This window comes from Cherax quadricarinatus, chromosome 47 (assembly GCF_038502225.1).
Source record: "Cherax quadricarinatus isolate ZL_2023a chromosome 47, ASM3850222v1, whole genome shotgun sequence".
NCBI classification, from domain to species: Eukaryota; Metazoa; Arthropoda; class Malacostraca; order Decapoda; family Parastacidae; genus Cherax; species Cherax quadricarinatus.
The window spans coordinates 229,678-518,035 of NC_091338.1; the positions used below are offsets into that span (position 1 = coordinate 229,678).

Consider the following 288,358-nt stretch of genomic DNA (forward strand, 5'->3'; position numbering starts at 1 on the left):
CCGGGCCCTGATGAACTTTTTTTCAAGGGTTCTTAAAGTGTGCAAAATGGAACTTTGTGAACCACTGACTAATATTTTTAATATTTCTCTTCAAACAGGTGTAGTGTCTGATATGTGGAAGATGGCTAATGTAATTTCTATTTTTTAACCCTTTCAGGGTCCGTCCCGTAGATCTACGGCTTTACGTTCAGGGTCCAAACCGTAGATCTACGTCATGAGCTCAGCTCACTCTGATAAACTGTGAGTGGTACATTTGGGCCTAGATATGAGAGAATACAGCTATGTGGTATGTGTGCACCACACAAAACAGATCCTGCAGCACACTGTATAATGAGAGAAAAAAACTGAAATCATGATTTTTCGATTAAAACAGCGACTTTGCAGTGTTTTTTCGTATGTTTTTTATAGTTGTATTTGCGATTTCTTGGTCTCATTTGATAGAATGGAAGACATATTACAGAAATAGAGATGATTTTGATTGGTTTTAGCACTGGAAATGGCTTGAAACTGAGCTCAAAGTAGCAGAAATGTTAAATTTTTGCCGATATTCAAGAGTAAACAAACGACCTCACACGTCTAATACACGCCAGCTGGTGGGTCTAATATGCATTCACAAATATGGTGATGATATTTATACAATTATTACAGTATTGCATAACAGTAAATCTTGTATTTTTTGGTGTGAATAAAAATTCTTTGTGAATAAAAAATCAAAATGGAATTTTTTGTAAAAGCCTAAAAACGTAACTAATGAACAGGGAAATTTAGTTTATTTTCCAGGAATACCCCCATTGTTTTTCGGACCCTATTTTGAAATTGTAATATTTTGAACTTTGTTTTAAAATTTGGGCCCAAAATTAACAATTTCCGATCATTTTAATTTGTATTTGGGAAACAGTTAAGGCGATTTCTTGTGCTCAATCGATAGAATAAAGTAAACTAGTGAAATGTAAAGTTTGGTTGGCTAGGAAATTTAATTGGCCTAAAATGGGGTCAAAGTCGGCAAAATCCCCATTAAGTAAATATCGCTGACACATAAAAATTGCGAAAAAGCATAATTTATCAATTTTCCCTCAAATTTCTTTCTTTTTGTTTTTTTACCTTCACAAAAAAAATTCTCTACCATTTTATAAGAAAAAAAAAACAAATTTTTTTGAAAATTTTTGGGCACTTTGAAATTTTGGGGCCCTTTGGGCCCTCAAGGGAGTTAAACCCCGGGGGCAAAACCCCTTTTTTGTCAAATTCACCCAATATGCCCAACCTCAATTGAGGCAAATTACTAATCCAATTTTAGCTGATATTTAAAAAGCCCTCTGGATAAGCCCAAACGATTAATGATACTCAGCATTGATTCATGGGGGCCCTTCCTGCCCAACTAATTTATTAGCCTCCTTCAGTTTTAAAACTTTTTCAGCTAATTTACCCCGATAAAGGGAAATTTTATATTGTTTATTTAGATTTTTTGCAAGGCTTTTTTATTTAAAAGTACCCACCAGAGACTGTAAAAAAAAGTGGCAGCCCTTTTGGGGTTTGGGGGAAAAAGTGCTGTCATGGATCAAAATCGTGGGTCACCAATAGGAAGCAAAAGAGTATGCCAACCCCTTTTAGGGTCGACAGGCCCTCTCCCAGATTTCGTTCTCGGAGTGGCCATATTTAAAAAAAATATTTTTCTTGGAAAAAGATGAAAAATCTTTTCCCTATCATAATAAACACCAAATTATAAAATTTATGGAAAACTTTGGGAATTTATGCCCCGCCGAAGTTAAACGGTCGGGGATGTTTTTGCCTTGGCAAATTTTCTAATTTTAGCCCCATTTTGGAATTCCCACTGTACTATGGGGCATAAAACATGAATATTTCAGTAGAACTCCATTTTTTTATTGAATGAGTGCAGGGAAAATCCCATTTTTCTAATTTCAACTATCCCAAAAAAGTGGTTAAATTTAAAATTTTTCCAATTTCACACAAATTTTAAAAGATGCCAATTTCGAATAGGGTCCAAAAATAAACAAAAAAAGACATTCCTGGCACTAAAATGACATTTTTCCCCTTTCATTAATCCCCGTCTCAAAGGCCCCCCTTACATCCCTTTTGCTTTTTCTTTTTAATTTTTATTCTACAAAAAAAGAAAAATTTACTGTTTGGGGACTCCCTTTGTGTAAAAAAAGGGGATAAATAATTTGGCACACTTCAAAGAATATTAAAACTCACCAGTTGATTTTATTGGACACCGGGATGATTTGTTTACTTTTTTAACTTTTGGGAAAAAACGAACATTTCTGCTACTTTTAACCAATTTCAAGGTACTTTTCATTTAAAACCAGTCAAAAACATCTCAATTTCTGTAATCGTCTTCCCCTTCTATAAAAAAGAGACCAAGAAAATAGAATACCCAAAAATAAATACCATCAAATACAGTGCAAAGCCCGGGTGTTTTTTTTTTCCAAAAAACGGTCAGTTTTTTTTTTCAATATGCACTGTGTGCTCAGGATTTTTTTACTGTACACTGAAAACCCGGAAACCCAAAACTTTTTTATGTAGGCCTGGGTTTCTCCTCTAGGTTTGGGGGTAGAATTTTGGCATACTAGTACATTCAAAAAAACCCCGGGGGGGGTAAGCCCTCTAAAAACAGCTGGGGAAAACCCCAAAGGGTTAAAAAGGGGTTAAATCTGAAATAGGGATCTGTAACAAGTGGCGTTCCCCCAGGGGTCACTCTTGGGCCTGTTGTTGTTTATAATATATATCAACGACCTTGATGGGGAATTACTAGGTGATAGAAAAAATTCCCTTTAAAGACACAAAAATAGGAACATAATTGATTCAAGCGTAGATGTCACCAAAAATTTTAGGAGGATTTAAAAAACTCAATTCGTGGTCGAAAAGTGGCAGATGCGGGTTTAAAAAGTAGATAAATGCAAGGTTCTGGCTTTGGTAGTGTCCATAACCCTAGCACACACAGGTTAAATAACGTAGAAAAATTTGCCATACAAATTTAGAAAGGACTTGGGGGTTTTTGGTGGGAACAACCTTAAACCAAGACAGCAATGCCTAAGCATCCGTAAAAAGGCAAACAGATTACTGGGTTTTATATCCAAAGGTGTAAGCAACAGATGTCCAGAGGTTACACTACAGCTTTATTCATCATTAGTAAGGCCTCACCCAGATTCGCACCTCAGTTCTGGGCTCCATATTACAGAAAGGTATAAATGTGTTATAAAACATTCAACAAAAAAAAGAAAATTAATTCTTTGCATTAGAAATCTTTCAAAGAAAAAAGATTGAAGTCCCCTAAATTTCATTCCTTGTAAGATGAAGAATCCCGGGGGGACATGATCGGAATTGGTCAAAAAGGAAGATGGGGTTTTTAACAAAAAGGGGGTATAAACAAGGTCTTGAGGATCTCTCTCCAAAAAAAACCGCAATGATGGATTGAAATTAGAAGTTTAAAAGTTCGAAAAAAGGGTATAGGGAAAGTATTGGTTTGGAAATAGGGGAAATTGTTAGGGGGAACAGTCTGCCCCAGTAGGGTTTTGGGAAACTAGGACCTTGGGTAGTTTAATTTAGGTTGGATTAGCATACAGGGGAATGGGGTTGGTTTTAGTGGGACTTTTAAAATTAATTTAAAAAGAATCATCAACTTATTTCTTGGTGCCTTTTAAAAATTTTGGGTTTGGGGAAATTTCTGTTAGTGGGAAAAAGGGTTGTAAAAGGGCCTGCCTGGGATGGGCCAACAGGCCTGTTGCAGTTCCCCCCTTTCTTATTTTCCAAAACTTTTTTGGGATTCTGAAAATTTTTAAAATTTTATAAGGTTTTTTTCTCACCTGCTAAAAACAATTTTCTTTTTCCCCCTTTACAAAGAAAAATTTTTTAAAGATCCAAAAGGAAAGTGAACAAATTTTTCATTTTTGGGGTTTAGACTTTTTTTTAGTTTATTAAAAACATTCTTTTTTTTGTTTCCTGGTAGTTTCACATTTCTGGGGGGGGTGACATCAGTCCTTGGGGGTCAGGGCTGTTTTTATATTTCCTATTTTATTTTGGCTTGGAACACAACTCCCAAATTAAAACCCAAAACGTGGAAAAATTTTGGGGAAATTTTAGAGCTAATGCATCCTTACATCTCTGGCCCCCTCTTAGTTTTTAAAAATTTGGGCAGGCTTCAGTCCATTTAACCCGGGTTGAATCTAAATAGCTTTTGGGTGAGCAAATGGTTTTTTCATCCTTCAAGTGTTCCTTATTAAATTGGGGGGTTTAAGTCTGTCCCTGCCATAGAAACCCCCAGAAAGGGGTCAGTTCATTCCCCGTAAGCAGTGAGTGGTAAATTTGGGCCTATATATAAAGAATGAAATCGATGCAATGTGTGGAATGGGTGGGGGGGCAAACAGGTTTCCCGAATGAGGTTGACAACAGCAGATTTTACCCCCGGGGGATATGTTTAAAAACCTTTCAGGGTCGGTCGGGGCTTTCAGCTTGAGAACCAAGGGGGGCGCTGTGCTTTTTTCCCTAAATTTCGGGCCCTTTAAATTAAACGGAAGAAGCTTTAGGCCTACAAAGAAAGAATGGGTCTTTTTGTGGTCAGTGGCGCAGTATAAAAAAACCTGCCCGCCCGTCTAATGAGAGAGAGAAAAAAAAAACATGTTTTTTGGGTTTTTTAAAAAGACTTTGCAGTGTACTTTTGCATGGTATTTACTGTTGTATTCTCATTTTCTTGGTCTCGTTTGATAGAAAAGGGAAAACATTTTACAGAAATAGATATGATTTTGATTGGTTTCATGATGAAAAATACCTTCAAATTGAGCTCAAAGTAGTGGAAATGTTCAAAGTAAACAAATCCGTCACCCGTCCCAAAACATCAATTGGGGGAGTCTAATATTCTTTCCAAAATTCCCCCTGAATTTTTTTATGCCCCTTTTACAATAATACAGTAGTCTGCATATCAATAAAACTTCTATTTTTTGTGAGAATAAAAAATTCAAAATGGAAACCCAAAATTTAAAATAAAAAAGGGGGATGGAAGCAGCTACTGAACAAAAAAATGTTATCTTAGTGGCTGGGAAAGTCTTCTTGTTTATTCCCGGGCCCCATTTTGAAATTGGGATCTTTTTTTAAATTTTTTGTGGGGAAAATTGGTCGCCAATTTTTTCCACTTCCCCTGGGTAGTTGAAATGGGGAAAAAGGGGAGTTTCCCTTTAGTCATTGATAGAACAAATGGAGTTTTTAGTAAAATAGCTATAAGTTTTGATCGAACTGGAACATTGGGTTGGCTAAAAATAGGGGCTCCCCTTTCCCAAAAACACTAAGGGGTAAAAAAATTTGTCCCAAAACTCCCCCCCTTGTGTGAGGGAAAAATTCCGTTGGGTTTTTCCCTCCAAAATTTTATACTTTTGGTGTCGTTTCCATGGGAAAAAATTCTCTATTATTTCTTTAAATTTTTTTTTTTTAAATTTTTAACCCCCGAGAGCAAGTTTAGGATCAGGGGGGCTCAGCCTGAAGGTTCAAAACATTATTCATCCCAAAAAATTCAAATAAAGGAAAAATGGAACTGGTCAAGAAAAAAAACAGTAGGGCAGCAAGTGATTTTAAAAATTCCCCTTTGGGTTTACTATACCCTTGGGAGGAGGTGAAAAAAATAAAATGAGGTAAGATTAAATGTGCAGGAAGCCCCTAGATGTTACTGCTATAACAGACCTATTTTAACCCGAAAGATGTAGATATGCCCCAGACACCCATACCCAAAGGGTACAAATTGTTCACACTGGGTAGGATCAACAGGAAGGGTGGAGTGGCATTAGACAAAATACATATAACATTAGAAGTGTCCCGCCACTAGATCTGTTTGGCTAGTTTCTCAAGGGTCATGAAAAACTATTCTTGGGTTTTTGATTTTTTTGGCCCCCAAACCTCGATAGGAAAGGGGGGCGAACTTTTTTGGGACAAAATTTATAAAAAGGGATCTAGACAGGAAAATGTTGTTTCTAATGGAAGATTTTTTAAAAAAAAACAAACTGGCTGGAGCAATTTGACAGGAAATCCTGAGTCCCAGCGACTTTCTTGTCGATTCTGAACTTTTTAAAAAGGGCTGTGACAAAAAACCCCAAAAAAAGCCTCCCGACTTGGTTCTTGCCCGCAAGAAATCATTAATAATCTTGGGTTAATGATGGTTTGGGGAAAACGATCAAAATCCTTTAGTTTTAACCTATCTTTTCAGTCCCAAATCTGTCCCTAAATTCTCTTCCAATTTCATAGAACTGATAGATTACCCGGGTGGGCTGAACTGGAAATGAATCTGACTGTAGGTTAGGTAGATGGTTTATGACAGCTGATATGACAAAAAAAAATTATATCAATGGGTTTTTAGCTGCCGACAACATGTTTTCCCAAAAAAGAAATTAGATCAGACAAAAGAATCCTAAATGGATAAACAAAGATTAAAACATCTCCTTTGGGCAGAGAGGCATGTGGGGCAAATCAAAAAGGAAGGGGGGCAGTTAAAGTATTGAAGTTTTTAGGTTGGGGTCAAACACAGGATATCAGATACTTTTTTGTAATGTATAATATTTGAGTTTCTGCAGGTATCCCAAAGGGAAAAACTTCAGAAACAGGGTTTATTTGAAAACCCAAATGTCCCTGTATACTATATAAAAAAAACAGTAGCATGAGTGAATAATTTAAATATACTGTGGCATTTTTTTAAATATACCTCATTGCACAGACCCATCTGCTCATGTCTAGCTAAAATTTACCAATTGCATGTTTGAAAAATGCTATGATTAAGATAGACCTATGTAAGAGAGACTGACATAGGGTTTTATAACAGCAAAAAAGGGTTCCCGAAATGTAATAAATTTCATAATATCCAAAGCTAAAATTTGAGTTGGAGATGCTATGGCAGCCCACTTTTAAGGGGGTTTTGTAGGAAATCAGACAAATATTGCTATACAATACACAAATATTTGCAAAACTGAGCTAGGCTGGTTGTTTGATGCCATCAAGAACCTGTGTATGTAGTGAAAAAAAAATATTGCTCAGAAGGCAAATGTGTAATGGTATTCAATGCTAAGTGCTCTATGATGGCCTTCTACAAATATCTCTGCAAAGTGGCACTTCAAGAAAACACGGACATTTCTTCCCTCTAGCATACAATTTTTTTTTTTTTAATATGTCAGGGCTGTGCCTCCAAACATACAACATTTTCAGTTCAGCAATGGCCTTAGTAAAGGATATACAGTGGTTCCTCGATAATCGTAAGGCTAGATAGTCATAATTTTGAAAATCAGTAACGCTTTTGTCAAACATTTTTTGCGAATCGTCATTTGACTCCGAATCGTCGTTCGTCTCGAACACGTACACATGCTCGAGCCACCTCGCCCTCCTTCCCAGCCAGTGTGCCATTGTTTACCAGTGGTGACAGTCCCCTCACTTGCTCATACAAAATATTTCATAATATTCCATTCATTTTGAGTGCTTGCTACCATGACTCCAAAGGCAGCTCTAGTGTCAGGCCTTTGGTAAAGAAGTTAGAAATATGATTGAATTCAAGAAAAACATCACTGAACAATGTCAAAGTGCGTCGTGTGGCGAACTGGTCAGGATGTATAACAAACCCCTACAACCATAGCTTCCCATTGGCCGAAAAAGGAAGTCAAAGAAGCTGTTGTTGCAAAGGGGAAAAATATGCTGACAAAATGAGATCACCAGTACTCGAAGCAGGTGAGAAGTTATTATTGGTGTGGATAAGTGAGAAACAATTAGCACGAGACAGTCTTATGCAGTTGATTATTTGTGAAAAGGCTAGGCAGTTGCATGACGATCTCGTAAAGAAATTACCTGCAACGAGTACTGATGCAGTATTTGTGAATTTAAGGCCAGCAAAGGCTGGTTTGAGAGATTTAAGAACCATAGAGGGATACAGTGTGATAAGGCATGGCGAGGCTGCCAGTTCGGACAAAATTGCAGCCACAAAATTCGTAAGTGAATTCAAGGGTGTCTGGAACGGATTAATTGTATTTACATTATTTCTTACGGGGAAAATGGATTCGAAAATCGTCAATTTAGATAAGTCACACTTCCAGGAATGGATTAATTACGAAAAATGAGGGACCACTGTATATTAAAGAATACCAAAGTTACAATGAACCATCATCCCACTAAGTGATGTGGTGAAACGACTTGGACCTACCTAGTATGTATGGGCCAGTAAGCCTTCTTAAGTGTTCCTTTTTCCTTATGTTATGTTAATATCCACACTGGACAGGGTGCAACTGTTCCCTCAACTACATTCAGTCCTGCCTTATTTGTATTTATGTGTATTCATGAGTTCATGCTTTGTGTTGGTATTACCAAGGGACCTACTGGTTTCCCCCTCCCCTCATCCTCAAATTTTTCTGTCACTAACCCCATCTGCATACCCTGCAGTCTTATGTTTTGCCTTTTCTTCCAGTTGTGCAATGTAATGTACGTTTTCTCAATTAGTTATATGATCTGGTGAAAAATTAACATAGCTAGGAGATCCTTTTCTTTATAAAATACTCCTAAAAATTTATCAGATATCCTATATTCATGTGGTGAGACTGTACTTTCTCCCATGCACTCTGCCCCAGGGCAAGACTCGTGGAACTCCATGTTCATCAAGACTGCAAGAATCCCCTATCACGTGCTTTTAACATCCCATGGAGAGGGAGCATGGACACTAGGGTCATTGCAGTTACTAAAAACAACAGACATAGCCCCACTCCACAAAGGGGCAGTAAAGCAATAGCAAAGAACTACAGACCGATAGCACTAACATCCCATATCATAAAAATCTTCGAAAGGGTCCTAAGCAGCAAAATTGCCATCCATCTAGATACCCATCAATTACACAACCCAGGGCAACATGGGTTTAGAGCAGGTCACTCCTGTCTATCCCAACTACTGAATCACTACGACAAGGTCCTGGATGCACAAGAAGACAAAAAGAATGCAGATGTAATATACACAGACTTTGCAAAAGCCTTCGACAAGTGTGACCACGGTGCAATAGCACACAAAATGTGTGCTAAAGGAATAACAGGAAAAGTTGGTAGATGGATCAATAATTTCCTGACAAACAGAACACAAAGAGAAGTCAACAGAGTAAAGTCTTTGATGGAGTGTTAATGCACCTGTGGAAGGAAAAAAAATGGGAATGTTTAAGAGTATAGAATAGTGTTTACAGTACAATACTAATAATTATGTATTGGCGAGGCATGATTTTTAAACAATGTAGCAAGGCAGTGGAGGCATCATGTTTGAGGGAAACGATGTGAAAATTATGCAGATAATTTGAAAATGAAGGAAAAGGTGGAGTTACAAACGATATAATTAGGAGGGCTGTGAAGGGGTTGCTGTGATGGTCTGGACATTTTTCAGTGAATGAATAGCAACATAATCATTGACAAAAACATGCCGTCGTAGAAATACTGCGGAGGACAGAGTGCTACAGGAAGATCTGGATAGGTTCATACAGTGATCGGAGAAGTAGCAGATGCAGTTTAACAAACAAATGCAAGATTTTAAGCCTGGGAAAATATGATAGCCATGGCATTAATAAAGTAAATAATGTAAATCACATTCACTATGAATGTAGTAATATAGTCAACACAGTTCACAAATATTTACAATAAAGGTGATAAAATTCTTGGCTTCATATCAAGAAGTACTATAAATAATAGGAGTCCTCAAGTTATACTTAAACTTCATATATTGTTCCTAAGGCCTGGAATGAGAATATGCTGCACTGTTCTGATCTCCGTGTTATAAAATGGACACGTGTGCAGAAAAATGTACAGAGAAAGGCAAAATTGATCCCAGGTATCAGAAATCTTTCTTAAAAAGGACAGACTGAGGGCAATGAATCTGCATTCTGCATAGATTTAGGAGTAAGTTGTGGATGAAAGAAATTTGGGTAGCTTACACGTATATGAGTGGTCGTGAATTAACCCTGCCTAGCATGGGCCAGTAGGCCTGCTGCAGTGTTTCATAGTGCTCTCACAAAGTACTACCTCTCAGGGGATGTCCTTGGCCCATTATTATTCACCTACATTGACCTACTCAGTGACTCTCAGGAGTGGCTAACGCGACGGTCTGGAGTTTTGAGACTCTCTGACCGCGGGTTCAATCCCGGCTGGGGTATGGTTTGTTTGCAATCGTGTCATTACGATTTCGTGAGTCACTCTCAGGAGTCTAAACTAGTCCTGTTTGCAGATGACATTTGTCATATATAATGCAGATCCTGTTGACCTCAACATGGTGATCAAGGAGCTTGTAAAGATTTCTACATGGATGACAACCAATAAAGCTAACAGAATCCTTGGCTTCATATCAAGAAGCATAAATAACAGGAGTCCTCAGGTTGTTCTTCAACTCTATACATCCTTGGTTAGACCTCATTTAGATTATGCTGCACAGTTTTGGTCACCGTATTATAGAATGGATATAAAAGATCTGGAAAACGTACAAAGGAGGATGACAAAGATGATCCCATGTATCAGAAATCTTCCCTATGAGGATAGACAGGTCCCTGAATCTGCACTCTCTAGAAAGGCATAGAATTAGGGGGGATATGATTGAGGTTCATAAATGGAAGACAGGAATAAATAAAGGGGATGTAAATAACGTGCTGAAAATATCTAGCCTAGACAGGACTCGTAGCAATGGTTTTAAGTTGGAAAAATTCAGATTCAGGAAGGATATAGGAAAGCACTGGTTTGGTAATAGAGTTGTGGATGAGTGGAACAAACTCCCAAGTACAGTTATTGAGGCTAAAATGTGTAGTTTTAAAAATATTTATTTATTTTATTATCACACCGGCCGATTCCCACCAAGGCAGGGTGGCCCGAAAAAGAAAAACTTTCACCATCATTCACTCCATCACTGTCTTGCCAGAAGGGTGCTTTACACTACAGTTTTTAAACTGCAACATTAACACCCCTCCTTCAGAGTGCAGGCACTGTACTTCCCATCTCCAGGACTCAAGTCCGGCCTGCCGGTTTCCCTGAATCCCTTCATAAATGTTACTTTGCTCACACTCCAACAGCACGTCAAGTATTAAAAACCATTTGTCTCCATTCACTCCTATCAAACACGCTCACGCATGCCTGCTGGAAGTCCAAGCCCCTCGCACACAAAACCTCCTTTACCCCCTCCCTCCAACCCTTCCTAGGCCGACCCCTACCCCGCCTTCCTTCCACTACAGACTGATACACTCTTGAAGTCATTCTGTTTCGCTCCATTCTCTCTACATGTCCGAACCACCTCAACAACCCTTCCTCAGCCCTCTGGACAACAGTTTTGGTAATCCCGCACCTCCTCCTAACTTCCAAACTACGAATTCTCTGCATTATATTCACACCACACATTGCCCTCAGACATGACATCTCCACTGCCTCCAGCCTTCTCCTCGCTGCAACATTCATCACCCACGCTTCACACCCATATAAGAGCGTTGGTACAACTATACTCTCATACATTCCCCTCTTTGCCTCCAAGGACAAAGTTCTTTGTCTCCACAGACTCCTAAGTGCACCACTCACTCTTTTTCCCTCATCAATTCTATGATTCACCTCATCTTTCATAGACCCATCTGCTGACACGTCCACTCCCAAATATCAGAATACGTTCACCTCCTCCATACTCTCTCCCTCCAATCTGATATTCAATCTTTCATCACCTAATCTTTTTGTTATCCTCATAACCTTACTCTTTCCTGTATTCACCTTTAATTTTCTTCTTTTGCACACCCTACCAAATTCATCCACCAATCTCTGCAACTTCTCTTCAGAATCTCCCAAGAGCACAGTGTCATCAGCAAAGAGCAGCTGTGACAACTCCCACTTTGTGTGTGATTCTTTATCTTTTAACTCCACGCCTCTTGCCAAGACCCTCGCATTTACTTCTCTTACAACCCCATCTATAAATATATTAAACAACCACGGTGACATCACACATCCTTGTCTAAGGCCTACTTTTACTGGGAAAAAATTTCCCTCTTTCCTACATACTCTAACTTGAGCCTCACTATCCTCGTAAAAACTCTTCACTGCTTTCAGTAACCTACCTCCTACACCATACACTTGCAACATCTGCCACATTGCCCCCCTATCCACCCTGTCATACGCCTTTTCCAAATCCATAAATGCCACAAAGACCTCTTTAGCCTTATCTAAATACTGTTCACTTATATGTTTCACTGTAAACACCTGGTCCACACACCCCCTACCTTTCCTAAAGCCTCCTTGTTCATCTGCTATCCTATTCTCCGTCTTACTCTTAATTCTTTCAATTATAACTCTACCATACACTTTACCAGGTACACTCAACAGACTTATCCCCCTATAATTTTTGCGCTCTCTTTTATCCCCTTTGCCTTTATACAAGGGAACTATGCATGCTCTCTGCCAATCCCTAGGTACCTTACCTTCTTCCATACATTTATTAAATAATTGCACCAACCACTCCAAAACTATATCCCCACCTGCTTTTAACATTTCTATCTTTATCCCATCAATCCCGGCTGCCTTACCCCCTTTCATTTTACCTACTGCCTCACGAACTTCCCCCACACTCACAACTGGCTCTTCCTCACTCCTACAAGATGTTATTCCTCCTTGCCCTATACACGAAATCACAGCTTCCCTATCTTCATCAACATTTAACAATTCCTCAAAATATTCCTTCCATCTTCCCAATACCTCTAACTCTCCATTTAATAACTCTCCTCTCCTATTTTTAACTGACAAATCCATTTGTTCTCTAGGCTTTCTTAACTTGTTAATCTCACTCCAAAACTTTTTCTTATTTTCAACAAAATTTGTTGATAACATCTCACCCACTCTCTCATTTGCTCTCTTTTTACATTGCTTCACCACTCTCTTAACTTCTCTCTTTTTCTCCATATACTCTTCCCTCCTTGCATCACTTCTACTTTGTAAAAACTTCTCATATGCTAACTTTTTCTCCCTTACTACTCTCTTTACATCATCATTCCACCAATCGCTCCTCTTCCCTCCTGCACCCACTTTCCTGTAACCACAAACTTCTGCTGAACACTCTAACACTACATTTTTAAACCTACCCCATACCTCTTCGACCCCATTGCCTATGCTCTCATTAGCCCATCTATCCTCCAATAGCTGTTTATATCTTACCCTAACTGCCTCCTCTTTTAGTTTATAAACCTTCACCTCTCTCTTCCCTGATGCTTCTATTCTCCTTGTATCCCATCTACCTTTTACTCTCAGTGTAGCTACAACTAGAAAGTGATCTGATATATCTGTGGCCCCTCTATAAACATGTACATCCTGAAGTCTACTCAACAGTCTTTTATCTACCAATACATAATCCAACAAACTACTGTCATTTCGCCCTACATCATATCGTGTATACTTATTTATCCTCTTTTTCTTAAAATATGTATTACCTATAACTAAACCCCTTTCTATACAAAGTTCAATCAAAGGGCTCCCATTATCATTTACACCTGGCACCCCAAACTTACCTACCACACCCTCTCTAAAAGTTTCTCCTACTTTAGCATTCAAGTCCCCTACCACAATTACTCTCTCACTTGGTTCAAAGGCTCCTATACATTCACTTAACATCTCCCAAAATCTCTCTCTCTCCTCTGCATTCCTCTCTTCTCCAGGTGCATACACGCTTATTATGACCCACTTCTCGCATCCAACCTTTACTTTAATCCACATAATTCTTGAATTTACACATTCATATTCTCTTTTCTCCTTCCATAACTGATCATTTAACATTACTGCTACCCCTTCCTTTGCTCTAACTCTCTCAGATACTCCAGATTTAATCCCATTTATTTCCCCCCACTGAAACTCTCCTACCCCCTTCAGCTTTGTTTCGCTTAGGGCCAGGACATCCAACTTCTTTTCATTCATAACATCAGCAATCATCTGTTTCTTGTCATCCGCACTACATCCACGCACATTTAAGCAACCCAGTTTTATAAAGTTTTTCTTCTTCTCTTTTTTAGTAATTGTATACAGGAGAAGGGGTTACTAGCCCATTGCTCCCGGCATTTTAGTCGCCTCATACGACACGCATGGCTTACGGAGGAAAGATTCTTTTCCACTTCCCCATGGACAATAGAAGAAATAAAAAAGAACAAGAGCTATTTAGAAAAAGGAGAAAAACCTAGATGTATGTATATATATATATATGCATGTGCGTGTCTGTGAAGTGTGACCAAAGTGTAAGTAGGAGTAGCAAGATATCCCTGTTATCTTAGCGTGTTTATGAGACAGAAAAAGAAACCAGCAATCCTACCATCATGCAAAACAGTTACAGGTTTTTGTTTCACAGTCATCTGGCAGGACGGTAGTACTTCCCTGGGTGGTTGCTGTCTACCAACCTACTACCTATAAAATAGGTTAGATAAATACATGAGTGGGTGCGAGTTGGACCTGACTAGCTTGTGCTACTGGGTCAGTTGTGTGCCTTCCTTAAGTGAATGTGACCTGCCCTGGCTAAGTTGGGGCATTGGCTTAAGCCGGTAGGAGACTTGGACCTGTCTCCCATGGGCCAGTACGCCTGCTGCAGTGTTCCTTCTTTCTTATGTTCTTATAAACTTACTCTCAATACTGACAAGGCCTTCTGCATGTTGGGAATAAAGCTAAAAACAACCATTTCTACACAAAAATGCATAATTCTTATAGAAAGGCAAGTGGCAAGAATTCTGAGGCTTCCCTTGACAACAACCTGAAATTCAATGCTCTCATCATTTCACACAGTGCCTGGTTTAATCCTCAGTTGGGTGGAAAAGTTGGGCATGTTTCTTTACACCTGCTGTCCCTGTTCACCTAGCAGTAACTAGATACCTGGGTGTTAGTCGGCTGATGTAGGCCACATCCTGGGAGAATAAAGCACACAGTCATCCTGAGTGACTAACCTTCCAGGTTAAAAATATATATAAATCTTATTCTATCTTTACAAGGACCCAAATGGAAATAAGGGTTATCCTTGGTAACTTATAAGTGTTACTACGTATGATCATTGTACTTATGTGTACCTATACCAAAATAAACTTACTACATGTATCTAAGAAAATTTCCAAAACTCTGGACATTCTAATAAAACTACACTACTTTGTTCCCAAATCAACATTATTCACTATGTACTATTCTTTAATCTATCCTTACATCACTTACAGTATTTGTGCTATAAGACCTATTACAGCACATCAAATAAAATCCACTGTTACCCAATAGAAATCAGCTGTTACAATAATCACCCATTCAGCTTCCAGACAACACACCCTGACAATTAAAAAATCTCAACTTCCTAAACATAAAGCACACCTGCACATACCACTATGCACTATTTCTATATATACAGACCCTCAGAACACACCTCAGCACTCCAACTTCTTAAGAGAGCTGCAGCAGAAAAGACTCAATACAAGAAATACGTATCTCTGATATACTGCATGTTCAATTATACCTTTTCATTAACTCCATGCAAATAAATGACCCTAAAATTTGAAACTCCCTTCCAGATGATGCAAAAATTTCTCCTTCAGCCACAAGTAAGTTTATTTAGGTACAGGTCCATATGAGTACAATTATCATGCATAGTAACATGTGCAAATTACTTAGGATAACCCAAAAAAAAAAAAGTCGAGTGACATATTTCCATTGGGGTCCTTTTAATATCTTATTATTTAAAACCTAGCAGTTAAGTTACAGTAGAAGTCAATCACGATTAAAAGTTAAAACGGCTAAGTAACTAAACTGCATGAAAATCAGTCAATAAAAAGAAGTATAATGAGAATAAAGAAAATTAAGTTATTTACATAACATTAAAGCATTTCCTAAATCTGACAAACACTACTTGGACAATTTATGTTTAAGCCTGATGTGTCATTAGCAAACCTGTTAATCCAAATCATATTAGCATTCATAATGAATTTCACGCTACCACCACTATTTCATAAGAACATAAGAAAAGTGGAATGCTGCAGCAGGCCTACTGGCCCATGCTAGGCAAGTCTTAACTCTCACCCACCCCAAAATCAACACATATTAATCTCAAAATAATACAATTCACGTAAAAATGCATTAAATACCAAATATGGCAAACAATAGAATTCAAATCAACTGCAGTATTTGCCTCAGTCTAGTAAGTTAAATTTAAGGTTGTCCAATATGTTCTGCATAACATGGGGCTTTCTATATAGTTTATACAAGTCAATTACCAAAATGTCAATTGTATAATGTACTCAACTTTACAGAAAATGTTTGTTTGAGACAGGAGCTAACAGCTATGTATAGGACTACTATAGATACAATTACGTCCAATGTTGCAGAAAAGAGGTGGTCCAAGCAAATATGATTTTGTTACTTGGTTTGGGTTTGAGAAAGACGTGCCTCGTATAGGCCAGTAGGGCTGCTGCAGTGTTCCTCTTTTCTTATGTTATCACAGGGAGCTCCTTTGCTGGAGTGAGGCAGAGAGGCAGGAGGCAGTCCCCAGGCATACCAAAACCCTTAGCCAGACTGAAAAACAGCCAGTCCACAAGCACTGATATTGTAATAGCCTAACGAGCATGACATAGCAATCAAACATTCAGTCCAACTGCTATAAATAACTTTACATATATTGTCAGCGATATAGATATCACTGGCAATTATCTTAGGAGTTTCTGCACCTCTAGAAAACTGATCTATTTAAAAGAGAGACCATAGTCTATCTATCCCACAAGCTTCTGAGGCTGATGCTGGATATGATATAAATGACATTACATACCAAATATGGATAGATCTGGTAACTGTTTCAGGAAATTTCGCACCTCTAGAAAGGGGTCCATTTAGAGGGACTCATTTAAGTGGGGAGGCATCTGTAATTTCCAGGAAGACAGCCATACTTTATCTATCCCGCTCAATTCTGAGGCAAACACTGGTCTAACCATCAGAAAAGGCAAGAAAAATAGGCCCGTTCCTCTTAAATGTAGTTCCACACCAAGAATTTGGGCCTATTTTTCCTTTAAAGTGCAGGCATTGTACTTCCCACCTCCAGGACTCAAGTCCTGCTAAACTGGTTTCCCTGAATCCCTTCACAAAAATATTACCCTGCTCACACTCCAACAGCTCATCAAGTCCCAAAAACCATTCGTTTCCATTCACTCCTATCTAACATGGTTATACATGCTTGCTATATGTCCAAGCCCTTTGCACACAAAGCCTTTTACCCCCCTCCCTTCATCCTTTCCTAGGACGACCCCTACCCCCTCCACTACAGACTTATACACCCTCTAAGTCACCCTATTCTGCTCCTCCTCCTCTCTAAATGACCAAACCACTTCAACAACCCCTCCTCAGCCTTCTGAATAATATTTTCAGGAAAAGCACACCACCTAATTTCCACACTATGAATTCTTCTGCCCAAAATATTCAGGCATGTTTGTGGTTCTTTGTACTTAATATTTTATAACATGTAAATCACAATGTATACTATGCAAAGAAATAAAAAACATGCCCTTAGAAATGTCATCTCCACTACAACATACACACTGTAGATGAATGGTTCAGAGAACCGACACGTTGATAAATTAGACTACTACTCCGCAGATATGCTGTATTCTTTTCAAGATTAATGGACTGACCACGTCGACTCAAGGTTGAGGGACTGATTACCTCAAACTCCTCCGGTTCACCATTCCTTGTATGGACTGATGAAGCCACTGTGTGGCGACACGTTTCCTCAATTATTATTACAATCAAAAAGAAGCACTAAACCACAAGGGCTATACAGCGCTGCACGTTTCCTCAAAGAGACCCAAGAGTTGCACATGTCTAATTTAACAACATACACACGCGCGCGCGCGCGCGCGCACACACATTCACGTTTAACAAGTAAACTTCAAATAAGTTAGAATCAATATAATAGTTTATAATACTAGAGCAAGAAATGTGCAACAGTTTAGTATCTTTGTTTTGCATGGTTGTGCCTACAGTCCACATCAAGTTTCTTCACCTGAACATAGAGGTGACTATATGACAAACAGTTGAAAGGTGATGTAGTTATCAAAACTACTTAGGAATAGATACTTGTTATGCACGTCTTGTACACAAACAAGTGTTGCACACGTCTTACGTCTATACAAACAAGTTTGCACATGTCTGACGTATATATAAACAAGCTGGACAGTTCAAGATAAATATCAACAATACCATGTACAGTACAAAATAGTGGGATTTTTAACTTACAAAATCTCATGTTTATCTAAAATAGACTTGCTCTATTTACACTTAATGCAGTTTTGCTTAATACGGTTATATTATTATTATTTTAAATACAAAGGTATCTTCCAGCGAAACAGACTTGTATGGGCAAGTAAGCCTGCAACAGTGCTCCATTGTTCTCATACAATAGAGCAAACTGAATGCAAAAATCAATAAAGGTTTAATTTAAAATGGCCTAAGGATGGAAATGGTGGTAAAGCTTCAGTGAACACTGAACATGGGCCCGAGACAGCAAAGGGGACAGCTGAACACGTTCCCGCCAAAGCCTTTGTTCAGTGTAAGGTCAGCTAGTGCGCTCCTCACCACCAAACTTCCCAGCTAAGTCACTTTTAGCTTCCTCAGAAACCACACCTCACAAATTACCGCATTTTATTTCACTTCGAGCACCTGAATATAGACGCTACACGGCTTTGTAACATTTAAACTTCACCAGCTTATCAGTAAACACCTAAATTCCTTCACATGCCGTCACTTCTTTACACTCCTTGTCCAATACATAATAACACTGCGTTATTACTGTAACTCATAATAACACTTGTTTTTCAGATACTTTTAGTGCTGCACTAACAACTTTGAAAGCCACCACGACCGGCCTTTTCATCTTTCTCTTTTTTCCGTCTGTTTCTTCACTCGAATATCCACTTAACACAAATCACATTATACTTACACAACTTCGGTAGCAGTATCAGCCATATTGAGTAAATTTGGGGCTAGTATCACGAGAAATACTAATAATAACTGAGAGAGCGCCAGCAGAGGTCCACTTAGCTCCGCGTTTGTCAAGCAAGAGACTGAAATTCGTTGAATTGGTGGCTTTCCCGCGCACAATTGTCCTCCCACAATGCATCAGTATCGACCAATAAAAACGCAGCGTCGTCATGGTAACCGTCTAGCTCCACCCAATAGGAGGAGTTACAGCATAAACGTCATGTGCCTTTGCCATATCTTCTCTAAAGTCCTTGCAATTTTATATTTACTTGAAAAACAATAGCAAAATAGAAAACAAATTAAAATGTTAAATATTTTATTACTGAATATTTCATATTAGTTTACATAATTAAACAATTAATTGGGAAATGTGGTTCATATTGAAGGAATGTGTGGCAATATGTTCATGAACGCGCGGGCCATCTGACAGCTGCTGGGGAGGTGCTGCTTTACCGCGCGGCCGCCAGCTTCCTCCAAGCAGCCGACACTATTCCATATAGAATAAATGGCAACAACTGTCGATTTAGAGGCATTTTTGTATTATATCTTAATATTCCTCAATCTTTAAAGGAAATTCCTATCTTTAAAGTATGAAAAATACTGATATCATTTTATCTAGCTTACTTTTAACCTGTTGCTATTAGTGAGATACGTACGTGGTAATGCATGTCTTTAAATTTTGTATTTACTTATATAAATAAGATTAATTTTAAGAGCATTCAAATAAAACAGATCTGAAACGAAAATAATATGAACACCCAAATCAGTAGTTTATCACACCAAAAGCTACATTCATCTTAAAACTGGGAAAATATACATATGATGATAACATCTCCCCAATAAATATCCTAATATTACACATGTCTTATTTCACACTTGTCAATATCTGCTACCACCGCTTACGGGTATCTGTATGAAAAACATTACAGTGATGGCAACTCAGTGAAAGGATGGGAGAAACTCGGGACCTTACTGATAATGAGAGTATATGGTTTAGGCCTATACAAATGAAGCTATTTAGTTTTATGGATTACGAAGCCTAGGACGCATACAACTTCAAACTCTTTGGTTTGTAATTTTAAGACAATGAAAGCCAAGTAGGTTGTGAGGCATGTCCTGTTTCCTCTCACCGCCTCTCCCCCAATATGTCCTCCCTCTCTCCCTCTAGGGTGAGTGTCCGGGATGGCTGAGGAACCTTGGTTGGTAGGGAGAAGCTTCCTCCCTCCCCCCTCATCCTTCTATCTCTCACACCACCGATACTCAGCGTGGGAATAAACTTGTACCTTTAACGGGGAATTTGCGACATTTCCTTATTTTGACTGCTCGTGTGGGTTATCTGACCTCGCCTCAACATAGATGCTGTTAATATCTCAGGCAATCTATGCTCGAATGTGCATTGGTGTTTGTGGGTGTAGGTAGCCCTGACATGTATGGTGAATAAGGCCTCACGGGGGCAGTAATGGCTTCCGTTCCGCCTCTAATGTTCACTTGTATGATTGTGTCAGTAATATAGTACTTTTTAATTTTCTTGAATAATACTTCAGGATTTATTGTTGAATGAATGTTAAAATATATAAATAATAATGGCCCCAATGGAAATAAGTTACATTGTTTGATTACATTGGGTTGTTCTGATTTCAATTCTACATAATTTATTAAACCCATTGAAAAAGTTTACAATTTTATGAGGCCTAAATAAACACTAACGAGTACATATGGTACTAGTCTCCAGTAGTATCTCTCCATAGAAATTAGGCCTACCACATTTTTAAGAACAAAAGAATTTTTCTTCTGGTCAGAAATGAGTCAGTGTTTTTATTTCATTATTCTAGGTTAAATCTACATAATGTTCTTCTTTGTGCCTATAAAACATCTGTGTTCTCTCAAGACCATTGTTAAAAATTTGCGATAGGCTTGTCATCCGTATTTGGGCTATCACTCATCCAGTTACTGGCCAGAAACAACAGTGCTTACTTAAGCCGAATAACTCTCCTATTTACAAGCACCAGTTCTGTCGGAACTAAAAGTGAGTTTTGAGGCGGTACAACTATACATTTCTCTGTCAGATAAAAGGACACATTTGTAGATGAATGGTTCAGAGAACCGACATGTTGATAAATTAGACACATGTGCAACTCTTGGGTATCTTTATTGAGGAAACGTTTCGCCACACAGTGGCTTCATCAGTCCATACATAAGAGAAACTTGAAGAACAGGAGGAGAATGAGGTAATCAGTCCCTCAACCTTGAGTCGATGTGTTCAGTCCATCAATCTTGGTTGAGGGACTGATTACCTCATTCTCCTCCTGTTCTTCAAGTTTCTCCTATGTATGGACTGATGAAGCCACTGTGTGGCGAAACGTTTCCTCAATAAAGATGCCCAAGAGTTGCACATGTGTCTAATTTATCAAAAGGACACATGCGCAGCTATTGTGACATTTTATTGAGGCAACGTTGAGCAAAACGTTGAGCAACGTTGAGCGAAACGTTGCCACAATAAAATGTCACATTAGTTGCAAGTGTCCATTTACCTAAAATACTGTCGGTAAATCTACCTTTATTGCTATATATTTCTAGGTATGCATATGTGTTTACATAAGCGTGTTCAAAGTCAAGGTCATTGCAGTGCTGCAGGCATAAGGAAGTGTGAAGTAACATGGAAACAAAACACGTAACACCTGGATATCCTTAGTGCCTTCTTTACACATTCATGTAGTTGTCTAACCTAACCTAACCTATTGATCAGTAGGCCTGCTACAAGATTCCTCCATCCTTATGTTAAGAACACATCACAGTAGTTCTGCTAAAGGTCTACTAGTATATGCTAGGCTGGTGCTCACACCAGGCCCTCTCATATTTGTCCTTAAAAACATAATAAAGAGGAGCTCTGCAATACAGAGGTAGAAAGACATTATATATATAGGCGGAGAGTGAGATGTGACGCACGTGACCTGAGGAATGACATAAGAACATAAGAATGGAGGAACACTGTAGAAGGCCTACTGGCCCATGCGAGGCAGGTCCTTGTCAAAACAACCTCTACCTATGATGAGGACGGGTAGACGATGAAATCATGTGACTCCTGTACTCACCTAGTTGAGGTTGCGGGGGGTCGAGTCCGAGCTCCTGGTCCCGCCTGGTTTGCTAGGCGCCCATATGCTGCAGCAGTTATTTGGTTGATGTGCGCTTCAGGAGATGTGCCTGGTGTTATACTCACCCCAAGATCTTTTTCCTTGAGTGAGGTTTGTAGTCTCTGACCCCCTAGACTGTACTCCGTCTGCGGTCTTCTTTGCCCTTCCCCAATCTTCATGACTTTGCACTTGGTGGGATTGAACTCCAGGAGCCAATTGCTGGACCAGGTCTGCAGCCTGTCCAGATCCCTTTGTAGTTCTGCCTGGTCTTCGATCGAGTGTATTCTTCTCATCAACTTCACGTCATCTGCAAACAGGGACACCTCAGAGTCTATTCCTTCCGTCATGTCGTTCACAAATACCAGAAACAGCACTGGTCCTAGGACTGACCCCTGCGGGACCCCGCTGGTCACAGGTTCCCACTCTGACACCTCGCCACGTACCATGACTCGCTGCTGTCTTCCTGACAAGTATTCCCTGATCCATTGTAGTGCCTTCCCTGTTATCCCTGCTTGGTCCTCCAGTTTTTGCACCAATCTCTTGTGTGGAACTGTGTCAAACGCCTTCTTGCAGTCCAAGAAAATGCAATCCACCCACCCCTCTCTCTCTTGTCTTACTGCTGTCACCATGTCATAGAACTCCAGTAGGTTTGTGACACAGGATTTCCCGTCCCTGAAACCATGTTGGCTGCTGTTGATGAGATCATTCCTTTCTAGGTGTTCCACCACTCTTCTCCTGTGTTGTTGGGTTGGTGCTGCTTAAGTATCATGTACGCCAATGTTTTTGAAATTTTGTAGTTTCCAGTGTTGCGTTCTATAGTGTCGGTATTTTATACCATTTTAATGTTCAATCTGTCAGACACTGCAACACAAGGGTATCTTGGTACAGACCTGCAATCAACTTCGACAACCTCTACTAGTGAGAACGGCTGGATTTGAGAGGGACCTGACCTCCCAACATTTGCGTTCTTACCTCTTCTAGTGACCTACATCTCACCTCCTGGCGCTATATAAGGCTCCATCCTGTCACTTCATCTCCATATTGTTTCATACTATGGGACAATGCTCTTCTCCAGACTGAGGGACTGACCACCTCAAAACTTTAAGGGTGATGGACTGATTACATCGTCTTCAAGTCTCTTCTGCTTCTATCAACTTTTCTGTACTCGACTGAAGAAGCCTACTGTGTAGGCGAAACGTTTCGAAATAAAGATACCTAACTGTTGCATATGTGTCTTACCTATCAACCTGTCGGTATTTTATACCATTTTAATGTTCAATCTGTCAGACACTGCAACACAAGGGTATCTTGGTACAGACCTGCAATCAACTTCGACAATCTCTACTAGTGAGAACGGCTGGATTTGAGAGGGACCCGACCTCCCAACATCTGCGTTCTTACCTCTTCTAGTGACCTACGTCTCACCTCCTGGCGCTATATAAGGCTCCATCCTGTCACTTCATCTCCATATTGTTTCATACTATGGGACAATGCTCTTCTCCAGACTGAGGGACTGACCACCTCAAAACTTTAAGGGTGATGGACTGATTACATCATCTTCAAGTCTCTTCTGCTTCTATCAACTTTTCTGCACTCGACTGAAGAAGCCTACTGTGTAGGCAAAACGTTTCGAAATAAAGATACCTAACTGTTGCATATGTTGTAATGTTGTTTCCTGTGGCTTATATACAAGTACAATGACTACATCCTTGTGTTCTCAATTTTTACTACCAAAATTTCATATACATTATTTGTTGTGATAAATCTGTGCAAATAAGTGACTCCTTGACAAACAGGCCTTGTTGCCTTTTTCTTTCGGTCGCACCTAAATTAATTGTAACCAGGTAATCAAGTTTCATTGTCAAAGTGTTTTTTTTTTTACCCTCGGGTCTCTTTGAGAGTTGCAGACATTGCATTTGCCTTTGAGGAGTCCACTAATAATCGGTATTTTGTAGTTGGGGAAAGGTGTAAGGCCCTGTATATTTGCAGAAGCGTTTCTCCAGTTCATAAACAACGAATCGGTAGTAGCTAGGGTGATTATCAAATGGTATGAACATCAAAATACCTATGTGTCTTACCCATCAAATGGTATACAATACCGACAGGTTGGTAGATAAGACACATAGGCAACTTTATTCCGAAACGTTTCGCCTACACAGTAGGCTTCTTCATAAGAACATAGGAACACTGCAGCAGGCCTACTGGCCCATGCGAGGCAGGTCCAAGTTTCCTACCGGCTTAAGCCAATGCACCCAACCTAAACCATACCCCGGCCGGGATTGAACCCGCGGTCATAGAGTCTCAAAACTCCAGCCCGTCGCGTTAGCCACTAGACCAGCTAGCCACAATAAGATTCATCCAACTAGGTATATTTCTACACCATAGGAAAGTTAGCACAGGCACCTCTGTGACCACAAATGCAAGTTTTTACAGACGAATCTCCAGCTAGCGTGGCCGTGACGAACTCTAGCTCAAGTCCCTTCACTGCCGTCAACATGACTCAAGAAATCGTAATGACACGATTGCAAATAAACCATACCCCCGGCCGGGATTGAACCCGCGGTCATAGAGTCTCAAAACTCCAGCCCGTCGCGTTAGTCACTAGACGGCAGTGAAGGGACTTGAGCTAGAGTTCGTCACGGCCACACTAGCTGGAGATTCGTCTGTAAAAACTTGCATTTGTGGTCACAGAGGTGCCTGTGCTAACTTTCCTATGGTGTAGAAATATACCTAGTTGGATGAATCTTATTGTGGCTAGCTGGTCTAGTGGCTAACGCGAGGGGCTGGAGTTTTGAGACTCTATGACCGCGGGTTCAATCCCGGCCGGGGGTATGGTTTATTTGCAATCGTGTCATTACGATTTCTTGAGGCACCCAACCTAGTCAGGTCATTAGGTAAGACACATATGCAACAGTTAGGTATCTTTATTTCGAAACGTTTCGCCTACACAGTAGGCTTCTTCAGTCGAGTACAGAAAAGTTGATAGAAGCAGAAGATACTTGAAGACGATGTAATCAGTCCATCACCCTAAAAGTTTTGAGGTGGTCAGTCCCTCAGTCTGGAGAAGAGCATTGTTCCATGGAATGAAACAATATGGAGATGAAGTGACAGGATGGAGCACTTAAATAGCGCCAAGAGGTGAGACGTAGGTCACTAGAAGAGGTAAGAACTCAGATGCTGGGAGGTCAGGTCCCCCTCAAATCCAGCCGTTCACACTAGTAGAGGTTGTCGAAGTTGATTGTAGGTCTGTACCAAGATACCCTTGTGTTGCAGTGTCTGACAGATTGAACATTAAAATGGTATAAAATACCGACAGGTTGTTAGGTAAGACACATATGCAACAGTTAGGTATCTTTATTTCGAAACGTTTCGCCTACACAGTAGGCTTCTTCAGTCGAGTACAGAAAAGTTGATAGAAGCAGAAGATACTTGAAGACGATGTAATCAGTCCATCACCCTTAAAGTTTTGAGGTGGTCAGTCCCTCAGTCTGGAGAAGAGCATTGTTCCATAGTATGAACAACTTTTCTGTACTCGACTGAAGAAGCCTACTGTGTAGGCGAAACGTTTCGAAATAAAGATACCTAACTGTTGCATATGTGTCTTACCTAACAACCACTTGGGAGTTTGTTCCACTCATCCACAACTCTATTACCATAAGAACATAAGAACATAAGAACGAAGGAACACTGCAGAAGGCCTACTGGCCCATGCGAGGCAGGTCCAAGTCTCCTACCGGCTTAAGCCAATGCACCCAACCTAGTCAGGTCAGGTCACATTGACTTAAGGGAGGAACACGGCAACTGACCTGTTAGCACAAGCTATCAGGTCTAACTCACACCCCACCCACATCTACTCATGTATTTATCCAACCTATTTTTAAAGCTACACAACGTTCTGGCCTCTATAACGGTACTTGGGAGTTTGTTCCACTCATCCACAACTCTATTACCAAACCAGTACTTTCCTATATCCTTCCTGAATCTGAATTTTTCCAACTTAAAACCATTGCTGCGAGTCCTGTCTAGGCTAGATATTTTCAGCACACTATTTACATCCCCTTTATTTTTTCCTGTCTTCCATTTATACACCTCAATCATATCCCCCCTAATTCTACGTCTTTCTAGAGAGTGCAGTTTCAGGGCCCTTAGTCTATCCTCATAGGGAAGGTTTCTGATACATGGGATCATCTTTGTCATCCTCCTTTGTACATTTTCCAGAGAATTTATATCCATTCTGTAATACGGTGACCAAAACTGTGCAGCATAATCTAAATGAGGCCTAACCAAGGATGTATAGAGTTGAAGAACAACCTGAGGACTCCTATTATTTATGCTTCTTGATATGAAGCCAAGGATTCTATTAGCTTTATTGCGAACACTTATGCACTGTTGTCTTGGTTTCAGATTACTGCTAACCAGAACTCCTAAATCTTTTTCGCAATCCGTAATATTAAGATCTACATTATTTAGTTTATATGTGGCATGGTTATTGTCCTGTCCAACATTTAGAACTTTGCATTTGTCTATATTAAACTGCATCTGCCACTTCTCCGACCACTGCATCAGTCTATTCAAATCTTCCTGGAGTGCTCGAATGTCCTCGTCAGAATGAATTCGACGGCCTATTTTGGTGTCATCGGCAAACTTGCCGATGTCGCTCTTTATGCCCTCATCTATGTCGTTTATGTAGATTGTGAACAGCAGGGGGGCCCAACACTGACCCCTGTGGAACACCGCTCGTGACGCTTCCCCACTCTGATTTCTCACCATTTATGCAAACTCTCTGCTGCCTATTTGTAAACCATGCCTCTATCCAGGAAAAAATTTCTCCTCCTATTCCATGTGCTTTAATTTTCCTCAATAGTCTCTGATGTGGGACCCTGTCAAAAGCCTTACTGAAGTCCATATACACAATATCATATTCATTACCATGATCTACCTCCTCAAATACCTTAGTGAAAAAAGTTAATAAATTCGTAAGGCAGGAACGCCCCTTTGTAAAACCATGCTGAGATTCGTTGATTAATTTATGCTTTTCAAGATGGCTACGAACTGCCTCGGCAATTATTGATTCCATAAATTTTCCCACTATGGAGGTTAGCCTGAATCTGAATTTTTCCAACTTAAAACCATTGCTGCGAGTCCTGTCTAGGCTAGATATTTTCAGCACACTATTTACATCCGATGGAAATAAATGGTATTAAATACCGACACAGTGGAAATATAAACACATATGCAGTATAATGTGATCCTTTATTGACAACGTTTCACCCACACAGTGGGCTTTTTTCAAGTCACACACAGATCTGAGAGGAAATGGTATGGTGATACCGACAAGATGTGGAAAAAGACACTTATGTACAGTTCAGGACATTTATTAAAGGAAACGTTTCGCCACGAGTGGCTTCTTCAGTCCTAATACAGAGTATTAGGACTGAAGAAGCCACTCGTGGCGAAACGTTTCCTTTAATAAATGTCCTGAATTGTACATAAGTGTCTTTTTCCACACACACAGATCTACCTGGGGTGGAAGGTACGGGAGTATTTATGGTCATGTTCAGAATGTTGAGGTCAGGTGGGGAATGCTGCATCTGATGATCTACCGGGTGGAGTTATAGAGTCTTGGGTAGCTTCGCAGGGGTATTGGACAAGTTGTGAGTAGACCTGCAGTGTTCTATGTTCTTATGTGGGATAGCGATGAAGAAGTTTCTTGGCGAGTGGTTCAGCTATGTTCTGCTCTGCAAAGCTGACCACGAACTTCATTTTAAAGTCTATCGAAAACCCACCAACCAAAACGATCTTCTCCACTTCTACTCTCACCACGACACCAAAACCAAACGTGGTGTAATTATAGGCTTCTTCCTGCGTGCACTCAGAATCTGCAACAATGAGTTCCTTGAGGAAGAATGCACTATAATTGAACAAGTATTTTCTAAACTCCACTATCCTCGTCACTTCATCAGAGACTGCAGACGGCGGGCATTAAACATCTTCATCACACCCAGAGAAGACACTGCCGAGAAGAGATACATAGTCCTCCCCACCAACTCCATTGCCAAACATGTTTCCAACATCTTTTCCAATACATCATTCCAAGTATCTACCTCCACAACCACGACCATCAAGGACATCACCAGTAGTAGACAGGACAAGCCACCGTCCTCTGCAGGGGTATACATAATCCCTTGTAATGACTGCAACAAATTATATGTGGGCGAAACATCAAGAGACCTCCAAACACGTATTTCAGAACACCAATATGCAAGCAGGACTGACGATACAAGGAATGCCTGTGTACAACATCGCAATTCACACAACTATTTAATTAACTACAGAAACTCAAGACTTATCGCCACAGAAGACAACACTCAATACCGAAGAATCCTGGAATCATCGCTTATCTCTATAACCAACAATTTCAACCAGAACAACGGCTTCTATAACATAGCTGAACCACTCGCCAAGAAACTTCTTCATCGCTATCCCACATAAGAACATAGAACACTGCAGAAGGTCTACTCACAACTTGTCCAATACCCTTGCCAAGCTACCCAAGACTCTATAACTCCACCCGGTAGATCATCAGATGCAGCATTCTCCACCTGACCTCAACATTCTGAACATGACTATAAATACTCTCGTACCTTCCACACCAGGTAGATCTGTGTGTGACTTGAAAAAGCCCACTGTGTGGGTGAAACGTTGTCAATAAAGGATCACATTATACTGCATATGTGTTTATATTTCCACTATTTACATCCCCTTTATTTATTCCTATCTTCCATTTATACACCTCAATCATATCCCCCCTAATTCTACGTCTTTCTAGCTATCCTGGTTGAGACTGATTCCTCATCTTCTGTACATAATTCTACTGTCTTCAAGATTATGTCTGAAATATGATGATAAAGCACTGGATGGCAACTCAAATGAAATTTACAAATGTCTTACTCTCATCGAAGCCTAACCAAGGATGTATAGGTTGAACATTAAATGGTATAAAATACCAAACAGATTGTTAGGTAAGACACATATGCAACAGTTGGTATCTTTATTTTGAAACGTTTGCTTCACAGTAGGCTTCTTCAGTCAGTACAGAAAGTTGATGAAGCAGAAGATGCTTGAGGACATGTAATCAGTCCATCACCTTAAGTTTTGAGGTGGTCAGTCCCTCAGTCTGGAGAAGAGCGTTGTTCCGGAGACAATGCTCTTCTCCAACTGAGGACTGACCACCTCAAACTTTAAAAGTGATGGACTGTTTCATCGTCTTCAGTATCTTCTGCTTCATCTGCTCGACTAAACCTACTGTGTGGCAACATTTCAAATAAGATACTAACTATTGCATATGTGTCTTACCTAACCATGTATAGAGTTGAAGAACAACCTGAGGACTCCTGTTATTTATGCTTCTTGATATGAAAAAGGATTCTATTAGCTTTATTGTGAACACTTTGCACTGTTGTCTTGGTTTCAATTACTCCAGAACTCCTAAATCTTTTTCGCAATCCGTAATATTAAGATCTACATTATTTATGTTGTTAGGTAAGACACATATGCACTTATTTAGTTTATATGGCATGGTTGTTGTCCTGTCAACATTTAGAACTTTGCATTTTCTATATTAACTGCATCTGCACTTCTCCGACCCTGCATCAGTCTATTCAAATTTTCCCTGGGTGCTCTAATGTCCTCTCAGAATAATTCGAGGGCCCTATTTTGGTGTCATCGCAAAGCTTGCTGATGTCGCTCTTTATGCCCTCATCTATGTCGTTTATGTAGATTGTGAACAGCAGGGCCCAACACGACCCCTGTGGAACACCATGTGACCTTCCCCACTCTGATTTCTCCCCCATTTATGCAAACTCTCTGCTGCCTTTTGTCAACCATGCCTCTATCCAGGAAAAAATTTCTCCTCCTATTCCATGTGCCTTAATTTTCCTCAATAGTCTCTGATGTGGGACCTGTCAAAATCCTTACTGAAGTCCATATCAAATATCATATTCATTACCATGATCTACCTCCTCAAATACCTTAGTGAAAAAGTTAATAAATTCGTAAGGCAGGAACCCCCCTTTGAAAACCATGCTGGATTCGTTGATTAATTTATGCTTTTCAAGGTGGCTCGAACTGCCTCAGGAATTATTGATTCCATAAATTTTCCACTATGGAGTTAGGCTTATTGGTCTATAGTTCGAAGCTAAGGACCTGTCACCTGCTTTGAAAATGGTATCACATTTGCCATTTCCATATCTGGCACCATGCCAGTTTGTGATGTATGTTGAAAAGATTAGCCAAAGGTTTGCTAAGCTCCTCTTTGTTGTTAGGTAAGACACATATGCAACAGTTAGGTATCTTTATTTTGAAACTTGCATCTGTTGCATATGTGTCTTACCTAACATCTATCATTTTATACCATTTTTGTTCAAGCTCCTCTTTACATTCCTTTAGAACCTTGCATACAGTTCATCAGGGCCTGGGGATTTGTTAGGTTTTAATTTATCTATTTGCCTAGGACCTGTCACTTGTGACCTAATCGTGAACATCAAAATGGTATACAATACCGACAGGTTGTTAAGGGAAGACACTATGCAACAGTTAGACAACTTTATTCCCAGAACGTTTCGCCTCACATTAAGGGTCTTCAGTCGAATACAGAAATAGGCGGGGAAAAGTAGAGATGTAAGACGATGTAATCATCCATCACCCTTGTAGTCGTAGAATTTGAGGTTGTCAGTCCTCGGCCTGGGAAGTTCAGTTCCATAGTCAGGAACTACAGGGTGATGGACTGATTACATCGTCTTCCATCTCTTTTTCCCTGCTATCTGTATTCGCTGAAGAACCTACTGTGTAGGCGAAGCGTTCGGAAAAAAGTTCTAACTATTGCATAATTGTCTTACCTAACACCTAATCGTGCGAATTTATTATCGCCCTGTTCTACATAATTTATCTTTTTCTGGAATATCGCTGGTATCCTCATGTGAAAAACTGGGAAAAGGAATATGTGTTAAAAATTCTACACATTTTCTTATCACTGTCAGTAGGCACCGAGGAACTTTTGAGTGGGACTATCTTGCCCTGATCTTCTTCTGTATACCTGAAAGAATCCTTTTGGGTTAGTCTGGATTCTCTTGCCTTTAACCTCATAATCTCTTTTGCTTTTCTAATTCCTTTTTATTTCTCTTTAACTGAATATATCGATTTCTTAATTGCCCCCTCCTCTTTTGATTTGCCTATATATGCCTCTCTTTTTGACCAGTCAGATATTTTAATCTATTGTTCATCCATTTAGGATAGATCGTGGAATTCTGAAAGAATCTCACAGCTATATTCTATTCGCACCTACTCCTAGTTGAGGACTGATTACCTCATCTTCTGTACATAGTTCTACTGTCTTCAAGTTATGTCCTAGAATTTGTGAACATCGTCTTCAAGTATCTTCTGCTTCTATCAACTTTTCTGTACTTGACTGAAGAAGCCTGCTGTGTAGGCGAACGTTTCATAATAAAGATCCTAATTTTGTTGCATATGTGTCTTCCTAACAACCTGTCATTTTATACCATTTTAATTTCAGTGTTTCCCTACTGGCAGAACCAAGTAAAGGAGGTTTTTTCCCCCTAGTTGGCTCTTCACAAACTGTTTTAAAAAACAATCCTGGATCGTATCAAAAAAAGTCACCTGACTCAAATTTCCTGTCAAATTGCTCCAGTCAATCTGTCTATAGTTGAAATCTCCCATTAGCAACATTTTCGTATGTAGATGCCTTAATTTCGTCCCATAGAAGTTTACTGCACTCCTATAAAGTTTTGGGGGCCCTGTAAATCACACCCAAATTAGTTTTCTCCCCCTCGAAGCTGTACCAAACAGATTCAGTGGTTTTGGCCTTCTAATTTTATATCTTGTCTAACACAACAATTTAAATTGTCTCTGACATACATCTTCTCCACCACCCTTCCTGTTGACCCTGTCAGTGGGGAATAATTTTAGCCTTGTATGTGACATTCAGAGGGCATCTCTCTATCTTTCAGATTGAGCCGGGTCTCTGTTATAGCAATATCTATGTTTCCTGCACTTGCAATTAATCTTAGCTCATCTATCTTATTTCTTACACTCCTGCTATTAGTATAAATAAACCTTAAGGGGCTGTTCCTTGCTGCCTCTGCTGTCCCCTTTGTTCCTGACCTGATCTATTTCTTTTTATAACTTCATGGAATGCCTTTTATACATTTACTGTTTCAGCCTAGTGTTGCAACCTGCTTGTTTCCCCATACACCTATACCTCTATCTTCTATCAGTTTAAAATCTTAGGCATTTCACCAATGGCCTTCTCAGTTGAGTTTGCAAGTGCTCCACCAGCCCCAGTATTTTTTTAATTAATTTTTTTTTAAATGTAGCCACTGGGGGGTCATGTCCTCTCAGATCAAACGATTCTCACTTGAAAAGGCTGACCAAGGGGTTTTCTCTTCTGTACCAAGATGCCATTGTGTTGCAGTGTCTGACAGACTTTGGAACAAAACTTCTCAGGCGGGAGGACGGGCAACCTCAAATCTACGACTTTAAGGGTGATGGACTGATTGCATCGTCTTCTCATTTTACTCTCTTGCCTACTTTCTGTACTCGACTAAAGAAGCCTACCGTGTAGGCGAAACGTTTCGAAATAAAGTTCCCTAAATGTTGCCTATGTCTTATCTACCAGTAGCTAGGTCTGTGGCACAAATAAAGAACATAACCCAACGATCAATCACAGGACCCAATACTGGGATACGTTTGCGGAGACTCGGCCGGATAAATAGTAGTGTTTTACTCCTTGTGTAATCACCTATTTGTGGTTGAAAGGGTCAATTCACAGCTCCTGAACTCCCCTCTTAGCTGGTGCTCTAGATCCACTTTCTCCCTGCTCCAGAGCTTTATCATACCTCTTCTTAAGCTATGTATGGAACCTGCCCCCACTATTTCAGTCTTCAGATTGTTCCACCAGGCCTGGTGGCTAAAGCTCCCTTCACACACGGAGGGCGGGTTCGATTCCCGGCGGGTGGAGACATTTCGACACGTTTCCTTACACCTGTTGTCCCGTTCACCTAGCAGCAAATAGGTACCGGGTTAGTCGACTGGTGTGGGTCGCATCCTGGGGACAAAATTAAGGACCCCAATGGAAATAAGTTAGACAGTCCTCGATGACCCCTGACTTTCTTGGGTTATCCTGGGTGGCCTAACCCTCGGGGTTAAAAAACCGAACGAAATCTTATCTTATCTTATCTCTTATGACTGAAGAAATACTTCCCTGTGACTCATCTAAGTTTTCAGCTTCCAGTTGTGACCCCGTGTTGCTTGTCCCATCTCTGAAACATTTCTGTCCCTATCCACCTTGTCAATTCTTCTCAGTATTCTATATATCGTTATCATGCCCCCCTACCCCTCCTGTCCTCCAGTGTCGTCTGGTTGATTTCCTTACCTCTTCCCCATAGGACATATTCCCAGCTCTGGGACTATCTTTTCAACTTTTACTTTCTCTAATTTCTTGACTTGTTTGTCAGGTGTGGGTTCCATACTGGTACTCATATTCAATAGGGGCCCTGGTCATGGTATATAGTGAACAGTGTCTTGAATGATTGGTGTGTGTGTGTACTCCCCTAGTTGAGGTTGCGGGGGTCGATTCAAGCTCCTGGCCCGCCTCTTCACTGGTCATTTTCTGGTCACTCTCCTGAACCGTGAGCTTTATCTACCTCTGCTTAAAAGCTTGTATGGATCCTGCCTCCACTACATCCTTCCCAAACTATTCCACTTCCTGACTACTGAAGAAATACTTCGTAACATCCTGTGATTCATCTGTGTCTTCAATTTCCCAAACTGTGTCCCCTTGTTGCTGTTCCCATCTCTGGAACATCCTGTCTTTGCCCACCTTGTCAATTCCTCTCAGTATTTTGTATGTCTTATCATGTCCCCCCTATGTCTCCTGTCCTCCAGTGTCGTCAGGTTGATTTCCCTTAACCTCCTCTAGGACATCCTCTTAGCTCTGGATAGTCTTGTTGCAAACCTTTGCAACCTTTTACTTTACACAGGCGCCCATATGTCAACAGTTATTTGGTTGATGTGTGCTTCAGGAGATGTGCCTGGTGTTATACTCACCCAAGATCTTTTCCTTGAGTGAGGGTTTGTAGTCTCCCCTAGACTGTATTCCGTCTGGGGCTTCTTTTCCCTTCCCCCATCTTCATGACTTTGCACTTGGTGGGGTTGAACTCCAGGAGCCAATTGCTGGACTAGGTCTGCAGCTGTCCAGATCCTTTGTAGTTCTGTCTGGTCTTCGATCAATGAATTCTTCTCATCAACTTCATGTCATCTCAAACAGGGACACTTCAGTCTATTCCTTCCGTTATGTCGTTCCCAAAATACCGAAACAGCACTGGCCCTAGGATGACCCTGTGGGACCGCTGGTCATGGTCCCCATCTGACACCTCGCCACGTACCATGACTCGCTGCTCTTTGTGTGTTTTGTATGTACTCACCTAATTGTGTTTGCGGGGGTCAATCATGGCCCCTGGCCTCGCCTCTTCACTGGTCCTACTAGGGCCACCCTCTCCCCTTCTCCATGGGCCCTGTCAGACCTCTTCTTAAAGTTTTATGGATCCTGCCTCCACTACAGCACTCTTCAGACTGGTCCATTTCCCTGACGATTCTGTGACTGAAGAAATGTTTTCTAACATTCCTGTACTCATCTGAATTTTCAACATCCATTTGTGACCTCTTGTTGCTGTGTCCGTCTCACAAACATTCTTCTTTATTCACCTTGCCCTTTCCCTCTCAATATTTTAAAGGTAGTAGGTTGGTAGACAGCAACCACCCAGGGAAGTACTACCGTCCTGCCAGATGACTGTGAAACAAAAACCTGTAACTGTTTTGCATGATGGGTAGGATTGCTGGTTTCTTTTTCTGTCTCATAAACACGCTAAGATAACAGGGATATCTTGCTACTCCTACTTACACTTTGGTCACACTTCACAGACACGCACATGCATATATATATATACATACATCTAGGTTTTTCTCCTTTTTCTAAATAGCTCTTGTTCTTTTTTATTTCTTCTATTGTCCATGGGGAAGTGGAAAAGAATCTTTCCTCCGTAAGCCATGCGTGTCGTATGAGGCGACTAAAATGCCGGGAGCAATGGGCTAGTAACCCCTTCTCCTGTATACAATTACTAAAAAAGAGAAGAAGAAAAACTTTATAAAACTGGGTTGCTTAAATGTGCGTGGATGTAGTGCGGATGACAAGAAACAGATGATTGCTGATGTTATGAATGAAAAGAAGTTGGATGTCCTGGCCCTAAGCGAAACAAAGCTGAAGGGGGTAGGAGAGTTTCAGTGGGGGGAAATAAATGGGATTAAATCTGGAGTATCTGAGAGAGTTAGAGCAAAGGAAGGGGTAGCAGTAATGTTAAATGATCAGTTATGGAAGGAGAAAAGAGAATATGAATGTGTAAATTCAAGAATTATGTGGATTAAAGTAAAGGTTGGATGCGAGAAGTGGGTCATAATAAGCGTGTATGCACCTGGAGAAGAGAGGAATGCAGAGGAGAGAGAGAGATTTTGGGAGATGTTAAGTGAATGTATAGGAGCCTTTGAACCAAGTGAGAGAGTAATTGTGGTAGGGGACTTGAATGCTAAAGTAGGAGAAACTTTTAGAGAGGGTGTGGTAGGTAAGTTTGGGGTGCCAGGTGTAAATGATAATGGGAGCCCTTTGATTGAACTTTGTATAGAAAGGGGTTTAGTTATAGGTAATACATATTTTAAGAAAAAGAGGATAAATAAGTATACAAAATATGATGTAGGCCGAAATGACAGTAGTTTGTTGGATTATGTATTGGTAGATAAAGACTGTTGAGTAGACTTCAGGATGTACATGTTTATAGAGGGGCCACAGATATATCAGATCACTTTCTAGTTGTAGCTACACTGAGAGTAAAAGGTAGATGGGATACAAGGAGAATAGAAGCATCAGGAAGAGAGAGGTGAAGGTTTATAAACTAAAAGAGGAGGCAGTTAGGGTAAGATATAAACAGCTATTGGAGGATAGATGGGCTAATGAGAGCATAGGCAATGGGGTCGAAGAGGTATGGGGTAGGTTTAAAAATGTAGTGTTAGAGTGTTCAGCAGAAGTTTGTGGTTACAGGAAAGTGGGTGCAGGAGGGAAGAGGAGCGATTGGTGGAATGATGATGTAAAGAGAGTAGTAAGGGAGAAAAAGTTAGCATATGAGAAGTTTTTACAAAGTAGAAGTGATGCAAGGAGGGAAGAGTATATGGAGAAAAAGAGAGAAGTTAAGAGAGTGGTGAAGCAATGTAAAAAGAGAGCAAATGAGAGAGTGGGTGAGATGTTATCAACAAATTTTGTTGAAAATAAGAAAAAGTTTTGGAGTGAGATTAACAAGTTAAGAAAGCCTAGAGAACAAATGGATTTGTCAGTTAAAAATAGGAGAGGAGAGTTATTAAATGGAGAGTTAGAGGTATTGGGAAGATGGAAGGAATATTTTGAGGAATTGTTAAATGTTGATGAAGATAGGGAAGCTGTGATTTCGTGTATAGGGCAAGGAGGAATAACATCTTGTAGGAGTGAGGAAGAGCCAGTTGTGAGTGTGGGGGAAGTTCGTGAGGCAGTAGGTAAAATGAAAGGGGGTAAGGCAGCCGGGATTGATGGGATAAAGATAGAAATGTTAAAAGCAGGTGGGGATATAGTTTTGGAGTGGTTGGTGCAATTATTTAATAAATGTATGGAAGAGGGTAAGGTACCTAGGGATTGGCAGAGAGCATGCATAGTTCCTTTGTATAAAGGCAAAGGGGATAAAAGAGAGTGCAAAAATTATAGGGGGATAAGTCTGTTGAGTGTACCTGGTAAAGTGTATGGTAGAGTTATAATTGAAAGAATTAAGAGTAAGACGGAGAATAGGATAGCAGATGAACAAGGAGGCTTTAGGAAAGGTAGGGGGTGTGTGGACCAGGTGTTTACAGTGAAACATATAAGTGAACAGTATTTAGATAAGGCTAAAGAGGTCTTTGTGGCATTTATGGATTTGGAAAAGGCGTATGACAGGGTGGATAGGGGGGCAATGTGGCAGATGTTGCAAGTGTATGGTGTAGGAGGTAGGTTACTGAAAGCAGTGAAGAGTTTTTACGAGGATAGTGAGGCTCAAGTTAGAGTATGTAGGAAAGAGGGAAATTTTTTCCCAGTAAAAGTAGGCCTTAGACAAGGATGTGTGATGTCACCGTGGTTGTTTAATATATTTATAGATGGGGTTGTAAGAGAAGTAAATGCGAGGGTCTTGGCAAGAGGCGTGGAGTTAAAAGATAAAGAATCACACACAAAGTGGGAGTTGTCACAGCTGCTCTTTGCTGATGACACTGTGCTCTTGGGAGATTCTGAAGAGAAGTTGCAGAGATTGGTGGATGAATTTGGTAGGGTGTGCAAAAGAAGAAAATTAAAGGTGAATACAGGAAAGAGTAAGGTTATGAGGATAACAAAAAGATTAGGTGACGAAAGATTGAATATCAGATTGGAGGGAGAGAGTATGGAGGAGGTGAACGTATTCAGATATTTGGGAGTGGACGTGTCAGCGGATGGGTCTATGAAAGATGAGGTGAATCATAGAATTGATGAGGGAAAAAGAGTGAGTGGTGCACTTAGGAGTCTGTGGAGACAAAGAACTTTGTCCTTGGAGGCAAAGAGGGGAATGTATGAGAGTATAGTTTTACCAACGCTCTTATATGGGTGTGAAGCATGGGTGATGATGTTGCAGCGAGGAGAAGGCTGGAGGTAGTGGAGATGTCATGTCTGAGGGCAATGTGTGGTGTGAATATAATGCAGAGAATTCGTAGTTTGGAAGTTAGGAGGAGGTGCGGGATTACCAAAACTGTTGTCCAGAGGGCTGAGGAAGGGTTGTTGAGGTGGTTCGGACATGTAGAGAGAATGGAGCGAAACAGAATGACTTCAAGAGTGTATCAGTCTGTAGTGGAAGGAAGGCGGGGTAGGGGGTCGGCCTAGGAAGGGTTGGAGGGAGGGGTAAAGGAGGTTTTGTGTGCGAGGGGCTTGGACTTCCAGCAGGCATGTGTGAGCGTGTTTGATAGGAGTGATTGGAGACAAATGGCTTTTAATACTTGACGTGCTGTTGGAGTGTGAGCAAAGTAACATTTATGAAGGGATTCAGGAAACCGGCAGGCCGGACTTGAGTCCTGGAGATGGGAAGTACAGTGCCTGCACTCTGAAGGAGGGGTGTTAATGTTGCAGTTTAAAAACTGTAGTGTAAAGCACCCTTCTGGCAAGACAGTGATGGAGTGAATGATGGTGAAAGTTTTTCTTTTTCGGGCCACCCTGCCTTGGTGGGGAAACGGAGTGTGATAATATATAAAAAAAAATATATGTTGTTATCATGTCCCCACTATCCCTCCTGTTCTTCAGTGTCGTCAGGTTGATTTCCCCTTAACATCTCCTCATAGGATATATCCCTTAGCTCCGGAACTTTTGCAAACCTTTGCACTTTGTCTAATTTCTTGACATGTGGTGGGTTCCACATGGTGTTGCATACTCCAATATGGGCCTGACGTACACAGTGTACGGTGTCATGAATGACTCCTTATGAAAGTCGAAAACCTATTCTTAGGTTTTGGCAGAGCCATATGCTGCAGCAGTTTTGTTGATGTGTGCCCCAGGAATCCTTTTTCCCTTTAGCGAGTTTGCAGCCCTTGACCTCCCAGGCTGTGCTTCGTCTGCGGGCTTCTTTGTCTCCCAAAATTTTACGACTTTGCACTTGCTGAGGTTAAACTCCAGGCTTGCAGCCTGTCCAGATCTTCAGGCTTACCTGATCCTCGTCTCTTGTATCCTTCTCATTAGCTTCACTCGTCTGCCAAATAGGGACACTTTGAATCTGTTCCTCCTGTCATGTTTTTCCTATACTAAATAAAAACCGATTCAGGACTGATCCGCAGGAACCCTACTCGACACATGCACCCACTTTGACCCTCGTCCGTACAAGCACACGTTATTTCCTTCCTGTCAAAATTCCGTGATCCATTGCATCTTTCCTTGCTATTCCTGCCTGCTCCTCTACCTTTCAGCCAGTCTCTTGTATGGTATTGTATCAAAAGCCTTCTTACAGTCAAGATGATGCAGTCTACCATCCTCTCTCCCCCCTATCTTATTTCTATTCTTATCAGGAGGGAAATTCAGTAGGTTGTGATGGTAAGACACATATGCAACAGTTAGACAACTTTATTCCGAACGTTTCTACACGGGAGGCTTCTTCAGTCGAATACAGAAAGTGGCGGAACAGTAGAATGTGAAGACGATGTAATCCCGTCCATCACCCAAAGTCGTAGAATTTGAGGTTGTCAGTCCCCCGGCCTGGAAGTTCAGTTCCATAGTCAGGAACTATCTGAAGATCAAGCGACAGTGCGGAGACAAATACTGTCGGAAGGAGGTGGTAGCAGTATAGTAGTAGTAAATAGTAGTGAGAGGTAATTGGAGGTCATGTCCCCTCGATCAACCCTTCTCACTTGAAAACTGTCAAAGGTGTTTTCTGTACCAAGATGCCCCGTGTTGCAGTGTCTGACAAGATGAACATCAAATGGTATACAATACCGACAGGTTGTTAGGTAAGACACATATGCAACAGTTAGACACTTTATTCCGAAACGTTTCGCCTCACAGTAGGGTTCTTGATCGAATACAGAAAATAGGCGGGAACGTAGAGATGTGAAAACGATGTAATCAGTCCATCACCCTTAAAGTCGTGAATTTGGGGTTGTCAGTCCCTCGGCCTGGAAGTTCAGTTCCCTGTCGGAACTATCTGAAGATCAAGCGACAGTGCGGAACTTAAATACTGTCGGAAGGAGAGTGGTAGCAGTATAGTAGTAGTAGTAGTAGTGAGAGGGTTTGGAGGTCATGTCCTCTCAGATACAACCCCCTTTTCACTTGAAAAGCTTTCAAAGGTGTTTTCTGTACCAAGATGCCACGTTTGCGGGGTCTGACAAGATGAACATCAAAATGGTATACAATACCGACAGGTTGTTGGGTGACACATATGCAACAGTTAAACAACTTTTTTCCCGAAACTTTCCCCTACACAGTAGGCTTTTCATCGAATAAAAAAGTAGGAGGAACAGTGAGATGTGAACGATGTTCGTCCACACCCCTTAAAGTCTAAATTTGAGGTTGTCAGCCCCTGGGCCGGGGAAAAGTTCATTTCCCATAGTCAGGCTATCGAAGATCAACGACAGTGGGGGCTTAAATACTGTGGGAAGGGAGGTGGTAGCGTAGTGTAGTAGTAGTATGTGAGAGGGGGGGGAGGTCGCCTCTCCGGATACCCCTCATTGAAAACTTTAAAAGGTGTTTTCTGTCCAAGATCCCACGTGTTGCGGTTGACAAGATGAACTAAAATGGTATACAATCCGACGGTTGTTAGGTAAGACACAATAACAGTTGAAACTTTTTTTCAAAACGTTTCCCCTCACTGGCTTCTTCAAATCGAATAAAAAAAGTAGGGGGAACAGTAGGATGTAAAGACGTGAATGCCCATCACCCAAAGTCTAAATTTGAGGTTGTCGCCCTCGACTGAATTTCCGGGGGGACCCCAAATTCTCGACGGAGTGATGGACTGGAAACATCTCTCTGTTCCCCTCTCCCTCTTACGAAAAAACCTCTTTTGGGGAACGTTTCCCGGGAAAAGTGTCCAACATTGCGCCAAACAACCTGCGAAATTCCAGATTTCATTTTTCCCCGAACCTCCCCCGTTTTTTTGGGAAAAACCCTTTTTGGCTTTCAAGTGAAAAATTTTCGGGGAAATTTCTCGTACTCCTGCCCCACCCTCCAGTGAAATCTGCTTGCGATCTTCGAATTTCCCTGACTGGGGGCCCAAGGGACCTAAAAATTTTACGATTTTGATGTTTCGTTTCCCGCTTTCTTTTCTGTTTCGACTAAGCATTTTAAAGAAAACCAATGAGAAACCTGTTGCATGTGTTTCCCTGTTTTATACCGATTTTCTCTTGTCGCGCGGGCGTAACATTTGGAAAAAAACGAAAATTTTTTAAAAGGTGAGAAGGGTTGCGGGAAAAAGGGTTTTTCGCCCCACCTCCCCTGCCCCCCCCTCCCTTTGGATTTTAAAATCTCCCCCTGTCGCGATTTTGGGGTTTTTGGCCCAGAACTGAACTCGCCGGCAACCTTCTCGACGGGGTGATGGACTGACCTAAATCTTTTCCCCCTTTCCCCCGTATTCGCTGAAGCCTCTGTTGGCAAAATTCAAAGTTTCAAACTTTTTCTACCCCTTTAAATTCCATTTTGTTTCAAAAATTTGTGAGATTTCCTTCCCCCGGCTTGCTGTTTGTCATGTAGGCCCTCCTTTCTGGTTCCCATCTTCTCCTGTAATCGCCTTTTTCTAATCGTGTTTAGTCTTCTTCCTTTTTTAAAAAATTGGGACTATTTGTGTTTCCACCTCAGGCAGCTGCCCTTTTTCAATAGATCTTTGAAGATTTTTAAGTGGCCCCACAGTCGTCTGCTCCCTCTCAGGACCCATGGAGGGTTTACGGGCCAGTTTCAGGATATCTAGTTCACCTATGTTTCTTACCTCCCCGTTTTTGTCAGTGTTCCCGCACTTGTTGGGGCCTTACTCCTTCGTTTGCTGGAAGTTTCTCTGTCTCCTGTGAACCTCCTGAATCTTGGCGGTTCCTTGCTTCCCCTTGGGTTTCTTTCTGGGCCCCCCCCTTCTTCAACCTGATTACCGGGCGACTTGTTTTTTTCCTGTGTGGCTGTATAACAACTTTGGGTGGGGTTGGCTTTTTTTTGTCATTTCATTTTGCCTCTGGGCCTCTCTCTTTTTAAAGGATATCCATTTCTGGCTCTTTTCAACTCCCCGTTTTCTGGTCCTTTACCCTATACCCTCTCTAACACTTTTGGGCCCCTCCACCTCTGGGTAAAACCCTGCGCTCCTGGTTACCCCTTGTTTCCCTTTTCCCTGGGGAACTTCTCCTCTTTTCCCCGCACTTTGCGATGTGTTCCATTTTTTTCTGTTTTCCCTCTACTCTCTTTCCCCCATCTACCATCCCTTTAGCCCTCTTTTTTAACCCCTATATATTCAAAATTTAGGACCCGTGATTGTGGCCAAAGGGGATTTCTTTGTGATTTCCTCTGTTTGAATGTTTAAGGCGATAAACAGCCTTGCGAATCTCTCCTCTTTCTCTGGTTTTATCCCTAACATGTTGCTACATGAAGCTTTCCAGCACCACTTCCAGCATCTTATCTCTCCATGTCTCCGGTCCCCATGTGGCTCCAAATTTTCCCAGTGTCTCATTGTGGTTAAAATCCCCATGATGAGAAGCTTTTGCTTGTGTGTGTGTGTGTGTGTGTGTGAGTGTGTGTGTGACTCACCTATTTGTGGTTGCAGGGTCGATTCATGCTCCTGGCCCCGCCTCTTCACTGATCGCTGTGTGTGTGTGTGCAGTGTGTACTCACCTATTTGTGGTTGCAGGGTCGAGTCTTAGCTCCTGGCCCTGTGTGTGTGTGTGTGTGTGTGTGTGTGTGTGTGTGTGTGTGTGTGTGTTGTTTAAGCGAATAATGCAGATCGCATTTGTTATTACCACCGTTGTGTCAAGAACGTTCTTATCTTTTAGCCGGAAGGTCGGGATAAAGATTATTTTTTAAAGTACTGTATATCTCATGAGCAAGGCAAGAACAAATATAATAATATTAAATTAAGAATAAAATCTTTAAGCTATGTAGAACTGCATTTACAAGGTGTTATTCTCATCCACTTATCAAGACGAAGCGTGATCGTCCATCCAGTTGATGGCCAGACCCAGCTGAGATTAACGTCACCGACCGAGAGGCACCTAGTTGGAAGGTTTTGCGACAGTGGCTTTATAGTCAAATACAAAAGAACGGTGGAAGAGGAGGAGGATATAAAGAAATAATTAGGATGTTTGGGTAGCAGAAACTAAAGCTTAGACAAACGTGCATAATAAGTTTTCTAATGAAGCTAGCAGTCTTGCCTTCATGTCGATAACTATTATTATTATTATTATTATTATTATTATTATTATTATTATTATTATTATTATTATATGGTATAAAAACATACTTCTGGGATTTAAGTAGTAATGGCTACACGAGGATCATTAAGGTTGCACTACTCAATCAAGATAATAAATACACACATATACATAATAATAAATAAATAATAATAATTTCTTTGTTGATACGACTGACACAGACCTAACTGGGATCACTGGCATAATATACAGAAAGCTCTGGTTAAGCAGAGCATTTCGACAACTTAGTCTAGCTTGTCCCCAGGATGTGACCCACAACAGTCGGCTAACACTCAGGTACTCATTTACCTGGATCCTCAGTGTGAGCTGAGGACACTACCAACTAACTCTCAGTATATATTCGAATACATTTTCGATGTATTTATCAGAAACACTGATCATATGAAAATTTTTACCTCTTCCTTCCTCAATAAAACTGTTAATAAAATTTGTGGAAATATCCTTCTGGTAAGCATAACTAGAACTTTCCCGTAGCTCGATCGCTAGGGCACTCAGTTCACACAATGAGATCCGTGGTTGATCCCCGGTATGGGTGAAAACATAAGGACGTGTTAAATACTGCTGTCCCTGTTCACCTAGCAGTAAAACAGGCACCTGGGTGTTAGTCGACCGGTGTGGGTTGATCCTGGGAAAAAATTGACCTAACTGGCTCGAAATGCTCTGCATAACAAGGACCTTTCTACATAATAGTATGTTAGCTAGGCCTGATACCTTGTACTTGTAGAAATAAAGATTTATTATTATTATTATTATTATTATTATTATTATTATTATATTATTATTATTATTATTATTATTATTCCTCTGGGAGCCTCGGACGGTTCAGAATCGAAATGAGACCGTTTCAGGACGCTGTACCTGTCTATAAGACTTGATAAGCCTCTTGGACGAAACGTCTTATATAAAGTAAAGTCTTATTTTGCTCTTTGACTGGGGAGGAGCTTTTGTCGTAGTGGTCTTTGTAGGAGAACGAACAAATAAGGATGATAAATTGTAATAAAGTTGATAGAATTTCCGACAATATGTTAGGTAAAAGGACACAAATAAAACTAATGCGACATTTTATTGTTGCAACTTTTCGCTTCCAGGAGCTTTGTCAGCGTCACAAACTACAAGTTTGATGGATTGATTGATTCGTTAGAACTGCGTCCTGACACGGGTCTTAACCGTAAGACGACTCGTCTGAGGATCTCTAAGATGTCCATCTAGTTCGGCTGTACTGTGTCCGCCATCAGGTCTTGCTGTAGTTCCTGTGCGTTCCACTGCCATCGTTGTCTCTGACTCAGCCGTGTTGGTGGTTTACCTGGGTTTACCTAGAGAGGGTTTCGGGGTCAACGCCCCGCGGCCCGGTCTGAGACCAGGCCCTCATTGTGGATCAGGTCTGATCAACCAGGCTGTTACTGCTGGCCGCACGCAAGCTGACGTACCAACCACAGCCCGGTTGGTCAGGTACTGACTTTAGCTACCTGTCCAGCGCCTTCTTGAAGACAGTCAGGGTCTATTGGTAATCCCTCTTATATATGCTGGAGGCAATTGAACAGTCTTGGGCCCCGGACACTTATTGTGTTGCCTCTCAGTGTACTCGTGGCGTCCTTGCTTTTCATCGGGGAATGTTGCATCTCCTTCCGAGTCTTTTACTTTCATATGGAGTGATTTTCGTGTGCAGGTTTGGTACCAATCCTCCAGGACCTTCCAAGTGTATATTATCATATACTCTCTCGCCTGCGTTAAAGGGAATACAGATCAAGGACCTTCAACCGTTCCCAATAGCTTAGGTGCCTTATCGCACTTATATGTTCCGTGAAGTTATTTGTACACTCTCCAGGTCTGCAATGTCGGTAAATTTGAAAATAAACACCTGGACTCTGTTTTGTCCATCATGCATATATATTCACAAAGGCCTTCACAATAGCTCTGAATGTCTCTTTGTTTTCATCTGAGTCTAGTCACATAGGATACTGGTGAAACACGTGATCGTCGACATCATTTGATGAAAACATTAGTTGGTTAAGTCTTACAGTTACCTTGGTGTAGATGTACCCTTAATAAATCCACCATACCCCAAATAAATAAGAAATGAAAAGATGGGCTAATTGCTCACAGATGTTGTTGGCTACAACCCCAACTATGGTGCTAATGCGAAAATCGGAGAATGATGTATATAGCTTGTGTTAAGTCCTTAATTGATTATGCTTCTCCCATGTTGATATTAGCTAGGAAAGTTTTCTCCGAACCTTGGAGTTAATGCAAATGAAGCCTCAGCATTATTCATGGCTGTCCCAAATCTAAAGGTTCTTGATATGAGGAAGGAGCTTGGTATTTCCAGTGTCAGTGATAGGATTATTGAGATTAACACTGTACTCGGTATTAGAATGTTAAAAATGAACCAGACACTGTTACTATGAATCTTACTAAATGTCTAGAAGTAAATAAACACAGATCTAAATGGATTGTGAAACATGCTTATATAAAGTTTTATAACCTGCATGAACTGTATCACTGTAGACAACAAGAGCATTTCACCCTCCATGGAAGATGTGTTCATTTAATATCACATACCTGCAAGCCCTCCCAAGAAGCTCATTACAGTAATTCCTTCCTTAAATCACTTGTTAAAGCAACTGTTCAAGAAGAATTTCTCACCTAGCTGGTAGTAATAAGTTATCACAAGTTATATACACTGATGGATCTAAACAGGAGTCTTCTGGCAGGATGCATCAGCTCTGTTGCCACCTCCTAGTTAGAACCATAATAAATTTATTGAGTTGGGCATAAGAATTAACAACTGGGCGTCTACACTGCAAAGTGAATTGTTTGCAGTCCTAATCGCGCTAAAGCTGACTTATGACACTGAATTTGACTCTATCATCATTACTGATTCTGTGTCATCACTGAAGGCTCTTGACTCACATAATGACTCCAACAACATGCTTATTGGAGAAGCTAGGTATAGATACTCAAAAACCCGGGGAAAGGGAATTAATGTACAATTGCTATGGATCTCATCACACATTGGATTACTTTTTCATGGTAAAGTTTATATGTTAGCGAAGAAGAGTACCCTGAAGGAGAATATAGAATATAACTGGTATATCTGTGTCTAGCATTAGGAATAATATTAGAGAAAAGCAATAATGAAAATGCATGCTATAGGAATGCAGTTGAAGCCTGAGTAGATCCGTAACTCACTATGATAACATGAACATATATAAGTACGTTAATGGAGCAGCTTGGCAATGTGAACAGACTAACTGATGAAGTGGTCAGGCTTAGGCTTGTTACAAGTACTTCTGGCAGTTTGAGACACACAGATGATGATCAAACTAAATGCAAATTATGTAGTCAGGCATATGGTGACTGTCTTGAACACTGTGTACTAATTGTCCGCTTATTGAGGAATATAGAGACAACAGTATAATAACCTATGTGACATGTCAAGATATCTTATTAATGAAAATAAGATACCAGATATATTAAGCAAATTTCCAAATTTGCTTGTAACAGGTAAGTGAACTATATACATATGAAGAGCATATGGATACACAAAAGGCCAGGGAACTAGGCCTTTGAGGCCTAGTTCCTAGGCCTTTGTGTATCCATATGCTCTTGTGCTACTGTCCACAGGATAGACATTGAGTGCACAATAAATTAGCCACTTCGGTGGCACCTAAATCTAATCTATGAATTTGAGTTTTGCGCGAATGAGTGGTGATTCGAAGCCGTTCACCTTCTGCAGTACCTCATAGGACTACGTTTCGGGAGTGAGAATAAACTCTCCTTCAGATCTGGGACACTAATATTTCATCCCGCATTTTTCTCCAGGTGAATTATAGCAGCATACGGGGCTTTTGGAATTACCTACAGTATGTCACATTAGTTGCATTTGTGTCCATTTACCTAACATAGTGTCCTTTGTTGATGAGTCCGAATTTGTTGCCTACGGATGATGAGTCCGAATTTGTTGCCTACGGATGTTTTGGCTTAACTGATCTGCAAGGAAACACTGTACTCACCCTTGAACTTCGAAGATTGTCCCTGCCAACTTCACCATACGGTATTTTTGTGGTAGGGATGGGCATTTTTCATTCATATCTGTTTGACTGGCCAGGCTGATTTCACATGTATCACTGCCCCAAGAGCCCGGGAGTCCAGTGGATGGTTTCGCAGCTTCCTAGAACTGTGCCCCACATTTCCAAATCCAAGTCCTCGGTTGAGTCCATATCTTGTCGGCATCACCATACTTTGTACAACCATTCAGAATTAACATATGAGGGAATGTGGATTAATTTTAGGAAGTTATGGAGTTAGTGTTTGTAATACGGGATGTTCGAGAGGTGTCTTAGTATATATCCAGTGAATTTACTTTCATCTTTATCTTAAAGATGAAAGTATCCTGACAGGTTATAAACATGTTACATGCAGCCCTAATGACCTCTTGTAGGTTTTAAGATCAATTACTAAACAACCGATGGTTGTTACTGGAAGGGTATCACTTAAAACCATACCCCGCCGGGATTGAACCCGCGGTCATAGAGTCTCAAAACTCCAGCCCGTCGCGTTAGCCACTAGACCAGCTAGCCACAATAAGATTCATCCAACTATGACCGCGGGTTCAATCCCGGCCGGGGTATGGTTTGTTTGCAATCGTGTCATGATTTCTTGAGTCATGGACTACTTACTTATGGACGAGAGGGCGGGGTAGCGTCTCAGCTCCTGGTGGTTGCTGGAAATGAGCGGGAAAGGTGGAATTATTGTTGGGAGTGTGGGGTGGGTTGTGTGATGTGGTGCTAGAGAAGGGGATGGATGGGGAAGGGATGGTATATTGTTGCTGGGAGAGGGGAAGAGAGTGTGTTCCCGCTGTATGACCTTGAGTCTCAAGGCCACTACCACTACCTCCCAACACATTTACCTGTTTCTTCTCTCTCCGCCATGTGTATGCCAGTATATCAATGGCTCCATGAACTTGGTTGTTACAAACCTTGGTAATAGCAAACACAGAACATATTATTTAGATTACTACGACTCCTTGCTTTCTCAGTCATTCGCTGTAATTCGAGCTTAGCCACATGTAATTCACTCGTCAGGGTCATTAATGTAAATTATGAACAACAATAGCCCAAAACTGATCCCTGTGGAACACCACTATGATTTATCCTCTCAGATTTGACCACATTAATGGAAACTCTCTGCTTTCTATTTGTAAGCCATGTCTCTATCCATCGTAGAACTTTACTTCCTATACCATGAGCTTCCATTTTCTTAGAGTCTTTATGAGGTCTCAGACCGGCCACGGGCGTTGACCTCGAAACCTTCTCAGGTATACTCTGTGATATAATGAACCGGATTGATAATGGACGGGCCGGGAGGGGTGATCCTCGGAACACTCCTGGTAGACTCCAGGTATCGAAGGCTTTACTGAAATCCAAATAAACAATGTCATACTCTTTATCATTGTCTGCTGCCTCAAATGCTTTATTAAAGAACGTCAGTAAATTTGTCAGCAGGAACGCCCTCTCGTGAATCCATACTGAGATTCATTGATCAAATTATGCTCGTCAAGGTGACTTCTAATAATACCAGCTATAATTGATTCTAATAATTTGCCTACTATACACGTCTGGGTTATTGGACGGTAATTTGATGGAATGGACTTATCCCCAGAATTACATTAGCCATCTTCCACATCACTGGTACAACACCAGTTTGGATGAACGCGCCCGGAAAATTGCCCACATGCTCCCTTAAACACGCGTTAATGGCTGATTAGGTTCCAATTTGCATTCCTATAATCCTTGAAATAATTCATCGGGGCCTGGGACTTATTTTGTTTTCTTTAGGAACTGAATAATTGTTAATTTCGGGGATATCATTTAAGTCTTCTAGCATAAAGACTGACAAGAAATAATCATTAAATGGAGAACACATTTCCTGTTCATTATCAGTCAGATGTCCATCCCGAATTCTCAGAGGTCCCACTTTTCCCTGACTCTTGTCCTAGATAAGATAAGATAAGATTTCGTTCGAATTTTAACCCCGGAGGGTTAGCCACCCAGGAAAACCAAGAAAGTCAGTCGTCGACTGCTAACTTAATTTCCATTGGGGTTCTCAATCTGTCCCCAGGATGCGACCCACCAGTCGACTAACATCCAGGTACCATTTGCTGCTAGGTGAACACGACAACAGGTGTAAGGAAACGTGTCGAAATGTTTCCACCTGCCGGGAATCTAACCGCCCTCCGAGTGTGAAGCGGAGCTTCAGCCACCAGGCCACCGGGCCACCCGAGAAAGAACATAAGAACATAAGAGGGGGAAACCCTTTCTGCAGGGGCCTGCCCCAATTTTGGGAAAGGTCCTTTAAAACCATCCCACTAAAAAAAACATTTGCCCAACCCAATTTTCAATTGACCAAGAAATGGCTCTAAAGGGGAAAGTCCCACCCCAACCAGCCCCCCCCCCTTACTTATCCCAACCTAGTTTAAAACCCCCAAAAGTCCCAGCCTCAAAAACCCTTAAATTAGACTGTTCCACCCCATCAACTACCCCTTTTTTAAACCAATCCCCTGCCCTTTTCTAAATCTAAACTTATCTAATTTTTAAAACCATTACTGCGGGGTTTTTTCTCTTGGGAGGGGAAAACCTCAAGACCTTATTAATATCCCCCCTTTAAAACCTATCTTCTTTGGCTGATCAGGTTTTCCTCATTCCGTCTAACAAATAAATTAACTTAAAAGTCTTCAATCTTTCTTTTTATTTAAAGGGAAAATTTCTAAAGCTATGTATTAATTTGGGGGATCCTCGCTGGAAAGCTAACAATTTTGTCCATTTTTTTAATTGGGGGCCCGGGGGCCCCCGGGTGCATAACCCGGGGGAGGCCTTATAATGTATTTAAAAATTTCAAAGACCCCCTGGACTTTTGGCCTTTCCTTTTTGATATAAATCCCCGTAACTATTTGCCCTTTTTGCCGTTTTGGGAACCCTTGCTGTCTTGGTTAAGGGTTTCTCACCCCTAACCCCCAAGTCCCAAAACTGTATGGTTTCACATCATTTTTCTTATAATGCCAGGGTTTTGGACCCCGAGCCCCGAACCCGCATTTATCTCATTTAACCCATCCCCCTTTCGACCCAAGGGAAAAGGGGTTTTTTTAAATCCTCCTAAGAAAATTTCCAGTTTTTAATTAAAATTTTTCCCATTTTTTTTTGTTTATTAAAATTTTTCCCTATCACCAGTATTCCCCATCAAGGGCATTTATATATATTATAAAAACCAAGGGGGAATTATTTCCTGGGAAAGCCATTTTACAGTTCCAATTGGTTTTAAACCCCCTTTATGGACCTTTCCCGCTTCCTCTCCCATCCACGGGGCACTTTTCCCCCAAAGGCCAAAGGGTGCCACTTTTTTCAGTCTGTGGGGGGAATTTATCAAAAATTTTACTAAAATCTGGGAAAAAAATAAACAAATTCTTTTTTGTGGCCAAAAGCCCCAAAAACTTTTACTGGGGTTAATAAATTTGTTTACAAGACCGGGCCCCCTTTAATCCAAAGGAAATAAAACAATAAGCCAAGGGTTATCGGATGGGTCATAATCTCAACTTTTAATTGATTTAAAATTTCCCACAATTGGGGGTCAGGGTTTTTAAATGAAAATTTGGTAACAATTTTTCCCCGTTTTAAAAAAAAATTGGTTGCCCTCTTCCCCTATCAGACATACACCTGTTTGGGAAAAAAAAAAAATATTAGGAAAAAAGGGTTTTTAAGTTCCATTTGCATTCTTAAAAACCCTTGAAAAAAAACCCCATCAGGACCCCTTTGGGGCTATTTTTTCAGTCTTCTATCTGCTTCCCAATCATCTCACTAGTGACTGTGGGGGTTTTAATTTTTCTTTTTCAGGCCCCCTTTAAAAATTTAAATTTCTGGGAAAATTTTAGTTCCCTTCCCGTGTAAAACTGGGGAAAATAATTTTTAAAACCCCAACATTTCATTCCTTTTTTGTCAAAAAGGTGCCCATATTTTTTTTTTTAAGGGGGCCTATCTCCCCAATTTGTTTCCCCCAGACCTGGAAAAAATTTTGGGTTAGTTTTGAACCCCCAACCCCTTTAAATTTAAAAATCCCTTTACTTTTTTTACCCTTTTAATTTTAATGTCAATATACTGATTCATAAGATGACCCCCACCCTTTGATACCCTTAAAATTCCTTTCTTAATGCCCCATAGATATTTGAACCTATTATTCATCCCATTTTTTCATTTCTATTTGATCTAATTTTTCTTTTTATGGGGTAACCCTTAAGCAAATTAAATGTTCAAAACTGTCAATTTATGCTCCCCCTTCGTTACCCCCAGAATAAGTGTTCTCTAAGTTTAACTGCACTTTAAAGGAAAACTGGGACTGTTACTGAGTTTTGCTCTTTTCACTTTTCCCTTCCCCTGCCAAATTAATTGATTTGGGTCCTGCCCAAACCTCTGAAATTTCTAAATTATTTCAAGGGTTATTGTTTTTCCATAAATTAAGTTTGGGAGGGTTTTTTCCCTTTTTAGGTTCCCTTCAAAATCTTTAAAAAAAAACCTAAAACTTTTAAGAAATCGGGTTCTAAATTCCCCGTCAAGAAATTCCAATCAAATAAAAAAGCCCAGTTCTAATTATAATTCCGTGGGTTGGGCCCCCCAATTTTCCCCCCCAAATTCCCTGTTTGGGGACGGTATTCCCCCCTAAAATCAGTTTTTTAAAGCCCCCCGAAAAATTCCCTTCCCAAAAAGATTTTGTATGATTTATTTAATTTAATTTCTTTTTTTGGGATTAAAGGTTTATCTGGGAAAACAATCCCCCCCCCCTTCCCAAAACCCCTTTCTTCTGGGAAAATTTAAAACCCTTTAAAAATGACATTTTCCCAGGCATGTCCCATTTTTGGAAATTTAAAACCCGGTAAAGTTGCTCGATGGAGGGCATCTTGCTTCAATTCTAGAGAGCGCGCAAACAGGTCTTCACAGAGCCAAGTACACGTCAACACTGCGAGCCAAGTACACGTCAACACTGCGAAAGAACCCTTTACTCATTAGCAACTGTAATTTCATAGACATGTTTATCGACTATGATTTATTCCTATTTTCATATATACACCTCAATTATATCAGATTCAGTGTCCTCAGGTCTGTGCTTGTAGGAGAGATTTCTGATACATGGGATCAGCTTTGCCATCCTTCTCTGTACGTTTCCCAGCGCATTTGTGTCCATTTTGTAATACGGTGACCAAGGGAATTTTTTGCATTTCCTAGAAGGGATGTCCATATTTGAGGGCCCTTTATAAATTGCATGGATTTACTGGATATGTTGAGTCAAACACACATCAGCTGAAGACAATATATGTATACCATTCTTATTACGATATCAGTGACTGATTCTTCAAAGTCGAGTAGGGTGAGAGTTACCTCCATAGTGGGAAAATTTATGGAATCAATAATTGCCGAGGAAATTCATAGCTATCTTGAAAGGCATAAATTGATTAACGAATCTCAACACGGTTTTTCAAAGGGGCGTTCCTGTCTTACGAATTTACTAGCTTTTTTTCACTAAGGTATTTGAGGAGGTAGATCATGGTACTGAATATGATATTGTGTATATGGACTTCAGTAAGGCTTTCCATAGAGTTCCACATCAGAGGCTATTGAGACCTAAGGAACACGGAATAGGAGGAGAAATTTTTTCCTGGGTAGAGTCATGGTTGACAAATAGGCAGCCGAGAGTTTGCATAAATTGGGAAAAATCAGAATGAGGGCATGTCACAAGCGGTGTTCCACAGGGGTCAGTGTTGGGCCCCTTTTTGTTCACATAGATGAGGGAATACATAGCGACATAAGCAAATTTGCTGATGACACCAAAATAGGCCGTCCAATTCATTCTAATGAGGACATTAGAACATTCCACGATGATTTGAATAGACTGATGCAGTAGTCGGAGAAGTGGCAGATGCAGTTTAATATAGACAGATGCAAAGTTCTAAATGTTGGAAAGGATAATAACCATGCCACATATAAACTAAATAATGTAGTCTTAATATTACTGATTTCGAGAAGGATTTAGGAGTTCTTGTTAGCAGTAACCTGAAACCAAGACAACAGTGCATAAGCGTTCGCAATAAAGCTAACAGAATCCTTGGCTTCATATCAAGAAGCATAAATAATAGAAATCCTCAGGTTGTTCTTCAACACTATATATCCTTGGTTAGGCCTTATTTAGATTATGCTGCACAGTTCTGGTCACCGTATTACAGAATGGATATAAATGCACTGGAAAACGTACAGAGGAGGATGGCAAAGTTGATCCCATGTATCAGAAATCTTCCCTATGAGGATAAGCTGAGGGCCCTGAATCTGCACTCTCTAGAAAGGCGTCGAGATAGGGGGGATATGATTGAGGTGTATAAATGAAAAACAGGAATGAATAAAGGGGATGTAAATAGCGTGCTAAAAATATCTAGCCTAGACAGGAAAGGCTGGAAAAATTCAGATTAAGGAAAGATATAAGAAAGCACTGGTTTGGTGATAGAGTTGTGGATGAGTGGAACAAACTCTCGAGTACCGTTATAGAAGCTAAGTCGTTGTGTAGTTTTAAAAATTGGTTAGATAAATACATGAGTGGGTGTGGGTGGGTGTGAGTTGGACCTGACTAGCTGGTGCTACTGGGTCAGATGCCGTGCTCCTTCCTTAAGTGGAGGTGACCTGACTGGGTGGGCCATTGGTCTAAGCCGGGGGTTGACATGGACCTGCCCCGCATGGGCCAATAAGCCTACTGTAGTGTTCCTTCTTTCTTATGTTCTTATGTCAGAAATCTTGCAGATGTTGGCAGAGTTATTCATTAAGTCGGTCTTTAGTCTGATTAACGGCTAAGTGATCTCAGACATAGCGTGACCAGTATTTTGCTTATTTTTTTTTTTTGTTGCCATCAGTAGACGTTATATCTCCTTCAAGTAAGGGCCCAATATTGGATGTAGTTTTTTACCCTGAGCTTCGTATATAAGAAGAATTATTTTGGGATTTTTCAGTTTTTGCTCTTTTTCTCTCTCTCTTGGATTCTTTATAAAGAATTCAATATTGGGAGAAGCCTGAGGTGTTCGAACACATGGACAAAGTGATCTTATTCCTACGAGGAACTGTGGACTGCAAATCCTATGCACTTTAAGAATACAATGCTGGTAAGTAAGACACACGTGCAACAGTTAGGTATGATGAAATTGAGACATGTGCAACATCTGGGTATCTTTATTGTAGACGTTTCGCCATCCAGTGGCTTTATCAATACAAATTCCAGGACATAACTTGAAGACATGTCCTCAGAATCTTGATTATGAGGACATGTACCTAACCTTCACGACTACGACAACTACTACTACAACTAACCCATCTCTTAGGGTAGGACCTACTTCCACTGGGGAATTCCGCCTACCAGTGACTATGCCCTCGTCTGCTACCCGTCCCATTTCCACCTGACGTTACTATATAAGCGTCAGGCGCCTTGCTTCTGCTTCAGAATCTCCACGACTACGGTGCTCTTCGCACCTTCTGCTAGGTTGAGGGACTGATTACCTCATCTTCTGTACATAGTTCTCCTGTCTTCAAGTTATTTTATTATTTTATTATCACATTGGCCGATTCCCACCAAGGCAGGGTGGCCCGAAAAAGAAAAACTTTCACCATCATTCACTCCATCACTGTCTTGCCAGAAGGGTGCTTTACACTACAGTTTTTAAACTGCAACATTAACACCCCTCCTTCAGAGTGCAGGCACTGTACTTCCCATCTCCAGGACTCAAGTCCGGCCTGCCTGTTTCCCTGAATCCCTTCATAAATGTTACTTTGCTCACACTCCAACAGCACGTCAAGTATTAAAAACAATTTGTCTCCATTCACTCCTAACAAACACGCTCACACATGCCTGCTGGAAGTCCAAGCCCCTCGCACACAAAACCTCCTTTACCCCCTCCCTCCAACCTTTCCTAGGCCGACCCCTACCCCGCCTTCCTTCCACTACAGACTGATACACTCTTGAAGTCATTCTGTTTTGCTCCATTCTCTCTACATGTCCGAACCACCTCAACAACCCTTCCTCAGCCCTCTGGACAACAGTTTTGGTAATCCCGCACCTCCTCCTAACTTCCAAACTACGAATTCTCTGCATTATATTCACACCACACATTGCCCTCAGACATGACACCTCCACTGCCTCCAGCCTTCTCCTCGCTGCAACATTCATCACCCATGCTTCACACCCATATAAGAGCGTTGGTAAAACTATACTCTCATACATTCCCCTCTTTGCCTCCAAGGACAAAGTTCTTTGTCTCCACAGACTCCTAAGTGCAACCATACCCCCGGCCGGGATTGAACCCGCGGTCATAGAGTCTCAAAACTCCAGCCCGTCGCGTTAGCCACTAGACCAGCTAGCCACAATAAGATTCATCCAACTAGGTATATTTCTACACCATAGGAAAGTTAGCACAGGCACCTCTGTGACCACAAATGCAAGTTTTTACAGACGAATCTCCAGCTAGCGTGGCCGTGACGAACTCTAGCTCAAGTCCCTTCACTGCCGTCAACATGACTTAAGAAATCGTAATGACACGATTGCAAATAAACCATACCCCCGGCCGGGATTGAACCCGCGGTCATAGAGTCTCAAAACTCCAGCCCGTCGCGTTAGCCACTAGACCAGCTAGCCTGTGCTAACTTTCCTATGGTGTAGAAATATACCTAGTTGGATGAATCTTATTGTGGCTAGCTGGTCTAGTGGCTAACGCGACGGGCTGGAGTTTTGAGACTCTATGACCGCGGGTTCAATCCCGGCCGGGGGTATGGTTTATTTGCAATCGTGTCATTACGATTTCTTAAGTCAAGTCCTAAGTGCACCACTCACCCTTTTCCCTTCATCAATTCTATGATTCACCTCATCTTTCATAGACCCATCCGCTGACACGTTCACTCCCAAATATCTGAATACATTCACCTCCTCCATACTCTCTCCCTCCAATCTGATATCCAATCTTTCATCACCTAATCTTTTTGTTATCCTCATAACCTTACTCTTTCCTGTATTCACTTTTAATTTTCTTCTTTTGCACACCCTACCAAATTCATCCACCAATGGAGAACTTTCCCACAAAATTAAAGACGGGACAGGGGGAGCCCCTTTTGGAAGGGGGGGGCAGAGAGGTAGTAGGAGAAGTACTGAGGGGTTGCTTCAGACCCAACAGCCCTAGGGCAAGGTGTTTTTTACCAGAGGCCGTTGCAGTGTCGGGGAAAAGATGAACATCAAAATGAACATCAAAACTGCATTGACATTGCAAAAGACCTCTTGGTACAAAAAACACCTTGAAAACCCCCTTTTCAGTTGAGAACTGCGGGATCAGGGGACCCCCCCATTTACTTTCCCTCAAAAACCCACTACTACCTGCACCCCCCTTCCGACAGTATTTAAGTTCCGCACCCGCGATCTTCAGATACCGACGGGAATGAATTTTTTCAGGGGGGAGAAAACCCCCAATTTTACGATGGATCGTTTACACGCCTCACATCTCCCCGTTCCGCCCATTTTGTATTCGACGAAAAAGTAGGGGAGGCGAAACGCCGGAAAAAGTTGCCTAACTGTTGCCTATGTGTCTTACCTACCAACCGAGTACAGAACAGTTGGCAGAAGCAATAGAGATGTGAAGACGACGTAATCAGTCCATCACCCTTGAAGACGTAGTTTTGAGGTGGCCAGTCCCTCAGCCTGAAGAAGAGAATCCAATGTTCAGAGTAAAAAATGCAGCAGGTCGTCTGTGTTAGTGGGTTTACTGTACAATTTAAAGGTGAGTCTGTCCCCACCTGTAACTAATAGAACATCTAAGAAAGTTTGTTCTCTCTTTCTTCCTCAGAAGTAATTCTTAAGGTTGGCTCTGAAATCTTGATCTTGACATTGTTAATATCTAGATACACAAATAACCAGAATATTGCCACGGAGTGTAGCATGTGATGTTACTGGGAATGATGGATTGGATACATTTAGTTTCTAAATGCTCTATAAATGCTCTGTTAACCAGAACAACACAGATGGAGGAGCTCCCAAGGCTGTTGGGATTAAAAGACACATGTAATGCCGAGTTTTATATGAAGACATTTTGCCATCCAGTTTTTTTTTTGCCATATGTTTATAAATGGGTATGAGGATCAGCACAACCCGGATGCAGTTCATGAGCTTGACAAATGAAAAGGGAAGAAAGGAAAATATATAAAAGAATGATCATTAAAGACAAAATTCCCGATCAGCCAGGCGGGGACAAGATGGGGCGGTGGGTACCAAAGCTTAAGATCAGGCTTAACCAGGGGGCCCGGGCTGGGACCGGGGCCCAAGGTCAGTGATCTCCGGAAGTAAATACAAGTAACCTCAGGAGGCAGTCGTCACCGGGGGGCAGGATCCAGTGGAAGAGGTCATGTCCATTTCAAGAGTTGGGGCATTGTAAAATTAAACACATGTGCAACATCTGCATCTTTTGGGGGTTTTGACCCAGTGGTTTATCAATAAAATTGGGAAAAACTTGAAAATTGGGAAAAAGATGAGGAACGTCCTCACGGGAGAGGGGAAGAGCAATTCGTGGAGATTCTGGGCAAAGCAAGGCGCCTGACGTTTATACCAAACGTGGGTGAAAGGGGGACGAGCAGACGAGGGAAAGTCACGGGAAAGGGATTCATGAAGAGGTCCCCCCAAGGAGATGGGTTATTTGGGAGTAGTAGTTGTCGGTCGTGAAGGAGCATGTCCCCGAATCAAGATTCCATGATGGAGTGCGACAAGAAAGAAAAGAGACCATCTTCTGTAAAGTCTATTTTCGTTACCGAATTTGATGATAAAACCACCGGGTGGCGCTCGGGAAAGATCCCGATATTCACAGGTTTAATTTCATCTTGTCATTGTATACCATTCTTTAAAGTGGGACTTTGGGTTAAAAAAGGTTTTGAAGAAAGCATAAAGTTTCCCATGGATTGCGGCAGAAAGTATCATTGAAAAAGATATAGTACTAAAAAAGACGAGTAAGAAAAAGACAAAGCCTGGCATTTTTTAATTTTTGGGAAGTGTCCCCAACCAGGGGTTTTTTAATTAAATACAAAGTTTATGTTCTTTAAATTTAAATAAAGAGGGGAACCCCCCTTAGCTTGGAAAGGTTAATCCACGAGTTTGGATCATAAACAAAGGGGAGAAGGGCAAAATCAAACCCCTCAAAGAGAGAGAAAACAGAACGTTTGGCCCGCGGACGTCCGTCTGGAATGTTCCAAGAGGATTGAAATTTTTCGCTTTTCTCCCTATGCGGTTATTTGTGATTTTTCAGTCATGGATTATCCCTTTTTATTTTTTAGGGGGCGTTTTACGTATTGAACAACACGCAGGTCGATGAGATGGGGAAGAGTCATATACGGGATGGGGGATCGAAAGATATGCTTCCACCGATTTTATTGAATAAAGGGACGCAGTGGAGGACTTAGAATCGGGGCAAAACGCCGCTTGTTAGATTTGTTGAAAACGTCTTGAACCGATTAACGAGGCCCTGGGGAAACAGGCCCCTTGATAGTCCACAAAAACCCGGAAATTTTTCACAATTGTTGAGAGTATGTGTGAACAATTTCCCCGAAGGTGCCGATTGCCAGCAAGGCGCCGAACCCACGTGGGCGTCTCCTTTTCATATATAGACTTCTACCCACGGAGAGACGCATCCGGGATACAACGAGTATGAAAGAAAATTTTTTTATACAATTACATTGGGGAACTGTAAGTTTAAAAGTTCAATTTGATTAGTTGCTGTAATGTTTGCATAAGTGGCTTTTTTTTTGCCTACCTGGGGTTTACCTGGGGAGTTCCAACCCCTCGGGCCCCGGGCTGTGACCAGGCCCTGGTATCAGAGCCTGATCAACCAGGTGTTTCGCTGGCGCACGCAATTCAACGTACGGCCACAGCCCGGCTGGTCAGGTACCGACTTTTGGTGTTTGTCCAGTGCCCGCTTGAAGACAGCCAGGGCCCCCTTGGGAACTTTTATGTATGCTGGGGGGAGGGAAAAACTTGGGCCCTGACACTTATTGTGTTTTCCAACGTGCAGTGACACCCTGTTTTCTTGGGGGGGTGGTATCGTCTGCCAAACTTTGCTTTTTGGGGAGTGATTTTAAAAAATTTGGTACAGTCCTCTGGATTTTCCAGGTGTATATAATCATGTATCTTCCGCCTGCGTTTTATTACATGTAAAACATTTCCCTGAAAACATAAAAGAAATAAAAAATTTGAATTCAGCTGTATAAGTAACTTTGTAAATTTATAGATAATTTTAAAAAGGATTATTTTCTTTTCACTTTCAACTTTCCCTAAGGGACCCCGGTTCATCCCGGGCCCCGGTGGGGCAGTGTATTAAAAGATTACGTGGCCAGCAATCCCAAAAAAACCACAGCCCATCTGAAAATCTTTTGACGGCCAGTTTCTCTGAAGAAGCCAGGGCCCCCCTTGGGAATCCCCTTTGTATGCTGGGAGAAATTTAACAGCCCGGGGGCCCGATATTTACTGTGCTATGTCTTTGTGTACCACGGGACCCATGCTTTTTTAGGGGGGATTTATGTAGATTTAAGAATTCCTTTTAAGAGAGGGGAGAGAGAGAGAGAGAAAAGAGAGAGAGAGAGAGAGAGAGAGAGAGAGAGAGAGAGAGAGAGAGAGAGAGAGAGAGAGAAGGGAGGATCGAACCCTGATCAATGTATGACCTAAGCCCCAAACGGGCCACGAGGGTGATTTTATACTGGTTAGATTAGGTTACCTGAGTCTACCTGGGGCATTGGGGATCAACCCCCCCGGGCCCGTCCACGACCGGGCCTCCCGGTGGATGGGGCCTGATCAACGAGGCTTTGCTGGCCGCACGCAATCCAACGTAGAACCACGCCCGGCTGATCCGGCAAATTTTGGGGTATCGTCCAGCTCCTCTTGAAGACAACCAGGGTTTTCCCCGAATCCCCCTTATTGCTGGTGGAGGGGAACAGTTTTGGGGCCCGAACTTACGTGTTTTTCTTGTGATCAGTGACGCCCTATTTTCACAGGGCATTGGCCCCCCAAAGCTTGTTTGAGGATTCCAAAGTAAAAAGCCCCTCCGTCTTAGAGGTGAATTAAATCTCTCTCCCGCCCCTCTAGTGAGCAACCCCCGGCTTGGCACCCCAGAGCAGAATACCAAATGAAGGTTCAAGACACATGCAATTTGGACATTTTTCGAAGTTTCCCACGGGTTTTCAGTCAAACAGGGGAGGAGGAGGAAGGTGGGAAAACCCAAGTCGTAAAATTTGGGGAAAAAGCTCCCCTCTGAACTTCGGCATAATGTGGAAACAGAGAGAGTAGGAGAGTAGTGAGAGGCACGGAGGGGTCCCCCAAACCCCCTTTCCTTTTTCAAAAACCAAGGGTGTGCCAGGAAGAGGGGCGACAAGATGAACATCAGGTAAAACGAAGGTTGAAATCAATCTTGGTTTTTTTCCCAAATTTTTTTTGCCACACAAGTAGCAAATCGGGGAAGATAGAGATGTGAAGGCAGTTCATCAAGTCAGAATTTGATTTTTGTCTCCCCATTTCCCCATAGTCAGAATCTAAATTTTTGGGGAAAGTAAAAAGGAGGGGCAGAGGAGAAGGGGGGGAAACAAACCTCAGACCAATTTTTCCTTTGAAAGTTGAAGGGTTTTTGATGTTCGGTGACCCGACAAAAAAAGGGCCAATTCCGACGGGTTTTGTGGGCAACAGAAACAGTGCATTTTTCCTAAAACGTTCCCAAAAGTGTTGCAAACAGTGGCAGAAAAAGGGGAAGACGATTCTTCATCTTTCAAATTTGGGGCACCCGGCCGTTTTCCCAAGTCAGAACTGAAAATACAGTCACCGGGGGAGGGCAGGGTAGTGCAGTAGGCCCAACATGTCCCCCCTCCAACCTTCCCCTTTTGTCCAAGGTTTTTTTCCCAAATGAGGTGAGTGTCTATAAATGAACATAAAAATGGTAAAAACCGCGGTTGTTGGACAAATGCCATTAAAATCTTTTTCCCGGGGGATCTGAGAGGGAAAACCCTTTAAAACCCTTCACTACTACTCACACTCCCCTGCACCTCTCCTTCCGACAGTTTTGCCCCACACCCGCTTGATCTTCGATAGTTCCACTGGGAACTGAACTTCCAGGCCGGGGGATGAAAACCCCAAAATTTTCCGATTTTAAAGGGGAGGATGATTACACGCCACATCTCTACTGCTCCTGCCTACTTCGCCCACGGAACCCTAAAGGAAAAGTTTCGAAAAAGATGTCTAACTGTGATATGTGTTACCAAAACCTTTTTATTGTATACCATTTTGATGTTCATCTTTAAAACCCCAACACGGCATTTTGGTACAAAAAAACCCCCGAAAAGTTTTTCATGAGGGGATCTGGGGGGCATACCTCGTCCCTTCACACACTACACTACTACTACTACCCTGCACCCCTTCCGAAGATTTAAGCCCACACTGTCGTTTGATCTTCAGATAGTTCCGATATGGAACTGAATTCCAGGGGGGGGACTGACAACCCCCCTACGACTTTGGGAGGGATGATTACATCGTTTTCAACCCTACGTCCGCCTACTTTCTTATTCGACGAAGAACCCTACCAGGGAAACTTTTCGAAAAAAGATGTCTAATTTGCATATGTTTTTTACCAACAACCTGTGGGTTGTATCCCTTTTGATGTTCATCTGTCAGACACTGCAACACGTGGCATCCTGGTCAGAAAACCCCTTTGGACAATTTTTGGGGGAAAAGGGAAAAAACAATGTAGATACGTGGGCTTTAGTGTTTGACACAGTGGGGGTCAAAAACAGCAGTTCTGTTTGGATTTAAAAAAGCCCACGTGTCAAAGTATAATAAAGGACACTTATACGCATTTGGTTTATATTGCCATTGTGTCGGTATTTTATACCTTTTTTCCCCCCAATGAAAAGGGGGTTGGATAAGGGGGACATGACCTCTCGTGCCTCCACACACTACTACTACAATACCCCGCACCTCCTTCCGAAATTTAAGCCCACACTGTGTTGATCTTCGATAGTTCCTGACTAGGGAACTGAACTTCCAGGGAGGGATAAAACCCCTTTTAGATTTTGGGGATGGACTGTTACTGTTTTCACATCTCATGCCCGCCTACTTTCTGTTTTCGATGAAGAAGCCTACGTGTGGCAAAACTTTGGGAAAAAAGATGTTAACTGCTGCATAGGGTTTACCAACAATTCGGATTGTATACCATTTTGATGTTCTTTTGTCAGACACTGCAAATTGGCATCTTTACAGAAAAACCTTGGAAAACCCAAAGGGAAAGGGGTTGACTGAGGGGGAAGACCCCCCAGGCCTCTCATACTACACTACACACTACTCCCCCCACCTCCTTCCGACAGTATTTAACCCTCCAACCGCTTGATCTTCAAAAGCCCGACTAGGGAACTGAACTTCCGGGGAAACAAAACCCCAAAATTCAGATTTAAAGGGTATATTTTAAATCGTTTTCACATCTCTCCGTCCTGCCCACTTTCTGTATTCGACTGAAAAGCCTCTGAGGGAAATTTTTAAAAAAGATGTTAACTGTTGCATATGTGTCTTACCTAACAACCGTGGATTGTATACCTTTTTGATGTTCTTTTTCAGACACCCAACAGGGGCATCTGGACAAAAAAAACACCTGACAAGTTTTTCAAGTGAGGGGGGGACTGAGAGGACATGCCCTCCGGGCCTCTCCCACAAAACCACTACTACTACTACCCCGCACCTCTCCTTCCGACAGTATTTGCCCCACACGTCGGATCTTCGAATTTCCCGACTATGGAACTGAACTTCGGCCCGGGGGAGGGGACAACCCTAAATTCTACGATTTGGGTGATGGACAACATCGTCTCAATCCACTGCCCTGCCTTTTTCGATTCATGAAGAAGCCTAATGTAGGCGAAACGTTTCGGAAAAAGATGTCTAATTTGCATATGTGTCTTACCAACGGGTTTGGTGTTTAGGCTTTTACAGGGCAGTAAAGGTTCCACACTCTAGCCCAAACACCTCCCTTTGGAATGGGGATGTTAATGTACATCAGGATACTTTTTTTTAAGTTAGGTTTAATTAGATATAGGTTGTTAGATTTAATTATTAAGAATGATTCAAGGTTAGGTTTCCTTTTTTACCAACCCGTAGGAGTTTTTCCCCGGGTGTCTTGTTTTCCCCCCTTTTACCATTTCAAGTTCTTTTAAATGGTCCAGGTAGCCCTAAACGCCATTTAAAGTTTCCTTTTAAGGGGTTTTCAAGATTAACTTTTTTACAAGAGAACACATTAAGAACAAAAAACATAAGAAAGGAGGAACACTGCAGCAGGGGCCCAACAGGGGCCCTTAAATTCACCCCACTAAAAAACTGCCCAAAACAAATTTTAAATCACCCAAGAAATCCCTAGGGAAAGTCCCACTCAAAAAAACCCTCCCACTCATGTACTTATTCAACCAAAATTTAAAACTCCCCAAAAGTCCTAGCCTAATAACCCAACGGAGACTGTTCCACTATAACCCCCCCTACCAAACCTATTTTCCCTTGCCCTTTTCTAAAAAAAACATAAGAAAAAAGAAAGGGGGAAACTGCAGCCCGTTCCCAACGGGCAAGTTTTTACCCACCCCACTAAAAAAACTTTTCCCCAAACCCAAAATTTTCCTCCACAAGAAAACTAGGGAAAGCCACTAAATCCCCCCCATCATTTTTTTCCAATTTTAAATACCCAAACCCACCCTAAATCCCAACGGAGATGTTCCCCCTTTTAAACCCATTTAAACCTACTTTATGTTTTTTAAATAAATTTAAAATTAAAAAATTTTATGGGGTTTTCTGGAGACATCTCAAACTTATTAATATCCCCTTTTTTAATTTTTTTCACCATTATAATTGATCAGGCCCCCTCATTTTGCTAAAAAGGGGTTGTAACTAAGAGTTTTCAATCTTTCTTCAAAATTTAAACCCATTATTTGGGGTTCTTTTTGGAGAGAATCCTCAAGACTCATTAAATCCCCTTTATTAATACCTATCTTCCATTATACACTTTTTAGGTCCCCCTCTTTCTTCGTTAACAAGGAATGTAATTGTCTTTAGAAGGGATTTGATAGAGTTCCCAAAAGACTGTTAAAAAGTAACCCATGGCATTGGGAGAAGGGTGCTCGTGGATGGGGAATCGGTAAGACGGGAAGAAAGAGGTCCATAAAGGGGGGTTAAACGGGGGGACAGTAAAAGGGGTTCCACGGGATCAGTTTTGGGGCCCTTGTTTTTTAAAATTATATATCAATGATCTTGATGAAGGAATTAATGATATGAGAAAACCCGCTGATGACACGAAGATGGGTGGGATAATTGATTCAAACGTGATGTTAAGGAACCAGGGGGTTTTGAAAAACTTACTTTGGTCAGAAAAGGGCAGATGCAGTTCAATTAGATAAATGCAAGGTTCTGAAGCGGGGGAGTTCCAAAACCCCTTAGCACTTATAAGTTAAATAATGAGAACTTAACCATACAGATTGAAAAGGGACGGGGGGTTATGGAAGGAACCTTTTTAAACCAAACAGCAAATGGGGAGATTACGGGTTTTATATCAAGGGAAAAACAGGTCCAGAGGTCATCCCCAGTTTTAAAATCATTAGAAAGGGCCCTCACCGATTATGCATTTAAACCTGGTCTGAACAGAATGGACATAAATTGTTAAAAAACATTCAGGAGGATACTAATTAAAAATAGTATTAAAAATTTCCTTTAAAAAAGATTAAGATTTTTTACATTCATTTGGAGAAGAATAAGACCTAATAAGTGTAAAAGGGGAAGATGGGTTTTAATAAAGGGGATATTAAAAGGTCTTGAGAATATCTCCCAAGAGAAAACCCCGAGTAAGGGGATTTAAAAGATAAGTTTAGATTTAGAAAGGGACATAGGAAAGTATTGGTTAAAATAGGTAGTAGATGAGGGGAACAGTCTACCAGTTTATTAGGCTGGATTTTGGGGTATTTTAAAATTTGGGGTTGATAAATAATGACAGTGGTGACGTACTTAGCTCTGTGAAGACCTTTTTGGGGCTCTCTGTGAATCTGAACCGGGATCCCCCTCTTAAATTTTTTACCAGCAGCTGAGAGAAGAACTCAGAGTTGAAACGGGAGAAAGGGAAAAGGGAGAGAACAAGAGGATTGTAGTAATCCACCTGTTGTGAGTCCCCCGGAAGAGGGAGTTCCGTGGTCCAACAGGAACCAAGCTGAAGATTAAGAAAAAGTTTGGGGAGGCAGAAAAAGAGAAACCAGAAGACGCTGGAAACTCCAACTCATTCTCGTGCACCTGACGAATGTGGGGTTCATGGGGAAAGCCACAACGAAAACACCAAGGAAGCATTGGCAGACGGGGGGGACATCCCAGAAACCCAACGGACCCTCGAGAACGCCCGGGGAAAATTTCAAGTGGGTAATGCACCTGGCAAAGTGAGCCATACTGGGGCATCACTACGGGGAAAGCCAAGGGAAAGGGAAAAAAATTGTTGTTTTTGGGGGGAAACCAGATTAGGTACATGGGTAGGATTCTGTTTGAAGGATAGGAGAGGAAGAGTATGTTTTCCTGGGGCTGGGGGGAAAGGGTATTAAAGGGGCTGGATAATCATGAGGTATGAGCAACTTTATTTTCTGTCTCAGTGCTGGGGGCAAATGTTAGATTTTAGGGGGAGGACCGATTAGCAGGTAGGTCAGCAAAGAGATAAATTTGGGAAGGGGAAACCCCAATGTGGCATTTTTCCAAGGAGAGGAGTTGAATGAATGGGTCCAAAACCCTTGTTGAAAATACTGTAAGGAAAAAGCGGGAAATTATTGACAACACCTCTTCATGGGAGAAAACATGGCCAGGGGTGGGGGGCACTTTTTAGGGGGGGGGAGCACTGGCCAACGAGGGAGGAGCTGGGGTTTTAAACAGGAATAGTTATGGTATGGGTTTTGGGGGGAAAATGTGAAGTCGGGGGGTGTAAATTATACTAGGAGAATGTAATAGGCAAAAAGAGGAGGATATTGGGAAACAGTCCTAATGACAATGACAGAAAGGTTTAGTGGAATAAAGAAAGGAGCAGAAAGGTAAAAAGATAGAGGTCTTAAATATTTTTCAAAATTTATGCTAGGGAAAAGATGGACGAGGAGACTAGTTCTAGGGAGGTAAAATAGATGTATTTTGCCAAAATGAGACGGGTTTTAAATTAAAAAATCGGGGCATGCCGCAGAATGTCAATTCAGGGGTTTTTAAACCAAGTAGATAGAAGTATCAAGGGTGGATTTTTGTCCGAGAGTTTGGAATTGATAAAAAAGGGTATTAAGTCTAGAAACATAAGAGTCTGTTTGGGAAAATTTTTAGAGGACAGAAAATTTAATTTTTTGGGGGATATACCCCCAAATTTAGATAGGGGCCAGGGGAAACCATGGAGGAAATTGTTAGGCCCAAGGCAAAGATAATGTAGTAATTTAGGGGGACTTTTAACTTTGTGATATTGATTGGGAATTTTTTGACTGGGAATTTTGAATCATATGATTTCTTAGAAATTAGGGTTGTTTTTTAATCAGTTTGGGCAGAACCCAAGGGTAAAAAAGTTGACTTAGTTCTCAAACAATGAATCCCCCGTTTATAATTTAAAATTTCAGAGGAACTGGCAACCAAATCAATTACATGAACTGAATGGAAGTATGATAGAGGGATAAACCTTTAAAAGTCCCAGATTTTCGCTTAGCAGATTACGATCGAGAACATTATCATCTGTTGACTGGGGTAACAAGAGAGCACAATATGACAGTTTTCTGAACACAATACATGCTGCTCAAACAACGTTTATCCCTTATAAGAAATTAGACAAAAAAAAAATGACCCAAAATGGATGAATAAAGGCTGAAAAATCTACTAGGGGTAAAAAGGAATTTTTTGGGTATTTGGGGGGGGGAAAGGAATCAGATATTAATTTTAAAAGGACATTAAAAGGGATAAGAAAAATTTAAAAGGACTATGAAATTAAAATTTGGGGTTCTAAACAACCCAAAAGTTTTTTTCCCGGTCTATAGAACAAAAGTCAGAGATAAGATAGGCCCCTTAAAAATAACTAGGGGTCTTATGACAAAGAGAATGAAATTTCCCATTTTTAAAAAATTATTTTCCGGGTTTTACACAGGAAGAACTAATAATATTGGTAATTAATTATAGGGATCAGAAGAAGAAAATTATGAACATCACACATAGGAAATGGGGAAGCAGATAGAAGACTGAAGCAAAAAAAATACCGGGGCCTGAGAGGTTTTTTTAAGGGTTCTAAAGGAATGCAAAAAGGGCAAAAATTAACTAAATTTTTTTAAATTTTTTCTTCGGAAAATTTCAAGCTATGTATTTAATTTTTGTCATCCTACGCGAATGTTTTTTAAAGAATTTATGTCCATTCTGTAATATGGGGAAGAATTGAGCGCAAATCAGGTGAGGCCCTTTAAGATGTATGCTGCAGATGACCTCTGACTTCTGTTTCTTACACTCTTTTATATTGGCATTGAAAAAATTGGGGGGCAAATGTTTGTTAGTGGGTGAATTGTAAAGGACCTGCCTAGTTGGGCCCAAAACCCCCCCGCAGTGTTCCTCCTTTTTTTATGTTCTTTTTGTTCTTATATAAATCCCAAAATTATTTGCCTTATTACGAAGGCATTGTTCTTTGGTTTAAGGGGGCCACCATAAACCCCAAGTCCTTTTTTCAACTGTATGGCTAAGTTCTACATCATTTTTCTTATAAGGGTAGGTTTGGGCACCCCGGTTCAGAACCTTTTTTTATCTTTTCTGAACTGCATCCCACTTTTTTGACAAGAAATTTGTTTAAATCCCCCAAATTCCCTTTAAAGCTATGTTTGAATAAATTATCCCCCCATCTTTGGGCACGGGAATTTGCTCAAACACTAGTAATTCCTCATCAAGGTTTGATATATATTTTAAAAAAAAAGGGGCCGACGATCCCCGGGGCGCCACTTGTTACAGATCCCAACCCGGATTTAACCCCTTTATGGGGAACCCCTGCTTCCGCGGGCCAGACTGATCCATGAGAGACTTTTCCCCAATGCCAGAGCTGCCACTTTCTTTAACAGTCTTTGGAACCATTAAAAGCCTTTCTAAAAAAAGTAAATAATATCAAACCCCTTTTCGTTAACAGCCCAAAAGCTTTACTGAAGAAAGTTAATAAATTAGTTAAGGACCGCCCTTTTGAATCCATGCTGAGTATCATTAATCGCTTATGCTTATCGAGATGGCTTTTAAAACTGGGGCATAATTGCCCAGTAATTTTTCAACAATTGAGGTCAGGTTTTTTGGGTAATTTGATGGTAACGACTTTCCCCTGTTTTAAAAATGGGGAAATTCATGATCCTCCCCATCAGACACCACACCTGTTTAAGAGATAAATTAAAAATATTAGTTAATGGTTCCCGAGTTCCATTTTTGCATTCCTTTTAAAACCCCCGAAAAACCTCATCAGGACCCGATTTTTTTTGCTTCAGTCTGTCTATCTGCTTCAAAACCATTTCACTAGTGACTGGATGTTTAAAATCTCTTCAGCCCACTATAAAATTTAATTTTGAAATTATGTCTTCCTTTTAAAAAATAGAAAAAAATTATTTAAAATCGAGCACATTTCATTCTCTTTTTCAGTAAGATGCCCATAGTTATTTTTAAGGACCATTTATCCAACTTTTTCTATAGACCCGGAAAAAATTTTGGGATTTTTAATCCTGCAAAAATTTTATAGTCCCTTTTGGTTTTTTTTCCCCTTTTTAAAGTCCCTTTAATGTCTAACTGATTCATAAGATGACCTTTTCCCCTTTTATCCCCATAAATCTTTCATGCCCTAGTGATATTTGGGCCTAATATTCATCCATTTTGGGGCCCTTTCATTTGATCTAATTTCTTTATAGGGGTAAAAAGTTCTTTGAGCAGAAAGTTGGTTTTGAAAGAATGGAAACAAACAATTTAAAAAGGGATTTTTGGGTTGATACTTCAACGAAGTACGGTCCAGGGCCAAGTTTCAAAAATATTTAGGTTTGCTACTGCTTCAAAAACCAATTTTGGATTTTTTACCGGGTTTATACCATGTGTGTCGAAAACTGTCATATTGATATCTTCATTACCCCAGTCAAAAAATGATAAGGCTTTGCCCCTCGAATCGTTTTTAAAAATTGGGGCTGTTACTGAGTTATTGCTACTGTCGATCCCTTCAATGCTAAAAATTGATTTGTGGGCCAGCACCCCGTTCCCCTGAAATTTCAAAATTTTTAACAAATTTATTGTTTCCAGGGGAAATAAGTCAAGAGGTTTTTTCCCCGTAGGTTTTTACAAAAAGTTTTAAAAAACAACCTGAATACTTTAAGGTCATGATTCAAATTCCCCCCAAAAAATTTCCCAAACAAAATGAAAAGAAAACTCCCCAAAATTTTACATTACGTCCTTGTGGCCAAAATTTCTCCCCCAAGTAGTCTCCTTTTCCCATCTAAGTTTGGGGAGGATATCACCCAAAATCAGTTTTTTTGCCCTCTGAAAATTCTATTCAAACAGACTTGAGGTTTTTCAGACTTAATAAGTTTTTTTGCAAAGTTCAAGGGTCTTTGAATAAAAGCCCCCCCACCCCCTTCCCGATAATTTTTTATCATTGGGAAAATTAACCCCGAATGGAAATTTAAGGATGTCCCCACTTTTTTAATTAAACCCATCCGTTGGCAAATACATCAATGACCCACCAGCAACTAATCTCAACTGTCCATTTATTCCTTAATACGGGATTAGCATAAAAAATGAAAGATCTCCTTTTTCTTTACCCTTCCGCTCACTTTTTTTACAAACTTTTTTACTGTCCTTTTCACCCAATTTACTGGGCCCAAATTCCCTGTTCTGCTTATTACTAGTTTCCCCGAACTCAAAAAACTACACTGGGGGCTCATGTTTTCCCAAAACCATACCACACCCCCCATTTAAAGTCCAATGGCTCTCCACTGCAGTTCTGCCCCCCCCCACACCAGATAAGTGAACCCCATCCCTGGCATAAAACTTTTTCCATAGAAGAGGGCCCAGTTGTCAATGAATGTTACCATTTTCCCAAGATTTGTCCAGCCAGCAATTTACACCAATTGCCCCGGGCAACCCTTCATTTCCCCAAATCCCTCCTTGGCAAAAAAACCAATATGACAGGCCCACCCCCCTCCAATTTTTTCTATTGCTCCTGCAACAGGTCTTCACCCTAGTCCAAAAATGTTGCTCCCAGACTGGACAGATAAAGGATTCCCATTACCTTCTCATGATGTCATCCGACGGCAACAATATCCCCCATCCCAGCCCCAGGAAAGAAACCCTGTCTCCTCCCTGTCCTTCAAGAGAACCCCATCCATACCTAACTTGGCTATCCCCAACAAAACAAATTTTTTACCTTTCCCTTTGGGGGTCGGCCCGTGACGCTCCCAGGTCCACCGCATTGCGGGAGCACTGAGAATTTTAGATGTTTCCACAAAGTTTCCCCCGGCAGCCCCTTTTTTTTCATCATTTTTACCTTTTCCCTTCGCCCTTTTTGATCGCCAACTGCTCCCCGCGTCCAGCCACTGACCAGTTTTTTCTTTACCTGAGGATCAAAAAAGGAGGACTACCCAAAACTTCTTGTTTTCCCCAGTCAGTCGCGAATCTCCATCTTGCCATCCTAAATTTTTCCCTTTGTGTTGGAAAAAGGGCCGATGGAGGCATCTTCTTCAATCCATGAGAAACAAACGGGTCTTCCGAGCTAAGTCCCGTCACCACGGGACAAAGTACCGTCACCACTGACTAATACCGTCACCACGAGACTAAGCCCCACCACGAGACAAAGTACGCACCCCCGCCCCATTCTTTTCCCCGTACTCATTTCTGACATAGACAGATATAAGCCAAAACCGTGTTTTCCCTTTGGGTGACCCTGATTATGGAAACCCCCAAAAACAGAGACTTCAAGGGGACATCAAAAAAATTTTAAAGGGGCCCCAAAAACAATGAAGTTAAAAGGGGAGAATTTAACACTCAGATATAAAACGAAAAAATTAAAAACATCAGGATAAAAATTTTAATATAAAAAAGGGAAAAGAATGTGGACCGGGGAGGAAAATGTCAGAATTTTTTGGAGACCACCCCAAATGTCACCTTACTGGGGAAAAAATGATGGATGGATAAAGAACCTTCAAAAAATATGGGCTAGGGGGTCTGGGGGAAGTGGTTCCCCGCTTCCCCGTGAGGGCCCAGTTCATTTCCCCCCGGGGAGAAACATTGGGGGTGTTTTTTTCCACCTTTTTCTTTTCCCCATCAGTAAAATGGGTACCTGGGGGTTGTGACTTTTGGGTCGCTCCGGGGAATGACCTGACCCGGTCAAGACCGGGGCCGGGGCGTTACCAACCCCTTTGGGAATCTCTCCAGGTAAGCCAAGCCCTTTACATTCTTCAAATCCCCTTGTTTCTCTGGTGGAATACTGCTTCCCAAGCCCCCTTCCGGACATTGCGGGGCCCCAGAGGTAAAACCCCGCACAAAAGTCGATAAGGCACATAAATTCGGGGAAAGGTTGAAGGTCCTTGATCTGTATTCCCCGGGAAACGGGAAAGATACTATAATATCATTTGGGAAAATCTTTGGGGTTGGTTCAAACCCACCAAAAAACACTCCTATGAACCAAAAAACTCGGCAGGGGATGCAACATTCCGCCGATGAAAGCAGGCACCACGAGTATACTGAGAGACAACACAATAAGTGTCCGGGCCCAAGATTGTTCAATTGCCTCCAGCATACATGGGGATTACCAATGACTCATAGCTGTCTTCGAGGCGCTGCACAGGCACCTAAAGTCAGTACCTAACCAACCGGGCTGTGGTTGGTACGTCAGCTGCGTGCGGCCAGTAGTAACAGCCTGGTTGATCAGACCCGATCCACCTTGAGGCCTGGTCTCAGACCAAACCAGGCGTTGACCCAGAAACCTCTCCGGTAAACTCCAGGTATTCCGTATTTTCACTCTGTATTTTTGCTTTATTTCCCAGACACTTCAAACTGATCCTTCCACTGTTTCATGTTGAAGTGATTTACTAACTATGAACCTCTAGTATGACAACCCAGAAATGTTTCAGTTTTGATAACTGCTCAGTATAGTATTTTCCTCAAAAAGCGTGTACATCTTACATCTTCTGAGCTTAAGTTCAAAACTCCTTGAAAATAGCCAGTCCCTTTAGACAAGGCTTTTGTGGCATCAGCCTTTGCAGACCATTTAGTATCTGATGCTTTTTAGCTACCAATGTAGATTCACTTACACTCTCAGCTTGGGCACTGCAGGGATTACTGACCAACGTTAAGTTGAACTAGAAAATAAATTGTAAAGTTTTGTATAAGACCAAGAATGAAACTCCTCCAGTGCCGCCTTCCACAGCACATACACCTACTAAATTAAGGAAGTGTGCAGCACATGGAATGTAATGGGCAAGATGATTTATGCTGAGAATATGTGCTTGAAGCCCTTTGTAGCATCCTGATATGTCATAAGACTGTTATCTTAAATTAGTTACATCAGTTACAATTTGTTCAAGAACTTCAAGACAATGTTGGCAAGAGCTTTCCAGTGTGACTTGCAAGGGAATGAAAGTAAGAAAACGCTCAATAACCTTATGATCTGATTTTCCAATATAGCGAATGACTACAGTTAGCTATCAGTGTGAGATATGTCTGGTGTTGAATCTACACTTGGAGAAAAGTATTTGCCTTCCTTGATTTCTTCTGCAATGGTTTTCAGTACTTTGTTATCCCATAAGCTCTATGACTTCCTCACGTATTGTTGAAGATAGATATGAAGCTTTTCCTCGTCCTTGAGTACCTATATGACAACTAAGAAAGGATCATTCTCAGCAAGTAATTCAGGTATCCCAAGGTAGTTGCCATTCTGTTGAGAATTAAGTATTATGTATCACCAGAAAAACTAATCCACGAGATGAAAGACACTTTACAACTGAAAGTATTCTTTGATTACTTTTCCCCAGTATTTTTACCTTTGTGAAATGGATTTCCAAATTGAATCAATTCGTCCAGTTGCATTCGTCTAGAAATCCATGTCATAATACATTAAAAGTATTCAAGTTGCAGAAGTATCTGTGAACACTTTTACTTAATCTATGGAGGCCGTCCAGCTGGCGGAGACCCTCGGGCTGCAGCCTCAAGCCCATGCCTTAATCAGCCCTGGACAACAGTGACAAGTGTCAAAGAAGCCTACACCATTGAGATAACCTTCCTTCTCGATACGAGGAAGGCCTTCAATGAAAATAAGTCACTGACATTTTATTATTTTATTATTATTATTATTATTATTATTATTATTATTATTATTATTATTATTATTATTATTATTATTATTATTATTATTATTATTATTATTATTAAAATAAATAAAAAAAAATTGCGCCTGTATTTATTATAAAAAATTCCACCTGAGGGGTGTCATCAGATCGATTAAAAAGTTCCCAGCGAGCAAAAATCTAATAAATGTCCTATTTGTTATGCCCCTACTGATTTAGCCTTTCCGCTGATTAAAATAAATCTTTAATGATCTATTCATCTAATGAAATGGTAAATTTTTTAGTTTTTAAAACTCATTTATGCATTTTTTAATTGAGCAAGTTTTATTGTGTCACATATATAATGACATTAGTTTGTAGAATAAGGGAGAATTCTTCTGATCAGAAGTAGCCATATTTGATTTTATCTTTTTTATCTATAATGTACTTATACATGGTATGTTCTTGTATTGGTAAAATCAATGTGTTAATATATGTGTGGTAATGTACTTGTATGTGTGTAATGTTGTGGGGTTTGTATGTGTGGTAATGTTTATGTGTGGTAAGTATGGTGTGATTGTGTGTGTGGTAATGTACTTGTATGTGGGGTAATGTTGTGGGGTAATGTACTTGTATGTGTGTAATTATGTGTAAATGTTGTGTAATGATGTTAATGTACTTTGTGTAGTAATGTTTTGGGGTAATGTTTGTGGTAATGATTTGTATGTGTGTAATGTACTTGTATGTGTTAATATGTTAATGTACTGCATTGTGGTAATTATGTGTGGTAATGTTGTGGTAAATGTACTTGTATGTGTGGTAATGTATTTATATATAATGCTTTATATGTGGTAATGTACTTGTATGTGTGGTAATGTACTTTTGTGTGGTAATGTATTGTATTGGTAATGTACTTGTATGTGTGTAATGTATGTGTGGTAATGTACTTGTATGTTTAATGTATGTAAAATTGTATGTGTGTAATGATGTGATAATGTATGTGTGGTAATGTATGTGTAGTAATGTAACTTTGTATTGTATGTGTTTTATATTGTACTTGTATGTATGTAATGTAATTGTATGTTGTGATAATGTAATTGTATGTGTGATAATGTACTTGTATGTATGGTAATGTAATTATTGTGATAATGTACTTGTATGTGGTAATGTATGTGGGTAATGTATGTGTGTATGTGCTTGTATGTTGAATGCACTTGTATGTGTTATAATGCACTTGTATGTGTGGTAATGTACTTATAGTGCTATAATATATTGTATGTGTGGTAATTACTTATATGTGGATAATGTACTTGTATGTGTGTGTATATATGTGCTATAAATATTGTATGTGTGTTAATGTAATTGTATATGCTATAAATACTTGTATGTGTGATAAGTGTACTTGTATGTGTGATAGTGTCTTGTACTCACTATTGTGGTTGCAGGGTCGTTGGGCTCCTGGCCCGGCTCTTCACTGACCCTCCTGGGGCCCTCTCTCTTTTGTTTCCTGAACTTTGTCAACCTCGTCTTAAAGCTATGTATGGTTCCTGCCTCCACTACGTCACTTGCGGGAGCTTTTCCTTCCTGACGACTCTATGACTGAAAAAATACTTCTAACATCCCTGTGACTCGTCTGAGTCTTCGGCTTCCAATTTGACCTCTTGTTTCTCTGTCCTCTCTGGAACACCCTGTCTCTGACCACCTTATCTTTTCCCCGAGTATCTTGTACTCGTTATCATGTCTCCCTGACCCTTCGGTCCTCCAGTGTATCCAGTCCAATTTCCCTCAACCTTTCATCGTGGACATTCCCCCGAGCTCTGGGAACTAGCCTTTTGCAACCTCATCTTTCTCTAACTTCTTGACGTGCTTTACTCAGTGGGTTCAAACTGGTGCTCATCTCAGTATGGCCTGACATTACTTTATGTGTGATAATGTACTTGTATGTGTGTAATGTACTTGTATTTTGGGAATTAATTAGTAGTGAAATAATGTAATTGTATGAGGATATATACATTTTTATGTGATAATTACTTGATTGTGTATGTACTTGTTGTGTAATGTACTTGTATGTGTGTAATGCTTTATGTGTGATAATGTACTTTATGTGGTAATGTCTTGTATGTGTGTAAGTACTTGTATGTGTGGTAATGTAATTGTATGTACAAATTAATTGTATTTAGGATAAAATACTTGTAGTTTATAATGTACTTGTATGTGTGTAAGTACTTGTATGTGGTATGTACTTGTATGTGGTAATGTACTTGTGTGTAGTAATGTACTTGTATGTGTGGGAATGTATTGTATGTGTGATAATCTACTTTATGTGTGATAATGTACTTGTATTTTGTAATGTAACTGTATGTCGATAATTAATTGTAAGAGGGGTAATATACTTGTATGTGGAAAATGTAATTGTATGTGTGGTAATGTACTTGTATGCGTGATAATGTACTTGAATGTATGATAATGTATTATGATGATAATGTACTTGTAAGTGTAATAATGTACTTTATGTCGATAATTTTTCTTGTATGTGTGGGAATGGACTTGCATATTTTTATAATTGCTTTTTTAATAATAATAATAATAATAATAATAATAATAATAAAAATAATAATAATTATTAAAAATAATAATAATAATAACAATAATAATAAAAATAATAATTTTATTTTAACAAGATACATGGTTGTACAAAGGGAAAGTAATAGTTGGGTGTACATGCCGCACCTTTATATCAACATTTCAGGGATTGTTTATAATTTTACTTATATAGTGATAATAGATTTATGTGTTATAATGTACTTGTATGGGTGATAATGGACTTGTATATGTTATAATGTACTTGTATGAGTGATAATGGGCTTGTATATGTTATAATGTACTTTTAGGTGATAATGGACTTGTATGTGTTATAATGTACTTGATGAGTGATAATGGGCTTTATATGGATAATGTACTTGTATGAGTGATAATGGGCTTGTATGTTATAAAGTACTTGTATAGTAATAATGGAAATTGTATGTTTATAATGTACTTTTGAGTGATAATGGGCTTGTATATGTATATAAAGTACTTGTATATATAATGGGCTGTATATGTTATAATGTACTTGTATGAGTGATAATGGACTTATGTGTTATAATGTACTTGTAGAGTGATAATGGACTTGTATGTGTACATAACATCTGTTGCCCTTATTTAAAAATTAATGTTATGATCTTAATTTTACATTAATACTTAAAGCTTAAACGCTGTTTAAATCCTAGAAAAAAAGATTGATTTTGGCCTTGTTGTATACGATTTTTTTTCATGGAAGAAACTGGGAAAATCGAAATACTGGCTTTCATAAGATAATTTCTGAGTGACTCACCAGATTGACTTCACCCAGCAACCTGATAACTTCATAAAGTATGTTCTGAGCGGCTTCAAATATATTGTGTTGGTGTATTTTACGATAGTGGTGAGAATACCCGGAGGGTATCCCGGATCAACGCCCCGCGGCCGGCCCACGACCAGGCCTCCCGGTGGATCAGGACCTAATCAACCAGGCTGTTACTGCTGGCCGCACGTATTCCAACGTACGAATCACAGCCCGGCTGATCTTGCACCGACTTTAATTATCTGCCCAGCTCCTCTTGAAGGCAGCCAGGGGCCTATTGGTAATTTCCCTTATGCGTGGTGGGAGGCTGTTGAACATTCTTGGGCCCAGGACGCTAATGGTGTTTTCTCCTAGTGTACCAATGGCGCCCTACTTTTCATTGGGGTATTTTGCACCACATGCCCAGTCTTTTACTTTCGTGGAGTGATTTCTGCGTGCAGATTCAGGGCCATTCCTTCTAGGATTTTCCAGGTGTAGATTATGATATATCTCTCTGCCTGTGTTCCAGCGAATACAAGTCAAGTGCATCCAAGCTTTCCCAGTAGTTGAGGTGTTTGATGAAACTTATATGTGTAGTAAAAGTTCTCTGTACACTCTCTAATTCTGCAATTTCACCTGCTTTGAACGGAGATGTTAATCCATATCAGTATTCCAGCCTAGAGAAAGCAAGTGATTTGAAAAGGATCACCATTGACTTGGCATCTCTTGTTCTGAACGTTCTCATTATCTGTCCTATCATTTTCTTTGCAGTTGTGAACGTGCACTGTTGTGATCCTTGAAAGTGAGATCCTTAGGCATTACCACTCCCAGGTCCTACATTACTTTTCGAATACCTCTTCTTAGCGGACGGTTTAATTACTCTCGGGCTGTGTATGTCTATTCGCAGGTATATTGAAGAAATTGAGACAGTGTCCCTGTGATTAGTGAATAGTGTTTCAGATTCACTTCATCTCTAATATTTAACTGCGCTAGAAACTTACACCATACTCTATGCTATTCCTTTCGCGTGCTAACGTTGACATAGAGGGCTAGGTTATGCAAATACGGGGTACCTTTCTCGAATCGCTTAGCGACCGAAATAGGTTTAGTTGTCTATAACAATCCTACTTTTCACTGATTTTATTTTTTAACCCTTGCGTGAAGTCTTTTTTTTTTTGGTAAAGAAGCCATTGGTGTTTAATCAAATAATATGCTTTACGTTAGTTGAGAGAATGAACAGGTATAGTTATAGAGGAAGCAGCTGGGTGAGGAGAGAGATGGTATATAATTATGACATGTTAAGGCGGGGCTCCAAGTCATCGCCAGCCACACGCCAATTGGTAAAAATAGATCTGAAGTTAGTTGTTCATCTCTTACATCTTCCACGTTATTACCAGAGCGATATTAATCATGTTAGTTGGTTGCGTTAAGCACAGTGGGATCTGGCAGTACGTGAGCAAGTTGTCGTTTGAAACAGCCTTTCCGTTGGGTAGGACTTCTCTTGGTAAGTAGGTAGAAAGCTTGATCCATAACCTAAAAGGGCCCAGGTTAATTCCCAAGGTAGGTAAGCTTTTATTTAGGGTTTGAATACATAACGTATAGTTTTTTTACAATGGTCTTGAGGGCACAAATGTTATGGGCACATCAAAAATGTATAGATACGCCTTCCTACACCTGTTGCCCATAAAAGTAAATAGGTACCTAGGACTTAGTCAGCTGTTGTGGTTCGCATCCTGGTCAGAGCCCCTACAGAAACCAACGGAAATAAACCACGCCATGGTGATATACCTGTTGATTTTAATGCTGCATGCGTTTGCTGCTGATATCTCTGCCAGATGTATCGCAACAATACACACATGCTGCTATGTATGATAATCTATGTAACTGTATTTGTGTATACCTGAATAAACTTACTTACTAATAGGGACAGCAGGTGTAAGGAAATATGCCCAATGTTTCCACCCGCCCGGGATTGAATCACGGACACTCATTTTGAGGCGAGTGCGTTGAAAGCCACGGGACAAGGTAACTTTTCTGTTATCTAAACCCTGCCTAGATATATTTTTGTCATTCCAGGAGACTCTTCAACACCGGATAGATGTGTGTGTGTCTTATTGTTATGTACAACATATATCAAAGTCCACACTTGGCTCCACTTCTGGATAGCAAGAAGACAGCCTCTACACAAGATGAGCAGCAGTTACTATTCTCTGGTTGAACTCTTCTCAAAAACATCACATGTTTTCAAGTTTGGAACATGCTCATACAGCATAACATCGACGAAATAAAGTCAGTTAACCAATGAAATAGCTGCCTAACAGCTGACTCCAACTTCATTCTGCTCCTATCTGTTTGTTTCATAATAAGATTTTCCAATGAGCAGGGAGGGTAACAGCTCTTAGCTTGTAAATAAAAATAGGAACCCCATACCCTGTAAAAACCCTTCTGTAAATAACAAGAAAGAGAGGGAGAAGGGAGGGATGGAACACAGCTCTGTAGGAGAGGAAAGTGCCGGCTTGGGTGAGCCTAACGGAGTGGCCAGTGATGTGTACGTGAAGGAGAACAATGGATAGTAGAGGAAGGGACAGGATAACCTGGGCTTGGATGGGGTAGGAACGAAGAGTGGGGGTAGGGACCCAAGGATAGGGTAGGTTTGTAGAGTAGGGAGGGAAGGGAGAAAGGATCAAGGGAGGAGGGTTGGGCCAACCATCCCAGGGTCTATAGGACCAGGGTGAGAGGAGGCTGGCAGTCGGTGCCTCTTACCACCACAGCTGCCTCTCCCTTTGATATACCTTGATGACTTTCGAAGTTTCGGAGTTTTTCTACTCTCGGAACCCGGCCCTGGGTATGGTTTGTCTATTGTTTGTTTGATCAAAAGACTGTAGCTGCTGGCGGCCTGCTGGCCTACATCCACCACAGCCTAGTTGATCTGGCAGTTGGAGATACTTGTCAATTTCATCTTCAAATCAAATCAAATCAACTCAAGTTTATTCTTTATAAAGATAATAATGTGTGTTTACATATTATAGGATATTGTGTGGTTTACAATAGTGGGTTGCATTGCAACCCACTATTATAAATCAAAATCTCAATGTGCTGTTTGCAAAGACATAAAATAAATAAATAAATAAATAAATTACAGAGAGGGCCATTATTACACCTAGCATGACTAGGCATTTCTTGAGAGAAAATTTTGTTCGAATTTTTAACTCAGGAGGGTTAGCTACCCTACTCAGGATAGCCCAAGAAAGTGCGTTATCGAGGACCGTCTGTCTTATTTCCATTGGTGTCCTTATATCTTGTCCCCCAGGATGCGACCCACACCAGTCGACTAACACCCACGTACCTTCTTAACACGCCTGTGTCCACCCTTGCTGTGTGAGGCGAGAATCTTGACTACCAGCCCGGCAGTGTTTCTGATTATTATTATTTTTTTATTATACACTGGCCGATTCCCACCAAGGCAGGGTGGCCGAAAAGAAAAACTTTCACCATCATTCACTCCATCACTGTCTTGCCAGAAGGGTGCTTTACACTACAGTTTTAAACTGCAAACTGATATCTTCTGATAAAATTTTGGATAGTTAGGGGCCACGGATGTTGATACAGTGTTCTCTTATTGCGCCCATGTCTCTTCTTTCCTATGAGTGTACATATTTTACATTTCCCTTATTTCTCACTCCAGTATGTTATGGCAGTGTGCGGATATAGAGCTATGCCCTCAAGTACTTTCCTCCTATATATTATCACGTATCTCTCCTCCACTGCAGTGAGTACATATTTAGAACTTGAGGCATTCCTGGTAATTTAAAGGCTTCATTGGCTCTATCGGACCTTAAATGATTTCTGTATCCATTCCAGGTCTGATCTCTCTCTGCCCAATGTTGCCATTCCATGGAAATTCCATAAATTTGTGGGAGAAATAACCTCACGTGGGAACGTTTGTATACCTGGAGGGTATTTCGAGTCAACCCCTCACAGCCCGTCCATGACCAGGCCTAGTGTAGATCAGGGCCTACTCAACCAGTCTGCTACTGCTGGCCGCATGCAAACAAAGTTAATTAAGTACTGACTTTCGGTGCCTGTCCAGCTCCTTGAAGACAGCCAGGGTCTACTGGCAATCCCCTTATGTATGCTGGGAGGCAGCTGAACAATCTTGGGCCCTGATACTTATTGTGTTGTCTCTTAGCATACTCATCCCCTCGAGGAAGGTTCCTTGACGCTGGTGAGGGGCTCTTGATCTAGGGAATTGGATCTGTGCTCCAGTTCCCTGAATTGAGCCCGAATACCTTCCACATCCCTCCCCAGGCGCTGTTTAATCCTGCGGTTTTAGCGCTTCCCTTGATTATATAATAATTAGCATACTCATGGCACCTGCTTTTCATTGGGAATGTTGCACTTCCTGCCAATCTTTGCTTTCATAGGAATAATTTCCATGTGTAAGTTTGGGACTAATCCTCTAGAATTTTCAAAGTGTATATTATCATGTATCTTTCTTTCCTGCATTCCAAGGAGTACAGGTCAAGGGCTCAACCGTTCCCAGTAACATAGGTGCTTTATGGTACTGTACTTATATGTGAGGTGAAAGTTATCTTTATATTCTCCAAGTGTGCAGTTTTGCCTGCCTTGAAAGGTGCCATTAGTGTACAACAATATTCCAGCCTAGAAAACAAGCGATCTAGAGAGAATCATTATTGGATTGGCATTCCTAGTTTTGACCCCTCATGGAAGGTTCCTTGATGTTGGTGAGGGCTCTTGATTTAGGGAATTGGATCTGTGCTCCAGTTCCCCGAATTAACCTGAATGCCTTCCACATCCCCGGCGCTGTATAATCCTACAGGTTTAGCGCTTCCTTGATTATAATAATAATAATCCTAGTTTTGAAGGTTCTCATTATCCATCCTGTCATTTTCCTAGCAGGTGTGGTAGATACATTGTTGTGGTTTTGGAAGTAAGATTCTTGGACATTATCACTCCCAGGTCCTTTACACTAGTTTGTCGCTCTGTTGTGTGGCTGGAATTTGTTTATACTCCAATACAGTTTTATTTCCTCAAGTTTTGTAGAGGACATTTATACCATTAAAATTATGGGATATTTTGTGTGAAATTTTATGTTATGTGGATTTTTAAGAAGAAGTCCACACTAGTCAATTTTGTGAAAATACTCAGACAACACAGTAAGTAAATGGTATAAAATACCGACACAATGGAAATATAAACACAAATGCAGTATAATGTGATCCTTTATTGACACGTTTCACCCACACAGTGGGCTTTCAAGTCACACCGGATCTACCTGGGGTTGGAAGAGAGTATTTATAGTCATGTTCAGAATGTTGAGGTCAGGTGGAGAATGCTGCATCTGATGATCTACGGGTGGGGTTATAGAGTCTTGGGTAGCTTGGCAGGGTATTGGACAAGTTGTAGACCTTCTGCAGTGTTCTATGTTCTTATGTGGGATAAGCGATGAAGAAGTTTCTTGGAGTGGTTCAGCTATGTTATAGAAGCCATTGTTCTGGTTGAAATTGTTGGTTATAGAGATAAGCGATGATTCAGGATTCTTCTGTATTGAGTGTTGTCTTCTGTGGCTATAAGTCTTGAGTTTCTGTAGTTAATTAAATGGTTGTGTGAATTGCGATGTTGTACACAGGCATTCCTTGTATCGTCAGTCCTGCTTGCATATTGGTGTTCTGAAATGCGTGTTTGGAGGTCTCTTGATGTTTCGCCCACATATAATTTGTTGCAGTCATTACAAGGGATTATGTATACCCTGCAGAGGATGGAGGCTTGTCCTGTCTACTACTGGTGATGTCCTTGATGGTCGTGGTTGTGAGGTAGATACTTGGAATGATGTTTTGGCAAGATGTTGGAAACATGTTTGGCAATGGAGTTGATGGGAGGACTATGTATCTCTTCGGCAGTGTCTTCTCTGGGTGTGTTGAAGATGTTTAATGCCGCCGTCTGCAGTCTCTGATGAAGTGACGAGGATAGAGGAAGAATGCACTATAATTGAACAAGTATTTTCTAAACTCCACTATCCTCGTCACTTCATCAGGAGACTGCAGACGCGGCGCATTAAACATCTTCATCACCCAGAGAAGACACTGCCGAGAAAGATACATAGTCCTCCCCAACTCCATTGCCAAACATGTTTCCAACATCTTTTCCAATACGTCATTCCAGTATCTACCTCACAACCACAACCATCAGGACATCACCAGTATAGACAGGACAAGCTTCCATCCTCTGCAGAGTATCAAATCCCTTGTAATGACTGCAAAATTATAGTGGAACATCAGAGACCTCCAAACGCATTTCAGAACACCAATATGCAAGCAGGACTGACGATACAAGGAATGCCAGTGTACAACATGCATTCACAACCATTTAATTAACTACAGAAACTCAGACTTATAGCCACAGAAGACAACACTCAATCAGAAGAATCCTGGAATCATCAGCTATCTCTATAACCAACAATTTCAACCAGAACAATGGCTTCTATAACATAGCTGAACCACTGCAAGAACTTCTTCATGCTATCACATAAGACATAGAACACTGCAGAAGGTCTACAACTTGTCCAATACCCTGCCAGCTACCCAGACTCTATAACCCACCCGGTAGATCATCAGATGCAGCATTCTCCACCTGACTCAACATTCTGAACATGACTATAAATACTCTGTACCTTCCAACCCAGGTAGATCCGTGTGTGACTGAAAAGCCCACTGTGTGGTGGCGTTTCAATAAAGGATCACTTATCTGCATTTGTGTTTATATTTCCAACACAGTAAGTGTCAGGCGCCTAGACTGTTCAGCTGCCTCCCAGCATCGTAGAGGAATTACCAATAGACCCTTGGCTGTCTTAAAGAAGGCTCTGGACAGACACCTAAAGTCATTACCTGATCAGCCGGGCTGTACGTCGGTTTATGTGCAGCCAACAGTAACAGGCTGGTCGATCAGGCCCTGATCCACCATGAGGCCTGGTCACAGACCGGGCTGTGGGCGTTGACCTCCGGAACCCTCTCAGGTATATTCCAGATAAGTAATGTGTGTACTGTATATGCATTTTTAGGTCTAGCTCTACTGCTTATTAAATATATGATAGTCAACATGTTACCAGGCTTTTATATGCATTTGAATATTATCATTCTTATTGAGTAGCGCTAATCCTGTAGAGATGATCTATGCATTTGAGTAGAGAGAGAGAGAGAGAGAGAGAGAGAGAGAGAGAGGAGAGAGAGAAGGAGAGAGAGAGAGAGAGGAGAGAGAGAGAGAGAGAGAGAGAGAGAGAGAGAGAGGAGAGAGAGAGAGAGAGAGAGAGAGAGAGAGAGAGGAGAGAGAGAGAGAGAGGAGAGAGAGAGAGAGGAGGAGAGAAGAGAAAGGAGAGAGAGAAGAGGAGAGAGAGAGAGAGAGAGAGAAGAGAGAGGAGAGAAGAGAGAGGGAGAGAAGAGAGGAGAGAGAGAGAGAGAGAGAGAGAGAGAGAGAGAAGAGAGAGAGAAGAGAGAGGAGACTGTAAATGACATTGTTATTCAAGAGAAGAAATGCCAGCTGCTCTAAGCTACATCAATCACCAGCTGAAGCTATATCAGCTTGGGAAATAGATGCAAGTAACATTTGCACCTGAGAAACGCAAATGATGATCGTCTCTAGGCACCATGATGGTAATGCTGGTGCAGTAGTAAGAGATGAATGGGAGGATGTTGGCACCTGGAGAAGTTGATATCCTTGGGGTGAAATTTGACTCCAAACTAACCATGAAGAACCATGTTGTAAATCTTGCAAACAAGGCAGCCAGGAAGCTTACAGCACTTTGCGTATCTCCCATCTGCTTGACAGTAGGGGTTGCAAGATCCTGTATGAGAGCACAAATCGCTCGCACCTTGAGTATGCTCCACTTTCTTGGTTTGCCTGCCCCCTCTCATCTGCGACTGCTTGACAGAGTAGAGAACAGAGCAAGAGCGCTCATCTCTGCCTGGACCCATCCTGGATAGATCTGTCATTTCAGCAGAGCCTTCAACATAGGAGGGATGTGGGTGGCCTTACTGTTATGTACAAGGCCAATATTGTCAAAATACCACACTTGGATCCACTTGAGGACAGCGTGAAACAAGCTTTTATGCCACAAGGCGGGCAGAAAGCAGCAACTTCACTCTGGCTGTACCCTTCTCCAGAACATCACTCCATCTGAGATCATACATACCCAGGATGACTCGAGTATGGAACACATTCGTACAGGATAATGATGTCAACGAGATAAAGTCAGTTGATCAAATGAAAATGCTGGCCCACAGATGGCTCCAACTTCATCCTGTTTCCTACTCGTATGTCTCATAACAATAAAAATGCTTTCAAATGAGCTGATGTAGGTAACAGCTCTTAGCTTGCCAATAAAGTTAGGAATCCTTAACCTGTAAATAGCTGTCAATAAAGCTAGGGATCCTTAACCTTGTCAAACCCTGTGTAAAAAAAAAAAAAAAAAAAGAGAGAGAGAGGGAGGAGAGAGAGAGAGAGGATGAGAGAGGATGAGAGGGGAGAGTGTGGGAGAGAGAGAGAGAGAGTATATAGAGAGAGTATAGAGAGAGAGGATAGAGAGAGAGAGGATAGAGAGAGAGGATAGAGAGAGAGAGGATAGAGAGAGAGAGGATAGAGAGAGAGAGAGAGAGAGATAGAGAGAGAGAGAGAGAGAGAGAGAGAGAGAGAGAGAGAGAGAGAGAGAGAGAGAGAGAGAGGGTGGGGGGTGGGGGGTGGGTGGGTGAGGGGTAGGTAGGTTTCACTTTACAGCAATTTTTGCTTTAAATCAGTACCCCAGAACCTAACTTGCTGTATAACTGGGGCCCTCCTGTACTTCCCACCTCCAGGACTAAATCTAGCTAACAGCTAACTGGTTTCCCTGAATCCCTTCATAAATGTTACTTTGCTAACTTTCCAACAGAACGTCATGTAATAAAAACCATTTTCTCCCATAACACACTTGCACATGCTTGCTGGAAGTTTACGTCGGTTGCACACAAAACCCTCCTTTACCCCCTCCTTCCAACTTTTCCTAAGATGACCTCTACCCTGCCTTCCTTTCACTACAGATTTATACACCCTCCAAGTCATTCTATTTTGTTCCATCCTCTCTAAATGTCTGAAGCGTCTCAACAGCCCCTCCTCAGCTCTCTGGATAATACTTTTAGAAACCTTGCACCTCCCTCAAATCTCTAAGCTACGAATCCTCTGCATAATATTCACACCACATATTGCCCTCAGACATGACATCTCCACTGCTTTCAGCCTTCTCACTGCAACATTTACCACCCATGCTTCACAGAATACAGAATATAAGGACAATATTAATTAGCATTCATAGAGATTTTTCATAAAGAAATACATTCATAACTTAGCTTTTTTTAACAGCAAAGAAAATACAAATACAAATATTAATACCAAAACTAGTAAAATTATACATTTAAGGTGCAATATAATTAATACTTTTAAGTAGTAGAATAGGATCGATCATGATGGCTGATATTTTCACCTTGAGAAGTTGTCTTTATCCTTCCCTAATGAGGTTGTTGTTGTTAAAGATTCGCCAGTATTCTCCCGGCCCGGGCCTTTTCCAAGTGGTGGCCCGGCACTGGCTCCCTGTCTAGGGAGTGTCTAAGACCTAAGTCTTCCATGGGAGGAGGCACAAGTACCCCCTCATCTTGTGAGCTACAAGCTCAGGCTCAGGCACCAACCCTGCCCTAGAAGGGCTGGGCATGGTGTCGATCGTGCTCCTCATCTCCGGGACCAACTGTCCCCAGGCCTAGCCACATTCCCCGCCCTCACGGGGCTCGTAGGGAGAAGCTAGGCCTCTCTGGTCTGCCATCCCCGCCCCAAGGGGGCTAATGGGAATGACAGTCTTGTGAGCTGAAAGCTCTGGCTCAGGCACCTACCCTGCCCTAGAAGGGCTGGACATGGTGTCGATGCTCCCGCTGGACCTCTGTGTGCTGTGTGGTGGTGGGAAAGTGAGAGTTTTGCTGTTTTGGGTGCTCATCTCCCACATAATAATTCAAGAAAAGTTTTCTCTACTGTCAAATGCAATAGCCACAGAAAGAATTTGGGTGTCAAAAATTTAGCCTATGAACCACATCTTGCCCACCCCTGCAAGGACATCTAGAGCCTGGGAAAATGAGAGGTAATCTGGATTGATCCAAGGAAGGGAAGGTCAGGTCCAATTTCTTGGATCAAGAGCTCCTTACTGGCATCAGGTGCTATAATATTCATATCATACCCTTTGAGACGGAGTATGATAAATGCTGAACTATGTATTGGTGGATGAAATGTTGATGTGTGGATTTCTGGATGTGAATATTTTTAGAAGGGGAACAGATATAGAAATTAGTATTTAGTTGTAGCTACAGTGAGAGTAAGATATAGATAGGGTACAAGAAGAATGGCATCAGTTAAAGAGAAGTGAAAGTTTATAAACTAAAGAGAAAGATAGTTAAGGTAAGATATACTTTATACTGACCACCATGTCTGTGTATTGTATTGCTACTCATGGATGTTTGCTCATCTCACCTACACTTGCCACATGCATAATGACTACATAGTGATTACATACATCAAGTTTTGCTGTAAATATCTCGACATAATGCTTACATACGGCAAATGCTCAAGGAATGTAAAATTTCTTTTATGGAATTGTAGAAAATGTGGGAAGGAAGGTAGCCACTTGATATGCACTCACCTTGCACATTATTGATCAACAAAGTGATCACACACATCATTATATACTGCTGAAAATATCTGGATATTCTGCAGATACATGGCATATGCTTGAGGTATTTAAAATTTAAGCTTTTTTTCAGAACTGCAGGAAAAAATGTGGTGAAGACAGTGGCCATTTGCAATTCACTTCACCTCTATGAACATGATTTGTTTGCTCTGGTGTTTCACAAATTGTAAGATTTGGTGAGAGTAGTTCTGCTGCTAGTTTAGTGTTACAAAGTCAAAGGGCTGACAAACATTTTAAAACCTGTGATTTTTATTGGATATTTATACAAAAATCACACTGAACAGTAACTGAATATAAATTAAGTTTCTAGCTTTTTGTACATACTGATAAGTGAAAATGAAATAAAAAATTAACAAAAAAAAAAGTATTGCAGACAAAAAAAAAAGTAAATTTTTTTTAAGACTTTTTTTGTTACCGCCATTACCCTGCTGTTTCCTATGCACACTCTTAATTTCCTTGTTTATACATCCTCCCAAATTCTCTTGTATTAATCTACATAAAGATATAAATCAATATCAAGGACAAGTTATTTTTAATACAGTAAAGTATTTTATCCTTTTTATTAGTGAATATGTAAAATTTATGATAAAAAATTAAATAATTCAGGCATGCAAAATTTCCTATTATCCACACTTACAGCATTCACTCAGCCTCCAGGAACAAAGCTCACATGATTTTCAGAGTTCAGTTATACTGTCTTCATTGCCTAGAATGGTACTGATTTATTGCTAACCTAAAATTGTCCAACTTACCATCATCTTAAAATGGCCAAATCAGCTTGATAGGTTGTGATGAATATGAATTTTTATTTGTACTGGATATAATTTTGAGGCTTCTAATCAGACAATCACCTACAAAATAGATTTATATAAAAAACAGTTCCCAGGTTGGCAATAGCTCTGTGTTAAATAGTTGAAGAGTTGAACACTTGCACTCTAAAACTTGGTAATGACATTTTCATTCTATGGTAACCTTTAAAAATATATTTAACTAGACCCAGCCTGCAAAATATGTTATGTTCTTCCTTTTCTTATAATTAATAATGAGTTCAACAGAGTGACTATTAGGACTTTGCATGCTTAGCAGCTCTGGCTCCTTTGTACTTGATGAATGCAACAAGATTGTCTCTCACAGTCAATACCAGTGCTCTGTGCTCTCCCAGTTTTTTCTTCTGCTGGTGATGCTAGTGTAGCAAAAGATAAAAATTAATACCATACAAATAATACCAAGATAAAATAAACAAGATAATTCAAAACATAATTCCTTGGACTGAAGATCATTAGAAGGATTTTGAATTTCACTAAATCTGAACATTACAAACAACTGATGTTCCTTGCTAAGAAAAAAGTACATGAACACAGCAATACTGAAGAGATAATTAGTGGATAGCATGGGTAACAGCTATGTAATCCAAACTATATTACCACTATTAATACTGTAAAATAGAACAATTCATGATGTTCATGCTACAATTAATGAATATTAATATATGAATTAAAGGTGGAAGTCCCCACGCACAGCTCTACTGCCATGCCCACAAATGCTCTAAGTATAGCACACTCAAGATAAAGGTGATAATGATAAAAAAAAAGTTCTAAACAAATTCTCATCAGTAACATAATGCTTAAATTATACACAGAAAGTAATTCAAGATAAATTACAAACCTTTGATTTGAACTGAGGCTGGATCCCTTTTAATCTGTCCACTAAGTGTGCATGATGGGCCAGTTTATCAGTTTTGTCATCTGAGTAAAGATCAATAACAACATCCAAGGCCTCAGCTGACACCCACAGCTCATTATCATGGGCAGATACCTACAGAAGAAAAATAAGATTTTAATTTCTAAAGAGCTAATAAATAGCTGATTTTCTTAACCTGATCAACCAATCTGTGGTGGATATGTGGGCCAGTGGGCTGCCAGTAGCAACAACCTGGTTGACCAGGCAAGTACAAAACAAGTCTGGCCCAGGGCCAGGCTGTGGGAGTAGGAAAACCCTTGAAACCTGTTAAAAGTATACCAAAAGTGCATCAACCATGTCCCACAATGGCTGGGTGACCTAATGATGAAAATATTCTCCCCATCATGCACTGAATAGTGTGTCGCTATCTCAATTTTAATGACCCAACAAACTATATTCTTTAGAATGCAGGCAGTGTGTTTCCCACCTCCAGAAGTACAACACAGCAGAACCTGGACTTAAAAACATCCATACTTATGAGCAGGGCAGTTTGGACACAATGACTGTATTTTCTGCCACATAACATGCACCTCAGTTTTAGTTTTTTAAATAACAAAAAAAGGCATAATACCGTGACTGGAATGATACACAAATAACCCGCACATAGAAGAGAGGAGTTTACGACGACGTTTCGGTCCGACTTGGACCATTTAAAAAGTCACACTAACGAGAAGGAGAGCAGGATGGGTATATATATAGGCAGGAGGTGGTAGTAGTGGAGGTGGAAGGAAGTAGTAGTGGGGAGGTAGTAAGAGTAAGAGGGGCCAGTCAAATACTAAGAAAGAGGAGCACTGCAAGGGAGCTGGTGCCCACAGAGGGTAAGAGCAAGAACACCGAGGGGGGGGGGGAGAACAAATTAAGAAATAAAGAAGGAACAAATACACAGGGCAGAAGAAAGACAACTCAAAGGAGAAAAAGAAAAAAGGAAAGGGGAAGAGGGAGAAGAAGAAAAAAGGAGGAATCAGGTTAGGTCACGAGTGTTCTGAAGTTTGGAGCATTTTAGAATGCAGTGGGAGAGGAAGGCATCTACAGAGACAAAGCCAGGACATAGATTCACACAAGGAAAGTTGTGTATTAGGGAGGATTCAACCAGACGGTGACTGTTAAAGTTGGATAGGGAAGACAGTTTTAGCAGAAGACCAGTCAATATGATGGCTGTGATCTCTGACGTGACAGAAAAGAGCATTGTTAGTGTCGGCAAGCCTAACACTATTTTTGTGCTCCCTAAGTCTGTCAGAAAGAGATCGACCAGTTTCTAAAAAGTATTGAAGAGGAACAAGGAGGAACAAGAAATAGAGTAGATACCAAGAGCATCTGTAGAGGGAGGAGAGGTATGAACGAGATTAGTGCGAAGAGTGTTAGCCTGGCGGAAAGTAAGTTTGATGTCTAAAGAACGGAGAGAGTTGTTGAGATTAGAAAGACCGGAAATGTAGGGAAGGCAGAGGACAGAAGAGTTCCCAGGAGTAGAGAGTTTGGGAGAGAAGAAATTGCATTTAGCACGTGAGAAGGCAGAGTCTATGAAATGGGAAGAGTAGCCCTCTACCACCAGGCAAGGTGAATCCCCCCCCCCCCCAAAAAAAAAAATCACCTTCATTCATTAAGCAACTGTCTTTCCAAAAGTGCACAGACATCAAAATTCAAATGATGCTCCAAATATGACCATCCTTCAACTATACTTCTGAGTTCAGGCATTGCACTTTCCACCCCTCCATGACTCAAGTTTGGCTAACCACTCGCCTTGAATCCCTTTGTGTATGTTAGCCCGCTGATATTAATGAAGATATTAAATGAAACTGATTAGCTGATTGAGTCCAGCAATTGAAGGAGGATGGCTAGGAACACAACTGAGGTTTGATGGAAAACTGATAGAAATGTGACACAACCACTAAAGCATGCAAAGCATGATGGGATGTGGAAAGCTCAATTTCTGGACTGCTTGTAAATCACTTTTGGAGTCTGAAATGCCAGGTGGCAGATACAGCCTAGGATGGTTGGTATAAAGTGTAAAAGCAGAGTAGTGAAAGGTAGATTGTTGGCTATTGCTAGAAGTGTGATGTGTGGAAATTGAAGTGGAGGATTGCAAATATAAACAGAAGAGTAAGGATTAAAGGGATGCAATTTGGATGGTGATGATTATGTATCGCTAGAGTCAAGAGTAGTGCAGCAAGTTTGGATACTTAGACTTTAAATTTGGGTAAGGGTCCAAAGAGTTTTGTCATTTAAGAAGTTTAAGATCAACTTCTTAACTTGTCTCTTTGAGGTAAGCAATTGCACCTTGAATCATCTCAGAAATTTGGGGTCAAGAAAGACACTGTAATACACAGGAAGGAAGAGGAAGAGGTACAAAGGGAGGAGACTAAAAGCAACATTGACCTGCTGTGTCTGGGAAAATTAGGGAAGAGTGGGGTGCATGTATTTCTGTGAATGTCGGAAACCAGTGGCATAAGCCAACAAGTGATAATTTAAAAAATGCTGTTAATCCCAGACAGTTGCACAAATGCTGTTTCTTAAGGTGGTGGTTAAGGGAAGGTTAGATGAGGTTTTAAATGATCTCTTAAACTGTAAATATGAAGTAAGAGTGCATTCACAACTCTAAGTCACAAGGGAAGCAAAGTCTTCCTGGTGGGGAGGTCAGAGCAGCAAAAATAGTTAAAATCATAACACAGCAGCCGGGTGCATGTGGAGCAATACAAAATGACGATGAGATCTTAGACTGGCTTGATTTTAAACAATGTTTGCCTCCTGACCCACTGAAAAACCCTTGAGTGTGTGAATACACCAGGGTGGGGAAATGTACTGACTTCATGTAGTGCCTGGCACATATACTCTACATGCTGGTCTTAGTTGCTGGAAAAGTGTAGCAAAACTAATATATCCACAAGAACTACATTAAGGGGAATTAGGACAGCCCTAAATCTTTAGTTTTAAGGGGGTCCTTCTCAGCCCAAGATAGAGAGCAAAGGTTAGGCTTTTTCATCCATATATAGGTAAGTACATATGAGTTGTACTCTACCTGTAGATAGAGGAGTGGGGGAACTAAGCAAAACTCTCTCTCTGTTAGGTTAGGTTAGGTTATTATATTTCACTCTGTGGGACTTTATCAAGTACAGTATTGATTAAGCTTCATTATGGGCGAAACATACGGGTGAAACAAGTGGAGAAAAGATGATGGGGTGTAAGCCAGATTCTTGAGGTTGCAGCAAAAATGCTAAAAGAAATGCTGGAGAGGACAGCATAAGCTGAAACATAATAAGGGTGACTGAGGATGAAAATGTAGAACTAGAGATGAAAAACTTGTAAGGGTCACAGGTGTAACTCCATCAGAGTTTCCACTGGTTACAAGAGGTGAAGGGCAACTATGAAGACAGGGATGCAGTACACAGTACAGTGGAACCTCAGTTTTCACTTGCCCTGGTTGTCATCGAATTCGGTTTTCAACGACTTTTTTCGTCAAAATTTTGTCCCAGTTTTCGTTCATGACCTCGGTTGTTGATGGTCCGCTGTACTGAACGTGTCCGCCTGCCTGCGCCTACACAAAGCATCCCACGCGTTCTGAGTCAGTCTGGCTTTGTTTCTCGTCTAGTGAGCATTACCCTGCTCGTTCATCTGAAACATTTCGTAATAATCCATTGTTTTTTGTGTTTGTTAATTGAGTGCGACTGGTACATAAGCCACCATGGGGCATTGGGGAAGTCCATGGGGTTGGATGTGAGTGGCCAGGATATGGAAGAGTTGGTGGACGACCATAGGGAAGAGCTAACCACTAAAGAGGTGAATGAAAGTTAAGACACATATGCAACATCTGGATATCTTTATTGTAGACGTTTTGCCATCCAATGGCTTTATCAATACAGATTCTAGGACATAATTGGAAGACAGTAGAACTATATACAAAATATGAGGTAATCAGTCCCTCAGACTTGGAGTTAGTGTTTACAGCATCGTGGTGGAGGAGAATCTGGAGCAAAGGCAAGAAGACTGGCGGTTATATAAGCGTCAGATGATAAGGACGTGCAGCAGACGAGGGCATAGTCACTGGTAGGCGGGATTCCCCAGTGGAAGTAGGTCCTTCCCAAAGAGATGGGCTAGTTGTAGCAGCCGTGAACTGTAGCAGTTGTAGCTGCAGTGTCTGACAAGTTGTCAGACACTGCAGCATCATGGAATCTTGGTTCAGAAGACATCTACAAGACCTTCTTCACGGCTGCTACAACTAGCCCATCTCTTTGGGAAGGACCTACTTCCACTGGGTAATCCCGCCTACCAGTGACTATGCCCTCGTCTGCTGCACGTCCTTACCCACTGATGTCTATATAACCGCCAGTCTTCTTGCCTTTGCTCCAGATTCTCCTCCACCACGATGCTGTGAACACTAACTCCAAGGCTGAGGGACTGATTACCTCATCTTTTGTATATAGTTCTACTGTCTTCTAATTATGTCCTAGAATCTGTATTGATAAAGCCACTGGATGGCGAAACGTCTACAATAATACAGTGGACCCCCGCATACCGTTGGAATCACATAACGATTAATCCGCATACTGCTTGCTTTAATCGCAAAAATTTTGCCTCGCATACCGCTTAAAAACCCGCTCACCGATTTTCGTCCGAGATGCATCCAATGTGCGCCCTCAGCCAGCCTCACATGTGCCGCCAGTGGCATTGTTTACCAGCCACCCTCCGCGGTAACATCCAAGCATACAATCGGAATATTTCGTATTATTACAGTGTTTTCGGTGCTTTTTCTGGAAAATAAGTGACCATGGGCCCCAAGAAAGCTTCTAGTGCCAACCCTACAGCAATAAGGGTGAGAATTCCAATAGAGATGAAGAAAGAGATCATTGATAAGTATGAAAGTGGAGTGCGTATCGCCGACCTGGTCAGGTTGTACACAAAACCCCAATCAACCATCGCTACTATTGTGGGCACCAGAAAGGCAATCAAGGAAGCTGTTCTTGCCAAAGGTTTAACTGTGTTTTCGAAACAAAGATCGCAAGTGATGGAAGATGTTGAGAGACTCTTATTGGTGTGGATAAATGAAAAACAGCTAGCAGGAGATAGCGTCTCTCAAGCGATCATAAGCGAAAAGGCTAGGAAGTTGCATGAGGATTTAATTAAAAAAATGCCTGCAACTAGTGCTGATGTGAGTGAATTTAAGGCCAGCAAAGGTTGGTTTGAGAGATTTAAGAAGCATAGTGGCATACATAGTGTGATAAGGCATGGTGAGGCTGCCAGTTCGGACCACAAAGCGGCTGAAAAATATGTGCATGAATTCAAGGAGTACATAGAGACTGAAGGACTGAAACCTGAACAAGTGTTTAATTGTGATGAAACAGGCCTGTTTTGGAAGAAAATGCCAAGCAGGACCTACATTACTCAGGAGGAAAAGGCACTCCCAGGACATAAGCCTATGAAAGACAGGCTTACTTTGTTGATGTGTTCCAATGCTACTGGTGATTGCAAAGTTAAGCCTTTATTAGTGTATCACTCTGAAACTCCCAGACTGTTCAGGCAAAAGAATGTCCTCAAGGAGAATTTGTGTGTGCTGTGGAGGGCAAACAGTAAGGCATGGGTCAGTAGGGACTTTTTCTATGACTGGTTACACCATGCATTTGCCCCCAATGTGAAAGATTACCTAACTGAAAAGAAATTAGAACTTAAGTGCCTCCTGGTGTTAGACAATGCCCCTGGTCATCCTACAGACGTGGCAGAGCGACTTTATGGGGACATGAAATTCATTAACATCAAGTTTTTGCCTCCTAATCCACTCCTCTCCTGCAGCCCATGGACCAGCAGGTTATTGCAAACTTCAAAAAACTGTACACAAAAGCTCTGTTTGAAAGGTGCTTTGTAGTGACCTCAGAAACTCAACTGACTCTAAGAGAGTTTTGGAGAGAGCACTTTAATATCCTCAATTGTATAAACCTTATAGGTAAGGCTTGGGAGGGAGTGACTAAGAAGACCTTGAACTCTGCTTGGAAGAAACTGTGGCCAGAATGTGTAGACAAAAGGGATTTTGAAGGGTTTAAGGCTAACCCTGAGAGGATTAGGCCAGTTGAGGAATCCATTGTGGCATTGGGAAAGTCCTTGGGGTTGGAGGTTAGTGGGGAGGATGTGGAAGAGTTGGTGGAGGAGGACAATGAAGAACTAACCACTGATGAGCTGATAGATCAACTTCAACAGCAAGAGGCCAGACCTAAGGAAACTGGTTCAGAGGAGGGGAGAGAGAAATTGAAGAAGTTGCCTACTACAAAGATTAAGGAAATGTGAGCAAAGTGGCTTGAAGTGCAAACCTTTTTTGATGAAAATCACCCTCACACAGCTATTGCAAGCCGTGTTGGCAACCTGTACACTGACAATGTTGTGAAACACTTTAGGGAAGTCATAAAGGAACGAGAGGTACAGGCCACTATGGACAGATATGTTGTGCGAAAGAAGTCCAGTGACTCTGAAGCTGGTCCTAGTGGCATTAAAAGAAGAAGGGAAGTAACCCCAGAGAAGGACTCGACACCTCAAGTCTTAATGGAAGGGGATTTCCCTTCTAAACACTAACACTCTCTCCCCCCTCCTCCCATCCCATCAATCATCACCAGATCTTCAATAAAAGTAAGTGTCATGTAAGTGTGCATGCCTTTTTCAGTTTGTGTGTATTAAAATTAACATTTCATGTGGTAAAAAAATTTTTTTTTCATACTTTTGGGTGTCTTGCACGGATTAATTTGATTTCCATTATTTCTTATGGGGAAAATTCATTCGCATACCGATTATTTCGCATACCAATGAGCCCTCTTGCACGGATTAAAATCGGTATGCGGGGGTCCACTGTATACTCATAAATTCTAGCGGCTTCAAATCAAGCAGGAGAAAGCTGGTAGGCCCACATGTGAGAGAATGGGTCTGTGTGGTCAGTGTGCTCCATATAAAAAAAGTCCTGGAGCATGCAGTGCATAATGGGGGAAAAAAAAACTCAGACCGTTTTTTTTTAATTAAAATGCCGACTTTGTGGTCTATTTTCATATAGTATTTATGGTTGTATTCTCGTTTTCTTGGTCTCATTTGATAGAATGGAAAACATATTATAGAAATAGAGATGAACCTGGAAATGGAGCTCAAAGTAGGGGAAATGTTTGATTTTTGCCAATGTTCAAAAGTAAACAAATGATGTCATTGTCCAATAAATGTCCAACTAATCATTCTAATATGCAGTCATGAATGGATTGATGTTTTTTATACAATTATTACAGTATTACAGTAGTCTGCATAATACAGTGGACCCCCGGTTAACGATATTTTTTCACTCCAGAAGTATGTTCAGGTGCCAGTACTGACCGAATTTGTTCCCATAAGAAATTTTGTGAAGTAGATTAGTCCATTTCAGACCCCCAAACATACACGTACAAACGCACTTACATAATTTGTCACATTCGGAGGTAATCGTTATGCGGGGGTCCACTGTAGTAAGTCTTCTATTTTTTGTTTGAATAAAAATTCAAAACAGAAAGCAAGAGTAATATCAGAGGGGCCTGGAGACATGACTGAAGAACAATGAAAATGTTATTTTAGAGCCAGGAATGTCTGCATTGTTCATTCTGGACCTTATTTTGAAATTGCCATATTTTTTAATTTTCGTGAAATTGGTGAAATTGCAAATTTCTGACCACATTATTGGGTAGTTGAAATTGGTAAATGGGCAGTTTCTTGTACTCAATCGATAGAAAAAATGGAGTTCTAAAGAAAGAGCTATGAGTTTGGTCGACTGGAACAACGGAATTAGCCGAAAATAGGGCTCAAAGTGGGCGAAATCGCCGATTTGTAAATATTGCCGAGGTCGCTAACTTCGCGAGAGCATAATTCCGTCAGTTTTCCATCAAATTTCATTTTTTTTGGTGTCATTACAATCGGGAAAAGATTCTCTATCATTTCCTAAGAAAAAAAATTGATTTTTTTTTTGAAATTTTGCGACACCAGGAGACACCTCAGGATTGGGGGTTGCGACAGTCAAAGGGTTAAAGAGACACCAAAAACAGACCTCTCTGGACAGATTTTTTATGTGACAGGGGTCCAGTGCCAGTAAAAGACAAAGAAGGGAAGTAACTCTGGATAGGGACTTGATACCTGAAGTCCTAATGGAGGGGGATTCCCCTTCCAACCAATAACCTCTCCTCCTCCCTCTCCCCTCCTTGTGTCTTCCATATGCCAACAAGAGTCTTCAATAAAGGTAAAAGTGATATTAAATGTTCATTTATCCATTTCATTAGTCATTTATATTTATTTCTCATTGTTTTCTGTATGTAAAACTATAGTTATTCTCTATAATATGTATTTTTTTTTTAATGATTTTGGGTGTCTGGAAAGGATTAATTGGATTTACATTATTTCTTATGGGAAATATTGCTTCAGTTTTTGTCAAATTCAGTTTTCGTCAGACTCTCTGGAATGAATTAATGATGAAAACCAAGATTTTACTGTATTTGTTTGTGTTAATGGAGATTGGTCGTGGCCTAACCACATGACATGCATTCTTTTACCTTCAAACAATGAAGCAAGGCTTAGCAAAACTGCCAGTTTAGATTACAGAGCACCAAAGGAACAATTAGTTCAGTTAATAATGGCATTGGATGAAATGGAGCAAACTCCAGGAGCCATCCACATTTACTGCCACAGGGTTTGTTAGGTAGCCACTCAATATTCCACCGCTGGTCTAGCCATACCCTTAACCCTTTGACTGTCACAAGCCCCTTTCTGAAACTGTCATTCAATGTCGTAAATTTAAAAAAAAAAAAAAAAAAAAAAACTTACGAAATGACAGAGAACCTTTTCCCGATGGTAATGACACCAAAAGTATGAAATTTAGTCAAAATCTCATGGAATTATGCTCCCGCAAAGTTAGCGGTCTCGGCGACATATATGCTTCGGCGATTTCGCCGACTTTGAGCCCTGTTTTTTACCAATTCCATTGTTCCAGTTGACCAAACTCATAACTATTTCTTTAGAACTCCATTTTTTCTATCAGTTGAGTACAGGAAACTGCCCATTTACTGATTTGAGCTATGCAGTACAGTGGTCAGAAATTGGCAATTTGGCCAATTTCACACAAATTAAAAAAGATGCCAATTTCAAAATAGGGTCCAGAATAAACAATGTAGACATTCTTGGCACTAAAATAACATATCCTCTGTTCATTAGTCATGTCTCTAGGCCCCTCTTATATTACTATTGCTTTCTATTTTGATTTTTGATTTATACAAAAAATACAAAATTTACTGTTATGAAGACTAATGCATTATTGTAAAAATGGTATAAATAATATCAGTGCACTAGTGAAAGAATATCAGACTCCCCAGTTGACGTGTATTGGACGTGTGGTGTGATTTGCTTATTCGTGAACATTGGTAAAAATTGAACATTTCCGCTACTTTGAGCTCAATTTCAAGGTTATTTTCATCGTGAAACTAATCAAAATCATCTCTATTTCTGTAATATGTTTTCCATTTTATCACGTGAGACCACGAAAAAGAGAATACAACAGTAAATACTATACGAAAATACACCTCAAAGTCGGCATTTTAATTAAAAAAAAAAAAAAAAAAGTCGTTTTTTTTTCTCATTATGCACTGCGTGCTGCAGGATTTTTTTTATGTGGTGCACACTGACCACACAGACCCATTCTCTCACATGAGGGCCTACATGCTTTCTCTTGATTGATTTGAAACTGCTAGAATTTACGCGTATTAACCCTTAAACGGTCCAAAAGTATACTATATACGTTCACGTGCGTAGCGCCCCAAACGTATATATACGTTTTCTTTGTCATTCATTCAACACTGCCACAATAAGCCTGAGTCACCTAGACATGAGAGAATGGGTGTGCACACTCACTGTGTACCATATTAAAATAACTGGGGATGCCTGGGTACCATATGCTCTTTTTTCCTATTAAAAAAAAAATTTTTCTCAAAAAATTTGGGGCGCTATGTGAGTGAACGTATATATACATTTGGACCGTTTAGGGGTTAATACATCCGAAACAGTGGCGCGTAAGATGTATATATATGACCAAAACAGTCAAAGGGTTAAGAGAAACACTAGAACACAGCTAGACAATGAAGCATTTTTTCATTGTCAAGGAGTAGATTTCAATAAACAAAATAACATCACAGCTAATGAAGAGAAAGAGAAAGGAGGGAGGGGTATTCTGATTTGATATGAGGAAGGGAAATATGTACTATACTTGGAATTGATCCATGGGGAGGATAGCACCAATTCCTTGGATAAAGAGCCCTTTACCACCACCAAGGAACATATCTTAAAGGTAAAAGTAACAAGGGAAAGGAAAAAACTAGTTCAGGATTAGTTTTTCTTTTACCTGAGTGATCATACCAACACGATTTGTCATCTAGTAAAGTTCAAGTTTGGATAAAACCAATAGTAGGAAAAAATCTAGTACTTTACAAAAATTTATGTACAAAAGGTATATGTTACTTTTAAAATGTTTACTTAATTTTATAAAAACTTACCTTAAGTAAATAGTCAGTAGCAGCAGTGAGGAGAAGAAAGGTTGGCCCTGAATTTAGAGACTCTTGTGTGTTCTGAGTGATAATAAGACAGCCCAGCGTTCCTACCATTCGTGCAAGATTAGCTCTCACACTAGCTATTTCACATGTTACTCCAGCATCAAAGATCACCTGCAAAGTGAATAACAATTTAATTAAGTCAAAAACTAAGCTTATATTTTAAGTTAAGTAGATGATGATGATGATGATTATTCTTAATATTACGTATAATATATGGGGAAGAGTCAAGTTCATAAGTCACTGTAATGTACTCTGTTTATTATTTGGTGTTTGTACATCTGTGTGTAATTATTAATCTTCAGGATCATTAATTTATCAAAGAAAACACTTCACTGTCTGAGAAGGAAGACAATTCCTAGAGCTTTGTTGCAAGAACATATTTTTCTAATATTTTATATTTTTATCTGATAGATTTGTATCAGTTATTTGTGATATTGAAGGAGCATGGAGATGCTGTTGTTGCCTGAGACAAATGACTGTACAGTGGAACTCTGGTTTTCATACGGTCTGAACAACGTACAATTTGGATTTAGAAAACTTTTTTGGATGAAACTTTCGTTCAGATTTCGTACCTCCACCTGGAAATCGTACGTATCAGATACATCCGCCCTCCTGGGGACTCAGTTTACCTCTGTCAGTGAGCATGGTAGGGTGGTAGTGATGGTGGTAGAGGGTGATAGTGGTTTTGATGGTGGTAGAGGGTGGTAGTGGTTGTGATGGTGGTAGAAGGTGGTAGTGATTGTAGTAGAGGGTGATTCTACGATATGTATGATACTAAAGCAGCAGGAGTCAATAAAGGCTATAGTGCCAGCCAGTGATAAAGTGTAGCATTAAGAGTGTAGCAAGTAAGTTAAGCAATTAAGTTATAGAAAAAGGACGACACGAAACTAACTCCTCCCATGTTGTTGGAGGTTTATAGGGCCACTGACAACATGTGCCACCCTAAACCTCTACCAGCATCTCCTCCAAGGTAAGTGTGTACTATAGTATACATACAATAACCACTTTATTTCTTTACATTCTCTATTATTTTTTATACAAAATTTCTTATTTATATTTTGTATAGTGGTACCAACACTCTTATATGTGTATGAAGCTTGAGTAGTAAGTGCTGCAGAGAGGAGGCGGTTGGAGGCAGTGGAGATGTCTTGTCTAAGGGCAATGTGTAGTGTAAATATTATGCAGAAAATTCAGTGTGGAAATTAGGAGAAGGTGTGGAATAAAAATACAGTGGACCTCTGGTTTTTGTAATTAATCCGTTCCAGAGAGAGTAACTAAACCCGAATCTGATGATTTCCGAATTAATTTTCCCCATGAGAAATAATGTAAATCTAATTAATCTGTTCCAGACACCTGAAAGTATTAACAAAAATAATTTTTTTATAGATTAAATATAGATTTACATACAGAAAAGAATGAGAAATCGATTATAAAACAATAAGAACATAAGAAAGGAGGATCACTGCAGTAGGCCTGTTGGCCCATACTAGGCAGGCCCTTTACAATCCATCCCACTAACAAAACATTTGTAGATGAATGGTTCAAAGAACAGACATGTAGTTAAATTAGACACATATGCAACTCTTGGGTATCTTTACTGATGAAACGTTTCGCCACACAGTGGCTTCATCAGTCCATACACAGGAGAAACTTGAAGAACAGGAGAATGAGGTAATCAGTCCGTCAACCCCGAGTCGATGTGTTCAGTCCATTAATCTTGAATAGAATACATCACACTTCACTTTACTGAAGACTCTTGTTGTTGTATGGTAGATGGGAGGAGGGGAGAGGGTTAGAACATAAGAACATAAGGGAGGAACACAGCAATAGGCCTGTTGGCCCATACTAGGCACGTCCTTCACAAATCCAACCCACTAACAGAATAAACACTACCTAAGCAATAAGCTTTGATAATTCTATTTACTCAGGTGCAAGCCCCACTCAAATCCAACCCCTCTCATTCATGTACTTATCCAACCTAAATTTGAAACTATCCAAGGTTTTAGCTTTGATAACCCTACGCGGCAGACCGTTCCACTCAGCAAGTACCCTATTACCAAACCAGCACTTTACTATATCCTTTTGAAATCTAAACTTGTCTAATTTGAATCCATTATTGCGGATTCTCTCTTCGAGGGATATCCTCAAAACCTCATTTATATCCCCTTTGTCAATACCCATCTTCCACTTATTATACACTTTGATCATGTCTCCCCTCATTCTTCGTCTTACAAGTGAATGCAGTTTAAGAGTCTTCAATCTTTCTTTGTATGGAAGATTTCTAATGCTATGTATTAATTTAGTCATTCTATGCTGAATGTTTTCTAACGAATTTATATCTATTCTGTAATACAAAGACCAGAACTTATAAGTACATACTAGGGTTATGGACACTCCCGAGCTTCAGAACCTTGCATTTATCTACATTGAACTGCATCTGCCACTTTTCTGACCAGGAACTGAGTTTGTCTAAATCCTCCTGAATTTCCACAACATCTACGTTTGAATCAATTATCCTACCTATCTTTGTGTCGTCGGCGAATTTGCTCATGGCACTAGTAATTCCCTCATCAAGGTCATTGATATATATTAAAAAACAACAAAGGGCCTAAGACTGATCCCTGTGGAATGCCACTTGTTACAGATCCCCACTTGGATTTAACCCCATTTAAGCACACACTCTGCTTCCTATTTGTGAGCCATGACTCAATCCATGACAGCACTTTTCCCCCAATGCCATGAGCTGTCACTTTCCTTAACAGTCTCTGGTACGGTATTCTATCAAAAGCCTTACTAAAAATCTAAAAAACAATATCGAATTCTTTATCATGATCAACAGCCTTGAAAGCTTTACTGAAGAAGGTTAATAAATTAGTTGCGCAAGAATGGCCCCTCGTGAATCCATGCTGAGTATCATTAGTAAAATTATGCTTATCCAGATGGTATCTTATAATATCGGCTATAACTGACTAGTAATTTGCTTATTGGGCGGTAATTTGACGGTAACGACTTGTCCCCTGCTTTAAATATAGGAATTACATTAGCCATCTTCCACATATCAGACACTACACCTGTTTGAAGAGATAAATTAAAAATATTAGTTAAATGTTCACAGAGTTCCATTTTACATTCCTTAAGAACCCTTGTAAAAACCTTATCAGGACTGGGCGATTTATCTGACTTCAAACGGTTTATCTGTTTGATAACCATTTCGCTAGTGACTGAGATATTACATAATTTATCTTCTTCACGTCCACTAAAAAACCTAATTATTGGGATATTATTAGTGTCTTCCTGAGTGAAAACCAAGAGAAAATAATTATTAAAAATAGAGCACGTTTCATTCTCCTTGTCAGTAAGATGCCCAGAGTTATTTTTAAGGGGACCTATCTTATCTCTAACTTTTGTTCTATACACCTGGAAAAAACTTTTAGGGTTAGTTTTCGAAACCCTAGCAACTTTAATTTCGTAGTCCCATTTAGCTTTTCTTATCCCCTTTTTAATGTCCCTCTTAATGTCAATATACTGATTCATAAGATGACCCTCACCTCTTTTTATGTGCCTATAAATTCCTTTCTTCTGCCCTAAAAGATATTTGAGCCTATTATTCATCCATTTTGAGTCATTTCTATTTGATCTAATTTCTTTACATGGGATAAATGTTCTTTGGGCAGCATGTATAGTGTTCAGAAAACTGTCATATTGATAGCTCTCTTCATTGCCCCAGTCCACAAATGATAAGTGTTCTCTAAGCCCATTGTAATCTGCTAAGAGAAAATCTGGGACCGTTACTGAGTTATCCCTACTATCATACTTCCATCCAATGCTAAAGGTAATTGATTTGTGGTTGCTTGTACCGAGTTCCTCTGTAATTTCTAAATTATTAACAAGAGTTTCCTTGTTTGCCAGAACCAAGTAAAGCAGGTTAATTTCCCCTTGTAGGTTCTGTCACAAACTGCTTCAAAAAACAATCCTGTACTATAACTGTCTTGCAAAAGCCAACAAGATTCTTCAATAAAGGTAAAAGTGATTTAAATGTTCATTTAACCATTTCATTAGTCCTTTATATTTATTTCTTATTGTTTTCTGTATGTAAAACTATAGTTATTCTCTATAAAATGTATTTTTTTGTTAATACTTTTGGGTCTCTGAAATGGATTAATTGGATTTAGATTAATCATGGGAAATATTACTTCAGTTTTCATATGTTTCAGATTTAGACTGATCTGGAATGGATTAAGTACAAAATCTGGAGTTCCACCGTATAATAATAATAATAATAATATAATCAAATAAAGTGCTAAACCTGAGAGGGCCATACTGCACTGCAGGGAGAGATGTGAGAAAGTAGGACTGTGCAAAGATGATTTGGGAGTAAAGTGCAGGAGTGTGTAAGGGTAAGGGTGAGTAGGGGTAGGGGAAAGTGCAAGAGGAAAAGTAAAAATCACAGTTGGTGCAATAGAAAAATTTCTATTAAAAAGTCAGAGCTGGAACTTTTAGCATGGAGGGCAGCAAGAGTTAGTGTGTTGGAGCACAGAAATAATAGAAGTGACTTCTGCTTGCCCACTGATATACTGGACAATCTAATAAGATATGGTAAACTGACATTGCAATCTGACAGTCCTCGAAGAGCAGTGCCAGGTGTTTTTCCATGAGGTACTCATGATGGAGTTGAGTGTGGCTGATATGTAGATGGGAAGAGTGCAGTCTTCCAAATATAACAGCGGTTGGAAGGCGATGGCCAGAAATTTAAACGTCACTTGATGGAAAATAATTTGTTTTTGACAAACTTGGACTAATATTGTTGCCTTGGTTGTAGAGTTACTGAGAGATCACTGAAAAATAATATGAGTAAGGAATACCTTGTACAAAATTGGGAGGTCAAGAAAAGCTGATTGAGTGGCTGAATCTGCTTATTCATAACCCCAAACATTAATGTTTAGGGACCCAACAAAAACTGGAATTTTTGCATTTATGAGAAATGGAGCATAATAAGTTGAATATGAAGGACGAGGGATGAGGGAAGTCAAATTTATGGATGGCCTGTAATGCACTGTAAGGGTCCAAACACAACTACAAATGACAAGATACATGTCAATACAATGTGCATGATAGCCATGAAAATGATATAAAACCCAGCTGTGAAAATACTGGCTGAGTTTAGTAAAGGACCTCGGATAATTTAGCCAGGAAAAACTTTTTCGTATTCAATACTATCAGTGTACATTGCAAAAACATGAGAATGAGAATGGAAGTGATCAAGAAAGAGAGAGTATGAAGTTATAATAAGCAAGTGGGCTTTTGCACAAGGAAGAGGGGAAGTGAAAACATTAATTGTTAGGACTTCCTAGGGAGGGAGAAAAAAGTAAGAAGTAGGGTGAACATAGAGGGGAGGTAAATTAAAGAAACCCAAGAGAGAATGAATATGGAGAGGAAAGGGGTGTAATAAAGGGAAGTGACAATTAACAAAGAAGCCTTAGTAATATCCATTACTGTCCTAACGTGACTCAAGAAATCGTAATGACACGATTGCAAACAAACCATACCCCTGGCCGGGATTCAATCCCGGCCTGGGGTATGGTTTGTTTGCAATCGTGTCATTACGATTTCTTGAGTCATGTTGACGGCAGTGAAGGGACTTGAGCTAGAGTTCGTCACGGCCACGCTAGCTGGAGATTCGTCTGTAAAAACTTGCATTTGTGGTCACAGTGGTGCCTGTGCTAACCTTTCTATGGTGTAGAAATATACCTAGTTGGATGAATCTTATTGTGGCTAGCTGGTCTAGTGGCTAACGCGACGGGCTGGAGTTTTGAGACTCTATGACCGCGGGTTCAATCCCGGCCGGGGGTATAGTTTCATTACTGTCCTATATGTGGAAGGATCATGAAGGTCATAAAAATGGACAAAAAAAATGGAGACAATGGGCATTACATTGATCTTGAAAAGGGATGTTCATCTCTGCATAGAGGCTCTTAACTGGGAAAGAATGGAAAGCTCCAAGACACAAAAGCAACCTGTGATGATAAATGAGATTAAGTTCAGAAAGAGTAATGTGGGAAACTGAAAAGTATCGATTGTTACTGCAGTCTAGTTTAGTAAGATGAGGGCAGAATGAAGGCAAAGAAGGGTGTGTCTAACAGAACCAAAAGGAAGGGGGACTAGAGTTTTAAGGAAGGTCAAGCGGCTATGACATGCAGCTTTCAGAGGCTTTGTGGGGCATCCAGGATAGTCGGCAATCAAACAGAAGAGCTAGTAATCTGACCATACTAAGAGACAACAGGACATCTTGTGAAAGTAAGATGATGTGCTTCAGCAACAGAAAATATAAATGCATGAGAAGTGGCCCAGTTGGAAGTACAATGAATAGCATTCTGGAGTCTGCTACAAGGTGGCAGTCAGTGCCTGCGCACACTATAGCAAAACTGTTGACAAGAATATGACTAAATATTGGAAGATAGAACCAAGGTAAGATCATTACTAGAAAGCAAGAAGAAAGTAGTGCTAAGAACACAGTCTTGAGGGACACCTTCAGCCTGGGTGAAGTCAGGAAAAGCTATTAATAAGTCAGACAAAGCTGTGCCCCTCTGACAAGAAATCCCAAAGGAAAAGTGGCAGACTGCCTCAAAGGCCCAAGGAATGGGTTTGGATGAAGATGTAATACCAGGTGGTATTATTAGCCTTTTTAAGACCCAAAAGACTTCAATAACTGAGTGATTATTAGCAAAGGCATTGTGAACATAGGTATCCAAGTAGATTAAGGGGTCGATGGTTAATGGCTCCTACAAAAACCAAACTAATAAGCGAGGAAAAATTACGGGTTTCCTGGTACCATAGTAAACATTTGTTAGCTAAGTGTTCTAACAATTTAAAGCACACTAATAAGAGTAATGGGTCTGTAAAGCAAGGTATCAAGGCTTGGCTTATGACAAGGGAGGACAATAGTGGTTTTCTATTGCAGAAGAACCCTTTGGGACCAAATGAGATTGAAAAGGCATAAGGGTATGACAGGTGCCATAGGATGTAAATGATGATGCACATAGACATGAATGTCATCAATCCCAGTTGCTGTCAGGTGACAGCATGAGTTGACCTGAGCTCATGACATAGAAATATGTTAGGGACCATGGCCTCAATGAGGTAGTTCTACATGACAGCCACTGAAAGGATTTTCCTCTCAAACTGGGTGAGTATGGCTGTTGCAAAGAATGGTGTCCAATAAAGGCTCTCCTGTGACAAACATCAGTCTCATTTTGCAGCTTGGCCTGAGATCTTGCTTTTTTTTTTTTACTATTAATATTAATTCTTCAACCTAGGTAGTAGATTGGTAGACAGCAACCGCCCAGGGAGGTACTACCGTCCTGCCAAGTGAGTGTAAAACAAAAGCCTGCAATTGTTTTACATGATGGTAGGATTGCTGGTGTCCTTTTTTCTGTCTCATTAACATGCAAGATTTCAGGTATTTCTTGCTACTTCTACTTACACTTAGGTCACACTACAGATACATATACAAGCATATATATATACACACCCCTCTAGGCATTCTTCTATTTTCTTTCTTGTTCTTTTTTTTTTTTTTTTTTTTCAACAAGTCGGTCGTCTCCCACCGAGGCAGGGTGACCCCCCAAAAAAAAAGAAAGAAAATCCCCAAAAAGAAAATACTTTCATCATCATTCAACACTTTCACCACACTCACACATTATCACTGCTTTTGCAGAGGTGCTCAGAACATAACAGTTTAGAAGCATATACGTATAGAGATACACAACATATCCCTCCAAACTGCCAATATCCCAAACCCCTCCTTTAAAGTGCAGGCATTCTACTTCCCATTTCCAGGACTCAAGTCCGACTATATGAAAATAACCGGTTTCCCTGAATCCCTTCACTAAATATTACCCTGCTCACACTCCAACAGATCGTCAGGTCCCAAGTATCATTCGTCTCCATTCACTCCTATCTAACACGCTCATGCATGCTTGCTGGAAGTCCAAGCCCCTCACCCACAAAACCTCCTTTACCCCCTCTTTCCAACCCTTTCAAGGACGACCCCTACCCCTCTTTCCTTCCCCTATAGATTTATACGCTTTCCATGTCATTCTACTTTGATCCATTCTCTCTAAATGACCAAACCACCTCAACAACCCCTCTTCTGCCCTCTGACTAATGCTTTTATTAACTCCACACCTTCTCCTAATTTCCACACTCCGAATTTTCTGCATAATATTTACACCACACATTGCCCTTAGACAGGACATCTCCACTGCCTCCAACCGTCTCCTCGCTGCTGCATTTACCACCCAAGCTTCACATCCATATAAGAGTGTTGGTACTACTATACTTTCATACATTCCCTTCTTTGCCTCCATAGATAACGTTTTTTGACTCCACATATACCTCAACGCACCACTCACCTTTTTTCCCTCATCAATTCTATGATTAACCTCATCCTTCATAAATCCATCCGCCGACACGTCAACTCCCAAGTATCTGAAAACATTCACTTCTTCCATACTCCTCCTCCCCAATTTGATATCCAATTTTTCTTTATCTAAATCATTTGATACCCTCATCACCTTACTCTTTTCTATGTTCACTTTCAACTTTCTACCTTTACACACATTCTCAAACTCATCCACTAACCTTTGCAATTTTTCTTTAGAATCTCCCATAAGCACAGTATCATCAGCAAAAAGTAACTGTGTCAATTCCCATTTTGAATTTGATTCCCCATAATTTAATCCCACCCCTCTCCCGAACACCCTAGCATTTACTTCTTTTACAACCCCATCTATAAATATATTAAACAACCATGGTGACATTACACATCCCTGTCTAAGACCTACTTTTACCGGGAAGTATTCTCCCTCTCTTCTACACACCCTAACCTGAGCCTCACTATCCTCATAAAAGCTCTTTACAGCATTTAGTAACTTACCACCTATTCCATATACTTGCAACATCTGCCACATTGCTCCTCTATCCACTCTATCATATGCCTTTTCTAAATCCATAAATGCAATAAAAACTTCCCTACCTTTATCTAAATACTGTTCACATATATGCTTCAATGTAAACACTTGATCTACACATCCTCTACCCACTCTGAAACCTCCTTGTTCGTCCGCAATTCTACATTCTGTCTTACCTCTAATTCTTTCAATTATAACCCTACCGTATACTTTTCCTGGTATACTCAGTAAACTTATTCCTCTATAATTTTTACAATCTCTTTTGTCCCCTTTCCCTTTATATAAAGGGACTATACATGCTCTCCGCCAATCCCTAGGTACCTTCTAGTTCTTATTCTTGTTTATTTCCTCTTATCTCCATGGGGAAGTGGAACAGAATTCTTCCTCTGTAAGCCATGCATGTTGTAAGAGGCGACTAAAATGCTGGGAGCAAGGGGCTAGTAATCTCTTCTGTATATATTACTAAATGTAAAAGGAGAAACTTTTGTTTTTTCTTTTGGACCACCCTGCCTCGGTGGGATACGGCTGGTGTGTTGAAAGAAAGATAGATTAATTCTTCAACTGTTGGCAGCCCCCAAATTGGAAGCTCCTTCTCTGTCAGCATTTTTAAAAAAATAATTTTATCTTCAAAACGATAATTTTTTTCTAAAGATAACAACACAAAAAATGCCAAATTTGATGCAATACCCATGGAATCACAGGTGTAAAAGTTGGAGCTTGGGGAGCACGTTATGCAATAGTGATTTCATCCTCTTTGGTGTCTATCTTAAGCCAATTTCAGTGCTGAAACTTTTCCAACTCCCAGCTATTTCACTAGTATGCCTTCCATACTACCCACTGGTTGCAAGAAATTGGTCACTCAACCATCAGAACCATCCTATTAACCCTTTCAAGGTAAGTCCCATTGTTCTACGACTCTGAAGCCTCAGTCGGTCCTGTAGTTCTAGACACCATAAGCTCAGCTCTGTCAGATAAGCTGTCAGTGGTAAATTTTGACCTAGATATGAGAGAATAGATCTATGCAGTAAATGTGTACCATATAAAAAAAATCTTGCAGCATGCAGTGCATAATGGGGGAAAAAAAAGCGACAGTATTTTTGGTTTAAAACAGCGACTTTGCGGTGTTTTTTTCTTATAGTTTTTATTTTTGTATTCTCAGTTTCTTGGGCTCAGTTGATATAATAGAAAATATATTACAGAAATAGCGATGATTTTGATTGGTTTCAGGACTGAAAGTAGTTTGAAACTGAACTCAAAGTAGTGGAAATGTTTGATTTTAGCTGATATTCCAGAGTACACAAATTACGTCACTTGCCCAATACCCGTCCAACTGGTCGGTCTAATATGTGTTCATAATTGTGCTAACATAGTTTATACAATTATTACAAGAATGCAGTAGTCTGCATAGCAATAAATCTTCTATTTGTGTTAATAAAAGTTCAAAACTGAAAATAAGCATAATATAGGAGAGGCCTGAGGATGTGACTAATGAACAGAGGAAATGTTGTTTTAGTGCCAGGAATGTCTACATTATTTATTCTGGACCTTATTTTGAAATGACAATTTTCCCTTTCTCAACTAATAAACCATAAGAATGCTTGGTGATGATTTAGTTCATTCCAGTAACTGAATCAGACCTAATAAAAGCCCATAAAACAGACTAAGTTGGGGACACAGAGCCTCTACCCAGGAAAAAAAAAATCTCCCAAAATTGACCATTTTTAAAAATTTGATGCCTATTTAAAGCCACCTCTAGTTTTATTGACTAAAATGGTGTCCACTGACTATTGTTTTCCCTAACAGTATCAAGCAGCAGTCAATAAAACTACCCTAAAAAAAAAAAAAAGCCCCAAATTTGTAGTTTTAACCCAAACAGAGGGTCAAAGGTTGGCTGTTCCCGTCATGCACTGTATGGGGCAGGATTTTTTTTAATGTACACACCTACTGCACAGGTCTATTTTTTCACAGCTAGGCAAGAATTTGCTACTAACAGTAAATTTGAGGGCATTATGAATTATGAACAGGTCTACGGCACCTACACTAAAACCACTGATGTAGATATATGTTACTGACAGTTTACAGGTTAATCCTGCAGCATAATCTTTTATATTTCCTGAGAAAATAACTTCTGTGAATTACTTTATATTTAAATTATATACTGCTTTAACGGAAACCACTGTAGTGGTGTAGAGTTTGTCTTGTAACTAGCAAACAGAGAATTAAAACTCTACTACTCCTTGCATTGAAAGACTCATGTATTTAGTATGTACTTTATATGAATATATATTTTCAACCTGTGAGGGAAAACTTCAACAGATAGGAGTAGCGAGCGAGTATATGGTGACTATAGTTTGATTGCCCGTCTGCTTGTTAAGGTAGGGTCAGTGTCTAGCTCCCGTTTTCCCCTCCTTTTTCCACCCGGAAAGGTGACGTGTGGGGCTCCGACCAAATGGTAATCACTTGACTCACAGCTCCCAACACAACTGTAAGTAAAAGCCTCTGCTCCTGTTTTTATTTAATGGATATATTGGTTAAAAGCTTCACTTTTAACCCATTTTTAAGACTTAGTTCATTCTGCCTTGATTTCCATGTGCTTTTAGATAATCACCATGTTTTTTAAATACTTTACTTATCATGGAGAGTGATTTCTTAGGCAGTGGGTAACCTTTGTCTCTTTCTAGCTTGGAATGTCAGCTCGGGTCATCTGGCAACCAAAGAAAGTGTTGAAGGAGACGAACTTTACCCAAGTTCTGGGACGTCACCATTTTATCTGCATACCTAAGTATAGTCAACCCCAGGCAACTACCTCTCATCTTTGCAGTGGTGAAAGACCTGCGTTCCTATCATCTTGATGGACTATTCAAGGCTAAAGACTCTGTGAAGAACTAGTCGTTGGGTTGTCACTCAACATCTGTGGACCCTCCCCCCATCATCAACAATGGCTACAATTTCTACAATACGTGATGTCAACAACATCAGACACCCCAGTCTAACTATACATATTAGCGTTGAATTCAGATATTATTTTTATATTTAATTTTTCATTTCTCTTACAAGTAGGATAAAAATTCATTTTTAATTGTTTTATATTTTCATTTCTAAATAATAAGTGTTTATATTTGACTGTTATCATTCTTTTTCTATTCATTAATTTTCCTGAGGAGAAGCCAGCCTTGGTAATACTTACTGAAGTTGTTACAGAGCTGAGTAACCCATCACACAACCTAAATATTCTGTCTCCATAGGAAGTGGAACAGAATTCTTTCTTTGTAAGCCATGTGTGTCATAAGAGGTGATTAACATGCCAGAAGCAAGTGGCTAGTAACCCCTTCTCTTGTATACATTACTAAAGTTAACCCGTAAACAGTCCAAGCAGATCTGCGTTCACATGTGTAGTGCTACAAAAGTAGATGTACGTTTTTTTTTTACATACAGTGGACCCCCGCATAACGATCACCTCCGAATGCGACCAATTATGTAAGTGCATTTATGTAAGTGCGTTTGTACGTGCATGTTTGGGGGTCTGAAATGGACTAATCTACTTCACAATATTCCTTATGGGAACAAATTTGGTCAGTACTGGCACCTGAACATACTTCTGGAGTGAAAAAATATCGCTAACCGGGGGTCCACTGTATTTTCAAAAAAAAAAAAAAAAAAAAGTAGATCAAAGTTTTCTTTTACACATTTTCAAATGTAAAAAAACAAAAAGATGATTTACTTTTTTTACATACTTTCAAATGTTGAAAAAACATATATATACGTTTGGACCATTCACAGGTTAAAAAAGAGTAATTTTCGCTTTTCTTTTTAGGCTACCCTGCTTCGATGAGATAAAGCTGGTTTAAAAAAAAAAAATCTGTATACTGTATGTGATAACTACATAGTTCACACAAAATTACATACCTTAAGATCTTCTTGTGTTATAGCAGCTAATTTTTCGCACTTATCTTGGCTGAGTCGATCCATTATTGCTCTCATGGCACCAGTAGCAGCCTCTAGAAGTCCACTTTCTGCAATATCAATAGGCTATAAGAAGCTAATCACTACAGCAGTTCCAATAACTTTAACCTTTTAACCCCCCTAAACCCACTTAACAGAAACTCCTGGTGAGGAAAGATTAATAAAAAAAATTACAGAATGAAGTGTATTTTTCCGAATTGAATAAAATTAAAATGAGTAGAAACTGATAAAAACTTACGATTTTATGGTGTGTGTTGAAACTGGGAAGAAAAAAAAAAAAAAAAAAAAAAAAAAAAAAAAAAAAACTCATCAGCAACAATGGAATAAATGCACCAGTGATTTTTACAATCATATTTTGATGCCAAGATATTGTTTTTCTCTTTATTAATTACTTTCAATGATTAACACTATGTACACTAGTTTATATTAGATGTGTTTAAAGACATTTTAGCACTTCTGGTAAGAAATGGACTGAATGATGATGAATGTGTTTCTTTTTATTTGGGTCACCCTACCTTGGTGGGATGGTCAGCATAAAAAAAAACGGTGGCTCTGATGTGCCAGTCACAGACTTTGTTTCCAATCCTGACACTTCAAGATATTGGAGAGCCAGGTCCCAAAATCTACACACTACCACTAGAGTTATACGGAAGTGCAAAATAAACTTGGTGAAAAGCAGGGGCACTGTAGTCACAATAAGAGAACATACTTTGTCAATATCCATGACCCAAAACTCTGAAATCTGCTTCCAGCAAGTATCAGATATACTGCTGGAACAAATGCAGAAGCCTTCAAGAGGACACTCATGGCATTGTGGGAAAAGTGCTCTCGTGGATCGAGTCATGGCTCACAGACAGGAAGCAGAGAGTGTCCATAAATGGGGCTAAATCCGAGTGGGGGAACTGTAACAAGTGGCGTTCCACAGGGATCAGTCTTGGGCCCATTGTTGTTTATAATATATATCAATGATCTTGATGAGGATGTTGCTAGTGATATGAGCAAATTCGCCAATGACACAAAGATAGGTAGGATAATTGATTCAAACGTAGATGTTAGGGAACTTCAGGAGGATTTAAACAAACTCTGTTCTTGGTCAGAAAAGTGGCAGATGCAGTTCAATGTAGATAAATGCAAGGTTCTGAAGCTCGGGAGAGTCCATAACACTAGCACTTATAAGTTAAATGATGTAGAACTTAGCCACACAGATTGCGAAAAGGACTTGGGGGTTATGGTGAGCAGCAACCTTAAACCAAGACAGCAATGCCTAAGCGTACGTAATAAGGCAAATAGATTACTGGGATTTATATCAAGAAGTGTAAGCAACAGAAGTCCAGAGGTCATACTGCAGCTTTATACATCATTAGTAAGGCCTCACCTGGATTATGCAGCTCAATTCTGGTCTCCATATTACAGAATGGACATAAATTCGTTAGAAAACATTCAGCGTAGGATGACTAAATTAATACATAGCATTAGAAATCTTCCTTATGAAGAAAGATTGAAGACTCTTAAATTACATTCACTTGTTAGACGAAGAATGAGGGGAGACCTGATCGAAGTGTATAAGTGGAAGATAGGTATTAATAAAGGGGATATTAATAAGGTCTTGAGGATGTCTCTCCAAGAGAGAACCTGCAGTAATGGATTTAAATTAGATAAGTTTAGATTTAGAAAGGACATAGGAAAGTATTGGTTTGGAAATAGGGTGGTTGATGAGTGGAACAATCTACCTAGTTGGGTGATTGAGGCTAGATTGGATAAGTACATGAGTGGGAGGGGTTGGATTTGAGTGGGACTTGCACATCAGAGCTTATTTCTTGGGTAGCATAGAAAATTGGGTTGGGCAAATGTTTTGTTAGTGGGATGAATTGTAAAGGACCTGCCTAGTATGGGCCAACAGGCTTGCTGCAGTGTTCCTCCTCTCTTATGTTCTTATGTATCACTACCTTTGCCAACAAGCCTGTAAAGCTATGTGGAGAATCAACAATTTGGTTGAATATGCAACCAACAAGTAAGCCTGGCCAGAAACTATGCTGGTACAGTACAAAAGCTCTTGAAATTGGTCACAGTACTTGCAAGAAATTATTTAAATAGCAAGATGGGGTTGTAAAAGGAGTATATGCTATGGTGTTGGGAAGAGGGGTGGGGTTAAATTATGTGGATACAAATACAAAATAGGAGTTGACAAAGTTACTTTTTGCTAATGATACTATGTTTTGGGGAGAGTCTGAAGAGATATTGCAAAGGTTAGTAGATGAGTTTGGAAGGGTGTGTAAGGAAGAAAGTAAACACAGATAAAAGTAAGGTGATGTGGCTATCAAATGATTTAGATAAGGAAAAAATTGGACATCAGATTGGAGGGAGGGAGTATGGAAGAAGTGAATGTGTTCAGATATTTGGGTGTGGACGTGTTGGCAGATGGTACGTGAAGGAAGGGTAAACCATAGAACTGATGAATGGAAAAAAAGGTGGGTGGTGCATTGAGGCATCTGTGGAGACAAAGAACATTATCCATGGAGGCAAAGAAGGAAATAAATGAGAGTACAGCCTCACCTCACTTAACGACAGAGTTCCGTTCCTAAGACCAGGTCGGTAAATGAATTCGTCACTAAGTGAGGAGCATACTATAATGGTAGTGGGTTTGTGTCAACCATCTTTATTATTGTTTTAATGTCACTCTTGCACCATTTATAACATTTCTGGTATATTTTTAAATGTTTATACAGTAGTGTACTGTATACTGTAATAAACAGAACAGAGGAAAGCAGCTCTAATATACATTATTTAGGTATGTATACTGGTCAGAGAGCCCGCCGTAAGTCTGAGGCATCGGTAAACGAGTACATCGCTAAGTGAGGAGAGGCTGTATAGTGGTACCAACATTCTTGTATGGGTGTAAAGCATGGGTTGTGAATGTTGTAGTGAGGAGCAGGTTGGAGGCAGTGGAGATGTCGTGTAAAGGGCAATGTGTGGCATAAATGTAATGCAGAAAATTTGTAGTGTTGAAATTAAGGAGTGGGGAATTACTAAAAGTATTATTCATGAGGGGAAAAGGGTGAGCGGTGCACTTAGGAGTCTGTGTAGACAAAGAACTTTGCCCTTGGAGGCAAAGAGGGGAATGTATGAGAGTATAGTTTTACCAATGCTCTTATATGGGTGTGAAGCATGGGTGATGAATGTTGCAGCGAGGAGAAGGCTGGAGGCAGTGGAGATGTCATGTTTGAGGGCAATGTGTGGTGTGAATATAATGCAGAGAATTCGTAGTTTGGAAATTAGGAGGAGGTGCGGGATTACCAAAACTGTTGTCCAGAGGGCTGAGGAAGGGTTGTTGAGGTGGTTCGGACATGTAGAGAGAATGGAGCGAAACAGAATGACTTCAAGAGTGTATCAGTCTGTAGTGGAAGGAAGGCGGGGTAGGGGTCGGCCTAGGAAAGGTTGGAGGGAGGGGGTAAAGGAGGTTTTGTGTGCGAGGGGCTTGGACTTCCAGCAGGCATGCGTGAGCGTGTTTGATAGGAGTGAATGGAGACAAATGGTTTTTAATGCTTGACGTGCTGTTAGTGTGTGAGCAAAGTAACATTTATGAAGGGATTCAGGGAAACCAGCAGGCCGGACTTGAGTCCTGGAGATGGGAAGTACAGTGCCTGCACTCTGAAGGAGGGGTGTTAATGTTGCAGTTTAAAAACTGTAGTGTAAAGCACCCTTCTGGCAAGACAGTGATGGAGTGAATGATGGTGAAAGTTTTTCTTTTTCGGGCCACCCTGCCTTGGTGGGAATCGGCCAGTGTGTTAATAATAAAAAAAATAATAACCCCAAAAATCTAGACAAAGTGCTATACTCTGCTTGAAGATACAAGTAAACATGATGACGCAGTCTTGTGGCTCTCTCTGGGACAGAGAGCTAGACGGATAGATAGACAGAGACAATCATGTTTGTGTACCAGTGAAAACAAAGCAAGGGCCGATGCTCATCAAATGTCACCTCTCTTATCTTATCTTTTCAAGTGTTATCACTGCACCCTCACGTATGCTCATCAAATGTCACCAATTAGCTAATGTTATGTCATCTTATCACTTCACTGTCAGGGGTGGACTGAGGCTTGTTTTACATGCTACAAGGGAAGAACTACTACTACTGCTACTACTACTACTACCACCACCACTATTATTACCATTTTCTTCTTCATCATCTTCCTTCTTCTTCTTCCTCCTCCTTTTTCTTCCTCCTCCTTCTCCTTCCTCCTCCTCCTCTTTACTCCTCCTCCTTCTCCTTCCTCCTCCTCCTCCTCCTTCCTTCTTCTTCCTCCTTCTTTTCTTCTTCCTCCTTCCTTTCTTCTTCCTCCTTCATTCTTCCTCCTTCCTTTCTTCTTCCTCCTTCCTTTCTTCTTCCTCCTTCCTTTCTTCCTCCTCCTTCCTTCTTCCTCCTCCTTCCTTCTTCCATCTTCTTATATACTCCCACTGTCCAAAACATTGCTGGGACTTATAAATACTTTGTATATATTCCTAGACAATAGTAAATGACCAGGGGAGGTGTAAATGTCCACCTGTCAGTGTGTTTGTGACAATTTAAGTACAATTTCAGTACCTAATATTAGTGTCAGAACAAAGATTGGTTATGAAATGACAAGAACTACTATAAATTGGAATTATCTGAACATAAAAATTATAAAAAACAATATGAGAAAGAGAAAAAAAGGCATATCGGCAACACTAATGCAAGCCGCAGGACTCCACGTTGCCATCAGGTGATCGCCAAGTGCCAACTTCTCGGCTTCATATCTCTGTAAGTACTGACCCTAATTTTTTTTATTTTTATTTTATTTTATTTTGTTTATTTTTTTTATTTTTATTTTATTTCAATGCTAAAGTGGGTAAAAATGTTATGGAGGGAGTAGTAGGTAAATTTGGGGTGCCAGGGGTAAATGTAAATGGGGAGCCTTTAATTGAGCTATGTGTAGAAAGAAATTTGGTAATAAGTAATACATATTTTATGAAAAAGAGGATAAATAAATATACAAGGTATGATGTAGCACGTAATGAAAGTAGTTTGTTAGATTATGTATTGGTGGATAAAAGGTTGATGGGTAGGCTCCAGGATGTACATGTTTATAGAGGGGCAACTGATATATCAGATCATTATTTAGTTGTAGCTACAGTTAGAGTAAGAGGTAGATGGGAAAAGAGGAAGGTGGCAACAACAAGTAAGAGGGAGGTGAAAGTGTATAAACTAAGGGAGGAGGAAGTTCGGGCAAGATATAAGCGACTATTGGCAGAAAGGTGGGCTAGTGCAAAGATGAGTAGTGGGGGGGTTGAAGAGGGTTGGAATAGTTTTAAAAATGCAGTATTAGAATGTGGGGCAGAAGTTTGTGGTTATAGGAGGGTGGGGGCAGGAGGAAAGAGGAGTGATTGGTGGAATGATGAAATAAAGGGTGTGATAAAAGAGAAAAAGGTAGCTTACGAGAGGTATTTACAAAGCAGAAGTGTTATAAGAAGAGCAGAGTATATGGAGAGTAAAAGAAAGGTGAAGAGAGTGCAAAAGGAGAGCAGATGAAAGAGTGGGAGAGGCACTGTCAAGAAATTTTAATGAAAATAAGAAAAAATTTTGGAGTGAGTTAAACAAGTTAAGAAAGCCTAGGGAAAGTATGGATTTGTCCATTAAAAACAGAGTAGGGGAGTTAGTAGATGGGGAGAGGGAGGTATTAGGTAGATGGCGAGAATATTTTGAGGAACTTTTAAATGTTGAGGAAGAAAGGGAGGCGGTAATTTCATGCACTGGCCAGGGAGGTATACCATCTTTTAGGAGTGAAGAAGAGCAGAATGTAAGTGTGGTGGAGGCACGTGAGGCATTACGTAGAATGAAAGGGGGTAAAGCAGCTGGAACTGATGGGATCATGACAGAAATGTTAAAAGCAGAGGGGGATATAGTGTTGGAGTGGTTGGTACTTTTGTTTAATAAATGTATGAAAGAGGGGAAGGTACCTAGGGATTGGCAGAGAGCATGTATAGTCCCTTTATATAAAGGGAAAGGGGACAAAAGAGATTGTAAAAATTATAGAGGAATAAGTTTACTGAGTATACCAGGAAAAGTATACGGTAGAGTTATAATTGAAAGAATTAAAGGTAAGACAGAATGTAGAATTGCGGATGAGCAAGGAGGCTTCAGAGTGGGTAGGGGATGTGTAGATCAAGTGTTTACATTGAAGCATATATGTGAACAGTATTTAGATAAAGGTAGGGAAAGTTTTTATTGCATTTATGGATTTAGAAAAGGCATATGATAGAGTGGATAGAGGAGCAATGTGGCAGATGTTGCAAGTATATGGAATAGGTGGTAAGTTACTAAATGCTGTAAAGAGCTTTTATGAGGATAGTGAGGCTCAGGTTAGGGTGTGTAGAAGAGAGGGAGAATACTTCCCGGTAAAAGTAGGTCTTAGACAGGGATGTGTAATGTCACCATGGTTGTTTAATATATTTATAGATGGGGTTGTAAAAGAAGTAAATGCTAGGGTGTTCGGGAGAGGGGTGGGATTAAATTATGGGGAATCAAATTCAAAATGGGAATTGACACAGTTACTTTTTGCTGATGATACTGTGCTTATGGGAGATTCTAAAGAAAAATTGCAAAGGTTAGTGGATGAGTTTGAGAATGTGTGTAAAGGTAGAAAGTTGAAAGTGAACATAGAAAAGATTAATGTGATGAGGGTATCAAATGATTTAGATAAAGAAAAATTGGATATCAAATTGGGGAGGAGGAGTATGGAAGAAGTGAATGTTTTCAGATACTTGGGAGTTGACGTGTTGGTGGATGGATTTATGAAGGATGAGGTTAATCATAGAATTGATGAGGGGAAAAAAGGTGAGTGGTGCGTTGAGGTATATGTGGAGTCAAAAAACGTTATCTATGGAGGCAAAGAAGGGAATGTATGAAAGTATAGTAGTACCAACAATCTTATATGGATGTGAAGCTTGGGTGGTAAATGCAGCAGCGAGGAGACGGTTGGAGGCAGTGGAGATGTCCTGTCTAAGGGCAATGTGTGGTGTATATATTATGCAGAAAATTCAGAGTGTGGAAATTAGTCAGAGGGCAGAATAGGGGTTGTTGAGGTGGTTTGGTCATTTAGAGAGAATGGATCAAAGTAGAATGACATGGAAAGCATATAAATCTATAGGGGAAGGAAAGAGGGGCAGGGGTCGTCCTCGAAAGGGTTGGAAAGAGGGGGTAGAGGAGGTTTTGTGGGCGAGGGGCTTGGACTTCCAGCAAGCGTGCATGAGCATGTTAGATAGGAGTGAATGGAGACGAATGATACTTGGGACCTGACGATCTGTTGGAGTGTGAGCAGGGTAATATTTAGTGAAGGGATTCAGGGAAACCGGTTATTTTCTTATAGTCGGACTTGAGTCCTGGAAATGGGAAGTACAATGCCTGCACTTTAAAGGAGGGGTTTGGGATATTGGCAGTTTGGAGGGATATGTTGTGTATCTTTATACGTATATGCTTCTAAACTGTTGTATTCCGAGCACCTCTGCAAAAGCAGTGATAATGTGCGAGTGTGGTGAAAGTGTTGAATGATGATGAAAGTATTTTCTTTTTGGGGATTTTCTTTCTTTTTTGGGTCACCCTGCCTCGGTGGGAGACGACCAACTTGTTGAAGAAAAAAAAAAAAAAAAAAAAAAAAAAAAAAAAAACACTTAGAAAAATGTGCTCTTTATTTCCATAAAAAAAATATTTTTTTTTTATTTTTGAAAATATTCGGGGCACTGGGGTAGTGAACGTATATATACATTTAGACCGTTTACGGGTTAAGGGTTATTTTGGGGCCATAGTAGAAAAATGGTGGATAACTGAAACTGCAGATACAGAATCCATGGATTCCATATCTGTATAATGCATATTATTATTCTCTAATATGGCTTTGTGATTATATAATGAAACTGTTAATGTTGTGCAATATTGAAAACCTACTGTGCAAAAGTAATTAATGGAAAAGCAATGAGAATAGCAACATCAATAACAAGAGAAATTACCTGTGCAAGAATTTTGGAAGATCTTGCTGCCAAGGTTTACCCAAGTTGAGTACATGAGTTCTGTCCCTCCAATATCACTTAGACTCAACACACTTGTCAGGTTCTGAATACAGAGTAAACTTCGTATGCGTAAAACTGAAAACCTGTTAAAGAAAAAATGAAATAAAAGCATTTCCATAAATTTATTTTAAACAGCAATAAGTGCCCAACTCAGATGGGTTTTATAGCACAGAGTGAATGATGGGTATTCAGGTTTAGTCCAAGGAAAGGGAGGCCAAGCTCAGTTCCTTAGATCAAGAGCCCTCACTATCATCAAGGCACCTACCTCCCATCAGGGGTATAAAATCAAATCTGAAGGTAGTGACAGTTAACTTTATAAAACAAATCATCAAAACACTGTGACACTGACACTGTCACTGACAGACACACTGACACTGACGCTGACACGCTGACACACACACACACAAATGCACACACACACACACACACAAATGCACACACACACACACACACAAATGCACACACACACACACACAAATGCACACACATACACAAATGCACACACATACACACAAATGCACACACACACAAATGCACACACACACACACAAATGCATACACACACACAAATGCACACACACCCACCCATACACACACATTGACACACAGGTCTAGTGTCTAATCGACATGTGCCTAGGACAAAATGGTAACTAATACACACACACACTGTGCAGACCTGTATACATTGTGGGACACTGGGTCTGGAAATCTTCATGTTTTTAGGATGATTAGCCCGCGGGCCATTTAGTGAAGGTAAGTGAAAAAACCCGAAGTGCAACCCAAAGTTTTAGAAAAAAAAAAGGTGGGGGAAAGTCTGAAATTTCACAAAGAAATGTGAAAGTCCCAAAATTTTTAAACCCCTTTTAGTTGACAGGCCCCTCTCAGTGACTTTTCCTCAGGTTAAAAAAAAAAAAAAAAAAATTTTTATAAAAAAGATAGAAAATTTTTTTTCCGGACTAATGACACCAAAAGAAAATTTTGAGGGAAAAACTTAGGAATTATGTTCCCGGTTAGGGTCTGGGAGTTGTTTTAAACGGGATTTTGCCCACTTTGAGCCCTTTTTTCCCCAAATTCCAGGTACTAGCCGACAAAAATTCAAACTTTTTTCCCAAAATCCATTTTTTCATCGAATGAGAAAAAAATCCCCCATTTACCGTTTTCCCAACTATCCAATAAAGGGGTCGAATTTAGCTTTTTCCCAATTACACAAATTTAAAAAAGATGTAAATTTTTAATGGTTCCAGAAAAAAACAAAAAAAACATTCCGGGCACTCAAATAATAAGTTCTCGTTCTTTAGTCACACCCCCAAAAGCCCTCTTATATTTTTTTTGGTTTTTCCATTTTAAATTTTTTTTATTTTTAAAAAAATAAGTTTTAAATGTTATGCAGACTACTGCATTGGGTTAAAAATGGATAAAAAAATTTTAAAGATTTGTGAAAGAAAAATTAGACTCCCCATTTGGGGATGTGTTTTGGGATGTTGGAGGATTTTTTTTATTTTTGAATTTTGGGAAAAATCGAACATTTCGTACTTTGAGCTAAATTCTCCGGGAAATTTTTCATTTTTAAAACCCAAAATACAATCATCTAAATTTTTCTGAATATGTCTTCCTTTCCCATAAAATGAGACCAAGAAAACTAGAATACAAAAATAAATCCCATACGAAAATGAGTAAAGTCGCTGTTTTAACCCCCAAAACAGGGTCAAAGTTTTTTTTTTCCATTACGCACTGGTGATCCCAGGTTTTTTTATACTCCCACACTGACCACATAGACCCTTTTCTTTCATATGTATCCCTCACCAGCTTTTCCCCAGATTTGAGGGCGCGGGGGAATTTGGGACGCCGCCAAAAACCCCCTGGTCGTAAAGACGTTTTTAGTATGTCCAAAACCCCCAAAAGGGGGTTAAAGGTTAGCAGGCACCTGCTGCCATAAAATTAAAAAATATAAAAAAAGTACAAATCAAAGGAGGACCAAAGTCAAAAAAATTTGGGGTTTTTTAAGATGATGCATTTTTAAAAACCATTCATCACATCGGGTCAGACCCCGCAACATCATGGGATTTTTGGACAAAGTTTTCCAACGTTTGTCCAACCTTTGACGCCCCAAAACCTTTTACCAGTGGCAGGTCCCACTGTGATCCCGCCTCCTGCTTTGACCATCAGACTTTCATATGCCACCTCTTGGCCCTATGCCACTTTCCACAAGAGTGATGGACTGAACACATCGGGGTTCCAGCTTGAGGGGGTTTATTTCCCCAAAACCCCCCTCCTTTTCCATTTTTACTTTTTTTTGGGTTTATGAAGGGGTACTTTTGGCAAAAAGTTTCTTCAATAAAGATTTTCCCCTGTGTTCATAAGTGTATCAAGTCTTTTAATTTTTCGGATTTCAAAAAATTCCCTCAACAAACCCCAAAAGCAAACAAAAAAAACCCAACAAAACCCCGCCTTTTATGCCCCCCCTCACATCACAAAAAACCCCCCCCCCCAAGAATCCCCCCCAAAGGCCCCCGCCTGGGGCCCCCCCCCAACCCCATGCCCCCCGACCCCAAAAGGGGAAAACAGTTAAAAGGTTTTACACCAACGCTGGAAAAAAAATAAAAGAGGGGTTTGTGAAAAATCAAAAAAGGGCCCCAGACATATAAAAAACAAAAAAATAAAATACTAAAACAGAAATCTTCCCCCTTTAAAATTATCCTTAAAAATAGGGGGGGAAAATTTTACTGCTTAAAAAATGATGGGGATTTAAAAAAGGATGACGGGAAAGATTTAGGAAAAAATTCAAACGGGGGAAATGAAATTTTCTTTTAGGATCAACCAAAAAAAAGAAAAAAGTAAAAACCCAAAGTAAATAAAAGAGAAAAAGCAATTGACACTTACTGAGGGGGGGAAAAGAGTTTTACCAAGCAAAAATTTTCGGAAGGGGGTTTAACCCCAAGGAGATTATTAAAATTGGGGCCCGGGGGCCCCAAACATTTAAAGTCAAATTGGGGTAAAATTGGGGAAAACATGTTAACATTAGAAAATAAAAACCACAAAAAAGGAAACGGGGCCCCCCCTAAAAAAGTTCAAGAATTTAACATCACAATAAAGGGGCCTTTTAAAAAAATGACCCATGATTTAATCAAGAAGAAAAAAATATAAAGGGGGTTGAATGGGAAAACCCAAAAAATAAAAGGGGGTATACGGGTTTAAACCCCCGGGAGGGTTTAGGGGAAGAGAATTTAAAAGAATAAACAAATTTAATTTAAAAAAATAAACCAAAAAATTTCATTTTAAAGGGGAAAAAATAAAGGGGGGAAGAAAACCTCTTTTTACCCTTTTGGGGAAAAATAATGCAATTAAAAATGGAAAAGCAAATAAAGGACCCCCAAAAAAGGGGATTTTTAAAACCCAAAAAGCCCGAAACGAATATCAAGATAAAGAAAGGTTTTAAAACCATTTATCAAACTTCAGAACTGCATCATCCGGGGTCTTTAAAAGAATACAGCATATGTGTGGAATAAGGGCCTATACCGGGGGTTGAGGGTGGTATCACATTTGATGAATGAAAAACATCATGCCCAAGGGGTTGTGGGTTTAAGAATTCCCCGATTAACCCTTTTAGAGTTCCGGGGCGAGATCTACCGGGTTTCACGTTTAGGGTCCAAAAAACCCGGGTCTATGTCATGAGCTCAGCTCACTCCCGATAAGCTGTGAGCAAATTTTGGGTTTAGATATGAGAAATACCCATGGGGGTAAGGGGTGCACCACATAAACAAATCCTGCACACAAACATAAAGAGAGAAAAAATGAGAATTACTTTTTTAAAAACAGCCCCCAAATTTGCAAAGGGTTTTTCGGGTGCTTTTTTAGTTGATTTACATTTTTTTGGTTTTCATTTTATAGAATGAAAGATATTTTAAAATAGAAAATGGGTTGATTGGTTTTAGTACGGGAAATTTGGGTTGGGAAACTGAGTTCAAAGAAAAGGGAAAAGGAAAATTTTTCTGATGTTCAAGAGTAAACAAAACCTTTTCACGCCTAAAAAACACGCCCGCTGGTGGGTCTAATATACGTCACAAATTGGGGATATTATTTTTACAATTATTAAAATATTGCATAAAAGTAAATCTTTATTTTTTTGGGTTTTAATAAAAATTCATTATTTAATAAAGAAAGTTGGGAATTTATTAGTAAAGCCTGGAAAAAGTAACTAATGAACAGAGGAAATGTTAAATTTAGTGCCCGGGAAAGCCCCATTGTTTATTTTACCCCTTTTGAAATTGGAGTATTTTGAACTTTTTCATTAAAAAGGCCAAATTACCAATTTTTATCACTTTATTTTTTGAAAAACAGCTGACTTTGGGGAAATTTTTGGGGCTTGATAGAACAGAAAATACTAGTGGGAAAAAGCCAAGAATCTGGTCAATTTGGGAAAAAATGTAAGTGGCCTTAAAAGGGGGTCAAAATTTTTAAAAAACAAGGATGAGAAAAATCATCGACACATCAAAAATTTGAGCCCCATAATTTTTAATTTTCCATCAAATTTTTTTACTTTTTTTTTATTAACAGGAAAATTCTACTATTTTTATAAAAAAAAATAACTAAATTATTTTTTTAAAATTCGGGCACTGGTAAACTTTGAAATTGGGTTTTGGGCTGTAAAGGGGTTTAAAAAAAAAGGTCCAGAATTAACAGTGTAGACATTCCTGGAATTAAAAAAAATTTTCCCCCTGTTCATTAGTTATGTCCTCATGCCTCTTTATATTGGTTTTTTTTTTTATTTTTTAAATTTTTTTTTAATAAAAAGAATATTTACTGTTTTTCAGGGCTACTGCATTATTGTAATAATTTACAAATAATGCCAGCACATTTGTAACAGGATCAGACTGGGCCAACTGATGGGGGGGATATGATGTAATTTTGGGCCCTGGGGAAAATCAGCAAAATCAACATTTTTTTACTTTTTTGCTCAATTTTAAGCTAAAGTACTAAAAAAAATTAAAAATTTTCTCTATTTCTTAAATGTCTTCCATTCTATCAAAAAGAGGGGCCAAGAAAGTCCGATAAAATTTCATCCAAGGTCCTTTTTATTTTGAATTTTTATGCAAAGGAAGATAAAAAGAAGGGGGTTTAAAAACTGGGGAATTCCCTCACATTTATTTTGGGCAACTCTTTTTAATTTGGGTTTTAAAAAATTTTCTCCGACCTTTCATTTTAGCACAGATTTATGTAAAGGGGGTATGAAAACACTGCATGTATTGGGCTGGGCGAGGAATTAACCAATTTAAACCAAAGTTGGCTTTTGAGACTTCCCCTAAGATAAAAAAATTTTTAAATAAACAGTGTATACCAGTGGCCTCAAAAACTTCAAAAACAGACATTAACCCTTTCAGGGGCCAAGGCCAAAACTGAAGAGGTGCCCCATGCCCAAGAAATTTTGAAAAAAAAAAAAAAAAAAAAAAAACTTTAAAAAAGATTTCGCTCGATTTTTAACCACGGAGGGTTTGGGCCCCCCAGGAAACCCCCCGAAAGTCAAAAGGGGCCCTTTAGACTGTCTAATTTTTTTCCCTTGGTCCTTAATCTTGTCCCCAGGGTGGAATTTACACCAAAACTGGGATTAACAACCCCGGGACCTATTTTCTGGGGAGGGGAACAGGGCAACAGGGGGAAAGAAACGGTCGAAAGCCCCCCCACTGGGGGAAACAACCCGGGGCCCCGGGGCAGGTGAAGAGGGGCTTTTTGCCACCAAAGGGCCAACCGGGGCCCCCCTCCACCCAGAATTTAAAAATAATATTTTTTAAAGGGAATAAAAAAAACAAAAAACGATCAGAATTTACCAGATACAGCGGGAGAAGTTTACCCAAAAAATCCGGGCAACATCAGTGATTTAAAAAAACGATTTTTTTTTTAAGTTTTTTTACTTTTTTTCTTTTTAATTTTTTTTTTTCTAGTAACATTTGTGTTTGTAAAACCAAATAATGTTTTTGTATAGGATTTTTTTTAAATTTAAACAATAACTTTAACCAATTTGTTTATCATTATATTGACAAAAATTGTTTTCAAGTTTATTGTAAACAAAAAGATGAAAATATTAAAAGGGTTTTTGGCGAATACAACGGGGTTTCCCGGGGGTTATTCCGGGAAACAACGCTTTGCGCCCGGGCCGACCAGGTTTTCCCGGTGGATCAAATGATCAACCAGGGTTTCCGCTGGTCGACGCAGTCCAACCCCCGAGCCACCGGGCCCGGGGTGATCCGGGACTGACTTAGGATCTGTCCAGCTTTTCTCTTTAAGGCAAACCGGGGGTTTTTTAATTCCCCCCTGCTTGGGTGGGAGGCTGTTGAACAGTTTTGGGCCCCGACACTTATGGTGTTTTTTTAGGGGTACCAATGGCCCTACTTTTTATTGGGGGTTTTCAAAACCTTTCCCCGCCTTTTTAACTAAGGGGGGTGATTTCTGGTAGGGTTTGGGACCATTCCTTCCAAGATTTTTCCAAGGGGAGATTATGAAAAACCCCCTCCGGTTAAAAAGTACAAGTCAAGTGCTTCCAAGCATTCCCAAAGTTAATGCTTTTGACAGAACTTATACGCAGTAAAGATTTTCACTCTCTAGATTTTTGCGATTTCAATTAAATTTTGAATGGAGATGTTAATCCCAAGCAGATTCCACCCCGGAGAGAACAAGTGATTTGAAAAGGATCATTTGGCTTTTGGACCTTTTGTTTTAAAGCTCATTATCCATCCTATCATTTTCTTGCACGCGGAATCGGGGGCACTGGTGACCCTTTTTGGAAAAGGAGACCCTCAGAAAATTCCCCTTTTAGGCCCCTTTTACATTATTTTTCCCCCTATTGACGGCCGAGTCAGTAGTATACTCCTGTTCTAGTTATTTTCCCTCCAGTTTTCCCAATAAAAATTTGGGAATTTTGGGTCCTCATTGAAATCATATTGTTTACCGCTACCCACTGGAAAACTTTGTTTATATCTTTTTTTGGAGGTTAACTGCCCTCAGAGAGACAGCCTAAAAGGTAGATCCTAGTATCACCCCAGCATGATACAGTGCTGTGGGTGAATTCTGCCTATGTCTGATATGGGGAAAAGGGGGGAATAAGATGGGGGGTACTGGCCGGAAAGAGTTTTTCCCCATGGCACCCTACAGTCCCAAATAGATCATATGGCAATGGTTAGGGGAAAGGTACCATATGGTAAAATTGTCCCCAAAATTACAATGGTACCATTTTTAAATGGTACCATATGGTAAATGGACCATATGATACACGGTACTAATGAAAAAAAGGGGACCATATGGGGAATATGGTACAATGGTATCATGATACAATGTTCCCCTTTTATGGAATTTTTTGGTGCAATGGTCCCATATGGACTTTTGACCATATGGGTACATGGTATCATGTTACATTGTACTTTTATGGGTCCACACAGTACAAAATAAATATGGTACGGGATTATGGTGCAGGGAATTTTGGGGTGGGACCATATGGGCAGGGCCTTTATGAAAAAAGGGTACCATATGGGGGCAGGGTTAATATGTTGGTCCCAGGGCCCAAATTAGGGGGCCCCAATACAGGGAATCCCATGGAAATAAGTCCCCCTTGACTTATTTGGGTTATCCAGGATTTTAAATGTTTATGTATGAAAATTTCTTAATTGTATTTGTTTACCTGAAAAAATTTACTAAGCGCAGGGGCATCGTAAGTGTTTATTTAGGATAAAAAATAAAGTTAAAAGAATATCAATTTTGGAGTATTTTTTGGGAGAACATAGTTTCCCCAAAATTATACCTTTTGGCCAAAAACCTGAAAAATAAAAAGTTTTAAAAACCCCCAGCCCGCCGCTAAGAACCCAACAGGCTGGAGTTTTGAGACTTTGGGACCGGGGGTTAAACCCCGGCCGGGGGTATGGTTTGTTTTGAACGTGTCATTACGATTTCTGAGTCAAAACCCCAAAAAAAAGTCACAGACTTATTTCCATTGGGGTCCTAACCTGGGATTATATAACATTGTACCATATAGACAGGGTACTATATGGACAAAATTAAATTATGGAAAATTATATGGGCAATGTCCCATAGGGGTAAAAGAAGAAAAAATTAAAGGGGGGTAAAATTGTACCATATGGGGGATGTAGTCCAGGGGTTTTGGAGGCCCGGGGGGAGACCTGATTTAACCAATTATATGGTCACTTTTTGCCTTGGCAAAAGTTCGGCACCCCCAGGGCCTGGAGGTTTTTTGTTTTTGAGGGCATCAGCCCCAGGCGCCAGGTCTGACAGGGTTGGGGGTGGGGGGGTGCGGGCCCAAACCAACAAAACCCCGGGGAAGACGACGGAGATTCGGGGAGTTGCTGCGGGGGGCAGAGTCCTGAGCAAAATTCGAGGGGAGCTGTTGCTGGGGTGCAGAGCCCGGGAGAAAGAGATTTGGGGGAGCGAGGCTGGGGGTGGGGCCCGGAAAACCAAAAAAGTTCCTGGAGGAGACTGTTGGAAAAGTTGGGCAGAGTACTGGCTTCGAGTACTTGTGCTGTGTAGGTTTTTGGGCCCTTGGGGCTTAGTTCCTGGATGAACTCCCCTCTGAACTATATTGAAGTTCATTCATTTTGGCCGGTTAATTGTGTTCCCTTCTCACGATGTGTAAAATTTTTTTCTAAAACCAAATAATGTTCTCCTGTTCCCAAATATATTTATTGTACAAGGATTAAAAAAACTGTGTTTGAGTGAATAGAAATTCACTGCCCCCAAATATTTTCCCATTTATTTATGTTTGGGTTAAAAGGGAAAAGGAGAGGGTGAGAGGGGAGTGGGGGGTAGAGAAAAAGGGGGAAAAAGGGCAGTCCCAGTGACCCCACATTACCTACCCCCTCCCCGCATACCTCACTCCTACCACCCCCCCTTGTCCCCTACCCCCCGACCTCCGCCCCCCTCATTTCCCTAATCATTCCCCCAAAGGGGGACATGGTGTCTGGGTGGTATTTTTTTTTTATAGTGGGAACCAGCCCCAAAAGGCCTTTTTTTTTGCCCGCCTGGTTATTTATGCTATCTTTTTGTTTTTTGTTTTTTAAAATGATATTATAATCCTGTGACCTTAACTGCCCTTTTTCTTAAAGTTTTCTGAAAAATTTGGGGTTGGTTGTATTTTTATATTTGGTGGAGTTTGGTTTTTGGGTTTTGAGATAAAGGGGAGAATATCATTTTTTGGGGTGGAGATTTTGGGGGGCAATTAAGGCCGAAATTGAATATTTTCAGAGGAATGAGAAGTCACCCAGCCCACCTTTAAAAACTCCACCCCCAACTGTCACCCCGAAGAGATGCCTTGGGTTTTTCACCCACCTGATGTTAAATCACCCAGCCGATGGCCCCCGAGATTGGGATTGGGTGCCCTGGTCTGTCATCCAGTGGGAGTGGGTGTTGTTTTGCCCACCCCCGTTTTTGGACCATCACCCACGGATCGGAAATTTCCCGAGGTTTCCGGGAGGGTGACTGCACCCGGTTGATGACCCAGGGACCCCCCCACCTCGCAACCGACCATAGCCTGCTACCGCTGAGTCGGGGCTTTATGTTTCTGATATGGGTTTTAGCCGGGCCATGCTGTGGCCGGGTGGAGAGTTTTAGCCGCGGGGGCCAAAAAGGGGGCTGTGCTGTGGCTGCCGTGATGTTGAGATGCCGCGGCCGGGTGTGATGGTTGGGGACGCCGCCCATGGGGATGTTAAACCCCGGGGGCATGCTGCAGTCGCGGGAAAGGGGTTTCCGGGTACAGCCCCGGCCGGGGTTGGGATACCGCCGGGCTGTGTGCTTTCTGTGATAAGGGCCCCGGGTTTTGATGATGGATATGCTGTTTGGGTGATGCCGGGGGGTCAGCTTTAAGAGGAGATGGCGGTGATGCCGCAGTGGGCGGAGGGATTCTGGCTGGGTGCCAGGGCAGGGGAATCTTTCTATGAAGGATTTGGGCCCTCCCCGGAGATGGGGGGACGTGGGGCCCCGGATGGACTCCAGCTGGGGTGGGAAACCCGCCTGCTTTCGGGGAAAAAAGGGGGGTGTTCCTTTTCTGGTTTTAACTTGGGGACAGGAGGGTTTTCCCCCTTGGGGGACACCCAAAAGAGGTGAGGGGGTCCCCAGCCCATTTTTACTTTTAAAAAGGAAGTGTTGTTTCCAAAAAGGTGACCTTTTAAAACGGTCCAGTGATTATGGCCCCCTTTTTTTATGAGGCCGTGAACTTGTGTGGAAAAAAAGGGTAATTTGGGGGGTCTTAGCTCATGCCTTTCTGTCTCGATTTTTAGATGTTTTAGGGGCATGTGAAGTGTGTTTAAAAAGCCACCCTTGGGTGGTTTAAGGTCCAGTTGCAGATTTTAAAGAAAACAACCCGGGTTGGGGGGGTTTTCCACCCATAGAAGCCAGAGAGGTTTGGCCCAATGGGTTTAAAGTTGGGGGGGTGACTAGCACCAAATCTTTAGAGAAATAGGGGGAAGGGGGTGGGGGGGAGCACTGGGAACTGCAAATGGAGGGGGCAGTTAGACTTTTTAAAATAGGGAAAAGTTATGGTATGGGCTTTGGGAGGAAAAAATAAGTCCCAGTGTGTAAAATTTAAAGTTCTTTGGGGGAAATAGTTTAAAAAGAACGAGATAGAATTGAAAAACCAGGGGCCTGGGTGATAAAAAGACGGGAAGGTTTTTGTAGAAAAAAGGAAAAAACAGGAAGGGGAAAGAGAAAGGAGAGTTTTAAAAGTTTATTATGCCAATTATTGAGGGGGAATAAGATGGACGAAATTGGGGGATTAAAATTGGGTTAAAAGGGGAAAATATTGATGTATTTGGTTTTTAACCGAGACGGGTTTAATTCAAAAGTCGGGACATGCCCTTTAATGTCATATTAGGTTTTAAATTGTTCCAAAAAGATTTAAAATTGGGAGGGGGGGGGTGGACACGCCCGGGGGACGCTTGAACTGTTAAAAAAACGGGTATTAAGTCTGGGAAATAAAACATACAGAGTCTGTTTGGGAAAAATTTTCAGAAAGAAAACTGATTTAGGGGGAATACGGGGCTCCCCCGGGAAACTCTAGATAGGGCCCCAAGGAAACTCAAGGGGGAAATTGTTAAGGCCAAGGGGGAAATTTAATAATGGTAGTAATTTAGGGGACTTTAACTTTATCATGTTGATTGGAATTTTTTGATGGGGAAATTTAAAACCCTTTAACTTAGAAGTATTTCAGGATTGTTTTTTTAACAGTTTAAAAAGAACCCAAAGGGGAAAAAAAACCTGCTTGGGTTTTGTTAAGGGGAAACAAAAGAATCCCTTTTTTAATAATTTAGGGGAAAATTTTTTAGGGAAACTGGGTTTCAATACAAATAATTACATTTAGCATTGAATGGAAGACTAGTAAGCGATAACTCAGTAACAGTCCCAGATTTTCGCTTAGCAGATTACGATGGGCTTAAAGAACACTTATCATCTGTTGACTGGGGTAACGAAGAGAGCTATCAATATGACAGTTTTCTGAACACTATACATGCTGCTCAAAGAGCGTTTATCCCATATAAAGAAATTAGATCAAATAGAAATGACCCAAAATGGATGAATAATAGGCTCAAATATCTACTAGGGCATAAGAAAGGAATTTATAGGCGTATCAAAAGAGGTGAGGGTCATCTTATGAATCAGTATATTGACATTAAGAGGGACATTAAAAAGGGGATAAGAAAAGCTAAAAGGGACTATGAAATTAAAGTTGCTAGGGATTCTAAAACTAACCCAAAAAGTTTTTTCCAGGTCTATAGAACAAAAGTTAGAGATAAGATAGGTCCCCTTAAAAATAACTATGGGCACCTTACTGACAATGAGAATGAAATGTGCTTGATTTTAAATAATTATTTTCTCTCAGTTTTTACACAGGAAGACACTAACAATATTCCAGTAATTAATTTTTACAGTGGGCTAGAAGAAGATAAATTATGTAACATCACAGTCACTAGTGAGATGGTTGTGAGGCAGATAGACAGACTGAAGCAAAATAAGTCGCCGGGTCCTGATGAGGTTTTTTCAAGGGTTCTTAAGGAATGCAAAATGGAACTCTGTGAACCATTAACTAATATTTTTAATTTATCTCTTCAAACAGGTGTAGTGTCTGATATGTGGAAGATGGCTAATGTAACTCCTATTTTTAAAACAGGGGACAAGTCGTTACCGTCAAATTACCGCCCAATAAGCCTGACCTCAATTGTAGGCAAATTACTAGAGTCAATTATAGCTGAGATTATAAGAAGCCATCTCGATAAGCATAGCTTGATTAATGATACTCAGCATGGATTCACAAGAGGCCGGTCTTGTCTAACTAATTTATTAACTTTCTTCAGTAAAGCTTTTGAGGCTGTTGACCACAATAAAGAATTTGATATTATTTACTTAGATTTTAGTAAGGCTTTTGATAGAGTTCCGCACCATAGACTGTTAAAGAAAGTGGCAGCCCATGGCATTGGGGGAAAAGTGCTCTCGTGGATCGAGTCATGGCTCACTGACAGGAAGCAGAGAGTGTCCATAAATGGGGTTAAATCCGAGTGGGGATCTGTAACAAGTGGCGTTCCACAGGGATCAGTCTTGGGCCCGTTGTTGTTTATAATATATATCAATGATCTTGATGAGGGAATTACTAGTGATATGAGCAAATTCGCCGATGACACAAAGATAGGTAGGATAATTGATTCAAACGTAGATGTTAGGGAACTTCAGGAGGACTTAAACAAACTCTATTCTTGGTCAGAAAAGTGGCAGATGCAGTTCAATGTAGATAAGTGCAAGGTTCTGAAGCTTGGGAGTGCCCATAACCCTAGTACTTATAAATTAAATGATGTAGAACTTAGCCATACAGATTGCGAAAAGGACTTGGGGGTTATGGTGAGCAGCAACCTTAAACCAAGACAGCAATGCCTAAGCGTACGTAATAAGGCAAATAGATTACTGGGATTTATATCAAGAAGTGTAAGCAACAGAAGTCCAGAGGTCATACTGCAGCTTTATACATCATTAGTAAGGCCTCACCTTGATTATGCAGCTCAGTTCTGGTCTCCGTATTACAAAATGGACATAAATTCGTTAGAAAACATTCAGCGTAGGATGACTAAATTAATACATAGCATCAGAAATCTTCCTTATGAAGAAAGATTGAAGACTCTTAAGTTACATTCACTTGTTAGACGAAGAATGAGGGGAGACCTGATCGAAGTGTATAAGTGGAAGATAGGTATTAATAAAGGGGATATTAATAAGGTCTTGAGGATGTCTCTCCAAGAGAGAACCCGCAGTAATGGATTTAAATTAGATAAGTTTAGATTTAGAAAGGACATAGGAAAGTATTGGTTTGGAAATAGGGTAGTTGATGAGTGGAACAGTCTACCTAGTTGGGTTATTGAGGCTAGGACTTTGGGTAGTTTCAAATCTAGGTTGGATAAGTACATGAGTGGGAAGGGTTGGATTTGAGTGGGACTTTCACATCAGAGCTTATTTCTTGGGTAGCATTGAAAATTGGGTTGGGTAAATGTTTTGTTAGTGGGATGAATTGTAAAGGACCTGCCTAGTATGGGCCAGCAGGCCTCCTGCAGTGTTCCTCCTTTCTTATGTTCTTATGTTCTTATGGAAGGCACTGGAGCCCGATATTTAGGTTTAAGGAGAAATGACGGGTAAGGAGGCTTTGCACCAGAGAGCGACTATTATGCTGGCCAACTGCCAGGTGTACTGATTATGCTGCCTTGTGGTAGTTGAGGGAAATATATGTAATTGAATAATTTTGTATTATGAATAATTTTGTCTTTGTATTGTAATAGAATTAAGGGGTTAGGATTAAAATAGTCTAATAACTAGGACAAATTGTCCTAGTTCTCAGATATTTTAAATTGGGGGAGAAAGGGGGATGTGATGTAGTCCAGCTGGGCTTGTGAGGTCTCTGGGGAGACCTAATTTAGCCTGCACTCTGAAGGAGGGGTGTTAATGTTGCAGTTTAAAAACTGTAGTGTAAAGCACCCTTCTGGCAAGACAGTGATGGAGTGAATGATGGTGAAAGTTTTTCTTTTTCGGGCCACCCTGCCTTGGTGGGAATCGGCCGGTGTGATAAAAAAAAAAAAAAAAAAAAAAAAAAAAAAATACCTTGCCTTGGCAAACGTCTGTAGCCACGCCCACGTCTGAGGTCTTTTGTTCTTGACGGCATCAGACCTAGGCGTCAGGTCGTACACGTGGTTGTGGAGGGAGCTTGGACCACCATAAAAGCCCAAGGAAGAGCATGATCAGGAGATTCGAGCGGAGCTGCTGCTGGGGTGCAGAGCTCCTGAGCAGAGATTCGAGTGGAGCTGCTGCTGGGGTGCAGAGCTCCTGAGCAGAGACTTCGAGCGGAGCTGCTGCTGGGGTGCAGGGGCTCGGGAGAAGGCTGCTGAAGTCTCTGGAGGAGACTGTTGGAGGCATTGGGCAGAGTACTGGCTTGGCGCAGTACTCGTGCTGTGTAGGTCTTGGGACCTGTGGCTTAGTTCCTGTGATGAACTGCCCTCTGAACTATATTGTAAGTTACATTCATTTTGGTCAAGTTGATTGTGTTCCCTGTCTCACTGCTTATGTGTACCACCCCATTTATCTAAACCACAATAATGTTCTCCTGTTCCCAAATATATTATTGTACAAGGACTTAATAATAAACTGTGTTTGAGTAGAATAGTAATATTCACTGTTCCCATTATTAGCTATTCCTATTTCTCATATTTTATTATGTTTATGTGAGTGAAGAGTGGGCGAGGCATATGTTAGTGAGTAGTGTAGAGTTAATGAGAGTGTCGTGGTGGTCACCACTGACCTGTCATTACCTACCTACCTCCGCATACCTCACTCCTACCACCTCGCCTGTCCCCTACCTACTGACTCCCTCCGCTTACCCCCATATTCCCCTAATCATTCCCCCCTACATGACAATGGTACATTGTACCATATGGTACAGGGACCCTAATGGAAATAAGTCTGTCTGACTTTTTTGGGTTATCCTACGTTCTCCAAACATATGCTGCTAAGTATGATATTCTATGCAACTTTATTTGTGTATACATGTACATTTTTGTGTATACATGTACCATATGGTACAATGTACCATATGGTACAATGTACTATATGGTACATGTACCATATGGTACAATGTACCATATGATACATGTACCATATGGTTCAAAACCACAGTATTCCTCTTCAGCTCCACTTCCATCAGTCTTAGAACTGTAAGTTGTGAAGAGGAGAGTCAGAATTCGCCCGGAGAGTGAGAGCTTCCTAGCCGCCAGGCATGAGGAACAAAGCTACTTTGGCGGTGTTCCCACAATGCCATGCGGGCGTCCAGATTTTTTCTATAGTGTGCACACTGATCACCCAGACCCATTCTCTCAGATGTAGGCCTATCAGCCTTCTCGCGCTAAATTTGATGCTGCTAAAATTTTGGCGTAGATCTACGGTTTGGACCCTGAACGTAAAGCCGTAGATCTACAAGACGGACCCTGAAAGGGTTAATCATAGTAGCGACACAAGATTATCCCTTCACTTTCTGTTTACTTACTATACTTTCCACACTTTAATATCAATCATTAACACATTCAACATTTGTGTATATACAGCTAGGGTAAGCAAATGACTGTCAATGGTATAGCAATGTGTAGTTACAGCAAAATTAGCAGTTACTAGCCTTCTTGTATGGGCTTTTAGCTAATTTTCCCCTAAAGTTGCACCATCATAAATGAATTTCATGGAGTGAATGACTGAAAATATGTAGCAATTTTGCAATAGTCGTATATCAAAAATGTTACAGAAGATCACATTTTAATTGACAGTCTACTGTACTTATATTTTTTATGCTGGAATTTGAAGTTATAACAAAAATGCTGGCATCCTGAAGGACTGCAAATCATATAAAAAATGAAGTGGAATTTCCCAAGGCAGCAACCCCAAGAAAGTGAATTATTAATAGCCAGTATGAAAGATGCAGCAAGCATGTTGTAAGCACTCTAGTATTACCACCCTCCCCTTTTTTTCCCATCGGATTTGCACGATTCACATGGGATAGCCAGGGCACCCTAAAAGACAATTTTGGCAAAACTGGTACAACATATCCCCAAAAGAGAGAAATTTGACTGTTGTGGCACCTATTAAAATAATGGAAAAAAAGTATTATTGAAACAACTCTTACTTTGTCAGTAAAGACGTCCCATATTTCAAGGATTGTAGACACTGAACAGCTTTCTCATCAGGATACTGGACCATATTGAGAGCTTTCTCAAATAATTTGAAATGAGTGATGCCTTCATGGACCTAAAATATAAATTGTAGGATATAAATAATGAACTACCAAAAGTAATACATAATGGATTTAACTTTCTAATAAGAGAACTTCATATTTTAAGTGGTCCCCAAATTCTCCCACTAAGGGCTCCCTTTCACACACACACATGCACACAAAAATCACATTCACCTTGTTTCATTTAATAACTTTTTCCACGTGTATGGGCATCACAATTTAAATGACCCTTCAAATTACCAACATCCATACCCCTCCTTCAGTGTGCAAGGACTGTACATTAATTCTCACATATTGAACTCAAGTTTAGTTAACTGGTTTACTCGAATCCCTTCATAAGTGTTACCTTGCTCACACTACAACAGCACCTTAGATCCTTAACCCTTTCACTGTCAAGACCCCTGCTCACAAACTTGCTCACAGTGTTGAAGAATTAAAAAAAAAAAAAAAAAAATCTTATGAAATGAGAGAGAATCTTTTCCCAATGGTAAAAGACACCAAAAGTATGAAATCTGATGGAAAACTTACGGAATTACGCTTTCACGAACTTAGTGGTCTCGGTGATATTTATGCATTGGCGATTTAGCCCACTTTGAGCCCTATTTTCGGCAATTTCATTGTTCCGGTTGACCAAACTCATAGCTATTTCACTAGAACTCCATTTGTTCTATCGAATGAGTACAAGAAACCGCCCATTTACCGATTTCAACTACCCAATAAGTGATCAGACATTGGTAATTTGGCCAATTTCATACACAATTCAAGTAAGGCCAATTTCAAAACAGGATCCAGAATTAACAATTCAGACATTCTTAGCACTAAAATAACATTTTCTCTATTCATTAGTCACGTCTCCAGGCCCCTCTTATATTATGCTTGCTTTCCATTTTGAAATTTTTTTTCACACAAAAAATAGATTTACTGTTATGCAGACTATTGATTATTGTAAAAATGGTATAAATAATATCAGCACATTTGTGAAAGCATATTTGACCCACCAGCTGATGTGAACTGGACACGTGATGTGATTTGTTCACTCTTGAACATCGTCAAAAATTGAACATTTCTTCTACTCTGAGCTCATTTTCAAGTTACTTTTAGTCTGTAAACCACTCAAAATCATATCATTTTTTGTAACATATCTCCCCATTCTATCAAATGAGACCAAGAAAATGAGAATACAACCATAAATACAATGGACCCCCGCTTTACGATCAGCTCCCAATGCGACCAATTATGTAAGTGTATTTATGTAAGTGCGTTTGTACGTGTATGTTTGGGGGTCTGAAATGGACTAATCTAATTCACAATATTCCTTATGGGACCAAATTCGTTCAGTAATGGTACCTGGAATGAAATAATATCGTAAACTGGGGGTCCACTGTACCATACAAAAATACACTGCAAAGTTGGTGTTTTAAACCAAAAACACGGTCTCAGTTTTTTCTCATTCACTGCATGCTGCAGGATTTTTTTTATACTGCACACACTGACCACCCAAGACCCATTCTCTCATATGTAGGCCTACCAGCTATCTCCCGCAAGATTGGATGTCGCTAGAATTTTGGTGTAGTATTGCAGGACCGACACTGACTTCAAAGCCGTAATATTACTGGACTGACAGTGAAAGGGTTAATGAAATTGAAAGAAAAAAAAAAAATTCTTTTCTTATGCCAAATCCAGGGCAAAAACCACATCCAGTATTAGACTCCAGCTTAAACGAGATGGGACTTACACAGTTGACAGCAAAGAAATGAGTGAGATACTGAAGTCCCAATATGACTCAGAATTTATAATCAGACTAGGAGTCGGCAATCTAAATGAATTTTTTATGACCAAGACTAAAAATATGGTTAACCCTTTCAGGGTTTCCGATGTACTAGTACGGCTTACGCACCAGGGTTATTGACATACTAGAACGCCTAAATTCTAGCGCCTTCAAATCTAGTGAGAGAAAGCTGGTAGGCCTACATATGAAAGAATGGGTCTATGTGGTCAGTGTGCACAGTATAAAAAAAAAATCCTGCAGCACACAGTGATAATGAGAAAAAAAAAAAATGCCGACAGTGTTTTTGGTTTAAAACAGCGACTTTGCAGTGTAATTTTTGTATGGTATTTATGGTTGTATTCTAGTTTTCCTGGTCTCATTTCACAGAATGGAAAACATATTACAGAAAGTGAGATGATTTTGATTGGTTTCATAATGATAAGTACCTTGAAATTGAGCTCAAAGTTGCAGAAATGTTCGATTTTTACCAAATTTCAAAAGTAAACAAATCATGCCAAGCATCCAATGCACGTCAACTGGCGAGTCTAATATTCTTCCACAAGTGCACTGACATTATTTATACCATATCTACACCATTTCTACACTAATGCAGTAGTCTGCATAACAGTAAATCTTCTATTTTTTGTGAGAATAAAAATTCAAAGTGGAAAGCAAAAGAGATGCAAGAGGGGTCTGGGGACGTGACTAATGGACAGAAAAAATGTTATTTTAGTGCCAGGAATGACTGTCTTGCTTATTTTGGACCCTATTTGGAAATTGGCATCGTCTGAAATTTATGTGAAACTGGCAAAATTGCCAATTTCTGACCACTTTATTGGATAGTTGAAATCTGTAAATGGGTGGTTTCTTGTACTCATTCGATAGAAAAAAATGGAGTTCTAGCGGAATAAATATGATTTTTGTTGACTAGTACACTGAAATTGGCCGAAAATAGGGCTCAAAGTGGGCAAAATCGCCAATGCGTAAACATTGTTGAGACCGCTAACTTCGTGAGAGCATAATTCAGCAAGTTTTCCATCAAATTTCATACTTTTGGTGTCATTTTGATCGGGAAAAGGTTCTCTATCATTTCATTAGAAAAAAAAATAATTTTTTCCTAAAAATTTTTGACCCTGAGAACGAGTTTAGGAGAGGGCCTCTTGACCGTGAAAGGGTTAATTCAAGAATGTTGGATATAATCCTAACACCACATGACTTTGAAAAAGCAATAAATGACATGCCCATGCACTATGCCCCAGGCTCAGACTCGTGGAATTGTGTTCATCAAGAACTGCAAGAAACCCCTTTCATGTGCCTTAAATATTCTAAGGAGTAGGAGTATAGACATAGGGGGTCATCCCATATTCACTAAAAACAACAGACATAGCCCAACTCCACAAAGGTGGCAGTAAAGCAATTACAAAGAATTACAGACTGATAGCATTAATGTTCCACATCACAAAAATCTTAGAAAGGGTTCTAAGAAGCTAGATCACTACTCAGTTGCACAACCCAGGGCAGCATGGGTTTAGGGCAGGTCGCTCCTGCTTCTCACAACTACTGGACCACTAAGACATGGTCTTAGATGCTCTGGAGGACAAACAAAATGCAAAAGTAGTACATGTATACATAAACTTTGTGAAAGTCTTTGACAAGTGCGATCATGGTGTAATAGCACACAAAGTGCTTGATAAAGAAATAACAGGAAAAGTTGGTAGATGGTTCTATAACTTCCTAATGAATAGAACACAAAGAGTAACAGTAAACAGAGTAAAGTCAGAGGTAACTACAGTGAAAAGCTCTGTTCCACAAGATACAGTACTCATTCCCATTCTGTTCCTCATCTTCACATCTGACATAGACAGAGATGTAAGCCACAGCACCATGTCCTCCTTTGCCTAAGATACCCAAATATGGATGACTGTGTCATCCATTGAAGACACTGCAAGTCTCCAAGTGGACATCAACCAAATATTTAAATGGTCTGCAGAAAACGATATGAAAATTTAATGAAGAATAATTTCAATTACTCCGATATGGAAAACTTGAGGAAATTAAAACTGTATTGGAGTATAAAACAAATTCCCACCATAAAATATAACGAAAAGCTAATGTGAAGGACCTGGGAGTAACAATGTCAGAGGATCTCACTTTCAAAGATCACAACAATGTATCTACCACATCTGCTAGGAAAATGATAGGACAGATAATGAGAACCTTCAAAACTAGGGATGCCAAGCCCATGATGATTCCCTTGAAATTGCTTGTTCTCTCCAGGTTGAAATACAGCCTCTCTTCACTTAACAACAGAGTTCCATTCCTAAGACTACGAAGGTAAACAAATTTGTCGCTAAGCAACGAGCATACTATAATGGTAGTGAGTTTGTGTCAACTATCTTTTAATGTCGCCGTTGCACCATTTATAACATTTTTAGGATATTTTTAAATGTTTATACAGTAGTGTACTATATGTTGTAATAAACAGAATTGAGGAAATCAGTTCTAATATACATTATTTAGGTATGCATACTGGTCAGACAGCCCATCATAAGTCCGAGTTGTCGGCAAACGAGTACGTCACTAAGTGAGGAGAGGCTGTATTTCTGTACACTAACGGATCTTTTCACTGCAGGCAAAACTGCAGACCCTGGAAAAATTGTACAGAGAACTTTACACAAATAACCCGCACATAGGAGAGAGGAGCTTACAACGGCGTTTCGGTCTCAACTGGACCATTTACAAAGACACACAGTGTGACTTTGTAAATGGTCCAAGTCAGACCGAAACATCATCGTCAGCTCCTCTCACCCATGTCTGGGTTATTTGTGTATTGTTCCAGTCATGGTATTGTGCCTTTATGTTATTCAGAGAACTTTCATGGCATGTATAAGTATGATAAAGCACCTAAATTACTGGTAACAGTTGAAGTCAATTTGTTTGTACTAGATGGACTGCAGGTGAGAAAGATACATGATAATATACATACACTTGGAAAATCCTAGAGGGAATAGTCCTAAATCTGTACACGAAAATCACTCCCTATGAAAGCAAAAGACTCGGCAGGAAATGCAACATCCCTCAATGAAAAGCAGGGGTGCCACGAGTATGCTAAGAGGCAACACAATAAGTGTCACGGGCCCAAGACTGTTCAACTGCCTTCCAGCATATATAAGGGAGATAACCAAGAGACCCCTTGCTATCTTCAAAAGGGCACCGGACAGGCACCTAAAGTCAGTACCTGACCAGACGGGCTATGATTCGTACGTTGGTTTGTGTGTGGCCAGCAGTAACAGCCTGGTTGATCAGGCCCTGATCCACTGCAAGGCTTGGTCACAGACTAGGCCGAGGGGGTGTTGTTCCCCGAAATTCTCTTCAGGTATACTCCAGTATTGAAAACTTGCCCATCCAACATTTCCCCTCTATTAATGTTGGTAGCATTACTGACAATATGTTAGGTAAAAGGACACAAGTGCAACTAATGTGACATTTTATTGTGCCAATGTTTCACTCTACAGGAGCTTGATAAAGCTCCTGGAGAGCGAAATGTTACAATAAAATGTCACATTAGTTGCACTTGTGTCCTTTTACTTAACATCTCCCCTCTTTTGTTCTTAACTACCAAGACCATTTGCTCTCCAGGCTCTCTCAACTTGTTGATCTCCTATTTCTTATTTTCAGCAAAATTTGCAATTGCTCACTGAATCTTTCATTTGCTCTCCATTTGCAATCTTCTGCATATAAAATAAATAATTTTCATTTAATTAAACATCTGCATTCTTAATAAAATTTGCTTCGATATGCTTCTTACATGAACATATAAAAAACTGAAAAAAGATACGAGTGAATGCACAGATATCTAGTATCAGGAAAGCAGCCTAAGAAGACAAGAGACTTTGGGAGTTTATGCTTATTCATCTATCATCATGGAAGACATCTTACAATAATGAATTTAAATCTTTATTAATATCACATTTATTTTAATGACATTAATCATATATGTATTTCAACCATATATAATACAGAATCCCTTATCCAAAATTCCAAAATCTGAAAGTTTTTTGAGTGTTGTCAGCAGCAATTACTCACTGATTACAGCATGTTTTGTGATTTGTGGTGTGAAGATATTGTTGAAAATGTTGAAAAGGCATATAGGTAATAGAGAAAAGAAAAAAAAAGGAAGCATTTATGTTTATATCACAGGAGGTCCAAGTTGTTGGAAAAACTTGACAGCAGTGTAAGTGTGATGTCTTCATGACTTAAGAAATCGTAATGACACGATTGCAAATAAACCATACCCCCGGCCGGGATTGAACCCGCGGTCATAGAGTCTCAAAACTCCAGCCCGTCGCGTTAGCCACTAGACCAGCTAGCCACAATAAGATTCATCCAAATATACCTAGTTGGATGAATCTTATTGTGGCTAGCTGGTCTAGTGGCTAACGCGACGGGCTGGAGTTTTGAGACTCTATGACCGCGGGTTCAATCCCGGCCGGGGGTATGGTTTAAGTGTGATGTGTCTGACTGAGGAATTTGGAGTTGGAACAACCCCTATCTACCACCTAAAGAAACAGGACAAATTGTTGAAGTTCTATGCTGAAGAACAGAATTTAATGAATAATAGAAAAACATTACACAGAAGGAAAATGAAGATCTTGATCATGTACTGATGGAGTGGATTCGTCAGCATCGAGTGAACATATCGCTTAGTTGTAGTGTCTGGGCTTGCATTTATCTTCTTTTCACGTTTTTATGGTACAGTACGGTACAGTACAGTGTTTAGACTTGGGTCCCATCCCCAAGCCATCCTATCTTATAGATGCAAATATAAAAATATTCCAAAATCCAAAAAACTTCTGGCCCCAAGCACTTTGGTTAAAGGATTCTCAACTGTATTACATTAACTATGCAGCCAGAGGTGAGGTTCTCTCTTTTATTATTTTTTTATTATCACACTGGCCGATTCCCACCAAGGCAGGGTGGCCCGAAAAAGAAAAACTTTCACCATCATTCACTCCATCACTGTCTTGCCAGAAGGGTGCTTTACACTACAGTTTTTAAACTGCAACATTAACACCCCTCCTTCAGAGTGCAGGCACTGTACTTCCCATCTCCAGGACTCAAGTCCGGCCTGCCGGTTTCCCTGAACCCCTTCATAAATGTTACTTTGCTCACACTCCAACAGCACGTCAAGTATTAAAAACCATTTGTCTCCATTCACTCCTATCAAACAAGCTCATGCATACCTGCTGGAAGTCCAAGCCCCTTGCACACAAAACCTCCTTTACCCCCTCTCTCCAACCTTTCCTAGGCCGACCCCTACCCCGCCTTCCTTCCACTACAGACTGATACACTCTTGAAGTCATTCTGTTTCGCTCCATTCTCTCTACATGTCCGAACCACCTCAACAACCCTTCCTCAGCCCTCTGGACAACAGTTTTGGTAATCCCGCACCTCCTCCTAACTTCCAAACTACGAATTCTCTGCATTATATTCACACCACACATTGCCCTCAGACATGACATCTCCACTGCCTCCAGCCTTCTCCTCGCTGCAACATTCTCTCTTCTATTATCTAATTACCTATTTGATTTTGTAGGGGCTAGCTCTAGCAGCCTCCATGGGGAAGTGGAACAGAATTCCTCCTCCGTAAGCCATGCGTGTTGTAAGAGGCGACTAAAATGCCAGGAGCAAGGGTCTAGTAACCCCTTCTCCTGTATATATTGCTAAATTTAAAAGGAGAAGCTTTTGTTTTTCCTTTTGGGCCACCCCGCCTCGGTGGGATACGGCCGGTGTGTTGAAAGAAAGAAAAGCTCTAGCAGCTTTTTGCTCTGCTTGGATGATTCATAGACACAATACAATACTGAGGTTTGACAATGTTATGCTTCAATTTTATACTAGTTACACATCAACTCACAGTACAGTATAAAATGAATTTAATTTTGCATTAAACTGATTTATAATGACATAACCAGTCAATTAAAACAAATTAGGTTGAAGTGAGAAATATTCTTGCCATCTAACAGGTGTTTAACCCCTAAACGGTCCAAACGCATATATATGTTCTTACGCGTAGCGCCCCAAACGTATATATACGTTTTAATTTTCCTGCCTCCAAATTTGGCATGATTGCCCTGAGATGCCTGGTCAGCATAGAATGGGACTTAACACTCGGTATGCACCATATTAAAAAATCTGGGACCACTTAGTACCTTGTGGGAGTGCCAGTTAAATTGAGTGCCAGCTAGAGCAAACAGTGTGGCAAACACCAAGGATTCACTGATGTAATGTCAGATTAACACTCCTCTTTTAAGAGGAAAGTGATGTTAACCCTAAGTTTAGGGTCTGTCGATCTCTGTCTATCTCTATATCTATCTATCTGTGTCTGTCTCTGTCTATCTGTGTCTGTCTCTATCTGTCTTTGCCTATTTATCTCTTTCAATCTGTCTCTGTCTATCTGTCTCAAAGGTACACATAAATACAAGTATACATAGTGCAAATTACCTAGGATAACCCAAAAAATCCAGACAAAGTGCTATACTCTGCTTGAAGATGTGAGTAAACGTCATGATGACGCAGTCTTGTGGCTCTCTCTGAGACAGAGAGCTAGATGGATAGACAGACAGGGAGCTTGACAGACGGACAAATAGACAGACAGGCATGTTTGTGTACCTGCGAAATCAAAGGGAGGGCGATGCTCATCAAATGACACCTCTAATCTTTTCTTATCAAGTGTTATCACTGCACCCTCGTGTATGCTCATCAAACGTCAGCTCTTATCAAATGTTTTCTTATGTCACTGTCAGGGGTGGACTTTGTTTTCCATGCTTCAAGGGAAATCGTCGTTGTCGTCTTCCTCCTCCTCCTCACATTTACTTCTTTTACAACTCCATCTATAAATATACTAAACAACCATGGTGACATTATACATACATGTCTAAGACCTACTTTTACTGGGAAGTACTCTCCCTCTCTTCTACACACCCTAACCTAAGCCTCACTATCCTCATAAAAACTCTTTACAGCATTTAGTAACTTACCACCTATTCCATATACTTGCAACATCTGCCACATTGCTCCCCTATCCATTCTATCATATGTCTTTTCTAAATCCATAAATGCAATAAAAACTTCCCTACCTTTATCTAAATACTGTTCACATATATGCTTCAATGTAAACACTTGATATACACATCCCCTACCCACTCTAAAACCTCCTTGCTCATCTGCAATCCTACATTCTGTCTTACCTCTAATTCTTTCAATAATAACCCTACCGTACACTTTTCCTGGTGTACTCAGTAAACTTATTCCTCTATAATTTTTACAATCTCTTTTGTCCCCCTTCCCTTTATATAAAGGGACTATACATGCTCTCTGCCAATCCCTAGGTACCTTCCCCTCTTTCATACATTTTTTAAACAAAAATACCAACCACTCCAACACTATATCCCCCCCTACTTTTAACATTTCTGTCATGATCCCATCAGTTCCAGCTGCTTTACCCCCTTTCATTCAACATAATGCCTCACGCACCTCCCCCACACTCACATCCTGCTCTTCTCCACTCCTACAAGATGGTATACCTCCCTGGCCAGTGCATGAAATTACTGCCTCCCTTTTTTTGTCGACATTTAAAAGTTCCTAAAAATATTCTCGCCATCTACCCAATACCTCCATCTCCCCATCTACTAACTCCCCTACTCTGTTTTTAACTGACATATCCATTCATTCCCTAGGCTTTCTTAACTTGTTTAACTCACTCCAAAATTTTTTCTTATTTTCATTAAAATTTCTTGACAGTGCCTCTCCCACTCTATCATCTGCTCTCCTTTTGTACTCTCTCACCACTCTCTTCACCTTTCTTTTACTCTCCATATACTCTACTCTTCGTATAGCACTTCTGCTTTGTAAAAACCTCTCATAAGCTACCTTTTTCTCTTTTATCACACCCTTTACTTCATCATTCCACCAATCAGTCCTCTTTCCTCCTGCACCCACCCTCCTATAACCACAAACTTCTGCCCCACATTCTAATACTGCATTTTTAAAACTATTCCAACCCTCTTAAAACCCCCCCCCCCTCACTACTCATACTTGCAACAGCCCACCTTTCTGCCAATAGTTGCTTATATCCCACCCAAACTTCCTCCTCCCTTAGTTTATACACTTTCACCTCCCTCTTACTTGATGTCATTTTCCTCTTGTCCCATCTACCTCTTATTCTAACTGTAGCTACAACTAAATAATGATCTGATATATCAGTTGCCCCTCTATAAACGTGTACATCCTGGAACCTACCCATCAACCTTTTATCCACCAATACATAATCTAACAAACTACTTTCATTATGCGCTATATCATACCTTGTATATTTATTTATCCTCTTTTTCATAAAATATGTATTACTTATTACCAAACCTTTTTCTACACATAGCTCAATTAAAGGCTCCCCATTTTCATTTACCCCTGGCACCCCAAATTTACCTACTACTCCCTCCACAACATTTTTACCCACTTTAGCATTGTATATTAATATTGTACATTAATTAAGTCTGGGATGGGGAACCAGGGCTACCTACACCTGACTTCCTACAAATAAGTACTATTCACCTCTCACCCAACATTAAGACTACAAATATTTTAAAGTAATGAATGAACTGTGTATGTATTTTACTTTTTATTGTGCTTTTAATGCCTAGTTCTATTACTAACGTAATATAAGTTGGTGTAAACTTGCTGTTTGGCATTTATATGCATTTACAAGTGGAAAAAATGACGTTCTGCTTTCCGGTGATAGCCTGGAACTTAACCTGCCATATAAGTGGGACCCTACTGTATATGCATTTTATTGCTCTGGGGCGCTTTAAATGTTGTTGTATATTATGTGTGGGTGGGGTGGCCTGGCTGGCTACCATACCTCCCACACCCGATTTCTTACTATAAATACTACTTGCCTTTCACCTTACATTAAGACTACAAATATTTTAAGGTAAGTAATGAGTGTACTGTGTGTGTATTTTACTTTTTATTGCTTTTAATGCCTAGTTCTATTGCTAACTTAATATATGTTAGTGTAAATGTGTTATCTGGCATTTATGTGCATTTATAAGTGGAAAAATGGCATTCTGCTCTCCACTGATGTCTGCTTTCCAACGGTAGCCTGGAACTTAACCTGCCATATAAGTTGAGCCCTACTATATAAATTATTTATATGTCCCAGCAATGGTTTTGGAAGTATACGAAACTCCTTGAAGTACAGTGTCAGACAAGAGTGTCACTCTACACTGCTGGTGGTGCAGTCACTCATTAGTTCTAATCGTGCACTGCTCCCAGTGAACCTTGACATATGTTTTTTTATTTGTTGTTACTGCTATATCTATCTGTCTGTCAGTCTAGTTTTGTCTTTGTCTCTGTCTCTGCTGTCTGTCTGTCTCTGCTCTCTGCTCTCTCTCTCTCTCTCAGAGAGAGCTGCTCATGAACCAACAGGTACTACACACGCTGCATAATCGTCACATCTGAACAAATGGAAATGCATATTACTTGCCAGTCATGCTTATGCCTTATATCAACCAGCACAGTATAGCACTTTGTCTGGCTTTTTTGGGTTATCCTAGGCAATTACACTATGTATGATACCTGTACCTAAATAAGCTTAGTCCTTGATTCTGGTTTATGATTGTCTCTGGGACAAAGGCAGACAGACAGAGATGGAGAGAGCTAGCCAGTTAACCAGCCGGCTTGCTGAACACATATTACATTACAGAATCGGTTCTCTTTACTTAGGTCATAGGTTAGAGGACATTCTGAAAGGATGAGACTACCAGTGGTATCAAAACTGAAAGGGTGTTGCACATGGGTTATTATCTAGGTTTTTGATATTTCCTCGACCACTTGTAGCCACGTCCATCTCCAAGCTACTAAGCTCAGGGTCAACATCACTCTCTTCTTAAAAGTGGAGTATTAATACGACATGGCATTAGTGAATCCCTGGGGTTTGCCAAGCTATTTGCTCTAGCTGGCACTCAGTTGAACTGGTGCTCCCATAATGTACTAAGTTGTCCTAGATTTAATACTATGCACAATGAGTGTCAAGACCCATTCTATACTGCCTAGGCCTAATAGGGCTATCGTGCCAAATTTGGAGGCAGGAAGAATAAAACGTTGATCTACATTCGGAGCGCTAGCAGTAATAACATATATCAATGTTTGGACATTATATATTAATGTTTGAAGGGTAACCAATACTTAGGAGAAGAAACTTGAGATAAAGTTTTGACCCATCCTGGACCATTATCGAGTAAAAAATTTGCAGCACTGCAATAAAGCATTTAGAAACCTATAAGACACATGAAAAAATAGCGCTCAAGGTATTTAGTAACCCTTTACCTCTGGAGAGAGAACATCTCTTTCAGTATCCATAGAATCCTCTGCAGAGCTATTTTCGGCATCTTCATCACCTGGGATATTCCCACATTCATCCCAATCATCATCATCATCATCATCTGGGAAACAATAAATTGTACATATTACATATGTCAATGGTCCTGAGAATCATCAACCCTACATGACCCAGTCTCAGACCATGCTGGTCTACGGTAGAGCCTGGACAGACTCTACCATAGACCAGCTAGACAAGACCAAGCTTCCACTCAGAAAAGTCACTGGGGGTGGCAACTGCTGACTCTGGGGAAGTGGGGAAGGAAGTCCACCTGAGGTGACACAAGTGGACTCCTGGAGACACTGGACCGGGGAAGGCACCGCTGACCTTAGGTAAGTGGGGAAGGGGAGACATCCGGGAGCGAACGGATGGATTCCTGGATACATGAACTGTAGACTAATGAAAGTAAAATCTAATGTTATTTATGTACACCCTTCGGGGTAGCCCAGTGGTGAGAGGCGTGACTCTCACCACTGGGGTCCAGGGTTTGAAACCCGGAAGAACTACTAGAAAAGAAAATATCGAAACTGTAGGCCAGTGGTGAGAGACGCGAATCTCACCGCTGGTGTCTGGGGTACGAGATTTGGACGAACTACTTAAAAAAAAAAAAAAAAACTGTAGCGCGGTAGTAAGTGCCACGCTTCTCACCATCGGTGCCCAGTGTAGAGACATGCACGAACTACTAAAAAAAAAAAAAAAAAGAAAATCGAAACTGTAGGCCAGTAGTGAGAGACGCAACTCTCACTGGTGTCCGGGGTACGAGAACTGGACGAACTACTTAAAAAAAAAAAAAACTGTAGTGCAGTAGTAAGTATCACGCTTCTCACCACCAGTGCCCGGTGTAGACATGCACAAACTAATGGAAAAAAAATTGAAACTGTAGGGCAGTGGTGAGAGGCGCTACTTTCACCACTGGTGTCCGGGGTACGAGAACCGGACAAACTACTTAAAAAAAACCAAAAAAACTGTAGCGCAGTAGTAAGTGCCACGCTTCTCACCACTGGTGCCCGGTGTAGAGACAAGCACGAACTACTGAAAAAAAATATAAAAAAATATATTTGTTGCTGTTGCCCAGCGGTGAGAGGAGCGACTCTCATTGCTGAGGTCCAGGGAATAAAGCCTGGGCTTTAATATAAAAAAAATTATAAGGAGACGTGTCAGCCAGGCTGTAAGATGCTCTGCTAAAATTATTTCTGTCACTAAATCAGGTCTCTCGAATTGGTAAAATTTTGCTGGGTCACCCTCTGGAGAAGGCCCGGGCCGGAAGTACCGGCGAATCAACATGAATGAATGAATATTATCATCATCTCAATGCATATTTCTCATCAAGGCAGGGTAACCCAAAGAAGAAAACTCATTCACTTAATTGTGATTTTTCCAGAAGTATGCTAACATCACAATCAGATTACCCTTTTAACTGCAACATTCCACCCCTATTTTGGAGCAAAGGCGTTGCCCTTTCCACCTCCAGGACCTAAGCGATTTCCCTTGAATCCTTACATAAAAGCTACCCTGTTCACACTAACAGGACAGCAATTAACCCTTTCATTGTCACTCACTTAGACCTATATTACTGATGCAAGCATTGCTCACCAAAGTCTGTGTATCAAGAGTGAGAGAAGGGACCCCGCTTTACAGTGTTTGGCTAATACAGACATTTCAAATTATGACCAAAACTCGTAATACAGCTCCACCCCTCCCGCCTAACTAGCTAGTAAGGCCTCCACGCGCCACTGTTTACACCCTCTGTGAGCTCCACTTCTCTCCACTATATCTTGAAACTTTCCAAAATTTCAAGTGTCTGAAAGTTACTGCGTATTACAGTAGACCATTATTTAGCTTGAGTTGATTTGGCACGATTTGAGTATAGCACGATTGAAGAATTGCAGCACAATTTTATGTAACACGTCATATGATGAATTTAACACGGTTCAGTTTGCGGAAAGGTAAAAAAAAACTTCCCTTGTCCTCAAGCAGCCACCTTGTTGTGGTTCAGCTGGGAGACCTCCTGCCGTCCCCAGCCACCCTCCGACACCACCCCAACATCAAAGCATTTGTACTTCATACGTGTCCAGTCCAACTTCTCAGCTACAAGCTCGTGATTGTGAATTGTGTTTTGATCTTTTAATTGCTATATCTTGTATCTACCAAGCAGTCATGATACCCAGTAAGCATACCAGTGTTGCTCAAAGTGACAAGAAAAGGTATAAACATTTTTTTTTTTTTTAACAAGTCGGCCGTCTCCCACCGAGGCAGGGTGACCCCAAAAAGAAAGAAAATCCCCAAAAAGAAAATACTTTCACCATCATTCAACACTTTCACCACACTCGCACATTATCACTGTTTTTGCAGAGGTGCTCAGAATACAACAGTTTAGAAGCATACACATATAAAGATACACAACATATCCCTCCAAACTGCCAATATCCCAAACCCCTCCTTTAAAGTGCAGGCATTGTACTTCCCATTTCCAGGACTCAAGTCTGACTATATGAAAATAACCGGTTTCCCTGAATCCCTTCACTAAATATTACCCTGCTCACACTCCAACAGATCGTCAGGTCCCAAGTACCATTCGTCTCCATTCACTCCTATCTAACATGCTCATGCACGCTTGATGGAAGTCCAAGCCCCTTGCCCACAAAACCTCCTTTACCCCCTCTCTTCATCCCTTTTGAGGACGACCCCTACTCCGCCTTCCTTCCCCTATAGATTTATATGCTTTCCATGCTATTCTACTTTGATCCATTCTCTCTAAATGACCAAACCACCTCAGCAACCCCTCTTCTGCCCTCTGACTAATACTTTTATTAATTCCACACTTTTTCCTAATTTCCACACTCCGAATTTTCTGCATAATATTTACACCACACATTGCCCTTAAACAGGACATCTCCACTGCCTCCAACCGTCTCCTTGCTGCTGCATTTACCACCCAAGCTTCACACCCATATAAGAGTGTTGGTACTACTATACTTTCATACATTCCCTTCTTTGCCTCCATAGATAACGTTTTTTGACTCCACATATACCTCAACGCACCACTCACCTTTTTTCCCTCATCAATTCTATGATTAACCTCATCCTTCATAAATCCATCCACCAACACGTCAACTCCCAAGTATCTGAAAACATTCACTTCTTCCATACTCCTCCTCCCCAATTTGATATCCAATTTTTCTTTATCTAAATCATTTGACACTCTCATCACCTTACTCTTTTCTATGTTCACTTTCAACTTTCTACCTTTACACATTCCCAAACTCATCCACTAACCTTTGCAATTTTTCTTTAGAATCTCCCATAAGCACAGTATCATCAGCAAAAAGTAACTGTGTCAATTCCCATTTTGAATTTGATTCCCCAAAATTTAATCCCACCCCTCTCCCGAACACCCTAGCATTTACTTCCTTTACAACCCCATCTATAAATATATTAAACAACCATGGTGACATTACACATCCATGTCTAAGACCTACTTTTACTGGGAAGTAGTCTCCCTCTCTTCTACACACCCTAACCTGAGCCTCACTATCCTCATAAAAACTCTTTACAGCATTTAATAACTTACCACCTATTCCATATACTTGCAACATCTCCCACATTGCTCCTCTATCCACTCTATCATATGCCTTTTCTAAATCCATAAATGCAATAAAAACTTCCCTACCTTTATCTAAATACTGTTCACATATATGCTTCAATGTAAACACTTGATCTACACATCCCCTACCCACTCTGAAACCTCCTTGCTTATCCACAATCCTACATTCTGTCTTACCTCTAATTCTTTCAATTATAACCCTACCGTACACTTTTCCTGGTATATTCAGTAAACTTATTCCTCTATAATTTTTACAGTCTCTTTTGTCCCCTTTCCCTTTATATAAAGGGACTATACATGCTCTCCGCCAATCCCTAGGTACCTTCCCCTCTTTCATACATTTATTAAACAAAAGTACCAACCACTCCAACACTATATCCCCCCTGATTTTAACATTTCTGTCATGATCCCATCAGTTCCAGCTGCTTTACCCCCTTTCATTTTACGTAATGCCTCACGTACCTCCCCCACACTTACATTCTGCTCTTCTTCACTCCTAAAAGATGGTATACCTCCCTGACCAGTGCATGAAATTACTGCCTCCCTTTCTTCCTTAACATTTAAAAGTTCCTCAAAATATTCTCGCCATCTACCTAATACCTCCATCTCCCCATCTACTAACTCCCCTACTCTGTTTTTAACTGACAAATCCATACTTTCCCTAGGCTTTCTTAACTTGTTTAACTCACTCAAAAATTTTTTCTTATTTTCATTAAAATTTCTTGACAGTGCCTCTCCCACTCTATCATCTGCTCTCCTTTTGCACTCTCTCACCACTCTCTTTACCTTTCTTTTACTCTCCATATACTCTGCTCTTCTTATAACACTTCTGCTTTGTAAAAACCTCTCATAAGCTACCTTTTTCTCTTTTATCACACCCTTTACTTCATCATTCCACCAATCACTCCTCTTTCCTCCTGGCCCCACCCTCCTATAACCACAAACTTCTGCCCCACATTCTAATACTGCATTCTTAAAACTATTCCAACCCTCTTCAACCCCCCCACTACTCATCTTTGCACTAGCCCACCTTTCTGCCAATAGTCGCTTATATCTCACCCGAACTTCCTCCTCCCTTAGTTTATACACTTTCACCTCCCTCTTACTTGTTGCTGCCACCTTCCTCTTTTCCCATCTACCTCTTACTCTAACTGTAGCTACAACTAAATAATGATCCGATATATCAGTTGCCCCTCTATAAACATGTACATCCTGGAGCCTACCCATCAACCTTTTATCCACCAATACATAAACATTTAAGTCTTAGAATTAACGAAGGAAACAAAGATATTAGACAAGACATCCTGTGGCCATAATGAAGTGTTACTTTGTACACATAAAAAAGGGTAAACATAAGTTTGTGTGACTGACTGATTGACTGGCTGCTTACTGAATGACTGAGTGACTAACTTACTGAGCGACTTGACTGAGTTACTGAATGATTTGACTGACTTACTGAATGATTTGACTAACTGAATGACCTGACTGACTTACTGAATGACTTGACAGACTTACTGAATGACTTGATTGACTTACTGAATGAATTGACCGACTTACTGAATGACTTGACTGGCTTACTGAACGACTTGACTGACTTACTGACTTGACTGACTTACTGAATGACTTGACTGACTTTTGAATGACTTGACTGACTTTTGAATGACTTGACTGATTTACTGACTGACTTGACTGACTTACTGAATGACTTGACTGACTTACTGAATGAATTGACTGACTTACTGAATGACTTGACTGATTTACTGAATGACTTGACTGAATTACTGAGTGACTTGACTGACTTACTGAATCACTTGACTGACTTCCTGAACGACTTGATTGACTTACTAAATGACTTGACTGACTTACTAAATGACTTGATTGCTGAATGATAAAGGTAAGACACTCCAGTACAACCAACAACTTCAGTACCAGAACCTCTACCATCCACCTAAGCCCAGTACGGCCACAACATAACTCTCCACTCTCTTTACAATCATTCACAAACACCAGCACCCACAATTTAAGGTAAGAAATACTATTATTTCTATTACATTTGTAGTCCTAAACAGTAAAAGCAACATAATACATCACAACAATGAACTACAATTACATATTCACTTTTATTTTTGTAAGATGTGGAGGCCTAAAAAAAAAGTTGTTCGGCTTTTTTGGGGCTCTCAGGAATGTAACCATATTTTTCCCATAAGTTTTTCAGTTCATCTAACAGTTTTACCTAACACGGTGTTTTCAGGAACATAACTACCGTGTAAATAACGGTCTACTGTATGTATGTATGTATATGTATGTATGTATGTATATATATATATATATATATATATATATATATTTTATATTATTTTTTTTTTTTTTTTTTTTTTTTTTTTTTTTTTTTTTTTTTATCACACCGGCCGATTCCCACCAAGGCAGGGTGGCCCGAAAAAGAAAAACTTTCACCATCATTCACTCCATCACTGTCTTGCCAGAAGGGTGCTTTACACTACAGTTTTTAAACTGCAACATTAACACCCCTCCTTCAGAGTGCAGGCACTGTACTTCCCATCTCCAGGACTCAAGTCCGGCCTGCCGGTTTCCCTGAATCCCTTCATAAATGTTACTTTGCTCACACTCCAACAGCACGTCAAGTATTAAAAACCATTTGTCTCCATTCACTCCTATCAAACACGCTCAAGCATGCCTGCTGGAAGTCCAAGCCCCTCGCACACAAAACCTCCTTTACCCCCTCCCTCCAACCCTTCCTAGGCCGACCCCTACCCCGCCTTCCTTCCACTACAGACTGATACACTCTTGAAGTCATTCTGTTTCGCTCCATTCTCTCTACATGTCCGAACCACCTCAACAACCCTTCCTCAGCCCTCTGGACAACAGTTTTGGTAATCCCGCACCTCCTCCTAACTTCCAAACTACGAATTCTCTGCATTATATTCACACCACACATTGCCCTCAGACATGACATCTCCACTGCCTCCAGCCTTCTCCTCGCTGCAACATTCATCACCCACGCTTCACACCCATATAAGAGCGTTGGTAAAACTATACTCTCATACATTCCCCTCTTTGCCTCCAAGGACAAAGTTCTTTGTCTCCACAGACTCCTAAGTGCACCACTCACTCTTTTTCCCTCATCAATTCTATGATTCACCTCATCTTTCATAGACCCATCCGCTGACACGTCCACTCCCAAATATCTGAATACGTTCACCTCCTCCATACTCTCTCCCTCCAATCTGATATTCAATCTTTCATCACCTAATCTTTTTGTTATCCTCATAACCTTACTCTTTCCTGTATTCACCTTTAATTTTCTTCTTTTGCACACCCTACCAAATTCATCCACCAATCTCTGCAACTTCTCTTCAGAATCTCCCAAGAGCACAGTGTCATCAGCAAAGAGCAGCTGTGACAACTCCCACTTTGTGTGTGATTCTTTATCTTTTAACTCCACGCCTCTTGCCAAGACCCTCGCATTTACTTCTCTTACAACCCCATCTATAAATATATTAAACAACCACGGTGACATCACACATCCTTGTCTAAGGCCTACTTTTACTGGGAAAAAATTTCCCTCTTTCCTACATACTCTAACTTGAGCCTCACTATCCTCGTAAAAACTCTTCACTGCTTTCAGTAACCTACCTCCTACACCATACACTTGCAACATCTGCCACATTGCCCCCCTATCCACCCTGTCATACGCCTTTTCCAAATCCATAAATGCCACAAAGACCTCTTTAGCCTTATCTAAATACTGTTCACTTATATGTTTCACTGTAAACACCTGGTCCACACACCCCCTACCTTTCCTAAAGCCTCCTTGTTCATCTGCTATCCTATTCTCCGTCTTACTCTTAATTCTTTCAATTATAACTCTACCATACACTTTACCAGGTACACTCAACAGACTTATCCCCCTATAATTTTTGCACTCTCTTTTATCCCCTTTGCCTTTATACAAAGGAACTATGCATGCTCTCTGCCAATCCCTAGGTACCTTACCCTCTTCCATACATTTATTAAACAATTGCACCAACCACTCCAAAACTATATCCCCACCTGCTTTTAACATTTCTATCTTTATCCCATCAATCCCGGCTGCCTTACCCCCTTTCATTTTACCTACTGCCTCACGAACTTCCCCCACACTCACAATATATATATATATATATATATTTTTTTTTTTTTTTCAACAAGTCGGTCGTCTCCCACCGAGGCAGGGTGACCCAAAAAAGAAAGAAAATCCCCAAAAAGAAAATACTTTCATCATCATTCAACACTTTCACCACACTCACACATTATCACTGCTTTTGCAGAGGTGCTCAGAATACAACAGCTTAGAAGCATATACGTATAAAGATACACAACATATCCCTCCAAACTGCCAATATCCCAAACCCCTCCTTTAAAGTGCAGGCATTGTACTTCCCATTTCCAGGACTCAAGTCCGACTATATGAAAATAACCGGTTTCCCTGAATCCCTTCACTAAATATTACCCTGCTCACACTCCAACAGATCGTCAGGTCCCAAGTATCATTCGTCTCCATTCACTCCTATCTAACACGCTCATGCACGCTTGCTGGAAGTCCAAGCCCCTCGCCCACAAAACCTCCTTTACCCCCTCTCTCCAACCCTTTCGAGGACGACCCCTACCCCTCTTTCCTTCCCCTATAGATTTATATGCTTTCCATGTCATTCTACTTTGATCCATTCTCTCTAAATGACCAAACCACCTCAACAACCCCTCTTCTGCCCTCTGACTAATGCTTTTATTAACTCCACACCTTCTCCTAATTTCCACACTCCGAATTTTCTGAATAATATTTACACCACACATTGCCCTTAGACAGGACATCTCCACTGCCTCCAACCGTCTCCTCGCTGCTGCATTTACCACCCAAGCTTCACATCCATATAAGAGTGTTGGTACTACTATACTTACATACATTCCCTTCTTTGTCTCCATAGATAACGTTTTTTGACTCCACATATACCTCAACGCACCACTCACCTTTTTTCCCTCATCAATTCTATGATTAACCTCATCCTTCATAAATCCATCCGCCGACACGTCAACTCCCAAGTATCTGAAAACATTCACTTCTTCCATACTCCTCCTCCCCAATTTGATATCCAATTTTTCTTTATCTAAATCATTTGATACCCTCATCACCTTACTCTTTTCTATGTTCACTTTCAACTTTCTACCTTTACACACATTCTCAAACTCATCCACTAACCTTTGCAATTTTTCTTTAGAATCTCCCATAAGCACAGTATCATCAGCAAAAAGTAACTGTGTCAATTCCCATTTTGAATTTGATTCCCCATAATTTAATCCCACCCCTCTCCCGAACACCCTAGCATTTACTTCTTTTACAACCCCATCTATAAATATATTAAACAACCATGGTGACATTACACATCCCTGTCTAAGACCTACTTTTACCGGGAAGTATTCTCCCTCTCTTCTACACACCCTAACCTGAGCCTCACTATCCTCATAAAAGCTCTTTACAGCATTTAGTAACTTACCACCTATTCCATATACTTGCAACATCTGCCACATTGCTCCTCTATCCACTCTATCATATGCCTTTTCTAAATCCATAAATGCAATAAAAACTTCCCTACCTTTATCTAAATACTGTTCACATATATGCTTCAATGTAAATACTTGATCTACACATCCCCTACCCACTCTGAAGCCTCCTTGCTCGTCCGCAATTCTACATTCTGTCTTACCTCTAATTCTTTCAATTATAACCCTACCGTATACTTTTCCTGGTATACTCAGTAAACTTATTCCTCTATATATATATATATATATATATATTTATTTTTTTATTATCACACCGGCCGATTCCCACCAAGGCAGGGTGGCCCGAAAAAGAAAAACTTTCACCATCATTCACTCCATCACTGTCTTGCCAGAAGGGTGCTTTACACTACAGTTTTTAAACTGCAACATTAACACCCCTCCTTCAGAGTGCAGGCACTGTACTTCCCATCTCCAGGACTCAAGTCCGGCCTGCCGGTTTCCCTGAATCCCTTCATAAATGTTACTTTGCTCACACTCCAACAGCACGTCAAGTATTAAAAACCATTTGTCTCCATTCACTCCTATCAAACACGCTCACGCATGCCTGCTGGAAGTCCAAGCCCCTCGCACACAAAACCTCCTTTACCCCCTCCCTCCAACCCTTCCTAGGCCGACCCCTACCCCGCCTTCCTTCCACTACAGACTGATACACTCTTGAAGTCATTCTGTTTCGCTCCATTCTCTCTACATGTCCGAACCACCTCAACAACCCTTCCTCAGCCCTCTGGACAACAGTTTTGGTAATCCCGCACCTCCTCCTAACTTCCAAACTACGAATTCTCTGCATTATATTCACACCACACATTGCCCTCAGACATGACATCTCCACTGCCTCCAGCCTTCTCCTCGCTGCAACATTCATCACCCACGCTTCACACCCATATAAGAGCGTTGGTAAAACTATACTCTCATACATTCCCCTCTTTGCCTCCAAGGACAAAGTTCTTTGTCTCCACAGACTCCTAAGTGCACCACTCACTCTTTTTCCCTCATCAATTCTATGATTCACCTCATCTTTCATAGACCCATCCGCTGACACGTCCACTCCCAAATATCTGAATATGTTCACCTCCTCCATACTCTCTCCCTCCAATCTGATATTCAATCTTTCATCACCTAATCTTTTTGTTATCCTCATAACCTTACTCTTTCCTGTATTCACCTTTAATTTTCTTCTTTTGCACACCCTACCAAATTCATCCACCAATCTCTGCAACTTCTCTTCAGAATCTCCCAAGAGCACAGTGTCATCAGCAAAGAGCAGCTGTGACAACTCCCACTTTGTGTGTGATTCTTTATCTTTTAACTCCACGCCATATATATATAATATATATATATATGTATATATATATTATATATATATATTTATTTATATATATTTATATATATATATATATATATATATATATATATATATATATATATATATATATATATATATTTATATATATTTCTCCATGGGGAAGTGGAATAGAATTCTTCCTCCGTAAGCCATGCGTGTTGTAAGAGGCAACTAAAATGCCGGGAGCAAGGGGCTAGTAACCTCTTCTCCTGTATATATTACTAAATGTAAAAGGAGAAACTTTCGTTTTTCCTTTTGGGCCACCCCGCCTCGGTGGGATACGGCCGGTGTGTTGAAAGAAGAAGAAGATATATATATATATATATATATATATATATATATATATATATATATATATATATATATGGATGGTGTAAATATTATGCAGAAAATTCGGAGTGTGGAAATTAGGAGAAGGTGTGGAGTTAATAAAAGCATTAGTCAGAGGGCAGAAGAGGGGTTGTTGAGGTGGTTTGGTCATTTAGAGAGAATGGATCAAAGTAGAATGACATGGAAAGCATATAAATCTATAGGGGAAGGAAAGAGGGGTAGGGGTCGTCCTCGAAAGGGTTGGAAAGAGGGGGTAAAGGAGGTTTTGTGGGCTAGGGGCTTGGATTTCCAGCAAGCGTGCATGAGCGTGTTAGATAGGAGTGAATGGAGACGAATGATACTTGGGACCTGACAATCTGTTGGAGTGTGAGCAGGGTAATATTTAGTGAAGGGATTCAGGGAAACCGGTTATTTTCATATAGTCGGACTTGAGTCCTGGAAATGGGAAGTACAATGCCTGCACTTTAAAGGAGGGGTTTGGGATATTGGCAGTTTGGAGGGATATGTTGTGTATCTCTATACGTATATGCTTCTAAACTGTTATATTCTGAGCACCTCTGCAAAAGCAGTGATAATGTGTGAGTGTGGTGAAAGTGTTGAATGATGATGAAAGTATTTTCTTTTTGGGGATTTTCTTTCTTTTTTGGGTCACCCTGCCTCGGTGGGAGACGGCCGACTTGTTGAAAAAAAAAAAAAATAATAATAGTAATAATAATAATTATTAATATTATTATTATTATTATTATTATTAATATTATTATTATTAATATTATTATTATTAATATTATTATTAATATTATTATTATTATTATTATTATTAATATTAATATTATTAATATTAATAATAATAATAATAATAATATTATTATTATTATTATTATTATTATCTTCATTCACTCTAAAAATGGTGTGTTGCTGTTTGTTTATTCTGAACTAACTTGTACAACTTGTACACAATGTAAGAGTATTTGTATTGTGAGGTAATTATTACTAAAATAAAAAAATACTGAGGTAAATGTTTTACAAACTCTTACAAATGGACGTGAATGAACTAAAAGTAGACACATTAATGGCATTTATTTCGCCTGTCCAAGTGATTGTCCACTACCTGTTCAGTTTGTGTTCTTACATTGTCTCAACTCTGTATCTCGTTCTCTCTCTCGTTTACTCTTTCGTTAACCAGTTGGCTCTCATTGACGATGGCGTCTAAGGTTAGCTGTAATAAAAAGAGAAGTCGTAAGCCTCTTGCTTTAAGTGCCAAGTTAGAGGATGATGGTGTGCCATTCTGATTTTATACAATAAGCACCCTGCCACTCACCTCTCACACATTAATATTAATATTTTAAGGTAAGTAATAAGTATACTCTGTGTGTATCTTACCTTTTATTGTGTTTTTAATGCCTATTTCTATTGCTAACTTAATGTAAGTTAGTGTAAACTTGTTGTCTGTCATTTATTGCATATTTTATATGCTCTTATAATAATACTTGTGGAGCCAGGTGGAGGGACAACATTACGTTTTCTCTGCTCAGCCATCAGAGAAAACGTGTATGAATCTGCGTTTGGCCCAGCAACTCCCCCCACTCCGCTTTTGTTTACAATTTTCGGCATGAATTATTCATTACTTCTACCTTCGTTTATGATGGCATCTAAAGGTAGTTGTTAGAAATGATTAAATTCAGTGAACAAGGCATGTCGATGTTAATAATATGGCTCTGGGCCAGTGTAAGTAGCTGGTAGGTGTAGCCCAGGCTACACCTAACGGCTACCTACACTGACTTTATACAAATAAATACTACTCACCACTCTTCCTATATTAAGACTACACATATTTTAAGGTAAATAATGAGTGTACTGTATGTGCCTTTTACCTCTCTGGGATGTTTTAAATATCGTATATTAAGTATGAGACGGGGAGCCAGTGCTACCTACACCTGGGCTACCTGCACCTGACTTCCTACAAATAAGTACTACTCACCTCTCTCCCTACATTAAGATTACAAATACTTTAAGATAAGTAATGAATTTACTGTGACTGTATTTTACTTTGTGTGTTTTTAATGCCTAGTTCTATTACTAACTTAATATAATTTAGTGTAAACTTGTTGTCTGGCATTTATATGCATTTATAAATGGAAAAAAATGGAGTTCTGCCTTCCGGCGATGTCTGCTTTCCAGCGACAGCCTGGAAAGCAACAGTGAAAGGGTTCCAAAACACTTGTCTCTATTCACTCCTATCTAACATGCTCACACAAGCCTACTGGAATATGAAATTAGCAATTTACACAATGTAGAAAGAGTATTGTACACGACTTTCAGAAAATGTAAATGCTTACCTTCTGGACAACAAAGGTTGGACAAAATTTCTAAAGCCAGTTGCTGAGCTAGGATAAGATGCTCCAGATCTTGTGGGGCTGTACAAAATTTAGAGTCTACAATGGCTGTGACACCTGCATAGTGATTCACCAAAGACAAGGTGTCAGTCTCCAGAACTGTTGACAATATCTTCAAGACAAGCTGAAAATTGTTGCCACTGGTTGTACAATAGCTGATATTCAAAAGAAGACCTGCAAAAAATATAAAAATTAAGTTATTACAAACATTGATTTTTTTTTTTTTTTGCTTGAATGGCCATCTTCACAAGGGAAGGGTGACCCAAAGAAGAAAACATATTCACCATCCTTCATTCAACAGCTGTCTTTTCAGAAGCATGCTAACATAACAATTCAGATTACACACTGAGTGCAACATCCATACCCTCCTGAGTGCAAGCACTTCCCTTCCTACCTCTAAAAACTTAAGTCCAACTAACTGGTTTCCCTGAATCTCTTCATAAAAGTTACTTTACTTTCTTAATAATTTTATTATTTGTAGTTCAGATTCAGATTACACCTACCATCCAACTTACGACCAAGCTTGGTTCCGACCAACCGGTTGTAAGTCAAAATGGACGTAAGTCTAACCTTTGAAAATTGCCGACATACTGGGTAGGGCATAATGTCAAACTTTTTCCTATATAAAGTACCTACATAGTACTGTAATGTAATGTACAATCATTATTTCATTCTTTTTATCATAATTTACTTCTATTGTTATATTTTAATTATTTATGTACTGTATGTAATGTATACATGGTAGTGATCTGTATTGTAAATTTTACATCGCATGCAGTATCATATGTTACTGTTATCTTTATGTACTGTTGACACAGTGGAATGGGAGAATACCACTGGTAGTGTCATCCTGCCAGAATGTAGTATAACCTATATCTTAAGTAAAGAGAAACAACTCTGGAACATGTGTAATACGTAGCTGGCTGGCTGGCCGGGTGGGTGGTTGGCTGACTGAATGTGGCTCTCTCTCTCTCTCTGTATCTCTCTCTCTCTCTCTCACAGGTACACATAAGTGAAATTATCATACATAGTATAAATTACCTAGGATAACCCAAAAAATCCAAAGTGCTATACAGTGGATCTGTGCTCCAGTGCCCTAAATTAATAATAATATTAATAATTATTATTATTACAATAATACATATGTACTAATATTAATAATAATATTATTATTACACTATAATATAATAATTGTGTCAACTCATTACTTACCTTAACCCTTTGACTGTCACGGCCGTATATATACGTCTTATGAGGTACCGTGTTTGACGTATAAATACTCATAAATTCTAGCGGCTTCAAATCAAGCAGGAGAAAGCTGGTAGGCCCACACGTGAGAGAATGGGTCTGTGTGGTCAGTGTGCACCATATAAAAAAAATCCTGGAGCACGCAGTGCATAATGAGAAAAAAAAACTCCGACCGTTTTTTTAATTAAAATGCCGACTTTGTGGTCTATTTTCATATAGTATTTATGGTTGTATTCTCGTTTTCTTGGTCTCATTTGATAGAATGGAAAACATATTATAGAAATAGAGGTGATTTTGATTGATTTTACTATAAAAAGAACCTAGAAATGGAGCTCAAAGTAGGGGAAATGTTTGATTTTTGCCAATGTTCAAAAGTAAACAAATGATGCCATTGTCCAACAAATGTCCAACTAGCCATTCTAATATGCAGTCATGAATGGGTTGATGTTATTTATACAATTATTACAGTATTGCAGTAGTCTGCATAATAGTAAGTCTTCTATTTTTTGTTTGAATAAAAATTCAAAATAGAAAGCAGAGTAATATCAGAGGGGCCTGGAGACATGACTGATGAGCAAAGAAAATGCTATTTTAGAGCCAGGAATGTCTGCATTGTTCATTCTGGACCTTATTTTGAAATTGTCATATTTTTTAGTTTTCGTGAAATTGGCCAAATTGCAAATTTCTGACCACATTATTAGGTAGTTGAAATTGGTAAATGGGCAGTTTCTTGTACTCAATCGATAGAAAAAATGGAGTTCTAAAGAAATAGCTATGAGTTTGGGCGACTGGAATAATGGAATTAGCCGAAAATAGGGCTCAAAGTGGGCGAAATCGCCGATTTGTAAACAGCGCCGAGGTCGCTAACTTCGCGAGAGCATAATTCTGTCAGTTTTCCATCAAATTTCGTTTTTTTTGGTGTCATTACAATCGGGAAAAGATTCTCTATCATTTCATAAGAAAAAATAATTTTTTTTTTAAATTTTGCGACACCAGTAGACACCTCAGGATTGGGGGTTGCGACAGTCAAAGGGTTAAAATATCTGTAGTCTTAATGTAGAGCGAGAGGCGAGTAAACAAGATTAAATGAATAAACGAATGAGTGTAGAAGGTTGGCGAGTTATGTAAACAAATGTTGTTGTTGTTACCAGCCCAGACACGAATGGTTTCTGTTCACTCTGTCAAGCCAACCAGAAAAACATCTCATATTTGTTAATTTATATGTTTATATGTTATGTAGCATGTTTATTATATAATTTTGAAAAAGAAATCATAGATGGATTAAGCAAAATGTCTATATCAACGTTTTATACACATTTAATGTGCCTCAGTGATTATTGTGTTATCATTATTAATATGGCGTCTTCAAGACCAATTACACTCTTAATGAGCGGCCGAGACAGACAAGCAGACAGAAAGACAGACACAGGTAGACAGACATACACAGGTAGACAGAAAGACACACACAGGTAGACAGAGACAGACACACAGGTAGAAACACACACAGGTAAACAGAAAGACACACAGGTAGACAGAAAGACACACACAGGTAGACAGAAAGACAGACACAGGTAGACATAAAGACAGACAAAGACACACACAGGTAGACAAAGACAGACATACAGGTAGACATAGACACAGGTAGACAGAAAGACAGACACACAGGTAGACAGGCAGATAAACAGACACATGGAGATACACAGATATACAGGCAGACAGATACAGACAGGTTTATGTGCAATAGTGAAAACAAATAGAGAGTTCGAGAGTAAGAGCCTTTCTTGCCACAATCTCCAGTGCAAGATTCAGACTTCATCTTAGGGGCCATGGTGAAATTTACTGTCCAGTTAGTACAGTTAATACAGTATGATGCTGCTGATAGGGCAGGGTTACTCAAACTGATGCTGCCTGCATGACGCATTGCCGCCGCGAGTATTGTCAAATATTGTACAGTGGTATGCATCAGCCGGCCCAGCCCAGCTGCCAGATGCACGGTCGTAAGTCGAGTGGACATATGTCGAGCAGGTTGTAAGTTGGATGGTAGGTGTATTTATTTCAGCATGATACAATATTTGCACAGATATGGGTGACATTTAACCCTTTCAGGGTCCGTCCCAGCCAATTTGTAAACAGCTCCGAGGTCACTAACTTCGCGAGAGCATAATTCCGTCAGTTTTCCATCAAATTTCGTTTTTTTGGTGTCATTACAATCGGGAAAAGATTCTCTATCATTTCATAAGAAACAATAATTTTTTTTTTTTAAATTTTGCGACACCAGGAGACACCTCAGGATTGGGGGTTGCGACAGTCAAGGGGTTAAGTACATGCATGCAGAGAGCCCCTTAGTATGCAGAACATGTCAGGCAAACTTAAGCCTATCTTAAGACAATATTCAGTTGACTGCTTATATATAGTCTCTGAGTGGTCATAACAATAAATTAAGGAATTACAAGGAGCACAGGAAAACTAATTAGCGTATTAATACTGTCTATATAACATTTATTGAGTAAAATTGTTTTAGGGATTATACATTGAATTACAGGTTGGATTATGACTACAGGAAATGAGGTTCTAGAACATTAAATATTTTGAACACAATCAATATACAGTAGGACCCCCATATATGCAGGTCCAGTATCTGCAGTTTCAGTTATCTGTGGCCCGAAAACAACCCTTAATTTTGCTTAATAATGGCCTCAAAGTGCAAAAGTAGCGATGGTGGAAGTTCTTGAAAGCCTAAGAGAAGCTGTGAAGTATTTCCCATTAATCAAAATATAATAATTCTCCACTTATTATTCATAATTTATCAATTAAACTTTATAATAGGTATGTATGTAAATGAAAAAAACTTATATACGTATAGGGTTCGCTACTATTGCAGCCTGGTATTCTTGGCAGGTCCTTGGAACGTATGCCCCGCAGATATGGGGATCCTACTGTATTTAATAGCTGTGAGGATTACAGATAATAGCTAAGAACTTGGTCGACTGGAATAATGTAATTGGCCTAAAATGGGAGTCAAAGTCGGCAAAATCGCCGATGCGTAAATATCGCTTACATGTCAAAATTTGCGAGAGCATAATTTCATCAATTTCCCATCAAATTTTGTACTTTTTGTTTTATTACCATCAGAAAAAGATTCTCTACCATTTCATAAGAAAAAATATTTTTTTTTTTTAAATTCTTGGACCCTGGTGTACACTTTGACACTACTTTTTTTAATGCCACTGGGAACAACTTGACAGTCACTGGACCTCTGTCGCACAAAAATCTGTCCAGAACTCTGTATCTGGCATTCCTTTAAGATTTTCTTAAAATGGGCCATAACATTGTCATTGTAAGTCACCAGCATAGCAGCTTGCAATAGCTGTGTCAGGGTGATGTTCTTCCACAAAAGCTTGCACCTTTGTCCATGTTGTACAAATGTCCTTAATTGTTAAAGAAGGCAACTTCCTCTGTCTCTCTCTCTCCCCTCTGAAGCAATTTCCTCAATTGTGGCCTCTTGCTGTTGCAGATGGTCTTGCAGCTCATCAGTGGCTAGTTCTTCATTGTTGTCCTCCACCAACTCTTCCACATCCTCCCCACTAACCTCCAACCCCATGGACTTCTCCAATGACACAATAGATTCCACAACTGGTATAGGCTCCTCAGGGATAGCCCCAAACCCTTCAAAATCCCTCTCTTGTACACATTGTGGCCACAATTTCCTCCAAGCAGAGTTCATAGTCCTGCAAGTCACTTTCTCCCAAGCCTTACCTATAAGGTTTATGCAACTGAGGATACTAAAGTGATCTTTCCAAAACTCTCTTACAGTCATTTCAGTGTCTGAGGTCACTTCAAAGCACTTTTGAAACACTGCTTTGGTGTATAGTTTTTTGAAATTTGAAATGACCTGCTGGTCCATGGGCTGGAGGAGAGGCATGGCATTAGGAGGCAAAAACTTCACTGTGATGAAGCTCAACTCCCCCACAATTTGCTCTGGCAAGTCTGGAGGATGAGCAGGAGCACTGTCTAATACCAGGAGGCACTTGAGGTCCAATTTATTTTCCAGGAGGTAATTTTTCACAGTGGGACCAAACACATGATAGAACCAATCATGGAAAATGTCCCTAGTGACCCATGCCTTACTGTTTGCCCTCCACATCACACACAAATTAGCCTTGATGACACTGTTTTTCTTGAACACTGAGAGTTTTAGAGTGATACATGAGTAAAGGCTTCACTTTGCAATCCCCACTAGCATTACTACAAAACATTAGGGTTAGCATGTCTTTCATAGGCTTGTGTCCTGGCAGTGCTTTTTCCTCATGTGTAATGTAGGTCCTGTTTGGTATTTTTTTCCCAAAACAAGCCTGTTTTATCACAATTAAACACTTGTTGGGGTTTTAATTTTTCAGTGTCTATGTACTCCTTGAATTCCTGCACATATTTTTCAGCCGCTTTTTGGTCACAACTGGCAGCCTTACCATGCCTTGTCACACTGTGTATGCCACTACGATTCTTAAATCTCTCAAACCAACCTTTGCTGGCCTTAAATTCACTAACATCACCACTAGTTCCAGGCATTTTTTTAATTAAATCGTCATGCAACTGCCTTGCCTTTTCACATATGATTGACTGTGAAACACTATCTCCTGATAATTGTTTGTCGTTGATCCACACCAATAACAGTCTCTCCACATCTTCGAGTATTTGCGATCTCTGTTTTGTAAGCATACTTGCAACTTTTGCAACAACAGCTTCCTTGACTGCCTTTCTGTTGGCCAAGATAGTAGCCATAGTTGATTGGGGTTTGTTGTTTAACCAGGCCAGCTTGGAGCCACGCACTCCACTTTCATACTGTGCGATTATCTCTTTCCTCAATTCGATTGTGCACCTCACCACTTTGTAAACCCATGGTGGTTCATTTAGTAGTTACAAGCACTAAAAACAATGGAATAATACATGTATCAAATGTATGTGTGGAATCATCTGCAGTGGCTTGTCAACAATGGCACACTAGCTGAAGGCAGGGTAGCTGAGGTGCACTCAGGTGGATGCGTTTGGGATGATTGTCCTTAACCAGGTTTTTCATAGTTGGCGGAGCCAATATTTTTATGCTAAAATGCATCATTAGCCGATTTTATCGCTAGCCGATGTCATCATTACCCGAGGGTCCACTGTACTATTATTACAATACAGTGGTCCCTCGCTTTTCGTAGTTCTCGGCAATTGTAAATTTTGCCAATCATAGGGGTATTTTCGTATAAACATGGACTTGCTTTTCATAGGTTGACTCGCGAATAGTAGTTCGTCCGGGACGCGTATGCACGGTGTGAGCCGGGGCGGCCTCCCTACCCAGCCAGTCTGGCATTGTTTACCAGTGAGTGTAGGTCCCCTCAAGTGCTCCTACGAAATATTTCATAATATTCCACTAATTTTAGTGCTTGCAATTAATAAATAAGCTACCATGGCTCCAAAGAAAGCTCCTAGTGCCAAGCCTGTGGTAAAGAAGGTGAGAAATATGTACAGTGACAGTCTTGGGCCATTTTAGGGAAGTGCTAAAGAGACGCCAGAAACAGAGCTCTCTCCACAGTTACTTTGCGAGACAGGACTAGAGTGACTCTCAAGGTGGTCCTAGTGGCATTAAACAGAGAAGAGAAGCAATTGGTGCCTGAGGTGTTGCTGTAAGGGGATTTCCCTTCCAAACTGTAAACAATCCAATCTCTCTCCTCCTCCAGTCTCCCATACACTAAGAAGAATCTCCAATAAAGGTAAGTGTTATGCTGTTAATGTTTCATTCATCATTTCCCATTGTATTGTTTATGTACTATATGTATATTTCATGTAAAAATTTTTTTGTTTTAATACTTCTGGGTGTCAGGAATGGATTAATTGTACTTACATTATTTCTTATGGGGAAAATTGATTCGCAAATCGTAAATTTCGTTTATAGTAACGGCTCCAGGAACAGATTAATTACAAAAAACGAGGGACCACTGTATTTCATAACAGTAAATCTTCTAATTTTTGTGTGAATAAAAATTCAAAATGGAATTCATGTGTAAAGCTGGGAATGTAACTAATGAACCCAGGAAATGTTATTTTAGTGCCAGGAATGCCTGCATTGTTATTCTGGACCATATTTTGAAATGGAAATATTTTGAAATTTGTGTGAAACTGGACAAATTACCAATTTCTGATCACTTTACTGGGTAGTTGTAGTAGTTGATTGGGCAGTTTCTTGTGCTCAGTTGCTAAAATAGAAGGAACACTTGCAAAATAGCTAAGAATTTGATCGACTGGAACAATGTAATTGGCCTAAAATAAGACTCAAAGTCGATAAAATCAGTGCTGCGTAAATATTGTTGATGCTGCAAAATTCGTGATAGCGTAATTCCATCAAGTTTCCATCAAATTTGTACTTTTTGTTTTATTACCTTCAGAAAAAGATTCTCTACCATTTCATAAGAAAAAAACAACTTTTTTTTTTTTTTAAATTCTTGGACTCTGTGGACAAGTCTCAGATTGGGGGTCTGGACCCTCAAAGGGTTAAGTTTAGCTATTTATACAGGAGAAGGGGTCACTAGCCCCTTGCTCCCATCATTTTAGACACCTCTTATGACACGCATGGCTTACAAAGGAAGAATTCTTTTCCACTTCCCCATGGAGATAAGAGGAAATACAGAACAAGAACTACGTATTAAGAAAACAGAATATTTATTTATTTATTTATTTATTTAAAAATTTGAGCACACATACAGAGGTACAACAAATACAGGTAAGAGCAGTATGCCAAAGCCACTTATACTATGCATAGCATTACGGGCTGGCTTAAAATTAACTTAAGATTAACTAAGCAATGATGAAATCAGTGATAAAACATTAATGTAAACAGGTTACTATAAAGCACAAGTGAGTATTGCAAAGACAGGTCATATGGTTGTATGCATTGTTGTACATTCAGTAGAATGGAGTATTCTGTTAGGTAGTGTATTTAAAAAATAATAAAGTTAGATTGGGTTTTAGGTTTAACATTTATGTGATATAATTGTGAGAAACATTTAAGATATACAATTTATAAGGTTCAGTTATTCAGTATTTATTTGGTTTTGGGTGAGTAAGTGATCTTTGAGAAGAGACTTGAATTTATAAACAGGTAGTGTTTCTTTTATATTTACAGGTAATGAATTCCAGATTTTAGGGCCTTTTATGTGCATTGAGTTTTTACATAGTGTGAGATGGACACGAGGAACATCAAAGAGTGATCTGTGCCTTGTGTTATGGTCATGTGTTCTGTTGAGGTTGGCAAGGAGATGTTTGAGGGGAGGGTTAATATCAGAGTTAAGTGTTCTATGTATGTAATAGGTGCAGTAGTAAGTATGGATGTTTTGTATGGTGAGGAGGTTTAGTGTATTGAATATTGGTGGAGTGTGCTGCCTATAGTGAGAATTTGTTATCATTCTAACTGCAGCCTTTTGTTGGGTAATTAGTGGTCTGAGATGGTTACTTGTTGTTGAGCCCCATGCACATAAAACCCAGATGGTTGTGTAAATATTTGTGTGCACATGCATGTGTAGGGTGACCTAAGTGTAAGTACAAGTAGCAAGATATACCTGTTATCTTCGTGCTTATGAGACAAAAATAGACACCACTTTTATTTTACATATATCATTAATGTCTTTGTATATATATATGTACTAATAATGTTTATATTATGATCTCAGGTTTTATCTATGCAAAATGCCCTGCATAACCAGGGACTTTCCATTTGCAATATTAAATATCATCCAATTTTTTGCAACAACCATGCATTATGGAAACAAATTCCTGCTTATGAAAACTAATCAAAAGAATGAAGTTCACACTTAAAAAACCGGACAACAAGAGAGGTAGACAAATGAAAAGAACATAAAATATTGTTATAAGGACCACATTTTAACAGATCCATAGTGAACAATAACGTACCTGCTATAGTAGAGGCAAAACGCAAATCAACAGCAGAGTCAGCAGGACGGGACACAAAAAGTACCAGCGAGTCAGCGGATGGGAGAAGTACAGAGGAAATAGTAGGGTTATTCTCTGACACACACAGAAGGCATTCAGCTACTGCCAGAGCCAAAGTATGACCCCAAGTAGATGGGTCTACATGATGAAGCAAAACATGAACTAGACCTTTCCGGTTAAATACACTCAGAGCCTCTTCACTGCATTCACTGAAATTAAAATTTTTTTAAGTTAGCTACTTGCATATCTCTCTCTCTCCCCCCCCCCCAAAAAAAAAAAATTAGAGCATAAGCAAACCTCAACATATTTCCACAGCTTACACTAAATAAAAATCACACTTTTTATTTAGTATCCCATTACTTACACTAGCAATATATCATTTTTGGGGAACTTAATACTATTAAATGGCACTCAAGAATTTGGAGATAGTGAACACATTTAATAAGGTTCCACATGTTTACTGTTGAATTGAAGTTGGAGAGATACCAGACTGGTCATTAAAAAATGATAGAGCACAATGATGTGGCCCATCTTCTATATCTCTGGCAGTATGACAAGGGGCATTACCATCCACACGAAGTTGCTCTGGCACTTCTTGAAAGTGCCAGAGCAACTGGCACTGCTAGGTGAACAGGGGCAGCAGGTGTAGGGTGCTAGGAAACATGCCCAACATTTCATACATGCCAGGGATTGATTCTGAACCCTTTATGTGTGAGCTGAGGATGCTACCAACCAACCATGGACTACACTATAGAAAGCCTTTTGTTATACAGATCATCTCAGATTTCCGCAGACTAAAACAAGAACTTAAAGTTATTTGATTGCTCAAATTGCAAAACAATTTGAAATTTTTTTTTCTAGGAGTAATATTAATAAAAAAATAAATTGTATATACAGTAGACCATCAATTAAGATGTGATCTTCTATAACATTTTTGATATATGACTATTGCAAAATTGCTGCACATTTTCGATCATCACTGTGAAATTCATCTATGATGGTGCAACTTTAGGGAAAAAAATAGCAAAAAGCCTGTACAAGAAGGCTAGTAACCACTAATTTCATGATAACTACACACTGCTATGTCACTTAGTCATTCACTTACTCTAGCTGCATTTACACAAATGTTGAATGTGTTAGTGATTGATATTAATGTGTGGATAATACAATAAGTAAACAAAAAGTGAAGGGATAATCTTGTGGCGCCACCATGATAAATGTGTCTGAAATTCTGAGGGGCCACCGCAGTATACACTTTATTTATAATTTTTTTATCATCACAGGAAAACAACAAATGTTATTAAATTAGTTTATTCCTGCACACCAGTCAATAGATGTAGTGTTTTCATATCTGCATGATGTACAGTGCTTGTCATGGCATTATGCCAGGTGACCGCCCCAGCATAATGCTGTAACGAAAAACAAAGGCCTACCATACAGGGATGGGGTCTTTTTTCGTCAGTGCATTCTGCTGGGTAGCAGCTATTAGCATGATGTCTTGGCCTGCCACCACACTTCACAGTGACTTCTCATTGCTCACGTGGCTGCCATGGTGAGAAGAAATGTTGCCCTGTTCTCTCTTATCCGCCCCATCTTTTGTCCGGTGTTCCCTTTGGTTTTGGAGCTATACATGTTAGAGAGTAACTGCTTGTTTAACACAGTTAAGGTATGAACAGATGTCTTCTTCAAGGTTTGAAAGACAGTAACTCGACACCTCCACCAGCCTTGAAACACTGTACAAAGTTCCTCACTGAACACACACACACCAACATTCTCCACTATTTTCTTCATCTATTGCCCAGCTTTGTGAAGTCCTATGATTTGAGTTATAGTTTCAGGTGTTAAAAAGACTTCCTTTTACCCATAATCAAACATGTACAGCTCCAAAACCAAAGGGAACACCGGACAAAAGATGAGGCGGATGAGAGACAACAGTGCAACACTTCCTCTCACCATGGCAGCCACGTGAGCAATGAGAAATCACTGTGAAGTGTGTTGGCAGGCCAAGACATCATGCTAATGGCTGCTACCCAGCAGAATGCACTAACGAAAAAAGACCCCTCTGTATGGTAGGCCTTTGATTTTCATCACAGCATTATGCCGGGGTACTCACCTGGTATAATGCCGTGACAAGCACTGTAGAGGTACATGGGAGACAGTGAAAGGGTTAAAAGAATAATTTATGGTGATCATTCTTATCTGTGTGAGGAATTTATGTGCATGCATACAGTAGGGCCCCACTTATACAGCAGGTTAGGTTCCAGGCTACTGCCGGAAAGCAGACAACACCTAAAAGCAGAACTCCATTTTTTCACTTATAAATACATATAAATGCCAGATAACAAGTTACACTAGCATAAATTAAGTTAGCAATATAACAATGCATTAACCCGTAAATGGTCCAAACATATATATACGTTCACTACCGTACTGCCCCAACTTTTATGAGAAAAAAAAAAAAAATTGTTGTTTTTTAATAGGAAAAAAGAGCATATGGTACCCAGGCATCCCCAATTATTTTAATATGGCACACAGTGAGTGCTCACACCCATTTTCTCATGTCTAGGCGACTCAGGCTTATCGTGGCAATGTTAAATGTATGACACATAAAACGTATGTACTATACGTTTGGGACACTTGCGGTAAAAACGTATATATACATTTGAACCGTTTACGGGTTAAAAAAGCAATAAAAAGTAAAATATACACAGAGTACACTCATTACTTCCCTTAAAATCAGTAAGCCATTCAGTCAAATCATTAAGTCATTCAGTAGGTCAGTCATTCAATAAGTCAGTAAGTCGGTCACACAAACTCACACTTACAGTCTACTGTACTATAATAACAAAGGAACTTGAGCTAGATAAATACTAGCATCATATTCAAGTACAGTGAAACCTCGGCTTACGAATTTAATCCGTTCCATGACCTTGTTTGTATCCTGAGTTGTTCATATGCTGAGTCAATTTTCCTCATTTAAATTAATTGAAATGCAATTAATCCATTCAAGCCTCTCAGGATGCATGACAAAATAATGCTAATATCAACTCTATGGCTTAGTTATCTATCACAATTCATCTAATGACATGATAAACAATATTAATAACACAGAAACATGATATATACTCTAAAATGAATAAAATAGGCCATAATATGGCAAGTGATGACGACACCGGCAGCGGCAGAAAGCATCCGCCATTTACTCTCCCGCTCTAGTATCTTCCTAGTCCATAACCCCACACCTAGCTAGTGTTTATCTATGATTGGTGGTGAGGTTGTTACATATGTAACCACAGGTGTGGTCAAGACAGATGTATATATAGGTGAACACATGATCACTGTGGCCAGTGGTGGTGGTGGCGGCGGCGGCCACAGTGGTGGTGGTGGCGGCGGCCACAGTGGTTGTGGCAGTGGCAGCCACAGTGGTGATGGTGGTGGCCAGCTTCCCCACTCTATGCTGCTACCTTCTTTGTTTCTCTAGTTTTTTTCATAGTTTCTAATCACTTCCTGAGCTTCTTGCTGATTGTACGCAAATACTGTCTCTTTGGGTGAGGCACTGTAAGAAATTTGTACAATACAGTGGACCCCCGCATAGCGACTTTAATCCATGCAAGAGGGCTCATTGTTATGCGAAATGATCGGTATGCAAATGAATTTTCCCCATAAGAAATAATGGAAATCAAATTAATCCGTGCAAGACACCCAAAAGTATGAAAAAAAAATTTTTACCACATGAAATATACATTTTCCTACACACAAAGAGAAGGATACATGCACAATAGTAGAGTAGTACATGCACAATATATATTGTGCATGTACTACTCTACTAAATGAAGAATAAATGACACTTACCTTTATTGAAGATGCAGCAATGACTGATGGGACACTGTGTCCTGGGAGTGCCTTTTCCTCCTGAGTACTGTAGGTCCTGTTTGGCATTTTCTTCCAGAACAGGCCTTATCACACTGTGTATGCCACTACGATTCTTGAATCTCTCAAACCAACCTTTGCTGGCTTTAAATTCACCAATATGAGCACTAGTTCCAGGCATTTTTCCCTGTTCACCTGGGTGTTAGTCGACTGGTGTGGGTTGCATCCTGGGAGACAAGATTAAGGACCCCAATGGAAATAAGTTAGATAGTCTTCGATGACACTGACTATTTTGGGTTATCCTGAGTGGCAAATCCTCTGGGGTTAATTGTTTCTTGGTATTCTCAATAAGCCATACCAACAACGGTGCTACAGCAGCAGCAGCAGCAGCTGACAGTGCTACAGCAGCAGCAGACGATGCTACAGCAGCAGCAGACGGTACTACAGCAGCAGCTGACAGTGGTACAGCAGCAGCAGAAGCTGACAGTGCTACAGCAGCAGCAGACGATGCTACAGCAGCAGCAGACGATGCTACAGCAGCAGCAGACGGTACTACAGCAGCAGCTGACGGTGGTACAGCAGCAGCAGCAGCAGCAGCAGCTGACAGAGCAGCAGCAGCAGCTGACAGAGCAGCAGCAGCTGACGGTGGTACAGCAGCAGCAGCAGCTGTACCACCAATAGTAGCGATGGTTGATTGGGGTTTATTATACAACCTGGCCAGCTCGGAGACACGCACTCCACTTTCATACTTATCATTGATCTTTTTCTTCATCTCTATAGTAATTCTCACCCTTATTGCTGTAGGGTTGGCACTAGAAGCTTTCTTGGGGCCCATGGTCACTTATTTTGCAGATAAAATCACCAAAAACACTGTAATAATACGAAATGTTCCGATTGTATGCTTGGATGTTACCGCGGAGGCTGGCTGGTAAACAATGCCACCGGCGGCACATGTGAGGCTGGCTAAGGGCGCACATTGGACGCATCTCGGATGAAGAGCGGTGAGCGGGTTTTTGAGCGGTATGCGAGGCAAAATTTTTGCGATAAAAGCGAGCGGTATGCGGATTGAACGTTATGTGATGCGTACGGTATGCGGGGGTCCACTGTATAAGACAAAATCACGGATCCCAAGGGTCTGCTGTGGTCACTCAGAGTGGCACATCTCTTCCTTTTGACTCTTGGTTGGCACTGAGATAGACATGGTTGTGGTGCCAACATCAGCAAAACATTGGTAACCACTACTAGTACACTTTTCACCTGTCTAGACTTAACCCTTGCAGGGTCGACAGGCCCTCTCAGAAACTTGTTCTCAGGATCGCTCAAATTAAATTAAAAAAAAAAAAAAAATTATGAAAAGATAGAGAATCTTTTCCCGATCATAATGGCACCAAAAGTATGAAATTTGATGGAAAACTTATGGAATTATGCTCTCGCGAAGTTAGCGGTCTCGACGATGTTTACGCATCAACGATTTTGCCCATTTTGAACCCTATTTTCGGCCAATTCCACTGTACTAGTCGACAAAAATCATGAATATTTCACTAGAACTCCATTTTTGTCTATCGGATGAGTGCAAGAAACCACCCATTTACCGATTTCAACTATCCAATACAGTGGTCAAAATTTAGCAATTTTGCCAATTTCACACAAATTTCAAAAGATGCTAATTTCCAAAGAGGGTCCAGAATGAACAAGAAAGACATTCCTGGCACTAAAATAACATTTCCTCTGTTCATTAGTCACGTCCCCACACCCCTCTTACATTTCTTTTGCTTTCCACTTTGAATTTTTATTCTCACAAAAAATAGAAGATTTACTGTTATGCAGACTACTGCATTAGTGTAAAAAATGGTTTAAATAATATCGGCGCACTTGTGAAAGAATGTTAGACTCACCAGTTGACGTATATTGGACGCTTAGCATGATTTGTTTACTTTTGAACTTTGGTAAAAATCGAACATTTTTGCTACTTTGAGCTCAATTTCAAGGTACTTTTCATTTTAAAATCAATTAAAATCACCTCAACTTCTGTAATATGTCTTCCATTCTATAGAATGAGACCAGGAAAACTAGAATACAACAATAAATACCATACGAAAATACGGTGCAAAGTCGGTGTTTTAATCTAAAAACACGATCAAAGTTTTTTTTTCTCATTACGCACTGTGTGCTGCAGGATTTTTTTTCATACTGCGCACACTGACCACATAGACCCATTCTTTCATATGTAGGCCTACCAGCTTTCTCTCACTAGATTTGAGGGCGCTAGAATTTAGGCATACTAGTACGTCAAAAACCCTGGTGCATAAGCCGTACTAGTACGGCCGAAACCCTGAAAGGGTTAAGTAGTCTATTAGTATTAGGTTAAGTCTGCCTGAAATGCCTCAGCATGATAGTGGCTTTCTTTGCTCCAATCATATTATGATATGTAAACACACATTGTAACCTTTGCAAAGAAATAATTTTTTTTTTAACCCGCAAATGGTCCAAATGTATATACGTATACGTTCACTACCCCAGTGCCCCAAATATTTTGAAAAAAAAAAAAAAAAAAAAAATAATTTTTTAATGAAAATAAAGAGCACATTTTTCTATGTGTTATAGGATAAAAAAAAATTAGGGTCAGTACTTACAGAGATACGAGGCCGAGAAGTTGGCACTGGATGCTCACGTGACAGCAACATGGATTCCTGCCGCTTGCAGAATTGTTGCCGATATACCTTTTTTTTCTATTTTCATATTATTTTATATAATTTTTAGGTTCTGATAATTACAATTTATAGTAGTTCCTGTCATTTTATAACCAATCTTTGTTCTGACATTAGTATTAGGTACTAAAATTGTACTCACATTGTCACAAACACACTGACAGGTGGACATTTACACTTGGAGGAGGAGGAGGAGGAGGAGGAGGAGGAGAAGGAGTAGGAGGAAGAGGGAGGAGGAGGAGGAGGGAAGAGGAGGAGGGAGGAGGAGGGAGGAGGGAGGAGGAGGGAGGAGGAGGCAGAAGGAGAGGAGGAGGAGGTAGGAGGAGGCAGAAGGAGAGGAGGAGGAGGAGGGAGGAGGAGGCAGGAGGAGGGGGGAGGGGGGAGGAGGGGGAGGAGGAGGAGGAGGGAGGAGGAGGAGGAGGAGGGAGGAGGAGGCAGAAGGAGAGGAGGAGGAGGTAGGAGGAGGCAGAAGGAGAGGAGGAGGAGGAGGGAGGAGGAGGAGGAGGAGGAGGGAGGAGGAGGAGGGAAGAGGAGGAGGGAGAGAGGAGGGAGGAGGGAGAGAGGAGGAGGAGGAGGGAGGAGGAGGAGGAGGAGGGAGGAGAAGGAGGAGGAGGGAGGAAGAGGAGGGAGGAGAAGGAGGAGGGGGGGAGGAAGAGGAGGGAGGAGGAGGCAGGAGGAGGAGGGAGGAGGAGGGAGGAGGAGGGAGGAGGAGGAGGAGGAGGGAGGAGGAGGAGGAGGGAGGAGAGAGAGGAGGGGAGGAGGAGGAGGGAGGAGGGAGGAGGGAGGAGGAGGAGGGAGGAGGAGGAGGGGGGAGGAGGAGGAGGAGGAGGAGGAAGGAGGAGGAGGAGGAGGAGGAGGAGGGGGGAGGAGGGAGGAGGAGGAGGGAGGAGGAGGAGGAGGAGGAGGGGAGGAGGGAGGAGGAGGAGGAGGAGGAGGAGGAGGAGGGGGGAGGAGGGAGGAGGAGGGGGGAGGAGGAGGGAGGAGGGAGGAGGAGGAGGAGGAGGAGGAGGGAGGAGGAGGAGGGAGGAGGAGGAGGGAGGAGGAGGGAGGAGGAGGAGGAGGGGAGGAGGAGAGGAGGAGGGGAGGAGGAGGGAGGAGGAGGGAGGGAGAGGAGGGGAGGAGGAGGAGGAGAGGAGGAGGAGGAGGAGGGGAAGAGAGAGGAGGAGGGAGAGAGGAGGGAGAGAGGAGGAGGAGAGGAGGAGGAGGGAGGAGGAGGAGGGAAGGAGGATGGAGGGAGGAGGAGGAGGAGGAGAGGAGGAGGAGGAGGAGGGGGGAGGAGGAGGAGGGGAGGAGGAGGAGGAGGAGGAGGAGGGAGGAGGAGGAGGGAGGAGGAGGAGAGGAGGAGGAGGAGGAGGAGGAGGAGGAGGAGGAGGAGGGAGGAGGGAGGAGGAGAGGAGGAGGAGGAAGAGAGGAGGAGGGGGAGGGAGGAGGAGGGAGAGGAGGAGAGGAAGAGGAGGAAGGAGGGAGAGAGAGGAGGGAGGAGGAGGGAGGAGGAGGAGGGAGGAGGAGGAGGAAAGGGGGAGGAGAGGAGGAGGAGGAGGGAGGGGGGAGGAAGGGGGAGGGAGGAGAGAGAGGGGGAGGGAGGGAGTGAGGAGGGAGGGAGGGGAGGGGAGGGAGGAAGAAAGGAGGAGGAAGGGAGGGAGGAGGAGGGAGGAGGAGGGGGGGGAGGGAGGAGGGGGGGAAGGGGGAAGGGGGGAGGGGGGGGAGGAGGGAGGAGGAGGGAGGGAAGAGGGAGGGACAGAAGAGGGAGGGAGGGAGGAGGGAGGGAGGAGGGAGGGAGGAGGGAGAGGAGGAGGGAGGAGGATAATATGTATATGATAATAGGTAATAATAAGTTCCCTTGAAGCATGAAAAACAAAGTCCACCCCTGACAGGGACATGATGAGATAACATCTGATAAGAGCTGACATTTGATGAGCATACTCGAGGGTGTAGTGATAACACTTGATAAGAAAAGATTAGAGGTGACATTTGATGAGCATCGGCCCTCTCTTTGTTTTTGCTGGTACACAAACATGTCTGTCTGTCAAGCTCCCTGTCTATCCATCTAGCTCTCTGTCTCAGAGAGAACCACAAGACTGGGTCATCACCTTTATTCATATCTTCAAGCAGAGTATAGCACTTTGTCTGGATTTTTTGGGTTATCCTAGGTAATTTACACTATGTATACAGTGGACCATCGACCAACGATGGCATCGATTATCGATAAATCCGACTAGCGATACATTTTATCGCAAAAATTTTGCTCGCTACCCTTAAAAACCCGACTCAACGCTATTCGCTCCGCTCGAGACGCGCCCACTTTGGCCTGAGCGCCTCACTTGTCCCATGGGTGCCAGTGTTACAAGCCAGCCAGCCACTGCGGCCCCTTCCAAACATACAATTGAACATTTCATTTATCACAGCCTTGTAGTGATTGCGCGCAAATAAGTCACTGGGCCCTAAGAAAGCTTCTAGTGCCAACCTACAGCAAAAGGGTGAGAATTACTATGGAGATGAAGAAAGAGATCATTAAGTATGAAAGTGGGGGTGTGTTCGAGCTGGTCAGGTTGTATAGTAAACCCCAATCAACCATCGCTACTATTGGGCAAGAAAACGCAATCAAGGAAGTTGTTCTTGCCAAAGGTGCAACTATGTTTTCAAACTGAGATCACAAGTGATAGATGATGTTGAGAGACTCTTATTGGTGGATAAACGAAAACAGATAGCAGGAGATAGCATCTCAGCGATCATATGTGAAAAGGCTAGGAAGCTGCATGACGATTTAATTAAAAAAATGCCAGCAACTAGTGGTGATGTGAGTGAATTTAAGGCCAGCAAAGGTTGGTTTGAGAGACTTAAGAAGCGTAGTGGCATTCATAGTGTGATAAGGCATGGTGAGGCTGCCAGTTCGGACCACAAAGCGGCTGAAAAATATGTGCAGGAATTCAAGGAGTACATAGACAGTGAAGGGCTGAAACCTGAACAAGTGTTTAATTGTGACGAAACAGGCCTGTTTTGTAAGAAAATGCCAAGCAGGACCTACATTACTCAGGAGGAAAAGGCACTCCTAGGACATAAGCCTATGAAAGACAGGCTTACTCTGTTGATGTGTGCCAATGCTAGTGGTGATTGCAAAGTGAAGCCTTTATTGGTGTATCACTGAGAAACTCCCAGTGTTCAGGAAAAACAATGTTCTCAAGGCTAATTTGTGTGTGCTGTGGAGGGCAAACAGTAAGGCATGGGTCACTAGGGACTTTTTCTATGACTGGTTACACCATGCATTTGCCCCACTGTGAAAAATTACCTAATTGAAAAGAAATTAGACCTTAAGTGCCTCCTGTTATTAGACAATGCTCCTGGTCATCCTTCAGACTTGGCAGAGCGACTTTCTAGGGACATGAGCTTCATTAAGGCGAAGTTTTTGCCTCCTAATACCACTCCTCTCCTGCAGCCCATGGACCAGCAGGTCATTTCCAACTTCAAGAAGCTGTATACAAAAGCTATGTTTGAAAGGTGCTTTGTAGTGACCTCAGAAACTCAACTGACTCTAAGAGAGTTTTGGAAAGATCACTTTACCATCCTCAATTGTGTAAACATTATAGGTAAGGCTTGGGAGGAAGTGACTAAGAGGACCTTGAACTCTGCTTGGAAAAAACTGTGGCCAGAATGTGTAGACAAAAGGGATTTTGAAGGGTTTGAGGCTAACCCTGAGAATCCTATGCCAGTTGAGGAATCCATTGTGGCATTGGGGAAGTCCTTGGGGTTGGAGGTTAGTGGGGAGGATGTGGAAGAGTTGGTGGAGGAGGACAATGAAGAACTAACCACTGATAAGCTGCTAGATCATCTTCATCAGCATGAGGCCACACCTGAGGAAACTGCTTTGGAGGAGGGGATAGAGAAATTGAAGAAGTTGCCTACTTCTAAGATTAAGGAAATCTGTGCAATGTGGCTTAAAGTGCAAACCTTTATGGATGAAAATCACCCTGACACAGCTACTGCAAGCCGTGTTGGCAACCTGTACACTGACAATGTTGTGAAACACTTTAGAAATGTCATAAAGGAACGGGAGGTACAGGCCTCTATGGACAGATATGTTGTGCGACAGAAGTCCAGTGACTCTGAAGCTGGTCCTAGTGGCATTAAAAGAACAAGGGAAGTAACCCCGGAAAAAGACTGGCTACCTCAAGTCCTAATGGAAGGGGATTCCCCTTCTAAACACTAAGAAGATCAACACTCTCCCCTCCTCCCATCCCATCAATCATCACCAGATCTTCAATAAAGGTAAGTGTCATGTAACTGTACATGTCTTCTTCAGTTTGTGTGTATTAAAATTAATATTTCATGTGGTAAAAATTTTTTTTTCAATACTTTGGGGTGTCAGGAATGGATTAATTTGATTTCCATTATTTCTTATGGGGAAAATTAACTCGACTAACAATAATTTCGATTAATGATGAGCTCTCAGGAACGGATTAATATCGCTGGTCGAGGGTCCACTGTACTTGTACACCTACCATCTGACTTACGACCTGCTCGACTTACGACCACTCGACTTACGACCGTGTTTTTTATGCCAAATTTCTGGGAAATAAACAACTATTTGTGTTGTACACAGTGTTTATCCTAAACCTTACAGTATAAAATACAGTACTGACAACATAAAAAGTAAAGTAAAACATGAAATACCAAAATAAAACAATAAAATAAAGTCATTACGAAAATGTTTTGTTGATATTCAGTAGCAAAGTTCGACTTACGACCATTTCGACTTACGACCGGTTTCTCGGAACCGAACTCGGTCGTAAGTCGGATGGTAGGTGTATTTATGGCCACAAAATAGAGCGAAACACCAACGTCAAAGACCTGGGAGTGATCATGTCGGAGGATCTCACCTTCAAGGACCATAACATTGTATCAATCGCATCTGCTAGAAAAATGACAGGATGGATAATGAGAACCTTCAAAACTAGGGAGGCCAAGCCCATGATGACACTCTTCAGGTCACTTGTTCTATCTAGGCTGGAATATTGCTGCACACTAACAGCACCTTTCAAGGCAGGTGAACTTGCCGACCTAGAAAATGTACACAGAACTTTCACGGCGCGCATAACGGAGATAAAACACCTCAATTATTGGGAGCGCTTGAGGTCCCTAAACCTGTATTCCCTGGAATGCAGGAGGGAGAGATACATGATTATATACACCTGGAAAATCCTAGAGGGACTAGTACCGAACTTGCACACGAAAATCACTCACTACGAAAGCAAAAGACTTGGCAGACGATGCACCATCCCCCAATGAAAAGCAGGGGTGTCACTAGCACGTTAAGAGACCATACAGTAAGTGTCAGGGGCCCGAGACTGTTCAACTGCCTCCCAGCACACATATGGGGGATTACCAACAGACCCCTGGCAGTCTTCAAGCTGGCACTGGACAAGCACCTAAAGTCAGTTCCTGATCAGCCGGGCTGTGGCTCGTACGTTGGTTTGCGTGCAGCCAGCAGCAACAGCCTGGTTGATCAGGCTCTGATCCACCAGGAGGCCTGGTCACAGACCGGGCCGCGGGGGCGTTGACCCCCGGAACTCTCTCCAGGTAAACTCCAGGTACCTCTGAGACAGAGATAGAGAGATAGACACAGACAGAGATAGACAGAGACAAGGATAGACAGAGAGATAGACATAGATACAGACAAACGGAGATAGAGCTAGACTGCCAGCAGCCGGCCAATCAGCCAGCCAGCCAGTCAGTCAGCCAATCAGCCAGCCAGCCAGCATTTTTTCTCTTTACTTAGGACATAGGTTATAAGACATTCTGAAAGGGTGTTGCACAAATGTTGCACATGGGTCATTATGGAGATTTTTTGATATTTCATTGACCACTTATGGCCACATCCACCTCAAAGCTACTAAACTCGGGATCAAAATCACTTTCCTCTTAAAATGGGAGAGTTAATGCTACATGAAATCAGTGAATCCCAGGTGTTTGCTGCACTGTTTACTCTAGCTGGCACTCATTTGAACTGGTGCTCCCACAAGGTACTAAGTGGTCCCAGATTTTTTAATACCGCGTGCACTGTCAGGCCAATCGTGCCAAATTTGAAGGCAGGAAAAATAAAATATATATACGTTTGGGGCACTAGCAGTAAAAATGTATATATACGTTTGGACCATTTACGGGTTAACAAGTCGGCCATCTCCTACCGAGGCAGGGTGATCCAAAAAGAAAGAAAATCCCCAAAAAGAAAATACTTTCATCATCATTCAACACTCACCTCACTCACACATAATCACTGTTTTTGCAGAGGTGCTCAGAATACAACAGTTTAGAAGCATATACGTATAAAGATACACAACATATCCCTCCAAACTGCCAATATCCCAAAAACCCCTCCTTTCAAGTGCAGGCATTGTACTTCCCATTTCCAGGACTCAAGTCCGGCTAAAAAAATAACCGGTTTCCCTGAATCCCTTCACTAAATAAAAATAAATTATTTATTTATTTAAGGAACCTCCCTTGAGGAGGAAGTTCGCATCCTGAAATTTTGTTTGTATCCTGAAGCAAAAAATCGATCAAACGACGGTTTGTATCCTGAAAAATTCGCATGGTGGGGCTTTCGTAAGCTGAGGTTCCACTGTATTTTGTCCTAGGTCCTGAGAGCACGAATCCCACTGGAACGAATTAATGGCATTTCAGTTAATTTAAATGAGGAAAATTGACTCAGCATACGAGCAGACTGGAATATGAGCAAGGTCACGGAACGGATTAAACTCGTAAGCCGAGGTTCCACTGTATGTCATTGATGTCAGCTAGACCTGTATACCTTGTACATGTACTTGTAGAAATAAAGATATTATTATTATTATTATTATAGCTACATTCATGTTATCATAATGGGTGATAAATCTACTCAGGCTTCTAATTGCAATCCTATAACATTCACTTCTGTTATTAACATTTCTCCTAATAATATTCTTAATGATAAACACACATACATCGAAGTTATATTCTACATTTTCCTTCAGGGTACTTTTTTTTGGCTAACTTATCAACTTTATCATGAGGGAGTAAACACTCTAAGTTGGTTGTTAATTTATTACACAGTCCTGCTTGTTAACCCTTTCATTATCCAGGCCTCTGATCTAAGAACTGCTTTCTGTGTCCAATAATTAAATAAAAAAACCTTATGAAACAACAGAGAATCTTTTTCTGAAGGTAATGAAACTAAAAGTACAAAATTTGATGGAAAACTGATGAAATTACACTTTCGTGAATTTTGCTGTGTCAGCTATATGTACACATCAGCAATTTTGTCCATCAAGTCCTATTTTAGGCAAATTACATTGTTCCAGTTGACCAAATTCATCACTGTTTCACTAGTGTGTCTTCCATTTTATCAACTGAGCACAAGAAACTGCCCAATGAACTATTTCAACTACCCAATCAAGTGACCAGAAATTGGTAATTTGGCCAATTTCACACAAATTTCAAAATATTCCATTTCAAAATAGGGTCCAGAATAAACAATGCAGGCATTCCTGGCACTAAAATAGCATTTCCTCTGTTCATTACTTACTTTCCCAGCTTTACACGTGAATTCCATTTTGAATTTTTATTCACACACAAAAAAGATTCTGTTAAGCAATATTGTAATAATATTGTAATAATATCAGTGCATTTGTGAACACATTAGACCCACCAGTTGGATGTGTATTAGACGGGTGACGTGATTTGTTTACTCTTGAATATTGGCAAAAATCAAACATTTTCACTACTTTGAACTCAATTTCAAGCTATTTTCAGTCCTGAAACCAATCAATCAAAATCGTCTATTTCTGTAACATATCTTCCATTCTATCAAATGAAACCAAAACACAGAAAAACCATACAAAAATACACTTACTGCAAAGTCACAGTTTTAAGCCAAGACAACGGTCTTATTTTTTTTTTCTCATGCACTGCGTGCCACAGGATTTTTTTATATGGTGGACACTTACTGCAAATACCCATTCTCTCATGTACAGGCCCAAATTTGTTGTTCACAGCTTATCTAAATGAGCTGAGCTCATGGTGTCATACTATGGCACGGACAATGAAAAAGTTAAGGATTAAATTTACGTTATCATATGGCTGCAGATTAAAAAAAAAAAAGTATAATCACACACAAACTGGTAATAGAATAAGGTAAAGAAAATATCAAAAAGTTTTTTTTGCTGTATTGTTTAATATTTATTAGTGACTATACTCACATATGTTTATGTTCACTAAAATGTCTTACAAATTCTACATATTTTTGGTTCTCTTTGCTGCATACAAAGACAGAAGAAAAATTATCCTGAGACCAGTCTCTCTTATTGAGTGGCTGGTCAATCAAATCATTATTGCTAATAGCCCACAGGCCAATAAGCCATTACATGCTGGCTGGTTTGGCACATTTAGTAGACAGGCATCCAGTTTCTGGGCCCATGCATGTTATGAGATAAAAGTTTTCCAAAAAAGTCCTTTAAAAATCAGGGTGCAATGAATGTGTCAGTGCAACTTATACAGGTCGGCCATCACTAATCCGGCATCATTGGGATCTGTAGTGTGCCGGATTAGTGAGTTTGCCGGATTACACAGTGGTTAGATTAGAATACACTTAATTAACTTATCAACAGAGACTCTTTCTGCTACATCATCCTCATTTTCATCACTGCTTTCTCCTCCATTAGCTTGCTACTGTTGATTTACAACCATCTGCACAATTTTTTAGTAAATATAATGATGAAATTTGTGTCAGTATAATGATGAAATTTGAAATTATGCTAGCTGAAATTAGTGCCGGATTACTGATGGAACCAGATAAGTGATTGCCGGATTAGTGATGGCTGCCCTGTACTGTATAGTAGAAAATACAGCATGTGAAAATTCAAAATTAAACTGATGATCTATGTTCTGTTCAGTTTCCCTTACATAGATCAATGTGATCTATGTTCTGTTCAATTTCCCTCACATAGATCAATGTAACAGTTTAGGGATTAATCAATCCAGTTATGCCCTATGATTACCACAATTTGTTTATTACATTTACCTGTAACAGTCATGCAGAGTAGTGTAATAGTACACTGGAGATGTATCCAATTTTGCTAAATTAAAAAACTTGCTTCATCACATTTTTAGTTTTTAATAAAAAATATTTAAAATGTATAGGTTTCATGCATTACATATACATGTACAGTGGAACCTCTGGTCACGAACGCTTACGTACATGAACAAATCAGTTCGTGACCAAAAAATTAGCCAGATTTTTGCATCTGGTCACAAACACATAATCAGGTGCCAAACAAACACAGCCATGCCAATTTTCACATTCCGTGCCATTTTCTTTGCATGCACCAATTTTCCCTACTTCCTGTAATTACATCCATGATAAATTCGGAATAACAATGTTTTATCAGCAGGTAGTGCTGAAACAGCTTCTCACAGTGCCAGTACCCGGCTAGGGCTTGCCACATGTGATTTTTGGTAAATATTTTTTATCTCAGTTGTTTGTTGGGCTATCTTACTGAAACTTGGGCAATGTATGATGGAAAGATGCTTCTTAATGTACATCAAAAATGAAAGAAATCGGGCAATAAATAACGGAGTTAACTTGTGCAATAATAGTTTTCTCTGTTGTTCAAGGTTATCTCAAGTGTTATTCAAGGGTTTTACATTTAGTTTACTATTACACTGTGCATTCTATGGTACAATTAACTATTTTTGTGCTAAAAAAAAAAAAAAAAAAAAAAAATTATTTACATACAGTTCGTAGTGGTCTGGAATGGATGAATTGTATTTACATACAATCTAATGGGGAAATTAGGTTTGGGTCATGACCAAATTGGGTTATGACCCAATATGTGACTGATGTTCATAAACAACAACAATCACATATTAACCCTTTCAGGGTTGGTGCTATACTAGTATGGCTTGCACACCAGGGTTGGTGCCGTACTAGTACGCATAAATTCTAGCGCCTTCAAATCTAGTGAGAGAAAGCTGGTAGGCCTACATATGAAAGAGTGGGTCTGTGTGGTCAGTGTGTGCAGTATAAAAAAAAATCCTGCAGCATACAGTGCATAATGAGGAAAAAAAAAACTCTGACCGTGTTTTTGGTTTAAAACAGTGACTTTGCAGTGTATTTTCGTATGCTATTTATGGTTGTATTCTAGTTTTCCTGGTCTCATTTTATAGAATGGAAGACATGTTACAGAAATTGAGATGATTCTAATTGGTTTCACAAAGAAAAGGACCTTGAAATTGAGCTCAAAGTAGCAGAAATGTTTGATTTTTGCCAAAGTTCAAAAGTATACAAATCATGCCATGCATCCAATACACATCAACTGGTGAGTCTAATATTCTTTCACAAGTGCGCTGATATTATTTATACCATTTCTACACCATTTCTACACTAATGCAGTAGCCTGCATAACAGTAAATCTTTTATTTTTTGTGAGAATAAGAATTCAAAGTGGAAAGCAAAAAGAAATATAACAGAGGGCTGGGGACATGACTAATGAACAGAGGAAATGTTATTTTAGTGCCAGGAATGTCTGTCTTGTTTATCCTGGACCTTATTTGGAAATTGGCATCTTTTGAAATTTGTGTGAAATTGGCAAAATTGCCAATTTCTGACCACTTCATTGGATAGTTGAAATCGGTAAATGGATGGTTTCTTGTACTCATTCAATAGAAAAAATGGAGTTCTAATGAAATAGTTAAGATTTTTGTCGACTGGTACATTGGAATTGGCCGAAAATAGGGCTCAAAGTGGGCAAAATCGCGGATGCGTAAACACTGTCGAGACCGCTAACTTCGCGAGAGCATAATTCCGTAAGTTTTCCATCAAATTTCTACTTTTGGAGTCATTATGATTGGGAAAAGATTCTCTATCATTTTATAAGAAAACATATTTATTTTTTTTCCGAAAAATTTCTGACCCTGAGAACAAGTTTAGGAGAGGGCCTGCTGACCCTGAAAGGGTTAAAGCTGGAACAATTCTCACCATTTTTTTCTCACTCCTGACTTGCTAATGGTCCACTATGAACTGAAACATCCTCTAGTTTTCATTATCAGTGTGTGGATATACATACTGTTTTCTACTTTCAATACTACATACTCTTCCCCAAAAGACTTTGTAAATCTATATTAAAGATACAATTTTCAGAGACAGTGTGCTTATGAGTTTCATGTGATCTTCCTGCATAAGTAGGGTATATACAGTGGTTAGACTACATTTAATTTTATTGCATGTTCAATAATGTAACTTTTTAGCCCTTAAACTGTCCAAATGTAGAATTATGTTTGTGCGCGTAGTGCTCCGACCTTGATTTTTCTCCATAAGAAAGAATGTGAAAAAAAAAAAAAGACACAGATCTACGTTCGGAGCGTTATGCGAGCAAACGTAGATCTACGTTTGGACAGTTTAAGGGTTAAATAACTTACCAAAGATTCCAGAGAAGATGAGTAGCCTGTACAAAAGTGTTGGTCATGGGATCAACCTCCCTTGGTGCGGTTTCACCAAGGTCTGTCATTGAAGGTATCCAGGGCTCACTGTACTCTTGCAGCAGCTCAGCCAAAGGTGTTAATATGTCTTGCTGTACCATTGCTTCAATAATCTCATCTGATCCACCAGCACTTATATTTCTAGCATTAAAAACATAAATGTTAGAGAAAACATCTTCAAAATATTTTACATTACATTTAGTATACCCATTTTATTTATTCCAGTTTTCTTTTTTTTTTCAACAAACTGGCCACTACCACTGAGTTAGGGTGACCCCATAAAAAGAAGAAACACTTTCACTATCACTCACTCCATCACTGTCTTTCCAGAGGGTTGCCGATACTACAGTTCAAAACTGCAAATATCCCTATCTCTCCTTCAGGGTGCAGGCACTGTACTTTCCATCTCCAGGACTCAAATCAAGCTAAATGTTTTCCCAGAATCCCTTCATAAATGTTACCTTGCTCAAACTCCAACAGCATGTCAAGTCATAAAAAAAAAAAAAAACACTAGCTCTACCCTCGCACACAATACCTCCTTTACCCTCCTTCTTCCAATTTTTCATAGGATGGCCCCCTACCCCGACTTCTCTCCACTACTGATTTATACTCCCTCAAAGTCATCTTATTTTGTTCCATCCTCAACAACTCCACACGTCCTTCTAATCTCTAAGCTATGAATTACACCTATCATCCGACTTACGACCTGCTCGACTTATGACCGTGTTTTTTATGCCAAATTTCTGAGAAATAAACAACTATTTGTGTTGTACACAGTGTTTATCCTAAACCTTACAGTATAAAATACAGTACTAACAACATAAAAAGTAAAGTAAAACATGAAATACCAAAATAAAACAATAAAATAAAGTAATTACAAAAATGTTTTGTTGATATTCAGTAGTAAAGTTTGACTTACGACCATTTCGACTTACGACCGGTTTCTCGGAACCGAACTCGGTCGTAAGTTGGATAGTAGGTGTATCTACATAACATTCACTCCACACATGATCCTCTGACATGAAGTCTCCACTGCCTCCAGCCTCTTCCTTGCTGCAGCATTCACAAACCATACTTCACACCCATATAAGAGCACTAGTACCACTATACTCTCATACATTCCCTATTTTGCTTCGTCAATTTTATGGTTCACCGAGTCTTTCGTAAATCCATCTGTCGACAAGTCCACTCCAAAGTATCTGAACACATTTACTTCCATTTACACAGTTCAATATCATCTCCTTAACTGTATGCCACTCCATACAGTACATATTCATTATCTTTAACCTAATATCAGATAAAATATTTCTAGTGCAAAGGATTCGTTTTGTCATCCTTCTCTGTGTATTTTGGTTTCTTTAAGTTCACTTTGTAATATGGAGGCCTTACCAACAATATAATGAAGCTAAACCTTGGGACTTCTTTAATTCCCTCATCAATATCATTTATGTAGACTGAACAAGTGTCGTAATACTGACCCTATGCAACACTATTTGTAATGGGCCCTTTTTCTTTGTTTCTTCCCATTAATACAGAGTTCCTGTTGACTACTAATCAGCCATGCCTGAATTTAGGAGAGAATTTCTCTCCAGATACCATGTGCCACTACTTTCTTTAGTAATCACTTTACTAAGTGAAACACACTCCTCAGTTTCCCCGAATCTCTTCATAAATGTTACCTTGCTCACACTCCAAAAGAACATCGAAACCCCAAAACCACTTGTCTTGACTCACTCTGATGTAAAGCACTTACAAATGTCTAATGGATACTAATGGCCCTATCATATAAATTCTTCATATCCTCCTTCCTTTGCACTTTTTATAAATAAGGAGTTCCATGACCCAAGTCCTGGTGCTGCATGTGTGGGCATGTTTTCTATTTCTTTTTCTAATTCTATGGAAATCAGCGATTATTTCAGATACACGATTAACAGAGCAGGAAGAGGTAATGAAAAAAAAATCTGGATTCTCTATTCTTATTTTGTTTAGTGAATCACTGAATGTTGATTCATACGGGACTTCCAATATTTCGCTTGTTTCTTTTTCAGTGGTGTATGAACCTCTTGTGAATAATAGGTCAATTCTAGAGGTGGGCTCTGACTTGGATTTTACGTGAAGAAATATTTTGAATTTTTTTGCTCCCAGAGAAGGGCACAAATGATGCCACATTAAAATGACAGACAAGCTACACAGCACTCAATGTGAATGAATAATCTATAACTGACTGGTTATAGGTCTTTAACACTGGAATTAGAAATGAATTTAATTAATATCCATTTATGAAACAAAAGTATGCACCAGTTTTAAACAGTAAAGTGTAAACTTACCTCAGTGCTCCTGCTGCAACTAGTCTAACATCTATAACTGGATCCCTCAAAAGGGCTGCCACTTTTCCTACTATCATGCTGTTCATGATGGTCGAGTGTGCTTCATCATCTAAGGCAAGGGCAGCAAGAATGTTAAGACCACTGACACGCTCCTCCATTACTGCGCTAGTGAGCTAAATCGCCAAGAGATATGAAAGAGAATTGTTAAACTCCTAAGATTTCCTTAAAGTGCTTAAACTCATAAGCCACTAAAGCCACCTATCCTCTGTTCATTTATCATGTCCCCAGGCCTCTCCTATATTAGCTTGAAACTGAGCTCAAAAAGGAAAAATATTCGATTTTTGCTGATTATTCTGAGGATGGGTAAGGCCCCCACACACTTCCCCAGTCTGTTTTAAGGGTTTTTAATATGTCTGATTCAATTATTGGGACACCATAAACCATGACCAATCATTCCTGGTTATATTTCATTATCTGTGTGTAGGATTATGAATTAAAAATGGATGTCAAGTTTAATATAGGAGAGGCCTGGGAAAGTGATTAATGAATGTAGAAATGTTTTAGTGCCAAGAATGTCTAGTGTTTAGTTTGGATTATTTTTAAGTATTTTTTTTAATTTTGTGTAGAACTGGCCAAATTACCAAATTCTGTACATTGCATAGGGTAACTGAAATAGTTAAATGATCAATTTCTTGTGCTTAATCGACAGAATGGAAGGCATACTAGCAAAATAGCTAAGAATTTGATTGATTGAAGAAATAGAGTTGGCTTAATATACGACTCAAAGTGGACGAAATTGCTGATGGGTAAATTGTGTCAAGCCAGCTAACTTTGCACTTGCCTGCCTAATCTCATAAGTTTTCCATCAAATTTCTTACTTTTGGTTTCATTACCTCTAGAAAACATTCTACCATTTCAGAAGAATTTAAAAAGAAAGTGGACACTAAGAGCAATATTACCCCTTTCAGGGTCAGTCCCATAGTATCACAGATTTGAAGCCAGTGTTGGTCCCGTAGTACATCATGAGCTCAGCTCACTCAGATAAGCTGTGAGTGGTATATTTGGGCCTAGATATGAGAGAATGGGTCTCTGCGGTAAGCATGCACCATATAAAAAAAAATCCTGCAGCACGCAGTGCAAGAGAAAAAAAAACTGCAATTGTGTTTTTTGCGGCGTATTTTTGCATGGATTTTATGGTTACATTCTCGGCTTTTTGGTCTCATTTAACAGAATGGAGAAATAGAGATTATTTTTATTGATTTCATGAATGAAAGTAACTTGAAATAGAGCTCAAAGTAATGGAAATGTTCGATTTATGCCAATAAAGTGATCAGAAATTAGTAATTTGGCCAATTTTACACAAAGTTTAAAATAATCCAATTTCAAAACAAGGTCCAGAATAAACAATGCAGGCATTCCTGGCACTAAAATAACATTTCCTCTGTTTATTAGTAACGTTTCCAGGCTTTACAGATGAATTCCATTTTGATTTTTTTACATACAGAATTTTTATTTACACCAAAAAATAGAAGATTACTATTATGCAATACTGTAATAATTGTATAAACAATATCAGCACATTCATGAATGTATATTTGACCCACCAGTTGATGTGTATTGGATGCATGATGTCATTTGTTTACTGTGGACAAAGATACTAATCAACAGTTCAGGACATTTATTAAAGGAAACGTTTCGCCACGAGTGGCTTCTTCAGTCCTAATACAGAGAAAATTAAGAAAACGTGTATATATAGTGGCAGGAGTCAAGTGAAGTGTCGCATGGGTAGAGGTGGTAGTAGTAGTGTAACTAAGGTGGTGAGACGGATGGCTGCAGAGGGACCTGTTGACATCATGTAACAGCAGTAACTACTGGACTTTTTCTTTATAGTGTTACTGACAGCAGTTAGGGCAGCTTCTATGCATTTTCTCAGTCTTAAATCGTCTTCTTTAATTGCTAGTTTAGTCTCACTGAATTTCATGAGGTGTCCAACATCGTCCCTATGTTGAACACATGCGTTTTTATGGTCATCATTTCTGCAAGCATTTTTGTGTTGGGTGATCCTTACTTCCAGAGATTTGGCTCTTTCCCCCACATATACTTTGTCACACCCCCCACATGGTATAGTGTAAATTCCTGCACTCATGCCAGAATCATGCTTGGGTTTTTGTACCAGGTTCCTAACAGTTGAAGAGCTGGTAGATATTTTAGCCAGTTTTCTGTCAAACGTTTTTGAAATGTTAGTGGCAACATTGCCTACTGGTAAAATGATGTAACTTGGAGGCTTTTCTTCAATTTGATTGGTGTTGGTCTTGATGAGGATATGTGTTGCACATTTCCTGCAGTCACATATGAAGTGTAGGGGAAAGTGTAGTGAACTAAAAGAACTGGTGATGTATGTGCATTCTTCTTTGAGGATCTGCAGACTGGAAATTCTGTAGGCTCTCAGAAAGAAGGCAATAACTACCCCTCTTTTAGTTCTGGTGTCATGGTGAGAGAAGAAATGTAGAAGATCGTTCTTGTAGGTAGGTTTCCAGTACACTTTAAAAGAAAGTCTGTTTTCACCAGTGAGTAGGAGAACGTCAAGAAAAGGTAATTGGTTGTTCTTCTCCTCCTCTAGTGTAAATTTATTAGTAGGTTCCAGAGTGTTGATGTAGATAAATTAGACACATGTGCAACTCTTGGGTATCTTTATTGAGGAAACGTTTCTCCACACAGTATATAAGCGGTATATAAGCTACTTCTCAGCACATATGCTGTATTCTATTCAAGATTGATGGACTGACCACATCGACTCAAGGTTGAGGGACTGATTACCTCATTCTTATCCTGTTCGTCACGATTCTCCTTTGTATGGACTGATGAAGCCACTGTGTGGAGAAACGTTTCCTCAATAAAGATACCCAAGAGCTGCACGTGTCTAATTTATCAACGTGTCGGTTCTCTGAACCATTCATCTACAGTGTTGATGTTGTTGAGGATGCCACGTACATCTAGATTTTTGGGTACAATGACCAAAATATCATCAACATGCCGCATCCATGTAACTGACCTAGGGATGTTACTGAAGATCTGTCTGGATTCTAGGTCCTCCATATATAAATTGACAAGTACTGCACTAAGGGGTGATCCCATGGCTAGCCTGAAGAGTTGTTTATACTTCTTGTCTTCAAACCTGAAGCAATTATAACGAACACAAAGTTTGACAAGGCTCTCAAAATCTGGGCGGGGTACAGGTAACTCTGTATCATCGTTAATCACCCTGCAAAGCTCAATGGCTTGATCAATTGGGACATTGGTGAATAAGACAGTCACATCGAAACTTGCAAGCTTCTTATCACTCATGTCGAGATCCTTGACATGGTTAACCCTTTGACTGTTTCGGTCATATATATACGTATTACGAGCCACCGTGGTTGACGTATATATACTCATAAATTCTAGCGGCTTCAAATCAAGCAGGAGAAAGCTGGTAGCCCCACATGTGAGAGAATGGGTCTGTGTGGTCTGTGTGCACCATATAAAAAAAATCCTGGAGCACGCAGTGCACGAGAAAAAAAAACTCCGACCGTTTTTTTTAATTAAAGTGCCGACTTTGTGGTCTATTTTCGTATAGTATTTATGGTTGTATTCTCGTTTTCTTGGTCTCATTTGATAGAATGGAAAACATATTATAGAAATAGAGGTGATTTTGAAATGGAGCTCAAAGTAGGGGAAATGTTTGATTTTTGCCGATGTTCAAAAGTAAACAAATGATGTCGTTGTCCAATAAATGTCCAATTAGCCATTCTAATATGCAGTCATGAATGGGTTGACATTATTTGTACAATTATTACAGTATTGCAGTAGTCTGCATAACAGTAAATCTTCTATTTTTTGTTTGAATAAAAGTTCAAAATAGAAAGCAAGAATAATATCAGAGGGGCCTGGAGACATGACTGATGAACAAAGAAAATGTTATTTTAGAACCAGGAATGTCTGCATTGTTCATTCTGAAATTGGCCAAATTGCAAATTCTGATCACGTTATTGGGTAGTTGAAATCGGTAAATGGGCAGTTTCTTGTACTCAATCGATAGAAAAAAAAACGGAGATCTAAAGAAGTAGCTATGAGTTTGGTCTACTGGAACAATGGAATTAGCTGAAAATAGGGCTCAAAGTGGGCGAAATCACCGATTTGTAAATATCGCCAAGGTCGCTAACTTCGCAAGAGCGTAATTCCGTCAGTTTTCCATCAAATTTCATTCTTTTGGTGTCATTACAATTGGGAAAAGATTCTCTATCATTTCATAAGAAAAAATAATTTTTTTTTTTAAATTTTGCGACACCAGGAGACACCTCGGGATTGGGGGTTGTGACAGTCAAGGGGTTAAGGTGGTCACCCAAATGCTTCAGGTGAGCCTGACTAATTGTACCCAGGAGTTTAGAGAAATATTTTGCCAAAACTCCTGCCAAGCTGTGTGGGGTGCTGCCGATTCCAGATGTAATAGGTCTCATAGGCACATTTGGTTTATGGGTCTTCGGTAAACCATAAAGCCTTGCTGACTTGGGGTTGGTAGGGATGAGGAACAAGAGATTTTTTTGCCTTCTGATTTCCTGAGTATGCTGCAGGTCTTACTGAGAAAGGAATCTGTTTCTTTACGTGTTAGGGTCATTGAATAAATCTTGCATCTTACTAATGATGCCCACTCCTCCTCCTCCTCTTTTGTCCGCCGTGGTGATGAGAATATCATTATTAGTGGAGGAGGAGTGGTCATCCTCAACCGTACAGGCTACGTTAGTATGATGTAAGATTTATTAAACGACCCCAACACATGCTTCCATCCCCGAGCATACATGGAAGAAACATATATCACTGATGTCGGCTAGTTCTGTAAAAGTTGTGTCATGCACTTGTAGAAACAAATATTATTATTATACCTTCTCCTCGACAAGCTTGAGACCAGCAGTTGAGCTCCTCGATACTACCAGCTCATCTCCCGTCGCTGCTCTGTTATTTGACATTACAATAGGGTTATATCGGGATGACCGCTGCCGCCGCTGCTTCATTTTTCCCATTTTTGAAGTCTTACTGGCCAAATGGAGAATTTAAATACAAAAATATTGCGTTACTCCCGCTGGTGAGCGGTAGCAATATCTGTAAATAACATCTCGCTAGTGGCCGAGGCAACTGCCATCACCTGCACTACAGAGCTAAATTATTATATATTATTATACGTTACAAAATAACGTATTAATGAATAAATGATATTCATTAGTTTTAAGAGTTAGGAAATATAGATTTTTACAATAAATTTTTATTTTGATTAAAATCATTACTTGTTTAAAATACCAATTCTGTGAACGGTAGTCAATGGATTACAGAGGTACATAATGGGTACAGGAATTGGGCCGCAAAGTTCTGATATCTGAACAAGTTACAGTGATAATGAAATATTTACACGTTTATATCCAGTCATAATCATAATGAGTTATTTATGCCCGGGCCCCATATAACTTCCCCATTCCCCTAATAACCTCCCCAGGCGCCTAATACCCTCCCCACGCCACTAATAACCTTTCCAGGCCACGCATAACCTCCCCAGGTCCCAAATAACCTCCCCAGGACCTTAATAACATCCACACGCCCTGTATAACCTCCCCAGGCTAATAATAACCTCCCCATGCCCTGTATAACCTCCCCAGGCTCCTAATAACCTCCCCAGGCCCCTAATAACTTCCCCAGGCCGTGCATAACCTCCCCAGGCCCCTAATAACCTCCCGATGCACCTAATAACCTCCCGAAGCCCCTGATAATCTCAACAGGCCCTATATAAGCTCCCCAGGCCCCGCATAACCGCCCAAGGCCCTGTATATCGTTCCAAGACTCCTAATAACCTGCACAGGCCCGTAATAACCTCCCCTGGCCCCTAATGACCTCCCCAGGCATCTAATAGCCTCCCCAGGCCTCTTATACCCTCCCCAGGCCCCTAATAACCTCCCCAGCCACCTAACAACCTCCCCAGGCCCCTTGTAATCTCAACAGGTCCTGTATAAGCTCCCCGTATATCGTCCCCAGGCTCCTAATAACCTCCCCAGGCCCATAATAACCTCCCCAGGGCCTTAATAACCTCCCCAAGCCCCATATAACCTCCCAGACCCCTAATAACCTCCCCAGGCCCCTAATAACTTCCCCAGGCCCCTAACAACCTCCCAAGGCTCCTAATACCCTCCCCGGCTCCTAATAACCTCCCCAGGCCCCAAATAACCTCCCCAGGTTCTTAATAACCTCCCCAGGCTCATGATAATCTCCTCAGGCCTTCTATAAGCTCTCCAGGCTCCACATAACCTCCCAAGGCCCCGTATATCCTCCACAGGCTCCTAATAACCTCCCCAGGCCCCTAATAACTTCCCTAGGCACCTAATAACCTCCGCAGGCCCCTAATATCTTCCACAGGGCCCATATAACTTCGCCATTCCCCTAATAACCTCCCCAGGCCTTTAATATCCTCCCTAGGCCCCTAATAAACTCCCCAGGTTGCGCAAAATCTCCCCAGGCCCCTCATAGCCGTCCCAGGCCCCATATATCGTCCCCAGGCTCCTAATAACCTCCCCAGGCCCCTAATAACCTTCCCAGGCCCCTAATAACCTCCCAGGTCCCGTATAACCTCTCCAGGCCCATAATAACCTCCCCAGGCCCCTGATAATTTCAACATGCCCTGTATAAACTCCCAAGGCCCCGCATAGCCTCTCCAGGCCTTGTATATCGTCCCCAGGCTCCTAATAACCTCCGCAGGCCCCTAATAACCTTCCAAGGCCCCTAATAATCTCCCCAAGCCCTGTATAAGCTCCCCAGGCCCTTAATAACTTCCTCAGGCCCCTAATAATCTCCCGAGGCCCTTAATAACCTCCCCAGGCCCCGAATAACCTCACCAGGCCCCTAATAACCTCCCCAAGCCCTGTATAAGCTCTCCAGGCCCCTAATAACCTCCCCAGACCCCAAATAACCTCCCCATGCCGCACATAACCTCCCCAGGCCCCTAATTCAAATTCAAATTCAAAGTTTATTCTCTATATTATTATTATTATTATAATCAAGGGGAAGCGCTAAACCCGTAGGATTATACAGCGCCTGGGGGGGGGGGGATGTGGAAGGCATTCAGGCTTAATTCGGGGAACTGGAGCACAGATCCAATTCCCTAAATCAAGAGCCCCTCACCAACATCAAGGAACCTTCCCTGAGGGGTTATTCTCTATAAGGATTACAATGCTGAGTTTACAGAATTTGGTTATTGTGTGGTTTGCATGTAGTAAAATAATGATTACAGAGTGTACCACTAGAACACCTAGCATGGCTAGGCATTTCGGGCAGACTTAGTTTAATTCTTAATTTTTAAAATATTACAAATTATGAGGTAAGTTGGTATTATGGCTAAGTGACTAAATACTAGTTTGTGAGTTTAGCAATGTGAATGCTTTTGTTTTTGGCACAGTACATAGTTTCAGTATTGGAGTATCACAGGATTCATTATTTTAAGATTGAGATTAATATTTCAGTTTATGGTCAAATGGGTGAGTGAGCGTAAGTGTGAACCACCAGGTGGTATTTGGGTAGTTAGTTGACGGGGTGTATCAGGGAGATAAGATGTTTTCTAATGGTAGTTTTGAAGGTGATGAATGTGTCTGAAGTTCTAAAGTTCTCAGGTAGGATGTTCCAGATTTTAGGGCCTTTGACATACATTGAATTTTTGTAAAGGTTTAGTCGGACACGGGGAATGTCGTAGAGATGTTTGTGTCTGGTGTTATGCCTGTGGGTTCTGTCACAACTATCAAGAAAGCGTTTTAGGTCAAGGTTGATATTAGAGTTTAAGGCCCTGTAGATGTAGATTGCACAGTAGTAAGTGTGGATGTACTGAACAGGGAGTAAGTTTAGATCTATAAAGAGTGGGGGGGGTGTTGCCAGGGATGGGATTTAGTGATTATTCTTACTGCAGCTTTTTGTTGGGTTATTATTGGCTTTAGGTGTGTTGCTGCAGTTGATCCCCAAGCACAAATAGCATAGGTGAGGTATGGATAAATAAGTGAGTGGTATAGTGTGAGAAGGGCATTTTGCGGCACGTAGTATCGTATCTTGGAGAGGATCCCAACCGTTTTGGATATTTTTTTGGTTATGTGTTGGATATGGGTGCTGAAATTCTGGTTGTTGTCAAGGTATAGGCCTAGGAATTTGCACTCATTATGTCTGGTAATTAGAGTGTTGTCGATCTTAATGTTAATTTGTGCATCTCCTGCTCTGCTACCAAACATAATATAGTAGGTTTTGTCAGTGTTAAGCGTAAGTTTATTGGCTGTCATCCAAATCGATATTTTGATCAGCTCCTCGTTAACAATGGTGTTGAGGGTGGCAAGATTAGGGTGAGAGATGACATAAGTTGTGTCGTCAGCAAAGAGAATGGGATACGTTTGGAAGATCATTGATGTATATGAGGAAGAGCAGGGGACCAAGGACACTTCCCTGCGGAACTCAAGTATCAAGTGGCCGTGTTGTTGATGCTGTGTCTTTAATGGTGACATACTGATACCTATTAGTAAGGTAAGATTTGAAATAAGCAAGCGCATGGCCTCTTATACCGTAATGGTCAAGTTTGTGGAGTAGGATGTCGTGGTCTACTGTGTCAAAAGCTTTTCTTAGGTCAATAAAAATTCCTAGTGGATATTCCTTATTTTCCAATGCTGTGTAAAGCAGATCTAGCATTTTTATGATTGCATCATTAGTGCTTTTATTTTTCCTGAATCCAAATTGGCAGGGGTTGAGTATGTTTTGTGCCATTATAAATGAATATAGTCTCCTGTGCATGAGTTTCTCAAAGATTTTGGATAGCAATGGTAAGTTTGATATTGGCCTGTAGTTGTTTAAGTCTGTAGGGTCACCACCTTTATGTATTGGTGTAACCCTTGCCATCTTGAGTAGTTTCGGGAAGGTGCCTCCACTCCAAACCAACAGATACAGATACTAATGCCGGAAAAAAAATCCCCCCCCCCAGTACCAACAATACCACCAGTCCGATAACATTCTTCTTTGCAAATATACAGGGTCTAAAGCCAGCAACAAACAACAAAATACCTTTCATCCGTGGACTGCTTGCAGAGGCAAAAGGGGGGGGGAGGGTTGGCCTGTACATTGCAGAGTCACTTGTTTGCACAGAACTGCTAAATGCCTCAAATGATGTAGTGGAAGTTTTAGCAGTAAAGGTCGAGAACCAAAACCTAGTCATTGTGGTAGTCTACAAGCCTCCGGATGCAACATCCCAGCAATTCCAGGAACAGCTGTTAAAAATTGACCACTGTCTGGAAAACCTTCCAGCTCCTGCACCCAACATCTTGCTCCTGGGGGATTTCAACTTAAGGCACCTAAAATGGAGGATTATAGCAAATAATATTGTTGCAGTAATAACACCAGGAGGCAGCTCTGATGAAAACTCACACTCATGCGAGCTTTTAAATCTCTGCACAAAATTCAATTTAAACCAGCAAATAATAGAGCCTACTAGACTGGAGAATACACTAGACCTCATCTTCACTAACAATGATGATCTGATAAGAAATGTCACCATATCAAAAACAATATACTCAGATCACAACATAATTGAGGTTCAGTCATGTATGCGCAGAGCCCCAGACCGACATAATGAGATTAGTCACGAGGGAGCTTTCACCAAATTCAACTTCAATAACAAAAACGTAAAGTGGGACCAAGTAAACCAAGTCCTAACCGATATAAGCTGGGAAGATATACTAAGCAACACAGACCCCAACTTATGCCTAGAACAGATTAACTCGGTGGCACTCGATGTATGCACAAGGCTTATTCCTCTAAGAAAAAGGAGGAGTAGATGTAAAACAGAAAGAGACAGGCGCTCCCTTTACAGGCGACGGAAAAGAATAACAGAGCGGCTAAAAGAGGTCAATATATCTGAAATGCGTAGGGAGACACTGGTCAGAGAAATAGCAAGCATCGAACTTAAGCTAAAAGAATCCTTTAGGAGTCAGGAATCGCGGGAAGAACTAAAAGCCATAAATGAAATCGAAAGAAACCCAAAGTATTTCTTCTCCTATGCCAAATCAAAATCGAGAACAACGTCCAGTATTGGGCCCCTACTTAAACAAGATGGGTCCTACACAGATGACAGCAAGGAAATGAGTGAGCTACTCAAGTCCCAATATGACTCAGTTTTTAGCAAGCCGCTAACCAGACTGAGAGTTGAAGATCAAAATGAATTTTTTATGAGAGAGCCACAAAATTTGATTAACACAAGCCTATCCGATGTTATCCTGACGCCAAATGACTTCGAACAGGCGATAAATGACATGCCCGTGCACTCTGCCCCAGGGCCAGACTCATGGAACTCTGTGTTCATCAAGAACTGCAAGAAGCCCCTATCACGAGCCTTTTCCATCCTATGGAGAGGGAGCATGGACACGGGGGTCGTCCCACAGTTACTAAAAACAACAGACATAGCCCCACTCCACAAAGGGGGCAGTAAAGCAACAGCAAAGAACTACAGACCAATAGCACTAACATCCCATATTATAAAAATCTTTGAAAGGGTCCTAAGAAGCAAGATCACCACCCATCTAGAAACCCATCAGTTACACAACCCAGGGCAACATGGGTTTAGAACAGGTCGCTCCTGTCTGTCTCAACTATTGGATCACTACGACAAGGTCCTAAATGCACTAGAAGACAAAAAGAATGCAGATGTAATATATACAGACTTTGCAAAAGCCTTCGACAAGTGTGACCATGGCGTAATAGCGCACAAAATGCGTGCTATAGGAATAACAGGAAAAGTCGGTCGATGGATCTATAATTTCCTCACTAACAGAACACAGAGAGTAGTCGTCAACAGAGTAAAGTCCGAGGCAGCTACGGTGAAAAGCTCTGTTCCACAAGGCACAGTACTCGCTCCCATCTTGTTCCTCATCCTCATATCTGACATAGACAAGGATGTCAGCCACAGCACCGTGTCTTCCTTTGCAGATGACACCCGAATCTGCATGACAGTGTCTTCCATTGCAGACACTGCAAAGCTCCAGGCGGACATCAACCAAATCTTTCAGTGGGCTGCAGAAAACAATATGAAGTTCAACGATGAGAAATTTCAATTACTCAGATATGGTAAACATGAGGAAATTAAATCTTCATCAGAGTACAAAACAAATTCTGGCCACAAAATAGAGCGAAACACCAACGTCAAAGACCTGGGAGTGATCATGTCGGAGGATCTCACCTTCAAGGACCATAACATTGTATCAATCGCATCTGCTAGAAAAATGACAGGATGGATAATGAGAACCTTCAAAACTAGGGAGGCCAAGCCCATGATGACACTCTTCAGGTCACTTGTTCTATCTAGGCTGGAATATTGCTGCACACTAACAGCACCTTTCAAGGCAGGTGAAATTGCCGACCAAGAAAATGTACAGAGAACTTTCACGGCACGCATAACGGAGATAAAACACCTCAATTATTGGGAGCGCTTGAGGTTCCTAAACCTGTATTCCCTGGAATGCAGGAGGGAGAGATACATGATTATATACACCTGGAAAATCCTAGAGGGACTAGTACCGAACTTGCACACGAAAATCACTCACTACGAAAGCAAAAGACTTGGCAGACGATGCTTCATCCCCCCAATGAAAAGCAGGGGTGTCACTAGCACGTTAAGAGACCATACAATAAGTGTCAGGGGCCCGAGACTGTTCAACTGCCTCCCAGCACACATAAGGGGGATTACCAACAGACCCCTGGCAGTCTTCAAGCTGGCACTGGACAAGCACCTAAAGTCAGTTCCGGATCAGCCGGGCTGTGGCTCGTACGTTGGTTTGCGTGCAGCCAGCAGCAACAGCCTGGTTGATCAGGCTCTGATCCACCAGGAGGCCTGGTCACAGACCGGGCAGCGGGGGCGTTGACCCCCGGAACTCTCTCCAGGTAAACTCCAGGTAGTGACTTGTTAAAAAGTAATGAAATAGCATGTGAAAGGACATGGGCTGCTCGCTTGTACAGTAATGGTGGGACATGAGACAGATTCCCTGAGTTAATTTTAAGTGACTATAATCTCGGTGACTTCCGTGGGCTCAGTTGGTGCAAGATAGAAGGAATTTGGGGAATTCCCATCTAGGTAGTCCTCGGCATGGGCATTGGTATGTGGGATTTTATTGGCGAGATTAGATCCTATGGTTGAGAAGAAGTTGTTTATCTTGTTGGCTGTGTCAGTGGGATGTAGTGGTGTTTCATTAGGTTTAGTTAGGACAATATTCTTGTTTTTTTCCAGTTTGTGGGTCCCTAGAATCTGAGAGAGTGTTTTCCAGATCTTTTTTATATCTCCTCTAGTGTCTGTGAATCTACTGGAGTAGTATAGTTGTTTGGCTTTCTTTATTACTTTGGTGAGAACTGATGGATAGTGTTTAAGAATAACTTTGTGTATTAAGCCCTGTCTATATTGCTTTTCATATTGGTGTTTCTTGTCAATGGATTTCAGAATGGTGCTGGTTAGCCATGCTGATAATCTCCCGAGGCCTTGCATAAGCTCACCAGGCCCTGCATAACCTCCCCAGGCCCCGTATATCCTCCACAGGCTTCTAATAACCTCTCCAGGCTCCTAATAACCTCCCCATTCCCCTAATAACCCCCTCAGGCCCCTAATAACCTCCCCAAGTCCCATATTACCTCCCCATTCAACTAATAATTTTCCCAGGCCCCTAATACCTCCCCAGGCCCCTAATAACCTCCCCAGGCCATGCATAACCTACCAAAGCCCCAAATAACCTCCCCAGACCCTTAATAACTTCCCAATGCCCCATATAACCTCCCCAGGCCCCTAATAACCTCCCCAGGCCGTGTATAACCTCCCCAGGCTCCTAATAACCTCCCCAGGCCCTAATAACCTCTCCAGGCCCCCAATAACCTTCTCATGGGAGCTAATTTGGGGCCTGGGGAGATTATTTGGGGCCTACCTGGAGTTTACCTGGAGAGAGTTCCGGGGGTCAACGCCCCCGCGGCCCGGTCTGTGACCAGGCCTCCTGGTGGATCAGAGCCTGATCAACCAGGCTGTTACTGCTGGCTGCACGCAAACCAACGTACGAGCCACAGCCCAGCTGGTCAGGAACCGACTTTAGGTGCTTGTCCAGTGCCACCTTGAAGACTGCCAGGGGTCTGTTGGTAATCCCCCTTATGTATGCTGGGAGGCTGTTGAACAGTCTCGGGCCCCTGACACTTATTGTATGGTCTCTTAACGTGCGAGTGACACCCCTGCTTTTCATTGGGGGGATGTTGCATCGTCTGCCAAGTCTTTTGCTTTCGTAGTGAGTGATTTTCGTGAGCAAGTTCGGTACTAGTCCCTCTAGGATTTTCCAGATGTATATAATCATGTATCTCTCCCGCCTGCATTCCAGGGAATACAGGCTTAGGAACCAGAGCTTATTGAGGCCTGGGGAGCTTATTTGGGTTCTGGGGAGATTATTTGGGGCCTGAGAGCTTATTTGGGACCTGGGGAGCTTATCTGGGGCCTGGGAGCTCAGTTGGGGCCTGGGGAGCTTATCTGGGCCTTGGGAGCTTATTTCAAGTCTGGGGAGCTTATGTGGGGCCTGGGAGCTTATTTGGAGCATGTGGAGCTTATTTGGGATCTGGGAAGCTTATCTGGGGCCTGGGGAGCTTATTTGGGGCATGGGGAACTTATTTGGGGCCTGGGGAGCTTATCTGAAGCTTGAGGAGCTTATTTGGGGCATGGAAGATTATTTGGGGCCTGAGGAGCTTATTTGGGGCCTGAAGAGCTTATTTGGGTCCTGGGAGCTTATTTGTGGCCTGGAGAGCTTATTTGAGACCTGGGGAGCTAATTTGGGACCTGGAGCTTGTTTGGGGCCTGGGAGCTTATTTGGGGCCTGAAGAGCTTATTTGGGTCCTGGGAGCTTATTTGTGGCCTGGAGAGCTTATTTGGGACCTGGGGAGCTTATTTGCGACCTGGAGCTTGTTTGGGGCCTGGGAGCTTATTTGGGGCATGGGAAGCTTATTTGGGGCCTAGGGGGGCTTATTTGCAACCTGGAGAGCTTATTTGGGATCTGGGGAACTTGTTTGGGGCCTGGAAGCTTATTTGGGGCATGGAGAGCTTATTTGGGGCCTAGGGGCTTATCTGGGACCTGGGGAGCTTATCCAGGGCCTGGGGAGCTTATCTGGAGCCTGGGAGCTTATTTGGGGCCTTGGGAGTTTATTTGGGACTTTGGGAGCTTATTTGGGGCCTGAGGAGTTTTTTTTGGGAACTGAGGAGCTTATTTGGGGAATGTGGAGCTTTTTCAGGGCCTGGCAGCTTATTGGGGTTTGGGGAGCTTATTTGAGGCCTGGTAAGCTTATTTGGGGCCTTGGAGCTTATTTGTGACCTGGGGAGCTTATCTGGGGCCTGGATAGCTCATTTGGGGCCTTGGGAGCTTATATGGACCTTGGGAGCTTATCTGGAGACTTGGGAGCTTATTTGAGACCTGAGGAGCTTATTTGGGGCCTAGGGAGCTTTTCCGAGGCCTGGGGAGCTTATTGAGGCTTGGGAGCTTATTCAGTGCCTGGGAAGCTTATTTGGGGCCTCGGAGCTTATTTGGGAACTGGGGAGCTTATCTGGGGCTGGATAGCTCATTTGGGGCCTGGGGAGCTTATCTGGGCCTTGGGAGCTTATTTGGGACCTGGGGAGCTGTGGCATGCAAAGAGTACGTAACCTTTATTCGGCACATGTACACACCCTCAATTATAGGCTATCTCCCCCAACCAGTGAACCAGGTTGTTGAGAGTTGATGATGGGGCCCTGTCGTTCAACTAGTGACCAGGTTCCAGCCAATAAGAAGATGGTTTTGGCAATCGCAGATGTTATGTAGGTACCACTCTCCTGTCTGCCCTTGTCATTCCCATTCTAGAGCTGGTTGAAGCACAGTCTGCTATCTTGTGGCTTCTATTTCTGCCTTGCCTACCGTGGAGTGCACTATACTTATCACTGTACATAGTGTACATATTGCTGTTCTAAATTGGTGAAGGATAATATAAGTCTAAACTTTTTCTGCTGTGTTTATTTTGCTCTCTTTACACCCAGGATAACAGGCCATTTGGATTCCTGGGTTGTAATATGGGGGCCTGTCCGGGAGCTGGAGCTGGACTTAGAGAAACGGTTGAGCTTAGGGTGAAGCTCGTAGCAGGAACATTGTGAAGCTTGTCGTCTGGCATTGCATTAGCTTTGCCTACGCTTTACAAATTTTGCATGTCAGTTACTTTGTTATGGTCAGCCTTGCTATTGTGTGATCATTCAACAGCTCGCTACTAGCTTGTTCGGTGTGCTCGCTTCGCTATGGTCAATCTTCTAGAACAGTGTAGCTGTCTGGCATTGCTTTACAAATTTTGCTTGTCAGTTGTTACTAGCCTGTTCGGTGTGGAGAATTTTGCAGTCGGCTTTGCTTGTATGCGTATTCTGCAATTGTACTGTGCATAGCTAAGCGTGTTCTGCAAATTAACGTGTTACGTTGGGGTATTCTGCAATCATACTGTGCATAGCAAATCACTTATGCCACCTAGACGAGTCAGACGTCTGGTGTCGGCATATACTTTGCATAACCTACCTAAATTGTCCCTACAGCGTTGTTGGAAAATTGCTCGTTCCATTGGCATTAAATACAAACGCACTCTCACAGCTGCACAACTGCGTTCACTGATTGCTGACAAACTTATAGAAGAAGAGATGACACATCAGACTCCTCCCTCTACGGGAACTAGGGCAAAAACTACTATGTTCTCGCAGGAGGAAGATGATACACCTACGGAGTAAAATGGTCAGTATAGTGCAGCTGGGTTGTCTCAAGGTGAATCAGCGTCATTGGCACTTGAGCTGGCAAAAATCAATCTTGAGCAAACTAGGGAACAGAGAGCATTCGCAAGGGAAGAATTTGATAGGGAAAGAGAAAGGAGGCAGTTTTCGCATTCTGTAAATAATTTTAGTTTACAGAAAGCAGTACAGTTTGTTCCCTGCTTCAATGAGGCCAAACCAGAACAATTTTTCGAAAGCTTCGAAAATCAGGCTCGAGCCTTGAGGTGGCCGGAACAGCATTGGGCATCGTTGGTTCATACATCATTGTTTGGTAAGGCACAGGAATTTACGTCAGCATTAAATGACGCTGAATTTTCTGATTATCAAGTAGTGAAGACCACAGTGTTGGGAGCATATACATGTATCCCAGCCAAATATAAAAAACTTTTCAAACTAAGCAGGCGGCAGCTTGGTCAATCCCTCGTGGATTTTGTAAGACAGCAAACCAAAGCTTTTACCAGCTGGTATAAAGCAAGTGGTGTCTCTACCTTTGAGGAGCTGGTACAGTTTATTCTGATTGATAACCTGCTGGAGTCTGTGGGACCAGAGGTTCGAGTCTTTCTGCAAGATCGTGACTTAATCACTGCTGATACCTTCGAAACTAACCGCTCCTTGTCCGAGCGGTCCTGTCTCTCTTTTCAACAGCCTGGCATGAGCAGAGATCGTCAACCTTGGAGAATGAAGTGCCAGCCGGAGGGAGAACGTCTATGTCAGCCAACTAAGTCACCTGGTGAGCCACGCTTCTCAACTTATGGTCTACCTGCTGAGAGACAAACTACTCAACATGGTGCATCTCGACAACAGTATCCAGAGACACCAGCCAGAGCAACACCAGTTGCAACGTCCGCAGGGAGTAAAGGGCAAGCCTGTCGTCTGCTTCCTCTGTAACAAAGTAGGTCATATCCGTCCCAACTGCCCCAACAAACCCCAACCCATTGGGAAAATCTCTAATATCCCTAGTAACATGTCCCCGAGAGAAGTAGAAAAAGGTATGGCCCCTTATTATTGCAAGAGTCTTATTTCCCTTCAGGAAAACTCAGAAACAACTGAAGTAAAGACCTTTAGAGATACTGGAGCATATTGCTCACTTGTAAGAGAAGGAATATTACCCCTTTCAGAGAACACTTCCTTGAATTCCTCTGTTTTATTGGAAGCATTTGGAGGAGCTATATATTCTGTCCCTTTGCATAAAATTTATGTACAGTGCAAATATTACACTGGGTACTTGACTGTAGGTGTCTCAAAAGGATTCCCCATGAAAGATGCCATGTTATTACTGGGTAATAACATTACTACTGTTAGTGCATGTCCTGAACCTATAATGAGTAATTCTTCTCCGGTGTTGGCCATAACTCGGGCAACATCCCAAGGGTTGTCTGGAGAGAATGTTGACCTATCCTTGGACGACTCCGATCTCGGAATAGCCACGTTGTTTTATGAGGCACACCGGCCGGAGCCTCGTAAATCAAGTGAACAGACCCCGATCAAGCCTTCCTATTCCCAGGTTGCAGGATTGCCAGATGTCTCTGTTTCCATGCCCGAGGGACTGTCTTTCCGGGAGGAACAACGAAAGGACCCTTCTTTAAAATTCGCTTTTCAGGCAGCCATGGGTAAATCCTCTTTGGGTCATCCGGTCAAGTATGAAGTTAAAAACGATTATTTGATCTGCACTGAGACTGGTAAGGAGATAGAGGGCCGGCAATTGTATGACAGGTTAGTGATTCCAACCAAGTTTAGACCTCAAATATTAAATATAGCTCATAATACTTCATTAGGAGGTCACTTAGGAATTACTAAAACCTTGTATAGAATCACAAAAGAATTTTATTGGCCCAAATTAAAGAAAGATGTGAAGAATCATATTAGGTGTTGCCGAGAATGTCAGCAAGTAGGGAAACCTGGACATTCCATTAAACCTGCACCTCTCCAACCTATACCTGCTGATGGAGAACCTTTTGCAGATTTAATTATAGATTGTGTAGGTCCACTACCTAGATCAAAGTCTGGAAATCAATATTTATTTACGATTATGGATAAAGTAACCAGATATCCTAAAGCAATTCCCATGCGCAGTATTAATACTAAAGCTATTCTCAAAGCTTTAGCAAAATTCATTTCTTGTTTTGGCATTCCTAAAACTATTCAAAGTGATCAAGGTACTAACTTTACTGCCAAAGCATTTAGGGAAGTATTAACTAGGTTAGGGATAATCCACAACTCATCCACTGCCTATCATCCTCAGTCCCAAGGCACCTTGGAAAGATTCCATCAGACGTTAAAAACCATGATGAGAACTTTTTGCATGCACTTTCCTACAGACTGGGATGAATCACTACCTTTGTTGCTGTTCTTAGTATGAGAGATGGTGCAAGAGTCTACAGGGTATAGTCCGTTTGAGCTGATCTTTGGGCACAATGTACGAGGTCCTCTTCGGGTGCTCAAAGAAGGATGGATGGGAGAAGACGTTAGCTCAACACTCTACAACCCGTCTTCAAGGTTGCAGGTGGTATGTCAGTTAGCCAAGGCTAACCTAAAGACAGCTCAAAGTAAGATGAAACAGAGGTATGACAGAAGTGCACAATTCCGCTCCTTCCATCCAGGAGACAAGGTGTTGGTGCAGGAACCTATACCTGGCCACACCTTGAAAGCTAGATTTACGGGATCTATGCAGATTGTAAGTAGATTATCTGATGTAAATTATGTGGTAGCTCCCATTGATAAGACCTCAAAAACTAAAACTTACCACATTAATCAATTAAAATATTTCCATATGCCAGATAAAGTCCCAGTAATGACTCTGTCCTCTACCTCTGAGGACGACTCTGATTCTTTGCACTCTATCTCTGAAATTAATATTAAACTTTCAAATTCTGTCCTCCTCAAGGATCCTAGCCCTTTAATGGAGGGACTATCTGAAACGCAAGCAACAAATTTAAAGGAGCTTCTACAGTCATATCCTAATATTTTTTCGGATGTGCCGAAAAAATGTACATTAGGTTATCATGATGTAGATGTGGGAAACTCTAAACCAACTAAACTCACCCCCTACAGAGCTAATCCTGAAAAGCAAAGGCTACTTCAGCAGGAAGTAGAATTTTTGTTAAAGCATGGTTTAGTGGAGGAGTCATCTAGTCCATGGGCTTCACCGTGCATCCTTGTTAAGAAGGCTGATGGAGGGTTTCGTATGTGTACAGACTACCATAAGGTGAATGAGGTCACAATTACAGATGCTTACCCTCTTCCTCGTCTGGATAACGTAATTGACTTTGTGGGTAAGGCTACTTTTGTGTCCAAGTTAGATCTCCTTAAAGGTACCTTTGACAGATAAGGTGAAGGAAATCTCTGCCTTCGTAATTCCAGGAGGTCATTATCAATACACAGTTACCCCCTTCGGAATGAAAAATTCCCCCTCTTCATTCCAGAAACTTATCCATCAGGCTATTAAAGGACTTGAAGGCACGGCAGCATACCTAGATGATATTGTTGTGGTGTCTGATACTTGGGAACAACACCTACTTAGACTTAAGGCTCTTTTTGAGACCTTTAAGAGTTCCCATTTAACAGTTAATTTATCTAAATCTTCCTTTGGCCAGGCCACTGTCACTTTTCTAGGCCATGAAGTAGGTAGTGGTAAAGTTGCACCTAAACTTGCTAAAGTTCTTGCTTTTAAAGATTATCCAGTTCCTCATGATAGGAAATCTCTTCAACGTTTCCTAGGCATGATTGGATTTTACAGAAGATTCTGTAAGAATTTCTCAGATATTGCAGCCCCTCTTACCTCTCTTACCAGTCACAAAGTTCCCTTTAATTGGACCTCAGACTGTAACACTGCTTTTAATAAAGCAAAAAGATTATTGTGTACTGCACCCATTCTTTTGTCTCCAGACTTCTCCGAACCTTTTTCATTACAGGTTGATGCTTGTGAGTTTGGGGTTGGGGCAGTACTATTACAAATCGGGAACAAGGAGTTGCAGCCTGTAGCCCTCTTTTCAGCTAAGTTCCAGCCACATCAGAGGGCTTACTCTACCATTGAAAAAGAAGCCCTCACGCTGGTACTGGCTTTGGAGCATTTCGATGTGTATGTGGGCCAGACATCGCAGGTGGTCACAGTCTACAGTGATCACAATTCTTTAGTATATCTCCAAGCCATGAAGAACCACAACACAAGGCTTATGCACTGGATGCTAGGGCTGCAGCCCTATAATATTTCCATTAAATATATTGCCGGCAAAGAAAATATGTTGGCAGACTCTTTATCTAGAGTCTATATTTTTATTTATTTAGGTTAGGATGGTATATTATTTGTGGTAACCCCTTTTCACGCTCTTTTTTTTATCCCCTGGTGTGGGTTTTTTTTTTAGTGAGGGGATGTGGGCTACCGTCTGCCTGTATCTTGGACCTATGCTAGTCCAGCTGACTGCTGTCTCACTCTGAGTTTAGGGTTTGGCTTTTTGTCACGAGAAAAGCTGAGCTCTATCTAAGAGTTGGATGGTGGAGAGGAAAGGCGGTCCCATTATTTTGTGCCATGGCAGCACGGTTACCACTGGGAGGTGGCAGCCTAATCCTGAGCCTTCTCGGGGTGGGGGTGTGGCATGCAAAGAGTACGTAACCTTTATTCGGCGCATGTACGCACCCTCAATTATAGGCTATCTCCCCCAACCAGCAAACCAGGTTGCTGAGAGTTGATGATGGGGCCCCGTCGTTCAACTAGTGATCAGGTTCCAGCCAATAAGAAGATGGTTTTGGCAATCACAGAGGTTATGTGGGTACCACTCTCCTGTCTGCCCTTGTCATTCCCATTCTAGAGCTGGTTGAAGCACGGTCTGATATCTTGTGGCTTCTATTTCTGCCTTTCTTACCGTGGAGTGCACTATACTTATCACTGTACATAGTGTACATATTGCTGTTCTAAATTGGTGAAGGATAATATAAGTAAACTTTTTCTGCTGTGTTTATTTTGCTCCCTTTACACCCAGGATAACAGGCCATTTGGATTCCTGGGTTGTAATAGGAGCTTATCTGGGGCCTGGGGAGCTTATTTGGGGTCTGAGAAGCTTATATAGGGCCTGGGGAGCTTATGTGGGGCCTGGGGAACTTATCTGGGGCCTGGAGAGCTAATGTGGGGCCTCGGGAGCTTATCAGGGGGCTGGGGAACTTATCTGGAGCAGGAGGAGCTTATTTGGAGCCTGGGGAGCTTATTTGGGGCCTGGGGAACTTGTCGGGGGCCTGAGGAACTAATTTGGGGCCTGGGGAGCTTATTTGGGGCCTGCAAAACTTATCTGGGGCCAGGGAGCTTATTTGTAGCCTGGGGAACTTATTTGGGGCCTGGAGAGCATATTTGGGGCCTGGGAGCTTATTTGGAACCTGGGGAGCTTATTTGGGGCCTGGGGAGTTTATTTGAGGCTTGGGGAGCTTACTTGGGGCCTGGGGAGCTTACTTGGGTCCTGGGAGCTTATTTTGGGCCTGTGGAGCTTATTTATGGCCTGGGGAGCTTATTTGGGGCCTGAGGAGCTTATTTGGGGCCTGGGGATCTTATTTGGGGCCTGGGGAACTTATCTGTGGCCTGGGGAGCTTACTTGGGCCTGGGGAGCTTATTTGGGGCCTAGGGAGCTTATCTCGGTCCTGGGAAGCTTATTTGGCGCCTGGGGAACTTATCTGGGTCCTGGTGAGTTTATTTGGGGTCTGGGAAACTTTTCTGGGGCCTGGGGAGCTTTTCTGGGGCTTGGGGAGTTTTCTGGGGCCTGAGGAGCTTATTTGGGGCATGGGGAGCTTTTTAGAGGCCTGGGAGCTTATTTGGTTCCTGGGGAGCTTTTCTGGAGACTGGGGAGCTTCTCCGGAGTCTGAGGAGCCTATTAGATGTCTAGGGAGGTTTTCTGGGGCCTAGGGAGCTTATTTGGAGCGTGGGAGCTTTTCTGGGGCTTGGAGAGCTTATTTGGGGCCTGGGGAGCGTTTCTGGGGCCTGGGGAGGTTATTTGTGGCATGAAGAGCTTTTCTGGGACCTGGGGAGCTTGTTTGGGGCGTGGGGAGCTTTTTTGGGGCATGGGGAGGATATTTGGGGCCTGGGGAACTTTTCTGGGGCCTGGGGAGCTTTCGCAGGGCTTTGGGAGCTTATTTGAGGCCTATGGAGATTTTCTGGGGCCTGGGGAGCTTTTGCGGGGTCTAAGGAGCTTATTTGGGGCCTGGGAAACTTTTACGGGGCTTTGGGAGCTTATTTTGGGCATCGAGAGCTTTTCTGGGGTCTAGGGAGCTTATTTGGAGCGTGGGGAGCTTTTCTGGGGCCTTGAGAGCTCATTTGGGGCCTCGGGTGCTTTTCTGTGGTCTTGGGAGCTTTTCCGGGGCCTGGAGAGATTATTTGGGGCCTGGGGAGCATATTCGGGGCGTAGAGAGCTTTTTGGGGCCCAGGGAGCTTTTGTGTTGACTGGGGAGCTTATTTGGGGCCTGGGGAGCTTTTCTGAGGCTTAGGGAGCTTATTTGGTTCCTTGGGAGCTTTTCTGGGGCCTGGGGAACTTTTCTTGCACCAAGGAGCTTATTTAGGGCCTGGGAAGCTTATTTGGGGCGTGGGGAGCTTTTTTTTTTAGGCCTGGGGAGCTTATTTGGGGCCTAGGGAGCTTTCCTGGGCCTGGTGAACTTTTCCAGAGCATGGGGAGCTTATTTGGGGCCTGGAGAGCTTTTCTGGGGCCTAGGGAGCTTATTTGGGGCCTGGGAAACTTATTTTAGGCATGAGGAGCTTTTCTGGGGACTGGGGAGGTTATTTGAGGTCGGCAGAGCTTTTCTGGGGCCTGGGGAGCTTATTAGGTTCCAGGGGAGCTTTTCTTGGGCCTGGGGAGCTTACTTGGAGCCTTGGAAGCTTTTTTGAGGCCAGGAGAGCTTACTAGGGGCCTGGGGAGATTTCCTGGGTCCTGGGAACTTTTCTGGGGCCTGGGGAGATTTTCTGTGGCCTGGGGAGCTTATTTGGGGCTTGGGGAGCTTATTTGGAGCCAATGGAGTTTTTGTGGGGCCTAGGGAGCTTTTCTGGGGCCTGTGGAGCTTTTCTTGTGCCTGGGGAGCTTATTTGGGGCATGGGGAGATTATTTGGGGCATGGGGAGCTTATTTGGGGCCTGGGAAGATTTTCTGGGGCTTGGGGAGGTTATATGCAGCCTGAAGAGATTTTCTGGCGCCTGGGAAGCTTATTTGGGGCCTAGTGAGCTTTTCTGGGGCCTGAAGAGCTTATTTTGGAGCTTGGTGAGCTTTTCTGAGGACTGGAAGCTTATTTGGGGCCTGGGGAGCTTTTCTGGGGCCTGGGGAGCTTACTTGGGGCCTGGGGAGCTTTTCTGGGACCTGGGGAGCTTATTTGGGGCTTGGGGAGCTTTTATGGTGCCCGGGGGGCTTATTTGGTGCCTGGGGAGAATTTCTGGGGCTTGGGTTGCTTTTTGGGGCGTTGGGAGCTTTTTTGGGGCCTGGGGAGCTTATTTAGGGTCATGGGGAGCTTTTCTGAGTCCTGGGGAGCATTTGTGGGTCCTGGGAAGCTTATTTAAGGCCTGAGGGCTTTTCTGGAGCCTGGTGAGCTTTTCTGGGGCATGGGGAAGTTTTTTGGGGCCTGGAAAGCTTATTTGGGCATGGGAAACTTTTTTGAGGCTTTGGGACCTTATTTGGAGCCCGGTGAGCTTTTCTGGGACGTGGGGAGCGTATCTGGGGCCTGGGGAGCTTATTTGGGGTCTGGGGAGCTTATTTGGGGTCTGGGGAGCTTATTTTGGTTGTGGGGAGCTTTTTGGAGTCTGGGGAGCTTATTTGGGACCTGGGGAGCTTTTCTGAGGCCTGGGAAGATTATTTGGGGCATGGGGAGTTTTTTGAGACCTGGGGAGCTTATTTGGGGCCTGGGGAGATTTTCTAAGGCCTGGAGAGACTATTTGCGGCCTGGGGAGCTTTTCTGGGGCGTGGGAAGCTTATTTTTGCCTGGCGAGCTTTTCTGTTTGCTGAGGAGCTTATTTGGGGGCCTGGTGAGCTTTTCTGAGGCCTGGAAGCTTATTTGGAGCCTTGGGAGCTTTTCTGGGGCCTGGGAAGCTTAGTTGGGGGTGTTGGGAGCTTTTCTGGTGCCTGGGGAGCTTATTTGGGGCCTGGGGAGATTTTCTGTGGCCTGGGTTGCTTTTTGGAGTGTGGGGAGCTTTTTGGGCCAAGAGAGCTTATTAGGGTCCTGGGGAGCTTTTCTGGGGCCTTGGGAGCTTTTGTAGGGCCTGGGGAGCTTATTTGGGCTCTGGGGAGCTTATTTGGGCTCTGTGGAGGTTATTTGGGGCCTGGAGAGCTTCTCTGGGGAATGGAAAGAGTTTCTGGGGCCTGGGAGCTTTTTTGGGGCCTGGGGAGCTTATTTGGTTCCTGGAGAGCTTTTCTGTTGCCAGGGGAGCATTTCTGGGGCTAGGGAGCTTATTTGGAGCCTGGAAAGCTTATTTGGGGTGTAGGGAGATTTTTTGAGGCCTTGGGAGCTGATTTGGGGCCTGGGGAGCTTTTCTGGGGCCTAGGGATCCTATTTGCGGCCTTGGGAACTTATTTGGGGCATGAGAAGCTTTTCTTGGGCATGGGGAGCTTATTCGAGGCCTGGGGAGCTTTACAGGGGCCTGAGGAACTTATTTGGGGCCTGGAGAGCTTTCCTGCAGCCTTGAGAGTCTATTTGGGGCCTCAGGAGCTTATTTGGGGCTTGAAGAGGTTTTTTATGGCATGGGGAGATTATTTGGTGCCTGGTGAGCTTCTGTTTGGCCTGAGAAGCTTTTCTGGGGCCTGGGGAGCTTATTTGGGGTCTGGAAAGCTTTTTAGGGGCCTGGGAGCTTATTTGGAGCGTTGGGAGCTTTTCTGGGGACTGGGGAGCTTATTTCAGGCCTGGGGAGCTTTTCTGGGGCCTGCTGAGATTTTTCGGGGCCTGGGTAGCTTATTTGGAGCCTGGGAAGCTTATCTGGGGCCAGGGTTGCTTATTTGGGGCATAGGGAGCTTTTTTGGTGCCTTGGGAGCTTATTTAGGGCCTGGGGAGCTTATTTGGGGCCTGGGGAGCATTTCTCGGGCCGGGGAGCTTATTTGGGGCGTAAGGAGCTTTTCTGGCGCCTGGGGAGCTTATTTGGGGCGTAAGGAGCTTTTCTGGGGCCTTGGTTGCTTATTTGGGGCGTGTGGAGCTTTTCTGGAGCCTGGGTTGCTTATTTGAACCCTGGGGAGCTTTTATGGGGCCTGGGGAGCTTTTGCAGAGCCTGGGGAGCTTTTTTTAGAACCTGGGGAGCTTTTCTGGTGCCTGGGGAGCTTTTCTGAGACCTGGGAGTTTATTTGGGGCCTGGGGAGCTTATTTGGGGCCTGGAAAGCTTATTTGGAGCCTGGGGAGCTTTTCTGGGGTGTAGGGAGCTTTTCTGGGGCCTGGGAAGCTTACTTAGGGCCTGAGGAGCTTTTCTGGGACCTGGGAGCTTATTTGGGGCCTGGGGAGCTTATATGGGGCATGAGGAGCCTTTCTGGGGCCAGGGGAGCTTATTTGGGGCCTGAGAAGCTTTTCAGAGGCCTGGGGAGCCTATTTGGGGCCTGGGGAGCTTTTCTGTGGCCTGGAGAGCTTATTTAGGGCCTCGGGAGCTTAGTTGGTGCCTGGGGAGCTTTTCTACGGCCTAGGGAGCTTTTGTTGGGCATGTGGAGCTTTTCTGGGGCCTGGGGAGCATTTCTGGGTCCTGGGGAGCTTTTCTGGTTCCTGGGGAGCTTATTTGGTTCCTGGGGAGCTTTTCTGATGCCTGGGGAGCTTTTTCGGGGCCAGGGTGCTTATTTGGGTACTGGGAAGCTTATTTGAGGCTTGGGGAGCTTTTTTGAGGCCTGGGGAGCTTATTTGGGGCCTCGAGAGCTTTTCTGGGGCCTGGGAAACTTTTCTGAGGCGGCCTGGGGAGTTTATTTGGTGCCTGGGAAACTTATTTTGGGCATGATGAGTTTTCTGGGGACTGGGGAGGTTATTTGGGACCGGCAGAGCTTTTCTGGGTCCTGGGGAGCTTTTCTGCTGCCTGGAGAGCTTATTTGGTGCCTGGGGAGCTTCTCTGGTGCCTGGGAAGCTTTCCTGGGGCCTGGGGAGCTTAATATGTTCCTGGGGAGCTTTTCTGTTGCCTGGGGAGCTTACTTGAGGCCTCAGAAGCTTATTTAAGGCGTGCGGAGCTTTTTTGAGGTGAGCTTCTCTGAGGCCTGGGGTGATTTTCTAGGGCCTGGGGAGCTTATTTGCTGCCTGGGGGCTTATTTGGGGCCCGAGGAGCTTTTCTGGGGTGTGGGGAGCTTATTTGAGGCTTGGGGAGCTTTTCTGGGGTCTGAGGAACTTTTCCAGAACCTGGGGAGCTTATTTGGGGTCTGAGGAGCTTATTTGGGGCTTGAGGAGCTTATTTGGGGCCTGAGGAGCTTTTCACAGCCTGGGGACCTATTCTGGGGCCTGGGGATGTTTTTGGGGGACTGGGGACCTTTTTGGGGCCTGGGGACCTATTCTGGGGCCTGGGACCTTTTCTGGGGCCTGGGGACCTATTCTGGGGCCTTTGGACCTTTTCGGGGGCCAGGGGACCTTTTCAGGGCCTGCAAATCTATTCTGAGGCCTGGGGATCTTTTTGGGTTCTGGGGGCCTTTTCGGAGCCATGGGACCTATTGTGGGGTCTGGGGACCTTTTCGAAGGCCTTGGGACCCTTTCGAGGCCTGGGGATGTATTCTGGGGCCTGGGGACTTTTTTGGGGGCCTGGGAATCTTTTCGGGGCTTGGGGACCTATTTTGGAGCCTGGGGACCTTTTCGCAGGCCTATGGAGCTTTTCGGGGCCTGGGGACCTACTCCGGGGCCTGGGAGCCTTTTCTGGGGCCTGGGGACCTATTCTTGGGCCTGGGGACCTTTTTCAGGGCCTGAGGACCTATTCTGGGGCTTGGGGACCTTTTTGGAGGCCTGGGAACCTTTTTGGGGCCTAAGGACCTTTTCATGGGCCTGGGACCTATTCTGAGGCCTGGGGACCTTTTCGGGGACTGGGGACCTTTTTTGGGCCTGAAGACCTTTTCTGGGGCCTGGGAACCTTTTGGAGGCCTGGGGACCTTTATGGGGCCTGGGGACCTATTCCGAAGGCTGGGGACCTTTTCGGGGGCTTGGGGATCTTTTTAGAGCCTGGGGACCTATTCTGGGGCCTGGGGACTTTTTCGGGGGCATTGAGACTTTTTCAGGGCCTGGGGACCTATTCCAGAGCCTGGGGACCTTTTTGAGGGACTGAGGACCTTTCCGGGGCCTGGGGACTTATTCTGGGGTCTGGGGACCTTTTCTGGGGTCTGGGAACCTTTTCTGGGGCCCGGGGACCTTTTTGAATCCTGGGTACATATTCTGGGGCCTGGGGACCTTTTCCAGGGCCTGGGACCTTTTCTGTTGCCTAGGGAGCTTCTCTGGGGCCTGGAGACCTCTTCTGGATCCTGGGGACTTTCTTGGAGGACTGGGGATCTTTTTGGGGCATGGGGACCTATTCTAAGGCTTGGGGATCTTTTCTGGGGCCTGGGGACTTATTCTGGGGCCTGGGGACCTTTTCGTGGGCTTGGGGACCTTTTTGGGATCTTGGGACCTATTCTTGGGCCAGCAGACCATTTCTGGGGCCTGGGGACTGTTTCTGGGGCTTGGGGACCTTTTCTGGGGCCTGGGGACCTATTCTGGGGCCTCGGGACCTTTTCAGGGGCTGGGGACCTTTTATAGGTCGGAATGCCTTTTCTGGGACCTGAGAACCTTTTCGGGGGCCTGGGGACCTTTTTGGGGCCTGGGGACCTATTCTGGGGCTGGGGACCTTTTCGGGGGCCGGTGACCTTTTTGGAGCCTGGGGACCTATTCTGGGGCCTGGGGACCTTTTCAGGGGCATGGAGACCTTTTGGGGGCCTGGGGACCTATTCTAGAGCCTGGGGACCTTTTCGATGGCCTGGGGACCTTTTCTGGTCCTGGAAACATATTCTGAAGCCTGGGGACCTTTTCGGGGGCCTGGGAACCTTTTCTGGGGCCTGGGGACCTTTTTTGGGGCCTTGGGCCCTATTCTGGGGCCTTGGGATTTTTTCAGGGGACTGGGGACCTTTTCTGGGCCTGGGGATCTTTTCTGTGGCCTATGGACCTTTTCTGCAGCCTGGGGACCTATTCTGAGGCCTGGAGACCTTTTTGGGGACTCAGAACCTTTTCTGTGGCCTGGGGCATATTCTGGGGCCTGAGGACCTATTCTGGGTACCTTTTTGGGGCCTGGGGACCTATTCTGGGGCCTGGAGAACTTTCCTGGGGCCTGGGTACTTATTCTGGGGTCTTAGGACATTTTCGGGGGCCAGGGGACCTTTTCATTTTCTGGGGACCTTTTCAGAGCCATAGGAGCTATTGTGGAGTCTGGGGATCTTTTTGGGGGCCTGGGGACCCTTTCAAAGCCTAAGGACCTATTCTGGGTCCTGGAGACCTTTTTGGGGGCCTGGGGATCTTTTTGGGGCTTGGAGATCTATTTTGGGGCCTGGGGACCTTTTTGAAGGACTCAGGACCTTTTCTGTGGCCTGTGGACCTTATCTGCAGACTGGGGACCTATTCTGGGGCCTGGGGACCTTTTTGGGGGACTTGGGACCTTTTGTGTGGCCTGGGGACCTATTCTGGGGCCTGAGGACCTTTTTGGGGGACTGGGGACCTTTTTGGGGCCTTGGTACCTTTTCTTGGGCCTGGGGACCTTTTCTGGGTCCTGGGGACTTATTCTGGGGCCTTTGGATCTTTTCAGGGGCCAGGGGACCTTCTCGGGGCCTGCAAATCTATTCTGAGGCCTGGGGACCTTTTCGGGTTCTGGGGACCTTTTCGGAGCAATGGGACCTATTGTAAGGTCTGGGTATCTTTTCGAAGGCCTGGGGACTCTTTTGGGGCCTGGGGACGTATTCTGGGGCCTGGGGACTTCTTTAGGAGCCTGGGAACCTTTTTGGGGCATGGGGACCTATTTTGCGGCCTGTTAACCTTTTTGCGGGCTTATGGAGCTTTTCGGGGCCTTGGGACCTATTCTGGGGCCTGGGAGCCTTTTCTGGGGCCTGGGGACCTATTCTGGGGCCTGGGGACCTTTTTCAGTGCCTGAGGACCTATTCTGGGGCTTGGGGACCTTTCTGGAGGCCTGGGAGCCTTTTCAGGGCCTTGGGACCTATTCTTGGGCCTGGGGACATTTTCTTGGGCCTGGGGACCTTTTCTGGGGCCCGAGGACCTTTTCTGGGGCCTGGGACCTATTCTGAGGTCTGGGGACCTTTTCGGGGACTGGGGACCTTTTTTGAGCCTGAAGACCTTTTCTGGGGATTGGGAATCTTTTGGGGGCCTGGGGACCTTCATGGGGCCTGGGGACCTATTCCGGGGGCTGGGGACCTTTTTGGGGGCCTGGGGACCTTTTCAGAGCCTGGGGACATATTCTGGGGCCTGGGGACCTTTTCGAGGGCATTGAGACCTTTTCAGTGCCTGGGGACCTATTCCAGGGCCTGGGGACCTTTCCAGGGCCTGGGGACTTATTCTGGGGTCTGGGGACCTTTTCTGGGACCTAGGAACCTTTTCTGGGGCCTGGGGACCTTTTCTGGGGCCATGGGCCTTATTCTCGGGCCTGGGGACTTTTTCAGGGGACTGGGGACCTTTTCTGGGCCTGGGGACCTATTTTGGGGCCTGACGACGTTTTCTGGGGCCTGGGGACCTTTTCTGGGGCCTGCAAAGCTTTTTAAGGGCCTGGGGACCTATTCTGGGGCCTGGGGATCTTTTCGGGGGCCTGGGGACCTTTTTGAGTCCTGGGTACATATTCTGGGGCCTGGGGACCTTTTCTAGGGCCTGGGGACCTTTTCTGTTGCCTGGGGAGCTTCTCTGGGACCTGGAGACCTCTTCTGGGTCCTGGGGACTTTTTTGGGAGACTGAGGACTTTTTTGGGGCCTGGGGACCTATTCTGAGGCTTGGGGATCTTTTCTGGGGCCTGGGGACTTATTCTGGGGCCTGGGGACCTTTTTGTGGACTTGGGGACCTTTTCGGGATCTTGGACATATTCTTGGGTCAGCGGACCATTTCTGGGGCTTGGGGACCGTTTCTGGGGCTTGGGGACCTTTTCAGAAGCCTTGGGACCTATTCTGGGGCCTGGGGACCTTTCCGGGGGCTGGGGACCTTTTTTGGGCCGGAAGACCTTTTCTGGGGCCTGGAAACCTTTTTGGGGGCCTGGGGACCTTTTTAGGGCCTGGGGACCTATTCCAGGGGCTGGGGACCTTTTCGGGGGCCGGGGACCTTTTCGGAGCCTGGGGACCTATTCTGGGGCCTGGGGACCTTTCTGGGGCATGGAAACCTTTTCGGGGCCAGGGGACCTATTCTAGAGCCTGGGGACCTTTTCAATGGCCTGGGGACCTTTTCAGTGGCCTGGGGACCTTTTCTGGTCCTGGGGACATATTCTGGGGCCTGGGGACCTTTTCTGGTGCCTGGGAACCATTTCTGGGGCCTGGGGACCTTTTATAGGGGCCTTGGGCCCTATTCTGGGGCCTGGGGATTTTTTCAGGGGACTGGGGACCTTTTCTGGGCCTGGGGACCTTTTCTGTGGCCTGTGGACCTTTTTTGCGGCCTGGGGACCTATTCTGGGACCTGGGGACTTTTTTGGGGACTCGGGACCTTTTCTGTGTCCTGAGGACCTATTCTGGGGCCTGAGGACCTTTTTGGGGCCTGCAAATCTATTCTGAGGCCTGGGAACCTTTTCATTTTCTGGGGACCTTTTCAGAGCCATAGGAGCTATTGTGAAGTCTGAGGACCTTTTCAGGGGCCTGGGGGATTCTTTTGGGGCCTGGGGACCTATTCTGGGTCCTGGAGGCCTTTTTGGGGGGCTGGGGACCTTTTCGGGGCTTGGGGACATATTTTGGGGCCTGGGGACCTTTTTGTGGTCCTGTGGAGCTTTTCAGGGCCTGGGACCTATTCTGGGGCTGGGGGCCTTTTCTGGAGTCTGATGACCTATTCTGGGGCCTGGGGACCTTTTCAGGGTACTGGGGACCTTTTCAGGGCCTGAGGACCTATTCTGGGGCCTGGGGACCTTTTCGGGGGCCTGGGGACCTTTTTGGGGCCTTGGTACCTATTCTTGGGCCTGGGGACCTTTTCGGGGGCTTGGGGACGTTTTCTGTGGCCTTGTGAGCTTTTATGAGTCCTGGGGAGCTTATTTGGGAACTGGGAAGCATTTTTGAGGCCTGGAAAGGTTATTTGGGGCATTGGGAACTTAAGGCTTTTTGAGCTTATTTGGGGCCTGGGGAGCTTTTCTGGGATGTGGGGAGCTCTTTTGTGGGCTGGGAGCTTATTTGGAGCCTGGTGAGCTTACTTGGGGCTTGAGGAGCTTATTTGGGGCCTGGGGAGCTTCTCTGGGGCATAGGGAGCTTATTTGGGGCCTGGGGAGCTTGTTTGGGGCTTGAGGAGCTTATTTGGGGCCTGGGGAGCTTTTCTGAGGCCTGGGAGCTTATTTGGGGCTTGAGGAGCTAGTTTGGGACATGAAGAGCTGTTCTGGGGCCTGGGGAGCTTATTTGGGGCCTGGGCTGCTTATTAGGGGCCTGGGCTGCTTATTAGGGGCCTGGGCTGCTTATTAGGGGCCTGTGGAGCTTTTCAGTGGGCTGATGAGCTTATTTGGGGTTATGAAGTCTTACAAGACACACTACAGTCTTACAAGACACACTACAGTCTTACAAGACACACTACACACTACAGTCTTACAAGACACACTACAGTCTTACAAGACACACTACAGTCTTACAAGACACACTACAGTCTTACAAGAACACTACAGTCTTACAAGACACACTACAGTCTTACAAGACACACTACAGTCTTACAAGACACACTACAGTCTTACAAGACACACTACAGTCTTACAAGACACACTACAGTCTTACAAGACACACTACAGTCTTACAAGACACACTACAGTCTTACAAGACACACTACAGTCTTACAAGACACACTACAGTCTTACAAGACACACTACAGTCTTACAAGACACACTACAGTCTTACAAGACACACTACAGTCTTACAAGACACACTACAGTCTTACAAGACACACTACAGTCTTACAAGACACACTACAGTCTTACAAGACACACTACAGTCTTACAAGACACACTACAGTCTTACAAGACACACTACAGTCTTACAAGACACACTACAGTCTTACAAGACACACTACAGTCTTACAAGACACACTACAGTCTTACAAGACACACTACAGTCTTACAAGACACACTACAGTCTTACAAGACACACTACAGTCTTACAAGACACACTACAGTCTTACAAGACACACTACAGTCTTACAAGACACACTACAGTCTTACAAGACACACTACAGTCTTACAAGACACACTACAGTCTTACAAGACACACTACAGTCTTACAAGACACACTACAGTCTTACAAGACACACTACAGTCTTACAAGACACACTACAGTCTTACAAGACACACTACAGTCTTACAAGACACACTACAGTCTTACAAGACACACTACAGTCTTACAAGACACACTACAGTCTTACAAGACACACTACAGTCTTACAAGACACACTACAGTCTTACAAGACACACTACAGTCTTACAAGACACACTACAGTCTTACAAGACACACTACAGTCTTACAAGACACACTACAGTCTTACAAGACACACTACAGTCTTACAAGACACACTACAGTCTTACAAGACACACTACAGTCTTACAAGACACACTACAGTCTTACAAGACACACTACAGTCTTACAAGACACACTACAGTCTTACAAGACACACTACAGTCTTACAAGACACACTACAGTCTTACAAGACACACTACAGTCTTACAAGACACACTACAGTCTTACAAGACACACTACAGTCTTACAAGACACACTACAGTCTTACAAGACACACTACAGTCTTACAAGACACACTACAGTCTTACAAGACACACTACAGTCTTACAAGACACACTACAGTCTTACAAGACACACTACAGTCTTACAAGACACACTACAGTCTTACAAGACACACTACAGTCTTACAAGACACACTACAGTCTTACAAGACACACTACAGTCTTACAAGACACACTACAGTCTTACAAGACACACTACAGTCTTACAAGACACACTACAGTCTTACAAGACACACTACAGTCTTACAAGACACACTACAGTCTTACAAGACACACTACAGTCTTACAAGACACACTACAGTCTTACAAGACACACTACAGTCTTACAAGACACACTACAGTCTTACAAGACACACTACAGTCTTACAAGACACACTACAGTCTTACAAGACACACTACAGTCTTACAAGACACACTACAGTCTTACAAGACACACTACAGTCTTACAAGACACACTACAGTCTTACAAGACACACTACAGTCTTACAAGACACACTACAGTCTTACAAGACACACTACAGTCTTACAAGACACACTACAGTCTTACAAGACACACTACAGTCTTACAAGACACACTACAGTCTTACAAGACACACTACAGTCTTACAAGACACACTACAGTCTTACAAGACACACTACAGTCTTACAAGACACACTACAGTCTTACAAGACACACTACAGTCTTACAAGACACACTACAGTCTTACAAGACACACTACAGTCTTACAAGACACACTACAGTCTTACAAGACACACTACAGTCTTACAAGACACACTACAGTCTTACAAGACACACTACAGTCTTACAAGACACACTACAGTCTTACAAGACACACTACAGTCTTACAAGACACACTACAGTCTTACAAGACACACTACAGTCTTACAAGACACACTACAGTCTTACAAGACACACTACAGTCTTACAAGACACACTACAGTCTTACAAGACACACTACAGTCTTACAAGACACACTACAGTCTTACAAGACACACTACAGTCTTACAAGACACACTACAGTCTTACAAGACACACTACAGTCTTACAAGACACACTACAGTCTTACAAGACACACTACAGTCTTACAAGACACACTACAGTCTTACAAGACACACTACAGTCTTACAAGACACACTACAGTCTTACAAGACACACTACAGTCTTACAAGACACACTACAGTCTTACAAGACACACTACAGTCTTACAAGACACACTACAGTCTTACAAGACACACTACAGTCTTACAAGACACACTACAGTCTTACAAGACACACTACAGTCTTACAAGACACACTACAGTCTTACAAGACACACTACAGTCTTACAAGACACACTACAGTCTTACAAGACACACTACAGTCTTACAAGACACACTACAGTCTTACAAGACACACTACAGTCTTACAAGACACACTACAGTCTTACAAGACACACTACAGTCTTACAAGACACACTACAGTCTTACAAGACACACTACAGTCTTACAAGACACACTACAGTCTTACAAGACACACTACAGTCTTACAAGACACACTACAGTCTTACAAGACACACTACAGTCTTACAAGACACACTACAGTCTTACAAGACACACTACAGTCTTACAAGACACACTACAGTCTTACAAGACACACTACAGTCTTACAAGACACACTACAGTCTTACAAGACACACTACAGTCTTACAAGACACACTACAGTCTTACAAGACACACTACAGTCTTACAAGACACACTACAGTCTTACAAGACACACTACAGTCTTACAAGACACACTACAGTCTTACAAGACACACTACAGTCTTACAAGACACACTACAGTCTTACAAGACACACTACAGTCTTACAAGACACACTACAGTCTTACAAGACACACTACAGTCTTACAAGACACACTACAGTCTTACAAGACACACTACAGTCTTACAAGACACACTACAGTCTTACAAGACACACTACAGTCTTACAAGACACACTACAGTCTTACAAGACACACTACAGTCTTACAAGACACACTACAGTCTTACAAGACACACTACAGTCTTACAAGACACACTACAGTCTTACAAGACACACTACAGTCTTACAAGACACACTACAGTCTTACAAGACACACTACAGTCTTACAAGACACACTACAGTCTTACAAGACACACTACAGTCTTACAAGACACACTACAGTCTTACAAGACACACTACAGTCTTACAAGACACACTACAGTCTTACAAGACACACTACAGTCTTACAAGACACACTACAGTCTTACAAGACACACTACAGTCTTACAAGACACACTACAGTCTTACAAGACACACTACAGTCTTACAAGACACACTACAGTCTTACAAGACACACTACAGTCTTACAAGACACACTACAGTCTTACAAGACACACTACAGTCTTACAAGACACACTACAGTCTTACAAGACACACTACAGTCTTACAAGACACACTACAGTCTTACAAGACACACTACAGTCTTACAAGACACACTACAGTCTTACAAGACACACTACAGTCTTACAAGACACACTACAGTCTTACAAGACACACTACAGTCTTACAAGACACACTACAGTCTTACAAGACACACTACAGTCTTACAAGACACACTACAGTCTTACAAGACACACTACAGTCTTACAAGACACACTACAGTCTTACAAGACACACTACAGTCTTACAAGACACACTACAGTCTTACAAGACACACTACAGTCTTACAAGACACACTACAGTCTTACAAGACACACTACAGTCTTACAAGACACACTACAGTCTTACAAGACACACTACAGTCTTACAAGACACACTACAGTCTTACAAGACACACTACAGTCTTACAAGACACACTACAGTCTTACAAGACACACTACAGTCTTACAAGACACACTACAGTCTTACAAGACACACTACAGTCTTACAAGACACACTACAGTCTTACAAGACACACTACAGTCTTACAAGACACACTACAGTCTTACAAGACACACTACAGTCTTACAAGACACACTACAGTCTTACAAGACACACTACAGTCTTACAAGACACACTACAGTCTTACAAGACACACTACAGTCTTACAAGACACACTACAGTCTTACAAGACACACTACAGTCTTACAAGACACACTACAGTCTTACAAGACACACTACAGTCTTACAAGACACACTACAGTCTTACAAGACACACTACAGTCTTACAAGACACACTACAGTCTTACAAGACACACTACAGTCTTACAAGACACACTACAGTCTTACAAGACACACTACAGTCTTACAAGACACACTACAGTCTTACAAGACACACTACAGTCTTACAAGACACACTACAGTCTTACAAGACACACTACAGTCTTACAAGACACACTACAGTCTTACAAGACACACTACAGTCTTACAAGACACACTACAGTCTTACAAGACACACTACAGTCTTACAAGACACACTACAGTCTTACAAGACACACTACAGTCTTACAAGACACACTACAGTCTTACAAGACACACTACAGTCTTACAAGACACACTACAGTCTTACAAGACACACTACAGTCTTACAAGACACACTACAGTCTTACAAGACACACTACAGTCTTACAAGACACACTACAGTCTTACAAGACACACTACAGTCTTACAAGACACACTACAGTCTTACAAGACACACTACAGTCTTACAAGACACACTACAGTCTTACAAGACACACTACAGTCTTACAAGACACACTACAGTCTTACAAGACACACTACAGTCTTACAAGACACACTACAGTCTTACAAGACACACTACAGTCTTACAAGACACACTACAGTCTTACAAGACACACTACAGTCTTACAAGACACACTACAGTCTTACAAGACACACTACAGTCTTACAAGACACACTACAGTCTTACAAGACACACTACAGTCTTACAAGACACACTACAGTCTTACAAGACACACTACAGTCTTACAAGACACACTACAGTCTTACAAGACACACTACAGTCTTACAAGACACACTACAGTCTTACAAGACACACTACAGTCTTACAAGACACACTACAGTCTTACAAGACACACTACAGTCTTACAAGACACACTACAGTCTTACAAGACACACTACAGTCTTACAAGACACACTACAGTCTTACAAGACACACTACAGTCTTACAAGACACACTACAGTCTTACAAGACACACTACAGTCTTACAAGACACACTACAGTCTTACAAGACACACTACAGTCTTACAAGACACACTACAGTCTTACAAGACACACTACAGTCTTACAAGACACACTACAGTCTTACAAGACACACTACAGTCTTACAAGACACACTACAGTCTTACAAGACACACTACAGTCTTACAAGACACACACACTACAGTCTTACAAGACACACTACAGTCTTACAAGACACACTACAGTCTTACAAGACACACTACAGTCTTACAAGACACACTACAGTCTTACAAGACACACTACAGTCTTACAAGACACACTACAGTCTTACAAGACACACTACAGTCTTACAAGACACACTACAGTCTTACAAGACACACTACAGTCTTACAAGACACACTACAGTCTTACAAGACACACTACAGTCTTACAAGACACACTACAGTCTTACAAGACACACTACAGTCTTACAAGACACACTACAGTCTTACAAGACACACTACAGTCTTACAAGACACACTACAGTCTTACAAGACACACTACAGTCTTACAAGACACACTACAGTCTTACAAGACACACTACAGTCTTACAAGACACACTACAGTCTTACAAGACACACTACAGTCTTACAAGACACACTACAGTCTTACAAGACACACTAGAGTCTTATGAGACACACTACAGTCTTACAAGACACAGTCTACTCATACAATACACACTATAGTCTTACACGACACAGTCTAGTCTTACAAGTTACAGTCTAATCTTACAAGATGCACTATAGTCTTACAAGACACACTACAGTCTTACAAGACACACTACTGTCCCAAAAGACAAACTACAGTTTTACAACACACAGTCTAGTCTTACAAGACACAGTCTAGTCTTACAAGACACACTATAGTCTTACAAGACACACTACAGTCTTAGAAGACACTCTAAAGTCTTACAAGACAAAATACAGTCTTACAAGACAAACTACAGTTTTACAATACACAGTCTAGACTTACAAGATACAGTCTAGTCTTACAAGACACAGTCTAGACTTACAAGATACAGTCTAGTCTTATAAGACACACTACAGTCGTACAAGACAAACTACAGTCTTACAAAAGACACAGCAGTTTTATAAGACACACTGCTGTCTTACAAGACACATTACAGTCTTACAAGACTCACTACAGTCTTACAAGACCCACTACAGTCTTATAAGACACAGTCTAGTCTTTCAAGACACACTACAGTCTTACAAGACACACTACAGTCTTACAAGATGCACTACAGTCTTACAAGACACAGTCTAGTCTTACAAGGCACACTCGTCTTACGAGACACACTACAGTCTATCATGACATACTACAGTCTTGCAAGACACACTACAGTCTTACAAGATACACTACAGTCTTACAAGACATGCTGCAGACTTACAAGACACCATTCAGTCTTACAAGACACACTACAGTCTTACAAGACACAGTCTAGTCTTACAAGACACACTAGAGTCTTACAAGACAAACTACAGTCTTACAATACACACTACAGTCTTACAAAACTTACTACAGTTTTACAAGACACACTACAGTCTTACAAGACACACTATAGTCTTACAAGACACACTACAGTCTTACAAGACACAGTCTAGTCTTACAAGACATTCAACAGTCTTGCAAGACACAGTCTAGTCTTACAAGACACACTAGTCTTACAATACGCAGTCTAGTCTTAAAAGTCACACTACAATCTTACAAGACACACTATAGTCTTACAAGACACAGTCTAGTCTTTTGCGACACTCTACAGTCTTGCAAGACACATTACAGTCTTACAAGACGCACTACAGTCTTACAAGACACTGTCTTGTCTTACAAGACACACTACAATCTTACAAGACACACTGTAGACTTACAAGACACAGTGTAGTCTCAAAAGACACACTACAGTCTTAGAAGACACACTACAGTCTTGCAAGACACACTACAGTCTTACAAGGCACACTGCAGTCTTTCAAGACACTATATAGTCTAACAAGACACAGTCTAGTCTTGCAAGACACAGTATAGTATTACAAGACACACTTCAGTCTTACAAGACACACTACAGTCTTATAAGACACACTACAGTCTTACAAGACACAGTCTAGTATTACAAGACACAAAACAGTCTAACAAGACACAGTCTAGTCTTACAAGACACACTACAGTCTTGCAAGACACACTAGAGTCTTATGTGACACACTACAGTCTTACAAGACACAGTCTACTCATACAATACACACTACAGTCTTACACGACACAGTCTAGTCTTACAAGTCACAGTCTAACCTTACAAGATGCACTACAGTCTTACAAGACACACTACAGTCTTACAAGACACACTACTGTCCAAAAAGACAAACTACAGTTTTACAACACACAGTCTAGTCTTACAAGACACAGTCTAGTCTTACAAGACACACTATAGTCTTACAAGACACACTACAGTCTTAGAAGACACTCTAAAGTCTTACAAGACAAAATACAGTCTTACAAGACAAACTACAGTTTTACAATACACAGTCTAGACTTACAAGATACAGTCTAGTCTTACAAGACACAGTCTAGACTTACAAGATACAGTCTAGTCTTATAAGACACACTACAGTCGTACAGGACAAACTACAGTCTTACAAAAGACACAGCAGTTTTATAAGACACACTGCTGTCTTACAAGACACATTACAGTCTTACAAGACTCACTACAATCTTACAAGACCCACTACAGTCTTATAAGACACAGTCTAGTCTTTCAAGACACACTACAGTCTTACAAGACACACTACAGTCTTACAAGATGCACTACAGTCTTACAAGACACAGTCTAGTCTTACAAGGCACACTAGTCTTACGAGACACACTACAGTCTATCATGACATACTACAGTCTTGCAAGACACACTACAGTCTTACAAGATACACTACAGTCTTACAAGACATGCTGCAGACTTACAAGACACCATTCAGTCTTACAAGACACACTACAGTCTTACAAGACACAGACTAGTCTTACAAGACTCACTTCAGTCTTACGAGACACACTGCAGTCTATCATGACACACTACAGTCTTACAAGACACACTACAGTCTTGCAAGATACACTACAGTCTTACAAGACACACTGCAGTCTTACAAGACACACTACAGTCTTACAAGACACAGCCTAGTCTTACAAGACACACTACAGTCTTACAAGGCACACTACAGTCTTACAAGACAAACTTCAGTCTTGAAAGACACACTACAGTCTTACAAGACACAGTATCGTCTTAGAAGACACAGTCTAGTCTTAAAAGACACAGTCTAGTCTTACAAGACACAATCAAGTCTTACAAGACACACTACAGTCTTACAAAACACACTACAGTCTCACAAAACACACTACAGTCTTACAAGACACACTGCAGTCTTACAAGACATACTACAGTCTTATAAGGCACAGTCTAGTCTTACAAGATACACTACAGTCTTACAAGACATACTACAGACTTACAAGACACACTTCAGTCTTCCAAGACACACTACAGTCTTACGAGACACACTACAGTCTTACAAGACACAGTCTAGTCTTACATGGCACACTACAGTCTTACGAGTCACACTACAGTCTACCATGACACACTACAGTCTTACAAGACTCACTATAGTCATACAAGACTCACTAGAGTCTTACAAGACACAGTCTAGTCTTACAAGACACACTACAGTTTTACAAGACACACTACAGTCTTTAAGACACACTATAGTCTTTCAAGACACAGTCTAGTTTTACAAGACGCACTACAGTCTTTCAAGACGTGTACACTACAGTCTTAAAACACACACTACAGTATTACAAGACACACTACAGTCTTACGAGACACTACAGTTTTACAAGGCACACTACAGTATTACAAGACACACTAAAGACTTACAAGACACACTACAGTTTTACAAGACACACTACAGTTTTACAAGACACACTGCAGTCTGACAAGACACAATCTACTCTTACAAGACACACTTCAGTCTTACAAGACACACTACAGTCTTACAAGACACACTACAGTCTTACAAGACACAATACAGTCTTACAAGACACTACTGTCTTACAAGATGCACTACTGACTTACAAGACACACTGCAGTCTTACAAGACACAGTCTAGCCTTACAAGACACACTACAGTCTTACAAGACACAGTCTAGTGTTACAAGACACACTACAATCTTACAAGACACACTACAGTCTTACAAGACACACTACAGTCTTACAAGACACAGTCTAGTCTTACAAGACACACTACAGTCTTACAAAACAAAGTCTAGTTTTGCAGTGCACTACAGTCTTACAAGACACACTACGGTCTTACAAGACACAGTACAGTCTTACAATACACACTACTGTCTTACAAGACACAGTCTAGTCTTTCAAGACACAGTCTAGTGTTTCAAGGCACACTATAGTCTTACAAGACATAATCTAGTCTTACAAGGCACACTACAGTCTTACAACGTACACTACAGTCTTACAAGACACACTACAGTCTTACAAGACACACTACAGTCTTACAAGACACACTACAGTCTTACAAGACACACTAGAGTTTTTCAAGACACACTACTGTCTTACAAGACACAGACTAGTCTTACAAGACACAGTCTAGTCTTACAAGACACAGTCTAGTCTTACAAGACACACTACAGTCTTACAAGATACACTACAGTCTTAAAAGACACATTGTCGTCTTACAAGACACACTACAGTCTTAAAAGACACACTACAGTATTGCAAGACACAGTCTAGTCTTACAAGACACACTATAGTCTTACAAGACACACTACAGTCTTACAAGACACACTACAGTCTTACAAGACACACTACAGTCTTACAAGACACACTACAGTCTTACAAGACACACTTGAGTCTTACAAGACACACTACAGTCTTATAAAACACAGTCTAGTCTTACAAGACGCACTGCAGTCTTACAAAACACAATACAGTCTTACAAGACACACTAGAATGTTACAAAACACACTGCAATCTTGCAAGACACACTACAGTCTTACAAGACACACTACAGTCTTACAAGGCACAATACAGTCTTACAAGACACACTACTGTCTTACAAGACACACTAAAGTCTTACAAGACACACTACTGTCTTACAAGACACACTACAGTTTTAGAACACTTAATCTAGACTTACAAGATACAGTCTAGTCTTACACTACAGCTTGGGGACCTTCTTGGGGGCATGGGGACCTTTTCAAAGGCCTGGGGATCTTTTCTGGGTTATGGGGACCTTTTCACGTGCTTGGGAACCTTTTCTGGGGCCTGGGTACCTTTTCTGTTGCCTTTGGACCTTTACTGGGGCCTAGGCACCTTTTTGGGGGCTTGGGGACCTTTTTTGGGGCCTTTGAGCCTTTTCTGGGGCCTGTGGACGTTTTCTTGGGCCTAGGGACGTTTTCTGGGGCCTGGGGACCTTTTCTGGGATCTTTGGACCTTTTCTGGGGCCTGGGGAGCTTTTCTAGGGCGTTGGGACTATTTCTGGGGTGTGGAGACTTTTCTGGGGCTTGGTAGCATTTCCTGGGGCCTTTGGACCTTTTCGGGGGCCTGGAGACCTTTTAGGGGGCGTGGTGACCTTTTGTGGGGCCTGGGGACCTTTTCTAGGACCTGGGCATCTTTTTGGGGGCCTGGGGAACTTTTTGGGGCCTTGGGACGTTTTCGGAGACTTTGGGCTCTTTTCGGGGGCCTGGGGACCTTTTTGGGGACCTTGGGACGTTTTTGGGAGCCTGGGAACCTTTTCAGAGGCATGGGGACCTTTTCTGGGCCTGGGGACTTTTTCATGTGGCCTGGGGACCTTTTCAGGGTCCTAGGGACTTTTTGAGGGGCCTGGGGACCTTTTCAAGGGTGGGGGACATTTTTGGGAACCTGAAGAACTTTTCCAAGGCCTGGGGATCTTTTCGGGGTCCTGTAGACCTTTTCGAGGTCATTTGGACCTATGCAGGGGCCTGGGGACCTTTTGTGGGGCCTGGGGACCTTTTCGAGAGCCTGGTGACCTTCTCTGTCGCTTGGGGACATTTTCTTATGCCTAGGGAGTTTTTCGGGAGCCTGTGGACCTTCTCTGGGGCCTGGGGACCCTCTAGGTGGCCTTGGGGCCTTTCTTGGGGCCTTGGGAAGTTTTCAGGGGCATGGGGACCTTTTTTTGTGGCATGGGGACCTTTTGGGGGCCTGGAGATCTTTTCGGGGGCCTGGGGACGTTTTTGAGGCATGGGGACCTTTTTTGGGGCCTGGGGACCTTTTTTGGGGCCTGGGGACCTTTTCAAAGGCATCGGGACCTTTTCTGGGGCATGTGGACCTTTTCAGGGACTTGGAAACCTTTTCGGTGGCATGGGGACCTTTTTGGTGGCCTAGGGACCTTTTCATGGCCTGTGGACCTTTTCAAGTGCCTGCAGAGCTTCTGTGTTGCTTATGGACCCTTTCTCAGGCAATAGAACCTTTTCTGGGGCCTGGTGGCCTTTTCTGTGGACTGGGGACATTTTTGGGGGCCTGGGGACCTTTACTGGGGCCTAGGCTCCTTTTCGTGAGCTTGGGTACCTTTATTGGGGCCTGGGAGTCTTTTCTGGGGCCTGGAAATGTTTTCTGGGGCCTAGGGACATTTTCTGGGGCCTGGAGACCTTTTCAGGGACCTGGGGACCTTTTCTGGGGCCTGGGGACCTTTTTCTGGACGTTGGGAACATTTCTGGTGTGTGGAAACTTTTCTGGGGCCTGGTAACATTTTCTGGGGCCTTGGGACCTTTTCTGGGGCCTGGGGACTTTTTCTGGGGCCTGGGGACATTTTTGGGGCCTCAGGACCTTTTCTTGGGCCTGGGGACCTTTTTAGGGGCCTTGGGACCTTCTCTGGGCCCAGGGGACCTTTTTGGCAACCTTTGGGCCTTTCTCAGGGCCTCTGGATCTTTTCAGGGGCATGGGGACGTTTTTTGGGGCCTGGGGACCTTTTGGGGGGCCTGGAGACCTTTTCGGGGGTCTGGGGATCTTTTTGGGGGCCTGAAAACCTTTTCGGGGGCTGGGGACCTTTTAGGGAGCCTGGGAACCTTTTAGGGGGACAGGGAACCTTTTCAGGGGCCTGGGGACCTTTTCTAGGACCTGTGCACCTTTTTGGGGGCCTGGGGAACATTTTGGAGGGCTGGGGACCTTTTTGAGGACTTTGGGATCTTCTTGGGGGCCCGGAGGCCTTTTCGGGATCCTTGGGACCTTTTTGGGAGGCTGGGAACCTTTTCAGAGGCCTGGGGACCTTTTCTGGGCCTGGGGACCTTTTCAAGGGGCCTGGGGACCTTTTCAGGAGCCTGGGGACTTTTTGTAGGGCCTGGGGACCTTTTCGAGGGTGGAGGACCTTTTTGGGGGCCTGGGGACCTTTTCAAGGGCCTAGGATTCTTTTCGTGGTCCTGTGGACCTTTTCTGCTTCCTGAAGACCTTTTCAGGGGTCTGTGGACCTTTTAGGGAGCCTGGGGATATTTTCGAGGTGCCTCGGGACATTTTCGGGGACCTTGGGACCTTTTAGTGGGCTTTGGGACCTTTTCTAGAACCTGGGAACATTTTTGGGAGCCTTGAGACCTTTTTGGGGGCCTGGGGACTTTTTCGATGATCTTGGGATCTTTTCGGGGGCCTGGGGACTTTTCGAAGGCCTTTGGACCTTTTTGGGGGCCTTGCGACCTTTTCAGTGGCTTGGGAACTTTTCTTGGGCCTGAAGACCTTTTTGAGGGTTTGGGGACGTATTCAGGGGCCTGGGGATCTTTTGTGAGGTTTGGGAACCTTTTCAAGGGCCTGGGGACTTTTCAGTGACCTGGGGACATTTTCTGATGCCTAGGGACCTTTTCGGGGGCCTGGGGACCTTCTCTGGGGCCTGGAGACCTTCTAGGCAGCCTTTTGGCCTTTCTGGGGCTTGGGGACCTTTTCAGGGGCCTGGGGACCTTTTGGGGGCCTGGGGACCTGTTTGGGAGCCTGGGCATCTTTTTGGGTGCCTGTTGACGTTTTCGTGGAATGGGGACCTATTCTGGGGCCTGGGGACCTTTTAGGGGGCCTTGGGACCTTTTTGGGGACCTTGGGACCTCTTTTGGGGCCTGGGGACGTTTTCTAAGGCCTGGGGATCTTTTCTGGGGCCTAAGGACCTTTTCAGGGGCTTGCAAACCTTTTCGGGGGCTTGGAGACCTTTTTGGGAGCCTGTGGACCTTTTCAAGTGCCTGGGGACATTTTCTGTGGCTTAGGGAGCCTTTCTAAGGCCAGGGGATCTTTTCTGGGCCTGGGGGACTTTTCTGGGGCCTGGCAACCTTTTCTGGGGCCTGGAGACCTTTTCTGGGGCCTGGAGACCTTTACTGGGGCCTAGGCACCTTTTTGGGGGCTTGGGGACCTTTTTTTGGGGCCTGGGAGCCTTTTCTGGGTCTTTGGGACTTTTTTTGGGGTCTAGGGACCTTTACTGGGACCTGGGGACCTTTTCTGGTGCCTTGGGACCTTTTCTTGGGTGTTGTTACCATTTCTGGGGCATGGAGACTTTTATGGGGCTTGGTAACATTTTCTGGGGCCTTGTGACCTTTTCTGAAGCCTGGGGACCTTTTCTGGGGCCAGGGGACCTTTTTGGGGCCTGGGGACCTTTTCAGGGGCCTGGGGGCATTTTCAGGGGCTTGGGAACCTTTTTGGGGTCCTGGGGACATTTTTGGCAACCTTTGGGCCTTTCTGGGGTCCTTGGGATCTTTTCAGTGGCCTGGGGACATTTTTTGGGGCCTGGGGTCTTTAGGGGGGACTGGGGACCTTTTCTGGGGCCTGGGGATCTTTTTGGGGGCATGGGACCTTTTATGGGGCCTGGGGATCTTTTAGGGGGCCTGGGGACCTTTTCAGGGGCCTAGGAATTTTTCTAGGACCTGGGCACCTTTTTGGGGCCTGGGGAACTTTTTGTTGGTCTGGGGACCTTTTCGTGGACTTTGTGATCTTTTCAGAAGCCTGGCAACCTTTTCAGAGGCCTGGGGACTTTTTCTGGGCCTGGGGACCTTTTCATGGGGCCTGGGGACCATTTCAGAAGCCTAGGGACTTTTTGTGGGGCCTGGGGACCTTTTCGAGGGTGGGGGACCTTTTCGGGGTCCTGGGGACCTGTCCCAGGGCCTCGGGATCTTTTTGGGGTCCTGGGGATTTTCTCGGGGTCATGGGTACCTTTTGTGGGGCTTGGGGATATTTTTGGTGGCCAGGGACCCTTTTTAGGGCCTGGGGATCTTTTCTGGGGCCTGGGGACTGTTTTGGGAGCTTGGGGCCTTTTCAGGGGCCTTGGGACATTAAAGGGGCCTGGGACATTATGTTGGCCTGAGGACCTTTTTGGGGACCTTGGGACCTTTTTGGGGACCTGGGGACCTTTTCGAGGTCATGGGTACCTTTCGTTGGGCTTGGGTACCTTTTTGGTGGCCATGGGGCCTTTTCCAGGGCCTGGGAACCTTTTTGAGGGCCTGGGGCCCTTCATGGGGGCTTGGAGACATTTTCAGGGGCCTAGGGACCTTTTCGAGGGCATGGGGGACTTTTCAGTAGCCAAGGGACATTTTCGTGGATGTTGGGACATTTTCGGGGTTCTGGCGACCTTTTCAGGAGACTGGGGTCCTTTTCTGGGGCCTAGGGACCTTTTCGAGAGCCTTAGGACCTTTTGTGTGGCTTGGAAACCTTTTTGGGGGCCAGGTGACCTTTTCTGGGGCCTTGGGACGTTTTCAGAGGCCTGTGTACCTTTTATGAGGCCTCTGGACCTTTTCAGGAGTATGGGGACCTTTTTGGGGTCCTGGGAACCTTTTCTGGGGCCTGGGGACCTTTCCAGGAGCCTGGGGATCTTTTCTGGGGCTGGGGATCTCTTCTGGAGCCTGGGGACCTTTTCAGGGGCCTTATGACTTTTTTGGGGACCTTGGGACTTTTTAAGCTGCCTGAGTTTTTCTCAGGGGCCTGGGGACCTTTTCTAGAACCTGGAGACCTTTTTGGGTATCTGGAAAACTTTTTGGGGGTTTGGGGACCTTTTCGAAGACCTTGGGATCTTTTTCGGGGTCTTGGGACCTTTTTTGGGGCCTGGGGACCTTTTCATGGGCCTTGGAACCTTTTTGGGGGCCTGGGGACCTTCTCTGGGGCCTGGGGAGCTTTTCTGGGGCCTGCAAGCCTTTTAGGAGGCCTGGGAACTCCTCAGGGGCCTGGGGATCTTTTCTGAGGCCTGGGGACCGTTTCGGGGGCCTCTGGACCTTTTCGAGGACCTTGGGATCTTTTTGGGGGTCTGTGGACCTTCTCAAGTGCCTTGGGATCTTTTCTGTAGCTTGGGGACCTATTCTAAGGCCAGGGGACCTTTTTGGTTGCCTGTGGACCTTTTTGGGGACATGGGAGCCTTTTCTGGGGCCTGGGGACGTTTTCTGGAGCCTGGGGACCTTTTCAAAAGCCTGGTGACGTTTTTGGGGACCTAGGGACCATTCTGAAAGAATAAGACCTTTTTGGGTCATGGGAACCTTTTATGGGGCTTTCGGACCTTTTTGGGGACAGGGGAATTTTTCTAGGGCCTGGGGACCTTTTTTGCGGCCTCAGGACTTTTTCTGGGGCCTGCGGACCTTTTCGAGGGCGTAGGGATTTTTTTAGTAGCCTGGGGCATTTTCGGAGACCTTGGGACCTTTTTGTGAGCCTGGGGACCTTTTCAAGGGCTTGGGTACCTTTTCTGAGGCCTGAAGACCTTTTAGGGGGCCTGATGACCTATTCAGGGGCCTGGGGACCTTTCGCAGGGCCTGGCGACCTTTTCAGGGGCTGGGGAATCTTCTGGGGAGTGGGGACCTTTTCTGCAGCCTGGGGACCATTTCTGGGGCCTGGAAACCTTTTCGGGGGCCTGGGGATTTTTTGGGGACCTTGGGACCTTTTTGTGGGCTTGGGGACCTTTTCAGGGGCTTGGGACCTTTTCTAGGATCTGGGGACCTTTTCGGGGGTATTGGAAACTTTATGGGGGTCTGGGGACCTTTTTGGGGACCTGGGTATCTTTTCAGGGGTCTGGGGACCTTTTCTTGGGCCTGGGGACCTTTTCAGGGGCCTTGGAACCTTTTGGGGGCCTGGGGATCTTCTCTGGATCCTGGGGACCTTTTGTTGGTCATGGGGATCTTTCTGGGGGTCTGGGGACCATTTCAGGGGCCTGGGGACTTTATAGGGGGCCTGGGAACCTTTTAGGGGGCTTGGGGATCTTTTTGGGGACCTTGGGACGTTTTTGGAGCCTGGTGACATTTTCAAAAGCCTGGGGACCTTTTCTGCATCCTGGGGATGTTTTCAGGGACTTGGGAACCTTTTTGGGGCATGTGGACCTTTTCAAGGGCCTTGGGACCTTTTTGGTTGCCTGTGGACCTTTTCAAGTGCCTGGGTACCTTTACTGTGGCTAAGTGAACTTTTCTAATGCAGAAGACCTTTTCTGGGGCCTGGGGACCTTTTGTGGGGTCTGGGGACCTTCACTGGGGTCTAGGCACCTCTTTGGGGCTTGAGAACCTTTTTTAGGGCCTGAAAGCCTTTTCTGGTGCCTGGGGACGTTTTCTGGGGCCTGGGGACGTTTTCTGGGGCCTGGGGACCTTTTCTGGGAACTGGGGACCTTTTCCGGGGCCTGTGGATCTTTTCTGGGGCATTGGGACAATTTCTGGGGCAAGGGGACCTTTTCTGGGGCCTGGTAACATTTTCTGGGGCCTTGGGACCTTTTTTGAGGCCTGAGGACTTTTTCTGAGGCCTGGTAACATTTTCTGGGGCCTTGGGACCTTTTCTGGGGCCTGGGGACCTTTTTAAGGGCCTGGGGACTTTTTGGGGGCCTTGGAACCTTTTGGGGGCCTGGGGACCTTCTCTGGATCCTGGGGACCTTTTCTGGGTCCTGGGGACCTTTCCGAGGGTCTGGGGACCATTTTGGGGGCCTGTGGACTTTTTTGGGGATCTTGGGACCTTTCTGGGTGCCTGGGGACCTTTTCAGTGGTCTTGGGACCTTTTCTAGGACCTGGGAACCTTTATGGGGGCCTAGGAACCTTATTGGGGGCCTGCAGACCTTTTCAGGGGCCTGTGGACCTTTTCAGGGGCCTGGTGACCTTTTTGGTGACCTTGGGATCTTTTTGGGGGCCCGGGGATCTTTTTGGGGACCTTTGGTTCTTTTGGGATCTGGGGACCTTTTCAGGGGCATGGGTACCTTTTCTGGGACCTGAAGACCTTTTCAGGGTCCTGGGGACCTATTCAGGGGCCTGGGGACCTTTTGTGGGGCCTGGGGACCTTTTCGAGGGTCTGAGGACCTTTTCTGTGGCCTAGGGACTTTTTCTGATGCCTATGGGCCTTTTTGGGGCCTGGGGACCTTCTCTGAGGCCTGTGGATCTTCTCAGCAGCCTTGGGGCTTTTCTTGGGGCCTTGGGACATTTTCAGGGGCCTGGGGACCTTCTTTGGGTCCTGCAGACCTTTTGGGGGCCTGGAGACTTTTTTGTGGCCTGGGAATGTTTTTGGGGGCCTGTGGACCTTTTAGGGGGCCTGGGAACCTTTTAGCGAGCTTGGGGATATTTTAGGGGACCTTGGGACCTTTATGAGGGAATGGGGACCTTTTTGGGGCCAGGGGAATTTCTCTAGGGCCTGGGGACCTTTTTTGCAGCGTCGGGACTTTTTCTGGGGCCTGTGGACATTTTCGAGGGCATAGAGACCTTTTCAGTAGCTTGGGGACATTTTCGGGGACCTTGGGACATTTTCGTGAGCCCGGGGACCTTTTCAAGGGCCTGGGGACCTTTTCTAGGGTCTCGGAACCTTTTTGGGGGCCTGTGGAAATTTTTTGTGACCTGGTGATCTTTTTCGGGGCCAGGGGACCCTTTTTAGGGCCTGGGGACCTTTTCTAGGGCCTGGGTACCTTTTCTGGGGCTTTGGAACATTTTCAGGGGCCTTTGAACTTTTTTGGGTGCCTGGGGACCTTCACTGAGGCCTGGGGACCTTTTCGGTGGCCTGGGGACCTTTTCAGGGGTCTGGGGACCTTTCCCGGGGTCTGGGGATGTTTTTGAGGGCCTGGGACCTTTTGGGGATCTTGGGACATTTTTTGGGGTAGGGGACTTTTTTGGGGGCCTGGGGCCCTTTTCTGGGACCTGAAGAGCTTTTCAGGGACCTGAGGACCTTTTAGGGGGCCTAGGGACCTTTTCGGGGACCTTGGGACCTTTTAGTGGGCCTGGGGACCTTTTCTAGGACCTGGGAACCTTTTTGGGAACCTGGGGACCTTTTCGGGGCCTGTGGACCTTTCCAGGGGCCTGGGGACCTTTTCGGAGGCCTGGTGACCTTTTTGGTGACCTTGAGATCTTTCCAGGGGCCTGGGGACTTTTCTGGGGACCTTTGGACCTTTTTGGGGAGGGGGACCTTTTAAAGGGCTTCTGTACCTTTACTGGGGCCTGAAGACCTTTTAGGGGGCCTGATGACCTACTCAGATAATTGGGGACCTTTCACGGGGCCTGGGGACCTTTTCTGGGGCTGGGGACATCTTCTGGGGCCTGGGAACCTTTTCGGCAGCCTGGTGACCTTTTCTAGAGCCTGGGGACCTTTCTGGGGGCCTGGAGACCTTTTTGTGGACCATGGGATTTTTTTAGGGACCTGGGGACGTTTTCAAAAGTCTGGGTACCTTTTCTGGTGCCTGGGGACCTTTCCAAAGGCTTGGGAACCTTTTCTGGGAATTGGTACCTTTTTAGGGGCCTGGGGACCTTTTTGGGGGCCTGTAGACCTTTTCAAGTGCCTGGTGACCTTTACTGTGTTTTAGAGACCTTTTCAAACGCCAGTGGACCTTTTCAGGGTCCTGGGGACCTTTTCTGGTGCCCTGGGACCTTTACTGGGGCCTAGGCACCTTTTTGGGGGCTTGAGGATGTTTTTGGGGCCTGGGGACCTTCTCAGGCACTTTGGAACCTTTTTAGGGGCATTAGGACCATTTCTGGGGTGTGGGGACCTTTTCTGTGGCCTGGTAATATTTTCTGGGGCCTTGGGACCTTTTCTGTGGCTTGGGGACATTTTCTGGGGCCTGGGGATTTTTTTGGGGCCTGGGGACTTTTTCTGAGGGCTCAGGACCTTTTCAAATACCTGGGGACCTTTTCAGGGGCTTGGGAACCTTTTTGGGGGTCTGGGGATCTTTTCTGGTGCCTGGGGACTTTTTTGGCAACCTTCAGGCTCTTCTGGGAGCCTGGGAATCTTTTCAAGGGCCTTGGGACATTTTTTGCAGCCTGGGGCTTTTGGGGGCCTGGAGACCTCTCTGGGGGCCTGTGGACCTTTTCAGGGGCCTGGGGATTTTTTTGAGACCTTGGGACCTTTTTGTGGGCGTGGGGACCTTTTCAGGAGCATTGGACCTTTTCTAGGACCTGGGGACCTTTTTATGGGTATTGGAAACTTTTTAAGGGTCTGGGGACCTTTTTGGGGACCTTGGGATCTTTTTGGTGACCTTGAGATCTTTCCAGGGGCCTGGGGACTTTTCTGGGGACCTTTGGACCTTTTTGGGGAGGGGGACCTTTTAAAGGGCTTCTGTACCTTTACTGGGGCCTGAAGACCTTTTAGGGGGCCTGATGACCTACTCAGATAATTGGGGACCTTTCACAGGGCCTGGGGACCTTTTCTGGGGCTGGGGACATCTTCTGGGGCCTGGGAACCTTTTCGGCAGCCTGGTGACCTTTTCTAGAGCCTGGGGACCTTTCTGGGGGCCTGGAGACCTTTTTGTGGACCATGGGATTTTTTTAGGGACCTGGGGACGTTTTCAAAAGTCTGGGTACCTTTTCTGGTGCCTGGGGACCTTTCCAAAGGCTTGGGAACCTTTTCTGGGAATTGGTACCTTTTTAGGGGCCTGGGGACCTTTTTGGGGGCCTGTAGACCTTTTCAAGTGCCTGGTGACCTTTACTGTGTTTTAGAGACCTTTTCAAACGCCAGTGGACCTTTTCAGGGTCCTGGGGACCTTTTCTGGTGCCCTGGGACCTTTACTGGGGCCTAGGCACCTTTTTGGGAGCTTGAGGATGTTTTTGGGGCCTGGGGACCTTCTCAGGCACTTTGGAACCTTTTTAGGGGCATTAGGACCATTTCTGGGGTGTGGGGACCTTTTCTGTGGCCTGGTAATATTTTCTGGGGCCTTGGGACCTTTTCTGTGGCTTGGGGACATTTTCTGGGGCCTGGGGATTTTTTTGGGGCCTGGGGACTTTTTCTGAGGGCTCAGGACCTTTTCAAATACCTGGGGACCTTTTCAGGGGCTTGGGAACCTTTTTGGGGGTCTGGGGATCTTTTCTGGTGCCTGGGGACTTTTTTGGCAACCTTCAGGCTCTTCTGGGGGCCTGGGAATCTTTTCAAGGGCCTTGGGACATTTTTTGCAGCCTGGGGCTTTTGGGGGCCTGGAGACCTCTCTGGGGGCCTGTGGACCTTTTCAGGGGCCTGGGGATTTTTTTGAGACCTTGGGACCTTTTTGTGGGCGTGGGGACCTTTTCAGGAGCATTGGACCTTTTCTAGGACCTGGGGACCTTTCTATGGGTATTGGAAACTTTTTAAGGGTCTGGGGACCTTTTTGGGGACCTTGGGATCTTCTTGGGGGTCTGGCGACCTTTTCGTAGGCTTAGGGACCTTCTCAGAGGCCTTGGAACCTTTTGGGGGCATGGGGACCTTCTCTGGATGCTAGGGACCTTTTCTGGGTCCTGGAGACCTTTGCAGGGGTCTAGGGACCATTTCGGGGGCCTGGGGACTTTTTTGGGGACCTTGGGACCTTTTTGTGGGCCTGGGGACCTTGTCAGTTGCTTTGGGACCTTTTCTAGGACCTGGGAACCTTTTTGGGGGTCTGGGAACCTTTTCTGGGGCATGCAGATCTTTTCAGGGGCCTGGGGATCTTTTCGGGGGCCTGGTGACCTTTTCGGTGACCTTGGGATCTTTTTGGGGGCCCGGGGACCTTTTCGGGGACCTTTGGTCCTTTTTGGGACCTGAGGACCTTTCAGGGGCTTGGGTACCTTTTCTGGGGCCTGAAGACCTTTTCTGGGGCCTGGGGACCTATTCAGGGGCCTGGGAACCTTTTGTGGGGCCTGGGGACCTTTTCGAGGGTCTAAGAAAATTTTATGTGGCCTGGGGACCTTTTCTGATGCCTATGGACCTTTTTCAGGCCCTGGGGACCTTCTCTGGAGCCTGTGGATCTTTTTGGCAGGCTTGGGGCTTTTCTGGGGCCTTGGAACCTTTTGGGGGCCTGGGGACCTTCTCTGGATCCTGAAGATCTTTTCTGGGTCCTGGGGACCTTTGCAGGGGTCTGGGGACCATTTTGGGGGCCTGGGGACTTTTTTGGGGACCTTGGGACCTTTTTGGGGGCTGGAGACGTTTTCAGGGGCCTGGGGACCTTCTTTAGGTCCTGGGGACCTTTTGGGAGGCCTGGGGACCTTTTTGTGGCCTGGGGATCATTTTGGGGCCTGGGGACCTTCTCGGGGGTCTGGGGACCTTTTAAAGGGCCTGGGAACCTTTAAGGGGGCTTGGTGATCTTTTTGGGGACCTTAGGACGTTTTTGGGACCTGGGGACATTTTCAAAAGCCTGAAGACCTTTTCTGCATCCTGGGGATGTTTTCAGGGGCTTGGGAACCTTTTCTGTGGCTTAGGGAACTTTTCTAATGCCAGGGGACCTTTTCTGGGGCCTGGAAACCTTTTGTGGGGCCTGGGGACCTTTACTGGGTTCTAGGCACCTTTTCAGGGGCTTGGAGACCTTTTTTGGGGCCTGGGAGCCTTTTCTGGTGACTGGGGACGTTTTCTGGGGCCTGGGGACGTTTTCTGGGGCCTGGGGACCTTTTCAAAGACATGAGGACCTTTTCTGGGGCCTGAGGATCTTTTCTGGGGCATTGGGACCATTTCTTGGGCAAGGGGACCTTTTCTGGGGCCTGGGGACCTTTTTTGGAGCCTGGGGACTTTTTGGGGACCTTGGGACCTTTTTGGGGGCCTGGAGAAATTTTCAGGGGCCTGGGGAAATTTTCTAAGACCTAGGGACCTTTTTGGGTGTCTGGGAAAATTTTGTGGGGTCTGGGGAACTTTTCGGGGACCATGAGATCTTTTCGTGGATCTTGGGACCTTTTCTGGGACCTGGGAACCTTTTCAGGGGTCTTGGAAACTTTTTGGGGGCCTGTGGACCTTCTCTTGGGCCTGGGGACCTTCTCTGGGGCCTGGGGACCTTCTCAGGGGCCTACAGACCTTTTCCATGGCATTGGTACCTTCTCGGGGGCCTAGGGATCTTTTCTGGGGCCTGGGGACCGTTTCGAAGGCCTGTGGACCTTTGTGGGGACGTTGGGATATTTTCGGGGGTCTTCGGACATTTTTGGTGACATTGGGAACTTTTTGGGGCTTGGGAACCTTTTCAGGGGCTTGGGGGCTTTTTCTTGGGTCTGGGGACCTTTTCAGTGGCCTGTGGACATTTTCAAGTGCCTGGGGACCTTTTCTGTGGTTTGGTGACCTTTTCTAAGGCCATGGGACATTTTCTGGGGCATGGGGACCTTTTCAGGGGCCTTGGAACCTTTATGGGGGCCTGGGACCTTCTCTGGGGGCCTGGGTACCTTTTCTTGGCCCTGCAGACCTCTTTGGGGCCTTGGGACCTTCTCGGGGGTCTGGGAATATTTTCTGGGGCCTTAGGACCGTTTCGGGGGCCTGCGGACCTTTTAGGGGACCTTGAGATCTTTTCGGGGGTCTTGGGACCTTTTTTGGGACATTGTGGCCTTTTTGGGGGATTGGGAACCTTTTCAGGGGCCTGGGGTCCTTCTCTGGTTCCTGGAGACCTTTTTGGAGGCCTGTCGACCTTTTCAAGTGCCTTGGGACCTCTTGTGTGGCTTGGGGACCTTTTCTAAGGCCATGGGACCTTTTCTGGGGCCTGTGGGTTTTTTCTGGGGTATAGAAACCTTTTCTGGGGCCTGGAAGCCTTTTCTAATGCCAGGAGACCTTTTTGGGGGCCAAGGGACCTTTTTTGGGGCATGGGAGCCTTTTTTTTGGGCCTGGGGATGTTTTCTGGAGCCTGGGGACCTTTTCTGAGACCTGGAGACCTTTTCTGGGGCCTGGGGACCTTTTTTGGGGCGTTGGGACCTTTTTGGTGACCTTGGGATCTTTTTGGGTGCCTGGAGACCTTTTCATGGGCCTGGGGATCTTTTTTGGGACCTTTGGACCTTTTTGGGGCCTGGGGACCTTTTCAGGGGCTTTGGGACCTTTTCTAGAACCTGGGAACCTTTTTGGGGGCCTAGGGACCTTTTCCCAGGCCTGCAGACCTTTTCAGGGGCCAGGTGACCTTCTCTAGGACCTAGTGACCTTTTTTGGGGTCTGGGAATTTTTTGGGGTGTCTGGGGACCTTTTCGGGGACCTTGGGACCTTTTCGGGAGTCTGGGGACCTTTTCTAGGGCCTGGGGAGGTTTTCAGGGGCCTTGGAATCTTTTTGTGGGCTTTGGGACCTTTTCTGGGGCCTGGGGACCTTTCTGGGAACCTGGGGACATTTTTGGGGGTCTGGGGACTTTTTTGGGAACCTTGGGACCTTTTTGGGGGCCTGCAGACCTTTTCAGGGGCCTCAGGATCTTTTCTAGGACCTAGGAACCTTTTTAGGGGCATGGGGACCTTTTTGCAGGCATGCAGACCTTTTCAGAGGCCAGGGTACCTTTTCTGGGGCCTGGTGATCTTTTCGGTGATCTTGGGATCTTTTTGGGGGCCTGGGGATCTTTTCTAGGACCTTTGGACCTTTTTGGGACTTGGTGACTTTTTCAGTGGCTTGGGTACCTTTTCTGGGGATTGAAAAACTTTTTGCGGGCCTGATGACCTATTCAGGTGTCTGGGGATTTTTTGTGGGGCCTGGGGACCTTTTGGAGGGCCTGGGGACCTTTTCTGTGGCCTGGAGACCTTTTCTGATGCATTGTGACCTTTTCGGGGGCTTGGAGACCTTCTCTGGGGCCTGGGGTCCTTTTTGGCGGTCTTGGGGACTTTCTGTGGGCTTGGGGACCTTTTCAGGGGCCTGGGGTCCTTTTTTGGGGCCTGGGAACCTTTTGGGGGGCTGGTGACCTTTTCGGTAGTGTGGGGCCCTTCTTGGTGGCTTGGGGACTTTTTCAGGAGCCTGGGGACATTTTCAAGGGCATGGGGACCTTTTCAGTAGCCGGGGGACATTTTCGGGGACCTTGGGACATTTTCGGGGTCCTGGCGACCGTTTCAGGAGCCTGGGGACCTTTTCGATGGACTGAATAACTTTTAGGGGGCCTGTGGACGTTTTCGAGGACCTTGGAATCTTTTCAAGGGCCTGGGGACCTTTTCAGGGACCTTGGGACCTTATTGGGAGCCTGGGAACCTTTTCACAGGCCTGGAGACCTGTTCTGGACCTGTTTACCTTTTCAAAAGCCTGGGGACCTTTTCTGGGGCCTGGGGACCTTTCCAGGGGAATGTGAACCTTTTCTTTGCATGGTGACCTTTTTGGGGGCCTGGGGACCTTTTCGGGGGCCTTGGGAGCTTTTCGAAGGCCTGGGGATTTTTTCCATGGCCTGGGATCTTTTTTCTGGGGTCTGGGGACCTTTTTGGTGACCTTTGGACCTTTTTGGGACCTCAAAACATTTTCAGGGGCTTGGGTACGTTTTCTGGGGACTGAAGACCTTTTCGGGGCCTTAGGACCTATTCAGGGGTCTGGTGACCTTTTGTGTGGCCTAGGGACCTTTTTGAGAACCTAGGGACCTTTTCTGTGGCCTGTGGACCTTTTCTGATGCCTAGAGACCTTTCTCGAGGGCTTGGGGACCTTCTTTGGGGCCTTGGGACCTTTTCGGCGGCCTTGGGGCCTTTCTGGGGGCCTGGGGACCTTTTCAGGGCCCTGGGGTCCTTTTGGGGGGCATGGGGACCTTTTTGGGGACCTTGTGATGTTTTTTGAGGCCTGGGGACCTTTTGGAAGGCCTTGGGACCTTTTCAGGGGCCTGGGGATCTTCTCATGGGCCTGGGTACTTTTTCGTGGGCCTGTGGACCTTTTAGGGGCCTGGGGACCTGTTTAGTGTGCCTGGGGACCTTTTTGTGGACCGTGGGACCTTTTTAGGGACCTGGGGACCTTTCCAAAAGTCTGGGTACCTTTTCTGGGAATTGGTATCTTTTTGGGGGCCTGGGGACCTTTTTGGGGGCCTGTAGACCTTTTCAAGTGCCTGGTGAACTTTTCTGTGTTTTAGAGACCCTTTCAAAGGCCAGTGGACCTTTTCTGGGGCCTGGGGACCTTTTCTGGTGCCTTGGGACCTTTACTGGGGCCTAGGCACCTTTACTGGGGCCTAGGCACCTTTTTGGTGGCTTCAGGACCTTTTTGGGGCCAGGGGATCTTCTCAGGTGCTTTGGAACCTTTTTGGGGGCATTAGGACCATTTCTGGGGTGTGGGGACCTTTTCTGCGGCCTGGTAATATTTTCTGGAGCCTTGAGACCTTTTCTGGGGCCTGGGGACCTTTTCTGGGTCCTGGGAATATTTTTGGGGCCTGGGGATTTTTTCTGAGGGCTCAGGAATTTTTCAAGTGCCTGGGGACCTTTTCAAGGGCTTGGGAACCTTTTTGGGGGCCTAAGGACCTTTTATGGTGCCTGGGGACTTTTTTGGCGACCTTTGGGCTCTTCTGGGGGCCTGGGAATCTTTTCAAGGCCTTGGGATTTTTTTGGGGCCTGGGGACCTTCTGGGGGCCTGGGGACCTTTTCGGGGACCTGGGGATCTTTTTGGGGACCTGGGAATCTTTTCAAAGGCCAGGGGACCTTTTCAGGGCCTGTAGACCTTTAAAAGTGCCTTGGAACCTTTTCTGTGGCTTGGGGACCTTTTCTAAGGCCATGGGACCTTTTCTGGGGCCTGGGGGCCTTTTCTGGGGCATGGGAAACTTTTCTGGGGCCTGGGGACCTTTTTCGGGTCCTGGGAGCCTTTTCTGGTGCCTAGGGACATTTTCTGAGGCCTGGGGACCTTTTTGGGGCCTGGGGAGCTTTTTTGGGGCCTGGATACCTTTTCTGGCACCTGGGGTCCTTTTCTGGGGCCTGGGGACCTTTTCTGGTGCCTGGTAACATTTTCTGGGGCCTTTGGACCTTTTCTGGGGCCTAGGGACCTTTCCTGGGGCCTGGGGACCTTTTTGGAGCCTGGGGAGCTTTTATGGGGCCTGGGGACCTTTTCAGGGGAATGGTGACCTTTTTGGGGACCTTGGGATCTTTCTGGGGGAATGGGGACTTTTTGGGGTCATGGGTACCTTTTTTGGAACTTAGGGACCTTTTGTGGGGCCAGGGGAATTTTTCTAGGGCCTGGTGACCTTTTTTGGGGCCTCGAGAATTTTTCTATGGCTTGAGGACCTTTTCGAGGGCGTGGGGACCTTTTCAGTAGCCCGGGGACATTTTTGGGGACCTTGGGACCTTTTCAGGGCCTGAGGACCTTTTCAGGGGCCTGGGGACCTTTTCTGGGGCCTAGGGACCTTTTTGGGGCCTGAGGAGATTTTGTGGGGCCTGGGGACAATTTTGGGGGCCAGGGAACCTTTTCTAGGGCATAGGGACCTTTTCTAGAGCCTGTGGACCTTTTCTGGGTCCTGGGGACCTTTTCAGGGACCTTGAAACCTTTTTGGGTGCCTGGGGACCTTCTCTGGAGCCTGGGGACCTTTTTGGGAACCTGGGGACCTTTTCAGAGGCCTGTGGACCTTTCTGTGGGTCTGGGGACATTTTTGAAAGCCTAGGGACCTTTTTGGGGACCTTTGGACCTTTTAGTGGATCTGGAGACCTTTTCTAGGACCTGGGAACTTTTTTGGGGCCTGGGGACCTTTTTGGGGGCCTGTGGACCTTTTCAGGGGCCTTGGGACCTTTTCAGATGCCTGGTGACCTTTTCGGTGACCTTAGGATCTTTTTGAAGGCCTGGGAACCTTTTCAGGGACTTTTAGACCTTATAGGGGCCTGGGGACCTTTTCAGGTGCCTGGGGACCTTTCCAGGGGCCTAGGGACCTTTTCTGGGGCATGAAGACCTTTTTGGGGACCTTGGAACCTTTTTGGGGCCCTGGGTACCTTTTCAAAAGCCTGAGTACCTTTTCTGGGTCCTGGGGACCTTTCCAAGGGCTTGGGAACCTTTTCTGGGGCATAGAGAACTTTTCAGGGCCCTGGGTACATTTTCGGGGGCCTGTAGACATTTTCAAGTGCCTGTGGACCTTTTCTGTGGATTAAGGACCTTTTCAAAGACCAGGGGACCTTTTCTGTGGCCTGGGGTTCTTTTCTGGGGCCTGGGGACCTTTTCAGGGGCTTGGGGACCTTTTCGGCGACCTTTGTGCCCTTCTTGGGGCCTGGGGATCTTTTCAAGGGCCATGGGACCTTTTTCTTGGGGCCTGTAAACCTTTTCAAGGGGCCTGGGGACCTTTTCTGGTGCCTTGGGACCTTTACTGGGGCCTAGGCACCTTTACTGGGGCCTAGGCACCTTTTTGGTGGCTTCAGGACCTTTTTGGGGCCAGCTGATCTTCTCAGGTGCTTTGGAACCTTTTTGGGGGCATTAGGACCATTTCTGGGGTGTGGGGACCTTTTCTGTGGCCTGGTAATATTTTCTGGAGCCTTGAGACCTTTCTGGGGCCTGGGGTCCTTTTCTGGGCCCTGGGGATCTTTTTGGGGCCTGGGGACTTTTTCTGAGGGCTCAGGAATTTTTCAATGCCTGGGGACCTTTTCAAGGGCTTGGGAACCTTTTTGGGGGCCTAAGGACCTTTTATGGTGCCTGGGGACTTTTTTTGGCGACCTTTGGGCTCTTCTGGGGGCCTGGGAATCTTTTCAAGGCCTTGGGATTTTTTTGGGGCCTGGGGACCTTCTGGGGGCCTGGGGACCTTTCGGGGACCTGGGGATCTTTTTGGGGACCTGGGAATCTTTTCAAAGGCCAGGGGACCTTTTCAGGGCCTGTAGACCTTTAAAAGTGCCTTGGAACCTTTTCTGTGGCTTAGGGGACCTTTTCTAAGGTCCATGGGACCTTTCTGGGGCCTGGGGGCCTTTCTGGGGCATGGGAAACTTTTCTGGGGCCTGGGGACCTTTTCGGGTCCTGGGAGCCTTTTCTGGTGCCTAGGACATTTTCTGAGGCCTGGGGACCTTTTGGGGCCTGGGGAGCTTTTTTGGGGCCTGGATACCTTTTCTGGCACCTGGGGTCCTTTTCTGGGGCCTGGGGACCTTTTCTGGTGCCTGGTAACATTTTCTGGGGCCTTTGGACCTTTCTGGGGCCTAGGGACCTTCCTGGGGCCTGGGACCTTTGAGCCTGGGGAGCTTTTATGGGGCCTGGGGACCTTTCAGGGAATGGTGACCTTTTGGGGACCTTGGGATCTTTCTGGGGAATGGGACTTTTGGGGTCATGGGTACCTTTTTTTGGAACTTAGGGACCTTTGTGGGGCCAGGGGAATTTTTCTAGGGCCTGGTGACCTTTTTTGGGGCCTCGAGAATTTTTCTATGGCTTGAGGACCTTTTCGAGGGCGTGGGGACCTTTTCAGTAGCCCGGGGACATTTTTGGGGACCTTGGGACCTTTTCAAGGCCTGAGGACCTTTCAGGGGCCTGGGGACCTTTTCAGGGGCCTAGGACCTTTTTGGGGCCTGAGGAGATTTTGTGGGGCCTGGGGACAATTTTGAAAGGGGGCCAGGAACCTTTTCTAGGGCATAGGGACCTTTTCTAGAGCCTCTGGACCTTTTCTGGGTCCTGGGGACCTTTTCAGGGACCTTGAAACCTTTGGGTGCCTGGGGACCTTCTCTGGAGCCTGGGGACCTTTTTGGGAACCTGGGGACCTTTTCAGAGGCCTGTGGACCTTTCTGTGGGTCTGGGGACATTTTTGAAAGCCTAGGGACCTTTTTGGGGACCTTTGGACCTTTTAGTGGATCTGGAGACCTTTTCTAGGACCTGGGAACTTTTTGGGGCCTGGGGACCTTTTGGGGGCCTGTGGACCTTTCAGGGCCTTGGGACCTTTCAGATGCCTGGGTGACCTTTCGGTGACCTTAGGATCTTTTGAAGGCCTGGGAACCTTCCTTTCAGGACTTTTTAGACCTTATAGGGGCCTGGGGACCTTTTCAGGTGCCTGGGGACCTTTCCAGGGGCCTAGGACCTTTTCTGGGGCATGAAGACCTTTGGGGACCTTGGAACCTTTTTGGGGCTCCCTGGGTACCTTTTTCAAAAGCCTGAGTACCTTTTCTGGGTCCTGGGGACCTTTCCAAGGGCTTGGGAACCTTTTCTGGGGCATAGAGAACTTTTCAGGGCCCTGGGTACATTTTCGGGGCCTGTAGACATTTTCAAGTGCCTGTGGACCTTTTCTGTGGCTTAAAGACCTTTTCAAAGACCAGGGACCTTTTCTGTGGCCTGGGGTTCTTTTCTGGGGCCTGGGGACCTTTCAGGGGCTTGGGAACCTTTGGGGGCCTGGGACCTCTCTGGTGCCTGGGGACCTTTCGGTGACCTTTGTGCCCTTCTTGGGGCCTGGGGATCTTTTCAAGGGCCATGGGACCTTTTTCTTGGGGCCTGTAAACCTTTTCAAGGGGCCTGGGGACCTTTTCTGGTGCCTTGGGACCTTTACTAGGGGCCTCCAGGCACCTTTACTGGGGCCTAGGCACCTTTTGGTGGCTTCAGGACCTTTTCCTTTTGGGGCCAGCTGATCTTCTCAGGTGCTTTGGAACCTTTTTGGGGGCATTAGGACCATTTCTGGGGTGTGGGGACCTTTTCTGTGGCCTGCAATATTTTCTGGAGCCTTGAGACCTTTTCTGGGGCCTGGGGACCTTTTCTGGGTCCTGGGAATCTTTTTGGGGCCTGGGGACTTTTTCTGAGGGCTCAGGAACTTTCAAGTGCCTGAGGACCTTTTCTCGGGCCTGGGTACCTTTTTGGGGGCCTAAGGACCTTTTATGGTGCCTGGGGACTTTTTGGCGACCTTGGCCTTCTGGGGCCTGGGAATCTTTTCAAGGCCTTGGGATTTTTTTTTGGGGCCTGGGACCTTCTGGGGGCCTGGGGACCTTTTCGGGGACCTGGGGATCTTTTGGGGACCTGGGAATCTTTTCAAAGGCCAGGGGACCTTTTCAGGGCCTGTAGACCTTTAAAAGTGCCTTGGAACCTTTTCTGTGGCTTTAGGGACCTTTTCTAAGGCCATGGGATCCTTTTCTGGGGCCTGGGGGCCTTTTCTGGGGCATGGGAAACTTTTTCTGGGGCCTGGGGACCTTTTTTTCGGGTCCTGGGAGCCTTTTCTGGTACCTAGGGACATTTTCTGAGGCCTGGGGACCTTTTGGGGCCTGGGAGCTTTTTTGGGGCCTGGATACCTTTTCTGGCACCTGGGGTCCTTTTCTGGGGCATGGGGACATTTTCTAATGCCTGGTAACATTTTCTGGGGCTTTTGGACCTTTCTGGGGCCTAGGGACCTTCCTGGGGCCTGGGACCTTTTTGGAGCCTGGGGAGCTTTTATGAGGCCTGGGGAGCTTTTCAGGAATGGTGACCTTTGGGGACCTTGGGATCTTTCTGGGGAATGGGGACTTTTGGGGTCATGGGTACCTTTTTTGGAACTTAGGGACCTTTTGTGGGGCCAGGGGAATTTTTCTAGGGCCTGGTGACCTTTTTGGGGCCTCGAGAATTTTTCTATGGCTTGAGGACCTTTCGAGGGCGTGGGGACCTTTCAGTAGCCTGGGGACATTTTTGGGGACCTTGGGACCTTTTCAGGGCCTGAGGACCTTTTCAGGGGTCCTGGGGACCTTTTCTGGGGCCTAGGACCTTTTTGGGGCCTGAGGAGATTTTGTGGGGCCTGGGGACAATTTTGGGGGCCAGGGAACCTTTTCTAGGGCATAGGGACCTTTTCTAGAGCCTGTGGACCTTTTCTCTGGGTCCTGGGGACCTTTTCAGGGACCTTGAAACCTTTTTGGGTGCCTGGGGACCTTCTCTGGAGCCTGGGGACCTTTTTGGGAACCTGGGGACCTTTTCAGAGGCCTGTGGACCTTTCTGTGGGTCTGGGGACATTTTTGAAAGCCTAGGGACCTTTTTGGGGACCTTTGGACCTTTTAGTGGATCTGGAGTCCTTTTCTAGGACCTGGGAACTTTTTTGGGGCCTGGGGACCTTTTAGCCTGGACCTTTTCTTTCAGGGGCCTTGGGACCTTTTCAGATGCCTGGTGACCTTTTCGGTGACCTTAGGATCTTTTTGAAGGCCTGGGAACCTTTTCAGGGACTTTTAGACCTTATAGGGGCCTGGGGACCTTTTCAGGTGCCTGGGGACCTTTCCAGGGGCCTAGGGACCTTTTCTGGGGCATGAAGACCTTTTTGGGGACCTTGGAACCTTTTTGGGGCCCTGGGTACCTTTTCAAAAGCCTGAGTACCTTTTCTGGGTCCTGGGGACCTTTCCAAGGGCTTGGGAACCTTTTCTGGGGCATAGAGAACTTTTCAGGGCCCTGGGTACATTTTCGGGGGCCTGTAGACATTTTCAAGTGCCTGTGGACCTTTTCTGTGGCTTAAAGACCTTTTCAAAGACCAGGGGACCTTTTCTGTGGCCTGGGGTTCTTTTCTGGGGCCTGGGGACCTTTTCAGGGGCTTGGGAACCTTTTTGGGGGCCTGGGGACCTTCTCTGGTGCCTGGGGACCTTTTCGGCGACCTTTGTGCCCTTCTTGGGGCCTGGGGATCTTTTCAAGGGCCATGGGACCTTTTTCTTGGGGCCTGTAAACCTTTTCAAGGGGCCTGGGGACCTTTTCTGGTGCCTTGGGACCTTTACTGGGGCCTAGGCACCTTTACTGGGGCCTAGGCACCTTTTTGGTGGCTTCAGGACCTTTTTGGGGCCAGCTGATCTTCTCAGGTGCTTTGGAACCTTTTTGGGGGCATTAGGACCATTTCTGGGGTGTGGGGACCTTTTCTGTGGCCTGGTAATATTTTCTGGAGCCTTGAGACCTTTTCTGGGGCCTGGGGACCTTTTCTGGGTCCTGGGAATCTTTTTGGGGCCTGGGGACTTTTTCTGAGGGCTCAGGAATTTTTCAAGTGCCTGGGGACCTTTTCAAGGGCTTGGGAACCTTTTTGGGGGCCTAAGGACCTTTTATGGTGCCTGGGGACTTTTTTGGCGACCTTTGGGCTCTTCTGGGGGCCTGGGAATCTTTTCAAGGCCTTGGGATTTTTTTGGGGCCTGGGGACCTTCTGGGGGCCTGGGGACCTTTTCGGGGACCTGGGGATCTTTTTGGGGACCTGGGAATCTTTTCAAAGGCCAGGGGACCTTTTCAGGGCCTGTAGACCTTTAAAAGTGCCTTGGAACCTTTTCTGTGGCTTGGGGACCTTTTCTAAGGCCATGGGACCTTTTCTGGGGCCTGGGGGCCTTTTCTGGGGCATGGGAAACTTTTCTGGGGCCTGGGGACCTTTTTCGGGTCCTGGGAGCCTTTTCTGGTGCCTAGGGACATTTTCTGAGGCCTGGGGACCTTTTTGGGGCCTGGGGAGCTTTTTTGGGGCCTGGATACCTTTTCTGGCACCTGGGGTCCTTTTCTGGGGCCTGGGGACCTTTTCTGGTGCCTGGTAACATTTTCTGGGGCCTTTGGACCTTTTCTGGGGCCTAGGGACCTTTCCTGGGGCCTGGGGACCTTTTTGGAGCCTGGGGAGCTTTTATGGGGCCTGGGGACCTTTTCAGGGGAATGGTGACCTTTTTGGGGACCTTGGGATCTTTCTGGGGGAATGGGGACTTTTTGGGGTCATGGGTACCTTTTTTGGAACTTAGGGACCTTTTGTGGGGCCAGGGGAATTTTTCTAGGGCCTGGTGACCTTTTTTGGGGCCTCGAGAATTTTTCTATGGCTTGAGGACCTTTTCGAGGGCGTGGGGACCTTTTCAGTAGCCCGGGAACATTTTTGGGGACCTTGGGACCTTTTCAGGGCCTGAGGACCTTTTCAGGGGCCTGGGGACCTTTTCTGGGGCCTAGGGACCTTTTTGGGGCCTGAGGAGATTTTGTGGGGCCTGGGGACAATTTTGGGGGCCAGGGAACCTTTTCTAGGGTATGGGGACCTTTTCTAGAGCCTGGGGACCTTTTCTGGGTCCTGGGGACCTTTTCAGGGACCTTGAAACCTTTTTGGGTGCCTGGGAACCTTCTCTGGAGCCTGGTGACCTTTTTGGGAATCTGGGGACCTTTTCAGAAGCCTGTGGACCTTTCTGTGGGTCTGGGGACATTTTTGAAAGCCTAGGGACCTTTTTGGGGACCTTTGGACCTTTTAGTGGATCTGGAGACCTTTTCTAGGACCTGGGAACTTTTTTGGGGCCTGGGGACCTTTTTGGGGGCCTGTGGACCTTTTCAGGGGCCTTGGGACCTTTTCAGATGCCTGGTGACCTTTTCGGTGACCTTAGGATCTTTTTGAAGGCCTGGGAACCTTTTCAGGGACTTTTAGACCTTATAGGGGCCTGGGGACCTTTTCAGGTGCCTGGGGACCTTTCCAGGGGCCTAGGGACCTTTTCTGGGGCATGAAGACCTTTTTTGTTGACCTTGGGACCTTTTTGGGGCCCTGGGTACCTTTTCAAAAGCCTGAGTACCTTTTCTGGGTCCTGGGGACCTTTCCAAGGGCTTGGGAACCTTTTCTGGGGCATAGAGAACTTTTCAGGGCCCTGGGTATATTTTCGGGGGCCTGTAGACATTTTCAAGTGCCTGTGGACCTTTTCTGTGGCTTAGGGACCTTTTCAAAGACCAGGGGACCTTTTCTGTGGCCCGGGGTTCTTTTCTGGGGCCTGGGGACCTTTTCAGGGGCTTGGGAACCTTTTTGGGGGCCTGGGGACCTTCTCTGGTGCCTGGGGACCTTTTCGGCGACCTTTGTGCCCTTCTTGGGGCCTGGGGATCTTTTCAAGGGCCATGAGACCTTTTTCTTGGGGCCTGTAAACCTTTTCAAGGGGCCTGGGGACCTTTTAGGGGTCCTCGGGACATTTTAGGGGGCCAGGGGACCTTTTCATGGGTTTGAGGACCTTTTCTAGGACTTGGGAACCTTTTTGGGGGCCTGGGGACCTTTTTGGGGGCTTGTGGACCTTTTCAGAGGCCTTGGGACCTTTTCAGATGCCTGGTGACCTTTTCGGTGACCTTAGGATCTTTTCAAAGGCCTGGGAACCTTTTCGGGGACCTTTGGACCTTTTTGGGGCCTGGGGACCTTTTTAGGTTCCTAAGGACCTTCCAAAGGCCTGGGGACCTTTTCTGGGGCATGGAGTCCTTTTCAGGGACCTTGGGACCTTTTTGGGGCCCTGGGTACCTTTTCAAAAGCCTGAGGACCTTCTCTGGGTCCTGGGGACCTTTCCAAGGGCTTGGGAACCTTTTCTGGGGCATGGAGACCTTTTTGGGGGCCTGGGGACCTTTTTGGGGGCCTGTAGACATTTTCAAGTGCATGGGGACCTTTTCTGTGGCTTAGGGACCTTTTCAAAGGGCAGGGGACCTTTTCTGTGGCCTGGGGTTCCTTTCTGGGGCCTGGGGACCTTTTCAGGGGCTTGGGAACCTTTTTGGGGGCCTGGGAACCTTCTCTGGTGCCTGGGGACCTTTTCGGTGACCTTTGTGCCCTTCTTGGGGCCTGGGGATCTTTTCAAAGGCCTTGGTACCTTTTTTTTGGGGCCTGGGGACCTTTTTGAGGGCCTGGGGACCTTTTAGGGGTCCTCGGGACATTTTAGGGGGCCAGGGAACCTTTTCATGGGCCTGGGGACCTTTTCTAGGACCTGTGCACCTTTTTGGGGGCCTGGGGAAATTTTTGAGGTCCTGGGGACCTTTTCACAGACCTTGGGATCTTTTCAGGGGAATGGGGACCTTTTTGGGGACCTTGGGACCTTTTAAAAAGCCTGGGAACCTTTTCAGAGACCTGGAGACCTTTTCTGGGCCTTGGGACCTTTTCACGGGGCCTGGGGACCTTTCCAGAGGCTTGGGAACCTTTTCTGGGCATGGGGACCTTTTCGGGGGCCTGGGAACCTTTTTGGGGCCTGTAGACCTTTTCAAGGGCCTGGGGACCTTTTCCAGGGCCTTGGGAGCTTTTTGGAGGCCTGGGGATTTTTTCCATGGAATGGGATCTTTTTTTGGTGCCTTGGGACTTTTTCGGTGACCTTTGGACCGTTTTGGCACCTCGGGACCTTTTCAAGGGCTTGGGAACCTTTTAGGGGTCCTCGGTACATTTTAGGGGGCCGGGGGACCTTTTCATGGGCCTGGGGACCTTTTCTAGGACCTGAGCACCTTTTTGGGGGTGTGGGGAGCTTTTTGAAGTCTTGGGGACCTTTTCTGGGACCTTGGGATCTTTTCGGGGGCATGGGGACCTTTTCAGGGACCTTGGGACCTTTTAAAAAGCCTGGGAACCTTTTCAGAGACCTGGAGACCTTTTCTAGGCCTGGGGACCTTTTCATGGGGCCTGGAGACCTTTTCAGGGGCCTGGGGACATTTCTGCAGGCCTGGGACCTTATCGGGGCCTGTGGACCTTTTTGTTGGCCTGGGGACGTTTTCGGGGTCATGGGTACCTTTTGTGGGGCTTTGGGACCTTTTCAATGGCCAGGGGACCTTTTCTAGGGCCTGGGGACCTTTTCAGGGTCCTGTGGACCTTTTCAGAAGCCTGGGGACCTTTTTAAGAGCATGGGGACCTTTTCTGTAGCCTTGGGACATTTTCGGGGACCTTGGGACATTTTCGGGGTTCTGGGGACCTTTTCAGGGGCCTGGGGACATTTTTGGGGGCCTAGGACCTTATCGGGGCCTGTGGACCTTTTTGGGGGCCTGAGGACCTTTTAGGGGTCATGGGTTCCTTTTGAGGGGCTTGGGGACCTTTTTGGTGGCCAGGGGACCTTTTCTAGGGCCTGGGGACCTTTTCAGGGGCTTGTTGATTTTTTCTAGGGCCTGGGGACCTTTTCTGGGGCCTGGGAACCTTTTCAAGGGCCTGCGGACTTTTTGAATGGCTTGGGAACCTTTTTGGGGGCCTAGGGACTTTCTCTGGTTCCTGGGGACCTTTTTGGCGACCTTTGTGCCCTTCTTTGGGCCTGGGGATCTTTTCAGGGGCCTTGGGACCTTTTGTTTGGGGCCTGGAGACCTTTTTGGATTCCTGGAGAGCTTTTAGGGGTCATCGGGACATTTTAGGGGGCCGGGGGACCTTTTCATGGACCTCGGGACCTTTTCTAGGACCTGGGCACCTTTTTGAGGGCCTGGGGAACTTTTTGAGGTCCTGGGGACCTTTTCGAGGACCTTGGGATCTTTTCTGGGGCATGGGGACCTTTTTGGGGACCTTGGGACCTTCTAGGGAGCCTGGGAACCTTTTCAGAGACCTGGAGACCTTTTCTGGGCCTGGAGACCTTTTCATGGGGCCTGGAGACCTTTTCAGGGGCCTGGGGACATTTTTGGGGGCCTGGGACCTTATCAGGGCCTGTGGAACATTTTGTGGGCCTGGGGACATTTTCGGGGTCATGGGTACCTTTTGTGTGGCTTGGGGACATTTTCGGTAGCCAGAGGACCTTTTCTAGTGCCTGGGGGACCTTCCCAGGGTCCTATGGACCTTTTCTGATGCCTGGGGCCCTTCCTGGGGGCTTGTGGATCTTTTCAGGAGCCTGGGGACCTTTTTAAGGGCATGAAGACCTTTTGAGTAGCCTTGGGACATTTTTGAAGACCTTGAGACCTTTTAGTGGTCCTGGCGACCTTTTCAGGGGCCTGGGGACCTTTTTGGGTGCCTGAATAACTTTTTCGGGGCCTGTGCACGTTTTTGAGGACCTTGGCATCTTTCCTTGGGCCTGAGGACCTTCTCAGGGACCTTGGGACATTTTTGGGAGCCTGGGAACCTTTTCAGAGGCCTAGGGACCTCTTCTGGGCCTGTTTACCTTTTCAAAATCCTGGGGACCTTTTCTGGGGCCTGGGGACCTTTCCAGGGGCTTGGGAACCTTTTCTTGGCATGGAGACCTGTTTGGGGACCTGGGGACCTTTTTGGGGGCCTGTAGACGTTTTCAAGAGCCTGGGGACTTTTTCCAAAGCCTTGGGAGCTTTTTGGAGGCCTGAGGATTTTTTCTATGGCCTGGGATCTTTTTTGGGGGCCTGTGGACCTTTTCAGTGACCTTTGGACCTTTTTGGGACCTCAGGACCTTTTCAGGGGCTTGGATACCTTTTCTGGGGCCTGAAGACCTTTTTGGGGCCTTAAGACCTATTCAGGGGTCTCAAGACCTATTCAGGGGTCTCAAGACATTTTGTGGGGCCTGGAGACCTTTTTGAGGACTTTTCTGTGGCCTGTGGACCTTTTCTGATGCCTAGGGACCTTTCTCGGAGGATTGGAGACCTTCTTTGGGGCATTGCGACCTTTTCGGCGGCCTTGGGGTTTTTGTAGAGGCCTGGAGACCTTTTTTGGGGCCTGGGGACTTTTTCAGGCATTTTGAAACCTTTTGGGGGCATTTGGACCATTTCTGGAGTGTGGGGACCTTTTCTGTGGCCTGGTAACATTTTATAGTGCCTTGGGACCTTTTCTGGGGCCTGGGGACCTTTTCTTGGGCCTGGAGACCTTTTTGGGACCTGGGGACCTTTTCTGTGGCCTGGGGACCTTTTGGGGGCCTGGAGACCTTTTGAGTAGCCTTGGGACATTTTTGAAGACCTTGGGACCTTTTTGGGGTCCTGGCGACCTTTTCAGGGGCCTGGGGACCTTTTTGGGTGCCTGGATAACTTTTTCGGGGCCTGTGCACGTTTTTGAGGACCTTGGCATCTTTCCTTGGGCCTGAGGACCTTTTCAGGGACCTTGGGACATTTTTGGGAGCCTGGGAACCTTTTCAGAGGCCTAGGGACCTCTTCTGGGCCTGTTTACCTTTTCAAAATCCTGGGGACCTTTTCTGGGACCTGGGGACCTTTCCAGGGGCTTGGGAACCTTTTCTTGGCATGGAGACCTTTTTGGGGACCTGGGGACCTTTTTGGGGGCCTGTAGACCTTTTCAAGGGCCTGGGGACTTTTTCCAAAGCCTTGGGAGCTTTTTGGAGGCCTGGGGATTTTTTCTATGGCCTGGGATCTTTTTTTGGGGCCTGGGGACCTTTTCGGTGACCTTTGGACCTTTTTGGGACCTCAGGACATTTTCAGGGGCTTGGGTACCTTTTCTGGGGCCTGAAGACCTTTTTGGGGCCTTAAGACCTATTCAGGGGTCTCGGGACCTTTTGTGGGGCCTGGAGACCTTTTTGAGGACTTTTCTGTGGCCTGTGGACCTTTTCTGATGCCTAGAGACCTTTCTCGGAAGATTGGGGACCTTCTTCGGGGCATTGCGACCTTTTCGGCGGCCTTGGGGTTTTTCTAGAGGCCTGGAGACCTTTTTTGGGGCCTGGGGACTTTTTCAGGCATTTTGAAACTTTTTGGGGGCATTTGGACCATTTCTGGGGTGTGGGGACCTTTTCTGTGGCCTGGTAACATTTTATGGTGCCTTGGGACCTTTTCTGGGGCCTGGGGACCTTTTATTGGGCCTGGAGACCTTTTTGGGACCTGGGGACATTTTCTGTGGCCTAGGGACCTTTTGGGGGGCCTGGAGACCTTTTTGGGGACTTTGTGATCTTTTTTGGGGCCTGGGGACCTTTTGGGAGGCCTTGGGACCTTTTGGGGGGCCTGGAGATCTTTTCAGGGACCTTGGGACTTTTTTGGGGGCCTGGGGACCTTTTCAAAAGCCTGGGTACCTTTTCTGGGCCCTGGGGATCTTTCCAGGGACGTGGGAACCTTTTCTGGGAATTGGTACCTTTTTGGGGCCTAGGGACCTTTTTGGGGGCCTGTAGACCTTTTCAAGTGCTTGGTGATCTTTTCTGTGTTTTAGCGACCTTTTCAAAGGCTAGTGGACCTTTTCAAAGGCCTGGAGACCTTTTCTGGTGCCTTGGGACCTTTACTGGGGCCTAGGCACCTTTTTAGAGGCTTGGGGACCTTTTTGGGGCCTGGGGACCTTTTCAGGATCTTTGGAACCTTTTTGGGGGCATTGGAACCATTTCTGGGGTATGGGGGCTTTTTCTGGGGTCTGAGGACCTTTTTGGGGCCTGGGAACCTTTTCTGGGGGCTCGAGACGTTTTCAATGGCCTGGGGACCTTTTCAGGGGCTTGGGAACCTTTTTGGGGGCCTGGGGACCTTTTCTAGTGCTTAGGGACTTTTTTGGCGACCTTTGGGCTCTTCTGGGGGCCTGCGAATCTTTTCAAGGGCCTTGGGACCTTTTTTTGAGGCCTGGAGACCTTTTGGGGGGCCTGGGGACATTTTCGAGGACCTGGGGATCTTTTCGGGGACATGGGGATCTTTTCAGGGGCCTGGGGACCTTTTCGTAGGCCTGTAGACCTTTTGAAATGCCTTGGGACCTTTTCTGTGGCTTGGGGACCTTTTCTAAAGCCATGGGACCTTTTCTGGGGCCTGGGGGCCTTTTCTGGGGCCTGAGAAACTTTCCTGGGGCCTGGGGACCTTTGTTAATGCCAGAGGACCTTTTTAAAAGTGTGGGGACCTTTTTTGGGGCCTGGGAGCCTTTTCTGGTGCCTGGTGACGTTTTTTGGGGCCTGTGGACCTTTTTGGGGCATAGGGAGCTTTTTTGGGGCCTGGAGACCTTTTCTGGGACCTGGGGACCTTTTCTGGGGCCTGGGGACCTTTTCTGGTGCCTGGTAACATTTTCTGGGGCCTTGGGAACTTTTCTGGGGCCTGGGGACCTCTCCTGGGGCCTGGGGATCTTCTTGGGGCTTGGGGAGCTTTTCTGGGACCTGGGGACCTTTTCAGGGGCCTGGTGACCTTTTTGGGGACCTTGGGACTTTTCTGGGGGAATGGGGACGTTTTTGGGGTCATAGGTACCTTTTTTGAAACTTGGGGACCTTTTGTGAGGCCAGGGGAATTTTTCTAGGGCCTGGTGACCTTTTTTTGGGAATCAGGACTTTTTCTATGGCCTGAGGACCTTTTCGAGGGTGTGGGGACCTTTTCAGTAGCATGCAGACATTTTTAGGGATCTTGGGACTTTTTTGGGGCCTGGGGACCTTTTCAGTGGCCTGGGGACCTTTTCTGGGGCCTTGAAACCTTTTTGGGTGCCTGGGGACCTTCACTGGAGCCTGGGGACCTTTTTGGGAACCTGGTTATCTTTTCAGGGGCCTGTGGACCTTTCCAGGGGTCTGGGGACGTTTTTGGAAGCCTGGGGACCTTTTTGGGGACCTTGGGACCTTTTAGTGGGTCTGGGGACCTTTTCTAGGACCTGGGAACCTTTTTGGGGGCCTGGGGACCTTTTCGAAGGCCTGCGGACCTTTTCAGGGGCCTTGGGACTTTTTCAGATGGCTGGTGACTTTCTCGGGGGCTTTGGGACCTTCTTTGGGGCCTTGGGACCTTTTTGGTGGCCTTGGGGCCTTTCTGGGGGCCTGGGGACCTTTTTTGGGGCTTGGAGACCTTTTCATGTGTTTTGAAACTATTTTGGGGGCATTTGGACCATTTCTGGGGTGTGGGGACCTTTTCTGTGGCCTGGTAACTTTTTCTTGGGCCTTGGGACCTTTCCTGGGGCCTGGGGACCTATTCTTGGGCCTGGGGAAATTTTTGGGACCTGGGGACTTTTCTGTGGTCTGAGGAACTTTAGGGGGGCCTGGGAACCTTTTCAGGGACCTTGTGATCTTTTTTGGTGCCTAGGGACCTTTTGGGAGGCCTTAGGATGTTTTCAGGGGCCTGTGGATCTTTTCATGGGCCTTGGTACCTTTTTGTGGGCCTGTGGACCTTTTAGGGGCCTTGAGACTTTTTTAGGGGCCTGGGGACCTTTTTGGGGACCTTGGGACCTTTTTGGGGCCTGGGGACCTTTTCAAAAGCCTGGGTACCTTTTCTGGGGCCTAAGGACCTTTCCAGGGGCTTGAGAAATTTTTCTGGGAATTGGTACCTTTTTGTGGGCCTGGGGACCTTTTTGTGGGCCTGTAGACCTTTTCAAGTGCCTGGTGACCTTTTCTGTGTTTTAAAGATCTTTTCAAAGGCCAGTGGACCTTTTTTGGATCCTGGGGACCTTTTCTGGTGCCTTGGGACCTTTACTTGGGCCAAGGCACCTTTTTGGGCGCTTGGGGACCTTTTTGGGGCCTGGGGACCTTTTCAGGCTCTTTGGAACCTTTTTGGGGGCATTGGGACCATTTCTGGGGTGTGGGGGCCTTTTCTGTGGCCAGGTAACATTTTCTTGGGCCTTGGGACCTTTTCTGGGGCATGGAGACCTTTTCTGTGGCCTGGGGACCTTTTTGGAGCCTGTGGACTGTTTCTGGGGGCTTGGGAACCTTCCTGGGGGCCTGGGGACCTTTTCTGGAGCCTGGGGACTTCTTTGGCAACCTTTGGGCTCTTCTGGGGGCCTGGGAATCTTTTCAAGGGCCTTGGGACCTTTTTTTGGGGCCTGGGGATCTTTTGGGGGTCTGGGGATATTTTTGGGGACCTGGGGATCTTTTTGGGGACCTTGGGACCTTTTTGGGAGCCTGGGAACCTTTTCAGAGGCCTGGGGACCTCTTCTGGGCCTGTTTACCTTTCAAAAGCCTGGGGACCTTTTCTGGGACCTGGAGACCATTCCAGGGGCTTGGGAACCTTTTCTGGGCATGGCGACCTTTTCGGGGGCCTAGGGACCTTTTCGGGGGCCTGTAGACCTTTTTGGGGGCCTTAGAACCTATTCAGGGAGCTTTTCGATGGCCTGGGGATTTTATTCATGCCCTGGGATCTTTTTTGAAGCCTGGGGACCTTTTTGGTGACCTTTGGACATTTTTGGGAGCTCGGGACCTTTTCATGGGCTTGGGTACCTTCTCTGGGGCCTGAAGACCTTTTTGGGGGCCTTAGAACCTATTCAGGGGTCTGGGGACCTTTTGTGGGTCCTAGAGACCTTTTCTGTGGCCTGTGGACATTTTCTGATGCCTAGGGACCTTTTTTGGGGGCTTGGGGACCTTCTTTGGGGCCTTGGGAATTTTTTGGTGGCCTTTGGGCCTTTCGGGGGATTGGGGACATTTTCAGGGGCCTGGGGACCTTTTGGGGGCCTGGGGACCTTTTTGGTGACCTTGTGATTTTTTTTGGGGCCTGGGGACCTTTTGGGAGGCCTTGGGACCTTTTTGGGGGCCTGGGGATCTTTTTGTGGGCCTGGGGACCTTTTCAAAAGCCTGGGTACCTTTTCTGGGGCCTGGGGACCTTTCCAGGGGCTTGGGAACCTTTTCTGGGAAATGGTACCTTTTTGGGGGCCTGGGGACCTTTTTGGGGGCCCATAGACATTTTCAAGTGCCTGGTGACCTTTTCTGTGTTTTAGAGACCTTTTCAAAGGCCAGTGGACCTTTTCTGGGGCCTGGGAACCTTTTCTGGTGCCTTGGGACCTTTACTGGGGCCTAGGCACCTTTTTGAGGGCTTGGAGACCTTTTTGGTGCCTGGGGAACTTTTCAGGCACTTTGGAATCTTTTTGGGGGCATTGGGACCATTTCTGGTGTGTGGGAACCTTTTCTGTGGCCTGGTAACATTTTCTAAGGGCTTAGGACTTTTTCTGGAGACATGGGACCTTTTCTGGGGCCTGTGGATATTTTTGGGGCCTGGGGACCTTTACTGAAGGCTTGGGACCTTTTCAAGGGCCTGGGGATCTTTTCAGAGGCTTGGGAACCTTTTTGGGGGCCTGGGGACATTTTCTGGTGCCTGGGGACTTTTTCAGCGACCTTTGGGCTCTTCTGGTGGCCTGGGAATTTTTCAAGGGCCTTGGGACCTTTTTTTGGGGCCTGGGGACCTTTTGGGGGGCCTGGGGACCTTTTCGGGGACCTGGGGATCTTTTCGGGGACCTGGGGATCTGTTCGGGGGCCTGGGGACCTTTTTGGGGCCCTGTGGACCTTTTCAAGTGCCTTGGAACCTTTTCTGTGGCTTAAGGACCTTTTCTAAGACCATGGGACCTTTTCTGGGGCCAGGAGGCCTTATCTGGGGCATGGGAAACTTTTCTGGGGCGTGGGGACCTTTTTAAATGCCAGAGGACCTTTTTGGGGGCCTGGGGGCCTTTTTCGGGGCCTGGGAGCCTTTTCTGGTGCCTGGGGACGTTTTTGGGGGCCTGGGGACCTTTTTGGGGCCTGGGGAGCTTTTCTGTGGCCTGGAGACCTTTTCTGGGACCTGGGAACCTTTTCTGGGGCCGGGGGACCTTTTTTGGTGCCTGGTAACATTTTCTAGGGCCTTGGGACCTATTCTGGTTCCTGGGGACCTTTCCTGGGGCCTGGGGACCTTTTTTGGGTCTGGGGAGCTTTTCTGGGGCCTGGGGACCTTTCTTGGGGCCTGGGGACCTTTTTGGGGCCAGAAGAGCTTTTCTGGGGCCTGGGGATCTTTTCAAGGGCCTGCAGATATTTTTGGGGACCTTGGGACCTTTCTGAAGGTCATGGGAACCTTTTTTGAAACTTGGAGACCTTTTGTAGGGCCAGGGTTATTTTTCTAGGGCCTGGTGACCTTTTTTGGGGCCTTGTGACCTTTTCTATGGCCTGAGAACCTTTTTGAGGGTGTGGGGACCTTTTCAGTAGCTCGGGGATATTTTCGGGGACCTTGGGACCTTTCGGTTCTTGGGGACCTTTTCAGGGGCCTGGGGACCTTTTCTGGGGCCTGGGGACCTTTTTGGGGGCCTGAGGAGATTTTGTGGGGCCTCGGGAGCTTTTTGGGGGTCAGGGAACCTTTTCTAGGGCATGGAGACCTTTTCTAGGGCCTGGGGACCTTTTCTGGGGCCTGGGGACCTTTTCAGAGGCCTTGAAACTTTTTTGGGTGCCTTGGGACCTTCTCCGGAGCCTGGGGACCTTTTCAGGAACCTGGGGAACTTTTCATGGGCCTGTGGACCTTTCTGGGGGTTTGGGGACGTTATTGAGGGCCTGGGGACCTTTTTGAGGACCTTGGGACCTTTTAGTGGGTCTGAGGACCTTTTCTAGGACCTGGGAACCTTTTTGGGGCCTGGGGACCTTTTTGAAAACCTGCAGACCTTTTCAGGGGCATTTGGACCTTTTCAGATGCCTAGTGACCTTTTTGGTGACCTTGGAATCTTTTCTGGGGCCTGGGAACCTTTTCGGAGACCTTTGGACCTTTCTTGGGTCTGGGGACCTTTTCAGAGGCCTTTGGACCTTTCCAAGGGCTTGGAGACCTTTTCTGGGGCAAGGAGACCTTTTTGGGGACCTTGGGACCTATTTGGGGGCTTGGGGACCTTTTCAAAAGTCTGGGGACCTTTTCTGGGGTCTGGGGACCTTTCCAGGTTCTTGGGTACCTTTTCTGGGGCATGGAGACCTTTTCGGGGGCCTGGGGACCTTTTTGGGGGCCTGTAAACATTTTCAAGGGCCATTGGACCTTTTCTGTGGCTTAGGGACCTTTTTAAAGGCCAGGGGACCTTTTCTGAGGCCTGGGGTTCTTTTCTGGGGCCTGGGAACCTTTACTGGGGCCTAGGCACCTTTCTGGGGGGTTTGGGGACCTTTTTTTTAGGGCCTGGGCACCTTTTCAGGCATTTTGGAACCTTTAGGGGTGTTGGGACCATTTCTGGGGCGTGGGGACCTTTTCTGTGGCCTGGGGACCTTTTCTTGGGCCTAGGGACCTTTTTGAGACCTGGGGATCTTTTCTGGAGCCTAGGGACCTTTTCAAGGGCCTGTGGACCTTTCCAGGGGCTTGGGAACCTTTTTGGGGACCTGGGGACCTTCTCTGGAGCCTGGGAACCATTTTGGCAACCTTTGTGCCCTTCTTGGAGCCAGGGAATCTTTTCATGTGCCTATGGACCTTTTTTTAGGGCCTGGAGATTTTTTCGGGGGCCTGGGGATCTTTTAGGGGTCCTCGGGACATTTTATGGGAACGGGGGACCTTTTCATGGGCCTGTGGAGCTTTTCTAGGACCTGGGCACCTTTTTGGGGTCCTGAGAACTTTTTGAGGTCCTGGGGACCTTTTCGGGGACCTTGGGATCTTTTCGGGGGCAAGGGGGCCTTTCCGGGGACCTTGGGACATTTCAGGGAGCCTGGGAACCTTTTCAGAGACCTGGAGACCTTTTCTGGGCCTCGGGATCTTTTCATGGGGCCTGGAGAACTTTTCAGGGTCCTGGGGACATTTTTGGGAGCCTGGGACCTTAACGGGGCCTGTGGACATTTTTGTGAGCCTGGGGACCTTTTTGGGGTCATGGGTACCTTTTGTGGGGCTTGGGGACCTTTTTGGTGGCCAGGGGACCTTTTCTAAAGCATAGGGACTTTTTTGGGGTCCTGTGGACCTTTTCTGATGCCTGGAGCCCTTCTCATGGGCTTGTGGACCTTTTCAGGAGCCTGGGGACCATTTTAAGGGCATGGGGACCTTTTCAGTAGCCTTGGGACATTTTTGGGGACCTTGGGACCTTTTCGGGGTTATGGTGACCTTTTCAGATGCCTGGGGACATTTTTGGGTGCCTGGGACCTTATCGGGGCCTGTGGACCTTTTCGGGGGCCTGGGGACCTTTCTGGGGTCATGGGTACCTTTGGTGGGGCTTGGGGACCTTTTTGGTGGCCAGGGGACCTTTCCTAGCTCCTGGGTACCTTTTTGGGGACCTGTTGACCTTTCCTGTGGCATTGGGCCCCTCTTGGTGGTTTGGGGACATTTTCAGGCGCCTAAGGACCTTTTTAAAGGCATGGGGACCTTTTCAGTAGCCTGGGGACATTTTCGGGGACCTTGGGACATTTTCAGGTTCCTGGCGACCATTTCAGGAGCCTGGGGATCTTTTTGGGAGCCTGAACAACTTTTTGGGGGCCTGTGGACGTTTTCGGGGGCCTTGGGATCTTTCTGGAGGCCTAGGCACGTTTTCGGGGACCTTGGGACCTTTTCAGGTGCCTGGGGACCTTTTGAAGGGCCTGGGGACCTTTTTGAGGACGTTGTGATCTTTTTTAGGGCCTGGGGACCTTTTCATTGACCTGGGCACCTTTCTGGGGGCCTGTGGAAATTTTCTATGGCCTGGGGACCTTTTTGGGTATCTTGCAACCTTCTTGGGGCCAAGGGATCTTTTCTTGGAAATTGGGAACTTTTTGGGGGCCTGAGGACCTTGAGCCTTGGATCTTTTGAAGCTCAAGGACCTTTTTGGCCACCTTGGGACCTTTTTGGGAGTGTGGGGACCCTTTGGGGACCTTGGGATCTTTTCGAGGGCCTAGGGACCTTCCTGAGGACCTCGGACCTTTTGTGGGCTTGGGAACCTTTTCAGAGGTCTGGGAACCTTTTCTGGGGCCTGGGGACTTTTTCGGGGCTGTGGGCCTTTTCAAGGGCCTGTGTACCTTTTCAAGGGCCTGTGGACCTTTCTGTGGCCTGGAAACCTTTTTGTAAGGCCAGGGAACCTTTTCTTGAATGAGGGGGTCTTCTCTGAGAACAGGGGACCTTTTCTGGGGCTGGGGACCTTTGAAGGGCCTGGGGACCTTTTTGAGGACGTTGTGATCTTTTTTAGGGCCTGGGGACCTTTTCATTGACCTGGGCACCTTTCTGGGGGCCTGTGGAAATTTTCTACTGGCCTGGGACCTTTTTGGGGATCTTGCAACCTTCTTGGGGCCATGGGATCTTTTCTGGAAATTGGGAACTTTTGGGGGCCTGAGGACCTTTTTGGGAGCCTTGGGATCTTTTCTGAAGCCTCAGACCTTTTTGGCCACCTTGGGACCTTTTTGGGAGTGTGGGGACCCTTTGGGGACCTTGGGATCTTTCGGGGCCTAGGGACCTTTTCGAGGACCTCGGGACCTTTTGTGGGCTTGGGAACCTTTTCAGAGGTCTGGGAACCTTTTCTGGGGCCTGGGGACTTTTTTTGGGGCTGTGGGCCTTTTCAAGGGCCTGTGTACCTTTCAAGGGCCTGTGGACCTTTTCTGTGGCCTGGAAACCTTTGAAGGCCAGGGAACCTTTTCTTGAACGAGGGGGTCTTCTCTGAGAACAGGGACCTTTTCTGGGGCTGGGGACCTTTTCTGGAGCCTGGGACCCTTTTCTGGGGACTGGGGACCTTTTTGGGGGCCTGAGGACCTTTTTTTGGCCTGGGAACCTTTTCGGGGGACTGGGGACATTTTCTGGGGCCTTGGGACCTTTTCTGGGATCTGGCAACCTTTTCAGGGGCTTGGAAACCTTTTTAGGGGCATGGAGACATTTTCAAAGACCTGGGGACCTTTTCTGTGGCCTCAGAGTGTTTTTGGGAGCCTGGAGAACTTTTTAAGAGCCTGGGGACCTTTTCTGAAGCGTGGCGACCTTTTTGAGGGCCTGGGGACCTTTTCAGGGACCTTGGGATCTTTTTGGATCCTTTGGACCTTTTTGGTAACCTTGGGACTTTTTTGGAGGCTTGGGAACTTTTTAAGAGGCCTGGGGCCCTTTTCTGGAGCCAAGAGACCTTTTCGGGGGCGTCTGGAAAATTTTAAATGTGTGGGGACCTTTTCTGTGGCTTGGGGACCTTTTCAAAGACCAGGAGACCTTTTCTGTAGCCTGGGGGCCTTTTATTTGGTCTGGGAACCTTTTCTGGGGCCTGGGACCTTTCTGGGGCTGCAGAACATTTTTGAAAGTCTGGGGACCTTTTCGGGAGCCTGGGGACCTTTTCTGAAGCCTGGCAACATTTTTGGCTGCCTTGGGACCTTTCGAAAGCGTGGGGACCTTTTTGGGGACCTGGGATCTTTTTGGGAGCCTGGGGACCTTTTTGGGGACCTTAGGACCTTTTTTGTGGGCTTGGGAACCTTTCAGAGGCCTGGGAACCTTTTCTGGGGCCTGGGACCTTTGGGGCTGGGGACCTTTCGCTATGGGGCCTGTGGAGGGCCTTTTCTGGGCCCTGGAGACCTTTTGTAAGGCCAGGGAACCTTTTCTTGGGTGAGGGTGCCTTTTCTGAGACCTCGGGACATTTTCTGGGGCCTTGGGACCTTTTCTAATTCCAAGGGATCTTTTTGAGTGCCTGGGGACCTTTTCTGGGGCCTGGGGACCTTTTCTGGGGCCTGGGAACCTTTTCTGGGGCCTGGGAACCTTTCTGTGGGCCTGGGGACCTTTTTCGAAGCCTGGGAACCTTTTCTTGTGCCTGGCAACATTTTTTGAGGCCTAGGGACCTTTTCTGTTTCCTTGGGATCTTTTCTGGGGTCTGGGGACCTTTCCTGGAGCCTGGGAACCTTTTTGGGGACCTTGGGACCTTTCTGGGGGCCAAGGGAACTTTTTCAGAAAATTGGGACCTTTCTTGGGGCCTGGCGACCTTTTTGGCCACCTTGGGACCTTTTTGGGAGTGTGGGGACCCTTTTGGGGACCTTGGGATCTTTTCGAGGGCCTAGGGACCTTTCCGAGGACCTCGGGACCTTTTTGTGGGCTTGGGAACCTTTTCAGAGGTCTGGGAACCTTTTCTAGGGCCTGGGGACTTTTTCGGGGCTGTGGGCCTTTTCAAGGGCCTGTGTACCTTTTCAAGGGCCTGTGGACCTTTTCTGTGGTCTGGAAACCTTTTGTAAGGCCAGGGAACCTTTTCTTGAACGAGGGGGTCTTCTCTGAGAACAGGGGACCTTTTCTGGGGCTGGGGACCTTTTGAAGGGCCTGGGGACCTTTTTGAGGACGTTGTGATCTTTTTTAGGGCCTGGGGACCTTTTCATTGACCTGGGCACCTTTCCGGGGGCCTGTGGAAATTTTCTATGGCCTGGGGACCTTTTTGGGGATCTTGCAACCTTCTTGGGGCCAAGGGATCTTTTCTTGGAAATTGGGAACTTTTTGGGGGCCTGAGGACCTTTTTGGGAGCCTTGGGATCTTTTCTGAAGCCTGGCGACCTTTTTGGCCACCTTGGGACCTTTTTGGGAGTGTGGGGACCCTTTTGGGGACCTTGGGATCTTTTCAGGGGCCTAGGGACCTTTTCGAGGACCTCGGGACCTTTTTGTGGGCTTGGGAACCTTTTCAGAGGTCTGGGAACCTTTTCTGGGGCCTGGGGACTTTTTCGGGGCTGTGGGCCTTTTCAAGGGCCTGTGTACCTTTTCAAGGGCCTGTGGACCTTTTCTGTGGCCTGGAAACCTTTTGTAAGGCCAGGGAACCTTTTCTTGAACGAGGGGGTCTTCTCTGAGAACAGGGGACCTTTTCTGGGGCTGGGGACCTTTTCTGGAGCCTGGGACCCTTTTCTGGGGACTGGGGACCTTTTTGGGGGCCTGAGGACCTTTTTTTGGCCTGGGAACCTTTTCGGGGGACTGGGGACATTTTCTGGGGCCTTGGGACCTTTTCTGGGATCTGGCAACCTTTTCAGGGGCTTGGAAACCTTTTTAGGGGCATGGAGACATTTTCAAAGACCTGTGGACCTTTTCAGGGCCCATGGATATTTTCTGCAGCCTGGGGACCTCTTTGGGGACCTTGGGACATTTTTGGTGTCCTGGGGAGCTTTTCAGGGAAATTGTGACCTTTTCGGAGGCCATGGGACCTTTTCGGAGACCTTGGGACCTTTTTGGGGGCTGGGGACATTTCCTGCAGACTGGGGACCTTTACTGGGGCTTGGAAACCTTTTTGGGGATGTTTGGACCTTTTTGGGGAGCCTGGTAGCTTTTCAGGGAAATTGTGACCTTTTTGGAGGCCCTGGGATGTTTTAGGAGACCTTGGGACCTTTTTATGGGCTGTGGACATTTTCCAGGGCCTGGGGACCTTTCCTGGGGCCTGGGGACCTTTTTTGGGGCCTTAGGAGCTTTCAATGGGGTTGGGGACCTTTTTGGGGGTTAGTGGGCCTTTTCTAAGGCCTGGGGACCTTTTTGGGGTCTTGGGGTCTTTTTGGGTACCTGGGGACCTTTTCGGGGGTCTGGGGACCTTTCTGGAGAACTTGGGATTTTTTCTGGGGCCTGGGGAAATTTTCAGGGACCTTGGGACCTTTTTGGGGGCTTTGGAAACTTTTGAAGGGCCTGGGAACATTTTCTGAGGCCTTGGGACCATTTTGGAGGCCTGTGGACCTTTTCAAGGGCCTGTGGACCTTTTCTGTGGTCTGTAGACCTGTTGTAAGGCCAGGGGAACTTTTCTGGGGCCAGGGTTCGTTTTCTGATGCCTGGGGACCTTTTCTGGTGCCTGGGGACCTTTCTTAATTCCAGGGGATTTTTTGGGGGCCTGGAGACCTTTTCTGGGGCCTGACGAACTTTTGTGGGGCTTGGGGACCTTTTTGGGAGCCAAGGGACCTTTTTGAGGGCCTGGGGACGTTTTCAGGGGACTGGGTACCTTTCCTGAAGCCTGTGGATATTTTTGAGGGCCTTAGGACCTTTTCTGGGGCCTGGAGACATTTTTGAGGGGCATGGGGACCTTTTTGGTGTCCTGGGAACCTTTTCTGGGGCCTGGGGACCTTTCTGGGGCCCTGGGGACTTTTTCTGAGGCTGCACTCCTCTTCTGGGGCCTTGGGACCTTTTTTGCAGCCTGGGGGCCTTTTCAGGGGACTGGGGACCTTTTCAGTGGCCTGGGGACCTTTTCAGTGGCCTTGGAACCTTTTTGGGTGCCCTGTGACCTTCTCTGGGGCCTGGGTACCTTTTCAGGGGCCTGGGACCTTTTTGGGGATCTTGGGACGTTTTTTGGGGCCTGGGAACTTTTCAAAGGGCTGGACACCTTTCTTGGTCCTGAATACATTTTCAGGGGCCTGTGGACATTGTAAAGGGCCTGAGGACCTTTTTGGGATGCCTGAAAACCTTTTCGGGGACCTTGGGACCTTTTTGTGGGCTTGAGGACCTTTTCTAGGACCTGGGAACATTTTGGGGGCCTAGGGACTTTTTCTGGGGCCTGAGGACCTTTTGTGGGGCTTGGGGACCTTATTTGAGGCTTAGGGACCTTTTCTAATTCCAGGGTATCTTTTTAGGGGCCTGGGGACCTTTTCTGGGGCCTTGGGACGTTTATTGGGGCCTAAGCACCTTTTTGGAGGCTTGTTGACCTTTTTTAAGGCCTTGGAACCTTTTTTGGGGCCTGGGGATGTTTTCTGGGGCCTGGGGACCTGTTCTGGGGCGTTGGGACCTTTTCTTGTGCCTGGCAACATTTTTTGAGGCCTAGGGACCTTTTCTGTTTCCTTGGGATCTTTTCTGGGGTCTGGGGACCTTTCCTGGAGCCTGGGAACCTTTTTGGGGACCTTGGGACCTTTCTGGGGGCCAAGGGAACTTTTTCAGAAAATTGGGACCTTTCTTGGGGCCTGGGGACCCTTTTGGACACCTTGGGACCTTTTTGGGGGCTGGGGACCTTTTCTGTGGCCTCAGAGTGTTTTTGGGAGCCTGGAGAACTTTTTAAGAGCCTGGGGACCTTTTCTGAAGCGTGGCGACCTTTTTGAGGGCCTGGGGACCTTTTCAGGGACCTTGGGATCTTTTTGGATCCTTTGGACCTTTTTGGTAACCTTGGGACTTTTTTGGAGGCTTGGGAACTTTTTCAGAGGCCTGGGGCCCTTTTCTGGAGCCAAGAGACCTTTTCGGGGGCGTCTGGAAAATTTTAAATGTGTGGGGACCTTTTCTGTGGCTTGGGGACCTTTTCAAAGACCAGGAGACCTTTTCTGTGGCCTGGGGGCCTTTTATTTGGTCTGGGAACCTTTTCTGGGGCCTGGGGACCTTTTCTGGGGCCGCAGAACATTTTTGAAAGTCTGGGGACCTTTTTGGGAGCCTGGGGACCTTTTCTGAAGCCTGGCAACATTTTTGGCTGCCTTGGGACCTTTTCGAAAGCGTGGGGACCTTTTTGGGGACCTTGGGATCTTTTTGGGAGCCTGGGGACCTTTTTGGGGACCTTAGGACCTTTTTGTGGGCTTGGGAACCTTTTCAGAGGCCTGGGAACCTTTTCTGGGGCCTCGGGACCTTTTCGGGGGCTGTGGACCTTTTCAAGGGTCTGTGGACCTTTTCAAGGGCCTGTGGACCTTTTCTGGGCCCTGGAGACCTTTTGTAAGGCCAGGGAACCTTTTCTTGGGTGAGGGTGCCTTTTCTGAGACCTCGGGACCTTTTCTGGGGCCTTGGGACCTTTTCTAATTCCAAGGGATCTTTTTGAGTGCCTGGGGACCTTTTCTGGGGCCTGGGGACCTTTTCTGGGGCCTGGGAACCTTTTCTGGGGCCTGGGAACCTTTCTGTGGGCCTGGGGACCTTTTTGGAAGCCTGGGAACCTTTTCTGGGGACTGGGGACATTTTCTGGGGCCTTCGGACGTTTTATGGGGCCTTGGGACCTTTTCTGGGACTTGGCGACCTTCTCAGGGGCTTGGAAACCTTTTTAGGGGAATGGAGACCTTTTCAGGGACCTGTGGACCTTTTCGAAGGCCCGTGGACATTTTCTGCTTCCTGGGGACCTTTTTGGGGACCTAGGGATCTTTTTGGCATCCTGGGGAGCTTTTCGTGGAAATTGTGACTTTTTCGGAGACCTTGGGACCTTTTTGGGGGCTGGGGACATTTTGTGTAGACTGGGAACCTTTACTGGGGCCTGGGAACCTTTTTGGGGACCTTGGGACCTTTTTGGGGAGCTTGGTAGCTTATCGGGGAAATTGTGACCTTTTCGAAGGCCCTGGGACATTTTTGGAGACCTTAGGACCTTTCTGGGGCTGTGGACATTTTCGAGACCCTGGGGCCAGGGGACCTTTTTGGGAGCCTGAGGAGCTTTTATAAGGGTTGGGACCTTTTTGGGGGCCAGTGGGCCTTTTCTAAAGCCTGGAGACCTTTTTGGGGCCTTGGGATCTTTTTGGGTACCTGGGGACCTTTTTGGGGTCTGGGGACCTTTTTGGGGAACTTGGGATCCTTTCTGTGGCATGGGGAAATTTTCAGGGACCTTGGGACCTTTTTGGGGGCTTTGAAAACTTTTGACGAGCCTGGGAACTTTTTTCTGGGGCCTTGGGACCATTTTGAAGGCCTGTGGACCTTTTCAAGGGCCTGTGGACCATTTCTGTGCTCTGTAGACCTTCTGTAAGGCCAGAGGAACTTTTCTGGGGCCAGGGGGCATTTTCTGGGGTCTAGGGACCTTTCCTGGTGCCTGGGGACCTTTTTTAATTATAGGGGATCTTTTTGGGGGCCTGGAGACCTTTTCTGGGGCCTGAGGACCTTTTGTAGGGTTTGGGGACCTTTTTGGGAGCAAAGGGACCTTTTCGAGGGTCTGGGGACGTTTACGGGGGACTGGGTACCTTTTCTGAGGCCTTTGGACGTTTTCGGGGGCCTTAAAACCTTTTCTGGAGCCTGGGGACCTTTTTGAGGGGCATGGGGACCTTTTCAGGGTCCTGGAAACCTTTCCTGGGGACTGGGGACGTTTCTGGGAGCCTGGGGACTTTTTCTGTGGCTGAAGACCTCTTCTGGGGCCTTGAGACCCTTTCTGCAGCCTAGGGACCTTTTCAGGGGCCTGGGGAAATTTTCAGGGGCCTTTGAACCTTTTTGGGTGCCCAGTGACCTTCTCTGGAGCCTGGGGACCTTTTTGGGGGCCTGGGGACCTTTTTGGGGATATTGGGACGTGTTTTAGGGCATGGGGACTTTTTTGGGGGCCTGGAGATGTTTCCTTGTCCTGAAGACCTTTTCAAGGGGCCTGCGGACATTTTAAAGTGCCTGGGGACCTTTTCGGAATGCCTGAGAACCTTTTCAGGGACCTTGGGACCTTTTTGTGGGCTTTGGGACCTTTTCTACGACCCGGGAACATTTTGGGTGCCTGGGGACTTTTTCGGGGGCCTGAGGACCTTTTGTGGGGCTTGAGGACCTCACTTGGGGCCTGGGAACCTTTTCTTATTCCAGGGTATCCTTTTAGGGGCCTGGGGACCTTTTCTGTGGCCTTGGGACATTTATTGGGGCCTAGGCACCTTTTCGGGGGTTGGGGATTCTTTTTGGTGCCTTGGAGTCTTTTGTGGGGCCTGGGGACGTTTTCTGGGGCCTGGGGACCTTTTCAGGGGCATGGGGACCTTTTCTGGGGTATGGGGACTTTTTCTTGGGCCTGGTAACATTTTTTGAGGCTTTGGGACCTTTTCTGTTTTCTTGGGATCTTTTCTGGGGCTGGTGACCTTTCCTAGAGCCTGGGAACCTTTTTGGGGACTTTGGGGCCTTTCTGGGGGCCAAGGGATCTTTTTGGGAAAATTGGGACTTTTTAGGGGGCCTGGGGACCCTTTTTGAACACCTTGGGGCCTTTCTGGGGGCTGGGGACCTTTTCTGTGGCCTAGGGACCTTTCCTGTGGCTTAGGAATGTTTTTGGGTGCCTGAGGACCTTTTCTGAAGCCTGGCGACCTTTTTGAGGGCCTGGGGACCTTTTCGGGGACCTTGGGATCTATTCGGATCCTTTGGATGTTTTCAGTAACCTTGGGACCTTTTATGGGTCTTGGGAACTTTTTCAGGGGCCTGGAGACCTTTTCTGGGACCAAGGGACCTTTTTGGGGGCCTGTCGAAATTTTAAATGTGTGGGGACCTTTTCTGGGGATTAGGGACCTTTTCTTGGGCATGGGGACCTTTATCAAGGCCTGGGGACATTTTCTGAAGCCTGGGAACATTTTTGGGAGCCATTGGGACCTTTTTAAGAGCCTGGGAACCTTTTCTGAAGCCTGGTGACCTTTTTGGCTGCCTTGGGACCTTTTTGGGAGAGTGGGGAACTTTTTGGGGACCTTGGGATCTTTTTGGGGGACTGGGGACCTTTTTGGGGACCTTGGGACCTTTTTGTGGGCTTGGGAACCTTTTCAGAGGCCTGGAAACCTTTTCTGGAGCCTCAGGACCTTTTTGGGGGCCTGTGGACCTTTTCAAAAGCCTGTGAACCTTTTCAAGGGCCTGTGGACCTTTTCTGTGGCCTGGAGACCTTTTGTAAGGCCAGGGAACCTTTTCTTGGGTGAAGGGGGCCTTTTATGAGACCTGGGGACCTTTTCTTTAGCCTGGGGACCTTTTCTAATTCCAGGGGATCTTTTTGGGGGCCTGGGGACATTTTTTGGGGCCTGTGGACCTTTTCTAGGGCCTGGGAACCTTTTCTGGGGCCTTGGGACCTTTTTTGGTGCCTGGGAACCTTTTCTGGGGACTGGGGATGTTTTCTGGGGCCTTTGGACATTTTCTGGGGGCCTTGGGACCTTTTCAGGGACCTGGCGACCTTTTCAGGGACATGGCGACCTTTTCAGGGGCTTGGAAACCTTTTTAGGGGCATGGAGACCTTTTCAGGGACCTGTGGACCTTTTCAGGGACCCGTGGACATTTTCTGCAGTCTGGGGACCTTTTTGGGGACCTTGGGACGTTTTTGGGGGCCAAGGGACCTTTTTGGAGACCTTGGGACGTTTTTGGGGGCTAGGGACCTTTTCTGGATCCTGGGAATCTTTTCAGGGGCATGGGAACGTTTTTGGGAGCCTGGTTACCTTTTTGGGGACCTTCGGATCTTTTCGGGGCCTTTGGACCTTTTCGGTAACCTTGGGACCTTTTACGGGGCTTGGGAACTTTTTCAAAGGCCTGGGGACCTTTTCTGGGGCCAAGGGACCTTTTCGGGGGCGTGTGGAAAATTTTAAATGTGTGGGAACCTTTTCTGTGGCTTGGGGACCTTTTCTAAGGCAAGGGGAAATTTTCTGTGGCCTGGGTGCCTTTTCTTGGGCCTGGGAACCTTTTCTTGGGCCTGCAGACTTTATCTAATGTCGAGCGACCTTTACAGGGGCCTTGGGAAATTTTCTTGGGCCTGGGGACTTTTATTGGGGCCTGGGGACCTTTTCTAGGGCCTGGGAACGTTTTTGGGAGTCTGGGGACCTTTTAGGGAGCCTGGGGACCTTTTCTGAAGCCTGGCGACCTTTTTGGCTGCCTTGGGACTTTTTCGGGAGCGTGTGGACGTTTTTGTGGGCTTGGGAACCTTTTCAGAGGCCTGGGAACCTTTTCTGGGGCCTGGGGACCTTTTTGGTGGCCTTTGGATCTTTTCAAGGGCCTGTGGACCTTTTCTGTGGCCTGGAGACCTTTTCTAAGGCCAAGGGACCTTTTCTAATTCAAGATGGCCTTTTCTGAGACCTGGGGACCTTTTCTGGGGCCTGGGGACCTTTTCTAATTCCAGGGGATCTTTTTGAGGGCCTGGGGACTTTTTCTGGGGCCTGGGGACCTTTTCTGAGGCTGTAAACCTTTTCTGGGGTCTGCAGACCTTTCTGGGGGGCTCTTGGCCTTTTTCGGGGCCTGGGAACCTTTTCTTGGGCATGGAGACCTTTATTGGGGCCTGGGGACCTTTTCTGGGGCCTGGGAACATTTTTGGGAGCCTAGGGACCTTTTTGGGAGCCTGGGGACCTTTTCTGAAGCCTGGCGACCTTTTTGGCTGCCTTGGGACCTTTTTGGGAGAGTGGCGACCTTTTTGAGGACCTTGGGATATTTTTGGGGGACTGGGGACCTTTTCAGGGGACCTCGGGACGTTTTTGTGGGCTTGGGAACCTTTTCAGAGGCCTGGAAACCTTTTTTAGGGCCTCAGGACCTTTTTGGGGGCCTGTGGACTTTTTCAAGGGCCTGTGGACCTTTTCTGTGGCCAGAAGACCTTTTGTAAGGCCAGGGAACCTTTTCTTGGGTAAGGAGGGCCTTTTCTGAGACCTGGGGACATTTTCTTGGGCCTAAGGACCTTTTCTAATTCCAGGGGATCTTTTTGGGGGCCTGGGGACCTTTCGTGGGCCCTGTGGACCTTTTCAGGGGCCTGGGAACCTTTTCTGCGGCCTGGGGACCTTTTTGGGGGCCTGGGGACATTTTTCGGTGCCTGGGAACCTTTTCTGGGGACAGGGGACGTTTTCTGGGGCCTTCGGACGTTTTCAGGGGCCTTGGGACCTTTTCAAGGACCTGGCGACCTTTTCAGGGGTTTGGAAACCTTTTTAAGGGCATAGAGACCTTTTCAGGGACCTTTGGACCTTTTCAGGGGCCCATGGACATTTTCTGTGGCCTGGGGACCTTTTTGGGGACCTTGGGACGTTTTTGGGGGACAAGGGACCTTTTCGGAGACCTTGGGAACTTTTTGGGGGCTAGGGACCTTTTCTGGATCCTGGGGATCTTTTCTGGGGCCTAGGAACGTTTATGTTAGCCTGGGGACCTTTTTGGGGACCTTGGGATCTTTTTGGGGCCTTTGGACCTTTTTGGTAACCTTGGGACCTTTTTCAAGGCTTGGGAACTTTTTCAAAGGCCTGGGAACCTTTTCTGGGGCCAAAGGACCTTTTCTAAGGCCAGGGGAAACTTTCTGTGGCCTAGGTGCCTTTTCTTGGGCCTCGGAACCTTTTCTGGGGCCTGCAGACCTTTTCTAATGCCAAGGGACCTTTATAGGGGCCTCGGAAAATTTTATTGGGCCTGGGGACCTTTATTGGGGCCTGGGGACCTTTTCTGGGGCCTGGGAACATTTTTGGGAGCCTGGGAAACTTTTTGGGAGCCTGAGGACCTTTTATGAAGCCTGGCAACCTTTCTGGCTACCTTGGGACTTTTTCAGGAGCGTGTGGACGTTTTTGTGGGCTTGGGAACCTTTTCAGAGGCCTGGGAACCTTTTCTGGGGCCTGGGGACCTTTTTGGTGGCCTGTAGACCTTTTCAAGGCCCTGTGGACCTTTTCTGTGGCCTGGAGACCTTTTCTAAGGCTAGGGGACCTTTTCTTAGTCGAGATGGCCTTTTCTGAGCCCTGGGGACATTTTCTGGGGCCTGGGGACCTTTTCTAATTCCAGGGGATCTTTTTGAGGGCCTGGGGACTTTTTCTGGGGCCTGGGGACCTTTTCTGGGGCTGTAAACCTTTTTTGGGGTCTGTGGACCTTTTTGAGGGCCTCTTGGCCTTTTTTGGGGCCTGGGAACCTTTTCTTGGGACTGGGGAGGTTTTCTGTGGCCTTCAGACGTTTTCTGGGGCCTTGGAACCTTTTCTGTGACCTGGCGACCTTTTCAGGGGCTTGGAAACATTTTTAGGGGCATAGAGACCTTTTAGTGGACCTGTGGACCTTTATGGGGGCCCGTGGACATTTTCTCCGGCCTGGGGACCTTTTTTGGGGAATTTGAACCTTTTTGGGGTCCTGTGGAGCTTTTCAGGGAAATTGTGACCTTTTTGGAGGCCATAGGACCTTTTTGGAGACCTTGGGAACTTTTTGGGGGTTGGGGACATTTTCTGTGGCCAGGGGACCTTTACTGGGGCCTAGGAACTTTTTTGGGGACCTTGGGAACTTTTGGGGGCCTTGTAGCTTTTCGGGGAAATTGTGACCTTTTCAAAGGCCCTGGGAAATTTTCTGAGACCTTGGGACCTTTCTGTTGGGCTGGGGACATTTTCCAGGGCTTGGGGACGTTTCCTAGGGCCTGGGAACCTTTTTGGGAACCTTGGGACCTTTTTGTGGGCCAAGAGAGCTTTTCAGGGAAATTGTGACCTTTTCGGAGGCCATGGGACCTTCTCGGAGACCTTGCGACGTTTTTATTGCCTAGGGATGTTTTGTAAGGCCTGCGGACCTTTCCTGGGACCTCGGGACGTTTTCAGGGGCCTGGGGATCTTTTCTGGGGCATGGGCTCCTTTTTCAAGGCCTGGGGACCTTTTTGAGAGCCTGGGGACCTTTTTCATGGTCTGGGAACCTTTTGTGGGGCCTTGGGACGTTTTGTGGGGCGATGGGACCTTTTCTGGGACCTGACGACGTTTTCTGGGGCTTGGGAACCTTTTTGGGGCATAGGGACCTTTTACAGGGCCTGGGGATTTTTATGGGGACCTTAGGATCTTTTCGAGTGCTTGGGGACCTTTTCGGGGGCCTTTGGACTTTCCTGGGGCCTGGGGACTTTTTCAGGGACCTGGGGATTTTTTCTGGGGCCTGGGGACCATTTAGGTAGTGTAGGGACCTTTTCAGGGGCCTGGGTACCTTCAGGGGGGCCTGGGGACCTTCTCAGGGACCTTGGGACCTTTTTGGGGACCAAGGGATTTTTTTGGGGAAATTGGGACCTTTTTGGGGGCTAGGGACCTTTTCTGGATCCTGGGGATCTTTTCTGTTGCCTCGGAACGTTTTTGGGAGTCTGGAAACCTTTTTGGGAGCCAAGGGACCATTCTGACCTTGTGGGGAACTTTTCAGCAGCCTAGAGACATTTTCGGGGACCTTGGGATCTTCTAGGGTCCTTTGGACCTTTTTGGTAACCTTGGGACCTTTTATGGGGCTTGGGAACCTTTTCAGGGGCCTGGGCACCTTTTCTGGGGCCAAGGGACCTTTTCAGGGGCCTTTGGAAAATTTTAAGTGAGTGGGGAACTTTTCTGTGGCTTGGGGACCTTTTCTAAGGCCAGGGGACCTTTTCTGTAGCCTGGGGGCCTTTTCTTGGGCCTGGGAACCTTTATTGGGGCCTGGGGACCTTTTCTGAGGCCTGGGAACGTTTTTGTTATCCTTGGGACCTTTTTGGGAGCCTGGGGTCCTTTTCTGAAGCCTGGCGACCTTTTTGAGGGCCTGGGGACCTTTTTGGGAACATTGGGATCTTTTCAGGGCCTTTGGACCTTTTTGGTAACCTTGGGAACTTTTTGAGGCTTCTGAACTTTTTCAGGGGCCTGGGGACCTTTTCTGGGGCCAAGGGACCTTTTTGGGGGCATGTGGAAAATTTAAATGTGTGGGGACCTTTTCTGTGGCTTGGGGACCTTTCCTAAGGCCAGGGGACTTTTTCTGTGGCCTAGGGGTCTTTTCTTTTGCCTGGGAACCTTTTCTTGGGCCTGCAGACCTTTTCTAATGCCAAGGGACCTTTTCAAGGGCCTGTGGACCTTTTCTAGGGTCTGGGGACCTTTATTCAGGCCTGGGGACCTTTTCTGGTGCATAGGAAGGTTTTTGGGAGTGTGGGGACCTTTTTGGGAGATTGGGGACCTTTTCTGAAGCCTGGCAACTTTTTTGGCTGTCTTGGGACCTTTTCGGGAGCATAGGGACCTTTTTGGGGACCTTGGGACCTTTTCGGGGGCCTGGGGACCTTTTTGGGAACCTCGGGACCTTTTTGTGGGCTTGGGAACCTTTTCAGAGGCCTTGGAACCTTTTCTGGGGCCTTGGGACCTTTTTGGAGGCCTGTGGACCTTTTCAAGAGCCTGTGGACCTTTTCAAGGGCCTGTTGACATTTTCTTTGGCTTGGAGACCCTTTGTAAGGCCAGGGGACCTTTTCTTGGGCAAGGGGACCTTTTCTGAGAGCTGGGGACCTTTTCTAATTCTAGGGAATCTTTTTGAGGGCCTGGAGACTTTTCTAGGGCCTGGGGACCTTTTCTGGGGCCTGTTACCTTTTCTGGGGCCTGGGGACCTTTTGAGGGCCTGGGGACCTTTTTCGGGGATTGGGAACCTTTTCTGGGGACTGGGGACATTTTCTGAGGCATGTTTACCTTTCCTAGGGCCTTGGGAATTTTTTGGGGGCCTGAGGACCTTTTGTTGGGCTTGGGGACCTTTTTTGGGGCCAGGGGACCTTTTCTAGGGCCTGGGGACCTTCTCTGAAACCTAGGGACCTTTTTGGGAGTCTGAGGACCTTTTTCATAGTATGGGAACCTTTTCTGGGGCCTTGGGACATTTTGTTGGGTGATGGGACTTTTTCTGGGAGCTGGGGACCTTTTCTGTGGCCTAGGGACCTTTCCTGTGGCTTGGGAATGTTTTAAAGTGCCTGAGGACCTTTTCTGAAGCCTGGCGACCTTTTTGAGGGCATGGGGACCTTTTCGGGGACCTTGGGATCTATTCAGATCCTTTGGATGTTTTCGGTAACCTTGGGACCTTTTACGGGTCTTGGGAACTTTTTCAGGGGCCTGCAGACCTTTTCTGGGACCAAGGGACCTTTTTGGGGGCCTATGGAAAATTTTAAATGTGTGGGGACCTTTTCTGGGGCTTAGGGACCTTTTCTTGGGCATGGGGACCTTTATTAGGGCCTGGGGACCTTTTCTGAAGCCTGGGAACATTTTTGGGAGCCATTGGGACCTTTTTAAGAGCATGGGGACCTTTTCTGAAGCCTGGTGACCTTTTTGGCTGCCTTGGGACCTTTTTGGGAGAGTGGGGAACTTTTTGGGGACCTTGGGATCTTTTTGGGGGACTGGAGAACTTTTTGGGGACCTTGGGACCTTTTAGTGGGTTTGGGAACCTTCTCAGAGGCCTGGAAACCTTTTCTGGAGCCTCAGGACCTTTTTGGGGGCCTGTGGACCTTTTCAAAAGCCTGCAAACCTTTTCAAGGGCCTGTGGACCTTTTCTGTGGCCTGGAGACCTTTTGTAAGGCCAGGGAACCTTTTCTTGGGTGAAGGGGCCTTTTATGAGACCTGGGGACCTTTTCTTTAGCCTGGGGACCTTTTCTAATTCCAGGGATCTTTTTGGGGGCCTGGGGACCTTTTTTGGGTCCTGTGGACCTTTTCTAGGGCCTGGGAACCTTTTCTGGGGCCTAGGGACCTTTTTCGGTGCCTGGGAACCTTTTCTGGGGACTGGGGAAGTTTTCTGGGGCCTTCGGACATTTTCTGGGGCCTTGGGGCCTTTTCAGGGACCTGGCGACCTTTTCAGGGACATGACGACCTTTTCAGGGGCTTGGAAACCTTTTTAGGGGCATGGAGACCTTTTCAGGGACCTGTGGACCTTTTCAGGGACCCGTGGACATTTTCTGTGGTCTGGGGACCTTTTTGGGGACCTTGGGACGTTTTTGGGGGGCCAAGGGACGTTTTTGGAGACCTTGGTACCTTTTTGGGGGCTAGGGACCTTTTCTGGATCCTGGGAATCTTTTCAGGGGCATGGGAACGTTTTTGGGAGTCTGGTTACCTTTTTGGGGACCTTCGGATCTTTTCGGGGCCTTTGGACCTCTTCGGTAACCTTGGGACCTTTAACAGAGCTTGGGAACTTTTTCAAAGGCCTGGGGACCTTTTCTGGGGCCAAGGGACCTTTACGGGGGCGTGTGGAAAATTTTAAATGTCTGGGAACCTTTTCTGTGGCTTGGGGACCTTTTCTAAGGCAAGGGGAAATTTTCTGTGGCCTGGGTGCCTTTTCTTGGGCCTGGGAACCTTTTCTTGGGCCTGCAGACCTTATCTAATGCCGAGCAACCTTTACGGGGGCCTTGGGAAATTTTCTTGGGCCTGGGGACCTTTATTGGGGCCTGGGGACCTTTTCTGGGGCCTGGGAACGTTTTTGAGAGCCTGGGGACCTTTTAGGGAGCCTGGGGACTTTTTTCTGAAGCTCAATGACCTTTTTGGCTGCCTTGGGACTTTTTCTTTCGGGAGCGTGGACGTTTTTGTGGGCTTGGGAACCTTTCAGAGGCCTGGGAACCTTTCTGGGGCCTGGGGACCTTTTGGTGGCCTTTTGATCTTTCTTTCAAGGGCCTGTGGACCTTTCTGTGGCCTGAGACCTTTTCTAAGGCCAAGGGACCTTTTCTAATTCAAGATGGCCTTTTCTGAGACCTGGGGACCTTTTCTGGGGCCTGGGGACCTTTTCTAATTCCAGGGGATCTTTTTGAGGGCCTGGGGACTTTTTCTGGGGCCTGGGGACCTTTTCTGGGGCTGTAAACCTTTTTTGGGGTCTGTGGACCTTTTTGAGGGCCTCTTGGCCTTTTTCAGGGCCTGGGAACCTTTTCTTGGGCATGGAGACCTTTATTGGGCCCTGGGGACCTTTTCTGGGGCCTGGGAACATTTTTGGGAGCCTAGGGACCTTTTTGGGAGCGTGGGGACCTTTTCTGAAGCCTGGCGAAATTTTTGGCTGCCTTGGGACCTTTTTGGGAGAGTGGCGACCTTTTTTTTTGAGGACCTTGGGATCTTTTTGGGGGACTTGGGACCTTTTCAGGGGACCTTTGGACCTTTTTGTGGGCTTGGGAACCTTTTCAGAGGCCTGGAAACCTTTTTTAGGGCCTCGGGACCTTTTTTGGGGGCCTGTGGACTTTTTCAAGTGCCTGTGGACCTTTTCTGTGGCTGGGAGACCTTTTGTAAGGCCAGGGAACCTTTTTGTGGGTGAGGAGGGCCTTTTCTGAGACCTGGGGACCTTTTCTTGGGCCTAAGGACCTTTTCTAATTCCAGGGAATCTTTTTGGGGCCTTGGGACCTTTTCTGGGGCCTGTGGACCTTTTCTGGGGCCTGGGAACCTTTTCTGGGGCCTGGGGACCTTTTTGGGGGCCTGGGGACATTTTTCGGTACCTGGGAACCTTTTCTGGGGACAGGGGACTTTTCTGGGGTCTTCGGGCGTTTTCTGGGGCCTTGGGACCTTTTCAAGGACCTGGCGACCTTTTCAGGGGTTTGGAAACCTTTTTAAGGGCATAGAGACCTTTTCAGGGACCTGTGGACCTTTTCAGGGGCCCATGGACATTTTCTGTGGCCTGGGGACCTTTCTGGGGAGCTTGGGACATTTTTGGGGGACAAGGGACATTTTCGGAGACCTTGGGACCTTTTTGGGGGCTAGGGACCTTTTCTGGATCCTGGGGATCTTTTCTGGGGCCTAGGAACGTTTATGTTAGCCTGGGGACCCCTTTGGGGACCTTGGGATCTTTTCGAGGCCTTTGGACCTTTTTGGAAACCTTGGGACCTTTTTCAAGGCTTGGGAACTTTTTCAAAGGCCTGGGGACCTTTTCTGGGGCCAAAGGACCTTTTCTAAGGCCAGGGGAAACTTTCTGTGGCCTAGGTGCCTTTTCTTGGGCCTGGGAACCTTTTCTGGGGCCTGCAGACCTTTTCTAATGCCAAGGGACCTTTATAGGGGCCTTGGAAAATTTTATTGGGCCTGGGGACCTTTATTGGGGCCTGGGGACCTTTTCTGGGGCCTGGGAACATTTTTGGGAGCCTGGGGACCTTTTTGGGAGCCTGAGGACCTTTTATGAAGCCTGGCAACCTTTTTGGCTGCCTTGGGACTTTTTCAGGAGTGTGTGGACGTTTTTGTGGGCTTGGGAACCTTTTCAGAGGCCTGGGAACCTTTTATGTGGCCTGGGGACCTTTTTGGTGGCCTGTAGACCTTTTCAAGGGCTTGTGGACCTTTTCTGTGGCCTGGAGACCTTTTCTAAGGCTAGGGGACCTTTTCTTAGTCGAGATGGCCTTTTCTGAGCCCTGGGGACATTTTCTGGGGTCTGGGGAACTTTTCTAATTCCAGGGGATCTTTTTGAGGGCCTGGTAACTTTTTCTGGGGCCTGGGAACCTTTTCTGAGGCTGTAAACCTTTTTTGGGGTCTATGGACCTTTTTGGGGGCCTCTTCGCCTTTTTTGGGGCCTGGGAACCTTTTCTTGGGACTGGGGAGGTTTTCAGTGGCCTTCAGACGTTTTCTGGGGCCTTGGGATCTTTTCTGGGACCTGGCGACCTTTTCAGGGGCTTGGAAACATTTTTAGGGGCATAGAGACCTTTTAGTGGACCTGTGGAACTTTATGGGGGCCCGTGGACATTTTCTCCAGCCTGGGGAC

General features: G+C 43.7%; 1 protein-coding gene across 2 annotated transcripts; it reads right to left on the reverse strand.

Moving 5' to 3' along the window:
* Positions 1-87,959: 87,959 nt before the first annotated feature.
* On the reverse strand, positions 87,960-197,660 carry LOC128696539 (HEAT repeat-containing protein 3). 2 transcript variants are annotated; one of them, XM_053787829.1, is made up of 12 exons: positions 197,401-197,660; positions 192,482-192,654; positions 190,095-190,295; positions 172,033-172,280; positions 162,781-163,011; positions 149,501-149,616; positions 137,239-137,360; positions 120,993-121,135; positions 112,915-113,021; positions 99,983-100,150; positions 89,394-89,543; positions 87,960-88,911 (listed from the first exon to the last, which is right to left on the reverse strand). In XM_053787829.1, the coding sequence occupies exons 1-12, from the start codon at positions 197,536-197,538 to the stop codon at positions 88,792-88,794; spliced, it is 1,917 nt and encodes a 638-aa protein (XP_053643804.1). In that variant the 5' UTR covers positions 197,539-197,660; the 3' UTR covers positions 87,960-88,791. The 2 variants fall into 2 exon arrangements, with proteins under 2 accessions (XP_053643804.1, XP_053643806.1); XM_053787831.1 differs by lacking the exon at positions 192,482-192,654 and having other exon boundaries at positions 197,401-197,540.
* Between the last annotated feature and the right edge of the window lie 90,698 nt (positions 197,661-288,358).

Coding starts and splice junctions, on each gene's coding strand:
- LOC128696539 (XM_053787829.1), bottom strand. CDS start 197,538: ATGGGAAAAATGAAGCAGCGGCGGCAGCGGTCATCCCGATATAACCCT. Junction 190,296..192,481: donor GTTGCAGCAGGAGCACTGAG/GTAAGTTTACAC, acceptor TTTTAATGCTAG/AAATATAAGTGCTGGTGGAT. Junction 172,281..190,094: donor CATCTTCTCTGGAATCTTTG/GTAAGTTATTTA, acceptor TTTTAATTTCAG/TGAATGCAGTGAAGAGGCTC.